The 288,358-nt window shown below is 46.1% G+C and overlaps 3 protein-coding genes across 3 annotated transcripts; all 3 read left to right on the plus strand.

Moving 5' to 3' along the window:
* The first annotated feature begins 13,094 nt into the window (after positions 1-13,094).
* On the plus strand, positions 13,095-151,653 carry LOC141051133 (uncharacterized). The gene is made up of 8 exons (XM_073548017.1): positions 13,095-13,617; positions 13,747-13,926; positions 14,009-14,132; positions 14,212-14,309; positions 14,508-14,598; positions 80,702-81,924; positions 93,069-93,073; positions 151,159-151,653. Exons 1-8 carry the CDS (start codon positions 13,540-13,542, stop codon positions 151,577-151,579), a joined length of 2,220 nt encoding a protein of 739 aa, XP_073404118.1. The 5' UTR covers positions 13,095-13,539; the 3' UTR covers positions 151,580-151,653.
* Positions 151,654-206,462: 54,809 nt separating this feature from the next.
* Positions 206,463-261,471, plus strand: LOC141051102 (oocyte zinc finger protein XlCOF8.4-like). Its single transcript, XM_073547980.1, has 7 exons — positions 206,463-206,520; positions 221,580-221,729; positions 221,859-222,038; positions 222,113-222,236; positions 222,320-222,414; positions 223,425-223,515; positions 260,909-261,471. The coding sequence occupies exons 1-7, from the start codon at positions 206,494-206,496 to the stop codon at positions 261,454-261,456; spliced, it is 1,215 nt and encodes a 404-aa protein (XP_073404081.1). The 5' UTR covers positions 206,463-206,493; the 3' UTR covers positions 261,457-261,471.
* A 4,065-nt stretch (positions 261,472-265,536) lies between these two features.
* Positions 265,537-268,906, plus strand: LOC141051186 (uncharacterized). Its single transcript, XM_073548050.1, has 2 exons — positions 265,537-265,548; positions 265,596-268,906. Exons 1-2 carry the CDS (start codon positions 265,537-265,539, stop codon positions 266,295-266,297), a joined length of 714 nt encoding a protein of 237 aa, XP_073404151.1. The 3' UTR covers positions 266,298-268,906.
* The last annotated feature ends 19,452 nt before the right edge of the window (positions 268,907-288,358 follow it).

Here is a 288,358-nt window from a genome sequence, read left to right on the forward strand (position 1 = left end):
ATAATGTTTGCAGGCATTTCCCGTAGAAAGGTCCGAGCATTCCCAGTGGTCCCAGCTATAAAAGAGCTAGTAAAAAGGGAGTGGGAGAAACGGGCAGAGAACCTTCCTCCCCTTAACGTCAAAGCGTAAATACCCTTTTCACGACGAGGAATTGACGGCTTGGTCGAGAGCCCCCAAGGTGGATGCGGCAGTGGCCTCTACCTCTCATAGATCCTCCCTGCCGGTAGAGGATTCAGGAACTTTGGCTGACTCATTGGATCATAAGACCCATACACTCCTTAAACGATCCTGGGAAGCATGTACGGCAGCTTTTAAGCCCGCAATAGCAGCCACGTGTACGGCAAGGTCAATGTTGGTGTGGCTGAATGACCTAGAGGACAATATTAAAAATGGAGTGGCCAGGAATAAACTCCTGTCCTCTATGCCCCTCATTAAAGGAGCAGCTGCCTTCCTCTCCGATTCCTCAGTGGACTCTCTCCGTTTATCCGCTAGAGCAGCAGGACTAACCAATGCAGGCCGGGGGGCCTTATGGTTGAAGGGGTGGAAAGGAGACACGCAAACAAAAACTAAACTGTGTGCTATACCCTGCCAGGGTAAGTACCTATTTGGCACGGAACTGGACGAGATCTTAACAAAAGCAGGGGAGAGAAAGAAAGGTTTTCCTAACCCGTATATTCCCTTTAATAGGAGGGCCTACAGAAAACCGCCGTTTGGCAAAAAGAAAGACTTTAAACCCCAGGATCGCTGGGGAAATAAGGACCCCAAACAAAGGGGCAATCTATTCGGGAAACGTCCCTTCAGAGGAGACAGGTTCCGCTAATACCAGTACACCGGTAGGTGGCCTACTACTGAAATTCGGCCACCAATGGGGGAAGGTAACATCCAACCCATGGGCCATTGATATCGTCTCATCGGGCCTAAAACTAGAATTCGTTCGGCATCCACCGAACCTCTTCCTATTGACTTCCATGAAATCCCAGATACAGCAGGAAGCACTAGAGATGGAGATTGCAGTACTACTAACTAAACAGGTCCTGATAGAGGTCCCAAGGGACGAAAGAGGAATGGGCTTTTATTCTCCTCTATTTTTAATCCCAAAACCAGATGGCTCTTTCAGGACTATAATAAATTTAAAGAAGCTTAATACCTTCTTGAGGCTGAGGCCATTTAAGATGGAGTCAATAAATTCTGCAATAAAACTTTTGTTTCCCAGGTGTTATATGGCAGTCTTGGACCTAAAGGATGCCTATTACCATCTCCCCATATTCCGAGAGCACCAGAAGTTCCTGCGGGTAGCGGTCTGGTTCAAGGGTCGGATTCAGCATTTCCAGTTTGCGGCAATGCCATTCGGGCTATCCATGGCTCCTCGGGCATTTACCAAATTGATGCTGGAGGTGATGTCGTATGTAAGACTGAATGACACCCTAGTGATCCCTTACTTGGACGACCTGCTCGTAGTGGGGAATTCTGTTTCTCAGTGCGAAACAAGAATGGCTAAGATTATCTCATCCTTACAAACACTAGGCTGGCTAATCAACTGGGAGAAGTCCAGGCTAGAACCAGTGACCTGTCAGAGGTTTCTAGGCCTGCAAGTAGATTCCGTAAGTCAGAAATGCTTTCTACCAGACGCTAAAGCGGTGGCCATAATCAATAAGATACAAAATACTATAGGAAGACCCGTAATATCATTGAGACAGGGTATGTCCTTGCTGGGGTCCCTGATATCGTGCATCCCAGCGGTGCAATGGGCTCAATTCCACTCCAGAAAGCTACAGTGGGCTATTCTGCAGGAAACAGACTGCAGGGACGGTTGGAAGGGAGGATGTCCCTATCGCCGGAAGTGGTTAATTCCCTAAAGTGGTGGTTGAATCCTACCAATTTGTCAAAGGGAGTGCAATGGTGGGTAACTCCCTCCAAGGTGCTCACCACGGATGCTAGCCCCTTAGGTTGGGGGACCCACCTGGAGGAGCACATGATGCAAGGCCGGTGGCGTAAACATGAAATAGAAACCTCCTCTAATGTAAAGGAGCTAAAAGCAATTTACTATGCAATGTCTCAATTTCTCCCGCAGTTAAGAGGAACCCACGTGAGGGTCCAGACAGACAATACCACCGCAGTGGCCTATATAAACCGACAAGGAGGTACGCGATCGGGACCGTTGATGTCTATCGCGGAAAAGATCCTAGAAGTAGCCGAGGTACATCTTCACTCCTTGTCGGCGCTCCACATAAGAGGAGTGGACAACTCTCAAGCAGACTATCTCAGTCGCCAGGTCCTATATCAGGGCGAGTGGGTCCTCAGCAGGCACGTCTTCGAGACGATAGCGACAGAATGGGGCAGACCAGAGATAGACCTGTTCGCGACCAGAGCCAACAGACGCGTAAGAAGGTTTGCTTCGCTCTACAGGTCAGACAACCCAGACATTCTAGATGCCCTCCAAGCACCCTGGACATTCCAGATAGCCTATGCCTTCCCTCCAATGGTTCTGCTACCAACAGTAGTCAGGAAAATAAGACAAGAGAGGGTGAGGGTCATTTTGATAGCCCCGTTTTGGCCCAAAAGGCCGTGGTTTTCATGGCTGAGAGCCATGTCAATAACCGACCCGTAGATCCTGCCGCTGCACCAGGATCTTCTCTCGCAAGGACCCTGCTACCATCCACAGGTCAAAGCCCTACACCTAGCGGCCTGGAATTTGAAAGGGAACTATTAAAGCAGAAAGGCTTTTCGAAAAACCTGATTAATACCCTGCTACAAAGTAGAAAAGAATCTACAACAAGAATATACGCTAAGGTGTGGAGGAAATTCCTGACCTTTCACCCAGCAGAGCTAGCCGGTGACCCACCCATTACGGCCATCTTAGAGTTTCTTCAAAGAGGCCGAGAATTGGGCCTCTCAGTAAATACTCTTAAAGTCCATATATCGGCCTTAGGAGCCCTATTTAACTATAACGTGGCAGCAAATAGATGGGTGACCCGTTTTGTTTCAGCCTGTCAACGATCAGAACCGGTGCATATTCCTCGGCTTCCTGCATGGGACCTTACTCTGGTCTTGGATGCCTTTACTCAGGCCCCATTTGAACCCATAGATTCAGCATCAGTGAAGTGCCTTTCATTGAAAACTGCTACGCTAGTGGCTTTAGTATCAGCTAGAAGAGTAGGTGATCTTCATGCTCTATCAATAGACCCTCCGTTCTTGTCAATAACACGAGACAGACTGATTTTGAAGACAGATCCGTCCTACCTTCCCAAACGGGTAACTAAATTTCATAGGTCTCAGGAGATATGCCTACCTTCCTTCTACGAAAACCTGTCAAACCAGGACGAGGTGAAATATCACACCTTAGATGTGAGAAGAGCTGTGCTAGCCTACCTTGATAGGACCAGTCCCTGGAGGCAGAGTAGGTCTCTTTTTGTCTCCTTCCAGGGCAACAGAAAGGGGTCTGGAGTTACAACAGGCACACTATCCAGGTGGATTAGAGATGCGATCACAATGGCATATTTGGCTAAAGGAGAAGAACCTCCGCTGGGGATTAAGGCGCACTCTACCAGAGCCATATCATCCTCCTGGGCCGAGAGGGCAAACATCCCAATTGAACAAATATGTAAGGCTGCAACCTGGTCTTCTCCATCTACCTTTTATAGTCACTATAGACTAGATTTATCCTCTACCGAGGATTTGTCTTTCGGTAGATCAGTCCTTAACACGGTGTGCCCTCCCAGGTGATTATCTCTGGAAATCTCTCAGTGGGTGCTGTCGTGGCGAAGAGGAAAAACCGGATTACTTACCGGTAATACTCTTTTGTAGAGTCCACGACAGCACCCGCTCACTTCCCTCCCGTAAAATTTTTGTTTCACATGGGTCTCCTTGGTGGCGGAGATTGTAATTAGAATTTAATACGTGGTTAAGCTTAGCAAACAAAAACGATGTAGGGGTAAGATAGATGATTCGCCCAAACAAATTGACTAAAACATGTATGGCGGTTCCTCCGTTGTTCTCGGTAACACAAACTGAGGGAGCGAGGGGGACCGCCCCATTTATCTCTCTGTAGGTTTCCTGTTCCGGGGCGGATCCCCTCTCTCAGTGGGTGCTGTCGTGGACTCTACAAAAGAGTATTACCGGTAAGTAATCCAGTTTTTGCCATTCATAAATACAACGTTTCGACCGTAACATGGTCTTTTTCAGGTATACTTGAAAAAGTATACTTGAAAAAGACCATGTTATGGTCGAAACGTTGTATTTATTAATGGCAGAGTAAAGCTTTTGGACACTTTTTCTCCTGGACTGGATGCTGTTCTCTTCTATTTTTCTGTATACTCACCCGGGGGTCCAGTCTGGCGCCTCCCATCTTCTAGAGATGACATCCTCCTTCTTACTTCTGCTGCGGCTCCTGTGGAGGCATACTATATCTGCCCTATTGAGGGCAGAGCAGAGTACTGCAGTGTGCAGGCATCAGGAAAGGTCAGAGAGGTCCGGCGTCTGCACACTGCAGTACTTTACTCTGCCCTCAATAGGGCAGATATAGTACGCCTGTGCAGGAGCCACAGCAGAAGTAAGGAGGAGGACGTCATCGCTAGAAAATGGGAGGCGCCAGACTGGACTGCGACACCCATCGGACCGTACCGGATGATTATAATCTAACTCGCTTTTCTTATCTTTCAAGTTACATCGGGGGCTTATCTACAGCATTACAGAATGCTGTAGATAAGCACCTGAGGCTATGTGCCCACGTTACAGAAATGCTGCGGAAATGTCCGCAGCATTTCCGCACCCCCCTGCCGCGGGTAAAACGCATTCGGAATATGCATGCGTTTTCCCGCGAAACACAAGCATTTTGCAAGCGTTTTTAGCTTGCAGAATGCTTGCGCTTTTCCAAGTGATTTGAAACATCGCTTGGAAAAGTGATTGCCAGGTTGGTCACACTTGTCAAGCATAGTGGTTAACAAGTGTGACCAACTTTTTACTATAGATTTATTGTTTTAGGACCCCTACTCTTCTCAATCTATACACTTGGTCTGGGGCAACTCATAAAGTCCCACGGATTCCAGTACCATCTTTATGCTGATGACACTCGGATCTACCTCTCTGGCCCAGACGTCACCTCTCACCAGAATCCCGGAGTGTCTACCAGCCATATCCTCCTTCTTCTCCTCTCGCTTCCTCAAGCTCAATGTGGACAAATCTGAACTCATCATCTTTCCTCCATCTCACAGATCTTCCTTATTTGACCTATCTATCACAATTAATGACATCCAAGCTCTTTCTACCTCCTGTCGCCTCCAGCTCAAAAATATTTCCAGAATCCATCCTTTCCTTAACCCTCAATCTACTAAAGTGCTTGTGCATTCCCTCATCATCTCCCGCCTCGACTACTGCAACATCCTTTTCTGTGGGCTCCCTGCTAACACCCTCGCACCTCTCCAGTCCATCCTTAACTCTGCTGCCCGACTAATTCATCTCTCTCCTCGCTACTCCTCCGCTTCTCCCCTCTGCAAATCTCTTCACTGGCTCCCATTCCCTCAGCGTATCCAGTTCAAATTACTAATACTGACCTACAAGGCCATCTATAACCTGTCTCCCCCATATGTCTCTGAACTAATCTCCTGATACCTTCCCTCACGTAATCTCTGGTCCTCCCAAGACCTCCTTCTCTCCTCCACACTTATTCGCTCCTCATCCAACCGCCTCCAAGACTTCTCCCGAATTGCCCCTATACTCTGGAATTCTTTGCCCTAACAAGTCCGACATTCAACCACGTTTGGATCCTTCAGACGGACCCTGAAAACCCACCTCTTCTAGAAAGCCTACAGCCTGCAATGACCCCGCTACCTCCTTGTCTCTCACCATTACCGGTGATATCACCTCAAGCAACACCGGAACTGCTGCAACCCACCAACCTACTGTCTCCTTCCCCACCATCCTGTAGCATGTAAGCCCGAAAGGGCAGGGTCCTCTCTCCCCTCTATATCAGTCTGTCAATGTTAGTTTGTTTACTGTAAGGCCTCTTTCACACATCTGTCTGTCACCATCAGTCAAAATCCGCGGTTTTGAAAAAAAAAACGGATCCACCATTTTTCTTGGTGGATCCGTTTTTCTTCCCATTGACTTGCATTATCGGCGGATCTTGACGGATGGTTTTCTACGGATCCGCCAAAGTTTTGGCGTCCGCTGACATGACTGGACGGACACTGAAACATTTTTTTGCTGGCCGGATCCGCATTTGCCCGGAAGAATTGCCTTTGCCGGAAATTTAACCCTAAATCCCGTTCTGGCGGCTGAGAAATTCTCTCTCTCTCTCCGTTTCTTTCAATCCATCTACGGATCCGTTTTCTGCCATTTTAGCGGATTTCGACTGAGCTGAAAAATGGATGTGGGAAACAGGTCTAAGTGATGTCTGTAATTTGTATGTAACCCCTTCTCATGTACAGCACCATGGAATCAATGGTGCTATATAAATAAATAATAATAATATTGATGCAGCATCAATAGTAAAAGATAGGAAGTTAAAAATAATTAAAAAAAATTAAAAATAGGGATATACTCACCTTCTGGCAGACCTCGGAGCCCTCACGGTCGTCATTGTCGCTGGCGGCAAGTTCCGCTCCCAGGGATGCCTTGCGACAATGACCTCTGGTGACTTACAGTCTAGCGAGACCGCTACGTCATCATAGGTCATTCGTGCAAAGCATCCCTGGGAACGGAACTTGCCGAAAGAAGGTGAGTATATCCCTATTTTTAATTTTAATTCTATTTTTCACAGGGATATGGTATCCAGGGCATGGAGGACAGTCTCCTCTCCTCCGGACCCTGGGTACCATCCGCATATGAAGTGCTCACTTTACACATGGTGGGCATAGCCACATGCGTAAAGTGAGCTGGTGGCGGAATCGCCACGATTCCGCAGAAATAGTGGACATGCTGTAGATTTTACAGCTATGCGATTCCGCAGAGGTAAAATCCGCAGCATTGACACAGCAACTGCGGAATTCCATAGGATTGCATTTTTTTTAGCGTTTTTTTTAAGCGTGGCGGAAATGCTAAAAAAACGCACCGTGGGCAGACAGCCTGATGGCGGTGTCTGCATCTCATAGGGCAAAAAGGAGGTGACAGATTCCCTTTAAGGCGAACATAGTCAATGCCAACACTGATCGTGGCTGATGCAGCAAGTTGTCAGCTATAGTGTACAGGCGGCAGCTCCTGTATTGTCACCTGTGTGTGTGGATGCTATTCTCTTATATTTCACGTCAGTAAAAAGATGTATTGGCGGTCATTAAGAGGTTTTGCATAGAAAAATGCTATTTTCTTTTTTCACCCCTTCACTCCCGTTTTCACTTTCCTGACCAGGACAAATGTTACAGTTCTGACCAGTGTCACGGTATATGGTAATAACTGGAACGCCTCAATGTATTCCAACTATGCTGAGTGTTTCTGTGACACATTGTACTTTATGTTAGGGGTCAATATTTTGGAGAAAAATTTGAAAATGTAGCTGTTTTTAAACTTTTTTAATTTTTAAGCCCTTAAACCAGAAAGTTATACCACACAACATAGTTAATAAATAACATTTCCCACACGTCTACTTTACATCAGCACAATTTTTTTGAAATTTTTTTTTTTTTTTCTTGTCAATCAACAATTTCTCATTTTTCCAACAAAATTTACCAACCCATTTTTTTAGGGACCACATTACATTTGAAGTGACTTTGAGGGGCCTATATGACAAAAAATACCCCAAAATGACACCATTCTAAAAACTACACCCCTTAAAGTGCCCAAAACTACATCCAATGAGTTTATTAGCCCTTCAGGTGCTTCACATGGATTAAACAATTGAGAATGAAAAAAGGAAAAAATTAGTTTTACTTATTCCCACAGAAATGTTGATTCAGCCCTAAAGTTTTCATTTTCACAAGGGTAACAGGAGAAAATACATTTTTCCTTCAAAAATGTTGGTTTTGTCCTAAATTTTTAAAGAGAAAATGGACCATACACTTTTTGGTGCATTTTCTCTTGAGTACACCGATACCCCATATGTGGTGTAAATGTACTTTTGAGGCACAGTGCAAAGCTTGAAAGGGAAGGCGCGCCATATTGGGGTTCAGATTTTGCTGGATTTGTTTGAGGGTGCAATGTCACATTGGGAGAGCCCCGGAGGTGCCAGAACAGCAGAAACCCCTCACAAGTGACCCCATTTTCCCAACTATACCCCCCATTGAATTCATCTAGAGGTGCAGGGAGTATGTTGACACCACATTTGCCTCACAGGACTTTATACCATTGGGCGATGAAGAAAGAACATTTTTTAACTATAAAATGTTTTCGCCCAAGTTTTTAATTTTTATAAGGTCTTATAGGGAAAAAATAGACCTCATAGACTGTTGTGTAATTTCTCCTGAGTGCGCCAATACCCTACGTGGAAATCGGAAAATACTTTTCAGGCACAGGGGAAAGCTCAGAAGCGAAGGCACATCATATTATACTGCAGATTTTACTACAATGGTTTGCCAGTGCCATGACTAAAATTGTGAGACAGTTTTATAAATCAGGTCTTTACGGATGTGACGAAACCATGTTTCTTTTTTTTAATCTTTTTAATAAATTTACCTATTTATTAGATTCATTTTTTCTATGTCACTTTAACTATTATTATTCTGATCCTAGGTATAATGCATTGCAATGCTGAAGCGCTGCAATGTATTATACCTGTCAGTGTGACACTGACATAAGCTTCTTAGACCATGCTCCTGGTATGGTCTAAACAGGCCACCGTAACTGACAGATGAAATCGCGGAGGTACTTCTCCCAGCCTTCTAAATGCTGCGATCGATATTGATCACGTCACATGGGGGTAAATGACCCTGGGCAGTGTGGGTACCGCTCTAGGCTGTGATGGCTGGGGCTTGGTTATCATGTAATCTGATCGTGTAAGAACTGCTCTTGTGCCCACATGATCGCCATGACGTAAATTTACATAATTTTGCTGGAAGGAGCTGAATCATGAAGACTTCCATTACGCACGTCGGCCTTAATGAAAGGATTCACTGAAGTACAGTGCAACTAATTCATAAAGTGGTGCACATCGCCACCAGAAATGTACTTCAGTCGGGGACCAGAGTACATTTCTGAAGCAAATTGAACCACTAAAGTGACATAATATTATAAACTTGATGAATGGGCGTAGTAATGGGCATTATGACAACACCCATGCTTCACCCACATTGGCGTAGCTAGTCAGGGCTGGCCTATAAATGCCAAATGTCAAAATATTCTTCCCAGTTTCGCAAAAATATTGTGGATTATTAAAGTTCTGCGACAACTGCGTTCAGTTCCAGTACTGATCATCGCAGTTTAATCTCTTAAATGCCGCTGTCAGTATTGACAGCAGTCCCTAGAGCAGTGATGGCGAACCTTTTAGAGACCGAGTGCCCAAACTGCAATGTAAAACCCACTTATTTATTGCAAAGTGCCAACACGGCAATTTAACCGGAATATTGAGGATTTAGATTAAAAAAACAACTCCTACATTAGCGCCCTATAGTGTCTCTATGCTATAGAATAACAAAGAATGATGACCCCATCACAGTATGATTCTCCAAAGGTAATCCCCACACAGCTCTCCATACAGTATAATGGCCCCACATAGTGACTGATACAGTATTATGGCCCCACATGATGCTCCATTCTGGATAATGGCCCAACATAGCGCTTCATACAGTATAATGGCCCCATGTGATGCTGCATACAGTATAATGGCCCCACGTGATGCTGCATACAGTATAATGGCCCCACGTGATGCTGCATACAGTATAATGGCCCCACGTGATGCTGCATACAGTATAATGGCCCCACGTGATGCTGCATACAGTGTAATGGCCCCACGTGATGCTGCATACAGTGTAATGGCCCCACGTGATGCTGCAGACAGTGTAATGGCCCCACGTGATGCTGCATACAGTGCAATGGCCCCACGTGATGCTGCATACAGTGCAATGGCCCCACGTGATGCTGCATACAGTGCAATGGCCCCACGTGATGCTGCATACAGTGTAATGGCCCCACGTGATGCTGCATACAGTGTAATGGCCCCACGTGATGCTGCATACAGTGCACTGGCCCCACGTGATGCTGCATACAGTGTAATGGCCCCACGTGATGCTGCATACAGTGTAATGGCCCCACGTGATGCTGCATACAGTGTAATGGCCCCACGTGATGCTGCATACAGTGTAATGGCCCCACGTGATGCTGCATACAGTGTAATGGCCCCACGTGATGCTGCATACAGTGTAATTGCCCCACGTGATGCTGCATACAGTATAATGGCCCCACGTGATGCTGCATACAGTGCAATGGCCCCACGTGATGCTGCATACAGTGCAATGGCCCCACGTGATGCTGCATACAGTGCAATGGCCCCACGTGATGCTGCATACAGTATAATGGCCCCACGTGATGCTGCATACAGTGTAATGGCCCCACGTGATGCTGCATACAGTGTAATGGCCCCACGTGATGCTGCATACAGTGTAATGGCCCCACGTGATGCTGCATACAGTGTAATGGCCCCACGTGATGCTGCATACAGTGTAATGGCCCCACGTGATGCTGCATACAGTGTAATGGCCCCACGTGATGCTGCATACAGTGTAATGGCCCCACGTGATGCTGCATACAGTGTAATGGCCCCACGTGATGCTGCATACAGTATAATGGCCCCACGTGATGCTGCATACAGTGCAATGGCCCCACGTGATGCTGCATACAGTGTAATGGCCCCACGTGATGCTGCATACAGTGTAATGGCCCCACGTGATGCTGCATACAGTGCAATGGCCCCATGTGATGCTGCATACAGTATAATGGCCCCACGTGATGCTGCATACAGTGCAATGGCCCCACGTGATGCTGCATACAGTGCACTGGCCCCACGTGATGCTGCATACAGTGTAATGGCCCCACGTGATGCTGCATACAGTGTAATGGCCCCACGTGATGCTGCATACAGTGCAATGGCCCCACGTGATGCTGCATACAGTGTAATGGCCCCACGTGATGCTGCATACAGTGTAATGGCCCCACGTGATGCTGCATACAGTGTAATGGCCCCACGTGATGCTGCATACAGTGTAATGGCCCCACGTGATGCTGCATACAGTGTAATGGCCCCACGTGATGCTGCATACAGTATAATGGCCCCATGTGATGCTGCATAAAGTGCAATGGCCCCACGTGATGCTGCATACAGCATAATGGCCCCACGTGATGCTGCATAAAGTGCAATGGCCCCACGTGATGCTGCATACAGTGTAATGGCCCCACCTGATGCTGCATACAGTGTAATGTCTCATTGACAGTTGCAGGAATCGTTTGATTGCAGTGATTGCCTCAAAAGGTTGTGCAACAAAATATTAAGTTGAGGGTACCATCATTTCTGTCCAGGCCTATTTCATGAGTTTTACTTTTTTAAAATTCTGTGGAAGCATAGTTGAAAAGCAATGTCTGACTTTGATTTGTCACTTTCATAGATCTGTTTTTATTACTTTTGTTAGATTCAAGTTATTTCTGTGACCATTGTGGGGTTTTTCTGTGATTAAATGAGAGGTACCAACAATTTTGACCACGTGTGAGTTTCACTTTTTATATTGAAGAGCTGAAATAAATTAACTTTTTGATAATCTAATTTATTGAGAACCATTTGTAATTTATTGGGTTTAACTTTTTTTTTGTAGTATTATACTGCTCTTCCAATTGTTGCCTTCACTGGCAAGATATATTGAGCAGCAGTGATATATTTCTTCCCTTCTGCTCCTGCGCTGGTCCTCTGCTCATAGTAGGCGGCGCACGCTCAAATTAAGAAAACAGATCAATAAATTGGAGATGCAGGCGACGCCATTATGTTGGTAAAATACTATTTTTTATGGAGACCACAGCAATTACTACGCTGGCGCAATATTTAAGATAGGGAACCCGTCACTGATGAAAAATAGAATGACTCAGGGGCCGGAGCACCACGAAAAGACCCGGCCCACAGGGCCACCCAGGTGCATGAAGATATGATTACAGGATAACTTCAAACACTGATTGAACAAAAACCCCAAAACAGATTTCTTCTCCACTGCAAAACCTGATGACAGGTTCTCTTTCCGATGTAACTTTTTGGACGCTAATTTTTTTTCCCCAACAAATACCGTATATGCTCGAGTATAAGCAGGGGGGGTATGCATACAGCAGGGGAGGATGGGGGGGAGCCGTGCATACAGCAGGGGGAGGATGAGGGGGGAGCCATGCATACAGCAGGGGGAGGACGGGGGGGGGCCATGCATACAGCAGGGGGAGGATGAGGGGGGAGCCATGCATACAACAGGGGGAGGACAGGGGGGAGCCGTGCGTGCATACTGCGGGGGGAGGAATGGGGGGGACCGTGCAAACAGCAGGGGAGGACAGGCAGGAGCTGTGCATACAGGGGGGAGCCGTGCATACAGCAGGGTGAGGATGGGGGGGCCATGCATACAGCAAGGGGAGGACGGGGGGAGCCGTGCATACAGCAGGGGGAGGACAGGGGGAGACATGCATACAGCAGGGGGAGGATGAGGGGGGAGCCATGCATACAGCAGGGGGAGGATGGGGGGAGCTGTGCATACAGCAGGGGGAGGACGGGGGGGAGCCGTGCATACTGCGGGGGCAGGACGGGGGGACCATGCAAACAGCAGGGGGAGGATGAGAGGGGGAGCCATGCATACAGCAGGGGGAGGACAGGGGGAGCCGTGCATACAGCAGGGGGAGGACGGGGGGGGAGCCGTGCATACTGCGGGGGGAGGACGGGGGGGACCGTGCAAACAGCAGGGGAGGACGGGCAGGAGCTGTGCATACAGGGGGGAGCTGTACATACAGCAGGGGGAGGATGGGGGGAGCCATGCATACAGCAAGGGGAGGACGGGGGGGAGCCGTGCATACAGCAGGGGGAGGATGAGGGGGAGCTGTGCATACAGCAGGGGGAGGACGTGGGGGAGTACCAGGACAGGGATGAGGGGACAATGCATACTCGGCTTATACTCGAGTCAATAAGCTTACCCACTTTTCCGTGGCAAAATTGGGTGCCTCGGCTTATACTCGGGTTGGCTTATCCTGAAGTATATACGGCATTTAACATTTGTTAAAAATTAACACCATTGGCGCGATTCATCAAAGCCATTATGTCAGAATAATAGCATAAATCTCTTTGAAAAGCCGCAAAATTTTTACACATCGTGGAGTTTTGGTGGGTTTCTAAAAGACCAAAATGTGCAGAGCTGGAGTTGAATAGGGGCTCACTGGCAGGATTCTAATGCAACTTATGTTTCAGTCCATACAAGAAGAGTAAATACAACATCTACTCATTATATCTCCTTATATGTTTCCCCTTATTATCTTGAGTATTTTTTTATTATTACACTAGAATCTTTATAATATTTGGCTCATCTTCTAATTCAGATTCCTACAATATCGGATCCTCTCAGTGGAAATCTTCTATATTACAGAATTTTCCTGATTGACCTCACAAGGATGAACACTGACAAAAACAAGATGGTGGAGAGGATATTGCACCTCACCCTAGAGATCCTCTTCCGGCTTACTGGAGAGGTGAGAGATTCTGATGACGTCACATTACATCATTCTTATCTATGGGAATAACAGATGGACAGAACTGGAGAGGTGAGGACTCTGGAAATGTCTGTAGTGAGATTTATTAATGTATCTCTTCATAACCAGGATTACACAGTAGTGAAGAAGACCTCTAGTGAACGCTGTCAGGCCCCTGTGTCTGAGGGATGGGGAAAACTCCTGATCCCAATCACGGGGTCTCCATCCCACCCCCTGATATATGAGGACATCAATGACCAGAAGATCCTAGAACTCACCTACAAGATGATTGAGCTGCTGACTGGAGAGGTGACACTGCTGGGAATGCTGGGACATTATACAGTAATGCTATGAAGGGATCGGGGGATGACAGTATCATTGTATGTGTCAGGTTCCTATAAGGTGTCAGAACGTCGCCGTCTATTTGTCCATGGAGGAGTGGGAGTATTTAGAAAGACACAAAGATCTGTACACGGATGTCATGATGGAGGTTCCCCAGCCCCTCACATCACCAGGTAATAGGACTAAATGCACACGGCCTATAATTATCTGTATGTAAAGAATGAATTCAGTCCCAGTATATGTTTCCTCCAGATCTATCCAGTACGTTAACAACACCAGAGAGATGTCCCCGTCCTCTTCTTCCACAGGACTATAAACAAGAAAATCCCAATGTTCCTCAGGATCATCAGGTAGATGGAGAGAAGGTGTCATGAGATCTCCCCTATGATGTGTAGACGGCTGTGAAGGTCTTGTGCTCAGTTTTGTTTTAACCACCAGTATTATATGTTTTATACTTGTGTAATGAGAATGGTGGAGATGGCAGGATTAGAGCTGATCATAGATGTGACTTCTCCATCTGTCTGTGACTTTTACAATATTTGTTTCAGGGTGAAGATCTGACCCATAATAATACTACAGAGACATATGTGAGGGGTGATGAGTGGTGTAAAGAGGAGATTCCTACAGATGACTACCCAGGTGAGTAGTAACCACTAACTATAGAGATATAGAGAAATTGCAGATTATTCTCAGTCACTGTATGTGGCTGCTTTATCGTAAGTGTAGCTTAGCCATATCACAATCGAGCAGTTACCATTCTCCTGCTATACCAAAACAACTTTGGGTATTGGAATTCCTTCTGTTGGAGTAAGTCGGCCAGAGCTAACAGCCCGGAGAATGCACCCTACTACCTGGAATTAGAAGATGCTGACCCTTACCTTCCCAGATATCTAAACTGCAAAACCAAATGACAGTGTAGGTAGAATGTGCTGACAACAAGCAAAAAGGCAGCAACACTTACCTGCCCAGGTCTAGAACAAATGCACTGCAGGGTGCAGCCAGCCCATAAAGCAAGATGTTAGCAACACAGGTGCAAAATACCAGATTAACAGCCACTCTCCACATACCCATTCCTGGAGGGGGTGACTGCCCAGTATACAATTGCACAATGAGGGTCCGCATAGGGTACCGTTCACACAAGGGAACTGCATGGTGTCTGGTTCACAGCCTATTAGTAACGCCCCTACTATTCGATTAGGCGGGCTGGCCAGCACCCTCTCAATGCATCCCAGTGTGAACACCCCTCATACGAGACCAAACGTGTCTGGGCTCGGCTGCACCCCGAAAAATGTAGTGCAAAAAGTTTACCAATTAGTGAGGTATTAGCTGATATTTTGGCCAAAATACTTGAGCCCGTAAACTGCGCCAAAGTTCCCCACGCTTACGGGTCCCTACACTAAACTGAATAGCAAAGCCACTGAAGAAGACTCAGGTCTTCAAAAATTCATTTATAACAACAAGCAAAAAGGCAGCAACACTTACCTGCCCAGGTCTAGAACAAATGCACTGCAGGGTGCAGCCAGCCCATAAAGCAAGATGTTAGCAACACAGGTGCAAAATACCAGATTAACAGCCGAGCCCAGACACGTTTGGTCTCGTATGAGGGGTGTTCACACTGGGATGCATTGAGAGGGTGCTGGCCAGCCCGCCTAATCGAATAGTAGGGGCGTTACTAATAGGCTGTGAACCAGACACCATGCAGTTCCCTTGTGTGAACGGTACCCTATGCGGACCCTCATTGTGCAATTGTATACTGGGCAGTCACCCCCTCCAGGAATGGGTATGTGGAGAGTGGCTGTTAATCTGGTATTTTGCACCTGTGTTGCTAACATCTTGCTTTATGGGCTGGCTGCACCCTGTAGTGCATTTGTTCTAGACCTGGGCAGGTAAGTGTTGCTGCCTTTTTGCTTGTTGTTATAAATGAATTTTTGAAGACCTGAGTCTTCTTCAGTGGCTTTGCTATTCAGTAGAATGTGCTGACAACATAGAAAATTATGTGAAGGAAAATATAATCCGTATGGTGGGCCTTGCTTTTATGACGAGACACCAGACCAAGTCCTTTTTATTTATATGCGCAAATATAAACAGTAGAAACAAACACAAGAAATATAATACAATTTCCATGTGTTTCTCCTTTCTTTTTCTATTAAAATGCTTCCCCCTCACCCCCCTCCACCATTCAGAATAGAGAAAAGAAGAGAAAATCCCTCAATCATTAATTCTTGCCCATATTTCCAAAACTCTTAGCATCTACAGGGTGGGCCATTTATATGGAAACACCTAAAAATGGGAATGGTTGGTAATATCAGCTTCCTGTTTATGGCACATTAGTATATGGGAGGGGGGAAACTTTTCAAGATGGGTGGTGACTGGCGGCCATTTTAAAGTCGGCCATTTTGGATCCAACTTTATTTTTTCCAATGGAAAGAGGGTCACGTGACACATCAAACTCATTGAGAATTTCACAAGAAAAACAATGGTCTCCATTGTAACAGATGCTGCACATCTCGTATCTTCACAGCATAGACAATCGCCTTCAGATGACCCCAAAGATAAGTCTAAGGGGGTCAGATTGGGAGTCCTTGGTGGCCATTCAACTGGCCTAAGAATCGTTGATGCTGCAGCAGCTGGATTTTGTAAGGGTGCCATTTGTGAGTAGCTAATATCCGCCAAAGGGATTTTCGACTGATGCCAATCTCCAGTGACATGCGGCGAGTGCTACGCTGTGGGTTCAATATGAATGAAGCTAGGACAGCCACTGATGTTTCTTCATTAGTGACAGTTTTCTTGCGTCCACATTTTGGCAAATCCAACATTGAACCTGTTTCACGAAATTTGGCAAGCAGTTTGCTAACTGTGGCATGGGAGATGGGTGGTCTCATAGGGTGTCTTGCATTGAAATCTGCTGCAATGATCAGGGAACTGCGTTCACCAGACATCAACACAATTTCTATCCGCTCCTCACGTGTTAACCTCTGCGACATGTCAATGGCTGTAAACAAAGAGAAACTTGTAAATAACTCATGATAGAATAAAGGTACCCTAAAATCAAGCACACCATTGTTTTTCTTGTGAAATTCTCAATAAGTTTGATGAGTCACATGACCCTCTTCCCTTTGGGAAAAAATAAAGTTGGATCCAAAATGGCCGACTTGGCTGCCATGGTCACCACCCATCTTGAAAAGATTTCCCCCTTCCATATACTATTCCCCATTCCATATACTAATGTGTCACAAACAGGAAGTTGATATCACCAACCAATCCCATTTTAGTTAGGTGTATCCATATAAATGGCCCACCCTGTACTTATCGCGGCAATTAATTTTATTGTGACGTGTAACTTGACCCAAGTTGTCATTAAAATATAGTATTTTTAAGCGTTATCCAGTCCTAAAAAATAATTCCCCTTGCAGATAACAACCGTGATGTAATTAGATGCTTAGTAGGACAATCCATCTTGACTCCTGTAAAAAAAAAAAATAAATGAAATGGCAAAACAGTATTCAGCAACAAATGTGATAACTGGTTCCCAAAATTCCCTAATTTCCCGGCAGCCCCAATACATATGAGATAGATCTGCCGCCTCTGAGTTACACTTGGGACATTTAGAATATTTAATATATCCGATCTTCTACATTAAAGTCGGGGACGGTGCAACCTGTGAATAACCATAAATTGGAACATTCTCTCATGTGACGTAGAGAAGAACATTAGCAGAAATTACAATTATTTCTCATTGTGTAAGAGAAATCCAAGATCTGATTTCCAGAATTTATTCTCTTCTGACAGTGAATAAATTTAAAGGGAACCTGTCAGCAGTTTTGGCCGATATAAGATGCGGCCACCGCCTTTCAGGGCTTATCTACTGCATTCAGTCAGAACTGAAAGATAAGAAAAGTAAGTTTTATTATACTCACCTGGGGGTGGCTTTCTGGTCTGATGGGTGTTGCAGGTCCGGGTCCGGCACCTCTTATTTGCTTGCGATGCCGCCCTCCTGTTGCTTCATGGCTCCTCGGCATCGCGCTCCTGTGCAGGCGTACTTAAGTACTGCAGTGTGCAGGAGCTGGGAAAGGTTAGAGAGGCCCAGACCCTGCCCACTGCAGTACTTTAATCTGCCCTCAACATGGCAGATAAGTACACCTGCGCAGGAGCGCGATGCCAGGAAGCGAAGAAGCAACAGGAGGGCGGCATCGCAAGAAGATGGGAGGCATCGGACCTGCGACACCCATCGGATCGGACCGGACAGCACCGGACTGCCACCCCGGGTGAGTATAATAAAACTTATTTTTCTTATCTTTCGGGTCGGACAGTGGGCTTATCTACAGCATTATAGAATGCTATGTAATAAGCCCTGAATGGCGGTGGCCGCATCTTATAGCGGCCAAAACTGCTGACAGGTTCGCTTTAATGTTTTTGTAGGGAACTAATTCTGCCTTTAACAATTTCACTTGACAAAAAATAATCCATGAAAGGATATGTTCCCCCAACACGAAAAGTCGGGGTGAAGACTGAATAGAACGTCTTATCTGCAAATAAGGAGAGAAATCTGAATCCTCTAATCCTACTTTGATAAAAAATCCTTCTGTTAATATCTGTGTCAATAAATTATTCCCTTTTTTTATTCAAACTTTGGCAGTGTAAGAAATGAGGGAGATTAGTAGTATCCCACAGGGGCATATGGAGGCCGGGCAGCCTACATTTTTAAATCCTCAAGAAATTTAGTTAGCAAAGTACGGCCACCACAATTAGGGCCTCTTACAGCATACTAAAATGATGTAGAAAAAAAGTCCCAAATCCACTCTGCAGATCCCAAGAAAAGACCTTTAACTATATTCACATTCGGCTTGGTCGCGTCCAATAGGTGTCTCTGGTCTTGATCCAGCGCCTCCTCTCTTGATTTGGCACCGCCTCTCTTCTTATGAACACTCTCCTTTTTCCCCGCTTCATGTGGGTCACACATCCTTTGTCTCCCACAAAATGTCCCCACCTGCGCAGTCTCGCTCCTCTCTCTCCTGCCGAGGGCAGAGCAAATTACTGTAATGCGCAGGGAAAGGCCAAAGAGTGCCGATAATCCGGCAGTAAAGCTGAGGCATGCACCTTCCAGTACTTTACTCTGCCCACAACTGGGCCTCAGAGGAGTGAGCGCGCACAGGAGCAACATGGGGACACTGTGGATAACATAGGACATGTCATCCACAAGAAGCAGGGGAGGGAGATAAGGCATCGGATCAAGACCAGAAACGCCACAGAGAAGTTTAAAGGCCTCACCCTCTAGTGTTGCTCTCTGCCTTGCTTTTCCCCTGTCAAATGGTCCGAGGCGACACCTCTGTGCAGAGGTCCGCCAGCCTGTGCTCCATCTGCAGTAATGCAGCATTCGTGGTTGTGACACTGCTTCCCTTCAAGGTGGGCTCGCATTACCAGCTGGGAGACGGGCGTACTGTCAATAGTAGCAGACCACCAGCTGCTATGGGAAGAGGTGTGGGGGCCCTGGGTGAGGGGGCCCGCGACGGCCGCTGCGGTTTGGCAGATGTGCTGTGCTGACACAGTACTATCTCCTTTAATTAAATGTAAGCGACGGCTGCTGTATACCCCCCTGGTTGGGCCCCTTGAAGCTCCCCTTTCCTTGTTTCCTGGTCAGCAGTTGGCTGAAGTCTCTGGCTGGATTTGCATAAGAATGCCACGCCTGCCTGCATTGCAGGAAGCAGAAATCATTCATCATGAGCCTCTCTCACTCAGGGACAGGGACACAAACAACACGGTGACTCAGTGAGCCCGGCTGGGGGTGGATTTTTTTTTTTTGTTAAATGTGTCTCCTCACTGTGCTGTGTGCGATATACAGCGTCCTGTGTGCGATATACAGCGTCCTGTGTGCGATATACAGCGTCCTGTGTGCGATATACAGCGTCCTGTGTGCGATATACAGCGTCCTGTGTGCGATATACAGCGTCCTGTGTGCGATATACCGCGTCCTGTGTGCGATATACAGCGTCCTGTGTGCGATATACAGCGTCTGCTGGCAGCCTGGCACTTTACATTTACAATGGCTCTGGCTGCACTTTGCACCTTAGGGAGGGGGGCCCGGCTGCACACACTGTGGGGGATCCTGGACAGTATTTGGGCCCTTATGCAGTATATATGAGTTCCTGGATAGTATTTGGGCCCCTGTGCAGTATATATGAGTTCCTGGACAGTATTTGGGCCCCTGTGAAGTATATATGGGCTCCTGGACAGTATTTGGGCCCCTGTGCAGTATATATGAGTTCCTGGACAGTATTTGGGCCCCTGTGCAGTATATATGGCCTCTTGGACAGTATTTGGGCCCCTGTGCAGTATATATGAGTTCCTGTACAGTACTTGGGCCCCTGTGCAGTATATATGAGTTCCTGTACAGTACTTGGGCCCCTGTGCAGTATATATGAGCTCCTGGACAGTGTTTGGGCCCCTGTGAAGTATATATGGTCTCCTGGACAGTATTTGGGCCTCTGTGCAGTATATATGGCTCCTGGACAGTATTTGGGCCCCTGTGCAGTATAGGCTCCTGTACAGTATTTGGGCCCCTGTGCAGTATATGAGTTCCTCAACAGTATTTGGGCCCCTGTGCAGTATATATGAGTTCCTGGACAGTATTTGGGCCCCTTTGCAGTATATATGAGTTCCTGGACAGTATTTGGGCCCCTGTGCAGTATATATGAGTTCCTGGACAGTATTTGGGCCCCTGTGAAGTATATATGAGCTCCTGGACAGTATTTGGGCCCCTGTGAAGTATATATGGGCTCCTGGACAGTACTTGGGCCCCTGTGCAGTATATATGAGTTCCTGGACAGTATTTGGGCTCCTGTGAAGTATATATGAGCTCCAAGACAGTATTTGGGCCCCTGTGCAGTATATATGGGATCCTGGACAGTATTTGGGCCCCTGTGCAGTATATATGGGATCCTGGACAGTATTTGGGCCCCTGTGCAGTATATATGGGATCCTGGACAGTATTTGGGCCCCTGTGCAGTATATATGGGATCCTGGACAGTATTTGGGCCCCTGTGCAGTATATATGGGATCCTGGACAGTATTTGGGCCCCTGTGCAGTATATATGGGATCCTGGACAGTATTAGGGCCCCTGTGCAGTATATATGAGTTCCTGGACAGTATTTGGGCCCCTGTGCAGTATATATGGGATCCTGGACAGTATTTGGGCCCCTGTGCAGTATATATGGGATCCTGGACAGTATTTTGGACCCTTTGCAGTATATATGAGTTCCTGGACAGTATTTGGGCCCCTGTGCAGTATATATGGGATCCTGGACAGTACTTGGGCCCCTGTGCAGTATATATGGGATCCTGTACAGTATTTGGTCCCCTGTGCATTATATGAGTTCCTCAACAGTATTTGGGCCCCTATGCAGTATATATGGGATCCTGGACAGTACTTGGGCCCCTGTGCAGTATATATGAGTTCCTGGACAGTATTTGGGCCCCTGTGCAGTATATATGAGTTCCTGGACAGTATGTGGGCCCCTGTGAAGTATATATGAGCTCCTGGACAGTATTTGGGCCCCTGTGCAGTATATATGAGCTCCAAGACAGTATTTGGGCCCCTGTGCAGTATATATGGGATCCTGGACAGTATTTGGGCCCCTGTGCAGTATATATGGGATCCTGGACAGTATTTGGGCCCCTGTGCAGTATATATGGGATCCTGGACAGTATTTGGGACCCTTTGCAGTATATATAAGTTCCTGGACAGTATTTGGGCCCCTGTGCAGTATATATGACTTCCTGGACAGTATTTGGGCCCCTGTGCAGTATATATGAGCTCCTGGACAGTATTTGGGCCCTTGTGAAGTATATATGGGCTCCTGGACAGTATTTGGGCCTCTGTGCAGTATATATGGGCTCCTGGACAGTATTTGGGACCCTGTGCAGTATATATGGGCTCCTGGACAGTATTTGGGCCCCTGTGCAGTATATATGGGATCCTGGACAGTATTTGGGCCCCTGTGCAGTATATTAGTTCATCGACCGTACTTGGGCCCCTGTGCAGTATATATGAGCTCTTGGGCCCCTGTGCAGTATATATGAGCTCCTGGACAGTATTTGGGCCCATGTGCAGTATATATGGGCTCCTGTACAGTATTTGGGCCCCTGTGCAGTATATATGAGTTCCTGGACAGTACTTAGGCCCCTGTGCAGTATATATGAGCTCCTGGACAGTATTTGGGCCCCTGTGCAGTATATATGGGCTCCTGTACAGTATTTGGGCCCCTGTGCAGTATATATGAGTTCCTGGACAGTACTTAGGCCCCTGTGCAGTATATATGAGCTCCTGGACAGTATTTGGGCCCCTGTGCAGTATTTGGGCCCCTGTGCAGTTTATATGAGTTCCTGGACAGTATTTGGGCCCCTGTGAAGTATATATGAGCTCCTGGACAGTATTTGGGCCCCTGTGAAGTATATATGAGCTCCTGGACAGTATTTGGGCCCCTGTGAAGTATATATGGGCTCCTGGACAGTATTTGGGACCCTGTGCAGTATATATGGGCTCCTGGACAGTATTTGGGACCCTTTGCAGTATATATGAGTTCCTGGACAGTATTTGGGCCCCTGTGCAGTATATATGAGCTCCAAAACAGTATGTGGGCCCCTGTGCTGTATATATGGGATCCTGGACAGTATTTGGGCCCCTGTGCAGTATATATGGGATCCTGGACAGTATTTGGGACCCTTTGCAGTATATATGAGTTCCTGGACAGTATTTGGGCCCCTGTGAAGTATATATGGGCTCCTGGACAGTATTTGGGCCTCTGTGCAGTATATATGGGCTCCTGGACAGTGTTTGGGCCCCTGTGCATTATATATGGGCTCCTGGACAGTATTTGGGCCCCTGTGCAGTATATATGGGCTCCTGGACAGTATTTGGGCCCCTGTGCAGTATATGAGTTTCTCGACAGTACTTGGGCCCATGTGCAGTATATATGAGCTCCTGGACTGTACTTGGGCCCCTGTGCAGTATATTTGTGCTCCTGGACAGTATTTGGGCCCTTGTGCAGTATATACGAGTTCCTGGACAGTACTTAGGCCCCTGTGCAGTATATATGAGCTTCTGGACAGTATTTGGGCCCCTGTGCAGTTTATATGAGTTCCTTGACAGTATTTGGGCCCCTGTGCAGTATATATGTGCTCCTGGACAGTATTTGTCCCCTGTGCAGTATATATGGGATCCTGGACAGTATTTGGGCCCCTGTGCAGTATATATGAGTTCCTGGACAGTATTTGGGCCCCTGTGCAGTATATATGGCCTCTTGGACAGTATTTGGGCCCCTTTGCAGCATATATGGGCTCCTGGACAGTATTTGGGCCCCTGTGCAGTATATATGAGTTCCTGGACAGTACTTGGGCCCCTGTGCAGTATATATGAGCTCCTGGACAGTATTTGGGCCCTTGTGCAGTATATATGGGCTCCTGGACAGTATTTGGGCCCCTGTGCAGTATATATGGGCTCCTGGACAGTATTTGGGCCCCTGTGCAGTATATATGGGATCCTGTATAGTATTTGGGCCCCTGTGCAGTATATATGAGCTCCTGGACTGTACTTGGGCTCCTGTGCAGTATATATGAGTTCCTGGACAGTATTTGGGCCCCTGTGCAGTATATATGAGTTCCTGGACAGTATTTGGGCCCCTGTGAAGTATATATGAGCTCCTGGACAGTATTTGGGCCCCTGTGCAGTATATATGAGCTCCAAGACAGTATTTGGGCCCCTGTGCAGTATATATGAGATCCTGGACAGTATTTGGGCCCCTGTGCAGTATATATGGGATCCTGTACAGTATTTGGGCCCATGTGCAGTATATATGAGTTCCTGGACAGTACTTAGGCCCCTGTGCAGTATATATGAGCTCCTGGACAGTATTTGGGCCCCTGTGCAGTATTTGGGCCCCTATGCAGTTTATATGAGTTCCTGGACAGTATTTGGGCCCCTGTGAAGTATATATGAGCTCCTGGACAGTATTTGGGCCCCTGTGAAGTATATATGAGCTCCTGGACAGTATTTGGGCCCCTGTGAAGTATATATGGGCTCCTGGACAGTATTTGGGCCTCTGTGCAGTATATATGGGCTCCTGGACAGTATTTGGGCCCCTGTGCAGTATATATGGGCTCCTGGACAGTATTTGGGACCCTTTGCAGTATATATGAGTTCCTGGACAGTATTCGGGCCCCTGTGAAGTATATATGAGCTCCTGGACAGTATTTGGGCCCCTGTGAAGTATATATGGGCTCCTGGACAGTATTTGGGCCTCTGTGCAGTATATATGGGCTCCTGGACAGTATTTGGGCCCCTGTGCAGTATATATGGGCTCCGGGACAGTATTTGGGCCCCTGTGCAGTATATATGAGTTCCTGGACAGTATTTGGGCCCCTGTGAAGTATATATGAGCTCCTGGACAGTATTTGGGCCCCTGTGCAGTATATATGAGCTCCAAAACAGTATGTGGGCCCCTGTGCTGTATATATGGGATCCTGGACAGTATTTGGGCCCCTGTGCAGTATATATGGGATCCTGGACAGTATTTGGGACCCTTTGCAGTATATATGAGTTCCTGGACAGTATTTGGGCCCCTGTGAAGTATATATGGGCTCCTGGACAGTATTTGGGCCTCTGTGCAGTATATATGGGCTCCTGGACAGTGTTTGGGCCCCTGTGCATTATATATGGGCTCCTGGACAGTATTTGGGCCCCTGTGCAGTATATATGGGCTCCTGGACAGTATTTGGGCCCCTGTGCAGTATATGAATTTCTCGACAGTACTTGGGCCCATGTGCAGTATATATGAGCTCCTGGACTGTACTTGGGCCCCTGTGCAGTATATTTGAGCTCCTGGACAGTATTTGGGCCCCTGTGCAGTATATATGGGCTCCTGTACAGTATTTGGGCCCCTGTGCAGTATATATGAGTTCCTGGACAGTACTTAGGCCCCTGTGCAGTATATATGAGCTTCTGGACAGTATTTGGGCCTCTGTGCAGTTTATATGAGTTCCTTGACAGTATTTGGGCCCCTGTGCAGTATATATGTGCTCCTGGACAGTATTTGTCCCCTGTGCAGTATATATGGGATCCTGGACAGTATTTGGGCCCCTGTGCAGTATATATGAGTTCCTGGACAGTATTTGGGCCCCTGTGCAGTATATATGGCCTCTTGGACAGTATTTGGGCCCCTTTGCAGCATATATGGGCTCCTGGACAGTATTTGGGCCCCTGTGCAGTATATATGAGTTCCTGGACAGTACTTGGGCCCCTGTGCAGTATATATGAGCTCCTGGACAGTATTTGGGCCCTTGTGCAGTATATATGGGCTCCTGGACAGTATTTGGGCCCCTGTGCAGTATATATGGGCTCCTGGACAGTATTTGGGCCCCTGTGCAGTATATATGGGATCCTGTATAGTATTTGGGCCCCTGTGCAGTATATATGAGCTCCTGGACTGTACTTGGGCTCCTGTGCAGTGTATATGAGCTCCTGGACTGTACTTGGGCTCCTGTGCAGTATATATGAGTTCCTGGACAGTATTTGGCCCCCTGTGCAGTATATATGAGCTCCTGGACAGTATTTGGGCCCCTGTGCAGTATATATGAGCTCCAAGACAGTATTTGGGCCCCTGTGCAGTATATATGAGATCCTGGACAGTATTTGGGCCCCTGTGCAGTATATATGGGATCCTGGACAGTATTTGGGACCCTTTGCAGTATATATGAGTTCCTGGACAGTATTTGGGCCCCTGTGCAGTATATATGAGTTCCTGGACAGTATTTGGGCCCCTGTGCAGTATATATGAGTTCCTGGACAGTATTTGGGCCCCTGTGCAGTATATATGAGCTCCTGGACAGTATTTGGGCCCCTGTGAAGTATATATGGGCTCCTGGACAGTATTTGGGCCTCTGTGCAGTATATATGGGCTCCTGGACAGTATTTGGGCCCCTGTGCAGTATATATGGGCTCCTGGACAGTATTTGGGCCCCTATGCAGTATATATAGGATCCTGGACAGTATTTGGGCCCCTGTGCAGTATATGAGTTCAGCGACAGTACTTGGGCCCCTGTGCAGTATATATATGAGCTCCTGGACTGTACTTGGGCCCCTGTGCAGTATATATGAGCTCCTGGACAGTATTTGGGCCCCTGTGCAGTATATATGGGCAACTGTACAGTATTTGGGCCCCTGTGCAGTATATATGAGTTCCTGGACAGTACTTAGGCCCCTGTGCAGTATATAAGCTCCTGGACAGTATTTGGGCCCCTGTGCAGTATATATGGGCTCCTGTACAGTATTTGGGCCCCTGTGCAGTATATATGAGTTCCTGGACAGTATTTGGGCCCCTGTGAAATATATATGAGCTCCTGGACAGTATTTGGGCCCCTGTGAAGTATATATGGGCTCCTGGACAGTATTTGGGCCTCTGTGCAGTATATATGGGCTCCTGGACAGTATTTGGGCCCCTGTGCAGTATATATGGGCTCCTGGACAGTATTTGGGCCCCTGTGCAGTATATGAGTTTCTCAACAGTACTTGGGCCCCTGTGCAGTATATATGAGCTCCTGGACTGTACTTGGCCCCCTGTGCAGTATATATGAGCTCCTGGACAGTATTTGGGCCCCTGTGCAGTATATATGGGCTCCTGTACAGTATTTGGGCCTCTGTGCAGTATATATGAGTTCCTGGACAGTACTTAGGCCCCTGTGCAGTATATATGAGCTCCTGGACAGTATTTGGGCCCCTGTGCAGTATATTTGAGTTCCTGGACAGTATTTGGGCCCCTGTGCAGTATATATGGCCTCTTGGACAGTATTTGGGCCCCTTTGCAGTATATATGGTCTCCTGGACAGTACTTGGGCCCCTGTGCAGTATATATGAGCTCCTGGACAGTATTTGGGCCCCTGTGCAGTATATAGGAGCTCCAGGACAGTATTTGGTCCCCTGTGCAGTATATATGGGCTCCTGGACAGTATTTGGGCCCCTGTGCAGTATATATGAGCTCCAGGACAGTATTTGGGCCCCTGTGCAGTATATATGGGATCCTGGACAGTATTTGGGCCCCTGTGCAGTATATATGAGTTCCTGGACAGTATTTGGGCCCCTGTGCAGTATATATGGGATCCTGGACAGTATTTGGGCCCCTGTGCAGTATATATGAGTTCCTGGACAGTATTTGGGCCCCTGTGCAGTATATATGGGCTCCTGGACAGTATTTGGGCCCCTGTGCAGTATATATGGGCTCCTGGACAGTATTTGGGCCCCTGTGCAGTATATATGGGATCCTGGACAGTATTTGGGCCCCTGTGCAGTATATATGAGTATTTGGACCCCTGTGCAGTATATATGGCCTCTTGGACAGTATTTGGGCCCCTTTGCAGCATATATGGGCTCCTGGACAGTATTTGGGCCCCTGTGCAGTATATGAGTTCCTCAACAGTATTTGGGCCCCTGTGCAGTATATATGAGTTCCTGGACAGTATTTGGGCCCCTTTGCAGTATATATGAGTTCCTGGACAGTATTTGTGCCCCTGTGCAGTATATATGAGTTCCTGGACAGTATTTGGGCCCCTGTGAAGTATATATGAGCTCCTGGACAGTATTTGGGCCCCTGTGAAGTATATATGGGCTCCTGGACAGTACTTGGGCCCCTGTGCAGTATATATGAGTTCCTGGACAGTATTTGGGCTCCTGTGAAGTATATATGAGCTCCTGGACAGTATTTGGGCCCCTGTGCAGTATATATGAGCTCCAAGACAGTATTTGGGCCCCTGTGCAGTATATATGGGATCCTGGACAGTATTTGGGCCCCTGTGCAGTATATATGGGATCCTGGACAGTATTTGGGCCCCTGTGCAGTTTATATGGGATCCTGGACAGTATTTGGGCCCCTGTGAAGGATATATGAGTTCCTGGACAGTATTTGGGCCCCTGTGCAGTATATATGGGATCCTGGACAGTATTTGGGCCCCTGTGCAGTATATATGGGATCCTGGACAGTATTTTGGACCCTTTGCAGTATATATGAGTTCCTGGACAGTATTTGGGCCCCTGTGCAGTATATATGGGATCCTGGACAGTACTTGGGCCCCTGTGCAGTATATATGGGATCCTGTACAGTATTTGGTCCCCTGTGCATTATATGAGTTCCTCAACAGTATTTGGGCCCCTATGCAGTATATATGGGATCCTGGACAGTACTTGGGCCCCTGTGCAGTATATATGAGTTCCTGGACAGTATTTGGGCCCCTGTGCAGTATATATGAGTTCCTGGACAGTATTTGGGCCCCTGTGAAGTATATATGAGCTCCTGGACAGTATTTGGGCCCCTGTGCAGTATATATGAGCTCCAAGACAGTATTTGGGCCCCTGTGCAGTATATATGGGATCCTGGACAGTATTTGGGCCCCTGTGCAGTATATATGGGATCCTGGACAGTATTTGGGCCCCTGTGCAGTATATATGGGATCCTGGACAGTATTTGGGACCCTTTGCAGTATATATAAGTTCCTGGACAGTATTTGGGCCCCTGTGCAGTATATATGACTTCCTGGACAGTATTTGGGCCCCTGTGCAGTATATATGAGCTCCTGGACAGTATTTGGGCCCTTGTGAAGTATATATGGGCTCCTGGACAGTATTTGGGCCTCTGTGCAGTATATATGGGCTCCTGGACAGTATTTGGGACCCTGTGCAGTATATATGGGCTCCTGGACAGTATTTGGGCCCCTGTGCAGTATATATGGGATCCTGGACAGTATTTGGGCCCCTGTGCAGTATATTAGTTCATCGACAGTACTTGGGCCCCTGTGCAGTATATATGAGCTCTTGGGCCCCTGTGCAGTATATATGAGCTCCTGGACAGTATTTGGGCCCATGTGCAGTATATATGGGCAACTGTAAAGTATTTGGGCCCCTGTGCAGTATATATGAGTTCCTGGACAGTACTTAGGCCCCTGTGCAGTATATATGAGCTCCTGGACAGTATTTGGGCCCCTGTGCAGTATATATGGGCTCCTGTACAGTATTTGGGCCCCTGTGCAGTATATATGAGTTCCTGGACAGTACTTAGGCCCCTGTGCAGTATATATGAGCTCCTGGACAGTATTTGGGCCCCTGTGCAGTATTTGGGCCCCTGTGCAGTTTTTATGAGTTCCTGGACAGTATTTGGGCCCCTGTGAAGTATATATGAGCTCCTGGACAGTATTTGGGCCCCTGTGAAGTATATATGAGCTCCTGGACAGTATTTGGGCCCCTGTGAAGTATATATGGGCTCCTGGACAGTATTTGGGACCCTGTGCAGTATATATGGGCTCCTGGACAGTATTTGGGACCCTTTGCAGTATATATGAGTTCCTGGACAGTATTTGGGCCCCTGTGCAGTATATATGAGCTCCAAAACAGTATGTGGGCCCCTGTGCTGTATATATGGGATCCTGGACAGTATTTGGGCCCCTGTGCAGTATATATGGGATCCTGGACAGTATTTGGGACCCTTTGCAGTATATATGAGTTCCTGGACAGTATTTGGGCCCCTGTGAAGTATATATGGGCTCCTGGACAGTATTTGGGCCTCTGTGCAGTATATATGGGCTCCTGGACAGTGTTTGGGCCCCTGTGCATTATATATGGGCTCCTGGACAGTATTTGGGCCCCTGTGCAGTATATATGGGCTCCTGGACAGTATTTGGGCCCCTGTGCAGTATATGAGTTTCTCGACAGTACTTGGGCCCATGTGCAGTATATATGAGCTCCTGGACTGTACTTGGGCCCCTGTGCAGTATATTTGTGCTCCTGGACAGTATTTGGGCCCTTGTGCAGTATATACGAGTTCCTGGACAGTACTTAGGCCCCTGTGCAGTATATATGAGCTTCTGGACAGTATTTGGGCCCCTGTGCAGTTTATATGAGTTCCTTGACAGTATTTGTCCCCTGTGCAGTATATATGGGATCCTGGACAGTATTTGGGCCCCTGTGCAGTATATATGGCCTCTTGGACAGTATTTGGGCCCCTTTGCAGCATATATGGGCTCCTGGACAGTATTTGGGCCCCTGTGCAGTATATATGTGCTCCTGGACAGTATTTGTCCCCTGTGCAGTATATATGGGATCCTGGACAGTATTTGGGCCCCTGTGCAGTATATATGGCCTCTTGGACAGTATTTGGGCCCCTTTGCAGCATATATGGGCTCCTGGACAGTATTTGGGCCCCTGTGCAGTATATATGAGTTCCTGGACAGTACTTGGGCCCCTGTGCAGTATATATGAGCTCCTGGACAGTATTTGGGCCCTTGTGCAGTATATATGGGCTCCTGGACAGTATTTGGGCCCCTGTGCAGTATATATGGGCTCCTGGACAGTATTTGGGCCCCTGTGCAGTATATATGGGATCCTGTATAGTATTTGGGCCCCTGTGCAGTATATATGAGCTCCTGGACTGTACTTGGGCTCCTGTGCAGTATATATGAGCTCCTGGACTGTACTTGGGCTCCTGTGCAGTATATATGAGTTCCTGGACAGTATTTGGGCCCCTGTGCAGTATATATGAGTTCCTGGACAGTATTTGGGCCCCTGTGAAGTATATATGAGCTCCTGGACAGTATTTGGGCCCCTGTGCAGTATATATGAGCTCCAAGACAGTATTTGGGCCCCTGTGCAGTATATATGAGATCCTGGACAGTATTTGGGCCCCTGTGCAGTATATATGGGATCCTGTACAGTATTTGGGCCCCTGTGCAGTATATATGAGTTCCTGGACAGTACTTAGGCCCCTGTGCAGTATATATGAGCTCCTGGACAGTATTTGGGCCCCTGTGCAGTATTTGGGCCCCTGTGCAGTTTATATGAGTTCCTGGACAGTATTTGGGCCCCTGTGAAGTATATATGAGCTCCTGGACAGTATTTGGGCCCCTGTGAAGTATATATGAGCTCCTGGACAGTATTTGGGCCCCTGTGAAGTATATATGGGCTCCTGGACAGTATTTGGGCCTCTGTGCAGTATATATGGGCTCCTGGACAGTATTTGGGCCCCTGTGCAGTATATATGGGCTCCTGGACAGTATTTGGGACCCTTTGCAGTATATATGAGTTCCTGGACAGTATTCGGGCCCCTGTGAAGTATATATGAGCTCCTGGACAGTATTTGGGCCCCTGTGAAGTATATATGGGCTCCTGGACAGTATTTGGGCCTCTGTGCAGTATATATGGGCTCCTGGACAGTATTTGGGCCCCTGTGCAGTATATATGGGCTCCGGGACAGTATTTGGGCCCCTGTGCAGTATATATGAGTTCCTGGACAGTATTTGGGCCCCTGTGAAGTATATATGAGCTCCTGGACAGTATTTGGGCCCCTGTGCAGTATATATGAGCTCCAAAACAGTATGTGGGCCCCTGTGCTGTATATATGGGATCCTGGACAGTATTTGGGCCCCTGTGCAGTATATATGGGATCCTGGACAGTATTTGGGACCCTTTGCAGTATATATGAGTTCCTGGACAGTATTTGGGCCCCTGTGAAGTATATATGGGCTCCTGGACAGTATTTGGGCCTCTGTGCAGTATATATGGGCTCCTGGACAGTGTTTGGGCCCCTGTGCATTATATATGGGCTCCTGGACAGTATTTGGGCCCCTGTGCAGTATATATGGGCTCCTGGACAGTATTTGGGCCCCTGTGCAGTATATGAATTTCTCTACAGTACTTGGGCCCATGTGCAGTATATATGAGCTCCTGGACTGTACTTGGGCCCCTGTGCAGTATATTTGAGCTCCTGGACAGTATTTGGGCCCCTGTGCAGTATATATGGGCTCCTGTACAGTATTTGGGCCCCTGTGCAGTATATATGAGTTCCTGGACAGTACTTAGGCCCCTGTGCAGTATATATGAGCTTCTGGACAGTATTTGGGCCCCTGTGCAGTTTATATGAGTTCCTTGACAGTATTTGGGCCCCTGTGCAGTATATATGTGCTCCTGGACAGTATTTGTCCCCTGTGCAGTATATATGGGATCCTGGACAGTATTTGGGCCCCTGTGCAGTATATATGAGTTCCTGGACAGTACTTGGGCCCCTGTGCAGTATATATGAGCTCCTGGACAGTATTTGGGCCCTTGTGCAGTATATATGGGCTCCTGGACAGTATTTGGGCCCCTGTGCAGTATATATGGGCTCCTGGACAGTATTTGGGCCCCTGTGCAGTATATATGGGATCCTGTATAGTATTTGGGCCCCTGTGCAGTATATATGAGCTCCTGGACTGTACTTGGGCTCCTGTGCAGTGTATATGAGCTCCTGGACTGTACTTGGGCTCCTGTGCAGTATATATGAGTTCCTGGACAGTATTTGGGCCCCTGTGCAGTATATATGAGTTCCTGGACAGTATTTGGGCCCCTGTGAAGTATATATGAGCTCCTGGACAGTATTTGGGCCCCTGTGCAGTATATATGAGCTCCAAGACAGTATTTGGGCCCCTGTGCAGTATATATGAGATCCTGGACAGTATTTGGGCCCCTGTGCAGTATATATGGGATCCTGGACAGTATTTGGGACCCTTTGCAGTATATATGAGTTCCTGGACAGTATTTGGGCCCCTGTGCAGTATATATGAGTTCCTGGACAGTATTTGGGCCCCTGTGCAGTATATATGAGTTCCTGGACAGTATTTGGGCCCCTGTGCAGTATATATGAGCTCCTGGACAGTATTTGGGCCCCTGTGAAGTATATATGGGCTCCTGGACAGTATTTGGGCCTCTGTGCAGTATATATGGGCTCCTGGACAGTATTTGGGCCCCTGTGCAGTATATATGGGCTCCTGGACAGTATTTGGGCCCCTATGCAGTATATATAGGATCCTGGACAGTATTTGGGCCCCTGTGCAGTATATGAGTTCAGCGACAGTACTTGGGCCCCTGTGCAGTATATATGAGCTCCTGGACTGTACTTGGGCCCCTGTGCAGTATATATGAGCTCCTGGACAGTATTTGGGCCCCTGTGCAGTATATATGGGCAACTGTACAGTATTTGGGCCCCTGTGCAGTATATATGAGTTCCTGGACAGTACTTAGGCCCCTGTGCAGTATATATGAGCTCCTGGACAGTATTTGGGCCCCTGTGCAGTATATATGGGCTCCTGTACAGTATTTGGGCCCCTGTGCAGTATATATGAGTTCCTGGACAGTATTTGGGCCCCTGTGAAGTATATATGAGCTCCTGGACAGTATTTGGGCCCCTGTGAAGTATATATGGGCTCCTGGACAGTATTTGGGCCTCTGTGCAGTATATATGGGCTCCTGGACAGTATTTGGGCCCCTGTGCAGTATATATGGGCTCCTGGACAGTATTTGGGCCCCTGTGCAGTATATGAGTTTCTCGACAGTACTTGGGCCCCTGTGCAGTATATATGAGCTCCTGGACTGTACTTGGCCCCCTGTGCAGTATATATGAGCTCCTGGACAGTATTTGGGCCCCTGTGCAGTATATATGGGCTCCTGTACAGTATTTGGGCCCCTGTGCAGTATATATGAGTTCCTGGACAGTACTTAGGCCCCTGTGCAGTATATATGAGCTCCTGGACAGTATTTGGGCCCCTGTGCAGTATATTTGAGTTCCTGGACAGTATTTGGGCCCCTGTGCAGTATATATGGCCTCTTGGACAGTATTTGGGCCCCTTTGCAGTATATATGGTCTCCTGGACAGTACTTGGGCCCCTGTGCAGTATATATGAGCTCCTGGACAGTATTTGGGCCCCTGTGCAGTATATAGGAGCTCCAGGACAGTATTTGGTCCCCTGTGCAGTATATATGGGCTCCTGGACAGTATTTGGGCCCCTGTGCAGTATATATGAGCTCCAGTACAGTATTTGGGCCCCTGTGCAGTATATATGGGATCCTGGACAGTATTTGGGCCCCTGTGCAGTATATATGAGTTCCTGGACAGTATTTGGGCCCCTGTGCAGTATATATGGGCTCCTGGACAGTATTTGGGCCCCTGTGCAGTATATATGAGTTCCTGGACAGTATTTGGGCCCCTGTGCAGTATATATGGGCTCCTGGATAGTATTTGGGCCCCTGTGCAGTATATATGGGCTCCTGGACAGTATTTGGGCCCCTGTGCAGTATATATGGGATCCTGGACAGTATTTGGGCCCCTGTGCAGTATATATGAGTATTTGGACCCCTGTGCAGTATATATGGCCTCTTGGACAGTATTTGGGCCCCTTTGCAGCATATATGGGCTCCTGGACAGTATTTGGGCCCCTGTGCAGTATATATGAGTTCCTGGACAGTACTTGGGCCCCTGTGCAGTATATATGAGCTCCTGGACAGTATTTGGGCCCCTTTGCAGTATATATGGTCTCCTGGACAGTACTTGGGCCCCTGTGCAGTATATATGAGCTCCTGGACAGTATTTGGGCCCTTGTGCAGTATATATGGGCTCCTGGACAGTATTTGGGCCCCTGTGCAGTATATATGGGCTCCTGGACAGTATTTGGGCCGCTGTGCAGTATATATGGGATCCTGTATAGTATTTGGGCCCCTGTGCAGTATATGAGTTCCTCAACAGTATTTGGGCCCCTGTGCAGTATATATGAGTTCCTGGACAGTACTTGGGCCCCTGTGCAGTATATATGAGCTCCAGGACTGTACTTGGGCCTTTGTGCAGTATATATGAGTTCCTGGACAGTATTTGGGCCCCTGTGCAGTATATATGAGTTCCTGGACAGTATTTGGGCCCCTGTGCAGTATATATGAGTTCCTGGACAGTATATGGGCCCCTGTGAAGTATATATGAGCTTCTGGACAGTATTTGGGCCCCTGTGCAGTATATATGAGTTCCTGGACAGTACTTGGGCCCCTGTGCAGTATATATGAGCTTCTGGACTGTACTTGGGCCCCTGTGCAGTATATATGAGTTCCTGGACAGTATTTGGGCCCCTGTGCAGTATATATGAGTTCCTGGACAGTATTTGGGCCCCTGTGAAGTATATATGAGCTCCTGGACAGTATTTGGTCCCCTTTGAAGTATATATGGGCTCCTGGACAGTATTTGGGCCCCTGTGCAGTATATATGAGTTCCTGGACAGTATTTGGGCCCCTGTGCAGTATATATGAGTTCCTGGACAGTATTTGGGCCCCTGTGAAGTATATATGGGCTCCTGGACAGTATTTGGGCCCCTGTGCAGTATATATGAGCTCCAAGACAGTATTTGGGCCCCTGTGCAGTATATATGAGATCCTGGACAGTATTTGGGCCCCTGTGCAGTATATATGGGCTCCTGGACAGTATTTGGGCCCCTATGCAGTATATATGGGATCCTGGACAGTATTTGGGCCCCTGTGCAGTATATGAGTTCATCGACAGTACTTGGGCCCCTGTGCAGTATATATGAGCTCCTGGACTGTACTTGGGCCCCTGTGCAGTATATATGAGCTCCTGGACAGTATTTGGGCCCCTGTGCAGTATATATGGGCAACTGTACAGTATTTGGGCCCCTGTGCAGTATATATGAGTTCCTGGACAGTACTTAGGCCCCTGTGCAGTATATATGAGCTCCTGGACAGTATTTGATTCCCTGTGCAGTATTTGGGCCCCTGTGAAGTATATATGAGCTCCTGGACAGTATTTGGGCCCCTGTGCAGTATATATGAGTTCCTGGACAGTATTTGGGCCCCTGTGAAGTATATATGGGCTCCTGGACAGTATTTGGGCCCCTGTGCAGTATATATGAGCTCCAAGACAGTATTTGGGCCCCTGTGCAGTATATATGAGATCTGGACAGTATTTGGGCCCCTGTGCAGTATATTTGGGACCCTTTGCAGTATATATGGGCTCCTGGACAGTATTTGGGCCTCTGTGCAGTATATATGGGCTCCTGGACAGTATTTGGGCCCCTGTGCAGTATATATGGGCTCCTGGACAGTATTTGGGACCCTTTGCAGTATATATGAGTTCCTGGACAGTATTTGGGCCCCCTGTGCAGTATATTTGAGTTCCTGGACAGTATTTGGGCCCCTGTGAAGTATATATGAGCTCCTGGACAGTATTTGGGCCCCTGTGCAGTATATATGAGCTCCAAGACAGTATGTGGGCCCCTGTGCAGTATATATGGGATCCTGGACAGTATTTGGGCCCCTGTGCAGTATATATAGGATCCTGGACAGTATTTGGGACCCTTTGCAGTATATATGAGTTCCTGGACAGTATTTGGCCCCTGTGCAGTATATATGAGTCCCTGGATAGTATTTGGGCCTCTGTGCAGTATATATGAGCTCCTGGACAGTATTTGGGCCCCTGTGCAGTATATATGGGATCCTGGACAGTATTTGTGCCCCTGTGCAGTATATATGAGCTCCTGGACAGTATTTGGGCCTCTGTGCAGTATATATGGGCTCCTGGACAGTATTTGGACCCATGTGCAGTATATATGGGCTCCTGGACAGTATTTGGGCCCCTGTGCAGTATATATGGGATCCTGGACAGTATTTGGACCCCTGTGCAGTATATATGAGTTCCTGGACAGTATTTGGGCCCCTGTGCAGTATATATGGGATCCTGGACAGTATGTGGGCCCCTGTGCTGTATATATGGGATCCTGGACAGTATTTGGGCCCCTGTGCAGTATATATGGGATCCTGGACAGTATTTGGGACCCTTTGCAGTATATATGAGTTCCTGGACAGTATTTGGGCCCCTGTGAAGTATATATGGGCTCCTGGACAGTATTTGGGCCTCTGTGCAGTATATATGGGCTCCTGGACAGTGTTTGGGCCCCTGTGCATTATATATGGGCTCCTGGACAGTATTTGGGCCCCTGTGCAGTATATATGGGCTCCTGGACAGTATTTGGGCCCCTGTGCAGTATATGAGTTTCTCGACAGTACTTGGGCCCATGTGCAGTATATATGAGCTCCTGGACTGTACTTGGGCCCCTGTGCAGTATATTTGTGCTCCTGGACAGTATTTGGGCCCTTGTGCAGTATATACGAGTTCCTGGACAGTACTTAGGCCCCTGTGCAGTATATATGAGCTTCTGGACAGTATTTGGGCCCCTGTGCAGTTTATATGAGTTCCTTGACAGTATTTGGGCCCCTGTGCAGTATATATGTGCTCCTGGACAGTATTTGTCCCCTGTGCAGTATATATGGGATCCTGGACAGTATTTGGGCCCCTGTGCAGTATATATGAGTTCCTGGACAGTATTTGGGCCCCTGTGCAGTATATATGGCCTCTTGGACAGTATTTGGGCCCCTTTGCAGCATATATGGGCTCCTGGACAGTATTTGGGCCCCTGTGCAGTATATATGAGTTCCTGGACAGTACTTGGGCCCCTGTGCAGTATATATGAGCTCCTGGACAGTATTTGGGCCCTTGTGCAGTATATATGGGCTCCTGGACAGTATTTGGGCCCCTGTGCAGTATATATGGGCTCCTGGACAGTATTTGGGCCCCTGTGCAGTATATATGGGATCCTGTATAGTATTTGGGCCCCTGTGCAGTATATATGAGCTCCTGGACTGTACTTGGGCTCCTGTGCAGTATATATGAGTTCCTGGACAGTATTTGGGCCCCTGTGCAGTATATATGAGTTCCTGGACAGTATTTGGGCCCCTGTGAAGTATATATGAGCTCCTGGACAGTATTTGGGCCCCTGTGCAGTATATATGAGCTCCAAGACAGTATTTGGGCCCCTGTGCAGTATATATGAGATCCTGGACAGTATTTGGGCCCCTGTGCAGTATATATGGGATCCTGTACAGTATTTGGGCCCATGTGCAGTATATATGAGTTCCTGGACAGTACTTAGGCCCCTGTGCAGTATATATGAGCTCCTGGACAGTATTTGGGCCCCTGTGCAGTATTTGGGCCCCTATGCAGTTTATATGAGTTCCTGGACAGTATTTGGGCCCCTGTGAAGTATATATGAGCTCCTGGACAGTATTTGGGCCCCTGTGAAGTATATATGAGCTCCTGGACAGTATTTGGGCCCCTGTGAAGTATATATGGGCTCCTGGACAGTATTTGGGCCTCTGTGCAGTATATATGGGCTCCTGGACAGTATTTGGGCCCCTGTGCAGTATATATGGGCTCCTGGACAGTATTTGGGACCCTTTGCAGTATATATGAGTTCCTGGACAGTATTCGGGCCCCTGTGAAGTATATATGAGCTCCTGGACAGTATTTGGGCCCCTGTGAAGTATATATGGGCTCCTGGACAGTATTTGGGCCTCTGTGCAGTATATATGGGCTCCTGGACAGTATTTGGGCCCCTGTGCAGTATATATGGGCTCCGGGACAGTATTTGGGCCCCTGTGCAGTATATATGAGTTCCTGGACAGTATTTGGGCCCCTGTGAAGTATATATGAGCTCCTGGACAGTATTTGGGCCCCTGTGCAGTATATATGAGCTCCAAAACAGTATGTGGGCCCCTGTGCTGTATATATGGGATCCTGGACAGTATTTGGGCCCCTGTGCAGTATATATGGGATCCTGGACAGTATTTGGGACCCTTTGCAGTATATATGAGTTCCTGGACAGTATTTGGGCCCCTGTGAAGTATATATGGGCTCCTGGACAGTATTTGGGCCTCTGTGCAGTATATATGGGCTCCTGGACAGTGTTTGGGCCCCTGTGCATTATATATGGGCTCCTGGACAGTATTTGGGCCCCTGTGCAGTATATATGGGCTCCTGGACAGTATTTGGGCCCCTGTGCAGTATATGAATTTCTCGACAGTACTTGGGCCCATGTGCAGTATATATGAGCTCCTGGACTGTACTTGGGCCCCTGTGCAGTATATTTGAGCTCCTGGACAGTATTTGGGCCCCTGTGCAGTATATATGGGCTCCTGTACAGTATTTGGGCCCCTGTGCAGTATATATGAGTTCCTGGACAGTACTTAGGCCCCTGTGCAGTATATATGAGCTTCTGGACAGTATTTGGGCCTCTGTGCAGTTTATATGAGTTCCTTGACAGTATTTGGGCCCCTGTGCAGTATATATGTGCTCCTGGACAGTATTTGTCCCCTGTGCAGTATATATGGGATCCTGGACAGTATTTGGGCCCCTGTGCAGTATATATGAGTTCCTGGACAGTATTTGGGCCCCTGTGCAGTATATATGGCCTCTTGGACAGTATTTGGGCCCCTTTGCAGCATATATGGGCTCCTGGACAGTATTTGGGCCCCTGTGCAGTATATATGAGTTCCTGGACAGTACTTGGGCCCCTGTGCAGTATATATGAGCTCCTGGACAGTATTTGGGCCCTTGTGCAGTATATATGGGCTCCTGGACAGTATTTGGGCCCCTGTGCAGTATATATGGGCTCCTGGACAGTATTTGGGCCCCTGTGCAGTATATATGGGATCCTGTATAGTATTTGGGCCCCTGTGCAGTATATATGAGCTCCTGGACTGTACTTGGGCTCCTGTGCAGTGTATATGAGCTCCTGGACTGTACTTGGGCTCCTGTGCAGTATATATGAGTTCCTGGACAGTATTTGGCCCCCTGTGCAGTATATATGAGTTCCTGGACAGTATTTGGGCCCCTGTGAAGTATATATGAGCTCCTGGACAGTATTTGGGCCCCTGTGCAGTATATATGAGCTCCAAGACAGTATTTGGGCCCCTGTGCAGTATATATGAGATCCTGGACAGTATTTGGGCCCCTGTGCAGTATATATGGGATCCTGGACAGTATTTGGGACCCTTTGCAGTATATATGAGTTCCTGGACAGTATTTGGGCCCCTGTGCAGTATATATGAGTTCCTGGACAGTATTTGGGCCCCTGTGCAGTATATATGAGTTCCTGGACAGTATTTGGGCCCCTGTGCAGTATATATGAGCTCCTGGACAGTATTTGGGCCCCTGTGAAGTATATATGGGCTCCTGGACAGTATTTGGGCCCCTGTGAAGTATATATGGGCTCCTGGACAGTATTTGGGCCTCTGTGCAGTATATATGGGCTCCTGGACAGTATTTGGGCCCCTGTGCAGTATATATGGGCTCCTGGACAGTATTTGGGCCCCTGTGCAGTATATGAGTTTCTCAACAGTACTTGGGCCCCTGTGCAGTATATATGAGCTCCTGGACTGTACTTGGCCCCCTGTGCAGTATATATGAGCTCCTGGACAGTATTTGGGCCCCTGTGCAGTATATATGGGCTCCTGTACAGTATTTGGGCCTCTGTGCAGTATATATGAGTTCCTGGACAGTACTTAGGCCCCTGTGCAGTATATATGAGCTCCTGGACAGTATTTGGGCCCCTGTGCAGTATATTTGAGTTCCTGGACAGTATTTGGGCCCCTGTGCAGTATATATGGCCTCTTGGACAGTATTTGGGCCCCTTTGCAGTATATATGGTCTCCTGGACAGTACTTGGGCCCCTGTGCAGTATATATGAGCTCCTGGACAGTATTTGGGCCCCTGTGCAGTATATAGGAGCTCCAGGACAGTATTTGGTCCCCTGTGCAGTATATATGGGCTCCTGGACAGTATTTGGGCCCCTGTGCAGTATATATGAGCTCCAGGACAGTATTTGGGCCCCTGTGCAGTATATATGGGATCCTGGACAGTATTTGGGCCCCTGTGCAGTATATATGAGTTCCTGGACAGTATTTGGGCCCCTGTGCAGTATATATGGGCTCCTGGACAGTATTTGGGCCCCTGTGCAGTATATATGAGTTCCTGGACAGTATTTGGGCCCCTGTGCAGTATATATGGGCTCCTGGACAGTATTTGGGCCCCTGTGCAGTATATATGGGCTCCTGGACAGTATTTGGGCCCCTGTGCAGTATATATGGGATCCTGGACAGTATTTGGGCCCCTGTGCAGTATATATGAGTATTTGGACCCCTGTGCAGTATATATGGCCTCTTGGACAGTATTTGGGCCCCTTTGCAGCATATATGGGCTCCTGGACAGTATTTGGGCCCCTGTGCAGTATATGAGTTCCTCAACAGTATTTGGGCCCCTGTGCAGTATATATGAGTTCCTGGACAGTATTTGGGCCCCTTTGCAGTATATATGAGTTCCTGGACAGTATTTGTGCCCCTGTGCAGTATATATGAGTTCCTGGACAGTATTTGGGCCCCTGTGAAGTATATATGAGCTCCTGGACAGTATTTGGGCCCCTGTGAAGTATATATGGGCTCCTGGACAGTACTTGGGCCCCTGTGCAGTATATATGAGTTCCTGGACAGTATTTGGGCTCCTGTGAAGTATATATGAGCTCCTGGACAGTATTTGGGCCCCTGTGCAGTATATATGAGCTCCAAGACAGTATTTGGGCCCCTGTGCAGTATATATGGGATCCTGGACAGTATTTGGGCCCCTGTGCAGTATATATGGGATCCTGGACAGTATTTGGGCCCCTGTGCAGTTTATATGGGATCCTGGACAGTATTTGGGCCCCTGTGAAGGATATATGAGTTCCTGGACAGTATTTGGGCCCCTGTGCAGTATATATGGGATCCTGGACAGTATTTGGGCCCCTGTGCAGTATATATGGGATCCTGGACAGTATTTTGGACCCTTTGCAGTATATATGAGTTCCTGGACAGTATTTGGGCCCCTGTGCAGTATATATGGGATCCTGGACAGTACTTGGGCCCCTGTGCAGTATATATGGGATCCTGTACAGTATTTGGTCCCCTGTGCATTATATGAGTTCCTCAACAGTATTTGGGCCCCTATGCAGTATATATGGGATCCTGGACAGTACTTGGGCCCCTGTGCAGTATATATGAGTTCCTGGACAGTATTTGGGCCCCTGTGCAGTATATATGAGCTCCTGGACAGTATTTGGGCCCCTGTGAAGTATATATGAGCTCCTGGACAGTATTTGGGCCCCTGTGCAGTATATATGAGCTCCAAGACAGTATTTGGGCCCCTGTGCAGTATATATGGGATCCTGGACAGTATTTGGGCCCCTGTGCAGTATATATGGGATCCTGGACAGTATTTGGGCCCCTGTGCAGTATATATGGGATCCTGGACAGTATTTGGGACCCTTTGCAGTATATATAAGTTCCTGGACAGTATTTGGGCCCCTGTGCAGTATATATGACTTCCTGGACAGTATTTGGGCCCCTGTGCAGTATATATGAGCTCCTGGACAGTATTTGGGCCCTTGTGAAGTATATATGGGCTCCTGGACAGTATTTGGGCCTCTGTGCAGTATATATGGGCTCCTGGACAGTATTTGGGACCCTGTGCAGTATATATGGGCTCCTGGACAGTATTTGGGCCCCTGTGCAGTATATATGGGATCCTGGACAGTATTTGGGCCCCTGTGCAGTATATTAGTTCATCGACAGTACTTGGGCCCCTGTGCAGTATATATGAGCTCTTGGGCCCCTGTGCAGTATATATGAGCTCCTGGACAGTATTTGGGCCCATGTGCAGTATATATGGGCAACTGTAAAGTATTTGGGCCCCTGTGCAGTATATATGAGTTCCTGGACAGTACTTAGGCCCCTGTGCAGTATATATGAGCTCCTGGACAGTATTTGGGCCCCTGTGCAGTATATATGGGCTCCTGTACAGTATTTGGGCCCCTGTGCAGTATATATGAGTTCCTGGACAGTACTTAGGCCCCTGTGCAGTATATATGAGCTCCTGGACAGTATTTGGGCCCCTGTGCAGTATTTGGGCCCCTGTGCAGTTTTTATGAGTTCCTGGACAGTATTTGGGCCCCTGTGAAGTATATATGAGCTCCTGGACAGTATTTGGGCCCCTGTGAAGTATATATGAGCTCCTGGACAGTATTTGGGCCCCTGTGAAGTATATATGGGCTCCTGGACAGTATTTGGGACCCTGTGCAGTATATATGGGCTCCTGGACAGTATTTGGGACCCTTTGCAGTATATATGAGTTCCTGGACAGTATTTGGGCCCCTGTGCAGTATATATGAGCTCCAAAACAGTATGTGGGCCCCTGTGCTGTATATATGGGATCCTGGACAGTATTTGGGCCCCTGTGCAGTATATATGGGATCCTGGACAGTATTTGGGACCCTTTGCAGTATATATGAGTTCCTGGACAGTATTTGGGCCCCTGTGAAGTATATATGGGCTCCTGGACAGTATTTGGGCCTCTGTGCAGTATATATGGGCTCCTGGACAGTGTTTGGGCCCCTGTGCATTATATATGGGCTCCTGGACAGTATTTGGGCCCCTGTGCAGTATATATGGGCTCCTGGACAGTATTTGGGCCCCTGTGCAGTATATGAGTTTCTCGACAGTACTTGGGCCCATGTGCAGTATATATGAGCTCCTGGACTGTACTTGGGCCCCTGTGCAGTATATTTGTGCTCCTGGACAGTATTTGGGCCCTTGTGCAGTATATACGAGTTCCTGGACAGTACTTAGGCCCCTGTGCAGTATATATGAGCTTCTGGACAGTATTTGGGCCCCTGTGCAGTTTATATGAGTTCCTTGACAGTATTTGTCCCCTGTGCAGTATATATGGGATCCTGGACAGTATTTGGGCCCCTGTGCAGTATATATGGCCTCTTGGACAGTATTTGGGCCCCTTTGCAGCATATATGCGCTCCTGGACAGTATTTGGGCCCCTGTGCAGTATATATGTGCTCCTGGACAGTATTTGTCCCCTGTGCAGTATATATGGGATCCTGGACAGTATTTGGGCCCCTGTGCAGTATATATGGCCTCTTGGACAGTATTTGGGCCCCTTTGCAGCATATATGGGCTCCTGGACAGTATTTGGGCCCCTGTGCAGTATATATGAGTTCCTGGACAGTACTTGGGCCCCTGTGCAGTATATATGAGCTCCTGGACAGTATTTGGGCCCTTGTGCAGTATATATGGGCTCCTGGAAAGTATTTGGGCCCCTGTGCAGTATATATGGGCTCCTGGACAGTATTTGGGCCCCTGTGCAGTATATATGGGATCCTGTATAGTATTTGGGCCCCTGTGCAGTATATATGAGCTCCTGGACTGTACTTGGGCTCCTGTGCAGTATATATGAGCTCCTGGACTTTACTTGGGCTCCTGTGCAGTATATATGAGTTCCTGGACAGTATTTGGGCCCCTGTGCAGTATATATGAGTTCCTGGACAGTATTTGGGCCCCTGTGAAGTATATATGAGCTCCTGGACAGTATTTGGGCCCCTGTGCAGTATATATGAGCTCCAAGACAGTATTTGGGCCCCTGTGCAGTATATATGAGATCCTGGACAGTATTTGGGCCCCTGTGCAGTATATATGGGATCCTGTACAGTATTTGGGCCCCTGTGCAGTATATATGAGTTCCTGGACAGTACTTAGGCCCCTGTGCAGTATATATGAGCTCCTGGACAGTATTTGGGCCCCTGTGCAGTATTTGGGCCCCTGTGCAGTTTATATGAGTTCCTGGACAGTATTTGGGCCCCTGTGAAGTATATATGAGCTCCTGGACAGTATTTGGGCCCCTGTGAAGTATATATGAGCTCCTGGACAGTATTTGGGCCCCTGTGAAGTATATATGGGCTCCTGGACAGTATTTGGGCCTCTGTGCAGTATATATGGGCTCCTGGACAGTATTTGGGCCCCTGTGCAGTATATATGGGCTCCTGGACAGTATTTGGGACCCTTTGCAGTATATATGAGTTCCTGGACAGTATTCGGGCCCCTGTGAAGTATATATGAGCTCCTGGACAGTATTTGGGCCCCTGTGAAGTATATATGGGCTCCTGGACAGTATTTGGGCCTCTGTGCAGTATATATGGGCTCCTGGACAGTATTTGGGCCCCTGTGCAGTATATATGGGCTCCGGGACAGTATTTGGGCCCCTGTGCAGTATATATGAGTTCCTGGACAGTATTTGGGCCCCTGTGAAGTATATATGAGCTCCTGGACAGTATTTGGGCCCCTGTGCAGTATATATGAGCTCCAAAACAGTATGTGGGCCCCTGTGCTGTATATATGGGATCCTGGACAGTATTTGGGCCCCTGTGCAGTATATATGGGATCCTGGACAGTATTTGGGACCCTTTGCAGTATATATGAGTTCCTGGACAGTATTTGGGCCCCTGTGAAGTATATATGGGCTCCTGGACAGTATTTGGGCCTCTGTGCAGTATATATGGGCTCCTGGACAGTGTTTGGGCCCCTGTGCATTATATATGGGCTCCTGGACAGTATTTGGGCCCCTGTGCAGTATATATGGGCTCCTGGACAGTATTTGGGCCCCTGTGCAGTATATGAATTTCTCTACAGTACTTGGGCCCATGTGCAGTATATATGAGCTCCTGGACTGTACTTGGGCCCCTGTGCAGTATATTTGAGCTCCTGGACAGTATTTGGGCCCCTGTGCAGTATATATGGGCTCCTGTACAGTATTTGGGCCCCTGTGCAGTATATATGAGTTCCTGGACAGTACTTAGGCCCCTGTGCAGTATATATGAGCTTCTGGACAGTATTTGGGCCCCTGTGCAGTTTATATGAGTTCCTTGACAGTATTTGGGCCCCTGTGCAGTATATATGTGCTCCTGGACAGTATTTGTCCCCTGTGCAGTATATATGGGATCCTGGACAGTATTTGGGCCCCTGTGCAGTATATATGAGTTCCTGGACAGTATTTGGGCCCCTGTGCAGTATATATGGCCTCTTGGACAGTATTTGGGCCCCTTTGCAGCATATATGGGCTCCTGGACAGTATTTGGGCCCCTGTGCAGTATATATGAGTTCCTGGACAGTACTTGGGCCCCTGTGCAGTATATATGAGCTCCTGGACAGTATTTGGGCCCTTGTGCAGTATATATGGGCTCCTGGACAGTATTTGGGCCCCTGTGCAGTATATATGGGCTCCTGGACAGTATTTGGGCCCCTGTGCAGTATATATGGGATCCTGTATAGTATTTGGGCCCCTGTGCAGTATATATGAGCTCCTGGACTGTACTTGGGCTCCTGTGCAGTGTATATGAGCTCCTGGACTGTACTTGGGCTCCTGTGCAGTATATATGAGTTCCTGGACAGTATTTGGGCCCCTGTGCAGTATATATGAGTTCCTGGACAGTATTTGGGCCCCTGTGAAGTATATATGAGCTCCTGGACAGTATTTGGGCCCCTGTGCAGTATATATGAGCTCCAAGACAGTATTTGGGCCCCTGTGCAGTATATATGAGATCCTGGACAGTATTTGGGCCCCTGTGCAGTATATATGGGATCCTGGACAGTATTTGGGACCCTTTGCAGTATATATGAGTTCCTGGACAGTATTTGGGCCCCTGTGCAGTATATATGAGTTCCTGGACAGTATTTGGGCCCCTGTGCAGTATATATGAGTTCCTGGACAGTATTTGGGCCCCTGTGCAGTATATATGAGCTCCTGGACAGTATTTGGGCCCCTGTGAAGTATATATGGGCTCCTGGACAGTATTTGGGCCTCTGTGCAGTATATATGGGCTCCTGGACAGTATTTGGGCCCCTGTGCAGTATATATGGGCTCCTGGACAGTATTTGGGCCCCTATGCAGTATATATAGGATCCTGGACAGTATTTGGGCCCCTGTGCAGTATATGAGTTCAGCGACAGTACTTGGGCCCCTGTGCAGTATATATGAGCTCCTGGACTGTACTTGGGCCCCTGTGCAGTATATATGAGCTCCTGGACAGTATTTGGGCCCCTGTGCAGTATATATGGGCAACTGTACAGTATTTGGGCCCCTGTGCAGTATATATGAGTTCCTGGACAGTACTTAGGCCCCTGTGCAGTATATATGAGCTCCTGGACAGTATTTGGGCCCCTGTGCAGTATATATGGGCTCCTGTACAGTATTTGGGCCCCTGTGCAGTATATATGAGTTCCTGGACAGTATTTGGGCCCCTGTGAAGTATATATGAGCTCCTGGACAGTATTTGGGCCCCTGTGAAGTATATATGGGCTCCTGGACAGTATTTGGGCCTCTGTGCAGTATATATGGGCTCCTGGACAGTATTTGGGCCCCTGTGCAGTATATATGGGCTCCTGGACAGTATTTGGGCCCCTGTGCAGTATATGAGTTTCTCGACAGTACTTGGGCCCCTGTGCAGTATATATGAGCTCCTGGACTGTACTTGGCCCCCTGTGCAGTATATATGAGCTCCTGGACAGTATTTGGGCCCCTGTGCAGTATATATGGGCTCCTGTACAGTATTTGGGCCCCTGTGCAGTATATATGAGTTCCTGGACAGTACTTAGGCCCCTGTGCAGTATATATGAGCTCCTGGACAGTATTTGGGCCCCTGTGCAGTATATTTGAGTTCCTGGACAGTATTTGGGCCCCTGTGCAGTATATATGGTCTCCTGGACAGTACTTGGGCCCCTGTGCAGTATATATGAGCTCCTGGACAGTATTTGGGCCCCTGTGCAGTATATAGGAGCTCCAGGACAGTATTTGGTCCCCTGTGCAGTATATATGGGCTCCTGGACAGTATTTGGGCCCCTGTGCAGTATATATGAGCTCCAGGACAGTATTTGGGCCCCTGTGCAGTATATATGGGATCCTGGACAGTATTTGGGCCCCTGTGCAGTATATATGAGTTCCTGGACAGTATTTGGGCCCCTGTGCAGTATATATGGGCTCCTGGACAGTATTTGGGCCCCTGTGCAGTATATATGAGTTCCTGGACAGTATTTGGGCCCCTGTGCAGTATATATGGGCTCCTGGATAGTATTTGGGCCCCTGTGCAGTATATATGGGCTCCTGGACAGTATTTGGGCCCCTGTGCAGTATATATGGGATCCTGGACAGTATTTGGGCCCCTGTGCAGTATATATGAGTATTTGGACCCCTGTGCAGTATATATGGCCTCTTGGACAGTATTTGGGCCCCTTTGCAGCATATATGGGCTCCTGGACAGTATTTGGGCCCCTGTGCAGTATATATGAGTTCCTGGACAGTACTTGGGCCCCTGTGCAGTATATATGAGCTCCTGGACAGTATTTGGGCCCCTTTGCAGTATATATGGTCTCCTGGACAGTACTTGGGCCCCTGTGCAGTATATATGAGCTCCTGGACAGTATTTGGGCCCTTGTGCAGTATATATGGGCTCCTGGACAGTATTTGGGCCCCTGTGCAGTATATATGGGCTCCTGGACAGTATTTGGGCCGCTGTGCAGTATATATGGGATCCTGTATAGTATTTGGGCCCCTGTGCAGTATATGAGTTCCTCAACAGTATTTGGGCCCCTGTGCAGTATATATGAGTTCCTGGACAGTACTTGGGCCCCTGTGCAGTATATATGAGCTCCAGGACTGTACTTGGGCCTTTGTGCAGTATATATGAGTTCCTGGACAGTATTTGGGCCCCTGTGCAGTATATATGAGTTCCTGGACAGTATTTGGGCCCCTGTGCAGTATATATGAGTTCCTGGACAGTATTTGGGCCCCTGTGAAGTATATATGAGCTTCTGGACAGTATTTGGGCCCCTGTGCAGTATATATGAGTTCCTGGACAGTACTTGGGCCCCTGTGCAGTATATATGAGCTTCTGGACTGTACTTGGGCCCCTGTGCAGTATATATGAGTTCCTGGACAGTATTTGGGCCCCTGTGCAGTATATATGAGTTCCTGGACAGTATTTGGGCCCCTGTGAAGTATATATGAGCTCCTGGACAGTATTTGGTCCCCTTTGAAGTATATATGGGCTCCTGGACAGTATTTGGGCCCCTGTGCAGTATATATGAGTTCCTGGACAGTATTTGGGCCCCTGTGCAGTATATATGAGTTCCTGGACAGTATTTGGGCCCCTGTGAAGTATATATGGGCTCCTGGACAGTATTTGGGCCCCTGTGCAGTATATATGAGCTCCAAGACAGTATTTGGGCCCCTGTGCAGTATATATGAGATCCTGGACAGTATTTGGGCCCCTGTGCAGTATATATGGGCTCCTGGACAGTATTTGGGCCCCTATGCAGTATATATGGGATCCTGGACAGTATTTGGGCCCCTGTGCAGTATATGAGTTCATCGACAGTACTTGGGCCCCTGTGCAGTATATATGAGCTCCTGGACTGTACTTGGGCCCCTGTGCAGTATATATGAGCTCCTGGACAGTATTTGGGCCCCTGTGCAGTATATATGGGCAACTGTACAGTATTTGGGCCCCTGTGCAGTATATATGAGTTCCTGGACAGTACTTAGGCCCCTGTGCAGTATATATGAGCTCCTGGACAGTATTTGATTCCCTGTGCAGTATTTGGGCCCCTGTGAAGTATATATGAGCTCCTGGACAGTATTTGGGCCCCTGTGCAGTATATATGAGTTCCTGGACAGTATTTGGGCCCCTGTGAAGTATATATGGGCTCCTGGACAGTATTTGGGCCCCTGTGCAGTATATATGAGCTCCAAGACAGTATTTGGGCCCCTGTGCAGTATATATGAGATCTGGACAGTATTTGGGCCCCTGTGCAGTATATTTGGGACCCTTTGCAGTATATATGGGCTCCTGGACAGTATTTGGGCCTCTGTGCAGTATATATGGGCTCCTGGACAGTATTTGGGCCCCTGTGCAGTATATATGGGCTCCTGGACAGTATTTGGGACCCTTTGCAGTATATATGAGTTCCTGGACAGTATTTGGGCCCCCTGTGCAGTATATTTGAGTTCCTGGACAGTATTTGGGCCCCTGTGAAGTATATATGAGCTCCTGGACAGTATTTGGGCCCCTGTGCAGTATATATGAGCTCCAAGACAGTATGTGGGCCCCTGTGCAGTATATATGGGATCCTGGACAGTATTTGGGCCCCTGTGCAGTATATATAGGATCCTGGACAGTATTTGGGACCCTTTGCAGTATATATGAGTTCCTGGACAGTATTTGGCCCCTGTGCAGTATATATGAGTCCCTGGATAGTATTTGGGCCTCTGTGCAGTATATATGAGCTCCTGGACAGTATTTGGGCCCCTGTGCAGTATATATGGGATCCTGGACAGTATTTGTGCCCCTGTGCAGTATATATGAGCTCCTGGACAGTATTTGGGCCTCTGTGCAGTATATATGGGCTCCTGGACAGTATTTGGACCCATGTGCAGTATATATGGGCTCCTGGACAGTATTTGGGCCCCTGTGCAGTATATATGGGATCCTGGACAGTATTTGGACCCCTGTGCAGTATATATGAGTTCCTGGACAGTATTTGGGCCCCTGTGCAGTATATATGGGATCCTGGACAGTATGTGGGCCCCTGTGCTGTATATATGGGATCCTGGACAGTATTTGGGCCCCTGTGCAGTATATATGGGATCCTGGACAGTATTTGGGACCCTTTGCAGTATATATGAGTTCCTGGACAGTATTTGGGCCCCTGTGAAGTATATATGGGCTCCTGGACAGTATTTGGGCCTCTGTGCAGTATATATGGGCTCCTGGACAGTGTTTGGGCCCCTGTGCATTATATATGGGCTCCTGGACAGTATTTGGGCCCCTGTGCAGTATATATGGGCTCCTGGACAGTATTTGGGCCCCTGTGCAGTATATGAGTTTCTCGACAGTACTTGGGCCCATGTGCAGTATATATGAGCTCCTGGACTGTACTTGGGCCCCTGTGCAGTATATTTGTGCTCCTGGACAGTATTTGGGCCCTTGTGCAGTATATACGAGTTCCTGGACAGTACTTAGGCCCCTGTGCAGTATATATGAGCTTCTGGACAGTATTTGGGCCCCTGTGCAGTTTATATGAGTTCCTTGACAGTATTTGGGCCCCTGTGCAGTATATATGTGCTCCTGGACAGTATTTGTCCCCTGTGCAGTATATATGGGATCCTGGACAGTATTTGGGCCCCTGTGCAGTATATATGAGTTCCTGGACAGTATTTGGGCCCCTGTGCAGTATATATGGCCTCTTGGACAGTATTTGGGCCCCTTTGCAGCATATATGGGCTCCTGGACAGTATTTGGGCCCCTGTGCAGTATATATGAGTTCCTGGACAGTACTTGGGCCCCTGTGCAGTATATATGAGCTCCTGGACAGTATTTGGGCCCTTGTGCAGTATATATGGGCTCCTGGACAGTATTTGGGCCCCTGTGCAGTATATATGGGCTCCTGGACAGTATTTGGGCCCCTGTGCAGTATATATGGGATCCTGTATAGTATTTGGGCCCCTGTGCAGTATATATGAGCTCCTGGACTGTACTTGGGCTCCTGTGCAGTATATATGAGTTCCTGGACAGTATTTGGGCCCCTGTGCAGTATATATGAGTTCCTGGACAGTATTTGGGCCCCTGTGAAGTATATATGAGCTCCTGGACAGTATTTGGGCCCCTGTGCAGTATATATGAGCTCCAAGACAGTATTTGGGCCCCTGTGCAGTATATATGAGATCCTGGACAGTATTTGGGCCCCTGTGCAGTATATATGGGATCCTGTACAGTATTTGGGCCCATGTGCAGTATATATGAGTTCCTGGACAGTACTTAGGCCCCTGTGCAGTATATATGAGCTCCTGGACAGTATTTGGGCCCCTGTGCAGTATTTGGGCCCCTATGCAGTTTATATGAGTTCCTGGACAGTATTTGGGCCCCTGTGAAGTATATATGAGCTCCTGGACAGTATTTGGGCCCCTGTGAAGTATATATGAGCTCCTGGACAGTATTTGGGCCCCTGTGAAGTATATATGGGCTCCTGGACAGTATTTGGGCCTCTGTGCAGTATATATGGGCTCCTGGACAGTATTTGGGCCCCTGTGCAGTATATATGGGCTCCTGGACAGTATTTGGGACCCTTTGCAGTATATATGAGTTCCTGGACAGTATTCGGGCCCCTGTGAAGTATATATGAGCTCCTGGACAGTATTTGGGCCCCTGTGAAGTATATATGGGCTCCTGGACAGTATTTGGGCCTCTGTGCAGTATATATGGGCTCCTGGACAGTATTTGGGCCCCTGTGCAGTATATATGGGCTCCGGGACAGTATTTGGGCCCCTGTGCAGTATATATGAGTTCCTGGACAGTATTTGGGCCCCTGTGAAGTATATATGAGCTCCTGGACAGTATTTGGGCCCCTGTGCAGTATATATGAGCTCCAAAACAGTATGTGGGCCCCTGTGCTGTATATATGGGATCCTGGACAGTATTTGGGCCCCTGTGCAGTATATATGGGATCCTGGACAGTATTTGGGACCCTTTGCAGTATATATGAGTTCCTGGACAGTATTTGGGCCCCTGTGAAGTATATATGGGCTCCTGGACAGTATTTGGGCCTCTGTGCAGTATATATGGGCTCCTGGACAGTGTTTGGGCCCCTGTGCATTATATATGGGCTCCTGGACAGTATTTGGGCCCCTGTGCAGTATATATGGGCTCCTGGACAGTATTTGGGCCCCTGTGCAGTATATGAATTTCTCGACAGTACTTGGGCCCATGTGCAGTATATATGAGCTCCTGGACTGTACTTGGGCCCCTGTGCAGTATATTTGAGCTCCTGGACAGTATTTGGGCCCCTGTGCAGTATATATGGGCTCCTGTACAGTATTTGGGCCCCTGTGCAGTATATATGAGTTCCTGGACAGTACTTAGGCCCCTGTGCAGTATATATGAGCTTCTGGACAGTATTTGGGCCTCTGTGCAGTTTATATGAGTTCCTTGACAGTATTTGGGCCCCAGTGCAGTATATATGTGCTCCTGGACAGTATTTGTCCCCTGTGCAGTATATATGGGATCCTGGACAGTATTTGGGCCCCTGTGCAGTATATATGAGTTCCTGGACAGTATTTGGGCCCCTGTGCAGTATATATGGCCTCTTGGACAGTATTTGGGCCCCTTTGCAGCATATATGGGCTCCTGGACAGTATTTGGGCCCCTGTGCAGTATATATGAGTTCCTGGACAGTACTTGGGCCCCTGTGCAGTATATATGAGCTCCTGGACAGTATTTGGGCCCTTGTGCAGTATATATGGGCTCCTGGACAGTATTTGGGCCCCTGTGCAGTATATATGGGCTCCTGGACAGTATTTGGGCCCCTGTGCAGTATATATGGGATCCTGTATAGTATTTGGGCCCCTGTGCAGTATATATGAGCTCCTGGACTGTACTTGGGCTCCTGTGCAGTGTATATGAGCTCCTGGACTGTACTTGGGCTCCTGTGCAGTATATATGAGTTCCTGGACAGTATTTGGCCCCCTGTGCAGTATATATGAGTTCCTGGACAGTATTTGGGCCCCTGTGAAGTATATATGAGCTCCTGGACAGTATTTGGGCCCCTGTGCAGTATATATGAGCTCCAAGACAGTATTTGGGCCCCTGTGCAGTATATATGAGATCCTGGACAGTATTTGGGCCCCTGTGCAGTATATATGGGATCCTGGACAGTATTTGGGACCCTTTGCAGTATATATGAGTTCCTGGACAGTATTTGGGCCCCTGTGCAGTATATATGAGTTCCTGGACAGTATTTGGGCCCCTGTGCAGTATATATGAGTTCCTGGACAGTATTTGGGCCCCTGTGCAGTATATATGAGCTCCTGGACAGTATTTGGGCCCCTGTGAAGTATATATGGGCTCCTGGACAGTATTTGGGCCTCTGTGCAGTATATATGGGCTCCTGGACAGTATTTGGGCCCCTGTGCAGTATATATGGGCTCCTGGACAGTATTTGGGCCCCTATGCAGTATATATAGGATCCTGGACAGTATTTGGGCCCCTGTGCAGTATATGAGTTCAGCGACAGTACTTGGGCCCCTGTGCAGTATATATATGAGCTCCTGGACTGTACTTGGGCCCCTGTGCAGTATATATGAGCTCCTGGACAGTATTTGGGCCCCTGTGCAGTATATATGGGCAACTGTACAGTATTTGGGCCCCTGTGCAGTATATATGAGTTCCTGGACAGTACTTAGGCCCCTGTGCAGTATATAAGCTCCTGGACAGTATTTGGGCCCCTGTGCAGTATATATGGGCTCCTGTACAGTATTTGGGCCCCTGTGCAGTATATATGAGTTCCTGGACAGTATTTGGGCCCCTGTGAAATATATATGAGCTCCTGGACAGTATTTGGGCCCCTGTGAAGTATATATGGGCTCCTGGACAGTATTTGGGCCTCTGTGCAGTATATATGGGCTCCTGGACAGTATTTGGGCCCCTGTGCAGTATATATGGGCTCCTGGACAGTATTTGGGCCCCTGTGCAGTATATGAGTTTCTCAACAGTACTTGGGCCCCTGTGCAGTATATATGAGCTCCTGGACTGTACTTGGCCCCCTGTGCAGTATATATGAGCTCCTGGACAGTATTTGGGCCCCTGTGCAGTATATATGGGCTCCTGTACAGTATTTGGGCCTCTGTGCAGTATATATGAGTTCCTGGACAGTACTTAGGCCCCTGTGCAGTATATATGAGCTCCTGGACAGTATTTGGGCCCCTGTGCAGTATATTTGAGTTCCTGGACAGTATTTGGGCCCCTGTGCAGTATATATGGCCTCTTGGACAGTATTTGGGCCCCTTTGCAGTATATATGGTCTCCTGGACAGTACTTGGGCCCCTGTGCAGTATATATGAGCTCCTGGACAGTATTTGGGCCCCTGTGCAGTATATAGGAGCTCCAGGACAGTATTTGGTCCCCTGTGCAGTATATATGGGCTCCTGGACAGTATTTGGGCCCCTGTGCAGTATATATGAGCTCCAGGACAGTATTTGGGCCCCTGTGCAGTATATATGGGATCCTGGACAGTATTTGGGCCCCTGTGCAGTATATATGAGTTCCTGGACAGTATTTGGGCCCCTGTGCAGTATATATGGGCTCCTGGACAGTATTTGGGCCCCTGTGCAGTATATATGAGTTCCTGGACAGTATTTGGGCCCCTGTGCAGTATATATGGGCTCCTGGACAGTATTTGGGCCCCTGTGCAGTATATATGGGCTCCTGGACAGTATTTGGGCCCCTGTGCAGTATATATGGGATCCTGGACAGTATTTGGGCCCCTGTGCAGTATATATGAGTATTTGGACCCCTGTGCAGTATATATGGCCTCTTGGACAGTATTTGGGCCCCTTTGCAGCATATATGGGCTCCTGGACAGTATTTGGGCCCCTGTGCAGTATATGAGTTCCTCAACAGTATTTGGGCCCCTGTGCAGTATATATGAGTTCCTGGACAGTATTTGGGCCCCTTTGCAGTATATATGAGTTCCTGGACAGTATTTGTGCCCCTGTGCAGTATATATGAGTTCCTGGACAGTATTTGGGCCCCTGTGAAGTATATATGAGCTCCTGGACAGTATTTGGGCCCCTGTGAAGTATATATGGGCTCCTGGACAGTACTTGGGCCCCTGTGCAGTATATATGAGTTCCTGGACAGTATTTGGGCTCCTGTGAAGTATATATGAGCTCCTGGACAGTATTTGGGCCCCTGTGCAGTATATATGAGCTCCAAGACAGTATTTGGGCCCCTGTGCAGTATATATGGGATCCTGGACAGTATTTGGGCCCCTGTGCAGTATATATGGGATCCTGGACAGTATTTGGGCCCCTGTGCAGTTTATATGGGATCCTGGACAGTATTTGGGCCCCTGTGAAGGATATATGAGTTCCTGGACAGTATTTGGGCCCCTGTGCAGTATATATGGGATCCTGGACAGTATTTGGGCCCCTGTGCAGTATATATGGGATCCTGGACAGTATTTTGGACCCTTTGCAGTATATATGAGTTCCTGGACAGTATTTGGGCCCCTGTGCAGTATATATGGGATCCTGGACAGTACTTGGGCCCCTGTGCAGTATATATGGGATCCTGTACAGTATTTGGTCCCCTGTGCATTATATGAGTTCCTCAACAGTATTTGGGCCCCTATGCAGTATATATGGGATCCTGGACAGTACTTGGGCCCCTGTGCAGTATATATGAGTTCCTGGACAGTATTTGGGCCCCTGTGCAGTATATATGAGTTCCTGGACAGTATTTGGGCCCCTGTGAAGTATATATGAGCTCCTGGACAGTATTTGGGCCCCTGTGCAGTATATATGAGCTCCAAGACAGTATTTGGGCCCCTGTGCAGTATATATGGGATCCTGGACAGTATTTGGGCCCCTGTGCAGTATATATGGGATCCTGGACAGTATTTGGGCCCCTGTGCAGTATATATGGGATCCTGGACAGTATTTGGGACCCTTTGCAGTATATATAAGTTCCTGGACAGTATTTGGGCCCCTGTGCAGTATATATGACTTCCTGGACAGTATTTGGGCCCCTGTGCAGTATATATGAGCTCCTGGACAGTATTTGGGCCCTTGTGAAGTATATATGGGCTCCTGGACAGTATTTGGGCCTCTGTGCAGTATATATGGGCTCCTGGACAGTATTTGGGACCCTGTGCAGTATATATGGGCTCCTGGACAGTATTTGGGCCCCTGTGCAGTATATATGGGATCCTGGACAGTATTTGGGCCCCTGTGCAGTATATTAGTTCATCGACAGTACTTGGGCCCCTGTGCAGTATATATGAGCTCTTGGGCCCCTGTGCAGTATATATGAGCTCCTGGACAGTATTTGGGCCCATGTGCAGTATATATGGGCAACTGTAAAGTATTTGGGCCCCTGTGCAGTATATATGAGTTCCTGGACAGTACTTAGGCCCCTGTGCAGTATATATGAGCTCCTGGACAGTATTTGGGCCCCTGTGCAGTATATATGGGCTCCTGTACAGTATTTGGGCCCCTGTGCAGTATATATGAGTTCCTGGACAGTACTTAGGCCCCTGTGCAGTATATATGAGCTCCTGGACAGTATTTGGGCCCCTGTGCAGTATTTGGGCCCCTGTGCAGTTTTTATGAGTTCCTGGACAGTATTTGGGCCCCTGTGAAGTATATATGAGCTCCTGGACAGTATTTGGGCCCCTGTGAAGTATATATGAGCTCCTGGACAGTATTTGGGCCCCTGTGAAGTATATATGGGCTCCTGGACAGTATTTGGGACCCTGTGCAGTATATATGGGCTCCTGGACAGTATTTGGGACCCTTTGCAGTATATATGAGTTCCTGGACAGTATTTGGGCCCCTGTGCAGTATATATGAGCTCCAAAACAGTATGTGGGCCCCTGTGCTGTATATATGGGATCCTGGACAGTATTTGGGCCCCTGTGCAGTATATACGGGATCCTGGACAGTATTTGGGACCCTTTGCAGTATATATGAGTTCCTGGACAGTATTTGGGCCCCTGTGAAGTATATATGGGCTCCTGGACAGTATTTGGGCCTCTGTGCAGTATATATGGGCTCCTGGACAGTGTTTGGGCCCCTGTGCATTATATATGGGCTCCTGGACAGTATTTGGGCCCCTGTGCAGTATATATGGGCTCCTGGACAGTATTTGGGCCCCTGTGCAGTATATGAGTTTCTCGACAGTACTTGGGCCCATGTGCAGTATATATGAGCTCCTGGACTGTACTTGGGCCCCTGTGCAGTATATTTGTGCTCCTGGACAGTATTTGGGCCCTTGTGCAGTATATACGAGTTCCTGGACAGTACTTAGGCCCCTGTGCAGTATATATGAGCTTCTGGACAGTATTTGGGCCCCTGTGCAGTTTATATGAGTTCCTTGACAGTATTTGTCCCCTGTGCAGTATATATGGGATCCTGGACAGTATTTGGGCCCCTGTGCAGTATATATGGCCTCTTGGACAGTATTTGGGCCCCTTTGCAGCATATATGGGCTCCTGGACAGTATTTGGGCCCCTGTGCAGTATATATGTGCTCCTGGACAGTATTTGTCCCCTGTGCAGTATATATGGGATCCTGGACAGTATTTGGGCCCCTGTGCAGTATATATGGCCTCTTGGACAGTATTTGGGCCCCTTTGCAGCATATATGGGCTCCTGGACAGTATTTGGGCCCCTGTGCAGTATATATGAGTTCCTGGACAGTACTTGGGCCCCTGTGCAGTATATATGAGCTCCTGGACAGTATTTGGGCCCTTGTGCAGTATATATGGGCTCCTGGACAGTATTTGGGCCCCTGTGCAGTATATATGGGCTCCTGGACAGTATTTGGGCCCCTGTGCAGTATATATGGGATCCTGTATAGTATTTGGGCCCCTGTGCAGTATATATGAGCTCCTGGACTGTACTTGGGCTCCTGTGCAGTATATATGAGCTCCTGGACTGTACTTGGGCTCCTGTGCAGTATATATGAGTTCCTGGACAGTATTTGGGCCCCTGTGCAGTATATATGAGTTCCTGGACAGTATTTGGGCCCCTGTGAAGTATATATGAGCTCCTGGACAGTATTTGGGCCCCTGTGCAGTATATATGAGCTCCAAGACAGTATTTGGGCCCCTGTGCAGTATATATGAGATCCTGGACAGTATTTGGGCCCCTGTGCAGTATATATGGGATCCTGTACAGTATTTGGGCCCCTGTGCAGTATATATGAGTTCCTGGACAGTACTTAGGCCCCTGTGCAGTATATATGAGCTCCTGGACAGTATTTGGGCCCCTGTGCAGTATTTGGGCCCCTGTGCAGTTTATATGAGTTCCTGGACAGTATTTGGGCCCCTGTGAAGTATATATGAGCTCCTGGACAGTATTTGGGCCCCTGTGAAGTATATATGAGCTCCTGGACAGTATTTGGGCCCCTGTGAAGTATATATGGGCTCCTGGACAGTATTTGGGCCTCTGTGCAGTATATATGGGCTCCTGGACAGTATTTGGGCCCCTGTGCAGTATATATGGGCTCCTGGACAGTATTTGGGACCCTTTGCAGTATATATGAGTTCCTGGACAGTATTCGGGCCCCTGTGAAGTATATATGAGCTCCTGGACAGTATTTGGGCCCCTGTGAAGTATATATGGGCTCCTGGACAGTATTTGGGCCTCTGTGCAGTATATATGGGCTCCTGGACAGTATTTGGGCCCCTGTGCAGTATATATGGGCTCCGGGACAGTATTTGGGCCCCTGTGCAGTATATATGAGTTCCTGGACAGTATTTGGGCCCCTGTGAAGTATATATGAGCTCCTGGACAGTATTTGGGCCCCTGTGCAGTATATATGAGCTCCAAAACAGTATGTGGGCCCCTGTGCTGTATATATGGGATCCTGGACAGTATTTGGGCCCCTGTGCAGTATATATGGGATCCTGGACAGTATTTGGGACCCTTTGCAGTATATATGAGTTCCTGGACAGTATTTGGGCCCCTGTGAAGTATATATGGGCTCCTGGACAGTATTTGGGCCTCTGTGCAGTATATATGGGCTCCTGGACAGTGTTTGGGCCCCTGTGCATTATATATGGGCTCCTGGACAGTATTTGGGCCCCTGTGCAGTATATATGGGCTCCTGGACAGTATTTGGGCCCCTGTGCAGTATATGAATTTCTCTACAGTACTTGGGCCCATGTGCAGTATATATGAGCTCCTGGACTGTACTTGGGCCCCTGTGCAGTATATTTGAGCTCCTGGACAGTATTTGGGCCCCTGTGCAGTATATATGGGCTCCTGTACAGTATTTGGGCCCCTGTGCAGTATATATGAGTTCCTGGACAGTACTTAGGCCCCTGTGCAGTATATATGAGCTTCTGGACAGTATTTGGGCCCCTGTGCAGTTTATATGAGTTCCTTGACAGTATTTGGGCCCCTGTGCAGTATATATGTGCTCCTGGACAGTATTTGTCCCCTGTGCAGTATATATGGGATCCTGGACAGTATTTGGGCCCCTGTGCAGTATATATGAGTTCCTGGACAGTATTTGGGCCCCTGTGCAGTATATATGGCCTCCTGGACAGTATTTGGGCCCCTGTGCAGTATATATGAGTTCCTGGACAGTACTTGGGCCCCTGTGCAGTATATATGAGCTCCTGGACAGTATTTGGGCCCTTGTGCAGTATATATGGGCTCCTGGACAGTATTTGGGCCCCTGTGCAGTATATATGGGCTCCTGGACAGTATTTGGGCCCCTGTGCAGTATATATGGGATCCTGTATAGTATTTGGGCCCCTGTGCAGTATATATGAGCTCCTGGACTGTACTTGGGCTCCTGTGCAGTGTATATGAGCTCCTGGACTGTACTTGGGCTCCTGTGCAGTATATATGAGTTCCTGGACAGTATTTGGGCCCCTGTGCAGTATATATGAGTTCCTGGACAGTATTTGGGCCCCTGTGAAGTATATATGAGCTCCTGGACAGTATTTGGGCCCCTGTGCAGTATATATGAGCTCCAAGACAGTATTTGGGCCCCTGTGCAGTATATATGAGATCCTGGACAGTATTTGGGCCCCTGTGCAGTATATATGGGATCCTGGACAGTATTTGGGACCCTTTGCAGTATATATGAGTTCCTGGACAGTATTTGGGCCCCTGTGCAGTATATATGAGTTCCTGGACAGTATTTGGGCCCCTGTGCAGTATATATGAGTTCCTGGACAGTATTTGGGCCCCTGTGCAGTATATATGAGCTCCTGGACAGTATTTGGGCCCCTGTGCAGTATATATGGGCTCCTGGACAGTATTTGGGCCTCTGTGCAGTATATATGGGCTCCTGGACAGTATTTGGGCCCCTGTGCAGTATATATGGGCTCCTGGACAGTATTTGGGCCCCTATGCAGTATATATAGGATCCTGGACAGTATTTGGGCCCCTGTGCAGTATATGAGTTCAGCGACAGTACTTGGGCCCCTGTGCAGTATATATGAGCTCCTGGACTGTACTTGGGCCCCTGTGCAGTATATATGAGCTCCTGGACAGTATTTGGGCCCCTGTGCAGTATATATGGGCAACTGTACAGTATTTGGGCCCCTGTGCAGTATATATGAGTTCCTGGACAGTACTTAGGCCCCTGTGCAGTATATATGAGCTCCTGGACAGTATTTGGGCCCCTGTGCAGTATATATGGGCTCCTGTACAGTATTTGGGCCCCTGTGCAGTATATATGAGTTCCTGGACAGTATTTGGGCCCCTGTGAAGTATATATGAGCTCCTGGACAGTATTTGGGCCCCTGTGAAGTATATATGGGCTCCTGGACAGTATTTGGGCCTCTGTGCAGTATATATGGGCTCCTGGACAGTATTTGGGCCCCTGTGCAGTATATATGGGCTCCTGGACAGTATTTGGGCCCCTGTGCAGTATATGAGTTTCTCGACAGTACTTGGGCCCCTGTGCAGTATATATGAGCTCCTGGACTGTACTTGGCCCCCTGTGCAGTATATATGAGCTCCTGGACAGTATTTGGGCCCCTGTGCAGTATATATGGGCTCCTGTACAGTATTTGGGCCCCTGTGCAGTATATATGAGTTCCTGGACAGTACTTAGGCCCCTGTGCAGTATATATGAGCTCCTGGACAGTATTTGGGCCCCTGTGCAGTATATTTGAGTTCCTGGACAGTATTTGGGCCCCTGTGCAGTATATATGGCCTCTTGGACAGTATTTGGGCCCCTTTGCAGTATATATGGTCTCCTGGACAGTACTTGGGCCCCTGTGCAGTATATATGAGCTCCTGGACAGTATTTGGGCCCCTGTGCAGTATATAGGAGCTCCAGGACAGTATTTGGTCCCCTGTGCAGTATATATGGGCTCCTGGACAGTATTTGGGCCCCTGTGCAGTATATATGAGCTCCAGGACAGTATTTGGGCCCCTGTGCAGTATATATGGGATCCTGGACAGTATTTGGGCCCCTGTGCAGTATATATGAGTTCCTGGACAGTATTTGGGCCCCTGTGCAGTATATATGGGCTCCTGGACAGTATTTGGGCCCCTGTGCAGTATATATGAGTTCCTGGACAGTATTTGGGCCCCTGTGCAGTATATATGGGCTCCTGGATAGTATTTGGGCCCCTGTGCAGTATATATGGGCTCCTGGACAGTATTTGGGCCCCTGTGCAGTATATATGAGTTCCTGGACAGTACTTGGGCCCCTGTGCAGTATATATGAGCTCCTGGACAGTATTTGGGCCCCTTTGCAGTATATATGGGCTCCTGGACAGTATTTGGGCCCCTGTGCAGTATATATGAGTTCCTGGACAGTACTTGGGCCCCTGTGCAGTATATATGAGCTCCTGGACAGTATTTGGGCCCCTTTGCAGTATATATGGTCTCCTGGACAGTACTTGGGCCCCTGTGCAGTATATATGAGCTCCTGGACAGTATTTGGGCCCTTGTGCAGTATATATGGGCTCCTGGACAGTATTTGGGCCCCTGTGCAGTATATATGGGCTCCTGGACAGTATTTGGGCCGCTGTGCAGTATATATGGGATCCTGTATAGTATTTGGGCCCCTGTGCAGTATATGAGTTCCTCAACAGTATTTGGGCCCCTGTGCAGTATATATGAGTTCCTGGACAGTACTTGGGCCCCTGTGCAGTATATATGAGCTCCAGGACTGTACTTGGGCCTTTGTGCAGTATATATGAGTTCCTGGACAGTATTTGGGCCCCTGTGCAGTATATATGAGTTCCTGGACAGTATTTGGGCCCCTGTGCAGTATATATGAGTTCCTGGACAGTATTTGGGCCCCTGTGAAGTATATATGAGCTTCTGGACAGTATTTGGGCCCCTGTGCAGTATATATGAGTTCCTGGACAGTACTTGGGCCCCTGTGCAGTATATATGAGCTTCTGGACTGTACTTGGGCCCCTGTGCAGTATATATGAGTTCCTGGACAGTATTTGGGCCCCTGTGCAGTATATATGAGTTCCTGGACAGTATTTGGGCCCCTGTGAAGTATATATGAGCTCCTGGACAGTATTTGGTCCCCTTTGAAGTATATATGGGCTCCTGGACAGTATTTGGGCCCCTGTGCAGTATATATGAGTTCCTGGACAGTATTTGGGCCCCTGTGCAGTATATATGAGTTCCTGGACAGTATTTGGGCCCCTGTGAAGTATATATGGGCTCCTGGACAGTATTTGGGCCCCTGTGCAGTATATATGAGCTCCAAGACAGTATTTGGGCCCCTGTGCAGTATATATGAGATCCTGGACAGTATTTGGGCCCCTGTGCAGTATATATGGGCTCCTGGACAGTATTTGGGCCCCTATGCAGTATATATGGGATCCTGGACAGTATTTGGGCCCCTGTGCAGTATATGAGTTCATCGACAGTACTTGGGCCCCTGTGCAGTATATATGAGCTCCTGGACTGTACTTGGGCCCCTGTGCAGTATATATGAGCTCCTGGACAGTATTTGGGCCCCTGTGCAGTATATATGGGCAACTGTACAGTATTTGGGCCCCTGTGCAGTATATATGAGTTCCTGGACAGTACTTAGGCCCCTGTGCAGTATATATGAGCTCCTGGACAGTATTTGATTCCCTGTGCAGTATTTGGGCCCCTGTGAAGTATATATGAGCTCCTGGACAGTATTTGGGCCCCTGTGCAGTATATATGAGTTCCTGGACAGTATTTGGGCCCCTGTGAAGTATATATGGGCTCCTGGACAGTATTTGGGCCCCTGTGCAGTATATATGAGCTCCAAGACAGTATTTGGGCCCCTGTGCAGTATATATGAGATCTGGACAGTATTTGGGCCCCTGTGCAGTATATTTGGGACCCTTTGCAGTATATATGGGCTCCTGGACAGTATTTGGGCCTCTGTGCAGTATATATGGGCTCCTGGACAGTATTTGGGCCCCTGTGCAGTATATATGGGCTCCTGGACAGTATTTGGGACCCTTTGCAGTATATATGAGTTCCTGGACAGTATTTGGGCCCCCTGTGCAGTATATTTGAGTTCCTGGACAGTATTTGGGCCCCTGTGAAGTATATATGAGCTCCTGGACAGTATTTGGGCCCCTGTGCAGTATATATGAGCTCCAAGACAGTATGTGGGCCCCTGTGCAGTATATATGGGATCCTGGACAGTATTTGGGCCCCTGTGCAGTATATATAGGATCCTGGACAGTATTTGGGACCCTTTGCAGTATATATGAGTTCCTGGACAGTATTTGGCCCCTGTGCAGTATATATGAGTCCCTGGATAGTATTTGGGCCTCTGTGCAGTATATATGAGCTCCTGGACAGTATTTGGGCCCCTGTGCAGTATATATGGGATCCTGGACAGTATTTGTGCCCCTGTGCAGTATATATGAGCTCCTGGACAGTATTTGGGCCTCTGTGCAGTATATATGGGCTCCTGGACAGTATTTGGACCCATGTGCAGTATATATGGGCTCCTGGACAGTATTTGGGCCCCTGTGCAGTATATATGGGATCCTGGACAGTATTTGGACCCCTGTGCAGTATATATGAGTTCCTGGACAGTATTTGGGCCCCTGTGCAGTATATATGGGATCCTGGACAGTATGTGGGCCCCTGTGCTGTATATATGGGATCCTGGACAGTATTTGGGCCCCTGTGCAGTATATATGGGATCCTGGACAGTATTTGGGACCCTTTGCAGTATATATGAGTTCCTGGACAGTATTTGGGCCCCTGTGAAGTATATATGGGCTCCTGGACAGTATTTGGGCCTCTGTGCAGTATATATGGGCTCCTGGACAGTGTTTGGGCCCCTGTGCATTATATATGGGCTCCTGGACAGTATTTGGGCCCCTGTGCAGTATATATGGGCTCCTGGACAGTATTTGGGCCCCTGTGCAGTATATGAGTTTCTCGACAGTACTTGGGCCCATGTGCAGTATATATGAGCTCCTGGACTGTACTTGGGCCCCTGTGCAGTATATTTGTGCTCCTGGACAGTATTTGGGCCCTTGTGCAGTATATACGAGTTCCTGGACAGTACTTAGGCCCCTGTGCAGTATATATGAGCTTCTGGACAGTATTTGGGCCCCTGTGCAGTTTATATGAGTTCCTTGACAGTATTTGGGCCCCTGTGCAGTATATATGTGCTCCTGGACAGTATTTGTCCCCTGTGCAGTATATATGGGATCCTGGACAGTATTTGGGCCCCTGTGCAGTATATATGAGTTCCTGGACAGTATTTGGGCCCCTGTGCAGTATATATGGCCTCTTGGACAGTATTTGGGCCCCTTTGCAGCATATATGGGCTCCTGGACAGTATTTGGGCCCCTGTGCAGTATATATGAGTTCCTGGACAGTACTTGGGCCCCTGTGCAGTATATATGAGCTCCTGGACAGTATTTGGGCCCTTGTGCAGTATATATGGGCTCCTGGACAGTATTTGGGCCCCTGTGCAGTATATATGGGCTCCTGGACAGTATTTGGGCCCCTGTGCAGTATATATGGGATCCTGTATAGTATTTGGGCCCCTGTGCAGTATATATGAGCTCCTGGACTGTACTTGGGCTCCTGTGCAGTATATATGAGTTCCTGGACAGTATTTGGGCCCCTGTGCAGTATATATGAGTTCCTGGACAGTATTTGGGCCCCTGTGAAGTATATATGAGCTCCTGGACAGTATTTGGGCCCCTGTGCAGTATATATGAGCTCCAAGACAGTATTTGGGCCCCTGTGCAGTATATATGAGATCCTGGACAGTATTTGGGCCCCTGTGCAGTATATATGGGATCCTGTACAGTATTTGGGCCCATGTGCAGTATATATGAGTTCCTGGACAGTACTTAGGCCCCTGTGCAGTATATATGAGCTCCTGGACAGTATTTGGGCCCCTGTGCAGTATTTGGGCCCCTATGCAGTTTATATGAGTTCCTGGACAGTATTTGGGCCCCTGTGAAGTATATATGAGCTCCTGGACAGTATTTGGGCCCCTGTGAAGTATATATGAGCTCCTGGACAGTATTTGGGCCCCTGTGAAGTATATATGGGCTCCTGGACAGTATTTGGGCCTCTGTGCAGTATATATGGGCTCCTGGACAGTATTTGGGCCCCTGTGCAGTATATATGGGCTCCTGGACAGTATTTGGGACCCTTTGCAGTATATATGAGTTCCTGGACAGTATTCGGGCCCCTGTGAAGTATATATGAGCTCCTGGACAGTATTTGGGCCCCTGTGAAGTATATATGGGCTCCTGGACAGTATTTGGGCCTCTGTGCAGTATATTTGGGCTCCTGGACAGTATTTGGGCCCCTGTGCAGTATATATGGGCTCCGGGACAGTATTTGGGCCCCTGTGCAGTATATATGAGTTCCTGGACAGTATTTGGGCCCCTGTGAAGTATATATGAGCTCCTGGACAGTATTTGGGCCCCTGTGCAGTATATATGAGCTCCAAAACAGTATGTGGGCCCCTGTGCTGTATATATGGGATCCTGGACAGTATTTGGGCCCCTGTGCAGTATATATGGGATCCTGGACAGTATTTGGGACCCTTTGCAGTATATATGAGTTCCTGGACAGTATTTGGGCCCCTGTGAAGTATATATGGGCTCCTGGACAGTATTTGGGCCTCTGTGCAGTATATATGGGCTCCTGGACAGTGTTTGGGCCCCTGTGCATTATATATGGGCTCCTGGACAGTATTTGGGCCCCTGTGCAGTATATATGGGCTCCTGGACAGTATTTGGGCCCCTGTGCAGTATATGAATTTCTCGACAGTACTTGGGCCCATGTGCAGTATATATGAGCTCCTGGACTGTACTTGGGCCCCTGTGCAGTATATTTGAGCTCCTGGACAGTATTTGGGCCCCTGTGCAGTATATATGGGCTCCTGTACAGTATTTGGGCCCCTGTGCAGTATATATGAGTTCCTGGACAGTACTTAGGCCCCTGTGCAGTATATATGAGCTTCTGGACAGTATTTGGGCCTCTGTGCAGTTTATATGAGTTCCTTGACAGTATTTGGGCCCCTGTGCAGTATATATGTGCTCCTGGACAGTATTTGTCCCCTGTGCAGTATATATGGGATCCTGGACAGTATTTGGGCCCCTGTGCAGTATATATGAGTTCCTGGACAGTATTTGGGCCCCTGTGCAGTATATATGGCCTCTTGGACAGTATTTGGGCCCCTTTGCAGCATATATGGGCTCCTGGACAGTATTTGGGCCCCTGTGCAGTATATATGAGTTCCTGGACAGTACTTGGGCCCCTGTGCAGTATATATGAGCTCCTGGACAGTATTTGGGCCCTTGTGCAGTATATATGGGCTCCTGGACAGTATTTGGGCCCCTGTGCAGTATATATGGGCTCCTGGACAGTATTTGGGCCCCTGTGCAGTATATATGGGATCCTGTATAGTATTTGGGCCCCTGTGCAGTATATATGAGCTCCTGGACTGTACTTGGGCTCCTGTGCAGTGTATATGAGCTCCTGGACTGTACTTGGGCTCCTGTGCAGTATATATGAGTTCCTGGACAGTATTTGGCCCCCTGTGCAGTATATATGAGTTCCTGGACAGTATTTGGGCCCCTGTGAAGTATATATGAGCTCCTGGACAGTATTTGGGCCCCTGTGCAGTATATATGAGCTCCAAGACAGTATTTGGGCCCCTGTGCAGTATATATGAGATCCTGGACAGTATTTGGGCCCCTGTGCAGTATATATGGGATCCTGGACAGTATTTGGGACCCTTTGCAGTATATATGAGTTCCTGGACAGTATTTGGGCCCCTGTGCAGTATATATGAGTTCCTGGACAGTATTTGGGCCCCTGTGCAGTATATATGAGTTCCTGGACAGTATTTGGGCCCCTGTGCAGTATATATGAGCTCCTGGACAGTATTTGGGCCCCTGTGAAGTATATATGGGCTCCTGGACAGTATTTGGGCCTCTGTGCAGTATATATGGGCTCCTGGACAGTATTTGGGCCCCTGTGCAGTATATATGGGCTCCTGGACAGTATTTGGGCCCCTATGCAGTATATATAGGATCCTGGACAGTATTTGGGCCCCTGTGCAGTATATGAGTTCAGCGACAGTACTTGGGCCCCTGTGCAGTATATATATGAGCTCCTGGACTGTACTTGGGCCCCTGTGCAGTATATATGAGCTCCTGGACAGTATTTGGGCCCCTGTGCAGTATATATGGGCAACTGTACAGTATTTGGGCCCCTGTGCAGTATATATGAGTTCCTGGACAGTACTTAGGCCCCTGTGCAGTATATAAGCTCCTGGACAGTATTTGGGCCCCTGTGCAGTATATATGGGCTCCTGTACAGTATTTGGGCCCCTGTGCAGTATATATGAGTTCCTGGACAGTATTTGGGCCCCTGTGAAATATATATGAGCTCCTGGACAGTATTTGGGCCCCTGTGAAGTATATATGGGCTCCTGGACAGTATTTGGGCCTCTGTGCAGTATATATGGGCTCCTGGACAGTATTTGGGCCCCTGTGCAGTATATATGGGCTCCTGGACAGTATTTGGGCCCCTGTGCAGTATATGAGTTTCTCAACAGTACTTGGGCCCCTGTGCAGTATATATGAGCTCCTGGACTGTACTTGGCCCCCTGTGCAGTATATATGAGCTCCTGGACAGTATTTGGGCCCCTGTGCAGTATATATGGGCTCCTGTACAGTATTTGGGCCTCTGTGCAGTATATATGAGTTCCTGGACAGTACTTAGGCCCCTGTGCAGTATATATGAGCTCCTGGACAGTATTTGGGCCCCTGTGCAGTATATTTGAGTTCCTGGACAGTATTTGGGCCCCTGTGCAGTATATATGGCCTCTTGGACAGTATTTGGGCCCCTTTGCAGTATATATGGTCTCCTGGACAGTACTTGGGCCCCTGTGCAGTATATATGAGCTCCTGGACAGTATTTGGGCCCCTGTGCAGTATATAGGAGCTCCAGGACAGTATTTGGTCCCCTGTGCAGTATATATGGGCTCCTGGACAGTATTTGGGCCCCTGTGCAGTATATATGAGCTCCAGGACAGTATTTGGGCCCCTGTGCAGTATATATGGGATCCTGGACAGTATTTGGGCCCCTGTGCAGTATATATGAGTTCCTGGACAGTATTTGGGCCCCTGTGCAGTATATATGGGCTCCTGGACAGTATTTGGGCCCCTGTGCAGTATATATGAGTTCCTGGACAGTATTTGGGCCCCTGTGCAGTATATATGGGCTCCTGGACAGTATTTGGGCCCCTGTGCAGTATATATGGGATCCTGGACAGTATTTGGGCCCCTGTGCAGTATATATGAGTATTTGGACCCCTGTGCAGTATATATGGCCTCTTGGACAGTATTTGGGCCCCTTTGCAGCATATATGGGCTCCTGGACAGTATTTGGGCCCCTGTGCAGTATATGAGTTCCTCAACAGTATTTGGGCCCCTGTGCAGTATATATGAGTTCCTGGACAGTATTTGGGCCCCTTTGCAGTATATATGAGTTCCTGGACAGTATTTGTGCCCCTGTGCAGTATATATGAGTTCCTGGACAGTATTTGGGCCCCTGTGAAGTATATATGAGCTCCTGGACAGTATTTGGGCCCCTGTGAAGTATATATGGGCTCCTGGACAGTACTTGGGCCCCTGTGCAGTATATATGAGTTCCTGGACAGTATTTGGGCTCCTGTGAAGTATATATGAGCTCCTGGACAGTATTTGGGCCCCTGTGCAGTATATATGAGCTCCAAGACAGTATTTGGGCCCCTGTGCAGTATATATGGGATCCTGGACAGTATTTGGGCCCCTGTGCAGTATATATGGGATTCTGGACAGTATTTGGGCCCCTGTGCAGTTTATATGGGATCCTGGACAGTATTTGGGCCCCTGTGAAGGATATATGAGTTCCTGGACAGTATTTGGGCCCCTGTGCAGTATATATGGGATCCTGGACAGTATTTGGGCCCCTGTGCAGTATATATGGGATCCTGGACAGTATTTTGGACCCTTTGCAGTATATATGAGTTCCTGGACAGTATTTGGGCCCCTGTGCAGTATATATGGGATCCTGGACAGTACTTGGGCCCCTGTGCAGTATATATGGGATCCTGTACAGTATTTGGTCCCCTGTGCATTATATGAGTTCCTCAACAGTATTTGGGCCCCTATGCAGTATATATGGGATCCTGGACAGTACTTGGGCCCCTGTGCAGTATATATGAGTTCCTGGACAGTATTTGGGCCCCTGTGCAGTATATATGAGTTCCTGGACAGTATTTGGGCCCCTGTGAAGTATATATGAGCTCCTGGACAGTATTTGGGCCCCTGTGCAGTATATATGAGCTCCAAGACAGTATTTGGGCCCCTGTGCAGTATATATGGGATCCTGGACAGTATTTGGGCCCCTGTGCAGTATATATGGGATCCTGGACAGTATTTGGGCCCCTGTGCAGTATATATGGGATCCTGGACAGTATTTGGGACCCTTTGCAGTATATATAAGTTCCTGGACAGTATTTGGGCCCCTGTGCAGTATATATGACTTCCTGGACAGTATTTGGGCCCCTGTGCAGTATATATGAGCTCCTGGACAGTATTTGGGCCCTTGTGAAGTATATATGGGCTCCTGGACAGTATTTGGGCCTCTGTGCAGTATATATGGGCTCCTGGACAGTATTTGGGACCCTGTGCAGTATATATGGGCTCCTGGACAGTATTTGGGCCCCTGTGCAGTATATATGGGATCCTGGACAGTATTTGGGCCCCTGTGCAGTATATTAGTTCATCGACAGTACTTGGGCCCCTGTGCAGTATATATGAGCTCTTGGGCCCCTGTGCAGTATATATGAGCTCCTGGACAGTATTTGGGCCCATGTGCAGTATATATGGGCAACTGTAAAGTATTTGGGCCCCTGTGCAGTATATATGAGTTCCTGGACAGTACTTAGGCCCCTGTGCAGTATATATGAGCTCCTGGACAGTATTTGGGCCCCTGTGCAGTATATATGGGCTCCTGTACAGTATTTGGGCCCCTGTGCAGTATATATGAGTTCCTGGACAGTACTTAGGCCCCTGTGCAGTATATATGAGCTCCTGGACAGTATTTGGGCCCCTGTGCAGTATTTGGGCCCCTGTGCAGTTTTTATGAGTTCCTGGACAGTATTTGGGCCCCTGTGAAGTATATATGAGCTCCTGGACAGTATTTGGGCCCCTGTGAAGTATATATGAGCTCCTGGACAGTATTTGGGCCCCTGTGAAGTATATATGGGCTCCTGGACAGTATTTGGGACCCTGTGCAGTATATATGGGCTCCTGGACAGTATTTGGGACCCTTTGCAGTATATATGAGTTCCTGGACAGTATTTGGGCCCCTGTGCAGTATATATGAGCTCCAAAACAGTATGTGGGCCCCTGTGCTGTATATATGGGATCCTGGACAGTATTTGGGCCCCTGTGCAGTATATATGGGATCCTGGACAGTATTTATGACCCTTTGCAGTATATATGAGTTCCTGGACAGTATTTGGGCCCCTGTGAAGTATATATGGGCTCCTGGACAGTATTTGGGCCTCTGTGCAGTATATATGGGCTCCTGGACAGTGTTTGGGCCCCTGTGCATTATATATGGGCTCCTGGACAGTATTTGGGCCCCTGTGCAGTATATATGGGCTCCTGGACAGTATTTGGGCCCCTGTGCAGTATATGAGTTTCTCGACAGTACTTGGGCCCATGTGCAGTATATATGAGCTCCTGGACTGTACTTGGGCCCCTGTGCAGTATATTTGTGCTCCTGGACAGTATTTGGGCCCTTGTGCAGTATATACGAGTTCCTGGACAGTACTTAGGCCCCTGTGCAGTATATATGAGCTTCTGGACAGTATTTGGGCCCCTGTGCAGCTTATATGAGTTCCTTGACAGTATTTGTCCCCTGTGCAGTATATATGGGATCCTGGACAGTATTTGGGCCCCTGTGCAGTATATATGGCCTCTTGGACAGTATTTGGGCCCCTTTGCAGCATATATGGGCTCCTGGACAGTATTTGGGCCCCTGTGCAGTATATATGTGCTCCTGGACAGTATTTGTCCCCTGTGCAGTATATATGGGATCCTGGACAGTATTTGGGCCCCTGTGCAGTATATATGGCCTCTTGGACAGTATTTGGGCCCCTTTGCAGCATATATGGGCTCCTGGACAGTATTTGGGCCCCTGTGCAGTATATATGAGTTCCTGGACAGTACTTGGGCCCCTGTGCAGTATATATGAGCTCCTGGACAGTATTTGGGCCCTTGTGCAGTATATATGGGCTCCTGGACAGTATTTGGGCCCCTGTGCAGTATATATGGGCTCCTGGACAGTATTTGGGCCCCTGTGCAGTATATATGGGATCCTGTATAGTATTTGGGCCCCTGTGCAGTATATATGAGCTCCTGGACTGTACTTGGGCTCCTGTGCAGTATATATGAGCTCCTGGACTGTACTTGGGCTCCTGTGCAGTATATATGAGTTCCTGGACAGTATTTGGGCCCCTGTGCAGTATATATGAGTTCCTGGACAGTATTTGGGCCCCTGTGAAGTATATATGAGCTCCTGGACAGTATTTGGGCCCCTGTGCAGTATATATGAGCTCCAAGACAGTATTTGGGCCCCTGTGCAGTATATATGAGATCCTGGACAGTATTTGGGCCCCTGTGCAGTATATATGGGATCCTGTACAGTATTTGGGCCCCTGTGCAGTATATATGAGTTCCTGGACAGTACTTAGGCCCCTGTGCAGTATATATGAGCTCCTGGACAGTATTTGGGCCCCTGTGCAGTATTTGGGCCCCTGTGCAGTTTATATGAGTTCCTGGACAGTATTTGGGCCCCTGTGAAGTATATATGAGCTCCTGGACAGTATTTGGGCCCCTGTGAAGTATATATGAGCTCCTGGACAGTATTTGGGCCCCTGTGAAGTATATATGGGCTCCTGGACAGTATTTGGGCCTCTGTGCAGTATATATGGGCTCCTGGACAGTATTTGGGCCCCTGTGCAGTATATATGGGCTCCTGGACAGTATTTGGGACCCTTTGCAGTATATATGAGTTCCTGGACAGTATTCGGGCCCCTGTGAAGTATATATGAGCTCCTGGACAGTATTTGGGCCCCTGTGAAGTATATATGGGCTCCTGGACAGTATTTGGGCCTCTGTGCAGTATATATGGGCTCCTGGACAGTATTTGGGCCCCTGTGCAGTATATATGGGCTCCGGGATAGTATTTGGGCCCCTGTGCAGTATATATGAGTTCCTGGACAGTATTTGGGCCCCTGTGAAGTATATATGAGCTCCTGGACAGTATTTGGGCCCCTGTGCAGTATATATGAGCTCCAAAACAGTATGTGGGCCCCTGTGCTGTATATATGGGATCCTGGACAGTATTTGGGCCCCTGTGCAGTATATATGGGATCCTGGACAGTATTTGGGACCCTTTGCAGTATATATGAGTTCCTGGACAGTATTTGGGCCCCTGTGAAGTATATATGGGCTCCTGGACAGTATTTGGGCCTCTGTGCAGTATATATGGGCTCCTGGACAGTGTTTGGGCCCCTGTGCATTATATATGGGCTCCTGGACAGTATTTGGGCCCCTGTGCAGTATATATGGGCTCCTGGACAGTATTTGGGCCCCTGTGCAGTATATGAATTTCTCTACAGTACTTGGGCCCATGTGCAGTATATATGAGCTCCTGGACTGTACTTGGGCCCCTGTGCAGTATATTTGAGCTCCTGGACAGTATTTGGGCCCCTGTGCAGTATATATGGGCTCCTGTACAGTATTTGGGCCCCTGTGCAGTATATATGAGTTCCTGGACAGTACTTAGGCCCCTGTGCAGTATATATGAGCTTCTGGACAGTATTTGGGCCCCTGTGCAGTTTATATGAGTTCCTTGACAGTATTTGGGCCCCTGTGCAGTATATATGTGCTCCTGGACAGTATTTGTCCCCTGTGCAGTATATATGGGATCCTGGACAGTATTTGGGCCCCTGTGCAGTATATATGAGTTCCTGGACAGTATTTGGGCCCCTGTGCAGTATATATGGCCTCTTGGACAGTATTTGGGCCCCTTTGCAGCATATATGGGCTCCTGGACAGTATTTGGGCCCCTGTGCAGTATATATGAGTTCCTGGACAGTACTTGGGCCCCTGTGCAGTATATATGAGCTCCTGGACAGTATTTGGGCCCTTGTGCAGTATATATGGGCTCCTGGACAGTATTTGGGCCCCTGTGCAGTATATATGGGCTCCTGGACAGTATTTGGGCCCCTGTGCAGTATATATGGGATCCTGTATAGTATTTGGGCCCCTGTGCAGTATATATGAGCTCCTGGACTGTACTTGGGCTCCTGTGCAGTGTATATGAGCTCCTGGACTGTACTTGGGCTCCTGTGCAGTATATATGAGTTCCTGGACAGTATTTGGGCCCCTGTGCAGTATATATGAGTTCCTGGACAGTATTTGGGCCCCTGTGAAGTATATATGAGCTCCTGGACAGTATTTGGGCCCCTGTGCAGTATATATGAGCTCCAAGACAGTATTTGGGCCCCTGTGCAGTATATATGAGATCCTGGACAGTATTTGGGCCCCTGTGCAGTATATATGGGATCCTGGACAGTATTTGGGACCCTTTGCAGTATATATGAGTTCCTGGACAGTATTTGGGCCCCTGTGCAGTATATATGAGTTCCTGGACAGTATTTGGGCCCCTGTGCAGTATATATGAGTTCCTGGACAGTATTTGGGCCCCTGTGCAGTATATATGAGCTCCTGGACAGTATTTGGGCCCCTGTGAAGTATATATGGGCTCCTGGACAGTATTTGGGCCTCTGTGCAGTATATATGGGCTCCTGGACAGTATTTGGGCCCCTGTGCAGTATATATGGGCTCCTGGACAGTATTTGGGCCCCTATGCAGTATATATAGGATCCTGGACAGTATTTGGGCCCCTGTGCAGTATATGAGTTCAGCGACAGTACTTGGGCCCCTGTGCAGTATATATGAGCTCCTGGACTGTACTTGGGCCCCTGTGCAGTATATATGAGCTCCTGGACAGTATTTGGGCCCCTGTGCAGTATATATGGGCAACTGTACAGTATTTGGGCCCCTGTGCAGTATATATGAGTTCCTGGACAGTACTTAGGCCCCTGTGCAGTATATATGAGCTCCTGGACAGTATTTGGGCCCCTGTGCAGTATATATGGGCTCCTGTACAGTATTTGGGCCCCTGTGCAGTATATATGAGTTCCTGGACAGTATTTGGGCCCCTGTGAAGTATATATGAGCTCCTGGACAGTATTTGGGCCCCTGTGAAGTATATATGGGCTCCTGGACAGTATTTGGGCCTCTGTGCAGTATATATGGGCTCCTGGACAGTATTTGGGCCCCTGTGCAGTATATATGGGCTCCTGGACAGTATTTGGGCCCCTGTGCAGTATATGAGTTTCTCGACAGTACTTGGGCCCCTGTGCAGTATATATGAGCTCCTGGACTGTACTTGGCCCCCTGTGCAGTATATATGAGCTCCTGGACAGTATTTGGGCCCCTGTGCAGTATATATGGGCTCCTGTACAGTATTTGGGCCCCTGTGCAGTATATATGAGTTCCTGGACAGTACTTAGGCCCCTGTGCAGTATATATGAGCTCCTGGACAGTATTTGGGCCCCTGTGCAGTATATTTGAGTTCCTGGACAGTATTTGGGCCCCTGTGCAGTATATATGGCCTCTTGGACAGTATTTGGGCCCCTTTGCAGTATATATGGTCTCCTGGACAGTACTTGGGCCCCTGTGCAGTATATATGAGCTCCTGGACAGTATTTGGGCCCCTGTGCAGTATATAGGAGCTCCAGGACAGTATTTGGTCCCCTGTGCAGTATATATGGGCTCCTGGACAGTATTTGGGCCCCTGTGCAGTATATATGAGCTCCAGGACAGTATTTGGGCCCCTGTGCAGTATATATGGGATCCTGGACAGTATTTGGGCCCCTGTGCAGTATATATGAGTTCCTGGACAGTATTTGGGCCCCTGTGCAGTATATATGGGCTCCTGGACAGTATTTGGGCCCCTGTGCAGTATATATGAGTTCCTGGACAGTATTTGGGCCCCTGTGCAGTATATATGGGCTCCTGGATAGTATTTGGGCCCCTGTGCAGTATATATGGGCTCCTGGACAGTATTTGGGCCCCTGTGCAGTATATATGGGATCCTGGACAGTATTTGGGCCCCTGTGCAGTATATATGAGTATTTGGACCCCTGTGCAGTATATATGGCCTCTTGGACAGTATTTGGGCCCCTTTGCAGCATATATGGGTTCCTGGACAGTATTTGGGCCCCTGTGCAGTATATATGAGTTCCTGGACAGTACTTGGGCCCCTGTGCAGTATATATGAGCTCCTGGACAGTATTTGGGCCCCTTTGCAGTATATATGGTCTCCTGGACAGTACTTGGGCCCCTGTGCAGTATATATGAGCTCCTGGACAGTATTTGGGCCCTTGTGCAGTATATATGGGCTCCTGGACAGTATTTGGGCCCCTGTGCAGTATATATGGGCTCCTGGACAGTATTTGGGCCGCTGTGCAGTATATATGGGATCCTGTATAGTATTTGGGCCCCTGTGCAGTATATGAGTTCCTCAACAGTATTTGGGCCCCTGTGCAGTATATATGAGTTCCTGGACAGTACTTGGGCCCCTGTGCAGTATATATGAGCTCCAGGACTGTACTTGGGCCTTTGTGCAGTATATATGAGTTCCTGGACAGTATTTGGGCCCCTGTGCAGTATATATGAGTTCCTGGACAGTATTTGGGCCCCTGTGCAGTATATATGAGTTCCTGGACAGTATTTGGGCCCCTGTGAAGTATATATGATCTTCTGGACAGTATTTGGGCCCCTGTGCAGTATATATGAGTTCCTGGACAGTACTTGGGCCCCTGTGCAGTATATATGAGCTTCTGGACTGTACTTGGGCCCCTGTGCAGTATATATGAGTTCCTGGACAGTATTTGGGCCCCTGTGCAGTATATATGAGTTCCTGGACAGTATTTGGGCCCCTGTGAAGTATATATGAGCTCCTGGACAGTATTTGGTCCCCTTTGAAGTATATATGGGCTCCTGGACAGTATTTGGGCCCCTGTGCAGTATATATGAGTTCCTGGACAGTATTTGGGCCCCTGTGCAGTATATATGAGTTCCTGGACAGTATTTGGGCCCCTGTGAAGTATATATGGGCTCCTGGACAGTATTTGGGCCCCTGTGCAGTATATATGAGCTCCAAGACAGTATTTGGGCCCCTGTGCAGTATATATGAGATCCTGGACAGTATTTGGGCCCCTGTGCAGTATATATGGGCTCCTGGACAGTATTTGGGCCCCTATGCAGTATATATGGGATCCTGGACAGTATTTGGGCCCCTGTGCAGTATATGAGTTCATCGACAGTACTTGGGCCCCTGTGCAGTATATATGAGCTCCTGGACTGTACTTGGGCCCCTGTGCAGTATATATGAGCTCCTGGACAGTATTTGGGCCCCTGTGCAGTATATATGGGCAACTGTACAGTATTTGGGCCCCTGTGCAGTATATATGAGTTCCTGGACAGTACTTAGGCCCCTGTGCAGTATATATGAGCTCCTGGACAGTATTTGATTCCCTGTGCAGTATTTGGGCCCCTGTGAAGTATATATGAGCTCCTGGACAGTATTTGGGCCCCTGTGCAGTATATATGAGTTCCTGGACAGTATTTGGGCCCCTGTGAAGTATATATGGGCTCCTGGACAGTATTTGGGCCCCTGTGCAGTATATATGAGCTCCAAGACAGTATTTGGGCCCCTGTGCAGTATATATGAGATCTGGACAGTATTTGGGCCCCTGTGCAGTATATTTGGGACCCTTTGCAGTATATATGGGCTCCTGGACAGTATTTGGGCCTCTGTGCAGTATATATGGGCTCCTGGACAGTATTTGGGCCCCTGTGCAGTATATATGGGCTCCTGGACAGTATTTGGGACCCTTTGCAGTATATATGAGTTCCTGGACAGTATTTGGGCCCCCTGTGCAGTATATTTGAGTTCCTGGACAGTATTTGGGCCCCTGTGAAGTATATATGAGCTCCTGGACAGTATTTGGGCCCCTGTGCAGTATATATGAGCTCCAAGACAGTATGTGGGCCCCTGTGCAGTATATATGGGATCCTGGACAGTATTTGGGCCCCTGTGCAGTATATATAGGATCCTGGACAGTATTTGGGACCCTTTGCAGTATATATGAGTTCCTGGACAGTATTTGGCCCCTGTGCAGTATATATGAGTCCCTGGATAGTATTTGGGCCTCTGTGCAGTATATATGAGCTCCTGGACAGTATTTGGGCCCCTGTGCAGTATATATGGGATCCTGGACAGTATTTGTGCCCCTGTGCAGTATATATGAGCTCCTGGACAGTATTTGGGCCTCTGTGCAGTATATATGGGCTCCTGGACAGTATTTGGACCCATGTGCAGTATATATGGGCTCCTGGACAGTATTTGGGCCCCTGTGCAGTATATATGGGATCCTGGACAGTATTTGGACCCCTGTGCAGTATATATGAGTTCCTGGACAGTATTTGGGCCCCTGTGCAGTATATATGGGCTCCTGGACAGTATTTGGGCCCCTGTGCAGTATATATGAGTTCCTGGACAGTATTTGGGCCCCTGTGCAGTATATATGGGATCCTGGACAGTATTTGGGCCCCTGTGCAGTATATATGGGATCCTGGACAGTATTTGTGCCCCTGTGCAGTATATATGAGTTCCTGGACAGTATTTGGGCCCCTGTGCTGTATATATGGCCTCTTGGACAGTATTTGGGCCCCTTTGCAGCATATATGGGCTCCTGGACAGTATTTGGGCCCCTGTGCAGTATATATGAGTTCCTTGACAGTACTTGGGCCCCTGTGCAGTATATATGAGCTCATGGACAGTATTTGGGCCCCTGTGCAGTATATATGGCTCCTGGACAGTATTTGGACACCTGTGCAGTATATATGGGCTCCTGGACAGTATTTGGGCCCCTGTGCAGTATATATGGGATCCTGTACAGTATTTGGGCCCCTGTGCAGTATATGAGTTCCTCAACAGTATTTGGGCCCCTGTGCAGTATATATGAGTTCCTGGACAGTACTTGGGCCCCTGTGCAGTATATATGAGCTCCTGGACTGTACTTGGGCCCCTGTGCAGTATATATGGCTCCTGGACAGTATTTGGGCCCCTGTGTAGTATATATGAATTCCTGGACAGTATTTGCGCCCCTGTGCAGTATATATGGCTCCTGGACAGTATTTGGGCCCCTGTGTAGTATATATGAATTCCTGGACAGTATTTGCGCCCTTGTGCAGTATATATGGGCTCCTGGACAGTATTTGGGCCCCTGTGCAGTATATATGAGTTCCTGGACAGTATTTGGGCCCTTGTGCAGTATATATGGGCTCCTGGACAGTATTTGGGCCCCTGTGCAGTATATATGAGCTCCTTCCATTTTGACTTTTACATGGAATATAAATTGGATGTAAGTGTTTTACTTATTCTTTTACTCAAATGAGAAAAAAATGAAAGACTAGCTATAAAATTAATTGATTGACCTATAACATGCATGCCTGGAGTTCAGAGCACCTGTTGATTTTTTTTTTTTTTTTTTTTTTTTTTTTTTTTTCGGGGGGGTGGGCTTCCGACTTTTGCTATGGGGCCCCATGGTTTCTATGTACGCCTCTGCTGGGACACCTGAGACGTGCCTGGGTTATGTTTCATGGTTTTCTGCCTCTTCTAATAACCTCTGATCTTCAGCTGTTTTCTTTGTTTTGCTGCTCAGGGCTTCATGATTAATGTCAAAAACAAGTTCACGGTGTCCTACTTTTAGAATCTATTAGTGTCCTCAAAAAAAACCCTAACTGATTAATATCAGGAGGTAGGTGGATAGACTTACAAAAGCTGCATGTGGATAGCTTATATATTATTAATTATCATTAAATGTTGTTTTATTAGTTTTCCACTACAGTCACTGATTTTGTTCAATTTGGTGGGATATTAAATTTGGCCCCCTAGGGTGCTTTATCAGCGATACGTTCGTGCCTCTGTCCTCATGCCTCACACCTTGTGTCTCTATCCTTGACTTCGTTTAGGGGGGCTTTGTTAATTTGGACATCGAGTCAGCTTCATTTTCCTCATTCTGTCGGATTCTGCCCTTAATTTCTAAACTCTGGATCTATTTTATAGTTTATGGTTGAAGGGAAACGTGTGTATCAAGTTCATCTTAGAACATATCATACTATTGATCCAGGGAGAGGAGTTAAAACCCCATGAAGCAGATGCTAATTTCCTCATGTTAGGGGAAAAGATCCTTCCTGACACCACATATGGCAATCAGACTAATTCCGGGATCAACGTCCCATCAAAGAATCTAGCGCCCATAACCTGTAATATATTTGGCCATCCTTGTACTTTGTTGGGAATCAAACTTAACAGCCTAATGTTACAGTAGAGGATCCATTGTCTCACTGCTCTGACAGTAGAGTGGTCCTCTGTGATTTGGAAGAGACCTTTTTTCCTCTGGACGTATAGTTTGGCCCCTTGTTACTGTTGTAGACATGGCGTAAAAGATCATTGAGAAGATGTCTTGCTATTCCCCCATATATTTGCTCGTTGTAAAGGACTTTTTTTAGGCCTTTGTTTTTTCCAACTGAGTGAGCCCACGTTTGAAAACCTGTCCTGTTTACCTAGAAAACAAATTGCCACATTTTTTGCTTCAATTTTTTTCTATTTTCCTCCTCTAAAACCTAAGGAGTGTCATGTAAAAAAAAATGTTTTCCTTTTGTGTTGGCATTTTCCGAGTCCTATTTATCTGGTAAGTTTATTGGTATAATTTTGGCCTACATAATATTTTTCCTGGTGCATTTTTCCAGTATTTCGGAGGCAGAACCAACAATTAGGGTCGAACATCATGCTCTCCTCACTCGTGCTCTGAGATCTAACTTGTAATTTCTATTTAGATTTTAGAAATGTTATAAAAATATATTTTTAAGGTTATTTTATTAAAAAATAATAAACTTTATTCTTGGCAGATGACTGTACCAGGAGATCACAGGGACAAGTGACATCTGCAATTTTTAAATCAGATGACTTTGAGATCACACAAGATATACGTGAAGTGAATGCCATTACTCCAGATATTCCATCATCCCTTCACTGCAAAGATCTATCATCTGATTCTTTTAAACAGATCCTGTCTTCTGATTCATCACAGACTACTAAGAAAAACAAAAGACACAAAGGAGGCAATAAAAGTCAAACTGCTTTTACAGCAAATAAGACATTATCAAATGCAGAAAATAGAAATAATTTTTACCTTAAAATGTCTTTTGTTCATCATGAAAAAATTCACAGAAAGGAGAAAGGATTTTCTTGTTCACAATGTGGGAAATATTTAAACCGGAAATCAGAGCTTGTTAGACATGAGAGAGTTCACAAAGAGGAGAAATCATATTTAAGTTCAGAATGTGGGAAACATTATACAGCTAACTCAAGTCTTGTTACACAACATAAAACTCACACAGAAAAGAAGCTCTTTTTATGTTCAGAATGCGGGAAATGTTTTAATCAGAAATCAGATTTAGTTGTCCATCAGAGAAGTCACACAGGGGAGAAACCTTTTTCATGTTCAGAATGCGGGAAATGTTTTGCAGATAAATCAAATTTAGTTAGACATCAGAAACTTCACATCGGGGAGAAGCCCTTTTCATGTTCAGAATGTGGGAAATGTTTTGCAGAAAAATCAAATTTAGTTAGGCATCAGAAACTTCACACCAGGGAAAAGCCCTTTTCATGTTCAGAATGTGGGAAAAGTTTTAAGCACAAAACAATTTTAGTTGTTCATCAGAGAATTCACGCAGGAGAGAAACCTTTTTTATGTTCAGAATGTGGGAAATGTTTTAATCAGAAATCATATTTAGTTATCCATCAGAGAACTCACACAGGGGAGAAGCTTTTTTCTTGTTCAGAATGTGGAAAGTATTTTTCAGGGAAATCATATCTTGCTATTCATCAGAAAATTCACACAGGGGAGAAACCTTTTTCATGTTCAGAATGCGGGAAATGTTTTGCAGATAAATCAAATTTAGTTAGACATCAGAGAACTCACACAGGGGAGAAGCCCTTTTCATGTTCAGAATGTGGGAAATGTTTTAATCAGAAATCACATTTAGTTGTCCATCTGAGAACTCACACAGGGCAGACACCTTTTTCGTGTTCAGAATGTGGGAAATGTTTTGCAGAGAAATCGAGTCTTGTTAAACATCAGAAACTTCACACAGGGGAGTGTTAGGCATCAGATTCCTGTAGCTACACAGCAGGAGTCCAGAGCCTCACATACTGCTTTGCAGCAAGTCATTCCTGAGGCTAAGTCCCACTGCCGCTTCACTGAGCAGGCTCATGAGACGATCTCCCATTGGAGCTCGGGAGTCACGTGCTCAGGTCCTTCCCCTGATCTGATTGGTCCATCTCAGAGATCTGGAAGTTCCCGGCAGTGCACAGCTATAAAAGGACCGCATGGCCGTTCGGCCATGCGCTAGTATAGACATTACTTGCTAGATGTGTGAATGGTGACGGATGTATGATTCTGGTGACTGACTCATTTGAAACCCCTTCCCTCTGATATTACGCATGTGGATAGGGAATTAGTTCAGCAGTCAGCGCCAGTCAGTGGCAAGCCTTAGGCCACTGTTCACACCGCGCCTCTACACTAGCGTCTGTGCTACTCCACACAGCACTATCGTCTCACGGCAGTGTCCTATTCCGCGCTGCAGTTGCAGCTCTCTTTGGCGCCCGCAGTAGCGACGCCGCACACACGGTAGGTCTAGACGGACGCAGTTCCTTCTGCCTTTGGTCCTGCACCTGTGACCTGATACCGTGTGTGCATATATCTGAGACCTGTGCCGCTAACAGGCTCAGCCTTTTTGTGTTTACCCCTACTGGCAGCTCTGTGATTAAACAGTGATTGCTCTGCGATCTTGGGTGACGTTTAACCCCGTGCGCATTATACCGCCATATAGCACGTCTGCCATTACTCAGCAGCAGCTATAACACCTTCTGCACGGTGGACCCCGAGCGGCGAATGCACTTTATTATTTATTTTATTTAGTGCGTTCCGCCGTTCCTAACATTATACTAGCGCCAGGGTCTGGCTGCTAATGGCAGAACAGCAGCAATTACTACAGTACATTTGGCAGCTGGAGGGCCGGTTGGCTACTCTTGAGAGTGCTATCTCTGCTGCGAAGTCCACTGAGGTTGCTGTTCAGGCGATCGCAGAGGCGGTTTCTCGTGGGTCCACGTCCTCCCCTGCGCCGACAGTTTCCCGCCTCCCGTTGCCCGATAAATTTTCTGGCGATAGCGCCTCCTGTATGGGTTTAGTGAGCCAGTGATCTATCCAGCTGGAATTACTGGCTGCGCGATTCCCTACGGAACGGGCTAAGGTGGGGTTTATTGTTTCCCTTCTGTCGGCCAGGGCGTTGGAGTGGACCACACCACTTTGGGAGCGTGGCGACCCAGAGGTTCGGACCGCTGCTCAGTTCTTAACATCTATCGAGCAGGTCTTCCTAGGACCACGAGTCACGCATGACACCTCTCTTCAGCTATTGGCATTAACTCAGGGGTCGTTCTCAGTCAGTATGCCGTACGTTTTCGGACTCTGGCTTCCGAGCTGGAGTGGTCTGATAGAGCTCTCATCCCTGTGTTTTGGAGAGGTTTAGCAGAGCATGTTAAGGATGCTCTATCTACCAGAGAGGTTCCTGCAAGTCTGGAGGAGCTGATTGCCATCTCCACCCGCATTGATCTCCATTTTTCGGAGCGCGGGCTGGAGCGTGCTCAATCCAGACGGAAGGTTACTCCGGCTCCAAACCTCTTTGAACCTCTGGAGTCACCCGAGCCAGAGTGTTCATTCCCAGAGCCAATGGAGGTGTCTTGCGCCAGTCTCGAGGCGCATCCGGCACTAAGCTCCATTTGCGGTTGCCACTGTCAACACCCTGTTCCCCACGATAACAGGGCCCCGCAGTTGCCAACCTCTGTGCCGCCGGGCAAGACCTTTGTTCCCCCTCGCCTTCAGCCGAAAGTTCTCGCGTGGGCACATTCGTCCAGGGTGGGTGGCCACTGTGGCTACATGCAGACCACAAAACTCCTGGCAAGGTCTTATTGGTGGCCGCACAGGGCTCGGGACACTAAAAATATATTCGGGCATGCGCCTCTTGTGCTCGGAATGCCTCCCCTACACAGACAGTGAAGATGCCTGCCGATACTCTGCGGCGTTCTACTCCAGCTTCGGTTTCTGGCCTTTGTGCGGCTCCCGTTGTCTCTCGTGTCCCTTCTCAAACCTGGAGATTTTGCCGCCTTTCCTGCCCTCCACGTGTCTCGGTTTTCTGTGTCACCTGCCAGGACATCAGACTTGCCTTCGGATGAGTCTGAGGCCTATGCCTTTGATGGGCATAAGGTGGTGGTTTGGAGGGCTCAGGAGGGAGGGGGCCCTGGGGGGGTAGTGTTAGGCGTCAGATTCCTGTAGATACACAGCAGGCGTCATTCCTGAGGCTAAGTCCCGCTGCCACTCCACTGAGCATGCTCATGAGACGATCTCCCATTGGAGCTCGGGAGTCACGTGCTCAGGTCCTTCCCTTGATCTGATTGGTCCATCTCAGAGATCTGGAAGGTCCCCCCGGCAGCGCACAGCTATAAAAGGATCGCATGGCCGTTCGGCCATGCGCTAGTATAGACATTACTTGCTAGATGTGTGAATGGTGACGGATGTATGATTCTGGTGACTGACTCATTGGAAACCCCTTCCCTCTGATATTACGCATGTGGATAGGGAATTAGTTCAGCAGTCAGCACCAGTCAGTGGCAAGCCTTAGGCCACTGTGCACACCGCGCCTCTACACTAGCGTCCGATTGGCTACTCCTCACGGCACTATCGTCTCGCGGCAGTGTCCTACGCTGCGCTGCAGTTGCAGCTCTCTTTGGCGCCCGCAGTAGCGACGCCGCACACACGGTAGGTCTAGACGGACGCAGTTTCTTCTGCCTTTGGTCCTGCACCTGTGACCTGATACCGTGTGTGCATATATCTGAGACCTGTGCCGCTAACAGGCTCAGCCTTTTTGTGTTTAGCCCTACTGGCAGCTCTGTGATTAAATAGTGATTGCCCTGCGCATCTGGGCGACGTTTAACCCCGTGTGCATTATACCGCCATATAGCATGTCTGCCATTACTCAGCAGCAGTTATAACACCTGCACGGTGGACCCCGAGCGGCGAACGCACTTTATTATTTATTTTATTTAGTGCGTTCCGCCGTTCCTAACTGGGGAGAAGCCATACTCATGATTCTAATGTGTGAAATATTTTAAACAAAAATCATTGTCACTTGTCTACCAAAAAATTTACACAGGGGGAAAACATATATTTTGACAAACTGTACAAGAAAACGCATAACAGAGACAATCAAAGTAACGACAAGTAAATGAGAAAGAAAAGCAAGTTAGAACTTATATTAGAATTAAAATATAGGTTTTATTTTAATAATGTTTCTGTATCTTAATACAACTCTAGTAAGAATGTTTTATGAGCTGTAGCGATTTGAAGTCTTTTATCCTTCACGAAATTGGCAAGCTGTGACGCTGTTGACATATGAGGTTCTTTGAACCACTACATATTATTTCACATCACAGAGTTCTCATGGTTAGTATTATTTAGTAGAAGGATTCTGCTTTATTCTGACCTTATAATATTTTGTTCTCTACATTTTGTCTGATTTCATGTTTATTCATGTATTATTTTCAATAAAAAGACCATTGAAAAGAAAATAATTAAAATATATGTAGTTCCTAATAGACATCTCGAAAAAACAAATATAACATTAAATTTTTCATATTGTTTCATATATATATAACCTATATGGTCAAGAGAATTGCAACCTCCTCCACTGCTCCACCAAAAAAAACAAAAAATGTCCTCTTTTTTTCCTAATCTTAGTGATTTGCCATTTGTCACAATTTCCTTAAATCCACAATCTGTGTGATGAAAATTCAAGTTATTCTTTACATCTACAATCCATTCCTTTTTTGCAGGATCATTTGATGTGATCCATTTTTTTAAAAGCACTTTTTTTGCCAAGTATAGTCATTTTTTCACCATCATTGGTAACGGATTCCTTTTTCTAGTCCCCATTATATTGGGTTAAGAGGATTTGTTTTTAACCCCTTTACCCCCGAGGGTGGTTTGCAGGTTAATGACCAGGCCAATTTTTACAATTCTGACCACTGTCCCTTTATGAGGTAATAACACTAGAATGCTTCCATGGATCCCAGTGATTCTGACATTTTCTCGTGACACATTTTACTTCATGATAGTCGTAAAATTTATTTCCTATGACTTGCGTTTATTTGTGGAAAAAAAACCCAGGAATTTGGCAAAAATTTTGAAAATTTCGCAATTTTCCAACTTTGAATTTTCATGCCTTTAAATCACAGAGATATGGCACACAAAAAACTTAAGTAACATTTCCCACATGTCTACTTTACATCAGCACAATTTTGGAACCAAATTTTCTTTTGTTAGGAAGTTGTAAGGGTTAAAAGTTCACCAGCGTGGTTTTTTTTTTTTTTTTTTTTTTTTTAGGACCCCAAAACGTTTCAAGTCACTTTGAGGGGTCTACAGTCATGGCCAAAAGTTTTGAGAATGACACAAATATAAATTTTTACAAAGTCTACTGCTTCATTTTTTTTAATGGCAATTTGCATATACTCCAGAGTGTTATAAAGAGTGATCAGCTTAACAGCAATTACTTGCAAAGTCAATATTTGCCTAGAAAATTAACTTTATCCCCAAAAACACATTTCAACATCATTGCAGCCCTGCCTTAAAAGGACCAGCTAACATCATTTCAGTGATTGCTCCATTAACACAGGTGTGGGTGTTGATGAGGACAGGGCTGGAGATCAATCTGTCATGATTAAGTAAGAATGACACCACTGGACACTTTAAAAGGAGGCTGGTGCTTGGCATCATTGTTTCTCTTCTGTTATCCATGGTTATCGCTAAAGAAACACGTGCAGTCATTATTGCACTGCACAAAAATGGCCTAACAGGGAAGAGTATCGCAGCTAGAAAGATTGCACCTCAGTCAACAATCTATCGTATCATCAAGAACTTCAAGGAGAGAGGTTCCCTTGTTGCCAAGAAGGCTCCAGGGCACCCAAGAAAGACCAGCAAGCGCCAGGACCGTCTCTTAAAAGTGTTTCAGCTGTGGGATCGGGCTACCAGCAGTGCAGAGCTTGCTCAGGAATGGCAGCAGGCAGGTGTGAATGCATCTGCACGCACTGGGAGGCGGAGACTCTTGGAGCAAGGCCTGGTCTCAAGGAGGGCAGCAAAGAAGCCACTTCTCTCCAAGAAAAACATCATGGACAGACTGATATTCTGCAAGAGGTACAGGGAGTGGACTGCTGAGGACTGGGGTAAAGTCATTTTCTCTGATGAATCCCCTTTTCGATTGTTTGGGACATCTGGAAAAAGGCTTATTCGGAGAAGACCAGGTGAGCGCTACCACCAGTCTTGTCTCATGCCAACTGTCAAGCATCCTGAAACCATATGTGGGGTTGCTTCTCAGCCAAGGGAATGGGCTCTCTCTCAGTCTTGCCTAAAAACACAGCCATGAATAAAGAATGGTACCAGAATGTCCTCCAAGAGCAACTTCTCCCAACCGTCCAAGAGCAGTTTGGCGATCAACAATGCCTTTTTCAACATGATGGAGCACCTTGCCATAAAGCAAAGGTGATAACTAAATGGCTCAGGGAACAAAACATAGAGATTTATTCGGACTCCCATGACAGCACCACGAGAGAGGGGATCCGCCCTTAGGAACAGGAAACCTACAGATACAAAAGGGCGGCACCTCTCCCACGCATCAGTTGGTTTCCTGTTCCTGAGGGGACGGGATCCTACAGAAGACCGGATCCCAGGCCGGCCGGCCGATACAGGTAGCGAGGGGGTCTCCTACCTCGGCCTGGTGCGGAACTCCTGGAAGACGCCACGGTGGCCCAGGATGGGTGGCACAGCGGTGGCGTATGCAGCAGGGAGCGGCGTCTGGAGGAGGTCCGTCTCCAGGGTAAGGCCGCCGGTGAGTATACCCCCCCGGGGGCTCCCGGCTCCGGCGGCACAAGTGCGGTGGTAACGGAGGCCGGCGCGGCTGCGGGGTGCTGAGACCGGGGAGTGCTGCATTCTGGAGCGCCCGGGCGTCCCGCGTGACTTCCGGTCACGTCGGGGTCGCAGTGACATCAGGGGGCGGGCGGAGGATGCGCTTCCGGGTCGGCGGCGCCACTGCGCAGGCGCGAGAAACCAAGATGGCGGCGCCCATCGTAAACGCCGATAAGCGTCGGCTCTCCGGCCAGGTGCCGCGCCAGCTGGGGAAGGGAGCCCTATTAAGGGGGGAGGGGCGCGGCAGGAATACTGCTGTCCGGAGGAGGGGTATATAGGCAGGACCCTGGCAGGGTGCCTTGCCTTGGCCACATTATTGCGAGCAGTAATGGAGAGCGATCAGCAGCGGCAGCAGCAACGGCGGCAGCAGCGACAAGCATCACTACCGCCCCTGGATGACCTTCGGCAGGTCAAGCAGAAAAAGAAGGAACGTGCGGGACGAAGTGACCAATCCATTCATAAAAGCTCCTCTAGGCAGACAGGAGCATCGACTGAGAAGAATCCCCCTCATTCTCCGGTACTTGATTGTGGCACTGGTAAGTGATCTTCGTGAAAGTTCACTCAGTGACGGGACCCCCCTTCTGTGTTTTATTCTAGGAGAAGAAGGCTACAAGTAAAACTAAACACAGGGAATGCGCACTCTGTGCATGCCCATTACCAGACTCATGCCCCAAAAAATTGTGCCCCCCTGTATTCAGCAGACAGTGGCGGAAGAGTCACCTGCAGTAGCGGCGAGTTTAAGGGACATAGTCAGGGCAGAGATGAAGGAAACCCTAAAGTCTTTGTCCCAGCCGGAAAGTCTAAGGGGTGGGGTCCCGGTGGAGTCCGATTCCTCGGCAGAATGGAGGAGAAGTAGAGACTCCCAGGCTTCATCTCCCTCGTCCTCCTCAGGAGAAGAGGACTCTGGGTGGTTTTGTTTGCCACTTGACCAAGTAGACAAGCTGGTCAAAGCAGTCAGAGGGACAATGGAAGTAGAGGAGCCTAAGCCCCAGTTATCCATTAAGGATGTCATGTTCGGGGGGGCTGGAGCAGAGGAAGCGTAGAGTCTTCCCATTAAATCAGAAAATCCAGGATCTGATCCACAGAGAGTGGAAAAAAACGGATAAAAGAGGGTCGCTACCACCAGCCCTCAAACGCAGATATCCCTTCGATCCGGCAGTGAATACTTGGGACAAGGCCCCCAAATTAGATGCAGCCATTGCAAAGGCATCGAAAAGATCCTCGCTACCCTTTGAGGACATGGGATCCCTTAAAGATCCCCTAGACAGGAAGGCAGATACCTTCCTTAAGAATACCTGGGAAATGGCTGCCGGGTCCTTAAGACCAGCAGTGGCATCAACATGCACGGCCAGGTCCATGATGGTCTGGTTGGACCAGTTGGAGTCGCAATTAAAACAGGGTACGTCGAGGCAAACAATTCTTGGGGTCCTACCAACAATCCAAGAGGGAGCAGCCTTCCTAGCAGATGCCTCGGCGGATGCAGTAAGAATGGCCGCCAGGGCAGCAGGTCTCTCTAAAGCTGCTCGTAGAGCCCTGTGGCTAAAGTGCTGGCAGGGAGACATTCAGTCCAGGGCGAAGCTCTGTACTATTCCGTGTGAGGGTGAATATTTGTTCGGCGCAGTCCTGGACGAACTGCTTGAGAAGGCTGGGGACGACAAGAAAAAATTCCCAAATCTCTGGTCTGCGTCCTACCGACGTCCATTTGGTAGAAGGAGATTCGGTCAGGGGAGAAGGCGCAATTCTTCGCCTATTAGAGACCGTCCCAGATGGGAAGATAGAAGGAGAAGAGGTACGGGCTACATGTTCAGACGCTCGTCGAGAGATCGAAAGAGACAGAATCAATGACTAGTAATTCCCGTGGGGGGTAGACTGTCATCCTTCCTCCCGGCATGGTTACAAATTACAAATAGTGACTGGGTGCGCAAGGTAATATCCACCGGGCTTAGATTGGAGTTTACCCAGGTCCCGCGGGATACCTTTAAACCAACTCCTTTAAGATCTTCACCCCTCGAACAAGCAGCTTTAGAAGCGGAGGTCTTGAGCCTATGCCAGAAAAACGTCCTGATAGAGGTTCCAGAATCTGAGAGAGGAAGAGGGTTCTACTCTCCCTTATTCCTAATCCAAAAACCTGATAAAACATTTAGAACGATTATTAATTTACGTTTCCTTAATGAATTTTTGGTTAATCGTACTTTTAAGATGGAGTCCATCAATACAACAATAAAAATATTGTTTAAAGGGTGTTTTATGGCAGTCATAGATTTGAAAGATGCATACTATCATGTACCTATCCATGCAGATTTCCAGCAGTACCTGAGAGTGGCGGTTTCAGTAGACGGCACAGTCCGTCATTATCAGTATAGAGCCCTTCCCTTTGGTCTCTCAGCAGCGCCCCGGGTATTTACAAAAATAGTGGCCGAGGTTATGGCTCATTTACGGGAAGTTGACATCTTAATTGTTCCATATTTAGATGATTTTTTGATTGTGGGAAAATCGGTGGGCCATTGTATATCCCAGATAGAAAGAGCTAAGTCCAGGTTAGAAAACCTCGGATGGATATTAAACTACGAGAAATCCCGACACCTGCCCTTAAAGATACAGAAGTTTCTAGGCTTACTATTAAATTCAGAAACTCAGCAGTGTCTGTTGCCATTGGATAAATTGCAAAAGATACAGCAGCAGGTTCTTCGGGCGATTGATAGTCCTTCTCTGACCCTCAGACAGGCCATGTCCCTGTTAGGCTCTCTAACCTCATGCATCCCAGCAGTCAGGTGGGCACAATTCCATACTAGAGCCCTTCAGAAGGACGTCCTGGTTAATAGCAGGGCCTTGGAAGGCTCCTTACAGGGTCGAGTGTTGCTAAGCCCCTCAGCTGTTACATCGCTTAGATGGTGGCTCGATGACGAGAACCTAGCCTCAGGGGTGCCCTGGATAATGCAGATAACCAGTATTATAACCACAGATGCTAGTCCCTTCGGTTGGGGGGCCCATATGGGGGACATAGTGGTACAGGGACATTGGGATTCTGATGCTGAGATCTCATCCAACCAGAGAGAGCTATTGGCGATAGAGCGGGCAGTCAAAAAACTCATTATGTACCTACAGGGCCATCACGTGAGGATACTCTCGGACAACCAGGTAGCGGTAGCATATGTCAACCACCAAGGTGGAACCCGCTCCGACGCCCTGATGCGGATAACAGAACGTCTCCTTCAGATAGCAGAGGAAAGTTTTCTATCTTTAACGGCCCTCCACATCAGAGGAAAGGACAACGTGAAGGCAGACTTTCTAAGCCGCAAGGCTCTAAAGCAAGGAGAATGGGCTTTGAACAGGGATATTTACCACCAGATTGTCCGCAGATGGGGTCAGCCAGAGGTAGACCTCTTTGCCACCAGAGAAAACAGGAAAGAAAAATCGTTCTGCTCTCTGAATCCCAGGGAAAATCCACTGGCAGTGGATGCCCTCCTGATAAGATGGAACTTTTCTCTGGCATACGCCTTCCCGCCATTAAATCTTCTACCTCTGGTAGTAAGGAAGATCAGGGAAGATCGGGCAAGAGTCATATTAATTGCCCCCTTTTGGCCCAGGAGGACCTGGTTCGCATGGTTAAGGACCATGTCGGTATGCGATCCCTGGGTACTGCCGAACCTTCCGAATCTCCTCTACCAGGGGCCAGTCAGCCACCCACAACTAGCGGGACTCCATTTGATGGCGTGGTGTTTGAGAGGACACTATTAAAGGATAGAGGGTTCTCCAAGAATTTAATTGATACCCTCCTAAAAAGCAGGAAACTAACTACCACTAACATCTATGCTAGGACCTGGAAGCGATTCCTGTCCACCTTTCAGTTTGATGTCAGAGACGGAATTCCCACGAAACATATTCTGGAATTTCTCCAGAAGGGTCTCCAATTGGGTCTCTCCACAAGTACATTAAAAGTACAGGTTTCAGCCTTAGGAGCCTTGTTTGCATGTGATATTGCCAATAACTATTGGGTAGCAAGGTTCATCAAAGCGGCGGCTAGATCGAGACCCATACACAAGGACAGATGTGTGCCTTGGGACTTAAACTTAGTCCTTACAGCCATGACAGAAAGTCCGTTTGAACCTTTGGATTCTGCCTCATTAAAGATTATATCTCTTAAGGCAGCATTTCTGGTAGCGATAACATCCGCACGTAGAGTGAGCGACATACAGGCACTTTCCAGATTGCCCCCTTACACAGAGTTCTTACAGGATAGAGTAATCCTAAGGCCAGATCCAGCATACCTTCCCAAGGTAGCATCACAATTTCACAGGACACAAGAGATAGTTCTGCCTTCCTTCCTCCCTAATCCGACCAACCCTAAGGAGCAAAAACTTCAGGCATTAGATATTAGGAGATGCTTACTTAAATATTTAGCAGCCACGGATCCTTGGAAGAAGGAGAATGCATTATTCCTATCCTTCCATGGTCCCAGGAAAGGTTGTAGGGTATCGAAACGCACATTAGCAAGGTGGATTAGGGAGGCTATCTCTCTTGCCTACACAGCAGGTGGAGGTCTGGCTCCGCAGAACCTGAGGGCGCATTCCACTCGTGCCATGGCATCATCTTGGGCAGAAAGATCTGGAGTGTCAATTGATCAGATATGTAAGGCGGCCACCTGGTCATCTCCTTCCACCTTTTTTAACCACTATCGGTTAGACATGGGTGCCTCCTCAGATCTCACCTTTGGGCTAAGGGTGCTGCAGGCTGTAGCCCCTCCCTAAATTAGTTTTACATCTCTGTAATTCTCTTGTGATGCTGTCATGGGAGTCCGAATAAAGTATTAAGTTACGTACCGGTAACAGTATTTTTCGGAAGCCCATGACAGCACCCTTAGTTCCCTCCCTTGTTCACATATAGAGGTGCACTCCTTTAGAAGATTGTCCACAATTTACTGTATGAGGGAGATGGTATAAAAATATTTCTGGTAAATAGGGTAGATAGGTTGTATATATTATATGTTGTGTACTAACCATGGTAGCCTCTCAAGCTCTGTAATCCAACTGATGCGTGGGAGAGGTGCCGCCCTTTTGTATCTGTAGGTTTCCTGTTCCTAAAGGGCGGATCCCCTCTCTCGTGGTGCTGTCATGGGCTTCCGAAAAATACCGTTACCGGTACGTAACTTAATACTTTTGGGACCATGGCCTGGAAACTCCCCAGATCTTAATCCCATTGAGAACTTGTGGTCAATCATCAAGAGACGGGTGGACAAACAAAAACCTTCAAATTCAGACAAAATAAAAGCATTGATTTTGCAAGAATGGACTGCTATCAGTCAGGATTTGATCCAGAAGTTGATTGAGAGCATGCCAGGGAGAATTGCTGAGGTCCTGAAGAAGAAGGGTCAACACTGCAAATATTGACTTGCTGCATTAACTCATTCTAACTGTCAATATAACCTTTTGCTACTCATAATATGATTGCAATTATATTTCTGTATGTGATAAAAACATCTGACAAACACACATAAAAACCAGAGGCCAGCAGATCATGTGAAAATATAATATTTGTGTCATTCTCAAAACTTTTGGCCATGACTGTATATGATAGAAAATACCCAAAAGTGACACCATTCTGAAAACTGCACCCCTCAAGGTACTCAAAACCACATTCAAGACGTTTATTAACCCTTTTGATGTTTAAAAAAAATTAAGATTTAACTTTTTCACAAAAAAATTACTTCAGATGCAATTTTTTTTTTATTTTACCAAGGGTAACAGAAGAAACTGGCCCACAAAAGGTATTGTGCAATTTGTCCTGAGGACGCTGATACCCCATATGTGGGGGTAAACTACTGTTTGGGCGCATGGCAGAGCTAGGAAGGGAAGGAGTGCCGTTTGACTTTTACAAAGCAAAATTGGCTGGAATTGAGATTGGACGCCATGTCACGTTTGGAGAGCCCCTGATGTGCCTAAACAGTGGAAACCCCCCCCACAAGTGATCCCATTTTGGAAACTAGACCCCCCAAGGAACTTATCTAGATGTGTGGTGAGAACTTTGAACTCCCAGGTGTTCCACTAAAGTTTATAACGCCCAGGCATGAAAATAAAAAAAATCATATTTTTTCCACAAACATGATATTTTAGCCCCCAATTTGTATTTTTCCAAGGGTAACAGGAGAAATTGGACCCCAAAAATTATTGTCCAATTTGTCCTGAGTACACTGATACCCCGTATGTGGGAGAAATCTACTGTATGGGCACACTTCGGGGCTCGGAAGGGAAGTAGTGACGTTTTGTAATACAGACTTTGATAGAATGGTCTGTGGGCGTCACGTTGGGAGAGCCCCTGATGTGCCTAAACTGTAGAAACCCCCCACAAGTGACCCCATTTTTCAAACTAGGAAACTAGACACCTCAATGAACTTATCTAGATGTGTGGTGAGCACTTTGAACCCCCAAGTGTTTCACAGAATTTTATAACGTAGAGCTGTAAAAATAAAAAAAATTATATTTTTTCCACAAAAAAGATCTTTTCGCCCCCAATTTTTTATTTTCCCAATGGTAACAGAAGAAAATGGACCCCAAAAGTTATTGTGCCATTTGTCCTGAGTAGGCTGATACCCCATATGTGGGAGTAAACCACTGCTTGGGCAAATGGCTTTGTTCAGAAGGGAAGGAGCGCCAGATTTTACTGTTATGGTTTACAGTTGTCATGACCCACTGGGAGAGTGCATGAGGTGCCAACAGCAAAACCCCCAATACGTGACCCCATTTTATGAACTACACCTCTCAATGAATTCATCTAGGGGTGCAGTGATCATATTGACACCATGGGTGTGTCACAGAATTTCATACCATTGCGCAATGGGGTCAAAATAGCTATATTTTTACCTGCAAAATTTTGTTTTAGTCAAAGATTTTACATTTTCACCAAGAAGTGGGTAAAAATGGCAACAAAATTTGTCCCTCAATTTCTACTGAACGTGGCAATACCCCATATGAGGCTGTACAGTGCTAATTAGCCATGTGGAGAGACTCGGGAGGAACCAAGCGCTATTTGCCTATTCAAGTGAATGGGTCTGTGCACGTCAGTGTGTTTCCAAGGACCGTGTGTCAGTGGGCAAAACACGCTGACATGTCCGTTTTTTAATGTCAGCACGGGCCACAAAACATCCCGCACACGTGCATATGCATAACACACATTGATGTCATTCATGTGACTCGCATTAGCGCCGGGGAAGAAGCGTTAGAGTAAGCGATGTTCCCCAGTGCCGGGTGCTGAACACGGCTCTCATAATTCTCCCCTGCTCTGCCGACGATTGGCACAAGCAGGGGACAATGATTCTCCCCTGCTTGTGCCGATCACCGACAGAGCAGAGGAGAATGGTGGGTGCCATGTTCAGCACCCGACGCCGGTTACCAGCACTTACTGTAACGCTTCTTCCCTGGCACCTGTCCTTGTGGTACTGATGCAGCACACACAAGCCACACGTGTGCCGCAAGTATTACACACACGGACACTGACCTCTCCGGTACCAGAAATATCAGGACGTGTGAAAGAGGGGTTATAGCAGTTTTTTATGTTTCGCAGCTGTCACACACTAAGGCTGTGTGCCCACGATGCGTTTTGTTAAGCGTTTCCGCAGCGTTTGAGCCGGCTCAGATGCTGCAGAAATGCTTAAAAGATGCATCAAATTAATTAGCATGCGTTTTTGGCTTCTTGTGCCAATGCATGCGTTTTCAACCGCTCAGGAATCGCTTAGCAGCTAAAAACGCAGCATGCTCATTAATTCCCGCATTGCTGAGCGTTTTTAGCCATCCCCAATGATCCCAGAAATCACGTGTCAAAAAACGCGTCAAAAACGCGTCATAAATCGCGCAAAAAACGCACGAAAAAGACGCGCGATTTCTGGGAAGGGGATCCTTTTCCTGAGCGTTTAAAAACACTAGCGTGGGCACATAGTCTAAAAGACGCTTTTTATTGCAAAAAATAGTTATTGCATCACCATATTTTGAGAGCTATAATTTTTCCATATTTTGGCCCACAGAGTCATGTGAGGTCTTGTTTTTTGCAGGACGAGTTGACGTTTTAAATGGTACCATTTTCAGGCACATGACATTTTTTGATCGCTTTTATTCCGATTTTTGGGAGGCAGAATGAACAAAAACCAGTAATTCATGAATTTCTTTTGGTGGGACGTTTATACCGCTCCGCTTGTAACATAGTAACATAGTTATCAAGGTTGAAGGAAGACTTTAAGTCCATCTAGTTCAACCCATATCCTCAGAGGCGTATCTAGGCTTTCTGGCACCTGGGGCAAGAATTTGGTTCGGCGCCCCCCCAAGTACATATGCGACTTGCACGTTAGTCATGTACCCACGAGCTGCTCTCCCTAATCCTCTCAATGTTCAGTAAAAAACTGAAAGCAGGAAGAGAAGCTCGTTGTCACAGGACCATAACTATGAAAATCGCATGAGTGAAGTGTCTATGTGATAGCGCTGGAACCTGCAGAGCTGAATCCTGACATTGCAGGCTTCTGAATTCTCACAACTAATGCACTGCACACTTTTAGGATTCTCCCTTGCCGATATACAGTCATGTCAGCACAAGTATGTGATTTGTATACTTCTGGCCACATTCCAACTAGACGTGCCCGGCCTCGCTCTGTTCATTTTCATTGAGTGAGGCCACACACGTCTAGTCAGCATGTGACCGCATGTATGTAAATTACCGGCATGAGAGAATCCTGACAGCATTCAGTGAGCACTGTGAGAATTCAGAAGTCTGCAGTCACATAGAATGACTGCAGACTCAGCACAAACCTGGACAACCCCTGTAATGTTCCTAACAAAAATAAAAACATGAGAATTAGTATCACAAATAATATTTACATCCAGGTACCTTATAGATGACGTCGTCTCTGGAGGTCGGTCTCCTTTTCTTCTTCTTGTCCAGACCCCATGATGAGTTTTCTCATCCACAGCTGTCTCTGTAGACATCCATCTTCTCCGGTCTTCTGCAGCAAATCTCCACACGATCCCCTTAAAGATAGAGGTGTCATTATAATGCTCCTAAATAAAAATGTCTGCAATATACTGTCGCCTCACACTATTCCCCTCCCTCCTCATACTGTCTCCTCTAACATCCCACCTGTTCACCATACTGTCTCCTCAAATATTTACCCCCTCACTCTCTATACTGTCTGCTCACACATACCCCTGACTCCACATACTGTGTCTGCACACATCCCATCACCCTCACTTCCCAAACTGTGTCCACATACATTAACCCGTTCGCTCCCCATACTGTCTGCATCCATCCCACATACAGTTTCCTCATATATACTCATCATTTTGTGTCATCAAATCTCCCCACACACATTAAATCCCCCTTCCCTCACACACATTAAATAATTCCCCATCCCCACTCCAAATCCCTCACACACATAAATAACCCCCATCCCCACTCCAAATCCCCCCACACATTAAATAACCCCCATCCCCACTCCAAATCTCCCCACACATTAAATAACCCCCCATCCCCACTCCAAATCCCCCCACACATTAAATAACCCCCCATCCCCACTCCAAATCCCTCACACACATTAAATAACCCCCCATCCCCACTCCAAATCCCCCACACATTAAATAACCCCCCATCCCTACTCCCAAATCCCCCCACACACAAAATAACCCCCCATCCCCACTCCAAATCCCCCCACACATTAAATAACCCCCCATCCCTACTCCCAAATCCCCCCACACATTAAGTACCCCCACTCCAAATCCCCCCACACATTACTGCGCCCCCTGCCGGCTGCGCCCGGGGCAAGTGCCCCAGCTGCCCCCCCAAGATACGCCCCTGCATATCCTATCCTAACATGTTGATCCAGAGGAAGGCAAAAAAAACCCATAAGAAGGGTCTGTGGCAAACAGCTTCACATTGAGGAAAAAAATTCCTTCCTGACTCCACATACGGCAATCAGACTAGCTCCCTGGATCAACACAATATCAAGGAAACTAGTGTATATACCCTGTAATATTATACTTTTTAAGAAAGGCATCCAGACCCTTCTTAAATTTTAGTAGGGAATCACTCATTACAACATCATATGGCAGAGAGTTCCATAGTCTCACTGCTCTTACAGTAAAGAATCTGCATCTGTGAGTATGCTTAAACCTTTCCTCCAGACATAGAGGATGCCCCCTTGTCCCCGTCACAGGTCTAAGAGTAAAAAGATCATTAGAAAGATCTTTGTACTGTCCCCGCATGTACACAGTATTCTAAGTGTGAGAGCGCACTAGTGACTTATATAGAGGTAAAATTATGTTCTCATGCATCCCATTATTTTATTTGCCTTTGCAGCAGCTGCCTGACACTGGCCACTAAATGTGAGTTTGTCGTCCAAACATACACCCAGGTCTTTTTCATGTACACCACGTCCACTGCATTTCCTTGGTCCAGTCCGGAACTTACCTCTTCATAAAAGCTTATCAGATTAGTCTGACAGGAACGGTCCCTCGTAAACCCATGTTGATATTGGGTCATGAGGTTATTCTTCTTCAGATACTCCAATATAGTATCTCTTAGAAAACCCTCCAGGATTTTACCCACAGTTGAGGTTAAGCTTACTGGCTTATAATTTCCAAGTTCAGTTTTTGTCCCCTTTTTGAATATTAAATTAGTCTAATTCACCGCACACTCAAACAGATTTCATGCAAATGGGTGTTCATTTTATTACATGTGGGAGCCAAACAAGAATATATAGCACACAGTAGAAGCGAAATAAACAAGACGTTTCAGCTCAGCCCGAGCCTTTATCACTTTATCGCTGAAATACAAAAAACATATATCAGATATACGAACGAAATACAGAGAAACAATAACAAAAAATCATTAAAACACAAAGATCATCCCAGTGGATCAAAGTGGTGGAGATAAATACATATACACATATATGCAATATATAATATGATAATCCATAGTTAAACAAGGATATGTCAATCAAATAGCCTAGTCGACTAGCACCAAATAGAGCTGTAATATGAAGGTATTACCTTAGTCCAGTGTTAGAAATTTGCAGAAGGTGCAGAAGGAGAAGAAAATCTCTCAAGAAGACAGCCCAAGATAAGTGGCTGAAAGGAATTATCAAAATCAAGGTTAGTCACTTTAAATATGTAATGGCCACACACTATGTCAATGTTGTGTTGTTTATTTAGTGGGAAAGGATGATATACATATATATATTTATAGCTATTCTTGTAGCGGGCAATAAAATGTAGGATGACAGAATTGTATATATTGTATATATGTGTATATGTATTTATCTCCACCACTTTGATCCACTGGAATGATCTTTGTGTTTTAATGATTTTTTGTTATTGTTTCTCTGTATTTCGTTCGTATATCTGATATATGTTTTTTGTATTTCAGCGATAAAGTTATAAAGGCTCGGGCTGAGCTGAAACGTCTTGTTTATATCGCTTCTACTGTGTGCTATATATTCTTGCTTGGCTCCCACATGTAATAAAATGAACACCCATTTGCATGAAATCTGTTTGAGTGTGCGGTGAATTAGACTAATTTGAGATTGGGACCTACTGGTCCGTTGCACCTGCACCTCGTTAAATTTGACTAGAGTGCACGCTAACTCCCCAGTTTCCCTTTTTGAATATAGGCACTACATTTGCCATACGCGAGTCCTGTGGTACAGACCCTGTTATTATGGAATCTTTAAAGATTAAAATTAATGGTCTATCTATGACTGTGCTTAATTTCTGCAGTACTCGGGGGTGTATCCCATCCGGGCCCGGGGATTTGTCAATTTTAGTGATTTTTAGACGCCACCGTACTTCCTGCTGGGTTAAGCAGGTGATATTTAATGGAGAATTTTTTATCCCTGATCATGTTATCCGTCATGGGATTTTCTTGTGTAAATACTGTTGAAAAAAAGTCATTTAGCATATTGGCTTTTTCCTCATCCTCATCCACCATTTCACCCAGACAATTTTTAAGCAGGCCAATACTATCATTTTTTAGTTTCTTACTATTTATGTAGTTAAAGAATATTTTGGGATTATTTTTACTTTCTCTGGCAATGAGTCTCTCTGTCTCACTCTTATCTGTCACTTATTGCGCCCCGTAAAGCTCTATTTAACCATAGTGGTTTCCTCCTATTTCTAGCATGTTTATTCCCATACGGTATATATTGCTAATAAACGTCTCCCGTTTTCTTTGTGTATTTTTATGTCTCAGGATATCGTCCCAGTTAATTGCACCAAGATCATCTCTCATCCGTTGGAAATTTGCCTTCCTGAAGTTTAGTGTCCTTGTAGCCCCTCTACTACGCATCTTATTAAAGGATACATGAAAACTTATTACTTTGTGATCACTATTACCCAAGTGACCCCCAACTCTTATTTTTGATATGCGGTCTGGCCTGTTGGTTAATATTAAGTCTTGCAGTGCCCCCCTCTTGTTGGATCCTGAACCAGTTGTGAAAGGTAATTGTCTCTCATAGTTGTCAAAAACCTATTACCTTTGCTGGAACTGCAGGTTTCGGTTCCCCAATGTATTTCAGGGTAGTTGAAGTCCCCCATAATAATGACTTCTCCTTGAGTCGCTACTTCATCTATTTGCTTTAAAACGATATTCTTCGTTGCTTCCATTATTTTTGGAGACTTATAACAAACCCCTATCAGTAATTTATGATTTTTTCCCCTCCCCTTATCTCCACCCACAGGGACTCAACATTTTCATTAGATTCACATATATTATGTTCTAACCCCACCCCCAATTTCATTGTTTATGCCCAGGTCTGCACGGTCTTCCCCTCCTATAAAATGAATACCCTCCCCCCAGTCCCTAGTTTAAACACTCCTTCAACCTTCTAGCCATTTTCTCCCCCAGCACAGCTGCACCCTCCCCATTGAGGTGCAGCCCGTCACTAGAGTAGAACCTGTAGCCAATTGAGAAGTTGGCCCAGTTCTCCAGGAACCCAAACCCCTCCTTCCTACACCAATTCCTGAGCCACTTATTAACCTCCCTAATCTCCCCTTGCCTCTCTGGCGTGGCACGTTGTACCAAAAGTATTTCCAAAAATAACACCTTGGAGGTCCTTGCTTTAATCTTGCAGCCTAATTCCCTGAAATCATTTTTAAGGACCTTCCACCTACCTCTAACTTTGTCATTTGTGCCAATGTGCACCATGACCACTGGGTCCTCACTAGCCCCTCCCAATAATCTGTCAACCCGATCAGCGATGTGTCGGACTCGAGCGCCAGGTAGGCAGCAAACCGTTCGACGATCCTTGTCTTTGTGACAGATTGCCCTATCTGTTCCCCTAATAATTGACTCCCCCCACTACCAGCACCTGTCTGGCCTGCCCTGCTCTCCTATTTTCCCCCTTACTGGAGCAGACACTCCTCCGGCTTTCAAAGGACATGCCTTGCTGCAGCAGTGCTAACCCTGCACTGACACTCCCCTCATCTGCCAACTTATCAAACTTATTGGGTTGTGCCAGATCAGGACTAGCCTCCCTGGCTCTCTTCCCTCTACCCCACCTTCTAACTGTCACCCAGCTAGTTGCTTCACTGTCCTGCTGCTCCAACCTAGCATCCCCCCCTCATGTTGTAAAATTGATAAGGCAATTTTATTTGTCGGGTCAGTACGATTACAGCAATACCTCATTTACCATATATACTCGAGTATAAGCTGACCTGAATATAAGCCGAGGCACCTAATTTTGCCACGCAAAACTGGGCAAGCTTATTGACTTGAGTATAAGCCAGGTATGCATTGTCCCCTCATCCCTGTCCTGCTATGTGTGGCTCCCCTTGTTGTATGCATGGCTCGGCGTCCTTCCCCTGTTGTATGCATGACTTGGCGTCTTCCCCCTTGTATGCATGGCTCGCGTCCTCCCCATCCTCCCCCTGTATGCATGGCTCCACATCCTCCCCATGTATGCATGGCTCGGATCCTCCCCGTCCTCCCCCGTGTATGCATGGTTCGGCTCCCCAGTCATACTCACCCCCTCCTGGCGCATTCTCTGGTCCCTGCATCTCCGATGATAGCGGCCATCTTCTTCCTGAGCAGAGCAGTCACGTGGTACCGCTCATTAAGGTAATGAATATGCGCTTCACGCCTATGGGCGTGGAGACGCGTGAGTATTCATTACAGTAATGAGCGGTACCACGTGGCTGCTCTGCACAGGAAGAAGCTGCGGCGCCCGAACAAAGGAGATGCTGCGATGGAGATCCAGCAATGGAGGGTGAGTATTGATGTCTGACTCGTGTATAAGCTGAGGGGGGCGTTTTCAGCACAAAAAAATGTGCTGAAAATCTTGGCTTATACACGAGTATATACGGTATATCTTTTTTTTTTTTTTTTTGTTTTGGCGCTTTTGTACAATGAAAACTATTTTATATAAAAAATAATTATTTTTGCATCTCTTTATTGTGACAGCTATAACTAAGTTATTTTTCTGGTGATGGAGCTGTATGGTGGCATGTTTTTTGTGGGACAAGATGTCGTTTTCAGCGGTACCATGTTTATATATTGGAGGCACAGGGCAGATTGGAGACGGGCATGATTGGAGGCACAGGGGGCAGGATTGGAGGCACAGGGGGCAGAATGGAGATACGGGGCATGATTGGAGACATGGGGCAGAATGGAGATGCGGGGCATGATTTGAGTCACGGGACAGAACGGAGATATGGGGCATGATTGGAGACACAGGGGGGAAGAATGGAGATAAGAGGCAGGATTGGAGACACTGGGGGGCAGGATTGGAGACAGATGGGGCAGGATTGGAGAAATATTGTGGGGGATCATGGGGTAGGATGGATACGAAGGAGACAGATGGGGCAGGATGGGGAGATCATATGGGACAGAATGGATACTCATGAGGGCAGGATAAGAGAACATATGGCTGAAGCCAGGAATGAGGCACACGGGGTTCAGGATGGGGGATATTATTACCATAGGGGCTAATTAAGGGATATTATTACTGCAGTGATGTACTTATTTAATTTTTGGGGTATGCGGTTTTAAATGGGGGGGTGGTCCTGTTACTGTGTAGAGTGATATTATATACAAAATGATTTCCAAAACTTTAAACATCCCAAGGAGCACTGTGCAAGCGATCATATTGAAATGGAAGGCGTATCATACCACGGCAAATCTGCCAAGACCCGGCCGTCCCTCTAAACTTTCATCTCAAACAAGGAGAAGACTGATCAGAGATGCAGCCAAGAGGCCCATTATCACTCTGGATGAACTGCAGAGATCTACAGCTGAGGTGGGACAGTCTGTCCATACGACAACAATCAGTTGTACACTGCACAAATCTTGCCTTTATGAAAGAGTGGCAAGAAGAAAGCCATTTCTCAAAGATATCCATAAAAAGTGTTGTTTAAAGTATGCAACAAGCCACCTGGGGGACACACCAAACATGTGGAAAAAGGTTCCCTTCTCAGATGAAACCAAAATTGAACTTTTTGGCAACAATGCCAAATGATATGTTTGGCGTAAAGGCAACACAGCTCATCACCCTGAACACACCATCCCCGCTGTCAAAAGTGGTGGCAGCATCATGGTTTGGGCCTGCTTTTCTTCAGCAAGGACAGGGAAGATGGTTAGAATTGATGGAAATATGGCTGGAGACAAATACAGGACCATTTTTGAAGAAAATCTGTTGGAGTCTGCAAAAGACCTGAGACTGGGATGGAGTTTTGTCTTCCAACAAGACAATGATCCCTGTTATGAACGGGTAGCCGAGGAGTAAATAAAAAACAACAAAAGCTAAGTCTCAGAAAACCAAAGAGGTTGGCAACTATGCAGACTGCAGACCCCTGATCCTAACACGCAACTAGCAGCAGTCGTGGAGCGTTCCTACTGTGGTCCTAGACGCCTCGTCACAACCGGAGAAACTAAATAAGCCTAAAGCAGGAAAAGGGGAAAACTAACTGCCCCAGAGCAGACCCCAAAGGAGAGACAGCCCCCCACATGTATTGACGGTGAAAAAAGATGAAAACACAAACAGGCAGGAAAATAGGCTGAGCAAACGATGGGGCCAGACTAACTAGAAAGGACAGGAAAGGAAAGACGCTGTCTGCAGTCTGCCAAAAAACCCTACAAAATGTCCAACACAACTGATAGCAAAATTAACCCTGAAGTCACTAGACTTCTCCCACTATATCAGCACTCTGAAATATTCTGAGACAGAGCAAAAAGAGGCCAATCTAATAAGGGACAAAAAAAGGCAATTTGGCAAATAAGAGTGGAAATTCAGCACAGCCCAGCCGGGCTGGCTGACCACACAAAAAAATGAAAAGACCAACAAGAGCAAGTGTGAACATTAGCAAAAAAAACAAACATCTTTAGAAGACTGGAACAGAGCGGAGTCCTAGACCTGAGAAACAGACTGAATCACCAGCAACAGGATAGGGCGTCGGCTGTCTTATATCCAGTCTGATACTCCAGAGATCCAATCACTATCTTCCTCACCAGGTGGCAGATCACTACCACTCAAACCAACCTCACCACCTCCCGTCACCACCAGAGGGAGAACGGAAGGGGAATTCTCAACTGGTGGAGCAGAAAATGAGCTCATAACAGATCCCAAACATAAAGCAAAATCTACAATGGAATAATTCACAAATAAACGTATCCAGGTGTTAGAATTGCCAAGTCAAAGTCCAGACCTGAAGCCAATCGAGAATCTGTGGAAAGAGCTGAAAACTGCTGTTCACAAACGATCTCCATACAACCTCACTGAGCTCGAGCTGTTTGCCAAGGAAGAATGGGCAAGAATTTCAGTCTCTCGATGTACAAAACTGATAGAGACATACCCCAAGCGACTTGCAGCTGTAATCGCAGAAAAAGGAGGCGCAACAAAGTATTAAGTTAAAGGGGCCGAATAATATTGCACACTCCACTTTTCAGTTTTTGAATTTCCACAAAAATTTAAAATAACCAATAAATTTCGTTCAACTTCACAATTGTGTCCCACTTGTTGATTCTTCACAAAAATTTATATTGGGTATCTTTATGTTTGAAGCATGATATGTGGGAAAAGGTTGAATAGTTCCAGGGAGCCGAATACCTTCTGTTAGGAGTCAGGTTCCTGCGTCTGCTCTGCAGGAATCCAGACCCTCACATTCTGCAGTCTCTTGCTCTTCATCTACCGCAGAGGAGATTGCCTTGCAGCAAATCTCTCCAGGGGCTAAGTCCTTCTGTCCTCCTACTGAGCATGCTCATAAGACGGTTTCCCATTGGAGATCGGGAGTCATGTGCTCAAGTCCTGCTCCAGATCTCATTGGTCCATCTCGGAGATCTGGAAGCTTCCGGAAGGTCCCGGCTGCTATAAAAAGCGCGCATGGCCGTTCCACCATGCGCTAGTATAGACTATACTGCTATGTGTGAATGGTGACGGATGTATTATTATTATTTTATTATTATTTATTGTTATAGCGCCATTTATTCCATGGCGCTTTACATGTAAGGAGGGGTATACATAATAAAAACAAGTACAATAATGTTAAACAATACAAGTCATAACTGGTACAGGAGGAGAGAGGACCCTGCCTGCGAAGGCTCACAATCTACAAGGGATGGGTGAGAATACAGTAGGCGAGGGTAGAGCTGGTCATGCAGCAGTTTGGTCGATCGGTGGTTACTGCAGGTTATAGGCTTGTCGGAAGAGGTGGGTCTTCAGGCTCTTTTTGAAGGTTTCGATGGTAGGTGAGAGTCTGATATGTTGTGGTAGAGAGTTCCAGAGTAGGGGTGATGCGCGAGAGAAATCTTGTATGCGATTGTGGGAAGAGGAGATAAGAGGGGAGTAGAGGAGATCTTGTGAGGATCGGTGGTTGCGTGCAGGAAAGTACCGGGAGACGAGGTCACAGATGTATGGAGGAGACAGGTTGTGGATGGTTTTGTATGTCATGGTTAGGGTTTTGTACTGGAGTCTCTGGGCAATGTGGAGCCAGTGAAGGGATTGACAGAGGGGAGAAGCTGGGGAATAGCGGGGGGACAGGTGGATTAGTCGGGCAGCAGAGTTTAGAATAGATTGGAGGGGTGCGAGAGTGTTCGAGGGGAGGCCACAGAGCAGGAGGTTGCAGTAGTCAAGGCGAGAGATGATGAGGGCATGGACTAGGGTTTTTGCAGATTTTTGGTTGAGGAATGAACGGATTCGTGAAATATTTTTGAGTTGAAGTCGGCAGGAAGTGGAAAGGGCATGGATATGTGGTTTGAAGGAGAGATCAGCGTCAAGGATTACCCAAAGGCAGCGAGCTTGTGGGACTGGGGAGAGTGGGCAGCCATTTACTGTAATGGATAGGTTCGTTGGGGGGGTCACGTGAGATGGGGGAAAGATGATGAATTCTGTTTTGTCCATGTTAAGTTTCAGAAATCTAGCGGAGAAGAAGGATGAAATAGTGGACAGACATTGAGGGATTCTGGTTAGTAGGGAAGTGATATCTGGTCCAGAGATGTAGATCTGTGTGTCATCAGCATAGAGATGATAATGAAAGCCATGAGATTCTATGAGCTGTCCCAGGCCAAAGGTGTAAATGGAGAAGAGCAGGGGTCCTAGGACTGAACATTGTGGGACTCCGACAGATAGGGGGCGAGGTGAGGAGGTGGTGTGTGAGTGGGAGACGCTGAATGTCCGGTCTGTTAGGTATGATGAGATCCAGGATAGGGCCAAGTCTGTGATGCCAAGGGATGAGAGGGTCTGTAATAATAGGGAATGGTCCACTGTGTCAAAGGCAGCCGACAGGTCCAGGAGGAGGAGGACAGAGTAGTGTTATGATTGAGTCACCGTAGGAGGCAAAAACAGAAATGCTAGCTAAGTCCAGAAAACCAGAGAAGTTGGCAACTATCAGATTGCAGACCCCTGAACCTATCAACACAACTAGCAGTAGCCGTGGGGGGTTCCTACGATGACCTAGACCCCTCGATCACAGCCGGAGAGATACATAGGCCTAAAGAAGGAAAGGGGAAATCTAACTGCCCCAGAGCAGACCCCAAAGCAATAGGCAGCCCCCCACATATAATGACGGTGAAGCAAGATGAAAACACTTACACAGACAGAAAGACAGACTGAGCAAAGACGGGGCCCAAAAACTACCTAGATAGGAACGGATAGGAAGGCTGCTGTCTGCAATCTGCCAAAACCCTATCAGAGACAAAAGCCAACAAGCTGATATAAAAATGGCCCTGAAGCAACTAAGCTTCAAAAACTAAATCAGCACTCAGGTACTTTCTGAAGACAGAGCTAACGGAACACTGCACACTCCAGCAGGGAGTGGCAGAATCCAAAAAGCAAGAAAAACAAAAAACAAATCTTAAATGCAAAAAGGCAAAACAGAAAACTTAGCTTTAGGAGAGCAGGAATCAGACTGGTGTCCAAGAGTCCACAGAGAAATCACCCGCAGGGCAGAAAGGGCGTAGGCTGCCTTAAATCCAGTCAGTGACTCCACTCAGCCAATCGTCTTCATTAGTCCCAGGTGCCTGATAATCAGGCTCACTACCTTCCTTCACTAGAATAGGGAGTTCACCAGGCCTCAGTGACGGAGGGGAAAATGAACTCACAACAGAGTAGTGTCGCTTGCTCTTGGCGGTTAAGAGGTCATTGGTGACTTTAGTAAGGGCAGTTTCAGTGGAGTGGTGTGACCGGAAGCCAGATTGTAAGCGGTCGAAGAGGGAGCAAGAAGAGAGATGGGAGGACAGTTCAAAGTAGACGTGTTGTTCCAGTAGCTTGGAGGCATAGGGGAGAACTGATATAGGGCGATAGCTAAATACAGAGGATAGGTCAAGAGAGGGCTTTTTGAGGATAGGTGTGATGGAGGCATGTTTAAAGCTTGAGGGGAAAACACCAGTTGTTAGTGATAGGTTGATGAGATGGGTTAGGGTTGGGATGAAGACTGTGGTGATGTTTGGGATGAAGTGGGAAGGGATCGGGACAAGTGCACAGGTGGTGAGATGTGATTTTGAGAGTAGAGTGGAGAGTCGATCTTCTGTAATGGTGGAGAAGTTGGTTTTGGAGGTGGAGGGCTGGGAAGTCGGGAGGAGGGGCTCTGTCTTTGATGTTATCAATCTTCTGTTTGAAAAATGAGGCAAAGTCTTCAGCTGAGATGAGTTGGGAGGGAGGAGGTGCTGGGGGACGGAGGAGAGAATTGAAGGTGTTGAATAACTGTTTAGGGTTGTGAGACAGGGAGGATATGAGAGATGAGAAGTAGGTTTGTTTAGCTGTGGAGAGTGTGGTCTTGAAATTAGTGAGGGACTGTTTGAATGTGATGAAGTGCTCATTGGAGTGGGATCTTTTCCATCTGCGCTCAGCAGCCCTGGAAGCTCACCTCAGTTCTTTGGTCAGGCTGGTGTGCCAGGGCTGTCTGTTGATTTTGCAAGCTTTGGTATGTGTAAGTGGGGCAGCAGATTCCAAAGCTGCAGCTATTGTGGTGTTATATAGAGCAGCAGCGTCATCCGCATTGTGTAAGGAACTTATATCTGTGAGAGGGAGGAGGGATTCAGAGAATGAGTGTAGGTCAAGGTGTTTAAGATTTCTGCGAGGGTGTGAAAGTTTGTGGGATGGGGATTGTAGACATGGAGTGGAGAGGGAAGAGAATGTGAGAAGGTTGTGGTCAGAGAGAGGAAGAGGTGAGTTAGAGAGGTTAGATAGGGAGCAGAGGCGGGTGAAGATGAGGTCCAGTGTGTGGCCATCTTTGTGGGTGGCTGTAGAAGACCATTGAGTGAGGCCGAAGGAGGAAGTGAGAGATAGAAGTTTAGTGGAAGCTGAGAGGGAAGTGTCAATGGGGATGTTGAAGTTGCCCATGATGATAGTAGGGATGTCCGCGGAAAGGAAATGAAGTAGCCAGGTGGTGAAGTGGTCAAAGATGGTGGTGGCTGGCCCTGGGGGGCGGTAGATGACAGCCAGTTGGAGGTTGGAGGGGGAGTAGATGCGCACAGAGTGCACCTCAAAGGAAGGTAGGGTAACAGAGGGTGACAGTGGGATTGGGGTGAAGGAGCAGGTATCTGACAGGAGAAAACCAACTCCTCCGCCATGTTTGCTGCTGGGGCGGGGGGTGTGAGAAAGGTGGAAGCCACCATATGAAAGTGCAGCAGGAGAGGCTGTGTCAGAAGGGGTGAGCCAGGTTTCGGTGATGGCGAGGAAGGAAAGTTTGGTAGTAACAAAAAGATCATGGAAGTGGGAAAGCTTGTTGCAGACAGAGCGAGCGTTCCACAGAGCTCCTGTTAGTGGGACTGGGGAAGCGGGGGCTGGGTGAATGGGTATAAGGTTGGAGCGGTTACGGAAGGTTGTGATAGAGTGTGGATGGGAGGTAGAAATGACTGTGGGAATGTGGTGAGGAGGACCAGGATTTGGAGAGATATCACCAGCAGTGAGAAGGAGCAGAGAAAGTGTTAACAGTTCCTTACTAGGAGTAGGGATTAGGGGGAATTAGCAGAAAGTGAAGAATTATAGGGGTGAAAGTGAAAACAAACAGAAACATTGTATGTATGATTCTGGTGACTGACTTATTATGAAACCCCTTCCCTCTGATATTACGCATGTGGTTAGGGAATTAGTTCAGTAGTTTGCGCCAGTCTGTGGCAAGCCTTAGGCCACTGTGCACACCGCACCTCTGTGCTAGCGTCCGACATAGCGCCTGCTTTGTAGCTGTGTCGTCCAGCGGCAGTGTCCTGCGCCACGCTGCAGCCGTTCTTGGCATTCGCAGTAGTGACACCGCACACACGTTAGGTTAGGTCTAGACGGACGCAGCCCCTCTGTCTTTAGTTCCTGCTCCTGTGACCAGATACCGTGTGTGCATTTACCTGAGGCCTGTGACTCTAACAAGCTCAGCCTTTTTGTATGTTTTTGTTGCGGCGCCTCTGTGTGTGAACAGAGCCCGCTTTGCGCACTTCGGGTGAAGTTGAACCCGTGCGCATTATATCGCCATATTGCTCGTCTGCCATTACTCAGCAGCGGTAACACCTACTGCACGGTGGACCCCGAGCGGCGAACACACTTTATTATTATTTTTATTTAGTGCGTTCCGCCGTTCCTAACACTTTCACAAGGTCACAAGGCACTGTTTGTCAGTGAGACACAAAATATATATACAGTATATATATATACAGTATATATATATATATATATATATACACATATATATAATCTGAAATCCCACTTATTAAGCCTGACAGGGCACATCTGTGAAGTGAAATCCATTTCCGGTTACTACCTCTTGAAGCTCATCAAGAGAATGCCAAGAGTGTGCAAAGCAGTAATCAAAGCAAAAGGTGGCTACTTTGAAGAACCTAGAATATAAGACATATTTTCAGTTGTTTCTCACTTTTTTGTTAATTATATAATTCCACATGTGTTAATTCATAGTTTTGATGCCTTCAGAGTGAATCTACAATTTTCATAGTCATGAAAATAAAGAAAACGCTTTTTATGAGAAGGTGTGTCCAAACATTTGGTCTGTACTGTAATATCTAATATATAAAGGTCAAGTGTGTGTATGTATGTATGTATGTGTGTATGTTGGCATCCGCACCGTCGCAGCTACAGCCACAAAATTTGGCACAGTCACACGTCTGGACCCCGAGAGTGTCCTAGGCTATGTTGTGAGGCGAAATTTTAACCCCGCGCGTTCCAATTCACCAAACAATTTTGCCCCTATCTACATAATGGGGTAAAAGTGTGTCTATCAAGCCACGCCCCTCATTATGATGTCATAATGGTTGCCATGGTGACGCTGATGTCATCATAGGTTGCAAGCCCTGCTGCTCATTATGATGTCATAATGGTTGACTATGGGATGGAGAATGTGTGATGGGTGTATGGGCACTGGACTATGGGATGGAGAATATGTATGATGGGTATATGGGCACGGGACTATGGGATGGAGGATGTGTGAGGGGTATATGGGCACTGGACTATGGGATGGAGGATGTGTGAGGGGTATATGGGCACTGGACTATGGGATGGAGGATATGTATGACGGGTATATGGGCACGGGACTATGGGATGGCGGATATGTATGATGGGTATATGGGCACGGGACTATGGGATGGAGGATATGTATGATGGGTATATGGGCATGGGACTATGAGATGAAGGATGTGTGATGGGTATATGGGCACTCGACTATGGGATGGCGAATATGTATGATGGGTATATTGGCATGGGACTATGGGATGGAGGATGTGTGATGGGTATATGGGCATGGGACTATGGGATGGAGGATGTGTGATGGGTATATGGGCACTCGACTATGGGATGGAGGATATGTGTGATGGGTATATGGGCACGGGCCTATGGGATCGTGGATATGTATGATGGGTATATGGGCACGGGACTATGGGATGGAGGACAATTATAATTTGCTATAACTAACCACAGTTAGTTACTATGCCCGGGCAGCGCCGGGCTCTTCAGCTAGTATTTATATATATATATTGTCGGTATTTGTAAAATCATTACAGAACCCGACAGGATATGAGACATGGTTTACATAGAGTAAACCATTGCATATCCATTAGATTTATATATGCCCCTCACTAATAATGTTTGTAGTGTGTATGTAAAATTTTGGAGCTGTAGGTGTTAAATTACAGGATTGGTTCACGGAAAAAACTGGCTTGGGCTCCCGCCCAATTTTCTCCGCCAGAGAGGGCAAGCTAGTGACTGAGGGCAGAAATTAATAGCCTAGAGAGGGACCATTGTTTTTGGCCCACCTGGCTAAAAAAATCTGCCCCCAGCCACCCCAGAAAAGATGCATCTGTAAGATGAGCTAATTCCGGCACTTACCTGCTCTCTTCCCATTGCCGTGTAGCGGTGGCATATGGGGTAATAAGGAGTTAATGTCACCTTGCTATTGTAAGGTGACATTAAACCTGGTTAATAATGGAGATGTGTCAATAAGACACCTATCCATTATTAATCCACTAGTCAGAAAGGGGTTAAAAAACACACATTAATTAAAAAGACTTTTAATGAAATAAATAAACACATTTTTTTCCATCTTTATTGCACAGCTAATCCAATGTCAAAGCCATCGTTCTCCTGTAAAAAATCCAAAATAAAAAAGAAACAATATCCCATACCTGTCCGCCGTACAGTCAAGTCCCACTCCGCAATCCATTGGAAGGGGTTAAACAGTTTACAACTGGGAGCGGTTGCTAATGCGACCGGTCCGGCTGTAAACCACGGAGGAATGACAGAGAAGCTGCCTGCGCAGCCTCCCCGCCTGACCGGAGATGAACTGATTAGCGTGGGAAAGTTTCTGAACATTTTTCCACACTGTCAGTTCACCGCGAGTCAGGCGGGGAGTCAGTGCAGCCTAAGTGACGTCAGCGGTAGTCACTGAGGCTGCGCAGACTCCCCGCCTTACCTGAGGTAAACTGACAGCGTGAGAAAGTATTGACACCTCCATTATTAACCAGGCTTAATGTCACCTTACAATAGCAAGGTGACATTAACCCCTTATTACCCCATATGCCACCGCTACACAGCAATGGGAAGAGATGCGCCTTTTATGGGGTGGCTGGGGGCATATTTTTTCAGCCAGGGGGTGGCCAAAAACAATGGTCCCTCTTTAGGCTATTAATATCTGCCCTCAGTGACTGGCTTGCCCTCTCTGGCGGAGAAAATTGGGCGGGAGCTCACGCCAGTTTTTTCCTTGAATTAATCCTTTAATTTAACACCTACAGCTCCAAAATTTTACACGTACCCTACTAACATTATTAGTGAGGGACATATATAAATCTAACGGATATGCAATTGTTTACTGTATGTAAACCATGTCTCATATCCTGTCAGGTTCTGTAATGATTTTACAGATGCCAACAATTGAATTTTCACCTATCCTGCTATCTAGATCTCTATGAAATATAAATATTTATATATGTGTGTGTCAATGACATAGTGTGTGTGTGTTTTGTATGTATATACATACATGTATTCTATCTATTCTATTTTAACCTGTCAGAGTGATTTTACACTGAATTGCTTGGTTTTCTAAAGGACACCGGTGCGTATTTCTCGCAAGCCACATGCATGGTCCGTGTGTAATCCGTTTTTTCTCGCACCTATAGACTTGCATTGGTGAGTCTCGGGCATAATACGGTTCAAAATGCAGCATGCTGCGATTTCACCCACACGTATAAAATAACGGATGATGGGAGCTGCCCCATAGATTAACATTGATCCGAGTGCTATGTGATTTTTTTCTCGCATAGAACTCGTCCGTATTTCTCTCTAGTGTGACTCCGGCCTAAGTAAGAGATCGTTAGAGATTTCTACCAAGATGCCCCAAATCTGTAAGAGAGAGTGACAGACCCCCAGGACTAGCCTCAGGGCAGAGAAATGGGGATGTAAGAGGGATACTGGGTGTGCCAAGGTGGGACACAATAATATACACCTCATACACACGCTACTCAGTACACACACGGCTCTGCTCCGTACACCTCGTACACACGCGGCTCCGCTCAGTACACCTCGTACACACACGACACCGCTCAGTACACCTCGTACACACGCGGCACCGCTCCGTACACCTCGTACACACACGGCTCCGCTCCGTACACCTCGTACACACGCGGCTCCGCTCAGTACACCTCGTACACACGCGACACCGCTCAGTACACCTCGTACACACGCGGCACCGCTCCGTACACCTCGTACACACACGGCTCCGCTCCGTACACCTTGCAGCTCTGCTCCGTACACCTAGTACACACGCGGCTCTGCTCCGTACACCTAGTACACACGCGGCTCTGCTCCGTACACCTCGTACACGCGGCTCCGCTCAGTGCACCTCGTACACACGCTGCTCCGCTCAGTGCACCTCGTACACACACGGCACCGCTCAGTACACCTCGTACACACGCGGCACCGCTCCGTACACCTCGTACACACACGGCTCCGCTACGTACACCTGCAGCTCTGCTCCGTACACCTCGTACACACGCGACTCCGCTCTGTACACCTCGTACACACGCGACTCCGCTCCGTACACCTCGTACACACGCGACTCCGCTCCGTACACCTCGTACACACGCGACTCCGCTCCGTACACCTCGTACACACGCGACTCCGCTCCGTACACCTCGTACACACGCGGCTCCGCTCCGTACACCTCGCACACACGCGGCTCTGCTCCGTACACCTCGCACACACGCGGCTCCACTCCGTACACCTCGTACACACACGGCTCCGCTCCGTACACCTCGTACACACGGCTCCGCTCCGTACACCTCGTACACACACGGCTCCGCTCCGTACACCTCGTACACACACGGCTCCGCTCCGTACACCTCGTACACACACGGCTCTGCTCCGTACACCTCGTACACACATGGCTCCGCTCTGTACACCTCGTACACACACGGCTCCGCTCCGTACACCTCGTACACACTCGGCACTGCTACATCCACCCTGTAAACCCCTCTTGACCCCACACAGAAACTTCCCCTCATCCAGCACCATGACAACCAGCAGAGTCCTGCATACAGTCATGGCCAAAAGTTTTGAGAATGACACAAATATTCATTTTTAAAAAGTCTACTGCTTCATTTTTTCTAATGGCAATTTGCATATACTCCAGAATGTTATAAAGAGTGATCAGCTTAACAGCAATTACTTGCAAAGTCAATATTTGCCTAGAAAATTAACTTTATCCCCCAAAACACATTTCAACATCATTGCAGCCCTGCTTTAAAAGGACCAGCTAACATCGTTTCAGTGATTGCTCCATTAACACAGGTGTGGGTGTTGATGAGGACAGGGCTGGAGATCAATCTGTCATGATTAAGTAAGCATGACACCACTGGACACTTTAAAAGGAGGCTGGTGCTTGGCATCATTGTTTCTCTTCTGTTAACCATGGTTATCTCTAAAGAAACACGTGCAGTCATCATTGCACTGCACAAAAATGGCCTAACAGGGAAGAGTATCGCAGCTAGAAAGATTGCACCTCAGTCAACAATCTATCGCATCATCAAGAACTTCAAGGAGAGAGGTTCCCTTGTTGCCAAAAAGGCTCCAGGGCGTCCAAGAAAGACCAGCAAGCGCCAGGACCGTCTCTTAAAAGTGTTTCAGCTGCGGGATCGGGCTACCAGCAGTGCAGAGCTTGCTCAGGAATGGCAGCAGGCAGGTGTGAGTGCATCTGCACGTACTGTGAGGCGGAGACTCTTGGAGCAAGGCCTGGTCTCAAGGAGGGCAGCAAAGAAGCCACTTCTCTCCAGAAAAAACATCATGGACAGACTGATATTCTGCAAGAGGTACAGGGAGTGGACTGCTGAGGACTGGGGTAAAGTCATTTTCTCTGATGAATCCCCTTTTCGATTGTTTGGGACATCTGGAAAACGGCTTATTCGGAGAAGACCAGGTGAGCGCTACCACCAGTCTTGTCTCATGCCAACTGTCAAGCATCCTGAAACCATTCATGTGTGGGGTGGCTTCTCGGCCAAGGGAATGGGCTCTCTCTCAGTCTTGCCTAAAAACACAGCCATGAATAAAGAATGGTACCAGAATGTCCTCCAAGAGCAACTTCTCCCAACCGTCCAAGAGCAGTTTGGCGATCAACAATGCCTTTTTCAACATGATGGAGCACCTTGCCATAAAGCAAAGGTGATAACTAAATGGCTCAGGGAACAAAACATAGAGATTTTGGGACCATGGCCTGGAAACTCCCCAGATCTTAATCCCATTGAGAACTTGTGGTCAATCATCAAGAGACGGGTGGACAAACAAAAACCTTCAAATTCAGACAAAATAAAAGCATTGATTTTGCAAGAATGGACTGCTATCAGTCAGGATTTGATCCAGATGTTGATTGAGAGCATGCCAGGGAGAATTGCTGAGGTCCTGAAGAAGGGTCAACACAGCAAATATTGACTTGCTGCATTAACTCATTCTGTCAATATAATCTTTTGTTACTCATAATATGATTGCAATTATATTTCTGTATGTGATAAAAACATCTGACAAACACACATAAAAACCAGAGGCCAGCAGATCATGTGAAAATATAATATTTGTGTCATTCTCAAAACTTTTGGCCATGACTGTACACTGAGGCCCCTGATCATGTGACCCCTGACTCCTCCCCTCCTGTGACCTCATCCCAGGTCCTGTGCGCACAGAGCAGCCATATATGTGGAGTGCGGCTCTGCAGATGGAGGTAGGTGCTGGAGATTCCCCATTACTGGGCTGCACAGGGCGCAGTAACCCCTCCATTCCCGGAGATAGCGCCCCCTGCAGGTGGAGGTAGGTGCTGGAGATTCCCCATTACTGGGAAGAGCAGGGGGCAGTAACCCCTTCAGAACTGAGACTAATTTGGTGCTTTTCTGTTGCCACCTTTTAAGAATTACAGAATTCTTTTCTTATAGATACATATGACCTAACCGGTAAAGACAGGAAACACCTTTTCCTCATAAAGTGGCCTTTTTTGGACCCTACATAGTATATTGTCCCCACAGTACTGCCATCCCTCCACGCACAGCATAATAAATAAGCTCTCTTATTCTGCAGCGCTTTCCACACATTGTCATCACTGTCCTTGTTGAGGCTCACAATCTAAATTCCCTATCAGTATGTCTTTGGAATGTGGGAGTATACTGTCCTCATACACGTTAGCAGGGTGTGTAATGAGACATGTAGCTAAACCCCCTGTCTTCTTTAAGAAAAGAGGCTGTAAAATTGTAACCTTCTTTTATTGATTGCAGATGTGACAGGAAAGGGTGAAACTATAGGGTGCAATAACAGGAGCATTTCAGAATATAGAACTGCAGAGAGCATGAAACACAAATAGTCTGCAATACACAGGTAACATGAGGTAATATACAAATTGATGATTACCTACTTAGTACAACAAACGTATTGCTAAACACAGGATTAGAACACCTAGATAGCGCTTACCAACTATGCTGAGAGCAGGCTGTTTAAGGAACATGAAGAACACGAATGGTGTAGTTTCTCCTAAGACACATGGAGGAATAATGGCTGCTGTTCCCTTCACAGTATCATAAATAAGACCATGATGCAACAGGAACAATCCCACAATGCCCTAGGAACTTCCCACAAGACATTGCAAATTAAACTAGAATCTATGCATTAAACGGCCAGCAGGTGGTGCTGTTACCTTACAATATGAAATATATGAAGGATTAATACACACAAAAATGACTTTCTAGACAGCAATTATATGGCTGGACAGAACACTCCCCGCTTGACGTCAGCCGACGTCACTATTGTGTTTATTGGACGAGAATAGCAGAACGAGTTCCCCTACTGGCCTGAGGAATAATTTGGTCTCGCCTTTTTTTCCTATTTTTACTTCCACCTTACGTACGATTCCATCCTTACTTGGGAATGTCTGGGTAATGAGACCTAATGGCCATTCATTTCTCAGAGACTGACAGTCTTTCATTAGTACTATATCGCCAGGCTGGAGGTTAGGCTTGCTGGTTTGCCACTTTCTCCTCTGTTGCAGAGTAGGCAGGTACTGTTTTTTCCACTTGTCCCAAAAGGCATTGGAGAGACTCTGTACTTGTCTCCATCGACTCCTGTAACAGTCTTTAACATTAAATTCTCCAGGTGGAGAGCAATTAGGGTTGGTCTTCTGCGTAAGCAGTAGGGCTGGGGTGAGAATAGTTGAGTCATCAGGATCGCTGGAAATTGGAGTCAACGGTCTGGCGTTTATGATGGCTGACACTTCGGCCATGAATGTTGTCACGCTTTCATGTGTCAGTCTTGCAGATCCTTCCTGTAAGAAGATTAAATCGAGGATTCTCCTTGCGACACCTATCATTCTCTCCCATACACCTCCCATATGTGAAGAATGTGGTGGGTTGAATGTCCGAGTACACTTAGGTATTTTTCTACATCCTTCATATCCAAGTTGGAAGAGAGTTGCAGTTCTCTTGCTGCTCTGAGTTTCCTCAGAACACTATCTTTTGGTATTGGTCTTTGGATACACAGTCGATTTCTTTGGCATAGTTTTCCCGTTGTACAGCTCGGATAATTATATTCTTCGACTGCTCTAGCTGTAGAGCTGTGTGGACGTGTTTACCATGGTGCCAGTGGTCCTCAAAGTCTTGAAGTGTAGGTGCTAACTCTGCATGACCGTTCTTACGTATCTTCTCCATGAAGGTTAAGAAAAGGTCTTTCATCTTTGGTCCACTACAGAAGCTGTGCATGAGGGAGACAAAGCGTTGTCTTTGAGGCTTGAAGGGTAGAGATGCAATCCAGCTCTTCGTTTTGTCCTGCACCATTCCTTGCTCTATCATCTCTAGGAACAGTCTATCTTCAAATGACATTGCTATACGATTATCTTCTTTGGTCTTGTGGAAGACCATACACCCAAGGTGATCTTGGTCGCAATTCTGAATGCAATCATCATTGGCACAACTCGCTAAGATACTTGGTGCTGAAGTGCTGTGTAGCAACTCCTTTATGAAGTAGCGATTTTCACATGGTTGAAGGAGAGATGGATGTCCTTCTCGAGAGTACTGGTAAACATGTTGTTAACCACTGTCGGTTTGTGTGCACCTCCTAAATAGACCTCTCCTACAATGACCCACCCAAGGTCGAGTCTCTGAGGATATGGAGCATTGTGAGAGCCATTGATCTGTTGTCTAACCTTGTGAACTTGTAGAATATCTCTCCCTAGGAGCAAGATTATTTGAGCCTTTGGGTCGAGGTTGGGAATCAGGCGTTCTATACGCTTCAGATGAGGAGGATACGATGCCACTTCAGGCGTAGGTATCTCTGATATGTTGTCAGGAATCTGGTTACATTCCAATATGGTTGGTAAGGGCAGACACATTTGGCCATCTATAGACTCGACTACGTAGCCTGTTGCTCTTCTACCAGCTGTCTCTACTATACCGGCACAAGTTTTCAAAGAGTAAGGGGCACTGGGTCCTCTGACGTTAAAGCTATCAAAGAAGGCAGACTTGGCTAATGACCTGTTACTCTGATCATCTAAAATCGCGTATACTTTGATGGCCTTGTCCTTTTCGTCTGCTGGGTAAACTCTCACTAGGGAAATTTTAGAGCAGGACTTGCCTCCTATGAGATTTCCACAAACTTCTGCACACTTAGAAGTAATGGCTGGAGTGTCAGTATTTGAGTCATTCAGCTCCCCGCTATGCTCTTGGGGCAAAGCAGCCGATGGTGGTCCAGGGTGTAGAACTGAGTTATGTTCGGTGCTGTCACATTCGGTACACCTTGCACTAACTTCACAGTCCCTGGCGAAGTGGGATGTTGAAGAGCAGCATTTGTAGCAGATGCGGTTCTCCTTAAGGAAGGCCTTCCTTTCTTCCAATGACTTTTCTCTGAAAGCTCTGCACTTAAGGAATGTGGCTTCTTGTGTAAGGGACACTGCCTGCTTGGGTCCTTGGATTTGTCTTCTCCTTGACCGGAGCTGAACTCTTTGTGAACTGAACCTGTGGAAGAAATGTTAGTTTTGTCGACCTCTACAGTTGTTCTATGAGGTTTTCTAACAGAGTTATTGGCACATGACAGCATGAAATCAAAGCTAGGATCATTTCTAATTTTTGCTTGTTCTGAGACAAAATCTACAAACACATTGAATGGAGGAAATGGTACATTGTAAGTCTGTTTATACCTAGAACCATATGTAACCCATTTGTCTTGGAGGTTATATGGGAGTTTTTGAACTATGGGGTTCACACCTCTAGCAGTGTCGAGATATGTCAACCCCACAAGATCTTCTTCTGCTTTTGCTACACACAACTCCATTAACAAGTCAGTTAATTCTCTGAGCTTTGAATAATCCTTGTTCGCTATTCTAGGAAAGTCCTCTTTTAAACATGGCACTTTCTATAACCTCTACTGAGCCTTAGCATTCATCAAGTCTATTCCAAATTCTTTTGAGGCCGACATCTGGATAATTTACATTAATGTCTCTGATTCTCTTTGCGTGTTCGGCAGACTCACTTCCTAGCCATTTTACCAAGAGATCCACTTCTTCACTACTTGATAGACCTATGTCTCTTATGGTATTTTTGAAGGAGGCTCGCCAAGCCCTGTAGTTTTCAGCGCAATCACTTAACTTTACAAGGCTCTTAGTGACCAACTCACGTCGAGCAAGGAACTTGGCAAATTCCATCGTGGCTTGATTGGCACTGATGCCAGTTGATGGAGTGTTGTCAGAGTACATGTGTGCTGTGCGATCATACCTATTAGATGTCTCTGGTTTGTTCCAACTGCTGTAGTACCTTTCTGAAGCGAAGGGATTCTCTTTAAGCCGGTACAGATTCCGGATCTTCTGTTCTGGAGAAAGATTATTGTAGTCAGTATCATCCCAATGTGTATTTCCTTGCTTTTGGTAGGGAGACTGATAGTTGGCTTTCTGGGGGTCCGAATTATCTGGTTGGCTTGAATTGTTGACAAAATGCTCTGTCTTCGCCTGTGGGTCTGGATCGTCATTTGATTTGGAATGCTGATGGACGTACTCTGCAGTACGCTGCAATGGACCATGAGTAACTTGCTGTAGGCCTAGCACACTGCTGCGTCTGCTGTGTTCGTCGTCAGAATATACGGCAGCTTCTAAGGCTTCTGCTATGGCAGCTGCTGTTTCTTTTTCAATAGCAAGTTTCTGTAATGTTGCTTCAAGGCGCGCTTTCTCTTCATCCAGGCATGCTTGTTGGCGTGCTTTTTCTGCATCCAGTGACGCTTTTTCCGCATCCAGGGATGCTTGTTGTAGTTTCAATTCTATCTCTTGCTCAGCAAAGGTACTTCTTGCTTTTTGCCGCTTCAGCTTTTGCACGGGCAATAGCGGCAGCATTGCTGACGGATGATGTCTTGGAGGAACCAACTCGTGATCTCATCTTGAAAGAGGATGCTCGTCCTTGAGACATGATTCAACAGTTTGGCGACCGCTGTGATATCCCTTTGTCGGCTCTGCGTGGATAATGGCGGGCTCCGTATGGTCCGATTATTCGGTCCGACCGTTAGGAGGTTGCTGCAATATCCGTATGCAATAACCGTATGCTTGGATAATTGCGGGCTCTGTAACGTCAGATCTTCTGAGCTTGTTCTCAGCAGTTGTTTCACTATACTGTCCTCATTCACGTTAGCAGGGTGTGTAATGAGACATGTAGCTAAACCCCCTGTCTTCTTTAAGAAAAGAGGCTGTAAAATTGTAACCTTCTTTTATTGATTGCAGATGTGACAGGAAAGGGTGAAACTATAGAATGCAATAACAGGAGCATTTCAGAATATAGAACTGCACAGAGCATGAAACACAAATAGTCTGCAATACACAGGTAACATGAGGTAATATACAAACTGGTTATTACCTACTTAGTACAACAAACGTATTGATAAACACAGGATTATAACACCTAGATAGCGCTTACCAACTATGCTGAGAGCAGGCTGTTTAAGGAACATGAAGAACACGAATGGTGTAGTTTCTCCTAAGACACATGGAGGAATAATGGCTGCTGTTCCCTTCAGGCTACGTGCACACGCTGCGGAATGGGGTGCAAATCCGCATGTAAATCTGCAGGTCAAAAGTCCTGTGGGTTTACCTGCGGATTGCTCTGTGGTTTTGCCCTGCGGTTTTTCATCTCCACAATGGAGGAGATGGCAAACCGCAGCGGAATCCGCAGAAAGAATTGACATGTCAATTCTTTCTGTGGTTTCAAAACCTCAGTAAAACCGCGCGGAAAAATCTGCACCGTCTGCACTGCGTTTTTTTATTCCCATAGGGAATAATGGTACTATACACCGCAGCAAAAACTGCTGCGGACCCGCAGCGGCCAAATCCGCTGCGGATCCGCAGCAGAATCCGCAGCATGTGCACGCACCCTTACAGTATCATAAATAAGACCATGATGCAACAGGAACAATCCCACAATGCCCTAGGAACTTCCCACAAGACATTGCAAATTAAACTAGAATCTATGCATTAAACGGCCAGCAGGTGGTGCTGTTACCTTACAATATGAAATATATGAAGGATTAATACACACAAAAATGACTTTCTAGACAGCAATTATATGGCTGGACAGAACAGGGAGGAAACTGAAGTACCTAGAGGAAACCCAGGCAAACACGGGGAGAACATATAAACTCCTTGCAGATGTTGTTTTTGGTGAGATTTGAACCCAGGACCCCAGCGGTACAACCCTGCAGTGCTAATCACTGAGCCACCATGCTGTTCCCACAGTACCGCCATCACCCCACACACAGTATAATGTTCCCCCAGTACCGCCATCCCCCACACATAGTATAATGTTCCCACAGTACCGCTATCCCCCACACACAGTATAATGTTCCCACAGTACCATCATCCCTACACACACAGTATAATGTTCCCACAGTACCGCCATCCCCCCACACACAGTATAATGTTCCCACAGTACCGCCATCCCCCCACACACAGTATAATGTTCTCACAGTACCGCCATCCCCCCACACACAGTATAATGTTCTCACAGTACCGCCATCCCCCCACACACAGTATAATGTTCCCACAGTACCGCCATCCCCCCACACACAGTATAATGTTCCCACAGTACCGCCATCCCCCCACACACAGTATAATGTTCTCACAGTACCGCCCTCCTCCCACACACAGTATAATGTTCTCACAGTACCGCCATCCCCCACACACAGTATAATGTTCCCACAGTACCACCATCCCGCCACACACAGTATAATGTTCTCAGAGTACGACCATCCCCCCACACACAGTATAATGTTCCCACAGTACCGCCATCCCCCACACACAGTACAATGTTCCCCCCCAGTACCGCCATCCCCCACACACAGTATAATTCTCCCACAGTTCCGCCATCCCCCCCACACACAGTATCAAGTTCCCACAGTGGCAGATCGGTCGGTTCTTACCTTCCCTCTTCGGATGCTGTTCCTGTCTGCTATGGACTCAGGACCTTTGTTTTCCCTTAGTCTGCACCTTCTGGTAAAGTCTGGGGGGGGGGGGGGGGGTGTGATCCTGCCAGATCAAAGAAACCAAGACACGGCGAGGGATGCATACTACTAAACTCACGTGATGCGATCTCGGTGGCCAGAGTTGATGTCAAATGCCTGGCGTCCTTTGATTGCATCACTTCCAATTTTGCATTCCATAGCATCGGAGAAAAGAGTACAGGAGGCAGACAGACACCTCCTGATGATCCCTCGGCTCCAGAAATGGTGGGGGAGGAGTCCCTCTGATTCGGAGGAGGTGCTGGTCTGGTCACCTAGATAAAAGATCCCCAGACGGAGGATCAAGTAAGGTAGGTCAAAATCTGTGTGGTAGCATGGAGAGTTCCGGTCCTTCCTGCTCTGCATCTGTGGAGCCCAGCACTGTTCTAGTCTCTGTAAGTATACAGGCATTGGATCCCCTCTGTGGTGAAGGTGCAGATCATAAGGGACTTATTGCCTTCTACCCTCTTTTTCAGGGGGACAAGGATCCTGCACCAAGGAGTAAATCCAAGGCCACTGGCCGCAAGGGCACAATTTTTGCAAAAAGCATATATCTTCACAAGGAGAGCCCCTATGTCAGGACTGTATAGAAAAGATACTTAAAGAGGAACAGCCCTCCTTAAGGGATGAAATTAAAGGGATAGTCCACCAAGAAATACAGTCCTCCCTGGCTTCCTTCTCCGAATCAGTACCTGCTCCCATCTCCCAGCAGCCAAGAAAAGGAAGATCTATCAGGAAGATTCAGATTCCCAGGAGTCCATGCCAGAAGAACTTCTGGAGGAGAGTGAGCTGAGCACCAGTCCTGATATACAGGATAGGAAGTACTATTTTTTCTCATGGCTGTAAGGAGGACCATGCAAGTGGAAGAGGAAAGAACTACACATACAGTGCAGGAGGAGATGTTCGGTCGTCTCCGGTCAAGGAGAAAAATGGTATTCCCGATACATAAAAACATCTGTGAGTTCGTTCTGGAAGAATGGGATTCTCCAGAAAAGAGGCTAAGCATCCCTTCAGTGTTGAAGGACAGATTTCCAGTAAATGAGGAGACTGCGGAATGCTTGTCCAAGGTGGCTAAGGTAAACATTCAAGTTGCACGCGTGGCCAAGAAGACATCCTTACCATATGAGGATCCTCCCATTTAAAGGAACCTCTAGAGTGTAAGATGGAGAGCCTCCGGAGAAAATCCTGGGAAACCTCAGCAGCACTACTAAATACAAATGCAGTTTCTACATCCGTAGCCAGATCTATGTCTCGCTGACTAGTGCAGCTATAGGAACACCTCTCAGCAGGTACTGCTAGAGAAGAAATCCTCACATCACTACCCCTTCTCCAGAATGCTACAGCATTCTTAGAAGATGCCTCAGCAGAGTCACTCAGAGTAGCAGCAAGGTCATCAGCCCTATCCAACAGGGTGAGAATGGCTCTTTGGCTGAAGTCATCAGGTGGTGATGTAGCATTAAAAATTAAGCATGGTTTTATTCCCTTCATGGGAAAATATGTGTTCGGACCAGCCGTAGATGACTTGTTGGAGAAGGCTTTGGACAAGAAAAAATCCCTGCCCGAACCAAAAAGTTCCAGGAAGAGGTCCTTTCGACCCCCTCAGGAGCAATCTTTCCAGCACAGGGGTAAAGGGAAAACGGAGGTGGTGCTGCCTCGAAGGTGGCTGGAGCAGAAATTTATTTCTCTCCCAGGGTCAGAGTCAGAATAAACCATGACACCCAAAGGAGAGTATCTCACATTACCTTCCACAATGGCAGGAGGTGTGCACCAACCCATGGGTCCTAAGATCCATGCAGGAAGGAGTGGAGATAGTTTATCTCCTATCCTCCACAGTGAGTGAGAATAACACAACTCTCTTCACAGACACTCCAAAATACCCTGAATTCCGACCTAAAGACCCTTCTTTCTTCAGGAGCGGTTTCACTAGTTCCGGAGATGGAGAAGAACAAGGGTGACTACTCCTGTTTGTTCTTAGTAAAACAAAAATCAAGCGAATCCTACAGTATTATAATAAATTTGAAACCACTGAACCAATACATCAGGTACAGGAGGTTCAAAATGGAATCCATCAAATCAACAGTTCCCTTAATTTCCCTTAATAGGGAAGACTTTGCCATGGCTACAATCAACCTGCAGGACATCTACTATCATGTCCCGATTCATCCCAACTACCAGAAATTTCTAAGATTTGCGGTTGCTCAGGGGACACAAGTAATGCATTATCAATTAAATGTGCTCCTATTTGGAATATCTTCAGCACCCCGATTATTCACAAAAATTATGGCGGAGGTCAAGGCTTACATCAGAAGTTGACAGATCTGCATTATTCCATATCTTGACTACTTCCTGCTAATAGCTCCCTCAGTGCTATCACTTCAGGAGCAGATACAGACAACTACCCATATTATGACGTCTCTGGGGTGGCTAGTAAAATAATAGTAGTCGGATATGGTCATTTCCACAAAGAAGGCATTCTTAGGAGTTCTCGATTCTCAAAATCAAATATATTTTTTGCACAAACAAAAGCAGATCCAACTGAGGTCAAAGGTAAACGTCTGGCTGAGTAGAAGGTCCATATCTATGAGATTTGCCTCAGATCCAGCACCTTCAAAGTTCAGGTGGCGACGTTTAGTTCATACTTCAACCTGACCCTGACCGAACATCGCTGGGTGAAACGGTTCTTGACAGCAGCCACCCGCCTTCGTCCCAGACCAGTCAGTCTGGTCCCTGCCCGGGACCTTACTATCGTCTTTAAAGGATTGATGCTTCTGCCATTTCAACCTCTACCATCAATAATGCTGGACAAACTGTCCTGGAAAACGGCATTCCTGGTGGCAATCTTGACTGCCAGATGGATGGGGGAGTTACAAGCTCCTTCAATAAATGAACCCTACCTGAGAATACTTTATTCTTCTGAGGGTACTAGAATAACAGCTGGTACTCCGCCTTGACCCTTTATTTCCACCTAAGGTAGTTTCATACTTTCATAGAAATCAAGACATAATACTACCTTCCTTCTTTTGGAAGTGCATTGAGCAGCAGGGTGGTTTGCTGGTGAAGGGGAAAAAAAATCTCTTTAAATCTTCTGCTTCAGCGAGTGTGAGTGAGCTGAGTGTAACCGGAGCGTAAGTGCAAATGGTGGTAAGTGTGTGACTTGTGATTCAGTGACTTTGGATTCAGGGAGTTTCCAAGGGAGGAATTACTGAATTGCTGTTATATTTTATTAATACTTTTTATTTATTTTTACTTATCTTTTATGTCTGGTGCAGTCCCCATTAGGCTGTGCTCCACTAATGCCAATGCCATCCAGTGTACATCTTGCCACATGTATGGAATCCTTGAACAGCCGGTCGAGGGTGCATGCTGCTTTGCAAGATGTGAGCACATTGTGCATTTGGAAGCCCAGATACTTGATCTAAATGTGCAGCTGGCAACACTGAGATCCATAGACAATATGGAAAGGAGTCTTCTGCTCACTGAGCAGATGCTCAATGGGATAGATGAGGGGGGGATGCTAGGTTGGAGCTGCATCTCAGTGAATCAGCTAGCTGGGTGACAGTTAGAAGGCGGGGTAGAGGGAAGAGTGCCAGGGAGGCTAGTCCTGATCTGGCACACCCCAATAAGTTTGCTAAGTTGGCAGATGCCGGGAGTGTCAGTACAGGGGTAGCACTGCTGCAGCAAAGCATGTCCTCTGAAAGCCGGAGGAGTGTCTACTCCAGTAAGGGAGGACATATGAGAGCAGGGCAGGCCAGACAGGTTCTGGTAGTGGGGGACTCAATTATTAGGGGATCAGATAGGACAACCTGTCACAAAGACAGGGATCGTCGAACGGTGTGCTGCCTACCTGGCGCTCGAGTCCGACACATCGCTGATCGGCTTGACAGATTACTGGGAGCGGTCATGGTGCACATTGATACAAATGACAAAGTTAGAGGTAGGTGGAAGGTCCTTAAAGATGATTTCAGGGAATTAGGATGCAAGAATAAAGCAAGGACCTTCAAGGTGGTATTTTCTGAAATACTGCCTGTACCACATGCCATGCCAGAGAGGCAACGGGAGATTAGGGAGGTTAATAAGTGGCTCAAGAATTGGTGTAGGAAGGAGGGGTTTGGGTTCCTGGAGAACTGGGCCGACTTCTCAGTTGGCTACAGGTTCTACGCTAGGGACGGACTGCACCTCAATGGGGAGGGTGCAGCTGTGCTGGGGGAGAAAATGGCTAGAAGGTTAGAGGAGTGTTTAAACTAGGGACTGGGGGGAGGGTATTCATTTTATAGGAGGTGAAGACAGTGCAGATAGAGACCTGGGCACAAATAATGAAATTGGGGTGGCATGGTTGGTGGGGTTAGAACAGTTAATAATTTAAGAAAGAATAGAGGTACAGAGAGATACATAAAGTGCAAGTATACTAATGCCAGAAGCCTCACCAACAAAATGGAGGAATTGGAGTTAATGTTGTTGGAACATAATTATGACATGGTGGGGATATCTGAGACATGGCTGGATGAGAGCCATGACTGGGCGGTTAATTTAAAGGGCTATAGTCTGTTCAGAAATGAGCGTACAAATAAGCGAGGGGGAGGTGTGTGTTTATATGTAAAATCATCCTTAAAACCCATCCTGCGTGATAATATATTTGAATCTAATGAAAATGTAGAGTCCCTGTGGGTGGAGATAAGGGTAGGGGAAAAAATAGTAAATTACTGATAGGGGTTTGTTATAAGTCTCCAAAAATAATGGAAGCAGCGGAGAATATCCTCGTAAAGCAAATAGATGAAGCAGCGACTCAAGGAGAAGTCATTATTATGGGGGACTTCAACTACCCTGAAATACATTGGGGAACCGAAACCTGCAGTTCCAGCAAAGGTAATAGGTTTTTGACAACTATGAGAGACAATTACCTTTCACAACTGGTTCAGGACCCAACAAGAGGGGGGGGGGGGGCACTGCTAGACCTAATATTAACCAACAGGCCAGACCGCATATCAAATATAAGGGTTGGGGGTCACTTGGGTAATAGTGATCATAAAATAATAAGTTTTCATGTATCCTTTAATAAGATGAGTAGTAGAGGGGTTACAAGGACACTAAACTTCAGGAAAACAAATTTCCAACGGATGAGAGATGATCTTGGTGCAATTAACTGGGACGATATCCTGAGACATAAAAATACACAAAGAAAATGGGAGACGCTTATTAGCATCCTGAATAGGACCTGTGCACAATATATACCGTATGGGAATAAACATGCTAGAAATAGGAGGAAACCAATATGGCTAAATAGAGCTATAAGGAGCACAATAAGTGATAAAAATAAAGCATTTTGAGAATTAAAGCAGGTAGGTAGTGATGAGGCATTAAATAAATACAGAAGACTAAATTCTGTAAAAAGCAAATCAAGACAGCAAAGATTGAGACAGAGAGACTCATTGCCAGAGAAAGTAAAAATAACCCCAAAATATTTAACTACATAAATAGTAAGAAATTAAAAATTGATAGTGTTGGCCCCCTTAAAAATAGTCTGGGTGAAATGGTGGATGAGGATGAGAAAAAAGCCAATATGCTAAATGAATTTTTTTCAGCAGTATTTACACAAGAAAATTCCATGACTGATAACAAGATCAGTGATAACAAAAAATTCTCCAGTAAGTGTCACCTGCTTAACCCAGCAGGAAGTACGGCGGCGTCTAAAAATCACTAAAATTGACAAATCCCCGGGCCCGGATGAGATACACCCCCGAGTACTGCAGAAATTAAGTACAGTTATAGATAGACCATTAATATTAATCATGAAAGATTCAATAATAACAGGGTCTGTACCACAGGACTGGTGTATAGCAAATATTATGCCAATATTCAAAAAGGGGACAAAAACTGAACTTGGAACTTATAGGCCAGTAAGCTTAACCTCAACTGTGGGTAAAATCCTGGAGGGTTTTCTAAGAGATACTATACTGGAGTATCTGAAGAAGAATAACCTCATGAACCAATATCAATATGGGTTTACGAGGGACCGTTCCTGTCAGACTAATCTGATAAGATTTTCTGAAGAGGTAAGTTCCGGACTGGACCAAGGAAATGCAGTGAACGTGGTGTACATGGGACTTTTCAAAAGTTTTTGATACGGTGCCACACAAAAGGTTGATACATAAAATGAGAACAATGGGGATAGGAGAAAATATGTGTAAGTGGGTTAAGAGCTGGCTCAGGGATAGGAAACAAAGGGTGGTTATTAATAGAGCACACTCGGACTGGGTCACGGTTAGCAGTGGGGTACCATAGGGGTCAGTATTGGGACCGCTTCATTTTAACTTATTTATTAATGACCTTGTAGGGGGCATAGAGAGTAGAATTTCTATATTTGCAGATGACACTAAACTCTGCAGGGCAATCAATACAGAGGAGGACAATTTTGTATTACAGGAGGATTTATGTAAGCTAGAAGGTTGGGCTGATAAATGGCAAATGAGCTTTAATGGGGATAAATGTAAGTTCATGCCCTTGAGTAGAACAAACAAGGTGTATAATTATGTGCTTAATTGTAAAACACTGGGCAAAACTGTCAATGAAAAAGACTTGGGTGTATGGGTGGACGACAAACTCACATTTAGTAGCCAGTGTCAGGCAGCTGCTGCAAAGGCAAATAAAATAATGGGATGCATTAAAAAAGGCATAGATGCTCATGAGGAGAACATAATTTTACCTCTATATAAGTCACTAGTGCGACCACACTTAGAATACTGTGTACAGTTCTGGTCTCCGGTGTATAAGAAAGACATAGCTAAATTGGAGCGGGTGCAGAGAAGAGCGAATAAGGTTATTAGGGAACTAGGGGGTCTGCAATACCAAGACAGGTTATTACACTTGGGGTTATTTAGTTTGGAGAATTGAAGGCTTAGGGGTGATCTTATTACAATGTATAAATATATGCGGGGACAATACAAAGACCTTTCTAATGATCTTTTTACTCTTAGACCTTTGACGGGGACAAGGGGGCATCCTCTACGTCTGGAGGAAAGAAGGTTTAAGCATACTCAGACGCGGATTTTTTACTGTAAGAGCAGTGAGACTATGGAACTCTCTGCCATATGATGTTGTAATGAGTGATTCCCTACTAAAATTTAAGAAGGGTCTGGATGCCTTTCTTGAAAAGTATAATATTACAGGGTATATACACTAGTTTCCTTAATATTGCATTGATCCAGGGAGCTAGTCTGATTGCCGTATGTGGACTCGGGAAGGAATTTTTTTTCCCCAATGTGAAGCTTACTGTTTGCCACATGGGGTTTTTTTTGCCTTCCCCTGGATGAACATGTTAGGGCAGGTTAGGATAGGGTATGGGTTGAACTAGATGGACGTAAAGTCTTCCTTCAACCTTAATAACTACCGTATATACTCGAATCTAAGCCGAGATTTTCAGCCCATTTTTTTTGGATGAAAGTCCCCCTCTCGGCTTATATTCGAGTCATATACACCGGGGGTCGGAAGGGGAGGGGGGGCGGGGGTGTCAGGTCATACTTACCCGTCCTGATGCTGTCTCTTGAGCCCCCAGCTACTCCGCGCTCTCTCTTCCTGCCTTCAGTGGTCTCGTGGTACCGCTCATTAAAACTCATGAATATGCGCATATTCATGTTTTAATGAGCGGTATCACATGACCGCTGAACACAGGAAGAGAGAGCGTGGAGAAGCTGGGGGCTCAAGAGACAGCGTCAGGACGGGTAAGTATAGCGATACTCACCTGTCCTGAGTCCATGGCTGCTTGCTGCTGTCTGTCATCGGTCAGTGACTTCAGACAGCAGAGGGCGCGGTGATGTGATTAGTGCGCACCGCGCCCCCTGCAGTCTGAACGTCACTGACCGATGACGTGGAAGATAGCGGTGAGCAGCCATGGACGCAGGACAGGTGAGTATCTGACACCCAGCGACGGAGAGGTGAGTATGTCATTTTTTTTATTTTTACATGCAGCACATGGGGGAATAATCTAAGGAGCTTCTTATGGGGTCAGCATATGGGGGAATAATCTAAGGAGCTTCTTATGGGGTCAGCATATGGGGGAATAATCTAAGGAGCTTCTTATGGGGTCAGCATATGGGGGAATAATCTATGGAGCTTCTTATGGGGGCAGCATATGGGGGAACAATGTATGGAGCTTTTTATGGGGGCAGCATATGGGGGAACAATGTATGGAGCTTTTTATGGGGGCAGCATATGGGGGAACAATCTATGGAGCTTTTTATGGGGGCAGCATATGGGGGAATAATCTATGGAGCTTCTTCTGGGGACACCATATGGGGGAATAATCTATAAAGCATTTCCCACCCTAGGCTTATACTCGAGTCAATAAGTTTTCCCAGTTTTTTGTGGCAAAATTAGGGGGTCGGCTTATACTCGGGTCGGCTTATACTTGAGTATATTACTTTATGTTACTATGTTCTGCCAAAACCTAAAGAACAGAAAGGAAGAAGAGTTCCATTCTCTTGATGTAAGGAGAGTGGTCCTGTATTATCTCCACGTGCCAAAAGAGTGTAGGAAGGATAAAAACATGTTTATATGGTCAGAATAAGGGAAAGAAAGCATCCAAAACTACGGTGGCCAATTGTATAAAAAGAGCAATTGCTGAAGCTTACCGGGTTCAGAATTTCACACCTACACAGACGTTCACGGCTCATTCCTCTAGAGCAGTAGCAGTCTCAAGGCGTAAAAAAGCCAACGCCTCCATTAAACAGATATGCAGAGCCGCTACCTGGTTGTCAGTCCACACATTTGTCAAACATTATAGGCTTGACTTGACATCCGTTAAGGATTTATCATTCGGGAGAAAAATTCTCCAGGTTGTTGTCCCTACCTAGACATTAGTCTTTGGTTCTCCTCCTGTGTGCTGTCATGGGGGGTTATTAGAGAATATAGAATTAGACTTGACGGTAATTCGGTTTCTAATAACCCACTATGAGGCTAAGTTCTCACGTAGCTGAATTCCCGCGGAAGTTACCGCGAGAATTCCGGAATTCCATTCCGTGGGAAAATCGCATTTTAAATTCCCGCGATTTTCCTGCGGAAAAACTAGCGATTTGCAAGTGTAATTAGCTTGCCGAATGCTAGCGTTTTCCAAGCGATCTGGAGCATCGCTTGGAGAACTGATTGACAGGTTGGTCACACTCGTCAAACACAGTGTTTGACAAGTGTGACCAACTTTTTACTACTGAAGCTGCCTATGCAGTATCAGTAGTAAAAGATAGGATGTAAAAAAAAATAAAAAATATTGTTGCTCTCATCTTCCGGCATCCCGCACAGCCTTCCCGCCTCTCTCCACGCTCCCGGCATCTTCCGGTCCCAGTAATTCTTTGCGCGAATGACCTCGAGACGTCGACGTCATCGAGGTCATTCTCGCAAAGGATTACTGGGACCGAAAGATGCCGGGAGCGTGGAGAGAGGCGGGAAGGCTGCGCGGAACGTCGGAAGGTGAATATAACCTGATTTTTTTATTTTAATTCTATTTTTTACAGGGATATGGTACCCAGAACCCGGAGGACAGTCTCCTCTCCTCCGGACCGTGGGTACCATCCGCAAATGGTCTGCTTACTTTACGCATGGTGGGCACAGCCACATGCGGAAAGTAAGCAGAACAATGCATTCCTACGTGGGAGGAATCGCCGCGATTCCGCTAAATTAATGAGCATGCTGCGTTTTTTACCGCGAAGCGATTCCGCCGCGGAAAAAAACACAGCATTAGCACAGCATTGTGGAATCCCATAGGATTGCATGGGATGCTTATTTTTCGCTGCAAAATCGCGCGTTTAAAACCAACGCGAAAAAAACGCGACGTGTGAACGCAGCCTGACAGCATTGGTAATTCCCTCCCCTTGCTCAATTATTTATTTGTATCCTGTAATAATAAATATAATTTGAAGCATTCATATTATTGTGGTCCTTTATGATAACACAGTGGAAAGGAGGTGGGGGGGCTATTTGACCTCTTTCGTGTTTCTTGTCTCTATTAAGATGAGATGACATCCACCTGTGCGCTGTCATGGTGGGCTATTACCGGTAAGCCTAATTCTGTTTTTCTGCAGGTCTGACCCAAACTACACACTAACAATCTTCTCTGGTCATTCCGTTTCTGCTGCATTTTTTATGCGTTGCCCGCTTATTTGATGCATTTTTGGAGCAGGTCTGAAGCGGGGTTTTCAATGTGGATTTTATAGTACAGAAAAGCTTACATTCTGCACATAAAAAAGTAACTGCAATTTTTTACATGCATTTTTTTCAGGTCCCGTAGTCTCTAGAGGAAAAAAAGCACCAAAGCCACATAATACAACAGCATCTTTATTGAATTTTTCTGACTACAAATATTAACTCAAATTCCCATCCAACCCCACCCATCCTCCCACCCTTTGTTCGTTCTAGAACCTGGTGATACAGTTTATATAATTATTGCTATAAAAATTACACAGGTTGCAATATTTTCCAAAGTTAATTACACAAATACACATATATTAGTTATCACATTATCAATACAATGAACATGTACATAGAAACGTGGGAGCAGAATGTTGTACTCTATCATTTCGTGATGTGCTCACATCTATTTCCCATAGACGCATATTACTCTTGTAACTAAGGTTGTTATATATTTAATGTAATATTCCAAAGTATTGCCTTTTTAATAGTGAGAAATGTACCCAGATATAGAACCTAGCAATGACAAAATTGACGCACCATGATAGGCTTTCCATCCTCTCCATATCTTATAATATTTATGCAAAGCTTTCCATTTTTTCTATACCCCTTCCTGTAACCAAATATATAAATATATCATCTCACTAAATTTTGGAGGAGAATCACTTAAGTAGTGTGCTGCTATAATTTTTCTTATTTGGTAAAGTGCCCTTTTAATAGCCATTCTTTCATTTTCGTCTTCAATCACTTCATCTACATACCCCAGGACACAAACTACGGTTTGCATCGGGATATTTACACCAAAGACACCACTGAAGTAACCAAGAGTGCGTTTCCAAAAATTTTCAAGAGCTCTAAACACGCAGAAAACGTGTAAAATATCAGCGGGAACCATCCCACATGTTGGGCAAACATCATCTGCTCTCGCTCCTATTTTATGGAGAAATTTAGGAGTGCTATACACCCAGTGTAATGGGTATAACTGACAATCTCTGGGCTTCACTAGTGGACAGCTGTGCGACTGAGGACATTATTGTGTCCCAATTATCGGGATCAATTATACCAATATCTTTCTCCCATTTTTATTTAAGGCTTAAAGGATGTTTTGAAATAAATTGTTCTAGAAGTATTCTGTAGAATCAAGAGATGGCTCCTTTGGTATGGCACTGGTTTGTAACCATAGAGAATAATAAATGATTATTTTAAACTTTTTTATTTTGTCTTGTTTAAGCCAAGCATGCTGTGTTTGGAGATATAGGAGGTAATACTTATTTGGGAGAAGAAATTCCTCTTTTAAAGTACCGCTACACTTAGCGATGCACCAGCGATTCCGACAACGATATGGATCGCTGGTGCATCGCTAAGTGGTCGCTAGATCTCACCAGCGACATCGCAGGGGTCGGGGGTCGCTACTTACCTGTCAGACGCGGCGATCCTGACGCCCTCCCGCCTGCGTCCACGCGTCGCTCGTCGGTGCCACAGGAAGCCAAGCTGGAAGCGCCTTACGAGAAATGGTCCAGGACGTTCTCGTGCAACCTGCGATGAGCAGCGGGGGGGAGCCGGTCGGAGGTAAGTATCAGACATAGCGATATCGCTAGCAATATCGCTAGCAATTTCGCTGCTACGTCACAAAATCGGTGACGTTACAGCAATATTGCTAGTGATATCGCTATGTGTAACGGGGCTTTAGATATTGAAAACTTTTAAACATCCCAGTTATCTGGAGTTGGGTCATAGTAGCCAGACCAGATTTTATCCAGGGGCTAAAGCGCTCTAATCTAAATATCTCTGAAAGTCTAGGGTTTTGCCATATTGGGGTATGTCTAACAACTGCTTAGCTTTTTCCCATGCTTTTATTATAAGGAGCACCATTGGAAGCTTCTTTCGCTGCTTACCCTGGTAGCTCACCTGCACAAAGGTGATAATCGGGATATCTTCTGTGTGGTCCTGCAGCTCAGTCACAATATTACCCTGCAGTAGTTTGAGCTGTTGAAGCTGCGTTTCTAAGAAATACAGCCATGGATTTGGTGCAAAAAGACCCCCCTCCTCTTTATCCCTTTGTAAACTATCATATTTAATCCGAGCATTCCTCTTTTTCCAAATCAGTTCCCTAAACTTAGCCTGAAATTTGTAAAAGTGTTTCAGGGGAAGCCATACAGGGGTGTGGTGGATAATATAAAAAGTACAATATTAACAGATATATTGATTCCTAAATATTTAAATTACCATCCCACTGTCAAGCGTGTTTGGAGTACTTTAAAGTTTTGAGATAATTCATCTACCTGCAGTAATATGGACTTATGAATGAATAAGATCCAGGCACCAATTATTAAAGCGATGCAGTGTCTTTTGAGACCGACTGTCACGGGGTACTTTTCCGATACCGTCAACAGAGCGAAGGAAGTGTGAACAACCCCAAGACCTTTATTATAGGCAAAACTAAAAGGTCCATAAACAATCCACCACACTGAGGATACAATAGTCCAGAACACGAATGCAGTTCAGTAACAGGATGAATGTCCAAGGAGATGAGAGTCCAATAATCCAGCAGACAGAGGATAAAATGGGTCCATATGCTTCCCCTTCTCTCTGACGTGCTGTTGATCATCACCACACAGGGTCTCACTTGAACAGCTCCTGTCCTCCTTAGCCCCCTCCTTTTGTCCAGGGGTAGTCAGACAGGTTGGGGCGGTTTTCAGGCCTCCCAGACCTGACAAAGGTGCCTTAGGGATTAAGGCACTACAGGGGGTTCATCAAGAGGCATAGATACAGTCAGGCTGCAGACAGTAAGTGAGCTAATTCAATTATCAGACTTTTGGGAGGTAATTGAGACTCTAGACAATATGGGAATACACGGAATGAAACAGGGCAACAAGAGAACACTAGGGAAATCCATAAAATATAAATATACACAAAATGATACCCACATAACATATCACACCATCACAGCGACGCCTCTTAAACCTCCTTTATGGATCTCTTCTTGGTGGTGCCTGACAGACCGTGACCGTTTTGCACCTTCTTTGTGCTTCTACGTGTCCCATGCTGGTCAGGGGTGTTATAAAACTTAGGGAGTGGCTCTACCTTAGAAGTGAAATAACATGCAATATACAATAAAAAGTGAAAGGGTAAAACAAAGATCATAACCATACAGACATGTCTAATTTATCATTTAGACCAAGAGGACCTTGAGCATCCATATCCAAAATCCATTTAGCTAAAATCCTATGTTGATTCGTACCGTGTTGCTAGAGGTCTGAGAGGCTATAAAGAGATCTCCCAATTTAAAGACGATTTGACATTTCAGATGGAATGGGAAAAAGTGCAACTGGAGTACTCGCAAAAGTTACTTCAATTAGTACTGGCAAGAAACGAAAAAGAACTGCATATTCAATCAAGGTCTGAACTGTTACAAAGACTAACTGACAATCAAAAGAATGTTTTCCTGAACAAATTGGATAAGAAATAATTACCTTTGCAAGCGGAGATTAAGCAAATAAAAAAAGATAAATTTGCCAGGGATAAAAAAAGATTTTGAAACAAACAGTGTTTAAAAAAGAAGCGGTTCAATAACAACATGGGGAAAAAAAAACGCATGAACCAGGACGGATGGACTGCTGACTCCGACTCTAGGGGCTATGAGGATAAAGATCAACCCACGCATGGGCATAAAACAGAGCAGAAAACTTCCCGGACAAGACGCGGGGGTAAACGATGGCAGCGGTACTGGAAGTATAAAAAGGAAACAAGTAACACGGAGGAAATAAATATCGATGAAGCCAAGAAGGAAATAATTTGACCCACCACCATTTGAATCAAGACCATCTATCTAAGTTTACTGAGTAAGGCTGTGTGCCCACGTAGCGATTTTTAAGCGTTTTTGCCTCGATTTTCGGCCCGAAAACACTGCGAAAACGTTTAATAATCGTGTACAGAACGCCCCCCATGCATTCCTATGGCATTCCGCACATGCTGTGCTAATGCTGCGCTTTTTTCCGCGGCGGAAAAATATTCAGAATTGAGAGTCCTCAGTGGTTGATACCTTTTAGTGGCTAACTGAAAAGATGGTAACACATTGCAAACTTTCAAGACTACTCAGGTCTCTTCATCAGGCTAGACTAATACAAAATCTGAAGAGTCACATATTTATGCACAATATAACACAGAAAAAATGCAATAGATGAGACAAGTGATGTGAAGCAGAACTATCAATATGGGAGAGGAAGAAACATAAATATTGGACCAGTACATAGATATGGAGTCCGGATGTTTTATAGTCCTCTGATTGGGGTCTCCTAATGTGTTGTGATGCCCCCACAAGGTCTTGGAAGCAAATTCCTTAATTGATGTAAAAAGCACCAAAGCAACCCCAGACCATCACATTACCTCCACCATGCTTGACATGGTGTCAGGCACTCTTCCAGAATCTTTTCAGTTGTTCTGCGTCTCACAAATATTCTTCTGTGTGTTCCAAACACCTCAAACTTGGATTCGTCTGTCCATAACACTTTTTTTCAATCTTCCTCTGTCGAATGTCTGTGTTCTTTTGCCCATATTCTTTTCCTTTTATTAGCCAGTCTCAGATATGGCTTTTTCTTTGTCACTCTGCCCTGAAGGCCAGCATCCCGGAGTCGCCTCTTGACTGTAGACGTTGACACTGGCGTTTTGCGTGTACAATTTAATGAAGCTACCAGTTAAGGACCTGTGAAGCGTTAATTTTCTCAAACTACAGACTCTAATGTACTTGTCTTGTTGCTCAGTTGTGCAGCGGGGCCTCCCACTTCTCTTTCTACTCTGGTTAGAGCCTGTTTGTGCTCTCCTCTGAAGGGAGTAGTTCTTAGAATCTACTGCACCAACTGGTAAATTGTTTGACATGTGGTAATATCATTTATACAAAAAACTATGATTAATATGGCTAGTCATATTGGACTGCTATTATTTTGAACACTACAGTATATCTTTAATTATTGGTTCTGCTTCCTCACTTTCATTGTTATCAGGCACTGCATTCTTACTAGTGAGTGAATGATAGGGGCGGTGGTCATTAGATGAGCGTTTATTGCTGGCCGATCTCCCTGCTCCATATCAACATCACTCCCCCTCTGTGAGATTCAGAGTTGGCTCATGGGGCTTGTTTGCCTTATGGGCACCAGCATATTGTTCCAGGCCAGCAGCAATGTCCACACACTTCCCCTGCTCCTTATCAGTTGTTGTTTTAGCAGGGGGCCAGCTTGATTAATGCTATCTGCCTGGGCAGCAGTTGAAAGACCCCGTCACACATAAAGATGCACCAGCGATCCCGACAACGATACGAGCTTGTCAGGATCGCTGGTGCATCTCTACATAATCGCTGGTGAGCTGCCAAACAGGCAGCTTCACCAGTGATCAGCACAAGCAAGGACGCTGGTCTCTAAGGGTACCGTTACACTTAGCGATGCACCAGCGATCCCGACAACGATATGGATCGCTGGTGCATCGCTAAGTGGTCGCTAGTGAGCTGCCACACAGGCAGATCTCACCAGCGACATAACAGGGGTCGGGGGTCGCTACTTACCTGTCAGACGAGGCGATCCTGATGTCCTCCCGCCCGGCTCCACGCGTCGCTTGTCGACGCCACAGGAAGCCCAGCAGGAAGCGCCCGACGAGAAACAGCCCAGGACCTTCTCGCGCGATCAGCGATAACCAGCGGGGGAGCCGGTCGGAGGTAAGTATCACATGTAGCGATATCGCTAGCAATATCGCTGCTACGTCACAAAATCGGTGACGTTACAGCGATATTGCTAGCGATATCGCTATGTGTAACGGGCGCTTTAGGTACTAAGGTAAATATCGGGTTACTAAGCGTCGCGCCGGGAGCTGCCAGCTCGCAGGTTTCTAAGGTACACCTCGGGTAACTAAGTGACACGCGCCGCTTAGTAACCCAATATTTACCTTAGAGACCAGCACCTGCAGAGCGCTGGGAGCTTCGCTGATCGTTGGCTCCCGCTGCCACACGCAGCGATGCGCGCTGACCAGCAGGAGAGCAACGATGCAAATATGGCCCAGGGCGATGCTTCACGATCAGCGATACCCGGTGGGGGGCTGGTCACTGATCCCCGCTGGCGAGATCGCTGTGGCGTCACAAAATCAGCGATCTCGCTGTGTGTGATGGGGCCTTAAGAGTCAGTGATAAGCGGTCATGAAGGAGCGCTTAGGAAGCAACCCAGGGGCAGACAGGATGTCGGGTCTCCATCGCAGCTCCAGCCGAGACCCTCCAATGGAGGATGGGAGCAATGAGAAAATGGAAAATGGTCTTAAGGCCCCGTGACACAAAGCGAGATCGCCAGCGAGATCGCTGATTTTGTGACGCCACAGCGATTTCGCCAGCGACATCGCTGTGTGTGACACGCATCAGCGACCGGCCCCCCCGCCAGTTATCACTGATCGTGCAGGAGTGTCCTGGGCCATTTTTTGATTGTCGGAGATCATACTCACCTCTCCTGTCATGTCTCTGCAGCCCCCCGTGCTTATTCCATCTTCTCGGCACTGTTCTTCCTGCTTTCAGCGGTCACGTGGTGCCACTCATTACATAATAATAATAAATTTTATTTCTATAGCGCCGACATATTCCGCAGCACTTTACATTTCAGAGGGGATTTGAACAGACAATAGACATTACAGCATAAAAATAATCACATAGATTATAACAAATACCAAGAGGAAAGAGGGCCAAGAGGGCCCTGCTCGCAAGCTTACAGTCTATGAGGAAAGAGGTAGACACGAAAGGTGGGTGGTAACAGTTGCCCTGATTGTATGGACCAGCCATAATGTTAAGTGTGTAACAGTACAGACACAGAGGGCTAAAGGATGCATAAAGCATGTGGGAACATGATGCGGGGAATCTGGTTATGGTAAAACTTTTGGCTGTGCCACACAGGGATAGATTAGGTTAATGTGTTGAGGCGATAGGCCAGTCTGAATAAATGCGTTTTCAGGGCACGCTTAGAATTGTGGGGATTGGGGACTAATCGTATTGACCTGGGAAGTGCATTCCAAAGAATTGGCACAGCACATGTAAAGTCTTGGAGACGGGAGTGGGAGATTCTGACGATTGAGGATGCTAACCTCAGGTCATCAGCAGAACGGAGGGCGCGGGTAGGGTGGTATACTGAAACAAGGGAGGAGATGTAGGGTAGTGCTGAGCCATGGAGGGCTTTGTGGGTGAGGGTAATAAGTTTATACTGAATTCTGGAGTGGATGGGTAGCCAGTGTAATGACTGGCACAAGGTAGAGGCATCGGTGTAAAAATTGGTGAGGAATATGATCCTGGCTGCAGCATTCAAGATTGGAGAGGGGAGAGTTTGGTAAGAGGGAGACCGATTAGAAGAGAGTTACAATAGTCGAGACGAGAATGAATAAGAGAAACAGTAAGAGTTTTTGCAGAGTCAAAAGTAAGAAAAGGTCGAATTCTAGAAATGTTTTTGAGGTGCAGATGACAAGAGCGAGCCAGTGATCGAATGTGGGGGGGCAAAGGACAGCTCGGAATCAAGTATGACCCCAAGACAGCGGGCCTGTTGCTGGGGAGTAATAGTGGAACCACACACAGAAATGGCAATGTCGGGTATAGGTACATTAGTAGAGGGAGGAAACACCAGGAGTTCAGTCTTTGACAGGTTCAGTTTCAGATATAGTGAGGACATGATGTTACACACAGCGTTTAGACAATCGGAAAAAATGCTTGTTGTGTATGGCCTAAAGAATATATCATTTATTAGTAGTGTGAGGGGTCGACTCACTCCACCGCTTTCAGAGGTAGACACAGGCTTCTTAGGTAAATCACCTGCTGGACACAATAAACTGTGGCAGGGTTTAATGAAAAAAAACAAACATGGTCTTTCTGGCATATCAGCAAAACAAAAGGATAAAATATAATAAAGTTCTTATGTTTGTGGGATTCGTCCGCAGGGAACACAAGTCTTCAGCTTCACCTGGAGCTACTGTCTGGAGACATTCATCTCCAAGCACACAACACAGATGAAAAAGCAGTGGCTGCACATTTAACTTCCACAGCAACACCCTTGAGGTGGAGAGATGGTCCCACTCATCTCTCACCTACTCACCAAAAACCCAAACCCTTTTATTGGCTAGTTAATCCCTTCAGCACATAGCATGCTTGAGAGAAAAGTATGGGTTTCACATCACGGAAGAAAGCAATCTACGTGACACATCTCCCCTCACATACAGCGCCAGTGACCCTGTCACAGTAGATATAAAGAAACAATACTCTAATACTGGAAAATAGTAAAAATATTAATAAATATTAATACTCACATACAGCCAATCAGATGCTAAATTAGGGACAAAAATAGCCAGTGACTGTCACCAATTCAGCGATTGTTACAGTTTATACTAACTAGCATAACAACATCTACACGTTCTATCTCTTTATTTGTTTCCCCTTATTATCTTCACTAATTGTATTATTATACCGGATTCTTTATGACGTTACATCGGCTTATGTTGTTCCCATTCAGATCTGTACAATATTGGATCGTCTAAGTGAAGATCTTCCATAACAAAGAATTTTCCAGATTTACCTGTCAAGGATGAATAGGGAGAGGAACAAGATGGAAGAGAGGATATTACACCTCACACTAGAGATCCTCTTCTGGATTACTGGAGAGGTAAGAGGTTCTGATGACGTCACATTACATCATTCTTACCTATGGGAATAACAGATGGACAGAACTGGAGAGGTGAGGACTCTGGAAATGTCTGTAGTGAGATTTATTAATGTGTCTCTCCATAACCAGGATTACACAGTAGTGAAGAAGACCTCTAGTGAGCGCTGTCAGGACCCGGTGTCTGAGGGATGGGGAAGACCCCTGAGCCCAATGACGGGTCCTCCACCCCACCCACAGATACATGAAGACATCAATGACCAGAAGATCCTAGAAATCACCTACAAGATGATTGAGCTTCTGACTGGAGAGGTGACATTACTGGAAGATTATACAGTGACCCTATGAAGAGATCAGGGGATGATGATATCATTGCATGTTTCAGGTTCCTATAAGGTGTCAGGATGTCACCGTCTATTTCTCCATGGAGGAGTGGGAGTATTTAGAAGGACACAAAGATCTATACAAGGACGTCCTGATGGAGGTTCCCCAGCCCCTCACATCACCAGGTAATAGACAGGACTATATATGCACGTTTTATAATTATCTGCATGAAAATAATTCAGTCCCTGTATGTGTTTCCTCCAGTTCAATCCAATAAGAAGACAACACCAGAGAGATGTCCCCGTCCTCTTCTTTCACATGACTATACTGAAGAAAATCCCAATGTTCCTCAGGATCATGAGGTAGATGGAGTAATGGTGTCACGAGATCTCACCTATGGTGTGAAGTCAGCTGTGAAGGTCTTGTGTTTGGTCTTGTTTTATACTTGTGTAATGAGAACGGTGGAGATGGCAGGATTAGAGCTGATCATGGATGAAACTTCTCCATCTGTCTGTGACTTTAACAATATTTGTTTCAGGATGAAGATCTGACCCATAGTAATACTGCAGAGACATATGTGAGGGAAAATGATCGGTGTAAAGAAGAGATTTTTACAGATAACCTCCCAGGTGAGTAGTAACCACTAAATGCAGAGAAGTCATAGATTCTTCTCAGTCACTGGCTGTGGCTGCTTTATCTGCAGTGTAATCTGGCCTTATAACAATAAAGCAGTCACCATTCTCCTGCTAAACGAAAACTGTCTCGATTAATTTGGGCATCGGAAGTCTTTCTGCCCTGCCAAGGACAGAGAAAATTACTGTAGTGGGAAAGGCCAAACAGTGCTGATGACCCAGAAGTAAAGCCGATCTGTGTGCACTACAGTACTTGCTCTGCCCTCAACAGGGCAGAGAGGAGTGCAACTGAGCAGGAGCAAGAAAGGGACACTGTGGATAATGTGGGGCGTGTCATCCACGCAAAGCAGGGAAGGCGAACGGCAGTCTTAAGAAGGAAAGAGGCGCCAGATCAAAACCAGAGACACTACAAAGAGATTAAAGGGCCCCTCCCACTTTCACCCTCCAGTGTATTTCCTGTTTTTATAGGAGAAAGTCCCATGAGAGTTGATCCTAGTGTGACAATGACTTGTGGAATTTCATTGTAAGGATTCAGGTGGGATAAAGGGGTCATAACCTTCCTTTCCCCCAGTGAAGCGGTCCAGGACATACAACGCTGTATTAGTATGCAGACTTAGGTGGGGTTCAGGGGTTCTCAGCCGATCACCCTCTGGGCAAAGGTTCCTCAGCCATCAGCCAGTCTGTATTTAATGTGCAATAATGCTGCTTGCCTGGTTGTGACGCTGCTTCCCTTCATGGTGGGCTCTCGGCATTACTAGCTTCCCCTGTCTAATCTGGAGGTGAAATTAATGAAGTTGTAGAAAGGTGTTAAGCTATAGGATGGTGAGGAGACAGCACAGGTAAGTTCACTGTGTAAATGTTGTCTACATGTGTTAGGTCTCCAGGCTGATACTAGCCACATGCCTTTATGCTGAAACTGGGACTTGGGCCTGAGGTGCTGACGTATTGTTTCAGCAACCAAGCTAATGTTAGGCCACATGCCTGGGCTATGTCTGATCATTTGTCTTCAGTTTGCTGCCGTATGTCATGAGCGCTTCTCTTCGGTTGTTTTCATGATTTTGCTACTTTGGCCTCATGATTGGGCTTCAGAGTTTTAACTTAAGCCAGGACCTACTGTTTGTCCGCATTTTGTGGTTGAGTAACACTCAAATGTTTCGATTACTTTTTTGCCAGACAAGATTTAGTCTGACTACTTCATGTATAGGAGGGCATATGATGCAGTACATTATCTCGTATTTGGAGACTGCTCTCCAGCTGCACCTCATAATGAATTAATTGGCTCCTTCAGGAAGGGCAATCCTGATAATTGAGATGTACCACTGAAAGAGAAAATTTATCCAGAATTCACAAGTTTACTCTCATACAGTTGTGGCCAAAAGTATTGACACCCCTGCAATTCTGTCAGATAATACTCAGTTTCTTCCTGAAAATGATTGCAAACACAAATTCTTTGGTATTATTATCTTCATTTAATTTGTCTTAAATGAAAAAACACAAAAGAGAATGAAGCAAAACATTGATCATTTCACACAAAACTCCAAAAATGGGCCAGACAAAAGTATTGACACCCTCAGCCTAATACTTGGTTGCACAACCTTTAGCCAAAATAACTGCGATCAACCGCTTCCGGTAACCATCAATGAGTTTCTTACAATGCTCTGCTGGAATTTTAGACCATTCTTCTTTGGCAAACTGCTCCAGGTCCCTGATATTTGAAGGGTGCCTTCTCCAAGCTGCCATTTTTAGATCTCTCCACAGGTATTCTATGGGATTCAGGTCTGGACTCATTGCTGGCCACCTTAGAAGTCTCCAGTGCTTTCTCTCAAACCATTTTCTAGTGCTTTTTGAAGTGTGTTTTGGGTCATTGTCCTGCTGGAAGACCCATGACTTCTGAGGGAGACCCAGCTTTCTCACACTGGGCCCTACATTATGCTGCAATATTTGTTGGTAGTCGTCAGACTTCATAATCCCATGCACACGGTCAAGCAGTCCAGTGCCAGAGGCAGCAAAGCAACCCCAAAACATCAGGGAACCTCCGCCATGTTTGACTGTAGGGACCGTGTTCTTTTCTTTGAATGCCTCTTTTTTTCTCCTGTAAACTCTATGTTGATGCCTTTGCCAAAAAAGCTCTACTTTTGTCTCATCTGACTAGAGAACATTCTTCCAAAACGTTTTAGGCTTTTTCAGGTAAGTTTTGGCAAACTCCAGCCTGGCTTTTTTATGTCTCGGGGTAAGAAGTGGGGTCTTCCTGGGTCTCCTATTATACAGTCCCTTTTCATTTAGACGCCAACGGATAGTACGGGTTGACACTGTTGTACCCTCGGACTGCAGGGCAGCTTGAACTTGTCTGGATGTTAGTCGAGGTTCTTTATCCAACATCCGCACAATCTTGCGTTGAAATCTCTTGTCAATTTTTCTTTTCCGTCCACATCTAGGGAGGTTAGCCACAGTGCCATGGGCTTTAAACTTCTTGATGACACTGCGCACGGTAGACACAGGAACATTCAGGTCTTTGGAGATGGACTTGTAGCTTTGAGATTGCTCATGCTTCCTCACAATTTGGTTTCTCAAGTCCTCAGACAGTTCTTTGGTCTTCTTTCTTTTCTCCATGCTCAATGTGGTACACACAAGGACACAGGACAGAGGTTGAGTTAACTTTAATCCATGTCAACTGGCTGCAAGTGTGATTTAGTTATTGCCAACACCTGTTAGGTGCCACAGGTAAGTTACAGGTGCTGTTAATTACACAAATTAGAGAAGCATCACATGATTTTTCAAACAGTGCCAATACTTTTGTCCACCCTCTTTTTTATGTTTGGTGTGGAAATATATCCAATTTGGCTTTAGGACAATTCTTTTTGTGTTTTTTCATTTAAGACAAATTAAATGAAGATAATAATACCAAAGAATTTGTGTTTGCAATCATTTTCAGGAAGAAATTGAGTATTATCTGACAGAATTGCAGGGGTGTCAATACTTTTGGCCACAACTGTAAATATGAGTCAGAGCACAACTCTGGCCTCATGCCTCACTTCCTCTCAGCAAGTACGCCTTGTGACTCGTGACTCAGGGCCTCATACACCTCTTGGCTCCAGACCTCTGGTCTTTAGCTTTGAGCTTCTGACCTCTGGGCTTGGGCCTTATCCCTCCGGGATTGGGCCTCGTGTCTTTGTGCTTGGGTCTCGTATTCTTCAGGACTCATAAACCTTGGGCCTCCGAGCCTCTAGCCTTATAAATTTCTTCCTCGTAAATCTTTTGTCTGAGCCTTAGGGTTCTGGCTATGTTCCTCTAGCCTCACTTCTTGGGGCACACCATGCGTCTCTATCCTCACCTCCGGTAGGTGGGTGCCTTGTTCCTCTGGACCTGGATCCAGCTTCATTTGCCTCATTCTGACGGAGTCATCCCTTAATTGCTAAACTTTGTATTCTATTTTATCATTTATGGTTGAAGGGAAAAATAGTTCTGTCAAGTTCATCTTAGAATATGACATACTATGGATTCCCGTTTGCTTCCAAACTCCTTGAGCAGCATGTCCATGCTCAACTTTCCTCCCACCTCTCATCTAACTTCCTACTTGACATCCTCCAATCTGGCTTCCGCTCCCACCACTCTACTGAAACTGCCCAGACCAAAATTACTAATGACTTACTCACAGCCAAAGCTAACAGACAGTTCTCCATCCTCCTCCTTCTCGACCTGTCCTCTGCCTTCGACACAGTGGACCACTGCCTACTGCTACAGATTCTTTCTTCCCTTGGCATCAAAGACCTTGCCCAGTCCTGGATCCCTCATATCTATCTGACCGCACATTCAGCGTTTCCCACTCCCACACTACCTCCTCATCCCGCCCTCTCTCTGTTGGAGTCCCCCAAGGCTCTGTCCTGGGGCCCCTACTTTTTTCCATCTATACTCTTGGCCTAGGACAACTCAAAGTCCCATGGCTTCCAGTACCACCTGTATGCGGACGACACTCAGATCTACCTCTCTAGCCCAGATGTCACCTCTCTGCTGTCCAGAATCTTGGAGATCTATTAGCCATATCCTCCTTTTTCACCTCTCGCTTCCTAAAACTCAATGTAGACAAAACTGAACTCATTGTCTTTCCTCCATCTCACGTATCTTCCCTACCCGAACTATCTGTTATGGTAAACGGCATCACACTCTCTCCCGCACCTGAAATCCGCTGCCTCGGAGTATCTCTCGACTCTGCCCTGTCCTTCAAACCACATGTCCAAACTCTTGCCACTTCCTGTCTCCTCCAACTCAAAAATATTTCCAGAATCTGTCCCTTCCTCAGCTCTCAATCTACTAAAACTCTTGTACATGCCCTCATCATCTCCTGCCTTGACTACTGCAACACTCTCCTCTGTTGCCTCCCTGCTAACTCTCTTGCATCACTCCAGTCTGTCCTCAACTCTGCTGCCTGACTAATCCACCTCTCTCCTCACTACTCCCCTGTCTCTCTCCTCTGCAAATCCCTCCACTGGCTCCCAATTCAGCAACGAATCCAGTCCAAACTACTAACACTGACCTACAAAGCCATCCATAACCTATCCCCTCCCTATATCTCTGAACTAATCTCCCAATATCTTCCCTCACATAATCTTCGATCCTCCCAAGACCTCCTACTCTCCTCCACACTTATTCATTCCTCACACAACCGCCTCCAAGATTTCTCCCGAATATCCCCTATCCTCTGGAATTCCATGCCTCAACTCGTCCGATTATCCACCACCCTCGGATACTTCAAACGGAACCTGAAAACCCATCTTTTCAGGAAAGCTTACAGCCTGCAATAACCATTCTGCCGCCTCACCACCACCAGAGCTGCTGCACCCCCGACCTTCTGTCTCTTCCCCACTATGCCATAGAATGTAAGTCCGCAAGGACAGGGTCCTCTCCACTCTGTACCAGTCTGTCATTGTACATTTGTTTACTGTTAACGATATCTATAACTTTGTATGTAACCCCCCTTCTCATGTACAGCACCATGGAATTGATGGCGCTATATAAATAAATAATAATTCAGGGAGAGGAGTTAAAGCCCCATGAGGCAGATGCTAATTTCCCCATGTGAGGGGAAGAGATCCTTCCTGAATCCACATACAGTGGTGTAAAAAGTATTTAGTCAGCCACCAGCCTGGTTCAAGGCTACGATTTTGTTTCTGGTGTGCCTTGACAGCTCTTTGGTCTTCACCATCATGGAGTTTGGAGTGTGACTTTTTGAGGTTATGGACTGGTGTCTTTTATACTGATAAGTTGAAACAGGTGCCATTACTGCAGGTAATGAGTGGAGGACAGAAGAGCCTCTTAAAGAAGTTACAGGTCTGTGAGAGCCAGAAATCTTGCATGTTTTTAGGTGACCAAATACTTATTTTCCACCATAATTTGTAAAATAAATCTTGCCAAATCAGACAAGGTGATTTTCTGGATTTGTTTTCTCATTTTGACTCTCATAGTTGTGGTCTACCTATGATGTCAATTACAGGCCTCTCTCATCTTTTTAAGTGGGAGAACTTGCACAATTGGTGGCTGACTAAATACTTTTTTCCCCACTGTACATCAATCATACTAGTTTTGGGATCAATGTCACTTCACAGAATCTAGTACCCATAACCTGTAATATTATATTGTACTTTGTTGGGAATCAAACATTACCGCATCATGTTATAGTAGAGAATCCATAGTCTCATTGCTCTGGCAGTATGCACTCCATTCTCTGAGTGGAATGATATCTTCTTTCCTCTACATAGAGTATGGCTCCCTTGTCACTGTTGTATACTAGGTGTAAAAGATCATTGGGAATAATTCTTGCTGTTCATTCATATATTTTCACATTTGTAGTGGAAATGTCTTTAGACAATTGTTTTTCCAAGCTAAGTGAGCCCAAATTTGATAACCCATCCCATTTACCAAGAAAAAAAATTGATGCATGTATATAACCACATAAGTCTACATGTACTGTATAGGTGCAAATTCAAACCCATTGTCTTGGGGATACAGTCCAGCCCCAATTATGCAGTCTGTCTTTTGTGGGAAAGGTTTGTTCTAAGAGCTCTCTGAGTTGGACAAAGGTCCTGTATTAGGAGCTATGGCTATAACAAATCAGTTCATGATTTTTCTTACCTTATGGCAGGAGTGATGGTAAGTGCATTTACTGTGGCTGCTTTCATCAATACCAGAGTCCAAGCTCCCTTTGTAATTAACATCAGCATTAGCGGAGTGATGAACCACGTTTCTCTACCAGATGGTGTAATGATTAACCTAACGCGTTGGTAATGGTAGGGGAGGTTGCCTGCCGGACTGCGGTTGTATAGTTCTTTAGATTCAATGGTGGTCCAACTCCTGACTTGAGATCTAGGGATTTAATGATTTAGAATAAACGTCAGTGGGCTTCGGGGCGTGTAATGTATAAATATCCCAATGCTGTGCCCATTTTTCCGTACTCTAAAAATGATTGTATTAGTCTTTCAGCAAACTAGAGCCTCTGTCATACAGGACTCCTTGTGGTATGGTAAGCACGGCTGTACTCAGGGATTAGTTCACCATCTGTAACGTGCTGCTGCAGTGCAGTACAGAGCAACCTCCACCAGGGGGTGATGGTGAGGGAAGAGAGGTTGCACACACACTCACAGCATAGTAACACAGAGCAACAGCACAGGTGTCACGGGTAATGAAAGAGTGGTCAGACTAGCCGAAGTCAGCAACTGTCAGGGACGAGCGAGAAGTCAGGACCTACTAGGAACGTGGTATCAGAAACGTAAGATGTAAGCCATTGTCAGGGTACAGTCAAGAGGGTCAAAAGCCAGTCGGAAAGTGTGGTATCAGAAACGGAAAAAACGGAAGCACAGTCCAGAGATCAAGCCGAGTCATACACAAGTCTAGGTAATCAGGGGCAGAAAGAACACTAAAGGAATATAGGTCAGAGGCACTAGCTTGGAAGCTTGCGGTATAGCTGACGCTGGCCCGCAGGCTGCAGAGGACTGAAACAGCCCAGCCAGCTCCAGAACGAGGCAGAGGGGATTAACCCCTGCATGACCAGTCCAAAGAGAAGTCAGCAGAAAACAAACTCAGGACTGAATCACGACACCATCGTTTTCTCTGCAATAAGAGGTGTTCAAAGTCTATTCTGTGACTGCAGTGTTTATAAGTATAATTCATCTAACACAGTTATTGCAGCTTATTTTTGGGGTTGTGGTCCAACAGTGGGTTGTCACTCTCTATCCTGATTCTGCCGTAGAATTTAGCCACCTCATTTGTGCTTAATATTTGGCATTATACATATATCAGACACTCACTACAGTAATGTAGCTTTATAAAGATTTGATCCTAATCTAATCTGTTTCACAGGGCTTTGGTGTTTTGGGGTATTATGGATTTAAAACTGGGCATATTGTTCCCATTTAGGTTATTGGATTAGGCTTTTGGCCCTGTGCTACAAAACTCCTTGTGCCATGGTGGTGGTGGGGGGGCGTCTGTATGCAGGGTTTAGTTACGGATTTAAAGCCAGGACCAGGCATATTGTTTTTAGTTAGGGTTATGGAGATGCACTTCATAGGTTTTCAAGTGCTTAGTAAATTCTATTGTATATGTTTTTTTTTCAAATCATACAATAGCTAGCCTAGTTCTTATCCAGGACTGTGGTCCTTTAGGGCTTCTCTATCCCATCCCCCCCCAACCCCGCACCTCTCCAGTGCTATGTCTTCGGTATTGCTTCTTTTGTGTTGTCCAGAGGAACGGACTGGAAAAGGGGAATTAGACCCACAAGAAATTCTGTTTCCAGGTAGTCCCTCAGGACAGCACCATTATTTCCACTCTCTTATATTTTATCTTGCAGATGAGTATCCATTAGTTCATATAGACCATTTGTATCCATCCTTCTGTGGTAATTTTGAAAAACAATGGAGGGTCGAGGTGGGAGCAACCTTATAAGTTCTTTGTGATCCTGTTCCTGTAAACGTCAAGGAAGGACTATACCCTGGTTTCCTGTCCTTGGGAACTACCTGGAAATCAGATTACTATTAGGTCAAATTCCCTTTTTTGGGATCTGAGTGGATTTGGGACTTTTTTCCAGCATTCTGGGAGGCAGAATGAACAAACTTGCAATTTCTATGTATATTTTAGAAATGTTATAGAAATGTATTTTTTAAGGATATTTTATTCAAAAATAATCTTTATTCTTTGCAGATAACTGTACCAGGAGATCACAGGAACAAGTGACATCTGCAATTTTTGAATTAGATGACCCTGAGATCACACAAGATATATGTGAAGTGAATGCCATTACTCGAGATATAGCATCATCCCTTCACAGCAAAGATCTGTCATCTGATCCTTTTAAACAGGTCCTATCTTCTGATTCATCACAGACCACCACAAAAAATAAAAGTAAAAAAAGACTCATTAAAAATCAAACTGCTCTTACAGCAAAGAAGCCATTATTAAGTGCAGAAAATCGAAATAATTTTCCCCCTAAAATGTCTTCTAAAAAATATCACACAAAGGAGAGACTTTCTTGCTTACAGTGTGGGAAATATTTTAACCAGAAATCAAAGCTTGTTAGACATGAGAGAGTTCACACAGGGGAGAAGCCATATTCATGTTCAGAATGTGGGAAATGTTTTAATCAAAAATCAATTTTGGTTACCCATCAGAGAACTCACACAGGGGAAAAACCTTTTTCATGTTCAGAATGTGGAAAATGTTTTAATCAAAAATCAGTTTTAGTTACCCATCAGAGAACTCACACAGGGGAGAAACCTTTTTCATGTTCAGAATGTGGGAAATGTTTTACAGTTAAATCACATCTTGTTAGACACCAGAGAACTCACACAGGGGAGAAACTTTTTTCATGTTCAGAATGTGGGAAATGTTTTAAGCAGAAATCATATTTAATTGGCCATCAGAGGACTCACACAGGGGAAAAACGATATGTGTTTTCTTGTACAGTTTGTAAAAATATAACACAAAGTAACAACATATAAGTAAATGAGAATGCAAGTTAGAACTTACCGTATTTTTCTGATTATAAGACGCACTTTTGTTCCCCCAAATTTTGGGGGAAAGTGGGGGGGTGTCTTTTAATCCGCGTGGGTGCTGTAGAGGAGGGGGGTGGCTCAGGAGTGGTGTCAGGGGGCTGGGGTGGGCTGGCTGTGGGCTGCAGACACAGTGGGAGGTCACGTGTTCCCGCTCATTATGTAATATTCACCGCGCCGAGTTGGTGGACAGGGGAGCAGCGCATATTGCATGTGCCTGCACTCTCCCCCCCACTGCCCCGTCACTATAGTCACCTTCTGATGATGGCTCCGTGCTCCCAGCTCCCCCACGGCTCTTCCTGTGTCTGTGCCAATAGGACCTGCAGTCACGTGACTCCCAGTGTGCAGCACTGCGGTCATGTGATGGAAGGTCCTGAATCTACAATTAAATGCCTGTATGAGCAGCTCCTGGATGTCAGCACAGACACAGGAAGAGCCGTGGGGGAGCTGGGAGCACGGAGCCATCATCGGAAGGTGAGTTAACTGTTTGTTATTTTATCATGTGCTTGCCAGCAGGGGGGAATGTAGGGACGGGGGGCCGTGTCAATGCCAGCAGGGGGGAATATAGGGACGGGGGGTCATGTCCTTGCAAGCAGGGGGGAATATAGGGACGGGGGGCCGTGTGCATGCCAGCAGGGAGGAATATAGGGACGGGGGGGTCGTGTCCATGCCAGCAGGGGGGATTATAAGGACGGGGGGCCGTGTGCATGCCAGCAGGGGGCAATATAGGGACGGGGGGGCGTGTGCATGCCAGCAGGGGGGAATATAGGGACGGGGGGCCATGTGCATGCCAGCAGGGGAAAATATAGGGACGGGGGGGCTGTGTGCATGCCAGCAGGGGGGAATATAGGGACGGGGGGGCTGTGTGCATGCCAGCAGGGGGGGAATATAGGGATGAGGGGGCCATATACCAGGATGGGGGTTATATAGATACCAGGAAGATGGACATATATATGATTTGAAAGACGGACACTGGCATTATAAGACACACCTACATTTAACCTAAAAAAAAATTTTTTCTCTTTTTCTTCACCAAATTTGGATGTGCGTATTGTACAGCGAAAAATACGGTACATTACAATTAAAATATATGTAGTTCTCAATAGACATCTCTTAGCTAACAAGCAATATAACATTAGCATTAAATATTTCATATTATTATATATTTATGTATTTATTTTAAAGACAAGAGCATTGAGATTCTCTTCACCCGCGCCCCCCCAAAAAGTCTAAAATTTGCTCGCCTAAAGTTTTTGTTTCCTGGTGTCTGTGGGCATCACATTATGGTTTAATACTTTTTACAAAAGAAAATATTTGGGGGCGCTACTGTTCCTGTATGGATACCCGCCGCACGACAGGGCAACACACCACACTGTTGTAAATTATAATCGAAAATTGTTAAGATGTGTCTGCGCTGAAATATCCACACTCCCCTAGAATCGGACCAATTGGACCGTAGTATTCATTGGATCCCACCACGTGACTGCTCACGTCACGAAGGTCCTGCAGCTATCCAGCAGCCGACGGCACCACGCTGTGTATTGTGCTGCGAAGAACGCTGGCGCTCCATGGGAACAGTGAGTAATGTAAGAGACTGCCACCGGCCGGGACAGTTCTCCATTAAACTATTTTTGGAAGTGACTTACTCCACTCTACCCTTCAGCGACTTTATTGTGCATGCTGCAAGGACAGTTCTATATTAATCTTCCTAGCAATGGAACTCTGATTCGGTTGAGCTTGGAGGAAATGGTTGCAGTCTGCTCCTTGTCCTGTGAATAAAGCTCCGTGATAGACACAATTAAGGTAGAGTGAAAAGGGGTGATTTTTTGAAGTTTTTTCTATGGGACCTATTTATATTACAGAATTATAGGTTGTGTTTTGTTTTCTATTTTTATATTTTACATATTTGTTCATCCTCTTTGTTTTAATTCCCTGCAATCAATCTAATTAGGATTGGGGTGATTTATTGCTCTATTAATAAGTCCGATTCTAGGGGAGTGTGGATATTTCAGCGCAGACACATCTTAACAAGTTTAATACTTTTTACCCTTACCAGAACAGAAAATAGGTTAATAAGCAAGAAAATAATCACGTCAAACTGACAGCTCCCCAACTCCATCCCAAAGAGGAATGTATATGTTTGCATTGTATGTACCATGTACAGTATATACACTGGGTTCCAAATTATTATGCAAAAAATATTTCCTAATATTTTCTCTAAATTACCTATATGAATTGCAGTCATTGTTATTTTCCAGTCATCTAATAATTCTAGTATAATTGCAATGTTTTTGAACAAACTGCCTATGAAAACAGTATATTTTTAAAAATAAGAAACACTCAAAATGCATGTTCCAAATTATTATACACAGCAGAGTTTTCAACCTTTTTATTTTTATTTTGAGCAAAAAAATGGTCAATTGTGAAATTATAAGCATTATCAGCTTATTACAAAATGAAATCAAACAGTTTTCAAGTCAAAACTTTATTCTAGGTGATGTTACATTTGCACATAGGACCCCTTGTTCGAAAGAAGCTTCTGTACTCTCTCGTCCATTGAATTTGTCAGTTTTTGGATGGTTTGTGCTTCAATTGTTTTGCATGTGGACAGAATACCCTCCCAGAGCTGTTGCTTAGGTGTGAACTGCCTCCCGCCATCATAGACACTCCTTTTGATGATGCTCCAGAGGTTCTCAATGGGGTTGAGGTCAGGGGAAGATGGTGGCCACACCATAAGTTTGTCCTCTTTTATGCCCATAGCAGCCAGAGATGCAGATGTGTTATTTGCAGTATGAGATGGTGCATTATCATGCATGAAAATGATCTTGCTGCGGAAAGCACGGTTCTTCCTCTTGAACCATGGCAGGAAGTGCTGTTTTAGAAACTCCACAAAGATTATGGAGTTCATCTTTACCCCTTCAGGGATCCTAAAGGGGCCAACAATCTCTCTCCCCATGATTCCAGCTCAAAACATTAATCCACCTCCTCCTTGTTGGCGCCTTAGCCGTGTTTTCATGGGGTGTCCATCAACCAGCCATCCTCCACTCCATCCATCTGGACCATCGAGCGTTGCACGGCACTCATCGGTGAACAAAACAGTTTGGAAGTCAGTCTTCATGTATCGTTTGGCCCACTGGAGCCGATTCTGCTTGTGTGCAGTGGATAGAGATGGTCGACAGGATGGCTTGCGCACAGCTGCAAACCTCTTAAGGACCCTGCATCTTGTTGTTCGGGGGACGTTGGAGGTACCAGCAGCTTCAAAAACTTGTCTGCTGCTATGACAAGGCATTTTTGCAGCTGCTCTTTTAACCTGACGCAATTGCCTGTTGGAAAGAGTCCTCAATTTTTCCTTATCAGCACGCACACGTGTGTGCTGGGAATCGTTACATACTTCTTGATTGTGCGATGATCACGATGAAGTGTCTTGGCAATGTTGATTGTAGTCATGCCCTGACCTAAATACTCCACAATTTGTTGCTTCTCAGCAGCCGACACATCCTTTTTCTTTCCCATTTTGGCAAAAAATGTAGGCTGCTTAATAATGTGGAACAGCCTTCTTAAGTAGTCTTGCCTTTATTTGGACACACCTGCCAAACTAATTTGCACAGGTATCTGCAATTGCTTTCAGTGATATAAAGAGCCCTGACACACATCACCATCAATGAATTTAAATGACAAACAAAAAAATTCTAACCTTATCACTCCTAAACTCTTTTTGCATAATAATTTGGAACACAGTTTATTTGCAGCAATAAAACAAAATATTTAATAAAGGGTAGGGAAGTCTGTGCTACCTATGGACGCCAGGAAACGAAAATTTCAGGTGAGCAAATTTTATACTTTCCTGGTCGTTCTATGGCAGCACATGTGATTTGAAAAGCAGTTAAAAAAAACTTTAGGGCGGGGAACAGAAAACAACTGCTTACTGCAGCACTCTTTTTCCAAAGGCTGAATCCTCTGCAGCAGAGATATCTAATCTGTAATGCTTCACAAAGGTAGATGACCAGGTGGCTGCTCTACAGATATTTTCCGGTGGAACATGCTCCAATTCAGCCCAAGAAGCGGAGATAGCTCTATTGCAGTGGTTTTGACCTCCGAACTGCACAAATAAGTTTTCATCCTTTCTGAAAACTTGGGACATCTGAAGGTCAAAGAAGGAGTATTCTCCATACCTCTAACAAATGTAAACGCTGTTGCTCATCCCCATTGAATTAGGGAAAATGATTGGCAGAATCACCTCTTGATTGATGTTTTAGGCTTTATTGATCTTGGGAATAAAACCTGGTATTGCTTGAGGGCAATATATGATTTGAGAAGATGTGCAAGTAAGGCTCCCTTGACAATAAAGTTTGTATCTCCCCCAGATGCTTAGTGGTTGTAACAGCTACCTGAAACAGTGTCTTCAATGAGAAATGTTTCATGGATTTCAGATCTTCTGGCTCAAAAGGATATTCATGCAATACTGTCAGCACCAAGGCTAGATCCCATGAGAGCACCAGAGCTAGAAATTGAGGTCTGAAGTTTTTGACCCCTCTGAAGAATGTGCGTACGAGGTGGTGACCTGAAAATGTACAATTCAGACAGGCGTTGACTGACAAGAATTAAGATTTAGTTCTGTTTGGAGAAACTGCAGAATGGAAGCTAGCATTTTTTGTCTAGCTGCTTTGAAGAACACTAGGTAGAGTAGGTTTTCAATCTTCTGGAATAGACCTTACTTGTAGTTGGTCTTCTGGTGGCAGAAAAGGTTTTCAATAACTTGAATCAAGAGGCCCTGAGCCACTAGATCTTCTCGGACAACCTCCATGCCATCAGATTTAATCTGGCAGGATCTGAATAATAGTTGTTCTGTTGTATCAATAGGTCTCGTGTGAGCGGTGAAAGAGACTTTTCATCTTCCTCGGATTATGGAGAGGACAGAGAGATGGTAAATTTAAAGAGTTTTCGCATTCTGGCTTGCAGACATGACATCCAGATCTGGAAGCACCATCTTTCAAGTGATCTGAAGAAAAATGTTATGGTTCAGACTCCACTCTCCCTATGAATGTTGTTGTGATTCAGCCAATCTGCTCTGACATTGGACATTCCTTGATTATGAATGGCTAAAATACTTAGAAGATTTCTTTCTGCCCAGTTGAAGAGTTGCTGACATTCCATCATTAAGGACAGACTTTTGGTTCCCCCTTGCTTGTGGCTGTAATAAACATAGGCCAAGTTGTCGGACCGAACTAACACCACGTGCTAGAATAGGATGGACTGAAAATGGCCCACTCTATTGCTCTTAGCTTTTCAGGTTGGATAATAAATGGGACTCCTTGCTTGACCAGAATCCCTGGACCCAACTGTTGCTGAAATGAGTACTCCAATTTCAGCTTGATGCATCCGATGTGAGAGTCACAGCTTGATGAAGCATCAAAGAATTGCCCTCCACAAGCTGCTTGGAGGTAACCACCAATGAAGATTCTGTTTGGTGGCCATCGGAATTTAGTGAAGTGTTCCAGTTGCTCAAAATCTCTCTCTAGAGAAGACAGTAATGCACCCGAGCCCAAGGCACTGCCTTTTTTGTGGAAGTTGGGGTTCCTAGATCACTCATTGCCGATCGAATGGTGATGTTAGAGCTGTGGATAAGATGCCTCACACTGGACTGCCGCTTGCGGATTCTCTCGTCACATAACCTGATTGAAGGAAGGAGTGAATTGATGATAAACTCCAGGAATTTTTCTACTTTGAAGGGCAAGAGATGGAACTTGGTGTGATTGGTTAGAAACCCATGGGATCTGAGTAACTGTAGGTTACCTGAAGGTGACCCAATACCACCTCCTTGGATGACTAGCCAGTCATCTAGATATGGAACTACATATATTCCCTAAATCACAGTGCTGCTGCAAGAACTACTGAGACCTTGGTGAAAACTCTTGGAGTTGCTGCAAGACGGAATGGAAGACAGGTAAACTGGAAATAGATTATTTTGGACCTCACTTGAACAGCCAATCTAAGAAATTTGTGATAGACTGGTAAAATTGGAATGTACAGATATGCATTCTGAAGATCTATGGTTGACAGGAAGTCTTCTTTCTAAAGAATTGTTACAGAATGAATGGTCTCCATCTTGAATTTTTTCTTTTCCAGAAAACCATTCAGAAAGGTAAGATCTATAAGCCAGGTGCCATTTTTCCTCTGGTTTGAGGACTGGAAAAACCGGAGAGTAAATCTATGACCCTTCTTTGTTGACTTGGACTTGTTTCAGGACCCCGTTTTGAGGGAAGTCTTGTATCAAGTGCCAGACAATCAGTTCTTTGCTCTGATTCCACAGAAAACTATTGGGTGGAAATTCTTTTGTGTCCAGAGAATATACTCTTTAAGGCCATGTTCACACGTTCAGTATTTGGTCAGTATTTTACATCAGTATTTGTAAACAAAAATCAGGAGTGGAATAATCAGAGGGAAAATATAACAGAAACACATGCAACACTTTTGTACTTTTCACCCACTCCTGATTTTGGCTCACAAATATTGATGTAAAATACTGACCAAATACCTAACGTGGCCTATAACTAATAAGACCCAGCGATACTAGGAATTAGGTCCCTATGCTGGAAAAAAACATGGATAATCTTCCTCCTACCGGTAGCTGATTCCCAGCATCAAAACTGTGAAGATTTATGAAAAGATGTCTTGTTTCTTGTAGAAATCACTTCAGGTTTGCTCTATATTGCTTTTTCCCTGAATACCTATTTTGAAATCTGGGGTAGTTTCTCCTTTGAGACCAAATAACTTGAATGTTATGGAAAAAGGAACCCTTATTTTCACCTAAAGATTTAAGTATTTCCTCCAGCTGTGGACCAAAGAGACCTGAGGGCTGAAATGCTTATTCCATCCACAATGCCCTTGTTGCAGAGTTGGCCGTAACTTGAGCATTTTCGCACATCCAGTCGTCACATAGAAAATATGCAGCTTACTTCATAACTAGTAAGTTTTCCAGAATTTCTTCCCTAGAAACCCCTTGCTCTAAGTAATTTGGAAGCTGATTAAGCCATATTCTCATGGCACTGGCGACTGAAACAGAATCCAAAGCCATCTTAGAAGTAGAGGCTTATGCTAAGTAACTCTTTTTTTTTAAAAACAAATCCACCTTTCTGTCCATTTGGTCCTTCGAAGGGAAAAACGATTTCTTTGACAACCTTGCCACTGTGACCTTAAGCGGAGTCGTATGATTATGGTTTACCTTATAGACGTCTTTAAATCTGATTTAAATCTGTTTTTAAACCAGCTGAGAACAATGGATGCTTCTGATTGAACGGAGGTTGCCAGCTCCGGGAAAAATAAGCAGCGCACATGTCTTTATCGCAGTCCCCGGCTAATGCCTGATCACAGCAGGAGCAAAGTCTTTGTCTAGACTTTCTTTTCCTTTTCTGGCAGCAAACCATTAGCAAGGCTCCTTGAGCATAGTCCAGTCCTCCTCTGAGCACCATAATACCTTCAGAAACAGAGTGAAGAGCACACTGCTTAAGCAGTCTGAGGCTGTATACGCTGTAGTCTCTGTTTTATGGTAACCGGGATCTCCAGGGTTAAGGTGGAAGGCAGGGGGACACTGGGACTGACTGGGTCTCCCCTGCTCTGAGTCTCTGCTTTCAAACTAACAGTCTCTTGTTAAGCCTCTCTGCTGAAATCAGGGGCTTTGACCTGTCACCGCGGGCACCAGGGTTGTGTGCATGGGTCTCCGTCTCTGCACTGGATGTCTTCCCCTAACCAGTGGGGGCTTCGCTTCACCATACTTACAGGCAGCAGTTTGTATGTCACGTCCTCCTGTCTTATCTTTCTGGCTGGGAGATCTCTCTCCTCCTCTGCGTGCAGCTGCGTCCTGTCTCCTGCACAAGCTGCTCTACCCTGACTGCGCTTTGTCTTCGCACCCTCTGCCTGCACCCCTTCCTGTCCAGCACAACTTCCTCTTCCCCACTGTTACTCACAGGCCCATGATGCAGTTGTCCAGGTCCAAAAGTCTTCCCCTTGGCAACCCTACTGCACAGCTATATGATTCCGGACACGGAGCAGAGGAGGTACACCCTTTCTTGTTCAGCTTATGCTTCACCCCCTTACAGGAGGACACAGTATCTTGCACCAATACCATAAGCCACTATAATCTGGGCACCATAAACAAACTTTGACTGAGGGGCAAATTCCTTTTATACAGTCAGCTCAATCTTTTACCCTGAGGGACAAGAGAACCCCTCTTGAATACAGGGAGGAATATACTCTGCAGGAGCCGAGGGACTTCAGTAAACGAATACAAAACCTACTACAACACAAATAAATCTTCTGTACCAACAAGACGAAAAAATACATGGTGTGGTGTTTCCTTACTCCCTTTATGGGATGGAGTGGTCAGTTTGATGTGGTTAATTATTTAGTTGCTTCTTAAACTCTCTTCTGTTCCAGCCAGGGGTAAAGTGTAAACCCATTATGTGCTGCTGTAGAATGACAAGGAAACCCAACATTTTTTCCTAACTCCCAATCTTAGTGATCTGCCATTCATTACAGGTTCTTTAAATCCACAATCTCCATGTCTGAACAAATGTCTTTAGTTTAAGTATATTACAATAATAAACATCTTCATGTTGCAAATTTATTATTTACATCTATGATCCATTCCTTCACTGTAGGACCATCTGATGGGATCCATTTTTGTAGAGCACTTTCTGTGCTAAGTATAGCAGTTTTTCACCATCATTAGGAACTGATTCCCTTTTCTATCCACCACTACACATATTATTGGTTTTAAGAGGATTTGATTTTAAAGTCTTCCTCAATTGTCTTAATAACCTGACTCCTCAAAATTTGCACTTCATAGGATAACAATAATATACAATGGGTTAATCTGACACTTGGGACAATCGGGGTCCCTTTTCTTTTTCATTTTTGACAAAACCTCTGGTGTTAAATCTCATGTACAATGAAAAATTACAAAATTCTAGCCTTTAGGATTTTTGTAAAACAAAGTATTTGACCCCGATTCATTAAGACTAGTGGATCATGCACCATCGTTAATGAAGAAGGTGCAGCAATAAGATGTGCCAAATTCATTAAGAGACACCACTTAATGAATTTGGATCATCTTATTAGTGTCATGTGCCTTACGAGAAAATAGTTTTGCAGATACGGAACAGAGTAACATTCCTGGTGCAAGATACAAAAAGCAATCAAATCTATTTTATTACAGTTTTTAATTTTATAAAAGAAACTAGATGTTGGCCCAATTCTAAAGCATCGGGTACTCTAGAATATGGCCAGCGGGAGATTAAAATAAAAAAAAAGTGATATACTCACCTTCCGACGGCCCCCCGGACTCTTTCCCTCCTCTCGTCACGCTCCCGGCATCTTCCGGTCCCAGTAATGCTTAGCGCGAAGGACCGGAGATGACGTCACTCTCGCGAGAGCGTGACGTCATCAGCGGTGTTTCGCGCCAAACATTACTGGGACCGGAAGGTGTGGGGCACGTGGTGAGAGGAGGGAAAGAGTCCGGGGGCCGTCGGATGGTGAGTACTGTATATCACTATTTTTTATTTTAATTCTATTTTTTACATATGCTCACCTTCCGACGGCCCCCGGACTCTGTGCCTTCTCTCCACGCTCCCGGCATCTTCCGTTCCCAGTAATGCTTTGCGCCAAAGACCGCTGCGGATGTCATTCTCGCGAGAGTGCGACGTCATCAGCAGTCTTTAGCGCAAAGCATTACTGGGAACGGAAGATGCCGGGAGCGTGGAGAGGAGAGAAAGAGTCCGGAGGCCGTCGGAAGGTGAGTATATCACTCTTTTTTAGTTTAATTCTATTTTTTTATAGGTTGATGGTACCCAGGGTCCGGAGGAGTCTCCTCTCCTCCGGAACCTGGGTACCGGCTAGCGCCGGTCATCTCCCGGCTGCGTCGCCGCTGACGTGCGTGTGGCCGGAGATGACCCGCGGCAAGCGCCGCTGATCTCCCGACGGTAGTGGTGGCGTGCGTCCATCGAATTCCGGACTGTGCCTGCGCACTGCGCCTGTCGCTGATTGGTCGAGGCCTGGCGGCTGTGACCAATCAGCGACGCTGGATTTCGGTTACAGATAGACAGAATAAGACAATTATATATATAGATAAGAAAATGTCTGCCTCTCTCCAATTTCGCAATCGAAAATGCTTGGATAAGATTATCTGTACAGAGTGTAAGGGCCCCGTCACAAATAGCGATCTCGCTAGCGAGATCGCTGATGAGTCACAAGTTTTGTGACGTAACAGCGATCTCACCAGCGAGATCGCTATGTGTGACAGCGATCAGCGACCGGCCCCCCTGCCGGTATCGTTGATTGCTGTAAGAAAGCCCTGGACATTTTTTTGGTCGCTGGTCTCCCGCTGGCCAGCACGCATCGCTGCGTGTGACAGGTGGGAGACCAGCGATCAGCTGGTAACTAAGGTAAACTCAGGGTTTCTAAGCACGGCGCTGTGCTTAGAAACCCTCTGTGTACCTTAGTTACCAGCGCGCTGATGCAGGGAGCTGGTAATTAAGGTACACATTGGGTTTCTAAGAGACGCACGTCCCTTAGAAACCCGATGTGTACCTTAGTTACCAGCTCTCTGCATCAGCGCGCTGGTAACTAAAGTACACAGCGACGCCGCGCGCTCGGCATCGCTGGTTCTGATCGCTTGTGAACCTTTCTGTTTGACAGCTCACCAGCGATCATGTAGCGACTCACCAGCGATCCTGACACGTTGATATCGTTGTCGGGATCGCTGGTGAGTCGCTATGTGTGACGGGAACCTAAGGGATTGGCTCTGTGGTAAGCGCTGGTTAAAAAAAGTTCATAAACTGTCAGGTTAACAACATAAGCAGCTTATTCCAGGTACAAAAAAGGTATAACCGTACAAAATTAGAAAATAACCAGTCCTTCGAACACACGGGCTCACCCATTTAAATATCAGTATTTTCCTCTTAGACTCCAGCAGGGTCTGAGCAGCACTTGCAGCGACCAAGTGAGAGACCACCATTACATGTTGTACACACTCTTACAACCCTAGTATCCTATCTCTGACAAGATCTACAGAGGCCAGCCCAGGGAAGTCCATCCAGCCCCCCCAGATGTCCTCCTAGTGGTTCATTGTACCTCTCTTTATGTAAACACTCCGCTCCATAAGAATTACAAAGTTAACTCTATTCACAAATTCCTTTCTAGTAGGAGGATTTTCATCTAGCCAGTGCAATGTAATAGTCTTCCTTGCAACATAAAGCATTCTAGCTATTCCAAGTCTGCCCCGTCAATGGATCTCGAGAAATATTTGTGTCCGTCACTTTCTCTATCAAATTTAGGACCACTATACAATATGCCTGCAATCTGGGACAAGACCATAGCATGTGAAGACCATCAACTTCTTCCATCGTACACCTCGGACAATTAGAGTCAGCCCGTAGTCCGGCCTCTCTCAGCCAGACAGGGGTCCTGTATACCCTATGTATGCTGAATAACTGCGATATCCTCCCAGATTCGCTTATAGATATTTTAGGTACATATTGTAGAATTGGCTCCCATTGGTCATCAGTCCTTCGTCCATTTACCTCTAGCCATCATCGGGTATCTATTCAGAAACATTCAATAATCCCCTGTAAATTAGAGATATATTATGCGTTTAGTGTTCCTCTGTGAACCAATTATATTCAGCATACTGTCACTCTGTATCACAATCGGTGACCTCCACTGTCTAGAGAATGCATGCCGCAACTGCAGATGCTGATAGAACATAGTATGCTCCAAAGGGAACTTTCCCAAGTGCTTCAAATGTTTTAAATGTCCTACCGTCTAGCAGCTGTGACACATACCATATACCTACTCTCCTCCACTGTCCAAAATTCCGTAAGTTAAGCAATTCGGTCAACCGGGGATCATGCCAAATGGATGTGTATATCGTGTATTCCCCTCTACTGCTTATTTTTTTTCCACAGTTTCTCAAGCAACGCCAATGTTGGAAACCTCCTAGGACTCAACCGAAATCTACCTTGGAGGCGGGCCCCTCCCCACCACATGAGAAATATTCTTCCCCACTGAACTAGTGAAATTGTGATCCCCCATCCCACCAAGTGCTGTCATTTTTTTGATCCAATCTTATTTATTGGTGTCTAACATGACAAACAAAAACTGACATAAAAAACATCAGTGCTACAACATTAGCACATAACATGACAGAAGAAGACATAAGCATTAACTTACAGTAAATGTCTTGCATTAAAATTAAAACAGGGAAAAAAAAACAACTCAGGCTTATCTCCCGGAATGATAGTGTAATAAGTCTCTTGCCATCGGATGTATTTCAAAGGTAGGATACAAACCCCACACACCAAAACAGTAGAACCAGTTTTCAAATGTATGTTATACATCACATGACCTCGACACATTTGAATACCGGCTTTGCAGCCAGGGATCCCATATACGCTGAGTCTTCTTTTTTGCAGAGGCGGTTTGTGTAAGGGCTAATTCATGCTCACAGTGAAAGTTAATTTTTTCAACTACTTCTGTAATGGTCGGAACTGTAGCACATTTCCATTTAGCCACCACTAGCAATCTAACTGCTATCAGTATGTGAGATAAGGCCCCCCTAATCATATGCAGAAACTCCTCTGTTCCAATATGTAAGACTACCAGGCTAGGAGACAGCTTCAGGCCTACCCCAAGGACTTCTAGTATTAATCTGGCAATGTCCTTCCATAGATTATTCAGAGCTGGACAGTCCCACCACATGTGTTCTAGTGTCCCCCGAAGCCCACATCTCCTTCAACATAATGGTGATTGGTCCGGGCCAAAGTGAGCCACTTGTACCGGAAACCTATACCAACGAAGGTGAATTTTTTTCAATTGTTCAAGATGGTTAAGACATGATGAGACCCGTAACACCTCTCCCAGAGCATCTCTCCAAGCCCCCGGCTCTAGGGATATACCCAGTGAATGATCCCAGAGAGACATATAAGGAAGTTTTATATCCACATCAGGATCATTCAGAGCCTTGTATAGGATGGACACTCCTTTGGGGCCGGATTCTGGTATTAAGAAATATCCATTAGCTCTGCGATCTATTTTGGAGTTAAAAAAGGGTGATTCCGGTGAAGTTGACAAAAGATGGCGCATCTGTAAGTATTGGTAGAAATATCTGTATACCTGGGTGTTTGGATGCTAAGTGATCAAAGGGCAGAATCCCCGAGCTCCTCATCAAGTCCTGAAGGTTCCTAATCCCCGCCGTTATCCAGACTTGTAAGTCTATATATGGAATATGTGCCTCAAGAGCTCTCAGTCACAATACTTAGGGGGATTTTAATTAGGGACGGGGCTAATTTCCTCCAAATACTGTAATGCGGCTACCATTGTTGGCAAACCTGGTGTATAAGGGCTAATCTTAATAGCTTCAGCTTCCAAAACTAGACGAGGAGAGTTCCTTTTAGCATAGAATATTTCAATTTGAAGCCGTCTGTGGTCCCTGTCCATATGCCACCAGTCCCTGAGTCCAGTTAGAACAGATGCTCTGTGATATGCCAAGAGGTTCGGCATGCCCATCCCTCCAAGATCATATGGATAATTTAATAGGTTACTCGCTATCCTTGGCTGTTTATGTGCCCAGATATAATGATTGGCCATTCGTTGAAGTAACAGGATATTCCTATTAGGGATTTTAAAAGGGATGCACCTAAAGAAATAGATAATTTTGGGAAGTATTATCATTTTAAAAATATTGATTCTCGCTATCCATGAGGTTATAATATTATGAAGTTTATCTAACTCTGATTTAATAGTTTTAGCTAGATTAGAGAAGTTATTATCCACTACATTTTGGGAGCTTGTTAGTGTAATTCCTAAGTATGGGATACCGTCTGACATCCACTTAAAGGGGAATGAATCTATTCTCAAAAGATCTGCGCAGTGCATCTGGGACTGCAACTGGATATATCAAGGATTTCGTAGGGTTTAGTTTGTAATATGATATTTTACCAAGTTCCTCCAGCACGGACATGACAGCTGAGAATGATGGCCCAATATTCACACACGAGATTATGACATTGTCTGCATAAAGTCCCATTTTATGTGTTACCTGGCCCACTTTGATCCCCGAGATATTGGAATCTAATCTTATGCACCCAGCCAACAGTTCCATACATAGTGCAAATATAATGGGGGATAGGGGGCAGCCTTGTCGTGTTCCGTTTGTTATTTGGAAAATTCCAGACAAGAAACCCGACGACAGTACCCTAGCACAGGGAGTCGAATACATTGAACTAATTGCTGAGAAAATGGGACCCACAAAGCCAAATTTAGTCAACACAGCCCATAAATATCCCCAGTGCACCCTGTCAAACGCTTTTTCAGCATCCAGTGACAGGAATGCACTGGGGATACCAGAAAGCTCCGCTACCCCTATCAAATCCAACACTCTCCTTCTACCATCTTTTGCTTCGCGTCCAGCCACGAACCCTACCTGGTCCGGAGAGATCAGTGATGGAATAATCAATTTCAAACGTGACGCCAGAATCTTTGTGAATAGCTTGACATCACAGTTCAAAAGTGCTATAGGTCTAAAATTGCCTGGGACTGTGGGGGACTTCCCCGGTTTAGGGAGGGTAGTCATCATATCCTCCAACCCACGCGTTGACACTTTGCCCGTTTCTCTCCACGCTGTAAATAGACGTAATAGAAAGGGAATCAAATCTTGTTGAAAACATCGGTAATAGACATTTGAGAATCCATCCAGACCAGGGGCCCCATATCGTTTAGTATGGTTTATAGCGAACTGGACTTCTTCCTCAGTGAATGGGGCATTCAAAAGCATTAATTGATCCGGGGAAATATGGGGCAGATTGATTGATTGAAGATATTTGTGTATTTCTTGTTGATCAGGTTGCGGAGTAGATGTATCGTCTTTTAAATTATAAAGATGGGTATAGTATTTGGAAAATACTTCTACAATTTCAATCGGATTTCTAACAAGCCGTCCCTCAGAATCCACTAAATATTCCACTCTAGATTTCACTTCCCTATGACGAACTCTACGAGCTAGCAGGGCACCCGCCCTATCACCTGTGGCATATAATTTGGTTCTAAATTTCTTTAGATTATGGGCTTATATAGACAGGAAAGTTTCACGTAGTTTAAATCTAATCTGGAAAAATTTTTTTGAAACAGCAAGAGAAGGATTAGACTTATTTGTGGACTCTAAATAGTGTAAGCGGGATATAAGGTCATTTCTGCTTTTTTTCCTCTTTTACATTTTAAAAAGGACGCCTGTTGTAGTCAAATTCCCCTAATCACCACTTTATGAGTGGCCCATAGAGTCTCATCAGTGATCTCTTTGGAGTTATTTGTCTGGAAATAGTGCTTCAGTTCAAATTTAACCTTTGCAACTACCCCATCATTCAGTAATAACGACTCATTCAATCGTGACCTGAAGGCAGAGCTAACCTGATGAGAGAGTGCTAGTTGTAGAGAAATAGGCGCGTGGTCAGACCATGTGATTAGGCCTATGTCCGCAGATATACACTTCCGGAGGACAGCACTGTCTATCAATAAATGATCTATCCTGCTGTATGTACGATGTCGGAAGGAATAGAATGTATAGTCCCTTTCACTCGCATGGGAGTATCTCCAGAAATCGTGATAGTGATATTCATGTGCTAGCAATCTTAGCTCCCTCCGACTTCGCCTTTTTCCTTGTGAACAATCCAAATTTCTATCAATAGGGAGATTAAAATCCCCATATACTATTTTCCCCCCTTGTTCCAATTCAGAAATTTTTTTTAAAACTTTCCTCAGAAAAGAATGTTGTCCCTCATTAGGAGCATAAACAGCCGTTATAGTGTGAGGTTCACTATTAAGGGTGCATACAAGAATCAGAAATCGACCCGCCAGGTCTGCATATCTCTGCATGCATTTAAAGGCCACTGTATGCTTCACCATAATACACCCCCCTACCTTCTTATTAGGTTATTGGCAAAAAATATATGTGGGAAATGAGGATGGTGATCCCTACAACTATCCTTCTCTAGCAAATGTGTCTCCTGCAGACAAACGATGTCAGCCCGAGATTTCCTTACTTTCCTCCACAACATGGACCGTTTACCAGGGGCGTTTAGCCCTTTAGCATTTAACGATAAGAGCTGCACACTCATGATTGTAAACGTGGGTGAAATACTTTTGCATAAATGTATATATTAATTTTGCCTCAGAGGGGTATATACTGGCTGTCACATAATTATATCCTATAAGAATATATTCCATCACACTTAAGCTACCAAAGTAGGCGCGCCTGAAAAAACAAAAAAAACAAAGACAAATAAAAAGGAAAAAAATGTAACACATAACCATGAACCGGGATCCTGGCGGACACCGGGTAATGACTGACATAGGTCGGATGTGGCGCAGAATCAAAATCTGCAAAGGGCAAGGTGAAACAGTCCAGGAGTCCAAACAGAGAAAGGACCCGTCAGTGTGCTCCGGTCATCCCGACCACGACCCTTCCCTCATTTCAAGCTGGAGTCCAGTTTGGAACAATTCTTTTCTCCCCTGCAGACGGCTGTCTAGGTGGCAGCGGAATCTTCCAACTTGTCAGTTTATCTTCTGCTTGTTTAGGAGATGAACATGTCACTGTGTGATCTCCATACATGATGATCAATTTTACAGGATTAAATCCCCATTTATACTTAATGTTGCCATCTCTGAGGGTCTTGCCTATATGAGCGTATTCCCCTCTTTTAGCCAAGGTTGCTGCTGATAGATCTGGGAATACCTGCAGATTGTTTAGTTCAGTAGGTAATTCAGGAGGTTTCCTCATCTGCTGTATAAATGCATCCTTAGTAGAGAAGAAATGGACATGGGCTAAGGTGTCTCTAGGCAGAGCATGATCTATGTGCCTGGGTATTGAAATTCTATGAATCTTGTCAATCAGGAGATCCCTTGGAGACAGTGTGGGAAGTACAGCTTGTAAAAACTTATGCATGAAGTGAGCTGTGACGAGGTCAGCTTACGCTGAGTCGATTTCTTTAGAGTGGACCCTCTGGGTCATGGCACCCACCCACCTAGGGCGAGCTGACCTTGTGAGGAACCACCCCCTATACAGGGAGTGTCAAGGGCAAGACCAAGGGGGTGAGCCACCACGACTGCTGGAACCAGACGGCCGGCTCAAGTAGACACTAGGTACGAGTGTCTGACGACAAAGGACGTGCAGGAAACAAGACAAGACAATACGTGATTTCAAGGTATCTTCATTAAGGCAAATTCAGGATAACATTAAGTTCAAAATGTGATAACAAGCAAACACAGCAAGGTGCGTGCGTGGCACGCCAAGGTTCATGGCATGGTACATGCCAGAAGGTAAGCCCGGTTACCGGCAAGGACACGATAGCATCGGACTCCGGACAGCTGGCAAGAATCAGGGCATCAGGCTGTGGACACCAGCTCCGGACATCAGGCCGCAGTCTTCATGCTTACGATCTCTGGCAGTGATGGCAGGTTCCGGGAATCCAGCAGGCAAACCAGGGTACAGGCAAGGAGGCACGACAGATCTCCAGACATGGTGCATGTTAGGGAACACGCCAAGGTCCAAGGCAAGATTCCAGGCAGGGTGCGTGCTAGGGGCACACCAGGGTCCAGGGCAAGGTGCGTGTGTAGGGGACACGCCAGGTTCAACGTGCAAAGTACGGTGCGTGTGTAGGGGACACGCCAGGGTTCAAAGTTCAACATACGAGACGGTGCGTGTGTAGAGACACGCCAGGGTTCAAAGTCCAAAGCAAGGTCCTGCGCGTGCCGAGGGACACGCCAGGGTCAGGGTGCACGGCAAGGTCCTGCGAGTGCCGAGGGACACGCCAGGGTCAAGGTTCAAGGCAGAGTCCTGCGCGTGCAGAGGGGCACGCCAGGGTATAGGCTAGGAACTGTGCATGCTAGAGGGCACGACAGGGTACATGGCAAGACCTGTGCGTACTTTTACAGAAGCACAGGGAGGTATGCCACTGGGCAGGCGAGGGCCTGCGCGTGCTAATAGAGGAGCACGCAAACACAGTGCAGAGACAGCATGGGTGCAAGGAAGCACAGAGAGCACGGCTGGGGCACTGGCTAGCTGGTCGGGCTGCAGCACAGACAGGCGGGCAAGACTCCAGCGAACCCGGCTGGGGCATAACAGGCGACACAGCTGTCACTGGCCAACGAGCATGGCTGAGGCACAAGCAGGCAGGCACGGCTAGGGTGGACACGGCTGAGGCACAAGCAGGAGGCTAGGAAGGCCAGGCGCATGCAAAGAGCACACAAAGAAACAAGGCAAGGCAAGAAACAAGGTAAAACAAGGTACAGGGCAAGGAGCAGAACGTAGGCAGAAACACAGAGTCAGGTCAGAGCGAGAACAGAGCTAGCAGCGGAGCGTAGGCCGAAGCCCAGAGCTGGGTCAAGGGGGAGACCTTGAGACTAGCCCCGGAATGTGCCAGAGAGCACAAAAGGTAAGAGAGGAGGAATGGTGCGTGTGCCAGGAGGCACAACAGAGCACCATAAGTAAAAGGAGAGGAATGATACGTGTGCCAGGAGGCACTACAGAGCACCATAGGTAAGAGAGGAGGAATGGTGTGTGCCAGGAGGCACAACAGAGCACCATAGGTAAGAGCAAGGAAGAACAAGCAAAGACAGAGAACATAGGGAGGACCACAAGGCAAAGCACAACAAGGACAAAACATGGCACAAAGGACAACACATGACATGGCACAGGACAAGAGGCAGAGTACAAGCACAGAGCATGTGCAGAGACGCACTACAGGGCAGAGTGCAGGGGCACAGAATACAGAGAGCGACCGAGCAGACCAAGCAGCCATGCAAGGAAGCAACACGATACTCTGGCCCCGACCATAGGAAGGGGCGGTCTGATATAGGGCGATAGCACCTGCACTTCCGGGTCAGGACCAGGGGAGAACGTCCGGTTCAGACCCTCCAGGATCATAGAGAGCGTTGCTAGATCAGACTGGGCTGGACCATAGAGAAGGTCACATGATCAGGGGCTCCACAAACAGTGAGGGGTTAGCTGGGTCAGGCAGTGCTGGAACATAGGAAAGGTCACATGATCAGGGGCTCCAGGAATACAGAGAGGATTGCAGAATCAGAGCAGAGACGGATGGTTATCTAGCAACGGCGTGCAGCCATGAGGTAAGGCGCATGTGCACACTGCTCCAGGCATCTTGCAGCACAACAGTCATGAGGTGCGTGTGCACACTGCTTCCAGGGATCTTGCAGCATGAGACATAATGGGCATGAGAATTCAGTGCACGTGCACACTGCTACAGGGGTCATGCGGCACAACAGACATGGCGGGCATGACAGGAGCTAGGTCTTTATCAGCTACCTCTTCTGGTATACCCCATATACGAACGTTATTTCTCCTGGATCTGTCTTCCAGGTCATGCAATTTGTCAACCACATGAACTAGTTCCCCCTTAAGTGTCTCATTTTCATCCACCAGGGCATTAATGGAAGTAGCATATTCCACCATTTTGTTTTCAACATGTGAAGTACATTCTCCCAGGGAGCGTATGTCCCCTCTTATTTCTTTTAACATGCAGTGCATGTCCTCTTTTAGGGAGGAACGGATGGAGGCTAAGAATTCCCTCATATCCCCTTTAACTAACAGACCGAACAATTAGTGTCTCCCTCTCACACACCACCTCCTCACCTCGCCCCCTGTCTGTTGGTGTTCCTCAAGGCTCTGTCCTAGGACCCCTACTATTCTCCATCTACACCTTTGGCTTAGGACAGCTCATAGAATCCTACGGTTTGCAGTATCACCTCTATGCCGATGACACGCAGATCTACCAATCTGGACCCAACCTCGCCTCCTTACTGACTGAAATCCCACAATGTCTGTCTGCTATCTCTGCCTTCTTCTCTGCTCGCTTTCTCAAACTGAACACGGACAAAACAGAATTCATCATCTCTCCCCCATCTCACTCTACCCCTCCACCAGACCTATCCATCAATGTCAATGGCTGCTTTCTTTCCCCAGTCCCGCACGCTCGGTGCCTTGGGGTGATCCTCGACTCTGCACTCTCTTTCAAACCACATATCCAAGCCCTTGACTCCTCCTGCCGCCTCAAACGCAAAGATATTTCCCGGATCCGCTCATTCCTCAACCACGAAACCACAAAAACACTAGTGCATGCTCTTATCATCTCCCGCCTTGACTACTGCAACCTCCTACTCTCTGGCCTCCCCTCTAGCACTCTGGCTCCACTCCAGTCCATCCTACACTCTGCTGCCCGACTAATCCACCTGTCTCTGTCTTCCTGCTATTCTCCAGCCTCCCCCCTATGCCAGGCCCTTCACTGGCTTCCTATTGCCCAGAGGCTCCAATTCAAAACCCTAACCATGACATACAAAGCCATCCACAACCTGTCCCCTCCATACATCTGTGACATGGTCTCTAGGTACCTACCAGCTCGCAACCTTCGAATATTTCTCAAGATCTCCTCTACTCTCCCCTTATCTCTTCCCACAACCGCATACAAGACTTCTCCCGTGCTTCCCCCATACTCTGGAACTCTCTGCCGCAACCCATCAGACTCTCACCATCAACGGAAACCTTCAAGAAGAACCTGAAGACCCACCTGTTCCGACAAGCCTACAGCCTGCAAAGATCCTCAGTCTACTGAACCACCGCACGACCTGCTCTACCCTCTCCTACTGTATCCTCACCCATCCCTGTAGACTGTGAGCCCTCGCGGGCAGTGTCCCCTCTCCTTATGTACTTGTGTGTCCCTTGTCTTACACATGTTTATTATACTTGTCTATATTTCCCCTTTTCACATGTAAAGCGCCATGGAATAAATGGCGCTATATACATGCATAATAATAGTAATAATAATAATAATAGTCATTGGGGTAGAGCTGCTATGTCTGTCCCCCTCTGCGTTCTTACCTCTTCCAGAGCCTTGTGAGGACATGGAGGACCTGGAGGTGGATGAGCTCTGGCTCTAAGCAGCCATCACAGTCTGCATGCAGGCCACATCCCCTCCAAGTGCTGGCATTGAGACCCAATGTAGTACAGCCATGGTTTAGGAACAGCCAGGCCCCCTCCATCCTTAGGCCGCTGCAACAGTTCTAGCTTAATTTGCGCTCGGTCCCCTTTTCATATCAAGTCACGAAAGATGGCATTAATCCTGGAAAATCTATTCTGAGGAAGCCAAACTTGTGCATTGTGCAACACATACAGGAGCTGAGACATAAGTATCATCTTTATTAAGTTAGCACGCCCAGCCATTGTTAAGTTTAGCTTCCTCAGTGATCTTTTGTTTAAATTTGCCCAACAATGGTTCAAATTAAGCCTTTCATAGTCTTCAATATTATTTGACACCCTAATGCTCAAGTAGGTGATCTCCACACCTGAGCCTGAATTGGTTTGTCCCCCACAACAAGAGTCCCATAATCCAATGGCAACAGTACAGATTTGTCCCAATTAATGCAAATCCGAGATATACCAGCGTACTCGTCAAGGACCGCCATTGCTGCCCTCAAGGATTACCCTGCATCCCCCAAAAACAACAACATGGTACAAAGTGCTACCTTTTCCTCATGTGTTCCATATTTAAATCCTACAATAGTTTGTTCCTGCTGTGTCATCGCCGCCAGTGGCTAAACTGCTATAGCAAACAGCAAAGGGAACAGGGGACACCCCTGTCGCGTGCCCCTAAACAAGAACTCACACAGCTGCCCATTGACACGTATTTTAGCCCTAGGAGCATTGTACAACAACTGAACCCATCTGATGGACACTTCCCCAAAGCCCATATGACGCAGTGTAGCCCACAAGTATCTCCAGTCTACATTATCGAATGTTTTGGTGGCGTCCAATGACAGGATCGCTCTATGCCCTACATTGTCTGCCTTCACTTGCATGTTAATGAAGAGTCTCCTCAATTTCGTTGCTGTGGATTTGATAGGCATGAAACCCACCTGGTCAAGATGTATTATAGATGTTATGACTTTGTTGAGACAGTTAGCCATCATTTTGGCCAAGAGTTTTACATCTGTCGTTAGCAATGAGATTGGGCGGTACGATGTCGGTGCGGTGGGAACTTTGCCTTTTTTAGGAAGCACAACAATAATTGCTTTCCACATGAACTCCGAAAGTTCACCTCTGTCTGCCCCCGCCCTATACACTTCCAGCAAAACAGGCAGTAAAATTTTCCCAAATCTTTTATATACTTCCCCGGGCAAGCCATCCACTCCTGGAGCTCTATCATTAGCCATAGAGGCTAATGCCATCTTCAACTCCTCTAAGTCAAACGGTTCATCTAGAAAATGTTGGGACTCCGCAGACAGTTTGGAAGCTCAGCACTGACCAAGAAATCATCAATCTCCGCATCTGTCAGCTGCATCTGTGACCTATATAGATTAGTATAAAAGCCTGCCATCACCTCCAATATAACCAGGGTATCTCTGACTTTCCGCCCATCCTCCCCCTTCAAGGCAAGTATGTAGGCATTATCTCTTTGTGCAGCAGCCACCAGGGCCAGAAGATGACCGTCTCTCTCTCCTTCCTCAAAATATTGCATAGTTCGGAACATCTTTTTTCATTCTGCCTTCCGCAGAGACAGTGCACTAACTCAGGCCTGAGCCGTTTTAAGTCTCTCCTCCATCCTGGTGGACAGGTTCAGGGTCAATACCTCCTCCACCTCCCTCAGCTCCCTAAATACCAACTGGTCTTTCTGTTTAGTGCTCATCTGAACCTTATATCCCTTTAATACAGAGCCCCATAAAAAAGGCCTTCATGGCCTCTCAAACAATCCCTTCATGCGCCGTACCACTATTAATCCCAATGAGCTACTTCTCTAAATCAATTCCCTTGTCAATTAGCTGCAACCAGAAGGGGTTTAATCACCAAAGAGATTTACTAATCGTTAGCCGACTCTGTTTGCCAAGCAGTACTTACATTGGGGAATGATCAGACACCGTTTTGGTCAAATATCCCACATCTGTCACAAGATTTAACATTTGGCCATTCCCCAACACTAGATCAATCCTTGACAATGAAGAGAAAGTCATTGAGAAACACAAGAATTCACGCACACCCGGGTTACGAACCCTCTAGAGATCAATCATGGATGTTTCTCTTAAGAAAGCACCAAATGGAGTACAATTCCCCCCCCGCTTTATAGCCTCCCCCTGCCTCTGTGACAATGGGAGTCAGGTACATTATTGAAGTCACCCATCACCAAGTACGGGATCCCTGGGAAGCCTCCAATAATTTCCAATATCCTCTGGAGCAACTGACTTTTATATGGTGGCGGAACATACACAGACATGAGTAGTATAGGCCTATTAAGTTTACACAGTATACACACATATCGCCCCTCTGAGTCAATGATTGAGGTGAGCTTTTCAAACTGTGTTCTCCTACATATCAAAATACTAACTCCCCTCGAATACGCAGAGTACATGGCATGATAACTATCCTGTATCCAATGCCTATTTAGAGTGTGAGTCCTTCTTGGGACCATATAGGTCTTCTGCAGGCAGACTGTAGCTGGCTTTGCTTCGTGTAGAAACTGAATAACTGCTTGTTTTTTAATATCAGCAGCCAGGCCTCTAACATTCCAACTTAAGCCTTTCAGATCACTCATCATTGCAGCTCAGACTTATATATAATACAACATGTATTGACTGGGATGATTTAGCGAATCCTGCTTTGAGCAGGGGGTTGGACCAGATGGCCCAGGAGGTCCCTTCCAACTCTACGATTCTATGATTCTATGATTCTATGTGAACGTGTGTACCAATATGTATATATCCTGAATAGAAAGCATGACAAAAACATTCCCCAGTGCCCACCTTCCCCCTTCCCCTAAAAACTAACCCCTGAACAAAAAAAAATTTTGCAGAAAAATCTAAATATCTTTTTCTGTACTGGAAAAACAGGCGTATAGTATACTTATCCGTCCTTTAACTCTATATATCCAGTCCTGCATTAGATCCCTTAATGCAAGGATCTGTTATGTCTTAACCTTGTGAACAAATATTAACATACTAGATGGAGGCTCGATGCTATTGCATCGGGAGGGTGGTAATGTTATGATGGGGGCAGGCTTTGCAGTGTTGAGAATCTCTCCCTCCTATGTGCTCACCACCTATCCACTCTCTCTTTCCCCATGTGCTGACTTCTCCCAAATGTGCTCTCTTCTTTGACGTGACTACCCCATGTGCTACCCCTAATGTCTGCTGTCTCTCTCCTTCCTGTGCTGTGTTCTCCCCTCATGTGCTTTTCCTTTTGAGCTGTCTCCCCCCTGTGCTCTGTCTCTTTCACCCCTGCGTGCCTTCTCTCATCCCCATCTGCTGTCTTCTCCTCTCATGTCCTAAAGCTTTTTTTAAAAATTTTCTGTTTCTGACTGTGTACAGAACATACCACAGCTCCTGGACAGGGGAGGAAGCAAAAGACAATACTGATATTACAGCAGGAGATTGCAGAGGATACATTTTGTGAGGTAAAATATTGTTTAAAAACAGTCAGTGAAATATTTTACCTCAAAAAATGAATCCTCTGTGATCTCCTGTGGTAATGTCAGTATTGTCTTTTGCTTCCTCCCCTGCCCAGGAGATGTGGTATGCTCCGTACATTGTCAGACAGACAATTTTTAAAATGAACTTTCATTCGTGGGAAAACCCCCTTAATGTGACCGGCTTCCTCTGCCTGTAGACACGTCGCACATCTGCCGCCGGGATCAGCCGAATGATTCACTGCATCTGCGTGGAATTCACGCAGGCGCAGTAAATCAGACCACCGCCATCATTGTGCAGACAGATAGCGGCGGTCACATTAAAACTGTGCATGCGCTCCTCCTGTACAAAGATGGCAGCGGTCAGTGAATCATTCGGCTGATCCCGGCGACGGCGTGTTCGCGACGGTGTTCCGCTGGTGGTACCGTGCAAAAGGCTGCATATGGCGTATACAGTGTGTGTGTTGTGTACAGAATATACACAGTGTGTGTGTGTGTGGTGCGTACGGCATATACAGTGTGTGATTGTGTGTGTGTGGTACGTACGGCATATACAGTGTGTGTGTGTGTGTGGTGCGAAGGTATTCCGCTGGTGGTACTGCGCAAGGGGCTGGTACCACCAGCAGTTTCCATATTGAGACACCCATCAGTTGGGTGTCCCAATATGCCAGTCGGCAAACTTCAACCACTTGGAATTCTGGGATCTGGATACATCTGGACGGTACAGGATGTGAAGACATTACAAGGTAAGTATATATTAGATCAGTTCATCACAAAAATCCCCAGGAGGCCACCAGAAGCGCCAAGTAAACAGACGCTCAATTCATGAGACCCTCAATCTGCAGAGTCTCTCGCCTTCTCCAGCCGCAGTTATTTCTTGTTACAGTCCAACTAAGTGCATCTTTGGCTTCAATGAAAAAGTGAACTTTGTTTGCAGCTACGATCTGCAACTTGGCAGGGTATAGCATGGAATATGTCACACCAATCTCCTGTAGCCTTTTCTTGATGTCAACAAACCTAGCTCTTCTGCTAATCCGGAAAGATGGAAATTGAGGAGCCTTTAATCAAGAGATCAGGGTGGTCCCTAGCTAGCGGCCCTACATTCCTTCTTCACTATGGAGTAATTCTTCCTGCAGGATGACAGATTCCGACCGGCGTCACACTAAATGTATGGAAAAATCAGTCTGAGTCTCCCTGCTGAGAGTTGCACAAGAGTTCGTCGTATGGTAATCCGTGTGTAATGCGTTTGCAATGTGTTGATGCAATTTTCTCCCACCCATGTATCCGTATGACATCTGTATGGCTTTACATTTCTCACTGACTTTCTCCATTGAATTAATTTGTTCAATGGGCTGAAATGAGGAAAATGTGTGCATATTTGTCGCAAGCTAGACGGGTAGTCTGTGTGGTGTCCGAGATTTTCTCGCACCCATAGGCTTGCATTGGCGAGTCTCGGACAATATACGCAATATACATGCATGTCGAATACACCTGAGAAAAAATACGATGATGTGAGCTGCCTCATAGATTGACACTGGTCCGAGTGCTATGCAATGTTTTCTTGCATAGCACTTGCCCGTATTCTACGGTAGTGTGACTCTGGCCTTTAGCTTCGTCTATGCTCATGTCACATTTCTTTGGGTTTATGGAACATGCCGCCTTCTGTAGAGCATCAAGTATCACCTGAACTTTGCTCAGATGACTTCCCCAATCCTGGTTGTAGATCATGAAGTAATCCAGGTAGGCCACTGCATATGGGTCACCCTCCCAGGGCTGTGGGGTACTCGGTACCGGGCCGGTGTCAGGGGGATGTGTCACAGCAGCGGTGACCCGGTCCGTGACCCTGGGCGCCCAAGCAATGGGAAGATGTCGTTAATGGTAGAATAGTTCGTGACACCACCCGTGGTGTTTGGCAAGTATGGTGTTAGGCCAACGCTGCATACAGATCCGCTGGGACTGATGGTATGTGCAGCTTAGATGGTAAAGCTCCCCACAGGTGGAGCTGTAGTCCCAGGGCAGTGTGGATGTAGCAGTGCCGGAAGCGTAGGGAACAGACCAGACACAGCGGTTGTAGTTTCTGTACCTTTACTGAGTATATGCAGTCCAGGGTCCTGATTACAGATGGTATGGAGCAGGTTAGCCTGGAAGCAATTCAGGGTTCTCTCTCACAGATGGGCTGTGCAGTCTCCTTTCCTAGCACTTTATAGTGTGAAGCACCCCAGTCCTTAGTTACTCTGAAATGCCTCCCCTCAGATGTTCCTAGAACGTTACTTGTATGACAGACAGCTGTAGCCTCTATCGGGGACTTCTCTCAGAGTCCTGGCTCGCAAATCGGTTGCTGTTGTGTCCCAAGTCTATGATGGGAGCAAGGCGTTAGTGGCTCACTACTCCTCCGGTGTCTGTTGCCGGACATAAAGATCCAATCAACCTTGGGGACCGGGCCCCGGCCTTTGCGCTCTGGACTGGAAGGGTTCTCTCTCTTTCTCAAGCTGCTTCCCACCATCCTTCTATTCTCCTTCGTTCCGATCTGTTCTATCTCTCTTGTGGAATCTGTAGTCTTCAGTCTACGTCTCTTTCTCTTCCCTGAGGAGCTCGTTCCACTAAGACCAGTCCTCAGCCTCTCCTGACTGTCTTCCTCCGCCTTGAGCCCCTCTCAGGCTGACCTGCTGTCAGCCTGCTCTCTCTCTCTCAGACCCTCGTCTGACCGACCTTCTCTGGGACTCACCCCAGACTGACTGACCTGAAATCCTACACTTTCCCTCTCTTTTGTATCAGCTCTCTCCACCCGCCTCCCAGCACATCTCGTGTTACGAAGCAGGGTTCCATGAGGGGTGCTCTGCTAACCCCCAGCCTGAAGCTGCTAGGTGGCCCCACTGAACTATCCTGTGTGTGGAATGTAGGTGTGTAGCGTGGTCAGGAGTTCCCACCTTACCTGGATGGTGGGGCACTACACCTTAGGAGAAGGTGCAGTACCTCTGTGGCGACTGAAGCCTCAGGGGCGCCACACATACTTCTTGTGGGGAGCTAGGATCTGGTCCATGGCTCTCTGGAAGGTAGGCGGAGCTGCTTGCAACCCAAACAGCATCCTTGTGTACTGGACACAACAGTATGGCGTTGAAAACATTTGGCGATTCCCCACTTTCTTGGCGACAGATGAAAACTTTCTCAGGATATTGAGAGAGTGGTGGGTGGAGTACACACTGACGTATCAGGAACATAGAGGAGAGATAGGGTTGCTTTGGGAGACGGCCAAGGCAGTACTTAGGGGGAAAGTGATGGGATACACGACGAAGGCAAAACGACAGGCGCAAGTAAAATTTAAAGAAGCCAGTCGGTTAGTTAGGGAAGCATATACGGTCTTTCTGGAAAAACCATCAAGGGTGACAAAAGCAAAGTGGATGGAGGCGAAGGGAGACTTTGAAAACTGGGCGGAAAGGAAAGAAAATATGTACAGAACGCAACAGGAGGCTGAGTTGATGCGCTATGGGAATAAGGCAGGGAAATTAATGGCAAACTTGGCAAGGGGAAGGCGACCAATGACTCATATAACGACACTGAGGAATGCTTTGGGAAACAAAACAACAGATCCGAAGGAAATATATAATATCCTGGGAGACTTCTATGCAGATCTGTACAAAGAGGAGGGGTTAGTGAGGAGGGGGGAAGGAGAGGAATGGTAAAGGGGAACGCAAATAACTAGGTTTACGGAGGAACATCTACAGATATTGAATAGGGAGGTGACAGAGGAAGAAATAGGGGAAGTCATAGGAAAGATGAGTTCAATGAAAGCCCCGGGACCAGACGGGTTCAATGGCAGTTTCTTCAAGATTTTAAAGGAACAAATTTCACCTGCATTGAAGGAGTTATTTAATAAGATATTAGGGGGAGAGCGAGTAATATCTTATTACTACTTATTACTACTTATTACTTATTATAATAATAAGATATTAGGGGGAGAGCGAGTATTGGCTACCCTTAACACAGCATACATAAAGCTCATCCCTAAAGCAGGAAAGGATCTAGAGGACCCAACTAGTTATAGGCCTATCTCGTTAATCAACCAGGATCTGAAAGTTTTGGCAAAGCTGATGGCTAATAGATTGGTATCGATATTCCCAGAGATTATAGATCTCCCCAAGGCGGGATTTGTCAAGGGGCGCTCAGCAGTGACGAACATCAGGAAAGTAATGTTGGCAGTTGACATAGCTAAGCCGAGAGGGGGAGAAACTCCAGCCTTGATCACCTTGGAAGCGTAAAAAGAATTTGAGAATGTGAGGTGGTCATGGCTGGAACAGGTGTTAAATCATCTGGGTTTGCATGGCGCCTTTAGAAATTTTGTGCAGGTGATGTACGCGAATCCTCAAGCTAGGGTGAATACCCCGGGATTCTTATCAAGAACGTTTCCTTTGTTAAAGGGAACCAGGCAGGGATGCCCGATGTCACCTTTGTATTCAATTTAGCTATCGAACCATTGGCTAGATGTTTGAATGGTGGACGATGGTTTGAAGGGATCAAGGTGGGGGGCAGAGCATTGTGCTCAGCATTGTTTGCTGATGATATTGTCCTGTTTATGAGTAGGCCCAAAACACAACTGAGTGAAGTCATAGCACAAATTGAGGGGTTCGGGAAACTGGCAGTATTCAGACTTAACAAAAATAAATGTGAAATACTCTTTTTGGGAGAAAAAAGAGCGGAGAGAGAGAGAGCCTAAATATGTGACATTCCTATTGCCAGAAACACAATGAAGTACTTGGGAGTGCTGGTGGGGAGGGATCCAAAAGCTTTATATTTCTTAAATTATTCCCCACTAATCAAACGTATAGAGAAAGAACTGCAGGGATGGGCTAATCTTCCGCTGACCCTTTTGGGAAGAAATCATCTGATAAAAATGATGAGCTTCTCTAGGCTCCTTTACCCCATGCAGACAATCCCATTACTTCTCAAACATACAGACGTAAAAAGATTGACAAAGGCATTCTCTCACTTTTTGTGGAAGGGGAAGAGACCGAGGATTAGCGCTAATAAGCTAATGCTACCAACGGAGAGGAGGGATCAAACTACCAAATATTAGAGGCTATAACCTGGCTTGCATTTTGAGACATGCAGTTGACTGGATTAGACAAACAAGTAGACACTCTGACTGGACTTTAGAAGCCGAATTTTGTAGGCCATGGGACCTGAGATCAATATTACATACATCCATACCAAATTTACCACCCAATATTAAACACTCATTGATATGTAGGGACACAGTAATGACCTGGAAGGCGGTTAGAAAAAAGTTTGGGCTAGCATGGAATATTTCAAAATTCATTAACATCTGGGCAAGCCCAGATTTCCCACAGGGGAGGGAAAATGACCTGTTTAGAGAGTGGAGGGAGAAGGGGATAAGGACTTTAAGGGACTTGATGCATGATACAGAGCGGAGATGGATATCGTGTGGGGAAATAAGAGAGAAATATGACTTGCGCCCATTCCAGACTCTCCCGTATGAACAGATAAAGCAAGGGATAATGAGGAAATTATTCAACGTAAACAATGAATATCATAGAATCATAGAATCGTAGAGTTGGAAGGGACCTCCTGGGCCATCTGGTCCAACCCCCTGCTCAAAGCAGGATTCGCTAAATCATCCCAGTTAGATGTCTGTCCAGCCTCTGTTTGAAGACTTCCATTGAAGGAGAACTCACCACTTCTCGTGGCAGCCTGTTCCACTCATTGATCACTCTAACTGTCAAAAAGTTTTTTCTAATATCTAATCTGTGTCTCCTCCCATTCAGCTTCATCCCATTGCTTCTAGTCTTTCCTTGTGCAAATGAGAATAAAGTTGATCCTTCTACAATGTGACAGCCCTTTAGATATTTGTAGACAGCTATTAAGTCTCCTCTCAGTCTTCTCTTTTGCAAACTAAACATTCCCAAATCCTGCAACCTTTCCTCATAAGACAGGGTTTGCAGACCGGTCACCATTCTGGTCGCTCTTTTCTGAACTTGCACCAGTTTGTTGATGTCTTTTTTAAAATGTGGTGCCCAAAACTGGACACAATATTCCAGATGAGGTCTGACCAAAGAGGAGTAGAGGGAAATAATTACTTCACGTGATCTAGACTGTATGCTTCTGTTAATACATCCTAGAATTGCATTTGCCTTTTTTGCTGCTGCATCACACTGTTGACTCATATTCAGTCTGTGATCTATTAGTATACCCAAGTCTTTTTCACATGTGCTGTCACTTAGCCCTATTCCTCCCATTCTATATATGCTTTTTTCATTTTTATTGCCCAGATGTAGTACTTTGCATTTCTCCCTGTTAAAAACCATTCTGTTAGTTGCTGCCCACTTCTCCAGTTTATTTAAATCTTTTTGAATCCTCTCTCTCTCTTCTCTAGTATTAGCTATCCCTCCTAGCTTTGTGTCATCAGCAAATTTAATCAGTTTACCCTCAATTCCTTCATCTAAATCGTTGATAAAGATGTTGAACAATACAGGGCCCAGGACAGAGCCCTGTGGTACCCCACTTGAGACATTCTTCCAACTGGATGTGCAGCCATTTACGACCACTCTTTGGGTCCGATCACTAAGCCAGTTATGAATCCACCTAACAGTTGCCTTGTCCATTCCATACTTAGTCATTTTTTCAATAAGGATTGTATGAGAGACTTTGTCAAATGCTTTGCTGAAGTCAAGATATACTATATCTACAGCATTTCCTTGATCCACCCAATCAGTAATACCATCATAGAAGGAAATTAAATTAGTCTGACATGACTTATTAGTTACAAACCCATGCTGACTCTGTTTAATCACTTCATTCTTATCCAGGTATTGACATACATGTTGTTTAATAATTTGTTCAAAGATCTTTCCTGGTATAGAAGTCAGACTCACCGGCCTATAGTTGCCTGGGTCCACCTTCTTCCCCTTTTTGAAGATAGGAACAACATTTGCTCTTCTCCAGTCTTCTGGCACTTCTCCTGTTCCCCAAGAATTTTCAAAGATTATGGAGAGGGGTTCAGAATATGAGGTAAACCACTTGGACACGATTTTATTAAAGGACATTCATGAGATTACCATTTCGGGTCTCTATAGGGACTTGCGAGAAGCATTAGTTCCCATCATACCAGGGAAAATTTTAGAGGGATAGGCAAAGCAGTTGGGAGACCAAGAAGGGGAAGAAAAAATCTTGAAAGGGTGGATGGAGATGAGGAAGAAGATAATAAACGAAATCTGGAGAGACACCCAATACAGACTTATACATAGGGCCATATACTGTATGGTTTCAATTTTTTGAATATTAGACAAGACAAACTGGTGAAATGTCCGAAATGTGATACGGAAAGAACGGACTTATACCATGGGATTTGGCAGTGCGGAAAAATTGAGGGATTTTGGAAGCAAGTTCAGTGATTGGTTCGAACAATCTGGAATAGAAACTTGGAGCTGGAACCAATGGCTTGGCTATTCCATTATCATCATCAGGAGGGAGGGGATAAAGGAGGGGGTACAATACCATCTCTCTTCCACGATATAGTCATGATAAGTAAAAGGGCAATTCTCCAGAAATGTTTGGTGAGAGAAATTACCTCGAGAGAAGAGGTGATAAGCCAGCTGAAAAAAACGCTGATGCTGGAGAAAGTGGTGGTGGAGAGAAGCAAGGAAAGATCAACAGCAATTTTTTTCAGTAAATGGAGAAAGTTCATAAGTGGTATATGCTCAGGAGAAGAAATAAGGCAAATAATGTTAACATTTGTATCTACTGAATGGTATATGAAGGAAGATCTGTTAGGATCACTAGGTAAGCTGAAATTATAGGGGGAGGTTCCGAGGCCGAATCGCATGGGGAGTGGGAGGGAAGGTGGGAGGGGGGAAGGGATAGGGTTGTTAAGTAAGTTTGGATTTAAGACATAAGAAACTGTTGAAGTATGGGAGAAGGAAAACAGGAAGGAAGAATATATAAGGAGGAGGAGATGAAAAAGGCAAATTGGAAAGATTATGTGAATGCATTGAGATTCCTTGATAACTATTATGACGTTTGATATATTTTTGTATGCTAATACTTATCCTTTTTATTCTATAATTTGTATATTTTATGTAAGAAAATCAATAAAAAGCTGGTTTAAAAAAAAAAGCAGTCTTCTCCTTTTCATCTTGTGACATGGATTTGCTAATACCCTTTCATGAAGTCAAGGGTGGTAATGTACCTGGCCGGTCCAAGATTTTCAATCAGTGCCCACTTAATTTTTAATAATGTCCCGAGTCTCCCGTCTGTACAGCTCCCCTATACACAGTATGATGCTCTCTTATACACAGTATAACGCCCCCTAGCTGTATATATACTGACCCCTAAATATCCCCCAAACTGTTTAATGGCTCTAATGGCCCCCTATATAGCCTCCATATAGCATAATACACCAGATAGTCCTCAATATAGTATAATGCACTCCCCTTAGGTCTCCATACAGTATAATGCACTCCCCATAGGCAGACTCTATATTGTATTATGCTTTCCCCATAGGCAGACTCTAAAGTATATAGTATAATGCACTCCCCATAGTCCTCATTATAATATAATGCACTCCCCATAGGCCTCCATATAGTATAATGCACTCGCCATAGGTCTCCACATAGTATAATGCACTCCCCATAGGCAGACTCTATAGTATAATGTACCCCCATAGGCAGAATCCGTAGTATAATGCACTTCCCATAGGCAGACTTAATAGTGTAACAAAGCCCCTAATATAATGCACCCCCATAAGCAGACTCTATAGTATAAGCAGACCCTAATAGAATGCACCCCCATAGGCAGACTTTATAGTGTAATGCAGCCCCTTAGGCAGCCTCTATAGCATAATGCACCCCCTTAGGCAGCCTCTATAGTGTAATGTAGCCCCTAATATAATGCACCCCCATAGGCAACCTCTATAGCATAATGCACCCCCATAGGCAGCCCCTATCTATAGCATAATGCAGCCCCATAGGCAGCCTCTATAGTGTAATGCAGCCCCTAATATAATGCACCCCCATAGGCAACCTCTATAGCATAATGCACCCCCATAGGCAGCCTCTATCTATAGCATAATGCAGCCCCATAGGCAGGCTCTATAGCATAATGCAGCCCCATGGGCAGCCTCTATAGCATAATCCACCCCCACAGGCGGCCTCCATAGTGTAATGCAGCCCCATAGGCAGCAATTATAGGATAATGCACCCCCATAGGCAGCCTCTATAGTGTAATGCAGCCCCTTAGCCAGCATCTATACCATAATGCACCCCCATAGGCAGCCTCTATAGTATAATGTATCCCCATAGGCAGAATCCGTAGTATAATGCACTTCCCATAGGCAGACTTAATAGTGTAACAAAGCCCATAATATAATGAGAAACTGGGTCTGAGCAGAAAAAGTAAATTAATGTGCATGCAAAATGTAATTGCATATGAACACATGACCTTTGCACAGAGAAAACCAAAAGCAAAACACAAAACAAATATCCTGGAATAAAAAAAAAAAAAAAATATATATATATTGCAAAAATTGCATGAAGGTAGTAATAATAGTAATAATAAGGGTATTTAGTTAACATAATTTTGATCAAAATAATGTAGAAGCCGTCCCGCCACGTCACGGCAACCCTTGTGGGACAGTCCTAACTCTTGTATTTAAAACCTTTCCACTTGTCAAGTGACGTAAATGTGAACAAGGACAGAGGGACTGAACCACCAGTAATAGTATAGGCCAGACAGGATGGATTTTCCAACTCAGAAACAGGGCGGTCACACCCTTATATGCACAGAATGCACAATGAAACAAATGAGAAACTGGGTCTGAGCAGAAAAAGTAAATTAATGTGCATGCAAAATGTAATTGCATATGAACACATGACCTTTACACAGAGAAAACCAAAAGCAAAACACAAAACAAATATCCTGGAATAAAAAAGTAAAAAAAAAAAAAAAAAATATATTGCAAAAATTGCATGAGGGTAGTAATAATAGTAATAATAAGGGTATTTAGTTAACATAATTTTGATCAAAATAATGTAGAAGCCATCCCGCCACATCACGGCAACCCTTGTGGGACAGTCCTAACTCTTGTATTTAAAACCTTTCCACTTGTCAAGTGACATAAATGTGAACAAGGACAGAGGGTCTGAACCACCAGTAATAGTATAGGCCAGACAGGATGGATTTTCCAACTCAGAAACAGGGCGGTCACACCCTTATATGCCCAGAATGCACAATGAAACAAATGAGAAACTGGGTCTGAGCAGAAAAAGTAAATTAATGTGCATGCAAAATGTAATTGCATATGAACACATGACCTTTACACAGAGAAAACCAAAAGCAAAACACAAAACAAATATCCTGGAATAAAAAAGTAAAAAAAAAAAATGCACCCCCCATAGGCAACCTCTATAGCATAATGCACCCCCATAGGCAGCCCCTATCTATAGCATAATGCAGCCCCATAGGCAGCCTCTATAGTGTAATGCAGCCCCTAATATAATGCACCCCCATAGGCAACCTCTATAGCATAATGCACCCCCATAGGCAGCTTCTATCTATAGCATAATGCAGCCCCATAGGCAGGCTCTATAGCATAATGCAGCCCCATGGGCAGCCTCTATAGCATAATCCACCCCCACAGGCGGCCTCCATAGTGTAATGCAGCCCCATAGGCAGCAATTATAGGATAATGCACCCCCATAGGCAGCCTCTATAGTGTAATGCAGCCCCTTAGCCAGCATCTATACCATAATGCACCCCCATAGGCAGCCTCTATAGTATAATGTATCCCCATAGGCAGAATCCGTAGTATAATGCACTTCCCATAGGCAGACTTAATAGTGTAACAAAGCCCATAATATAATGCACCCCCATAAGCAGACTCTATAGTATAAGCAGACCCTAATAGAATGCACCCCCATAGGCAGACTTTATAGTGTAATGCAGCCCCTTAGGCAGCCTCTATAGCATAATGCACCCCCTTAGGCAGCCTCTATAGTGTAATGCAGCCCCTAATATAATGCACCCCCTTAGGCAACCTCTATAGCATAATGCACCCCCATAGGCAGCCTCTATCTATAGCATAATGCAGCCCCATAGGCAGCCTCTATAGTGTAATGCAGCCCCTAATATAATGCACCCCCATAGGCAACCTCTATAGCATAATGCACCCCCCATAGGCAGTCTATCTAAGGCATAATGCAGCCCCATAGGCAGGCTCTATAGCATAATGCAGCCCCATGGGCAGCCTCTATAGCATAATGCACCCCCACAGGCGGCCTCTATAGTGTAATGCAGCCCCATAGGCAGCAATTATAGGATAATGCACCCCCATAGGCAGCCTCTATAGTGTAATGCAGCTCCTTAGCCAGCATCTATACCATAATGCACCCCCATAGGCAGCCTCTATAGCATAATGCATCCCCATAGGCAGACTATAGTATAATGCAGACCCATAGGCAGCCTCTATAGCATAATGCAGCCCAATAGACAGCCACTCTCTGTTTTTAGCCTGAGTTAGTGCCAATATCTATGACCACTTCCCAGGCTATTAATATCAGCCTGCAGCTGTCTACCTAGCCTTTGCTGGTTTGATTTTATAGGGGTACCCCTGTAAACTAGCCAGTAAAGGCTAAGAAAACAGCTGTCAGCTGAAATTAATAGCTTGGGACCCTTTATGGCTATAGGCTCCTTCCTAGAATATTAATATCAGCCCTTAGTCGTCTGCTTTCCCTCTGCTGGTTATGAAAATTACGCGGAAGCCCACCAAATTTTTTTTTGGAAAATAAGCATACTGCGTTTCATGCAGATTTCTGACAGTTGCTGTTTTGTTACAGCATATGTAGGTTAATTATGTTAATGCTCCTACATAGGCTGGTGACTGTGTGTGTGCGCGTGCATGTGTCTTTAACTCTTTATGAACCATTTTATTAATGAATCTCCGCTGTTACCAATTTAACAAAAAGCTCAACATTGGGGTATAAATTAAGTGGGGGAAATCTCTTAGGAACAGGAGGCATAAACTTACCCCTACTCGTCGGTACTTCACCTTCTTCTCTCAGTCCCTCTAAAGTGGAAATAGCTTCATGTTCCTTAGTGCTCCATTCACCCTCATTCTTATTAGCGTCGTGTAATTTTTTAAGTACCAGTTTGCGAGCAAACAGGTGTAAATCTTTTACCGCTGAAAAAAGAGTTGAATGGAGCAGTAGGTGAAAATGAGAGTCCTAAGCTAAGCACCTCCATCTGCGGTTGGGTAAGTATAGCATCAGAGAGATTTATTACCTGTAATCTAGTAGGTGCAGGTGTATCAGTTCTATCCTTTTTTTATAATAATTGCTCCTCCTTTTATTTATGTTTTTTCTAAGATTGTACATCCTAGTCCCAATCTTATTATCATCCTCTCTGGAAGACATAGACAAGATTGACGAGGATCTGACAGTATCATGACGTTCCCTCTTGTCTGATTGCCATCTGTATACCGTCCCATTTTTAAACTCGTTGAGGTCTCTTTGGAACTTTTTGGCCTTAGTCTCCTTTACCTCTTTCTCCCATACATTCAATTGGGTATCCATCTCTTTGTTAAATGCTTCAGCCTCTGATCCTGACATTTATTAATTAATGAGGGTATCTGGCTGACACTTGTTCATTACTAAACCTCGGGCTTGGTATTACATACAGTATATATATTATATTCACTTATATTTGTTTTGTGAGTGTAAACATTATATTTGAACATGGTATGTAAAGACATTATGGTTTTCAATAGAGAATGAAAAAGACGAGGTTGAACAAGGAAATGACATCACAATTCTTTTTTTTAAATATATCTTTATTTAGCTTACAAAAACACATGAAAAAAAGCATCAAAAACGCATAAAAAACTGCGTTTTTCTGCCAAGAGATGCTGAAACCTAGCAGAAATTTCGGCAAGCAAATACGCAATGTGCGCACATAGCCTAACATCTTCCATGCTGACTTCAGACTTGGCAGCCAGACAATGAGCTTCCAGTGGTCATTCTAATTAGTGCATAGACTAAATAAATGCATACCAAGAGGCCACATTGCTTGTAGAAAAAATCATGCAACCATATAAAGGACTGTCAGTTGGTTGCTGTGCCATTAGCCTGATATGAGGCATCTTTTTATTCTTTTGCTTTATTGATGTTAAATAAATAAAAAAAATTCAGTATTGTTACATATAACCCATGTTCCCTTGTTTCTTTTGGGTTCTGGTAAAAACATTGTGATACGGAGAATGACCTTTCAGCATAGGTTATTTGTGCAATACTATGTATACATAAGTGCATGATCCAGGTCAGATCTGACAGATTAAGTGCACAAAGTAACCTTTTTTCCCTTTGGCTGTGTGCCAAAGGTGGTTTTGCCCCCAGTGGCCATTAGGGTCATTGCACTTTGGTTACCTTAGTTTGTGCACGTAATTATGTAACAGGTGTGATAGCTCTATAAGAGAGTATCAGGTGTGTTAATCACTGTTGGTGATAAGTTTCTCATTTGCAAGCAAGCCTGGGTGAAGACTGGAGCTGAAGGAGAGTCACGGGCAGCCCAGTCATAGTGCTGGAGTAGCAGCTATGGTGTCTGCAAGGAGGGCTGGCATGGATTGGTGGAGTGTCAGCTATGGTGCCTGCAAGCAGGGCTGGCATTGCTTGGTGGAGTGGCAGCTATGGTGCAGAGCTGCACTCAGAATACTGGACTCGGTTGCGGAAAGCTGGACTCAAAATGTTGGACTCTTTGGCAGAAAAGCTGGACTCATTTGCTGGACTCTGTTTCGGGACAGCTGCACGCAGGTGTGGACTCTGTTTGCTCCAAGGCAGCACTATGGTGCTGAGAAGATCCGTTGCTGGACAGTGCACCCAGATGTTGGACTCGGTGGAGGAAAAGATGCATGCAGATGGTGGGCTCTGTTGCTGGGAGCATAAGCAACTGAGCAAAGCTAAGTGGTGTTCCCCTGTTTTGTCTCTTTTCCTTATGTGTGTTTAATGCAGTGGTGGGATTAGTTTCCGCACCGACCAATTCCCTAGTGAGGGTTTAGGGGCAGGGCGAGTCAGGGTTTTGAGGTTCCTGATTGGCGCCCAGTACAGAGCCGGTCTAGGGAACGTTAGGAGTGTAGAGACACTGACTCAGGGGAGTGCAGGAGGTCTCCATGTCCCCCGTTCTCTATCGCAGGGCCACCATTGTTATTGTTACCCAGGTTTTCACTATTCCCTTTGTCTTATTGTATTAGTTACCGGCCTGCGGGCTGCATTACATAGGACAATTACACGTGCCGCGTCCTTGTGTATCAGTTACTGACCTGCTGGCCGTGTCACTCAGGATGGGGCACGTGACAATAAGTAGCTTACTCATCTCGTGTTGTGCCAGCTCTTGCTGCTGTTGCTGGTGCTGCTGTGCTTGCACCAGATGTTTCAGCAGGTCCTCCATATTGTCTGATGTCACTTGCTGGCTCATGGCTGCCTTCACCCAGGACATGAAATGCCTCTGTAGCAGTCACACGTGTTTGCAGGGAATACTGCCCGCACTCTCAACCATGATACAAAAACAGGAGGTCAGTCTATTAAAAGTCATAAAGTTAGGTTAATAACATAAAAACAAAGCTGCACTATGATTTGTTAAGAATAGTAATTCCAGAAAATTGGAACTGCATTACTGTCATAGAAAATAGGTAAGTGCTACATTATGTGGATATGGAATTTCGGAAAATTGGAACGGCAATATTGCTATAGAAAAATTTACAGTAAAAAGAAGGTACTTTGGCCAATTTATGTGCTATGTATTTGAGCCCAACAGCCACCACCAAGGCATACCTTAATGTTGGGTCTGTGTCCTGATAAGACACCTCTCTTGGACTAAAAAACCTACAACCACATCCAAACTGTAGGCTTTTTAGTCCAAGGTTTACTATTCTTAACATTCCAGAGTGATGCTTTGTTGTTTATTAGAATTGTTGTATAAGCTAGCACCTGCTCACATCAGTTTGGATGTGCTGGTCAGTTTTTCTGCTTGTAACAACATAAAGCAGCCTCTTCCAGGTACAAAAACAGTATAACAGAAAAATAGAAAATAACCAGTCCATATAACATATCGGATCACCCGTTTAAATATCAGTCTTTTCCTCACAGGCTCAAGCCGGGTCTGAGCAGCACATACAAGGCCGCCTTGCATACACACAGACCAAGTGAGACAGCCCCAGCTGCCTTAAATCAGACAATCCAAGACCCGGACTGGAGGTAAGTGAGCAGCTGATCCCACCCAGCTCTTTCAGCTGCTTGTAAAGCCCGGACCCATAATCGGGCCCATTAAAACACCTCTCAGCACTATGTGTGCTGAAGCCTGCCTCTCTGGGTCCTACATCACCGAGGCTTGGGACCTCGGAAACACTACCTCCTATCCACAACCTGTCTAGCTGCAACCTTAGTACAAGAGTGAAAAAGAGAATAATGCTCACCGGTACTTCAAGCTCCAGATAACACATACTTGGTAGGACCGAGAGGTAAACATAAACGCCCTTCCACGGATTTTATAACACTCCCCAAGGCAGGTAGAAAAGGAAACACAGGTAGTGGTGCTCAGGTCATAGAACAATGTTGTAATCCTGGTAAGAAAAAATAGCGTCACCCAATACCAAATAAAGTGCTGACCTTTTATTGAAGCATGAAATTACTAAAGCGGAAGAACAAAAACCTAGATTGCCAACGCCGTTTTGCGTGAGCACTCGCTTTCTCCGACCAAACCTGCTGATTATGATAATACATACAAATCTATATATATATAATTGCCTTAAATTGTCCGTCATCCATTTCCGTCTGGATATCCCCGAATCCCACAATCCACCGCGCCGCACTGGAAGTAGGCCGACCACCAAATTGAAATACCCAAGTGATGAGTATTTCAATATGGCATTCGCTGGTGGTACCAGGCCCTTCCACAGTACCACCAGCGGGACACCGCTGGGACCCCCCGGCCGCTGCTGCTGGACCCCCCCCGCCGCCGGACCCGCCACTGCCTGCCCACCCACCTCCGTCACAGCCGGCAGGAAAGACCGACTGGCCGCCGCCAAGACCCCCCCACACCGCCGCTGCTGGACCTGCCGCTGCTGGCCACGCTGCCAGACCCCTCGCCGGACCCGCCGCTGCCTGCCCACCATGTACATACACACACACACACACACACATGTACGTACACACACACATGTACATACACACACATGTACATACACACATGTACGTACACACACACTCACAGACACACACATACTCACACACACGTACTCACACACATACACACTCACATACACACACACGTACGTACACACATACTCACATACACGTACTCACACACACACACGTACTCACACATACACACGTACTCATATACACACACACACATGTACTCACATCTCCAGCACAGGCTGCAAACCACCCTCTTTCCTGCTGGCTGTGACTGCACGGAGGTGGGTGGGCAAGCAGCTGCGGGACACACAGACACGTGTACACACACATACAGTATGTACTCACACACACATGTACTCACACACACATGTACTCACACACACACGTACTCACACACACCCCACACACACACACTTCCCTCCTGATGTGATAACATCGGGCACACCTCTAGTAATTTATAATTCTGCAGCACATGTATAAGATCAACAGATTCCGCTGAGAATGACAGACCTTTGGCCTCTGGACGTATACCGAACTTGTGGAGAAACAGATATGTCATAGTCAGGGTCAGCATTATGGGAAGGAGGGAAAAAGGGAAAAACTGAGCAATTGCGCAGGGTCCCCATTCCCTAAGGGGCCCTTGTTTCCTAGCAATAATCCGAGTTCTTCAAACAATCCTTCAGTTTTAAAAAGGCCATGCAAAATTGAGCTTTTCGGACTTTTTGACAGAGAAATATGAATTGGGTTAAGAATTGGTTAAAAAGTTTATTAAATGTTGTATAGTTTCATAGTAGTTAAATATAGCAATAATAATATCTATAGGTTTTTGTATATATATAAATATATTGTGGTAAATCTGCTCACTCGGCTGCTTAACGAAGCAGTCAAAGGAATGCTTTTCGAGCAAAGAAAATACCCTTGAAATACATAGTAGTTGATTCATGCTGTGCCAGTGCACATTAGACCCCAGAGTTGTAAACAGTAGGACGACTCAAAAAACTGAGAGAAAAAAAAAAAAAGGAATGCTTTTCATTTAAATCTTCAGCTGGTTTATAGAAACATGACTCGTAAACCAGTCCAAAATAAAATAGACCTATTCGGTTTTGCTGGCATAAACAAGTGGGCAGCAACTAACAGAATGGTTTTTAACAGGGAAAAATGCAAAGTACTACATCTGGGCAATAAAAATGAAAAAAGCATATATAGAATGGGAGGAATAGGGCTAAGTGACAGCACATGTGAAAAAGACTTGGGTATACTAATAGATCACAGACTGAATATGAGTCAACAGTGTGATGCAGCAGCAAAAAAGGCAAATGCAATTCTAGGATGTATTAACAAAAGCATACAGTCTAGATCACGTGAAGTCATTATTTCCCTCTACTCCTCTTTGGTCAGACCTCATCTGGAATATTGTGTCCAGTTTTGGGCACCACATTTTAAAAAAGACATCAACAAACTGGAGCAAGTTCAGAAAAGAGCGACCAGAATGGTGACCAGTCTGCAAACCCTGTCTTATGAGGAAAGGTTGCAGGATTTGGGAATGTTTAGTTTGCAAAAGAGAAGACTGAGAGGAGACTTAATACCTGTCTACAAATATCTAAAGGGCTGTCACATTGTAGAAGGATCAACTTTATTCTCATTTGCACAAGGAAAGACTAGAAGCAATGGGATGAAACTGAATGGGAGGAGACACAGATTAGATATTAGAAAAAACTTTTTGACAGTTAGAGTGATCAATGAGTGGAACAGGCTGCCACGAGAAGTGGTGAGTTCTCCTTCAATGGAAGTCTTCAAACAGAGGCTGGACAGACATCTGACTGGGATAATTTAGCGAATCCTGCTTTGAGCAGGGGGTTGGACCAGATGGCCCAGGAGGTCCCTTCCAACTCTACAATTCTATGATTCTATGATTCTAAACAGTTGAAAGTGCGATGCTGGCTGGGGTACCCGGGCGGGAGATCTGCCCGGCGTCGTTGGCCAAATATAATCGGGGTACCCACCCAGCATTGCAGGCCAAATATACTCACCCTGTGAACCAGATTTAGCCCGAGGGCCAGAGTTTGACATATGTGCTCTAGTGGGACTCACTTGGTTCCACATAATGAATTCATGTTGGAATTACTTGCATTTGATTTAATTTTTTCCCTATTTAATGTAAAGTACTACCACCAGCTCAGAGGCACAGCAGTGGGAAGCCCTTGTACCTCCAATTATACTAATCTGCTTCTGAGTTGGTGGGAAGATGCTAATGGCTTTAGGGACGGAGATGTCACATGGTGCCCCCACATATCCTTCTGGGGGCGTTACAGTAATCATATCCTCATCCTTCGGTCATGGGATCGAACTTTTCAATTCTTCATTCGGCACCTGAACAAAAACGAACTAGGTCTTGCGTTTCTTGATGTATCTGTTGTGGGGAATAGATAGCTCAGCTGGGATCTTTGCTTTGGCACAAGCGTGTGGCTATGAAGTCACTTCAGCAGGCTAGCAAGTTCCACATGAATATGGACACGGCATATTTATTGTGCACACTTGTTACTCAATGTTACACATGCCAAACATGAAATAAAACATCTAAGGCCGTCTGGCCACTAACTAACAATAGCAGGCTAACTACAAAATAAACCTATATAACAGCAAACAAGTCCATGTAATCTTACTGTGTCAGCTCCCAGCTCAGCAGACGAGATAGACTGAGAGATCCCAGCTCCTCCAGCTGATTATATCAGCTGGACCAGTCAGGAAACCAAAACCTGGATTGAATAAGTGGAGGGGAACTACCAGTCCTTTCCATGATGATCACTAAGGAAACCAGGACTGGATTACAGTGAAATAAACTGGCTTCATCATCAGTACAGGGAGACATATGAAATGAAACGGGGAGAAACATACCTGTTTTCTAGTACCTCTCCCCTTGGCACCTCACACTGTATTGAAGTGAAAGGTGCTCTGGGGAAATCAATTTTTCGAAAGCCCACAGCAACAAATAGTCTGTTAAGGTGGGAGAGTTATCACCCTATGCCCCTAAAGGGAAAGATCCTAAAGGACAATTCTTAAGACTAAGAAGGAATTGTTCCTCCCTGATGGACTTTTGCACAAAAGCTGCGTACCTAACAAAAAAGATTAATGAGGGGATACCCGGGGGAGATTGTGAATTTGGCCTATAGCAATGCCCTGGGTATTAATAGATCTTCATCACTGACGTCAAGAAAAAAAATCTGAATCTGATTCAGTCACAAGACTGATAAAGACATATGACACACAAACTATCAGAGTAATGGATATCCTCAGGAAGAATTGGGAAATCCTAAGGGTTGATCCAGATATCTGTGATTGGATCTCCCCCACTCCCTCTGTAACATTTAGAAGATGCAGGTCCGTTAAGGATCATGTCATGCATAGCCACTTTACTCCACCTAAAAAAGAAGGAACATGGGTGGACAACAGATGATTGGTTACCTTTAAATGTGTGCACTACAATTTATGTCGATTCCAGTCCCTTTAGATTTTCAAAAGTACTGCAACAAATAGGACATATAGGAACAAACATTTTGCAAACTGCATACCCATAGGCGTTGTTTACATCTCCACCTGCCCATGCCCTAAAGACTATGTAGGCAATGCAAAAATACAATTACGTGTCAGAATTGGGGAACATCTAGGGGACACACTGTTGGCACGCCATGTGTATTCAAATCTTGGAGGTGTTCTTGAGTCAATAATATTTTGTGTTATCGATGTGATGACACTGTCCATTCGACAGGGAGATTGGCATAGGAGAATAATCCATCGTGAAACAAGATGGATATTTTGACTGGAGTCCATGAGCCATGGTGGGCTCAATGAACAGCTCTGCTTCTCTAGCTTTGTTTGACCACTTTTTATTAACTTTATTGATCTTAGGATAAGATGTATTCCGGCTCTATATATAGATTCGTGGGACCACTTTTTGGTATATAAGACCACCTATAGGCGTATCCATGGTATATAGGTGTAAAATCAAGCTCTTCATCTCGCTTAACACACATGGAACTAAGCTGCTGACAGAAAAGAAACAAATTCTGGAACGGTGGGCTGAGCACTTTAATAATATTCTCAATCGCCCTGCCAATATCAATGACGAGGCTATTGCTTTCCTGCCCCAGGTAGAAATCAACAAGGACCTTGATGTTCTTCCAAGAGGAGATGAAGTCAGGAAAGTAGTAAAACAACTTTCTTGTGGAAAAGCACCCGAAAATGATGCTATACCTGCTGAGGTATATAAAGCTGGCGGCCCTGCTCTGATGCAAACGGTGACCAAACTCTTCCAGTATATGTGGAAAAAGGAACAGGTTCTGCAACAGCTGAAAGATGCCAGCATAATTCACATAATATACAAGAGAAAAGGTAATCGCCAATCTTGTGACAACCATCGAGGCATCTCCCTTCTGTCCACTGCAGGAAAGATATTGGCTCGTCTGTTATGAATGGGTCACCGAGGAGGAAAAAACCTAAACATGCTAAGCCCAGAAAAACCAGAGAGGTTGGTAACTATGCAGATTGCAGATCCCTGATCCTACCACACAACTAGCAGCAGCCGTGGAGCGTGCCTACGATGAACCTAGACGCCTCGTCACGGCCGGAGGACTAAATAAGCCTAAAGCAAGAAAAGGGAAAACTAACTGCCCCAGAGCAGACCCCAAAGGAATAGACAGCCCCCACACATGTATTGACGGTGAAACAAGATGAAAACACAAACACAGGTAGGAAAATAGTCTGAGCAAACGATGGGGCCCAAACTAACTAGATAGGAGAGGAAAGGAAAGACACTGTCTGCAATCTGCCCAAAACCCTACAAAAGAAAGTCCAACACTTCTGATGACAAAATTAACCCTGAAGTCACTAGAACAAACGAACCAATCTATTGGCATGAATATCAGAGGCAGAGACCCAAGAATTATCCTCCTGGCCATAACCCTTCCATTTGACCAAATACTGGAGTCTCGGTCTAACCAAACGAGAATCCAATATTTTCTCTACCTCATATTCCACATTGCCTTCAACCAACACAGGGTCAGGAGGTGCTGCCATAGGAACCACTGGCTCAACAAACCTCTTCAACAGAGATTTGTGAAATACGTTATGGATCTTGAACGTAACTGGAAGAGCCAATCGAAAAGAAACAAGATTTAGAATCTCCAAAATCTTATAAGGTCCAATAAATCGGCTTAAATTTTGGAGATGCAACCTTCATAGGAATATTCCTAGACGACAACCAAACCATATCACCCACTCTAAACCGGGGACCAATGGTCCTATGCCAGTTGGAAAATCGCTGGGCCTTTTCCTGAGAGAGTGACAACTTATCCACCACTTGGTCCCATATCTGCTGCATTCTCTCAACCACAGTATCCACACCTGGGCAGGACGAAGATTTCACTTGCCCTGAAGAGAATCGAGGATGAAACCCAAAATGACAGAAAAAGGGTGACATCAAAGTGGCAGAACTAGCTCTATTGTTCAGCGCAGATTCGGCCAAGTGCAAAAATGAGACCCAATCATCCTGATCAGCAGTTATAAAACATCTTAATTAAGACTCCAAGGTCTCTCAGTCTGTCCATTGGTCTGGGGATGAAACGCGGAGGAGAAGGATAACTGAATTCCCAGACCGGAACAAAAGGCTTTCCAGAATCTGGAAACAAACTGAACTCCTCTGTCAGACACAATGTTCTCAGGAATCCCATGTAACCGAACCACCTGTTGTAAAAACAAGGGCACCAATTCAGCAGAAGATGGCAACTTTGGAAGTGGTACAAGATGGACCATCTTAAAAAATCTATCACAAATCACCCAGATAACAGTCATCCTCTGAGAGACAGGAAGATCAGAAATAAAATCCATTGAGATATGGGTCCATGGCCTCTTGGGCACTGACAGGGGCATCAGCAACCCACTAGAACGAGAACAGGGTTTAGACCGAGAACAAGTCCCACAGGACTGTACAAAATTCCTGACATCACGAGATAAGGCAGGCCACCAAAAGGACCGACTCACCAAATCTCTGATACCAAAAATATCTGGATGACCAGCCAATGCGGAGCAATGAATTTCAGACATCACTCTCTTTCTCCACTGGTCAGGAACATACAATTTTCCCATAGGGCAACGCTCAGGTTTATCCTCCTGAAATTCCTCGAGGGCGCGTCTCAAATCGGGCGAAATGGCAGAAAGAACTACGCCCTCACCTAGGATGGTAGTAGGCTCGGTCACAATAAGAGAATCGGCAAAGAAACTCCTAGAAAGGGCGTCTGCCTTAACATTCTTAGTGCCCAGAAGAAAAGAGACCAAAAAATTAAAATGCGTGAAAAACAAGGCCCATCTAGCCTGTCTAGGATTCAAGCGTTTGGCCGACTCCAGATAAGTCAAATTCTTGTGATTGATGAGGACCAAACTTGATGTCTAGCTCCCTCCAACCAATGTCTCCACTCCTCAAATGCCCATTTCATGGCCAACAATTCCCGATTCCCAACGTCGCCTACTTAGTCAGCACACTTTCCCGTGAAATACCCATAGATGCTGAGGTTAATAACAGAATTGCCAAAGCCAGTGCCGACTGCATAAAAACGTCTGGAAAGGAAGGGGACTGGGGACTCAGCCTTGCCACCAAGCTGAAGGTCTACTGCGCGGTGGTCCTCACCACACTTCTCTATGCTAGCGAGACCTGGACAGTCTACATCCAGCATGCTAAACAGCTTAATCATTTTCACATGAGTTGCCTCCACAGACTTCTCCACATCAGGTGGCAAGACAATGTCTCGGACACGGCAATTCTGGAGCAAACCGGGCTCTGCAGCATTTACACTCTCCTCCTGAAAGTCCAAGCCAGGTGGGCTGGACATGTGGTCAGAATGTCTGACAGCCGACTACCAAAACAACTGCTGTACGGAGAGCTGTGCCAAGGAAAGCGAGCAGTTGGGGGTAGAAGAAGCGCTATAAAGACTGCATTAAAGCGTCTCTTAAAAATCTGGAAGTCAACATCAATGAATGGGAAGAGCTTGCCCTGGATCGCCAGTTGGCGGTGCAGGATCACCTCAGGAGCACGTGCAGCTGAAGATAGGAAAATCTTGGACGCAAAAAGAAAGCGTGCTGTCCGCAAGGCACAAGCAGAATCTGGTGTACTGACCACATCTACTTCCTTATGTTCAGTATGTGGGCGAACCTTCAGGGCCCGGATTGGCCTCATCAGCCAGTTTGACCCATACTGTATGCGGTTTGACCACCACCTTTCAGCTTTCATATATAGCATTCTAATATGCTGTATATATGCTCCCAATCTGACCTGCAACAAAAGAAAAAACACCTTTTATTATACTCAACTGCGCGGCAGTCGAGACCGATGGAGGTCGCTGGTTTTGGTTAGATGCTTCCCTTCTTTCGATGCCGTCCTCCTTCTTGCTTCATGTGGATGACATGTACGTACGTCATCCACACAGTCTCCCCGGCATCGCTCTCCTGTGCAGGCATACTTATCTGCCCTGACTAGGACAGAGTAGTGTACTGAAGTGCGCAGGCGCCAGAGCTCTTTTAACTTTCCCAGCGCATGTGCACTGCAAAGGCCTTGGGAATTAAGATAGACTTTTTCCTGAGGATAAGTACTATTGTCTGGGGTTTTTCAGTTATGGTGGGCAAGTTCATTATATGGTTTGTTTAGAGCATGCTTAGGCTAGTTTCACATTTGCGTCTTTGTGCGCAGCGCATCGTGTGCAAGTAGAAACGCATGCGAACGCATCATTTTTATACGCATCAGCGTACGCATGATGACAAAAAAGCGCAGCGTTTGCGTTTTTTATGCGCATGCGTTCTGTAGGTGTCACATTTCACAAGAGGAAAATCCTTGAAAGAGACTCCACCAATGGGACAGCAGTGGGCGTGTGTCATGGGGATTCTTTATATAGACCCTGTAAGTACAGTCAGACATTAGGTTTTTATACTCACATTTCAAAGATTCTTGTTTTTCTCCTTGCAGTTTTGTGGCTTGATCCTGGGATGTAGAGTAGTGTACTGACTGCCAGTTCCAACACCTTCTTTTATATACACTACCTACACTACCCCCCAATGTTTCTTTGTGTAGGGGGTGGTTTAAACCAGTATCTAGACATGTTTACTTTTAACCTCTTCCCGACCGCCCACAGTAGATAAACGTTGGCGCTTGCTGGGCTTTGTGCAGCGCCGACGTTTATCTAGTCGGCGGTTTTGTGCCCCCCGGGACCCCCTCATACCTTATAACGCGGGGATCCCGGTGCACAATGCATGCTGGGACCCCCGACGTCATCGAGACCTGATTGGTTCAGGTCCTGATGACGTCGCGTCACAGCAGCCAATGAGAGAACTCGCTGGGAAAGCTGCTTGTTTCCCGGCGATCTCCCTCATTATAACGCGACTTCTCCTCTGAGCTCATGCTGACAGATGAGCAGAGGTGAAGCAGCGTTACTGTGTGACTAGATCGCTGCCTGGCACAGCTGATCGCTGCCTGGCACAGCTGTGTCAGGCAGCGATCTTGTCACACAGTAACGCTGCTTCACCTCTGCTCATCTGTCAGTGTGAGATCAGAGGAGAAGTGGCGTTACTATGTGCCGGGCAGCGATCTTGTCACTTAGTAATGCTGCTTCTCCTCTGATCATCTGCCAGTGTGAGATCAGAGGAGAAGTGGCGTTACTATGAGTCAAAAATACAAAAAATAAAAAACACAAAAATAAAAAAAAAAGTAAAGAAAAAAAAAGCAGGTAGGCAGGCTAGGGCTAGGTCTAGGGTTAGGGCTAGGGCTAGGGTTAGGGCTAGGGTTAGGGCTAGAGTTAGGGGTGTGTTGGGGTTAGGATTGGAATTCGAATTGGGGGTTTCCACTGTTTAGGCATATCAGGGGCTCTGTAAATGCAATATGATGCCCGCAGACCATTCCATCAAAGTCTGCATTCCAGAACGTCACTACTTCCCTTCCGAGCCCCACCGTGTGCCCAAACAGTGGTCCCCCCCCACATGTGGGGTACCAGCGTACTCAGGACAAATTGGACAACAACTCTTAGGGTCCAATTTCTCCTGTTACCCTTGTGAAAATAAAAATTGGGAGCTAAAAGATCATTTTTGTGGAAAAAAAATGATTTTTTTATTTTCACGGCGCTACATTATAAACTTTAGTGAAACACTTGGGGGTTCAAAGTGCTCACCACACATCTAGATAAGTTCCTTGGGGGGGTCTAGTTTCCAAAAAGGGGTCACTTGTGGAGGATTTCCACTGTTTAGGCACATCAGGGGCTCTGTAAATGCAATATGACGCCCGCAGACCATTCCATCAAAGTCTGCATTCCAGAACGTCACTACTTCCCTTCCGAACCCCACCGTGTGCCCAAACAGTGGTCCCCCCCCACATGTGGGGTACCAGCGTACTCAGGACAAATTGTACAACAACTCTTAGGGTCCAATTTCTCCTGTTACCCTTGTGAAAATAAAAATTGGGAGCTAAAAGATCAATTTTGTGGAAAAAAAATGATTTTTTTATTTTCACGGCTCTACATTATAAACTTTAGTGAAACACTTGGGGGTTCAAAGTGCTCACCACACATATAGATAAGTTCCTTGGGGGGGTCTAGTTTCCAAAAAGGGGTCACTTGTGGAGGATTTCCACTGTTTAGGTACATCAGGGGCTCTGTAAATGCAATATGACGCCCGCAGACCATTCCATCAAAGTCTGCATTCCAGAACGTCACTACTTCCCTTCCGAGCCCCACCGTGTGCCCAAACAGTGGTCCCCCCCACATGTGGGGTACCAGCGTACTCAGGACAAATTGGACAACAACTCTTAGGGTCCAATTTCTCCTGTTACCCTTGTGAAAATAAAAATTGGGAGCTCAAAGATCATTTTTGTGGAAAAAAAATGATTTTTTTATTTTCACGGCTCTACATTATAAACTTTAGTGAAACACTTGGGGGTTCAAAGTGCTCACCACACATCTAGATAAGTTCCTTGGGGGGGGTCTAGTTTCCAAAAAGGGGTCACTTGTGGAGGATTTCCACTGTTTAGGCACATCAGGGGCTCTGCAAACGCGACATGACACCCGCAGACCATTCCATCAGTCTGCATTCCAAAACGTCACTACTTCCCTTCCGAGCCCCCCCCGTGTGCCCAAACAGTAGTTTTCTTCCACATATGGGGTACCAGTGTACTGAGGACAAATTGGACAACAACTTTTGGGGTCCAATTTCTCCTGTTACCCTTGTGAAAATAAAAAATTGGGGGCTAAAAGATCATGTTTGTGGAACAAAAATAATTTTTTATTTTCATGGCTCTACGTTATAAACTTCTGTGAAGCACTTGGGGGTTCAAAGTGCTCACGACACATCTAGATAAGTTCTTTAAGGGGTCTAGTTTCCAAAATGGGGTCACTTGTGGGGGTTTCCACTGTTTAGGCACATTAGGGGCTCTCCAAATGTGACATGGCGTCCTATCTCAATTCCAGCCAATTCTGCATTGAAAAAGTCAAACGGCACTCCTTCCTTTCTGAGCTCTGCCGTGTGCTCAAACAGTGGTTTAGCCCCACATACGGGGTATCGGCGTATTTGGGAGAAATTGCCAAAAAAATTTTGTGGTTCATTTTCTGTTTTTACACTTGTGAAAATAAAAAAAATGGTTCTGAAGTAAAATGTTTGTGAAAAAAAGTTAAATGTTTATTTTTTCCTTCCACATTCCATTCATTCATGTGAAGCACCTGAAGGGTTAATAAACTTCTTGAATGTGGTTTTGAGTACATTGAGAGGTGCAGTTTTTAGAATGGTGTCACTTTTGGGTATTTTCTGTCATATTGACCCCCCAAACTCACTTCAAATGTGAGGTGGTCCCTAAAAAAAATGGTGTTGTAAATTTTGTTGTAAAAATGAGAAATCGCTGGTCAACTTTTAACCCTTATAACTTCCTAAAAAAAAAAAATTATGTTTCCAAAATTGTGCAGATGTAAAGTAGACATGTGGGAAATGTTATTTATTAACTATTTTGTGCGATATCACTCTCTGATTTAAGGGCATAAAAATTAAAAGTTTGAAAATTGCAAAATTTTCAAAATTTTTGCCAAATTTCGATTTTTTTAACATATAAGCGCAGTTCATATCTAAGAAATTTTACCACTATCCTGAAGTACAATATGTCATGAGAAAACAATGTCAGAATCAGCAGGATCCGTTGAAGCGTTCTAGAGTTATGGCCTCATAAAGTGACACTGGTCAGAATTGAAAAAATTGGCCTTGTCACGAAGGCAAAAACAGGCTCAGGCGCGAAAGGGTTAAACACATGCGTACGCAAACGCAGGCGTACGTATGTCCATGCGCACACCTGCGTTCCCATAGACTGTAATGCATTGTTTTGACGCATTCCGTGCGTAAGCATACACATGCTTTTTTGATGCCTTTGGGCGGACCCAAAAATGCAAAATGTTGCGTCCGGCATGTCTAGACGTACACCTGGAAAAAATGTACGCGTCCGAAAACGCAGATGAACGCATGCAAACGCAAGACCATGCGTACGCCATGTTAAACATAGGTACGCATGATGCACGTGGACGATTGCGCACGATGCGCTGCGCACAAAAACGCTAATGTGAAACCAGCCTTATGTGCACCTTTTGTACAATATGTCATGTGCTTTCTGGGGGATTTATGTGACTTTTGACATCACCCATTGGGAATCTTCTCATATAGTCACCAGTTTGTTACCTGAGCTCCCCAGTAGAGTGGTGTATACCTTGTATGTATTACCTGTTAGTACAGGTGGTGCTAGGGTTCCCAGGGACCGCCGACGTGGAGCGGAGGCGCCATGTAGACTATCAGGGTGCCAACCTCCGTGATCAGGTAGGCGAACAGTTACCAGGGTCTATTCCTCTCCACAGTGCTCGTCCCTGTGTGCACCGTCAATTGTGTAGTATCTGCTGGTAATTATTGTAGTGTTATACGTAAGAAAATGATTGTTACATATTAATTAATCAAGGGTTTATGTATATGGTAATTAAGAAAACTGGATGTGCCGAGAGGGGAAACACAATAATGTACACACAGGTCCGCATATGACGTACACACACGGCTCCGCTCCATACACCTCGTATACACAACGGCTCTGCTCCATACACCTTGTACACACACAGCTCCGCTCCGTACACCTTGTACACACACGGCTCTGCTCCATACACCTCGTACACACACAGCTCCGCCTATGACGTACACACATGGCTCCGCTCTGTACACCTCGTACACACACGGCTCCGCTCCGTACACCTCGTACACACACGGCTCCGCTCCGTACACCTCGTACACACACGGCTCTGCTCCGTACACCTCGTACACACACGGCTCTGCTCCGTACACCTCGTACACACACGGCTCCGCTCCGTACACCTCGTACACACGGCTCCGCTCCGTACACCTCGTACACACACGGCTCCGCTCCGTACACCTCGTCCACACACGGCTCCGCTCCGTACACCTCGTACACACACGGCTCTGCTCTCTACACCTCGTACACACACGGCTCTGCTCTCTACACCTCGTACACACACGGCTCTGCTCTCTACACCTCGTACACACATGGCTCCGCTCCGTACACCTCGTACACACGGCTCCGCTCCGTACACCTCGTACACACACGGCTCCGCTCCGTACACCTCGTCCACACACGGCTCCGCTCCGTACACCTCGTACACACACGGCTCCGCTCCGTACACCTCGTACACACGCGGCTCCGCTCCGTACACCTCGTACACACGCGGCTCCGCTCCGTACACCTCGTACACACGCGGCTCCGCTCCGTACACCTCGTCTACACACGGCTCCGCTCCGTACACCTCGTACACACACGGCTCCGCTCCGTACACCTCGTACACACACGGCTCCGCTACGTACACCTCGTACACACACGGCTCCGCTCCGTACACCTCGTACACACACGGCTCCGCTACGTACACCTCGTACACACGCGGCTCCGCTCCGTACACCTCGTACACACGCGGCTCCGCTCCGTACACCTCGTCCACACACGGCTCCGCTCCGTACACCTCGTACACACACGGCTCCGCTACATACACCTCGTACACACACGGCTCCGCTCCGTACACCTCGTACACACACGGCTCCGCTACATACACCTCGTACACACACGGCTCCGCTCCGTACACCTCGTACACACGCGGCTCTGCTCCGTACACCTCGCACACACACAGCTCCGCTCCGTACACCTCGTACACACACGGCTCCGCTCCGTACACGTCGTACACACACGGCTCCGCTACATACACCTCGTACAGACGCGCCTCCGCTCCGTACACCTCGTACAGACGCGCCTCCGCTCCGTACACCTCGTACACACACGGCTCCGCTCCTTACACCTCGTACACACACGGCTCCGCTCCTTACACCTCGTACACACGCTCTGCTCCGTACACCTCGTACACACACGGCTCCGCTCCATACACCTCGTACACACACGGCTCCGCTCCGTACACCTCGTACACACACGGCTCCGCTACATACACCTCGTACACACACGGCTCCGCTCCGTACACCTCGTACACACACGGCTCCGCTACGTACACCTCGTACACACACGGCTCCGCTCCGTACACCTCGTACACACGCGGCTCTGCTCCGTACACCTCGCACACACACAGCTCCGCTCCGTACACCTCATACACACACGGCTCCGCTCCGTACACGTCGTACACACACGGCTCCGCTACATACACCTCGTACAGACGCGCCTCCGCTCCGTACACCTCGTACAGACGCGCCTCCGCTCCGTACACCTCGTACACACACGGCTCCGCTCCTTACACCTCGTACACACACGGCTCCGCTCCTTACACCTCGTACACACGCTCTGCTCCGTACACCTCGTACACACACGGCTCCGCTCCATACACCTCGTACACACACGGCTCCGCTCCGTACGCCTTGTACACACACGGCTCTGCTACATCCACCCTGTAACTCCCTCTTGACTCCACACAGAAACTTCCCCTCATCCAGCACCATGACAACCAGCACAGCAGAGTCCTGCACACACTGAGGACCCTGATCATGTGACCCCTGACTCCTCCCCTCCTGTGACCTCATCCCAGGTCCTGTGCGCACAGAGCAGCCATATATGTGGAGTGCGGCTCTGCAGGTGGAGGTAGGTGCTGGAGATTCCCCATTACTGGGCTGCACAGGGGGCAGTAATCCCTCCATTCCCGGAGATAGCGCCCCCTGCAGGTGGAGGTAGGTGCTGGAGATTCCCCATTACTGGGCTGCACAGGGGGCAGTAACCCCTCCATTCCCGGAGATAGCGCCCCCTGCAGGTGGAGGTAGGTGCTGGAGATTCCCCATTACTGGGCTGCACAGGGGGCAGTAACCCCTCCATTCCCGGAGATAGCGCCCCCTGCAGGTGGAGGTAGGTGCTGGAGATTCCCCATTACTGGGCTGCACAGGGGGCAGTAACCCCTTCAGTACTAATACTGGGTGGTCCGGCTCTGCTGGACCCCTATGTAATGTGTGTTCTCCCTCAGGTAATCACGTGGTAAAATCCCCATATTCTGATGCAGTCGGCCTCCCGTCCCCCTCAGGCAGCCATTGCTGAGCATTCTCCTTAGGGTGGGCTTTCAGCTCCATGTGAATATGGCCATGTCATCCCCAGTGAGAGGCCAGGGTTACATCGGCTGATAACAGACATAGCTCCATCGGGTTTCTGCCGTTTTCCTTCTGGTTACATCAGAGTCATTTTTTAAACATATTTTTTTTTTTAGTTGACCAGCGATTTCTTATTTTTCCAACAGAATTTATTTTGAGGGGTCTATATGACAGAAAATACCCAAAAGTGACACAAAGCTAAAAGCTGCACCCCTTAGGCTGTGTGCCCACGTGTCATTTTTTAAGCGTTTTTCCCGCAGCGGAAACGCTTAAAAAATGCTACCAAAACGCATCCCCATGCAATCCTATGGGATTCCGCAATTGCTGTGCTCATGCTACGGATTTTTCTGCTGCAGAATCGCACAGCGGTAAAATCCGCAGCATGTCCATTATTTCTGCGGAATCGCAGCGATTCCACCACCATAGGATTGCATTGAAATGCTCAGTTTACCAGTTGCCCACCATGCGTGAAGTGAGCACTTCATGTGAGGATGGTACCCAGGGTCTGGAGGAGAGGAGACTGTCTATGCCCTGGGTACCATATTCCTGTAAAAAATAGAATTAAAATTAAAAATCGGGATATACTTACCCTCTGACGGCCCCCGGAGTCTTCCTGCCTCTCAGCCACGCTGCCAGCATCTTCCCTTCCCAGGGATGCATTGCGCGAATCACCTGAGATGACGTCACGGTCGCGTGATTGCTACGTCATCTGAGGTGAATCTCGCTATGCATCCCTGGGAACAGAGCTTGCCGGCAGCGCCAATGAGGATTCCGGGGGCCGACAGAGGGTAAGTATATCTCTATTTTTTATTTTTTTTTCTTATTTTTAACATTCTATCTTTTACTATTGAAGCTGCATAGGCCGCATCAATAGTAAAAAGTTGGTCACACTTGTCAAGCGCTATGTTTGTGTGTGACCAGCCTGTCAATCACTTTTCCAAGCGATGCTTCAAATCGCTTAGAAAGCGCTAGCATTCTGCAAGCTAAAAATGCTTGCAAAACACTTGTGTTTTGCGGGAAAACACATGTGAATTCCGCATGCATTTTACCCGCAGCAGGGACTTGCGGAAATGCCGCTGCAGAGACACAAACTAAATCTCCAAGCACGCCAAAATACTCCGAGACCGCCCGAGCATGCTCAGGAAAACCCGAGTAATAAGTATACTCGCTCATCACTAATCTCCACCTGTTGTTGTGCAATTTCTCCTAAGTGTGCCCATACCCTACATGTAATCAGGAAATACTTTTCAGTCACAGTGCAAGGCTGAGAAGGCGAGTGTCACAGTTCTACCCCTCTGGGTGTCTGGGATGCAGTTACTGATAGCTTGGCCATCCAATCCGGTATAGGGGTGTGCTGAAGCTGTCAGTACTGTGATTGACATCATGACCATCCCATCTGGTACAGGGGCATGCTGAGCTGACAGTGTGTTTATTGACAGCTCGACTAGCCAATTTGTGACTGGGAGGCGTCGGCTGTCTCAGGTGTTCACTTTCCCGGGTAATGGTCATGCCTACTTAACTTGGCAGCTTCTCCCAGACCACTGCCAGGCGTACATTCATCTTGAGAGGTTTGTGCTTTGTGGGCCTTGTGCCTTGAGTTCTATATGCTTGATCTGTTGCCTGACCTTGGAATTCGTTCTGACTATCCACCTGTTTAACCCCTTCAGCTCTGATCCATTATCCTCCCAGTACTCTGACCTTGGAACATTACCTGACTACGCTTTTGTTTCTTCCTTGTTTATGACGTACCCTCCTGGCTTCTGACCTTGAACTCCCTGACCACTCTGACTCGCGGCTTAGCCGTGAGAAGTGACTATGTCTGGCCGCTATATTTTTCTTTTTTGTCAGTATGTATCCTCTTCATACGCTTTGTAACCAGGTGGCGAATTTGATGCAGATGATTCAGGATCTGGCGAAGGATTCCCAGAGTCTGGAGTCATCGCAGTATCAGTTGCAGGGTCAGATAATTTGATGAAGACCTCCCATAACCCCCCACTGCTGGAAGTGGCTGTGAGGTCAGTATCCTCTGATGTACAGTTAGGCTGTGTTCACACACAGCGTTTTTTCAGCGGTTTTTACCACTGTTTTCACTATAAAACCGCTAAAAAATAAGCTTCCCAGTCATTTCTATGCATTTTGCACTTTTTGTGCACATTGATGCGTTTTTTTTTTACCGCGAAAAAACCGCATCGCGGTAAAAAACGCAGCATGCTCATTAATTCTGCGGATTTTTCCACGGTTTTGGCTTCTTCCATGCGGTTTGAAACCGCTGCAGAAAAAAACTGCATCAAAACCGCGCAAAAAAACGCGCAAAAACCGCCACGTAAAAATAGGTCCGGTTTCTGGGAAGGGATTCAGGTTTTTGAGCAGAAATTTTCTGCAACGTGTGCACTTAGCCTTAGTCTCTCCCGAAACTGTCATATCCCTCCCTGATAAATTTTTAGGAGAGAAAGATCAGTTTAGGGTATTCAAGGAGAGCTGTAAGTTATTTTTTTAACCTGTGCCCCCGGTCGTCAGGGGAGGAGTTCCAGTGGGTGGGAATAATCATGTCCCTACTTCGAGGGGGTCCTCAGACCTGGGCATTTTCTTTTTACATCTCCTTTATTCTGCCTTCTGTGTCAGAAGACAGAATAAAGATGATGTAAAATCCACCAACCTGTGAAGCGCTGTCTCTACTCTGTGATGTTTCAACGTATTCCAAGAGGGACTTCTTGGATCTGACGTGCGTTCTTATTGTGGGTAAAGTTAACCCTGTGATGCTATGAGGTGCTGTGGACCTATTTTTCTTTTTGCTGGGCATTTTCTTTGTCCCCACAAGCCCCAGAACAGTTTTCCATTGATGCCTTTTTTTACAGTTTAGGACTGATCTTTGACGAACCCGACAGAATACAGGTCGCTAAGGCTAAGATCATGAACCTGGCACAGGGGGGGTCGCACAGCTGAGGACTACTGTACTGAGTTCCGGCAGTGGTCCACAGAACTTCTATGGAATTATGCTGCTCTCAGGTGCCAGTTCCAAAGAAGCCTTTCCGAGACACTCAAGGATCCTCTGGTCCTCCATGACACCCCTTGTTTTCTGATGGAGGCCATGACTCCGGTCATACAAATGGACCACAGAATCCGTGAGAGACATGGTGAACAGCAGTCCACTTGTTATACTTCCCCCCAGAGCAGGTCTGTTTACCCTAGGTTAGAGTTGCCAGTCTTCGTGTTGCGGAGAGAAGACAGAGACAAGAGCTTGAAGTATGTTTATACTGTGAGCTCTCTGGACATTTTCTTAAAACTTGCCCAACTCACTCATCCTCATGCCATCAAACCATCGGGAGAACATCTGAGTCTGGTTGACGACTAAGGAGGTCACCCAGACTCCTAGGTACCTTTTTTCTTCCTCTGATAAAGTACTGAAAAATACCATGATTTCCTTTTGAGAACCAGGTGTTATCAACATTGGTGTTCATTGACTGTGGGTCGGGTCTGCTGCCAACTTTGATTCGGGACTGGTTTTGAAGTTAGGGACAGTTGGTTTAGAAAGACCCATTTAAATCATCGCCCTTGACAAGACACCGTAGCTCACAATTTGGTCAATAGAGCAATGGTGGATTTCACTCTCCAAATTGGGGCACTACACTCTGAATCCTTCTCCTGTTTTGTGTTAATTTACCTGCTGGATTGGTACTGGGGTTTCCATGGTTGCAGAATCACTAACCAGTTATTGATTGGTGTCTGAGGGAGATTGTGAAATGGCACCCCAACTGTTCTAAGAAATGTCTAAAAAAAATGTACAAATATGCTCCGCTAGTCTTGAGGTTCTTCCGGGGTACCTGAAGGACTTTGGAGATGTGTTCTTTGAAAAAGAGGTGGAGATACTACCTCCCCATTGTCCCTTTGATTGTGCTATAGATGCTTATTCCTAGTGCCAAATTGCCAAAAACTCACCTTTACAATTTGTCGGGGCCTGAACGGACCACCATGAAAGAATATGTTAACGAAAGTTTACAGAAGGGTCATATCCATCCTTCCTCCTCCCCTGTAGCTGCTGGATTTTTCTTTGTTAAACAGAAAGATGGCGGTCTCCGTCCTTGCCTTAAAAAAGATCACAATTAAAAGCACCTACCCACTTCCACTCAGCTTCTGGGGGCTGGGCAAGGGGTGTTTTCTAAACTTGCTCTTAGAGGTGTTTACAAGTTGATAAGCATCCGGAAGGGTGATGAATGGAAAACGGCATTTTTAACGTCTGAGGGTCTGTTTGAAAGCCTTGTCATGCCTTTCGGATTATCTAATGCACCTGCTGTGTTTCAGAATTTTATGAATAATATTTTCTCTGATTGCATTGGAAGATTTGTTGTAATATACCTTGATGACATTCTAATTTGCTCACCAGACTTTGACATTCGCCATGAACATGTCCGTGTGGTGATACAGAGACTGAGGGAGAACTCTGTTTGCTTAATTAGAGAAATGTGTTTTTTTTTCTGTTCAGGAAATCTCTTTTTTGGGGTATATCTTGTCAGCAGAAGTGTTTAAGATGGACCCTGGAAAGGTGCAGGCCATAATTGATTGGGTTCAACCTCGTGATCTTATGGCTTTGCAGCATTTTCTGGGATTCGCCAACTACTATAGAAAATTTATCAAGGGGTTTTCACAAATTGCTAAACCACTTAATGACCTTACACGTAAGGGGGCGAATCTCAAGGTTTGATCGCCGGGTGCTATCAGGGCTTTTGAAAGATTGTTTTATGTTCACACCCATTCATTTCCAACCTGATCTCCAAGAACCATTCATTGCGTATGTGAATGTTTCGTAGATCGGAGTAGGGGCAGTCTTATTGCAGGGGCCTAAATCTCTGACAAACCTGTGTCCATGTGCTTTTCTTTCTAAAAAATTTTCATCGGCGGAGAGAAATTATGCTGTTGGGAATCGGAAGTTACTTGCTATCATATTGGCCTTTGAGGAATGGAGACATTTTTTTGGAGGGGACAGTTCATCCAGTTACGATGATCACGGTTCACAAGAATTTAGCTTACATTGAATCGGCTAAAAGGTTAACTCCTAGATAGGCCAGATGGTCCTTGTTTTTCTCTCAATGTAATTTTTCTATTACATTCAGGCCAGGGTCTAAGAATGTGAAAGCTGATGCTTTATCTCGTAGTCTAGATTCCATTTCTCCTCCAGTACCTCCATTCTCCATTATTCCTCAGGGTATTGTGGTGTCTATGGTAACCTCGGAGCTGGAAAAGGAGATTCGTAAAGCCCAGTCTTTCGCTCCTTCTACTTCCCCAGAGTCCAAATTATTTGTGCCTGTGTACCTAAGGTTGCGAGTGTTACAGGAGTATCATGATTTCGCTTTTAAGTTGCCATCCTGGGGTTACTGCCATACTGTCACAAGGAAAGCCATTGCTAGACTTTTTTGGTGGCCATCCATGCATAAGGACATTAAAGATTATCTGCTTGTGAAGTCTGCGCACGCACCAAAGTCAGTCATAGCTGGCCAGCTGGGGAATTGTCTCCATTGCCTATTCCAGAAAGACCATGGACTCATTTGTCCATGGATTTCATTACAGATTTGCCTCTGTCTGATGGGAAGACTGCTATCTGGGTGGTAGTTGATCGATTCAGCAAACAAGCTCATTTTGTTCCTTTGTCAGGATTACTTAATGCAGAAAAACTCTCCAGGTTGTTTATCTCGCATCTTATAAGGTTACATGTGATCCTTCTGAACATTTGTGTCTGATAGGGGAGTACAATTTGTCTCAAATTTTTGGAGCGCTTTTTGCTATAAACTAGGGATTGACTTGTCAGTTTCATCTGCTTACCACCCTGAAAGGGATGGTCAGACTGAGAGGACAATTCAATCTTTGGAACAAATTTTAAGGTGCTTTGTTGGACCTCTCACTGAGTTTGCTTTCAACAGTCGAGTAAATCCTTCTATTGAAACCTCCCCATTCTTCTGTTTTTTTCCTTTCACCTATGACAGCACACATGAGAGAGGGATCCGCCTAGCCAGTACAGGAACCTACTGAAATATGAGGGCCGTACCTCTCCCCGCTTCAGATGGATTCCTGTCCTTGATGGGATTCCCATACTGAAACCGGATGGTAACCTGTAATGGGTGAAAGGAAAGTCCCAAGCCCGTCCTAACAATGGAAGTGTAGGTCTCGTACCTGTGGCGTCGGCCTTCGGGTGCTGGAAGCGCCGTTCATGGGTCCCCCGGGGCTCTGTGTACGAGCAGGTGGCACAGTCGGCCGTGCCACCCTCCCCCTGCTGTGCTCCCAGCTGGTCTCAGTGTGGTGGAGCGGCCAGGGTGTATTCCGGGTGCCGTTGACGTCACATAAAAGATGGCGGCGCCGCTAGGCATGCTGGCAGGCATGCCCGTGTTGCTTCAAGAGGGTTCACAGGAGGCAAGATGACGGCGCCCTGTGCAACGCCGGCCGGTATTTGGATAGTGGAGAAGAATGTCCAGCCGGCCTTCGCAAGAGAGGAGGAGGGCAACCATCGGAACAAGAAGGGAGGCTCCACAAAATGGTGCTGGCTGCAACTTCTTAAAAATGCAAGCAGCGGAGCAGGTCGCTGCTGAGGCCAGATAATCACATCAGATAGAAATGGACCAAAGCAATTTGCAGCAGGAGGAGCAGCCAGTGCAGCTTACCGCCCACCATCAGCGTGGTCACAAGGAAGGCAGCCGTTCAAGTGACAGGAGCAGCAGCCGTCCCAGCCAGAGGAGGGCGGCATCTCAGGACTCCTGTGTGTTCAGAGAGGATATGTTATGTGTCCCGCCGCAGCCTCCGAATCCGGTACCCTTGATTGACAACAGGTGGTGAGGGATCTCTGTGAATGTCAGTCATTGTTAATGGGCCCTATTGTGTGTTTCAATCATTAAGAGAAGCCTAGGAAAGCTTTTGGAAAGAAGAGAATCAGGGAGTGTGCTCTGTGACATAGCCCCCTAGCAGTGGATTGGCAGAAGGACCTCTGCTCCAGCTGCATCCACAAGACCATTAGTGAGGAGACACCTGATTTTGCAGCAAGCCTTCGATATGTTATTAGGTCCGAAATGGAGGGCTCCCTTAAAGTCTTGTTGAAAAAAGGAAAGAAAAAGGGTTTACTCTAACTCCTCTTCAGAGTCATTTCAGGGCCAGGACTCTGTTGCATCCTCAACCTCCTCCTCCTCAGATAGCGACACGGGAGGTAGACCGTGTTTTCCCATAGAGGACACGGATAAACTTCTTAAGGCCATTAGGACAACTATGGGCCTGAAGGAAGGAAAAGCGGCCAAACGTCATGTTTGGGGGATTAGAGGAGAGGAACAAATGGACCTTTCCAGTAAACGCAAAGGTCCAGGCCCTCATTAATAGGGAGTGGAGGAGGCTAGAGAAGTCTGGTGCCTTATCCTCATCCTCTAAAAGGTGGTACCCCTTTGAAGAGAAGGATGCAGAAATGTGGGACAAGGTCCCCAGAATTGATGGGGCTGTGTCCAGGTCATCTTAGAAGACTCAGGGGTACTCAAAGACACTTTCGATAAGAAGGCAGATACTTATCTGAGCCACACAGTTGAAAGAGCAGCAGGAGGACTGAAACCAGCAACTTGTGCCCGCACGTTCCCTAATGGTTTGGCTACAGCAGCATTCCTGGCAGATACATCTGCCAAAACTGAGACTGGCGGCCAGGTCTGCTGGTCTATCTAATGTGTCAAGGTAGACCTTTTGACTCAAAGGCTGTTCAGGGGATCTGCAGTCAAAGAACAAGATATGTTCCTTACCGTGTGATTGGCCAGTTTTTGTTCAGCACATCTTAGAGAAAGCAGGTGACAGGAAAAAAGGCTTCCCCAGGATCTCAGGGGAACAAAGAAGGTCTTCTTTTCGGAGGAGAAAATTCAATAGAGGACGTCCTCTGGGAGAAAGAAGGAAATGAGAGGACAGAGGAAGAAGGGAGTCTGGATTCATGTTCGGCGGTCCCTCCTTCACCTCCATGAAGTTCTCACAATGATGCCAGAGCGGCAGTAGGGGGGAGGCTTTCCATTCTTTGTTTGGAACTGGGAGAACATCTCCTCCAACACCTGGGTCCTGAATATAGTGAGGGAAGGCCTGAGGATAGAGTTCTACCATCTGCCGCTTCATACATTTGTAATAGCCCCCCCCCTCAGAAAATCGATAGGAGAACAGCTTGCCCTAGAGACAGAGATTCTGGGCCTGGTGGACAAACAAGTCTTGCATGAGATTCCAGGCAAAGAGAAAGGCGGGGGATTTTATTCCCCCCCCCTATTTTTGATAAAGAAGTTGGATGGCTCATTCAGGATCATTATTAAATATCAGGGGTCTCAATCGCTGGGTGAAAAATCATACCTTCAAAATGGAGTCAGTAGGTACAGCCATAAAACTGGTGGTAGTCGACTTAAAAGATGCATACTATCACATTCCAATTCCTCCGGACTATCAAAAATACCTAAGGGTAGCCCTATACATCCGAGGCAAAGTCAAACATTTTCAGTTTCGAGCTCTTCCTTTTGGGCTGTTAGTAGTCCCGAGGGTGTTCACCAAAGTGATAGAGATGTCAGCCTTCTTCCTTATCCAGAACACGGTTATCATCTCTTATCTGGATGACTTTTTGATAGTAGGAAGATCACGGGAGCACCCTGCTACACAGTTGAAAGAGGTTTGTTAGTGACCCTACAAGAACTGGACTGTGTGGTGAATACACAGAAATCAAGGCTACAACCCTTAAGGGTTCAGAACTTCTTGGGCCTTGTGCTGAACTCCGAACTTCAGGCTTGTTTTCTACCCAAAAACAAGGTAGAGAAAGTGGTAAGCCTAACTTCGGCAGCCATAGAGCTCTCCCAAATGACCCTTAGGAAAGCAATATGTCTCCCTGTTCCCTGTTGGGAACCTTAAAGTTCTGTATCCCAGCAGTCAAATGGGCCCAATTCCATGCCAGGCAGCTGCAATGGGAGATTCTGTCCGCACAAAGATTGCTAAAAGGGCGTTTAGAAGGGAGGGTAGATCTTCCTTCAGAGGTCAGAGACTCCCTCAGATGGTGGACAGACAGGAGTTCCATGGGAAATGCCGGTGAACGAAGTAGTCATTATTGACACAAGCATCTCATGATGGGGAGCACACCTGAGAGGTCAGGCAATTCAGGGGTCTTGGTTGCCTCAGGAACTGAAGTCTTCTTCAAATCTAAAAGAACTGTGGGCAGTAGAAAGGGCTCTAAGAAACTTTCTCCCTCTCCTCCTGGGTCACGAAGTCCACATCATGTCAGACAACTGGGCTACGGTGGCATACATCAATCACCAGGGGGGAACAAGGTCCCACTCAGGAGCGTACATAGAAATCATGGGGCCCCATAGCAAAAGTCTGAATGGGCCCCCCCCCAGAAAAAAAAATATAAAATAAAAAATCAACAGGTGCTCTTAACTCCAGGCATGCATGTTATAGGTCAAACAATTAATTTTATAGCTAGTCTTTGAGAAAAAAAAAAAAAAAAAATATATATATACACACACACACACACACACACACACACACACACACACACACACACACACACCCCCCTCCACAGTGCGTGCAGCCGGGCCCCCCTCCCTAAGGTGCAAAGTGCAGCCAGAGCCATTGTAAATGTAAAGTACCAGGCTGCCAGCACAGTGAGGGGACACATTTAACAAAAAAAATCCTCCCCCAGCCGGGCTCACCGTCGTGTGTGTGTGTGTGTGTGTGTGTGTGTGTGTGTCCCTCTCCTTGAGTGAGAGAGGCTCATGAATGTTTTCTGCTTCCTGCAATGCAGGTGTGCTGCTCTCTGGCTGCCAGGAGGCGTGGCATTCTTATGCAAATCCAGCTAGAGACTTCAGCCAACTGCTGACCAGGAAACAAGGAAAGGGGAGCTTCAAGGGGCCAGGGGGTATACAACGGCCGGCACTTACATTTAATTAAAGGAGATAGTACTGTGTCAGCACAGCTGCCAAACCGCAGCGGCCGTCGCGGTTCCCCTCACCCATCCGGGCCCCATAGCAGCTGCGTGGTCTGCTACTATTGATGGTACGCCGCTGATCCCACTCCCTAATGATGGCAACCAACATTTTTTTTTTTTTTCAGGTAGCAGAACAACATCTCTTCTTCCTTATGGCACTACACATAAGGGGGGCAGAGAATATCAAGGCAGACTTCCTAAGTCGCAACAGACTAAAGCAGAGAGAATGGGCCTTAAACTCCAGAGTGTTCCAGAAGATAGTCCAACTATGTGGGTTGCCGGAAATAGACGTTTGCCAACAAAGACAACAGGAAGGTAAAAACTTTCTGCTCTCTAAACCCAAGGGAAAACCCGTTTTCAGTAGACTCCCTACAGATTCCCTGGAACTTCGAGATTGCCTACGCGTTTCCTCCAGTAGTTCTGAAATAGCTTACCCTTAAAACAATCATATTGGTAGCATCAAAGTTTGAACGAAGTCAAGAGATTGTTCTACCCTCCTTCTGTGATAACCCCAGAATCACTGGGGAAAGGACGTTTCATAACCTGGATGTTAGAAGGGTGCTGTTAGAATATATGTCATTGAATAACCAGTGGAGGAAGTCCCAGTCCTTATTCATAGCCTTCCAGGGTAGTAGGAAGGGTTATGGGGTGTCAAAGGGTACTATTGCCAGGTGGATTAGGGAGGCCATTAGTTTAGCTTACTCAGCTAGTGGTGCTTCAATCCCTGATGGCATCAAGGTTCACCCCACCAGAGCCGTGGCGACCTTCTGGGCAGAAAAAGCTGAGGTATCGATTGACCAAATCTGTTAGGCCGCTACTTGGTACTCACCATCCACCTTCTTTAGGCACCATAGATTAGCTCTGTCCTCCTCTGCTGACTTGACCTTTGGTAGAAGGGTGCTGCAAGTGGTGGTCCCTCCCTAAGGTGTTTCAGATTCTCCAAAAGTCTCTCGGGTGTGTCGTCATGGGTGAAGGGAAAACACACCAAGGTTACTTACTCGTAGCCATTTTTTCCAGAACCCATGACAGCACTCGTATGTTTCCCCCCCCCCATTTTCAGCTAATGGGTGTGCACTATAGTTGGGTGTATTTATAATGTGGTGTTGGTTATATATGTAATTAACTGGGAGGTCCTCTCATGCTCTGTAACCAACTGAAGCAGGGGAGAGGTACCGCCCCTATATTTCAGTAGGGTCCTGGCTGGGAGGATCCCTCTCTCAGGTGTGCTGTCATGGGCTCTGGAAAAACCTGCTACCGGTAAGTAACCTTGGTGTTTCATCCCCGTTTTGGCGCATTTTCTAGGGTTAGTTCTGAATTCCCTGTTTTGGAGGTCGCCGTGCAGAGACTTGGTGATATCTGGAGGGAGGTTCAAAAGAATATTGGGACTGCCCAATTTCATCATAAACCAAAGGCTGATAGAAGACGGTCGGTGGGTCCTGCTTTTAAGATTGGTGACAAGGTTTGGTTGTCTTCTAGTGATATTAAACTTAAAGTGCCGTCGGCGAAGTTGGTTCCAAAGTTTATTGATCCATATGAAATCCTAGAGGTGGTCAATCCTGTGGCATTAAGGTTAAAGCTTCCTGCATCCCTAATGTATTCTACAAATACCTATTAAAGGAGTATGTCCCTTCTGCATTGCCTCCCTCATCCCCGCCTCCTCCGATTTCAGTTGACGGTGGCCTGGAATATGAGGTTCAGAGGGTTGCGGACTCTTGGAGATGGACTGGCGTGTTTAGTGACTTTAAACAGGAGGATATGGTTCCCGGCTGCGATCCGGAGGATATCGTGTTCTGTTTTTTTTTTTTTTTTGTTTGTTTTTTTTTTTTGTTTTTTTTTTTTTTAAGTTGAACATTAGGAGACGTTCTGCTTTGAACTTTGCTGGGCCACTGCCTCATCACTGCACAGGGTGCTACCTCTGCATCACATATGGTGGAAAGAATGCAGGCAGTGTGAATTGAGGCATACCCTAAAGCATGCTGACTGTCAATGAGAAACCCTGCTGGGAAAATGGAGGAGCTTTTGCAAGAGGCGCTGCAGTTCCAGCAGCAGCAAGAGGCGCTGCAGTTCCAGCAGTAGCAGCAAGAGGCGCTGCAGTAGCAGCAGCAGGAGCTACTGTTCCAGGAGCAAGAGGTGCTGCAGCAGCAGAAAGAGGAGACCCCTAAGGAGAGGGGCGATCAGCGGTGTAAAGAAGAGACCCCTTAGATAAGGGGCGATCAGAGGGTGTACCAGTGGTCCTTTACAGAGACTAGTAAGATCTCAGGCATATGACTTATTACAGTTGGTGGAGGAATGGTTCCAGCCTGAGACTTTGACCCCGACCTAGATGGTAGAGAGGGTGGTCGTCAACCGACTGGTGAGGGCTCTGCCAGCCGCCCTGCAGCATTGGGTGGGGCAAGGGATACATGCCATAATGGTCGCCAACCTAGGGACAGAGTGTAACCCCGATAGGTTCCCCCTAGAGGTATTAGCAGGAGAGGTTGAGGATGTTGTTCCGGGTGCAGAACCCGAAGATCCTGAGTCAGGGATACCTGCCATAGGGGTCGCCAAATTAGGGACAAAGTGTATACCGACTCCACGACTCCGACTACGACTCCACGACTCCGACTCCGACTCCACAGCCCTGCTCAGTACAGTGTCAGACTGGTGTGGCACAGGGTCATGCGGATGCACTGTCATGTGCCCATATGGGGTGACAGATGTTCAGCCTCAGAGATGGAAGTGATGCAGTCTGTTTGCTTCCCGACCAAGGTTTTCTGAATGCCACAAGTTGCTAGTTAAAAACCCTGCAGTATAGGGATTTGGTGTGTCAGGTTCAGGGTCAGTCTGGTGTTTGCTAGAGTTCAGAGCAGTTGTCTCTGCATAACTCCACCTGTGTCAGGCAACACAGGGCAGTGGAGCCAAACAGCCAAGGCAGCTGGAAGGCCTGGCACCCACAGCGTATACAGCGGTGCAGTCGCCCACGGCAACGGGTCCCAGGAGGTGGACTGGCATGTTTTGTGACTTTAAAATGGAGGATATGGATCCCGACTGTGATCCGGAGGATATTGTGTGCTGTGTTTTTTTTGAGTTGAACATTAATAAGACGTTTTCCTAAAGAACTTTGCTGGGTCACTGCCTCATCACTGCACAGGGTGCTACCGCTGCATGACAGCACGCTTAAAAAGGCAAATACAGCGTCTCCAATTGCCTCATTATAGGGAATTTTCCACCGGAGGTTCTGTCTGAATGCGCGTATTTCAAAGATTTACTCAGAAACCCTGGTGTAAGCGCTCAGCATAGAGCGTATGATAAATATGAGGCAAGCCTTACTGCGATCTTTGGGAAGCAGAAAGAACAAATCAACTGCAGGTGAAGAATTGGTTTTATTTTTTACGCCATTCCTCATGAGGCATAAGAGATTAGACGACTTTATTCTTCGAGTAGGTGCCCTTACAGCGATGCCATATTTATGTCGGGTTTTTATGTTTGGCAACTGTCACACCCTAAAAGACGCTTTTTTGCAAAAACAAGTTTTTTTCATCGCCATATTTTGAGAGCTATAATTTTTCAAGATTTCTCCTGAGAGTCATGTGATGGCTTATTTTTTGTGGGATGAGTGGACAATATTATTGGTACCATTTTCGGGCACATATATTTTTTTTTTTTATCGCTGTCTATTCTGATTTTTGGGAGGCAGAATGAACAAAAACCCGCAATTCAGGAATGTGTGGGGTTTTTTTTTTTTTTTTCATTTTTTTTAAACTTTTTTTTAAATAGTCCCTCTTTGGGACTTTAACTTGTATTACTCTGATCACTATTATAATGCATTGCAATGCAAAAGCGCTGCAATGCATTATACCCATCATACTCCTGGTGTGGCTTAAACAGGCCACCGTAGCTGGCAGACCTGGAGGTCATTATGACGACCCCAGGTTGCCGTGGAAACGATTGAGCCCTTGTGATGATGTAAAGTTGCATAAAATGTCAGAGGGTTAAAACATTAATTACTGTGCCGGTGCCATATTTAAAATAGGAGACAGGTCACTGATGGAAAATAGGAGGATGACTAAGGGGCCGGAGCACCAAGAAAAGGCCCGGCCCACATGCCGCCCCAGTGCACGAAGATATGATTACAGGAGAACTTCAAACACTGATTAAACAAAAACACTAAAAGTATTTCTTTACCACAGTTATCAGTTTATTATACCACCAATATGACCATGTCTGTGCTTTACTTTCCAAAATCCGTATGACAGGTTCTCTTTCAGATGTGACATATTGGACGCTGACTTATTTGTTGAAAAAAAAAAAAAAAAAAAAGTAACATTTTAAAAATCAACACCATTGGAGCGATTCATCAAAGCCATTATGCCAGAATTTTGACATAAATTGCTTTGAAAAGTCGCAAAATATTTGCACAGCGTGGAGTTTTGGCGGTTTCACACCAGTTTCACCAAGTCCAAAATGGGCAGAGCTGTGGTTGAACAGGGGATTGCTGGCGGGGCTACTTCTATTTCAGTCCATGCACGATATCTCCTCATACTGTATGTTTCCCCTTATTATCTTGAGTATTTTTTATTATTATATGGGATCTTTATGATGTTACATTACATCGTCCTCTTCTAATTCAGGTCCCTACAATATCGTATCTTCCCAGTGGAGATCTTCTATATGAGAGAATTTTCCTGATTTACCCATCAAGGATGGATATGGATAGGGAGACGATGGTGGAGAGGATGTTACACCTCACCCTAGAGATCCTCTTCTGGCTTACTGGAGAGGTGAGAGATTCTGGTGTCGTCACATTACATCATTCTTATCTATGGGAATAACAGATGGACAGAACTGGAGAGGTGAGGACTCTGGAAATGTCTGTAGTGAGATTTATTAATGTCTCTCTCCATAACCAGGATTACACTGTAGTGAAGAAGACCTCTAGGGAGCGCTGCCAGGCCCCGGTGTCTGAGGGATGGGGAAGACCCCAGAGCCCAAAAACGGGGCCTCCACCTCACCCCCTGATACATGAGGACATCAAGGACCAAAAGATCCTAGAACTCACCTACAAGATGATTGAGCTGCTGACTGGAGAGGTGACACTGCTGGGACATTATACTTCAATGCTATGAAGGGATCAGGGTTATGACGGTATCATTGTATGTGTCAGGTTCTTATAAGGTGTCAGGACGTTGCCATCTATTTCTCAATGGAGGAGTGGGAGTATTTACAAGGACCCAAAGATCTGTACAAGGACATCATGATGGAGGTTCCCCAGCCCCTCACATCACCAGGTAATAGACAGGACTAAATACACATGGCCTATAATTATCTGTATATAAAGAATGAATTCAGTCCCTGTATGTGTTTCCTCCAGTTCTATCCGGTAAGAGGACAACACCAGAGAGATGTCCCCGTCCTCTTCTTCAGGACTGTGAACAAGAAAATCCTTCTGTTCATCAGGATCATCAGGTAGATGAAGAGAAAATGTCATGAGATCTCCCCTATGATGTGTAGATGGCTGTGAAGGTCTTGTACTCAGTCTTGTTTTCTCCACCAGTATTATATCTATAATAATAAATGCCCTAAGCAGCTTCCGGTTGTAACAACTTCCGTCCAGTTGTAACCGGTGATGTCACCGCACACCTCTTTCCATGTTAACCCTCAACACACCACTCCTCCTCAACACACTCCTCCTCAAAACACACACTCCTCTCACCTTTCACCATCTCCACTCATATCCACTCACTCTTTCACTCCACATACGACCCTTTCTCTCACTCCGTCTCTCATACTCACGCCGTCATCGCCGCTGATCCACGATCCCCCGACATCTTCTTTCGCCGGCGCCATCCTGGATCCAGACGTCCTCCACGCCGGCAACATGTTCTTGCGGCGACGCCATTTTGAATCGGCGAAATCCTGCGATAGTCAAGATGGCGTCGCCGCAAGAACATGTCGCCGGCGAGGACGACGTCGGGATCCAAAATGGCGTTGGCAAAAACGCGCGAGATTTCGCCGACGCCATCTTGGATCCCGACGTCGTCCATGCCGGCGACATGTTCTTCCGGCGACGCCATCTTGAGTATCGCGGGATTTCACGATACTCAAGATGGCGTCACCGCAAGAGCATGTCGCCGGCGTGGACAACGTTGGATCCAGGATGGCGCCGGTGGAAGAAGATGTCGGGGATCGTGGAGCAGCGGCGATGACGGCATGAGTATGAGAGACGGAGTGAGAGAAAGGGTTTTATGTGGAGTGAAAGAGTGAGTGGAGATGGAGAAAGGTGAGAGGAGTGTGTGTGTGTTGAGGGTTAACATGGCAAGGGGTGTGATGCTATCGCATCCTCCCGATGCGATAGCATCGGGCCATAATCTAGTGTTTTATACTTGTGTAATGAGAACGGTGGAGATGGCAGGATTAGAGCTGATCATAGATGTGACTTCTCCATCTGTCTGTGACTTTTACAATATTTGTTTCAGGGTGAAGATCTGACCCATATTAATACTACAGAGACATATGTGAGGGGTGATGAGTGGTGTAAAGTGGAGATTCCTACATATGACTACCCAGGTGAGTAGTAACCTCTAAATGCAGAGAAGTCACAGATTCTTTTTCTCACTCACTGGATGTGACTACTTTACTTTTGATGTAGTCCGGCCATATCATAATCAAGCAGTCACCATTCACCTCCTAAACAAAAACTGTGCCCATTACTTTAGACTTTGGAAGTCCTTCTGTTGGAGTGAAACCTGTTTCGGTCAGAGCTTACAGTCCAGAAGATCCACCCTCCCCTCTGGAATTAGAAGATGCTGACCCTTATCTTCCCAGATCTCTAAACTGCAAAGCCAAATGACAGCGTATTTTTCACTTTGTAAGACGCACTTTTTTCCTCCCCATATTTGGGGGGAAAATGGGGGTGCGTCTTACAATGCGTACATGCCTTACCGATACCGTTGGTGTACTCCGCAGGCTGGGATGAGGGGGTGTCTCCGGGTACCCGGCGGTTGCTGGCCGGCGCTGCGGGTGTCTCCGGTGCCCAGCGGTGCTACGTGGTTGCCCGACGCTGCCTGGGGCTCTGAGAACAATTTGTGACAGGCCAGAGCACCGGCACTTCCACGGTTCCCTGTGCGGTGGATTGGACTCCGACTCCGCAGCAGCACAAGACACCCGCATCGGCACACCGCACATCGGAGCCCCCCTCATCCATGCCTGCAGCATCACCCCATTCCTGCCTCCTCCAGCAGCGACCCTGGGACCCCGCTTCACCGCAGCCACCACCCCGGGTAAGCAATAAGATGCATGGATTATAAGAAGCACCACCATTTTATTGAAAAATATTTTTTTTTCTTATTTTTCTCCTCAAAATTTGGGGTGCGTCTTATAATCCGGAGCGTCTTATAAAGCGAAAAATACGGTAGAATGTGCTAACATAGAAAATCATGTGAAGAAAAATATAATCCGTAAGGTGGGTCTTGCTTTTATGACGAGACACCAGTTATTTATATCTTCAATCAATAATTCATGCCTGTGTTTCCTAAACTTTTTGCTTCTACTTATTTCAGGAATTAATTTATTGTGATTTGTAACTCAGCCCAAGCTGTTAGAAAAATGTATTTTTAGAAGTTATCCAGTCCTTAAAAATAGTTCCTTTTGCAGATAATATTCATGAAGTAATTAGATCCTTAGTGTGACGACCGTCTGCGAATCTGGGCTGCAGTAGGAACAGCGCCCCGAGTAACCCCGAGACCCTTAACCCCTATACAGGGATCTGGAATTGTAGCAAGGCCCAGGGGGTAGCTGTCTAGGAGAGCAGTGGACCAGAGCAGAACGGTCGTCAAGGGGTTAAAACTAAAACCCGTAATCGTGGTCCGGAGGCAAGAGTCGGAGGCCGGCGGGCACCAGAGGTACAAAATCAGCAGGCAGAAGAGGGGTCTAAAGTCCAGGCCAAGCTCAGTAAAAAACCAGGAGGGCAGCAAAGGTACAAAATCAGCAGGCAGTAGAAGGGCCAGGAATCCAAGCTAAGGTCAGCGTCAAAAATCGGGAGAGAGGCAGAGGTACAAAAACGGCAGGCAATAGAATGGTCAGAAATCCAGGCTGAGGTCAGAGTTAACTATAGCAAAGCACACAGTAGCACGCAGGGGAACCAAGAATATATCCGGCGGCTTGCAATACCAGTCCCAAGGTATTTGAGGGATCAGGTCATCCCTCACAGGTTCCCGGACTGATTATGTCATTAGGACCACCCCCAGGACTAGGCCAGATGGTGATGCAGTAACCCCCTGATGACTGACAGAGGGGCGGAGCCTGCGCCCACCAGATGCCTGCGCAGGAGCCCCTTCTCTGCCACCACCATCACCCACGGGCGAACCACGGCGCCTCCCAGTGGCCGAGGCAGGAACAGCCGTCCCCGAGTCTGACGGCGAAGTAACGGTCCGGTGCCTCCTAGTGGCCGAGACCGGAACAGCAGGCCCCGAGTCTGACGGCGACGTGACAGACCGGCGCCTCCTAGTGGCCGAGGCCGGAACAGCAGGCCCAGAGTCTGGCGGCGACGTGCCAGTCCGGCGCCTCCTAGTGGCTGAAGCCGGAACAGCAGGCCCTGAGTCTGACAGCGACGTGACACTTAGTAGGACATTCCGTTTTGACAATTAAAAAATAAAATGACAAAACAATATTCAGCCTCTCAGCAACAAATTTGATAACTGGTTTCCAAAATTCCCTTATTTCCCTGCAGTCCCAATACATATGAGATAGATCTGCTGCCTCTGAGTTACACTTGGGGCATTTAGTACATTCAATATATCCGATATTCTGCATAAAAGCCGGGGACGGTTCATCCTGCGAATAACCATAAATTGGAACATTCTCATGTGACGTAGAGGAGAACATTAGCAGAATTTACAATTATTTCCATTGTTTAAGGTCAATCCAGAATTTATTCTTTTCTGAAAGTCGATTAATCAAATGTTTTATAGGGAACTAATTCTGCCTTCACAGATTTCACTTGACAATTAATAATCCTTGAAAGGATATGTTCCCCCAAATTAAAAGCTGGATTTAAGACTGAATAGAACGTCCTATCTGTAAATAAGGAAAGAAATCTGAATCCTCTCCTCCTACTTGTATAACATGTTCTTTTTTCTTTTTTTTTTTTTTTTTTTTTTTTTTTTTTTTTTTTTTTAACTGTAACCGTAATTATTTCATTTTTTAGTACGGCACTGTAAGAAATTTTTTAAATGTCTTTCAAAATTTAGTCAGCAAAACAAAAAAAGGGATATAATTAAAGGGAATCTGTCACCAGGTTTTGGCCATGTAAACTACGGCCACCACCATTAGGGCCTCTTACAGTATACTAGAATGCTGTAAAAATCCACTCTGCAGATCACAAAAAAGGCCTTTTATTATACTCAGTCGACGTGGTCCGGTTCCATCAGCGTCTCTGGTCTTGATCTGTTCCTTCCTCTCTTGAGCCGATTAGAAAGAGAAAGACTGGAACACTGTCCTTTTGAAAGAATTGTGTGCTTGAGGAAGGGACGCATGGTCCAGACTAATTGGGGTTGGAACCTCAGCACCAGAATATGAATTGAAATTAGACTGTGGGTCTTGCTGCAGTGTAAATTTATTTTGATACTGCAAGGAGTCAAAAACAGATCTCATCCAACATTTCGACCATGGACGTCTTTGCCAAGGACATCTGTTGCAGTAACAGTACAGTACAGTAATAACGTAAATTGTAACTTCTCTTTATTCGGACTCCCATGACAGCACCACGAGAGAGGGAATCCGCCCTATAGGAACAGGAAACCTACAGATACAAAAGGGCGGCACCTCTCCCACGCATCAGTTGGTTTCCTGTTCCTGAGGGGACGGGATCCTACAGAAGATTTGGATCCCAGGCCGGCCAGCCGACACCGGTAGCGAGGGGGTCTCCTACCTCGGCCTGGTTCGGATTTCCTGGAAGACGCCACGGTGGCCCAGGATGGGTGTCACGGCGGTGGCGTGGACAGCAGGGAGCGGCGTCCGGAGGATGGCCGTCTCCAGGAATTTAGCCGCCGCCGGTAAGTATACCCCCCCCGGGGATTTCTGGCTCCGGCGGCGCACATGGGTGGCAGCGCTGTGCAGGGGGCTGCGACCGGCGCTGCTCCGAAGCTCCCGGGCGTCCCGCGGGGCTTCCGGCGTTTCCGGGGTAGCGGTGATGTCAGGGGGCGGGCGGAGGAGGCGCTTCCGGGTCAGCGCGCCACTGCGCATGCGCGGCAATTCCAAGATGGCGGCGCCCATCGGAAACACCAATGGCGCGAGTTCGGGCGCCAGCTGGGGTAGGGAGCTCCATTAAGGGGGGGGGCGCGGCATGGATACTGCTGACCGGAGGAGGGGGTATTTAGGCGGGACCCGGGCAGGGTTCCTTGCCTTGGCCACATTACTACATGCAGCAGTGTGCAGCAGCAGCAGTGGTAATGGAAAGCGATCGAGAGCAGCAGCAGCAGCGGCAGAAGCAAGGGCAGCAGCGGCAAACATCACTGCCGCCCCTGGATGACCTTCGGCAGGTCAAACAGAAAAAGAAAGGGTCCCGTGACAGTAATGCGGGACGAAGTGACCAGTCCACTCGTAAGAGCTCCTCCAGGCAGACAGGAGCATCGACCGAAAGAAATCCCCCTCGTTCTCCGGTACTTGATTGTGGCACTGGTAAGTGATCTTCGTGAAAGTTCACTCAGTGACGGGACCCCCCTTCTGTGTTTTTTCTTTTCTAGGGAAAGAAAGCTACAACTAAAAATAAGCATAGGGAATGCGCACTCTGTGCATGCCCATTACCGGATGCGTGCCTCAAAAGATTGTGCCCCCCTTGTATTCAGCAGACGGTGGCAGATGAGTCGCCTGCAGTAGCGGCGAGTTTGAGAGACATTGTCAGGGTAGAAATGAGGGAAACCCTAAAGTCCTTGTCTCAGCCGCAAAGTCTAAGGGGCGAGGTCCCGGCGGAATCTGATTCCTCGATAGAGTGGAGAAAAAGCAGAGACTCCCAGGCTTCATCTCCCTCGTCCTCCTCAGGAGAAGAGGACTCGGGGCGATTTTGTCTGCCTCTTGACCGGGTAGATAAGCTGGTCAAAGCAGTCAGAGGGACAATGGAGGTAGAGGAGCCTAAGCCCCATTTATCCATGCAGGATGTCATGTTCGGTGGGCTGGAACAGAGGAAGCGGAGAGTCTTTCCGTTGAATCAAAAAATACAGGATCTGATCCACAGAGAGTGGAAAAAACCAGACAAAAGAGGGTCGCTACCACCAGCCCTCAAAAGGAGATACCCCTTCGACGATCCGGCAGTAAGTTCTTGGGACAGAGCCCCCAAATTAGACGCTGCCATTGCGAAGGCATCAAAAAAATCCTCGCTCCCATTTGAGGACATGGGAGCCCTTAAAGATCCCTTAGATAGGAAAGCTGATACTTTCCTAAAAAACACCTGGGAGATGGCGGCCGGGTCCTTAAGACCAGCAGTGGCTTCAACGTGCACGGCCAGGTCCATGATGGTCTGGTTGGACCAGTTGGAGTCACAACTAAAGCAGGGTACATCAAGACAGACAATTCTTGGGGCCCTACCGACCATCCAAGAGGGAGCAGCCTTCCTGGCAGACGCCTCAGCGGATGCAGTGAAAATGGCCGCCAGAGCAGCAGGTCTTTCTAACGCAGCTCGCAGAGCCCTGTGGCTAAAGTGCTGGCAGGGAGACATCCAGTCCAGAGCAAAGCTCTGTGCGATTCCATGTGAGGGCGAATATTTGTTTGGGACTGTCCTAGACGAGCTGCTTGAAAAGGCGGGGGACGACAAGAAAAAGTTTCCAAACCTTTCATCAGCGTCCTACCGTCGCCCATTTGGTAGAAGGAGATTTGGCCAGGGGAGAAGGCGCAACTCTTCGCCTGTTAGAGATCGACCCAGATGGGAAGACAGAAGGAGACGAGGTACGGGCTATATGTTTACACGCTCGTCGAGAGATCAAAAGAAACCAAACCAATGACTAGCGGTTCCCGTAGGGGGTAGACTGTCATCCTTCTTCCCGGCATGGTCACAGATTACGAATAGTGACTGGGCGCGTAAGGTAATATCCACCGGGCTTAGGTTGGAGTTTACCCAGATCCCGCGGAACACCTTTAAACTGACCCCCTTAAGATCTTCTCATCTCGAACAAGCGGCTTTAGAAGCGGAAGTCTTGAGCCTATGTCAGAAAAATGTTCTGGTAGAGGTTCCAGAGGCTGAAAGAGGAAGAGGGTTTTACTCTCCCCTGTTTCTAATCCAGAAGCCTGATAACACATTCAGAACGATTATAAACCTTCGTTCCCTTAACGAGTTTTTGATTAATCATAAATTCAAAATGGAGTCCATTAATACAACAATAAAAATATTGTTTAAAGGTTGTTTTATGGCAGTCATAGTACGCGTCTTTCAAATCTATCATGTACCTATCCATACAGACTTCCAGCAGTTCCTGAGGGTGGCAGTTTCAGTAGAGGGCACAGTACGTCATTTTCAGTATAGAGCCCTTCCCTTTGGTCTCTCAGCAGCACCCAGGGTTTTTACAAAGTTAGTGGCCGAAGTTATGGCTCACTTACGGGAGGTGGACGTCTTAATCATTCCATATTTAGACGATTTCTTGATTGTAGGAAAATCGGTGGGTCATTGTAAATCCCAGATAGAAAAAGCTAAATCCAGGTTAGAAAACCTGGGATGGATTTTAAACTACGAAAAATCCCGACTCCAACCCTTAAAGATACAGAAATTTTTAGGGTTGATACTAAATTCAGACACTCAGCGGTGCCTGCTACCACTAGATAAAATACAAAAGATACAGGAGCAGGTCCTTCGGGCAATGGATAATCCATCTATGACCCTCAGACAGGCCATGTCCCTGTTAGGTTCTCTAACTTCATGCATCCCAGCAGTAAGGTGGGCACAGTTCCATACCAGAACCCTTCAAAACGACGTCTTGTTTAATAGCAGGGCCCTTGGAGGCTCCTTACAAGGTCGGATGTGTCTAAGCCCCTCAACTGTTACATCACTGAGATGGTGGCTTGAGAGCGAGAACCTAGTGTCAGGGGTGCCCTGGATAACACAGATAACCCGTATTATAACCACAGACGCAAGTTCCTTCGGTTGGGGAGCCCATATGGGGGACATAGTGGTACAGGGCCAGTGGGATTCTAATTCTGAAATCTCATCCAACCAGAGAGAACTATTGGCGATAGAGCGGGCAGTCAAGAAACTCATTATCTACCTGCAGGGCCATCATGTGAGGATACACTCGGACAACCAGGTAGCGGTAGCATATGTCAACCACCAAGGTGGAACCCGCTCCAGCGCTCTGATGCAGATAACAGAACGGCTCCTCCAGATAGCAGAGGAAAATTGTCTATCTTTGACCGCGCTCCACATCAGCGGAAAAGACAATGTAAGAGCAGACTTTTTAAGCCGCAAGGCTCTAAGACAAGGAGAATGGGCCTTGAACAAAAATATTTACCGCCAGATTGTCCGCAGATGGGGCCAGCCAGAGGTAGACCTCTTTGCCACCAGGAAAAACAGAAAAGAAAGATTGTTCTGCTCTCTGAACCCCAGGGAAAATCCCCTGGCGGTGGATGCCCTACTGATAAGATGGGATTTTTCTCTGGCATACGCCTTCCCACCATTGAATCTTCTTCCTCTGGTAGTCAGGAAGATCAGAGAGGATCAGGCAAGAGTCATACTGATTGCCCCCTTTTGGCCCAGGAGGACCTGGTTCGCATGGTTGAGGACCATGTCGATAGGCGATCCCTGGGTATTGCCGAACCTTCCGGATCTCCTCTACCAGGGGCCAGTCAGCCACCCACAAGTAGCGGGACTTCATTTGACGGCGTGGTATTTGAAAGGTCACTGTTAAAAAATAGAGGGTTCTCCAAGAACTTAATTGACACCCTCCTAAGAAGCAGAAAATTAACCACCACTAATATCTATGCTAGGACCTGGAAACGCTTCCTGTCCACCTTTCACTTTGACATCAGAGATGGAATTCCCACGAAACAGATTCTGGAATTTCTCCAGAAAGGTTTCGAATTGGGTCTCTCCACAAGCACGCTAAAAGTACAAGTTTCAGCCTTAGGGGCCCTGTTTGCAGCTGATATTGCAAAAGATTATTGGGTAGCAAGGTTCATCAGAGCAGCGGCCAGATCGAGACCTATACACAAAGACAGATGCGTACCGTGGGACTTAAACTTAGTCCTTACAGCCATGACAAAGTCCGTTTGAACCTTTAGATTCCGCCTCACTAAAGATTATATCCCTTAAAACAGCATTTCTGGTAGCAATAACATCCGCACGTAGGGTGAGCGACATACAGGCACTCTCCAGATTGCCTCCTTACACAGAGTTCTTACAGGATAGAGTGATCCTAAGGCCAGATCCAGCATACCTTCCCAAGGTAGCAACACAATTCCACAGGACACAGGAGATAGTTCTGCCTTCCTTCCTCCCTAACCCAACCAACCCTAAAGAGCAGAAACTCCAGACGTTAGATATTAGAAGATGCTTACTGACATATTTAGCAGCCACGGATCCTTGGAAGAAGGAGAACGCATTATTCCTATCCTTCCAAGGTTCCAGGAAAGGATACAGAGTATCAAAACGCACATTAGCAAGGTGGATTAGGGAGGCTATCTCTCTTGCCTACACAGCAGGTGGCGGTCCGGCTCCACAGAACCTGAGGGCACATTCCACTCGGGCCATGGCATCATCCTGGGCGGAGAGATCTGGAGTATCAATTGATCAAATATGTAAGGCGGCCACCTGGTCATCTCCTTCCACCTTTTTTAACCACTATCGGTTAGACATGGGTGCCTCCTCAGACCTCACCTTCGGGCTAAGGGTGCTGCAGGCTGTAGTCCCTCCCTAAGTTAGTTTACATCTCTGTAATTCTCTCGTGGTGCTGTCATGGGAGTCCGAATAAAGTATTAAGTTACGTACCGGTAACGGTATTTTTCGGAAGCCCATGACAGCACCCTTAGTTCCCTCCCTTGTTCACGTATAGAGGTGCACTCCTTTAGAAGATTGTTTATAGAATCACCATAGGTGGGAGATGGTATGAAATAATTCGGTTAAATAGGGTAGATAGGTTGTATATATCATATGTTGTGTACTAACCATGGTAGCCTCTCAAGCTCTGTAATCCAACTGATGCGTGGGAGAGGTGCCGCCCTTTTGTATCTGTAGGTTTCCTGTTCCTATAGGGCGGATCCCCTCTCTCGTGGTGCTGTCATGGGCTTCCGAAAAATACCGTTACCGGTACGTAACTTAATACTTTCTTGTCAAAGAGGACTTGTGTGGAGCAGGAGCCGGGAATCAGGAAATGCTGCAAGCAGGGTGTAAGCCAGAGGTCTCAAACTGCATTCCTCAAGGGCCACAAACAGGTCATGTTTTCAGGATTTCCTTGTATTGCACAGGTGATAATTTAATCACCTGCACAGATGACGATTCCAGCACCTTGTGCAATGCTAAGGTAATCTTGAAAACACGCATTGTTTGCAGCCCTTGAGGAGTGCAGTTTGAAACCCATGGTGTAAGCTATGGAACTCCTTCTTGACATGAAAGAGATCTTTGCCGGATCAAAATAAACCCTGCAGCAAGACCCACAATCTCATTTCATTTTCTTTTTGTGGTGCTGAGGTTTCAACCCCAGTTCCTCTCTTGAGCCAGTGCCTCCTCTCTCCTTACGATAGCTGTCCTCCTTCCCTACTTTGTCATCGACACAATGTCCCCATCTTGCTCCTGAGAAGGGCAGAGCAAATTATTGCGAAAAAAGCTAAAGAGTGCCAGTGACTCGGAAGCAAAGTTGACACATGTTCAAAACAGTACTTTGATCTGCCTTCGGTAGGGCAGAAAGGAGTGGGACTATGCAGGAGCAAGACTGAGACACTGTAGATTTTGTAGGATGCGTTATTCACATGAAGCAGGGAAGGAGAACGGCGATCGCAAGAAGAGAAGAGACGCCGAATCAAGACCAGAGACGCCCATTGGACCAGACCACACTGTCAGTGAGTATAATAAAAGGTCCTTTTCCAATATGTTCCTCTGGACCTATATAGGGACAGGAACACAGATGGGTCTAGAGCCGCTTCCATCTGTGTTGGGCTCTCGACTTTACCAACTTCCCCTGTCTCTAATCTGGAGGCGAAAGTTATGAGATTGAACGAAGGGGTAAAATTACAGGATCGTGTGGAGACAGCACAGATAAGTGCACTGTGTAAATGTCGTCTAGATGGGCTAGGCCTCTGCCATGATACTAGTCGCATGCCTTTGTGTTGAAGCTGGGCCTTGGGCCTCAGGTGCTGACATTTTTCTTCAGGTACGTAAGCTAGGCCTCGGGCCCCCCAAGCTAACGTTAGGCCACATACCTGGGCTATGTGTCATGGTTTGACTTTAATTTGCTGCCTCATGTCATGGCCGCTGCTCTTCGGTTGTATTCAGTGTATGGCTGCTCAGAGCCTCATTATTGAACTTCAGAGTTTTAACTTATTCTGGGACCTCATGATTGTCCTCGTTTGGGGTTGAATAACACTCAAATGTTTACATTTTGTTTTGAAGATGAGTGAAGCAAAAATTGGGCTTGTAGGATCGCAGCCAACAATGGTGTTACATCAACTCCACCGAAAAAGGTGGCCGCAAATGAGGAAGGTGTTGAAACCATTAAGAAAGCTAATTCCCCAGATATATCAGATACGGAATTGGATCTATCATTCCTCACGGTACATGAATTCAGCCCTCGATCATACTATTCTATCTGAAGTTTCTGAATAATCAGGGACCTCAGAATGTCCTGGTCAGGGAACTAAATTATTGCTTCTGCCATTGAGCCCAAGTCCTGCCCCCCGCGCAAGTTTCTACAAAAATCAAAAGATTAACAAAGAATCTGCCAACAAACAGTTGAGTAATTTGGAGGATGTCACCCCACATGTCAAACAAAATACAGTAATTTTAGAGGGAAAAGGACATCTTTTACCACAGTGTAGGTTGGTAACATCTGGGTTGTCCCTTTGTAAGATTAGTGAAGCTCCAATCGTTGTTGTGAAGCAAGAAATGGCAATAACCCCCACCCATCAGTATTCCTTAACACTAAATCTTATGGGGACCTAAGAGGAAATATACCTCCATTCAGACACAACATCTTCTATGGAGCAGGTGACAAACCACAGCGGAATCCGCACAAAGAATTGACATGCTGCGGTTTTGGAACCGCAGCAAATCCGTGCAGAAAAATCTGCACCGTCTGCACTGCGGTTTTTAATTTCCATTGATTTTTATCGTACTGTACACTGCAGCAGAAACTGCTGCGGACCCACAGGACCAAATCCGCTGCAGATCGGCAGCAGAATCCGCAGCGTGTGCACACACCCTTAAAGGGAATCTGTCACCCCATTTTTCGACTGAGCTGCCGGCATCGACACCAGGGGCTTATCTGCAGCATTCTGTAATGCTGTAGATAAGCCCCCTATGTAACCTGAAAGAGAAGAAAAAGGAGTTATATTATACCTCACCCAGGGGCCGTCCGGGTCCGGTTTTGGTCCAATGGGTGTCGTGGTCCGGCGCCTCCCATCTTCTAACAGTGACTTTGCTGCCTGTCGCGGCTCTGGCACAAGCGCACTGCTCTGCCCTGTTGAGGGCAGAGCAGAGTCCTGCAGTGCGAAGGACCGGGAGAGGTCCGGCGCCTGCGCACTGCAGTATTCTGCATGGCCACATGCACATGCCTTATACCTCTGATCACGACTCTGGACATGTGCCTCAAGCCTCCGAGCGTTGCTTTGGCCTCGACTCCGAAGGCGCGGCAATGGACTCGAGTCTCACAACTCAGAGCGCCGCACTCATGCCTCAGGGTGAGGCTCCAGCCTCAACTTTCTCGCCACCTCAGCGTGCACCTCTGGCCAAGGGCCTCAGAGCGAAGCTCGAGCCTCACGCCTAAGAGCACGGCTTTGCCCTTGGGCATCATGCCTCAGGATGCAGCTTTGGCCTCGCCTCAGAACACAGCTCTCGACTCAAACCTCAAGTCTCAGGGAGGGAATCTGACCACATACATCAGAGTATGGCTCTGGTCTTAGGCCTCACGCCTTGGCGCGGCTCTGGCCATGTGTTAGAGCGGAGCATGGGCATTATGCCTTAGAGCGTGGCTTTGACCTCACACCTCAGAGTGTGGCTTGGTTCAGGTCTCGGGGTGTGGCTCGAGCCTGCTGCCTCCAAGCGCGTCTCGGGCCAGTAGGCCTCTTACCTCTGAGTTTTGCAGCCTTGTGCCTCATGGCCTCATACAACTTGTGCCCCCAGGCCTCGTACACCTTATTTCTCCATACTTTGTGCACCTCGTGTCTCTTGCCTCTGCCTTTGAGGCTCTGACCTCCGGGCTTGGGTGTCGTATAGCTCAGGACTCCTACACCTCTGGCCTCCGAGTCTCTAGCCTTGGGCCTCTCTGCCTTGTACGCCTCGGGCCTCTCTACCTTATGTCTCAAGCCTCTCTGTATCATACTCCTCGAGCCTCTCTGCCTCATATGCCTTGGGCCTCCCTGCCTCATACACTTCATGGGTCCAGGCTTCATGCCTCGTGGCTTGTGCTTCTAACCTTGACCCAGGTTAGAGGTGCCTTTTTCCTCTGGATCCTTCTTCATTTGTCTCATTCTGTCAGACTCTGGCCTTAATTGCTAAACTATGGATTCTATTTTATAGTTTAGAACATGACATACTATAGATCCATAGAGTGGAATTAAAACCCCATGAGGCAGATGCTAATTTCCCCATGTTAGGGGAAAAGCTCCTGCCCAACTGCACATATCGCAGTCAGACTAGATCCAGGATCAACGTCCCATCACAGAATCTAGTGGCCATAACCTGTAATATATTTGTCAAGAAAGGCACCCAGGCCCTCCTTGTTCTTTGTTGGGAATCAAACATTACAGTACCATGTTACACTAGAGAATCTATAGTCTCACAGCTCTTACTGTAAAGAGTCACCCTTTCTATTTAGAAAGAAACCTTCTTGGCTTCTTATCACTGTTGAATACTATGGGTAAAAGATCATTGGGAAGATTTCTTGCTGTGCCCTCATAAATTGGCACATTGCAGTGGACTAATCTTTAGGCCTTTGTTTTTCCAAGCTGTAACTTGTTTGTTACCAAGAAAAAAAAATTATAAAAAAATATTCATATGTCTACACAATTCTTTTGTATAGGTACAAATTGAAACCCATTGTCTTGGGGATATAGTCAGCACTGGTTATGCAGCCTGTCTCTTGTGTGAAGTTTTCTTTCACCACCTTTCTGACTTGGACTGAGGTTCTATATTAGTTGCTGTGGATAAAACAAATCACTTCATGATTTTTCTTCCCTTATATACACATATATATATATATATATATATATATATATATATATATATATATATATATATATACATACACTCACTGGCCACTTTATTAGGTACACCATGCTAGTAACGGGTTGGACCCCCTTTTGCCTTCAGAACTGCCTCAATTCTTCGTGGCAGAGATTCAACAAGGTGCTGGAAGCATTCCTCAGAGATTTTGGACCATATTGACATGATGGCATCACACAGTTGGCGCAGATTTGTCGGCTGCACATCCCTGATGCGAATCTCCCGTTCCACCACATCCCAAAGATGCTCTATTGGATTGAGATCTGGTGACTGAGGAGGCCATTTGAGTACAGTGAACTCATTGTCATGTTCAAGAAACCAATCTGAGATGATTCGAGCTTTATGACATGGCGCATTATCCTGCTGAAAGTAGCCATCAGATGTTGGGTACATTGTGGTCATAAAGGGATGGACATGGTCAGCAACAATACTCAGGTAGGCTGTGGCGTTGCAACGATGCTCAATTGGTACCAAGGGGCCCAAAGAGTGCCAAGAAAAAATTCCCCACACCATGACACCACCACCACCAGCCTGAACCGTTGATACAAGGCTGGATGGATCCATGCTTTCATGTTGTTTACGCCAAATTCTGACCCTACCATCCGAATGTCGCAGCAGAAATCGAGACTCATCAGACCAGGCAACGTTTTTCCAATCTTCTACTGTCCAATTTCGATGAGCTTGTGCAAATTGTAGCCTCAGTTTCCTGTTCTTAGCTGAGAGGAGTGGTATCCAGTGTGGTCTTCTGCTGCTGTAGCCCATCTGCCTCAAAGTTCGACGCACTGTGCGTTCAGAGATGCTCTTCTGCCTACCTTGGTTGTAACGGGTGGCAATTTGAGTCACTGTTGCCTTTCTATCAGCTCGAGCCAGTATGCCCATTCTCCTCTGACCTCTGGCATCAACTAGGCATTTCCGCCCACAGAACTGCCGCTCACTGGATTTTTTTTCTTTTTCGGACCATTCTCTGTAAACCCTAGAGATGGTTGTGCGTGAAAATCCCAGTAGATCAGCAGTTTCTGAAATACTCAGACCAGCCCTTCTGGCACCAACAATCATGCCACGTTCAAAGGCACTCAAATCACCTTTCTTCCCCATACTGATGCTCGGTTTGAACTGCAGGAGATTGTCTTGACCATGTCTACATGCCTAAATGCACTGAGTTGCCGCCATGTGATTGGCTGATTAGAAATTAAGTCTTAACACACAGTTGGACAGGTGTACCTAATAAAGTGGCCAGTGAGTGTGTGTATATGTATATATATATATATATATATATATATATATATATATATATATATATATATATATATATATATATATATGGCACGACCGATGGTATGTGCATTTATTGAGGCCATTTTCATCAATAGGGGGGTAAAAACTTCCTCTCGTATTAGGAGTGATGTGCAAAGATGATGGACACTGACTGTCGTGTTCCTACCTCTGAAGACGCCAATCACGTTGTGTGTATTATGTCTTGTGTCTTTGTATGTATATTGTGTCATGTGAAGTATGTTGTACTGTAATATGGTTCTGCGTTGTGTATAGTATTCGATAAGCATAGGGCAAGACATAGTTTAGGGCTTAGGACATTGAATAGGTAGTATAAGATAGGTGAGACTAATTCGTGATGTTAGGCCTCACACCTATAAGATGGTTGTTTGGGTCGGGTCTAGCCAATAGTGTTAGGGCAAGTGACTGCTTCCTGTAAATAGTTAGTTGGGTGTTTACAGTGTAAAGCAAGCAGTGCTGCCAATGTTAGACTGAGTTGAGGGCTAGTGAGGACTTGAGTTACTGACAAGGCACAGTGGCCTTCCGAAACGGTGTGCTTTGATAGGACGACGCGTCACGAGAAACCCTGAGCTTCAAAAACGCCGAAGGTAACAGACCTAAGCATGACTGATATTGTGGAACAAGTAGGGGTCCCAAGTGGTAGATCCAGGGTGCCAATAGTAAAAGAAATAGGATGCGGAGCCACTGAGCAAGTAGAGAATCTTGCTGATCAGGACTGTGGCGACAAGCTAGGTTGTGACAAAGTAGTGCAAAATATTATGCTTCAACGGACCTGGCGTAGAATACAGAGGAATGATACTGTGTGAATGAAAATGCTTCTTACTGTAAAACAAACGCCCATAAAACTCTGTGCCCACTATTCCTTGTACATTCCCGTTCAGTAAAGACTGTGTTTTGGAATGAGAGTTTCCTTTACTGAACTGTGGAACCTATGGTCTTGACCAGCCAGCACCACCGGCTACAATCGGGCTGCACAAGCGCGAGGCCCTCGGAGCACCAATTCACACACCCAGTCAGGACCCACTCTTTCATATAGCGTACCAGGGCGTGAAAGGAAGAGATAAGTGCCTTGCCCACGGCTACTGCCCCGCGCCCGTTACACTTGCCGTAGACGGCAGGATTGAATCTTGCATGTGCGAGGACCATGCAATGTGAGATGGACTTGTCCATCGTGGGTGTGACAAAAACAAAATGGCTTGCCCATTTAAGAGACTGGGAGCACAGCCAGAAGACCCAGCGCAGTGCACAGGATATTGGGGACGGGGACCATGGAAGGACAGGGAGGCGCTGCCAAGTAGCTGCAGCGATGAGCTTATCGGTATCCCTGTCGGGAGGAGGAAGGGCTAACTCACAGGTATGCCGGAATTAGTGTTACAATGGCCTTTCCCAGCCAGCACCACCATCGCTAGACACTCACAGCATCAACTCACACACCCAGGTAGGACCCACTCTTTCATGTTGCACGCTGGGGCATGAAAAGTGGAGACAAATGCCTCACTGGCAGCTACCGCCCTAGGCCATGCTACAGATGATTTATGCTTTTCTACCAGATGGTGTGATGATGAACCCAGCATTATTAATGGCAGGAGAGATTACCTGCCAGACAGTAGTTGTATTTTTCTTTAGTTTCAATAGTGGTTCAACTCCTGAATTGAGGCCTAGGGATTTATTGATTTAGAATAGACGTCAGTGGGCTTTGGGGCGTGTAATGTATAAACATCCCAATGCTGTGCCCATTTATCCATATCCTAAAGGTTATTTTCTATTAGTTTTTCAGCAATCCAGGGCTTCTGTCCTACAGGGCTCCTTGTGGTATTGTAACCTAGTCTATGCCAGGGTTTAGTTCACCATCCTTTTATTTGGACTCCCATGACAGCACCACGAGAGAAGGGATCTGCCCTTCGGGAACAGGAAACCTACAGATACAAAAAGGGTGGCACCTCTCCCACGCATCAGTTGGTTTCCTGTTCCTGAGGGGACGGGATCCTGCAGATGACCGGATCCCAGGCCGGCCGGCCGGTGCAGGTAGCGAGGGGGTCTCCTACCTCGGCCTGGTGCGGAGCTCCTGGAAGACGCCACGGTGGCCCAGGATGGGTGGCACGGCGGTGGCGTAGACAACAGGGAGCGGCGTCCGGAGGAGGTCCGTCTCCATAAGCAGACCGCGCCGGTGAGTATACCCCCTGGGACTCCCAACTCCAGCGGCGCGATCGCGGTGGTCGGGGGGGGGGGGGGGCGCCGGCGCGGCTGCAGAGCGTTGGGGCCGGGGAGCGCTCCATAGTGCAGTGCCCGGGCGTCCCGCGTGACTTCCGGTCACATCGGAGTCGCGGTGACGTCAGGGGGCGGAGCCTCGGGGCGCTTCCGGGTCGGCGGTGCCACTGCGCAGGCGTGGAGACCCGAGATGGCGGCGCCCATTGGGAGGACGCCGGTAAGCGCCGGTTCCCCTGCCGAAAGCGGCGCCAGCTGGGGAGGGGGGCCCTATTGGGGGGGGGCGTGGCAGGAGGATATCTGCTGTCCGGAGGAGGGGTATATAGGCAGGACCCTAGATGGGTGCCTTGCCTTGGCCACATTATTGCAAGCCAGTAATGGAGAGCGAGCAGCAGCAATAGCGGCAACAGCGACAATCTTCACTGCCGCCCCTGGATGACCTTAGACAGGTCAAGCAGAAGAAGAAAGAGGCCCGTGACAGTAAGGAGCTTCCGGGACGAAGTGACCAGTCATAAGAGCTCCGCTAGGCGGACAGGAGCATCGACTGAGAAAAATTCCCCTCATTCTCCGGTACTTGATTGTGGCACTGGTAAGTGATCTTCGTGAATGTTCACTCAGTGACGGGGCCTCCTTCTGTGTTTTATTCTAGGGGAAGAAAGCTACGAGTAAAACCAGACACAGGGAATGTGCACTCTGTGCATGCCCGTTACCAGATTCATGCCCCAAAAAGTTATGTCCCCCCTGTATCCAGCAGACAGTGGCGGAGGAATCGCCCGCAGTAGAGGCGTGTTTAAGGGATATAGTAAGGGCAGAGATGAAGGAAACCCTAAGATCCCTGTCCCAACCAGAGAGTGTAAGGGGTGAGGACCCGGTGGAGTCGGATTCCTCGACAGAGTGGAGGAGAAGTAAAGGCTCCCATATTTCATCTCCCTCGTCCTCCTCCAGAAGAAGAGGACTCTGGTCGGTTTTGCCTGCCGCTCGACCGAGTAGACAAACTGGTAAAAGCGGTCAGAGGAACAATGGAGGTGGAGGAGCCGAAGCCTCAATTATCCATGCAGGATGTGATGTTCGGGGGGCTGGAGCAGAGGAAGCGTAGGGTCTTCCCACTAAACGAAAAGATCCAGGATCTCATCCGCAGAAAGTGGAAAAAGCCAGATAAAAGAGGGTCGCTACCACCAGCCCTCAAGCGGAGATATCCCTTTGACGACACAGCAATGAATACTTGGGACAAGGCCCCCAAATTAGATGCAGCTATTGCGAAAGCACCGAAAAAATCCTCGCTACCCTTTGAGGAAATGGGGTCCCTTAAAGATCCTCTAGACAGGAAGGCAGATACCTTCCTTAAAAATACCTGGGAGATGGCAGCCGGTTCCTTAAGACCAGCAGTAGCATCGACTTGCACGACCAGGTCCATGATGGTCTGGTTGGACCAGTTAGAGTCGCAGTTAAAACAGGGAACATCTAGACAGGCAATCCTGGGGGCCCTTACAATAAACTAGGATGGCGTAGCCTTCCTAGTGGATGCCTCGGCTGATGCAGTCAGAATGGCCGCCAGGGCAGCAGGACTCTCTCTAATGCGGCTCGGAGAGCCCTGTGGCTGAAGTGCTGGCCGGGAGATATTCAGTCCAGGGCGAAACTCTGTACTATCCCGTGTGAGGGGGAATATTTATTCGGAGCAGTCCTGGACGAATTACTGGAGAAGGCTGGGGATGATAAAAAGAAATTCCCAAACCTTTGGTCCGCATCTTACCGTCGTCCGTTTAATAGGAGGAGATTCGGTCAAGGGAGAAGACGTAACCCTTCACCTAATAGAGACCGTCCCAGATGAGAGGATAGAAGGAGAAGAGGTACGGGCTTCATGTTCAGACGCTCGTCGAGAGAGCGTAAAAGACAAAACCAATGACTAGCAATTCCCGTGGGGGGTAGACTGTCATCCTTCCTCCCAGCATGGCTACAGGTCACCAATAGTGACTGGGTGCGGAATGTGATATCCACCGGACTCAGGTTGGAGTTCACTCAAGTCCCACGGGATACCTTTAAACCAACACCCTTAAGGTCTTCACCCTTCGAGCAAGCGGCTTTAGAAGCAGAGGTCTTGAACCTGTGTCTGAAAAACGTTCTGATAGAGGTTCCAGAGTCTGAGAGAGGAAGAGGATTCTACTCTCCCTTATTCCTAATCCAAAAGCCGGATAAAACATTCAGAACGATTATTAATTTACATTTCCTTAATGAATTTTTGGTTAAACGCACCTTTAAAATGGAATCCATTAGTTCTACTATAAAGATGCTGTTTGAAGGGTGTTTTATGGCGGTAGTGGACTTAAAAGACGCATACTATCATGTGCCCATCCACGCAGACTTCCAGCAGTTCCTGAGAGTGGCGGTATCAATAGACGGTATAATCCGTCATTATCAATATAGAGCCCTTCCCTTTGGTCTCTCAGCAGCGCCCGGTTATTTACAAAAATAGTGGCCGAGGTTATGGCTCATTTACGGGAAGTTGACATCTTAGTTATCCCATACTTGGATGATTTTTTGATTGTGGGAAATTCAGTGGACCATTGTCTATCTCAGATTAAAAAAGCTAAGTCCAGATTAGAGAACCTCGGATGGATTATAAATTACGAAAAGTCCCGATTTCAGCCCTTAACGGTCCAGAAGTTTCTAGGCTTGCTGTTAAATTCAGAAACCCAGCAGTGTCTGTTACCCGTATATAAATTACAGCAGATAGAGCACCAGGTTCTTCGGGCAATCGATAGACCCTCCATGACCCTCAGGCAGGCCATGTCCCTGTTAGGCTCCCTAACCTCATGTATCCCAGCGGTCAAGTGGGCACAATTCCACACTAGGGCCCTTCAGAATTACGTCCTGGTTAATAGCAGAACCTTAGAAGGCTTCTTGCAGGGTCAGGTATTGCTAAGCCCCTCAACTATTACATCTCTTAGGTGTGGCTCGATGTCGGAAATTTAGCCTCGAGGGTGCCCTGGGTGGTACAGATAACCCGCGTAATAACCACAGACGCTAGTCCTTGGGGTTTGGGGGCCCATATGGGGGACATAGTGGTACAGGGACAGTGGAACTCCGATGCTGAGATCTCATCTAACCAGAGGGAGCTGCTGGCGATTGAATTGGCCATTAAAAAACTCATTATGTATCCTACAGGGCCATCATGTGAGGATACTTTCGGACAACCAGGTAGCGGTAGCCTATGTCAACCACCAAGGTGGAACCCGCTCCAACGCCCTGATGCGGATAACGGAACGTCTCCTTCAGATAGCAGAGAAAAATTTTCTATCTTTAACCGCGCTCCACATCAGCGGAAAAGACAACGTGAAGGCAGACTTTCTAAGCCGCAGGGCCCTAAGGCAGGGAGAATGTAGATGTCTGAGTTTAAGGCCCAATCAGATTGTCCGCAAATGGGGTCGACCGGAGGTGGACCTCTTTGCCACCAAGGAAAACAGAAAGGAAAAAACTTTCTGTTCCCTAAATCCCAGGGAAAATCCACTGGCAGTGGACGCCCTCCTAATAAAATGGGACTTTTCGCTGGCTTACGCCTTTCCGCCTTTGAACCTTCTACCTCTGGTAGTGAGGAAGATCAGGGAAGACGGGGCAAGAGTCATATTGATTTCCCCCTTCTGGCCCAGAAGGACCTGGTTTGCATGGTTGAGGACCATGTCAGTAGGCGATCCTTGGGTACTGCCGAACCTTCCAGATCTCCTCTACCAAGGGCCAGTCAACCATCCACAAGTAGTGGGACTCCGTTTGACGGCATGGTGTTTGAGAGGACACTATTGAGGGATAGAGGGTTCTCAGAAAATGTAATCAATACACTCCTAAAAAGTAGGAAACAAACCACCACAGGTATATATGCTAGAACCTGGAAGCGATTCCAGTCCACCTGTGAGTTTAATATCAGGGATGGAATACTTGTAAAACAGATCCTAGAATTCCTCCAGAGGGGTCTCGAGTTGGGCCTTTCCACTAGCACATTGAAAGTGCAAGTTTCAGCTTTAGGGGCCCTATTTGCATGCGACATTGCCAGTAACCATTGGGTAGCGAGATTCATTAAGGCAGTTACCAGATCAAGACCCATACTCAAAGATAGGTGTATGCCTTGGGACTTAAATTTAGTCCTGACAGCCATGACAGAGAAACCGTTTGAACCTCTGGATTCTGCTTCACTAAAGATGATATCACTTAAGACAGCCTTTTTGGTAGCAATAACATCTGCACGTAGAATAGGCGACATACAGACACTTTCCAGATTACATCCATACACAGAATTCTTACAGGATAGAGTAATCCTAAGGCCAGACCCGGCATACCTTCCCAAGGTAGCATCTCATTTTCATAGGACACAAGAGATAGTTCTGCCTTCCTTCCTCCCTAATCCAACCAATCCTAAAGAACAAAGACTTCAGACTCTAGATGTTAAGAGATGCCTACTTAAATATTTAGCAGCCACAGATCCTTGGAGGAAGGAGAACGCATTATTTTTATCCTTCCAAGGTCCCAGGAAAGGGTATAGAGTGTCAAAGCGCACGTTAGCAAGGTGGATTAGGGAGGCTATCTCTCTTGCCTACACAGCAGGTGGCGGTCCGGCTCCACAGAACCTGAGGGCGCATTCTACTCGTGCCATGGCATCATCCTGGGCAGAGAGATCGGGAGTATCAATTGACCAGATATGTCATCTCCTTCTACCTTTTTTAACCACTATCGGTTAGACATGGGTGCCTCCTCAGATCTCACCTTCAGGCTAAGGGTGCTGCAGGCTGTAGTCCCTCCCTAATTTAGTTTACATCTCTGTAATTCTCTCGTGGTGCTGTCATGGGAGTCCGAATAAAGTATTAAGTTACGTAACGGTATTTTTCGGAAGCCCATGACAGCACCCTTAGTTCCCTCCCTTGTTCACGTAGAAGGGTGCACCCCTTTAGAGGATTGTTTTTGCAAGTTCACCTTATGTGGGAGATGGTTTAAAGAATTGTAAATGGGAATGTGGACAGAGCAGGCGACATTGCCGGACACACATCAGGGGATTAACTGACCGGACTGAACACCTGTAACACAGTAATAAGTGTGGATTGTGCAGACGCCACTTCGGAGCTGTAACTGGCAGGGTTGGAGGACAGGGGAAATACGAGAGACAGTGGAGCCACAGGCCTAATTGGAGCACGGTTAAAAATCAGTAGTGGTACGACTGTGTAGGCAGCAGGAGACTTTGCCATCCACACAGCAGGGGATCAGCTGACATTACTGAACCCCACTGAGACACGGGAGCAAGTATCTCTTTCCGTGTGGACGGCACTTCCGAACTACAACTGGCTGTGTTGAAGCCCAGGAAATAGGAGGGTGTAGGCAGAGGCCTACTGTATTTTGAATGAGGTGACAGCAGGAGAGACTGCCATCCACACAGCAGGGGATCAGCTGACGTTACTGAACCCCACTGAGACACGGGAGCAAGTATCTCTTTCCGTGTGGACGGCACTTCCGAACTACAACTGGCTGTGTTGAAGCCCAGGAAATAGGAGGGTGTAGGCAGAGGCCTACTGTCTTTGTAATGCGGAGACAGCAGGAGAGACTGCCATCTCCACAGCAGGGGATCAGCTGGCAATGATGAACCCCACTAACACTTGAACGAATGTGTTTGGCTCTGTGGAGACGACACTTCTGAACACCAACTGACGCTGTTGGAGCCCAGGATTAGGCGAGGAGCAGGCTGTGGCCTACTGGATTTTGGCACGTGAAGGCAGCAGGAGACTTGCCATCTCCACAGCAGGGGAACAGCTGGCAATGCTGAACCCCACTAACACTCTAACGAAGGTGTTTGGCTCTGTGGAGACGACACTTCTGAACACCAACTGACGCTGTTGGAGCCCAGGATTAGGCGAGGAGCAGGCTGTGGCCTACTGGATTTTGGCAGGTGAAGGCAGCAGGAGACTTGCCATCTCCACAGCAGGGGAACAGCTGGCAGTGCTGAACCCCACTAACACTCTAACGAATGTGTTTGGCTCTGTGGAGACGACACTTCTGAACACCAACTGACGCTGTTGGAGCCCAGGATTAGGCGAGGAGCAGGCTGGGGCCTACTGGATTTTGGCACGTGAAGGCAGCAGGAGACTTGCCATCTCCACAGCAGGGGAACAGCTGGCAGTGCTGAACCCCACTAACACTCTAACGAATGTGTTTGGCTCTGTGGAGACGACACTTCTGAACACCAACTGACGCTGTTGGAGCCCAGGATTAGGCGAGGAGCAGGCTGGGGCCTACTGGATTTTGGCAGGTGAAGGCAGCAGGAGACTTGCCATCTCCACAGCAGGGGAACAGCTGGCAGTGCTGAACCCCACTAACACTCTAACGAAGGTGTTTGGCTCTGTGGAGACGACACTTCTGAACACCAACTGACGCTGTTGGAGCCCAGGATTAGGCGAGGAGCAGGCTGGGGCCTACTGGATTTTGGCAGGTGAAGGCAGCAGGAGACTTGCCATCTCCACAGCAGGGGAACAGCTGGCAGTGCTGAACCCCACTAACACTCTAACGAAGGTGTTTGGCTCTGTGGAGACGACACTTCTGAACACCAACTGACGCTGTTGGAGCCCAGGATTAGGCGAGGAGCAGGCTGGGGCCTACTGGATTTTGGCAGGTGAAGGCAGCAGGAGACTTGCCATCTCCACAGCAGGGGAACAGCTGGCAGTGCTGAACCCCACTAACACTCTAACGAATGTGTTTGGCTCTGTGGAGACGACACTTCTGAACACCAACTGAAGCTGTTGGAGCCCAGGATTACGCATGCCGCATGCAGAGGCCAATGGGCAGCGGTTTTTATGGAGGTTGTGGACTACTACTGATTCTAACCATGCTCCACTTAGGCCTCTGGCTCCACTGTCTCTACTATTTACCCTGGCCTCCAACCCCGCCAGCTACATCTCTGAAGTGGCGTCAGCACAATCTACACTTGTTCCTGCGTTACTGGTGCTCAGTCCCGTCAGTTGATCCCCTGATGTTTGTCCGGCAAGTTCGCCAGCTCTGTCCTCATTCCCACTACTGGTTATGGGAATGTGGACAGAGCAGGAGACCTTGCCGGACACACATCAGGGGATAAACTGATGGGACTGAGCCACAGGAACAAGTGTAGATTGTGCTGACGCCACTTCAGAGATGTAGATGGCGGGGTTGGAGGTCAGGGGAAATAGTAGAGACAGTGGAGCCAGAGACCTAAGTTGGGCACGGTTAAAAATCAGTAGTGGTTTGAATGTTGATGGAGCTGGTGACTTTGCCGTCCACACAGCAGGGGATCAGCTGGCATTACTGAACCCCACTAACACAGGAGCTAGTGTGTTTCTCTGTGCAGACGACACATCTGAGCGACAACTGGCTGTGTTGAAGCAAAGGGATTATAGTTCAGGTGGTAGAAAAATGAACACACCAGCAGACCTGGATACAGTTGCCAACCACTAATTTAGTCTGTAAGAGGAATGGCAAAGTCTTTGGAGATCCAGGCCTTGTTCATTTTCAGAAAAGTCAGCCGGTCAACATTATCGGAAGATAGTCGCGTGCGACGGTCTGTTAGTACACCACCTGCGGCACTAAAGACACGTTCCGATAATACACTGGCAGCAGGGCAAGCCAGCACCTCCAATGCATATTGGCTAAGCTCTGGCCATGTATCCAGCTTAGAGACCCAAAACTTGAAGGGGGAAGAGCCATCTGGGAGTACAGCGACAGGGCAAGACATGTAGTCTGACACCATCTGACGGAAGCGTTGCCTCCTGCTGACTCGAGGCGTCGCTGATGGTGTAGACAATTGTGGTGGACACACAAAACTTTGCCACATTTGGGCCATAGTGGTCTTGCCTTGTGCTGCGGCGCTGCCTCTGCTCCCTCTTTGTGCAGAGTTTCCTCCACTGCCTCGACGCACAGAGCTGCTTTGTAAAGCACTAGCAACAATGCTGTCGGGTGGAATGGAAAACATTATGGACTGCACCAGTGACTCTTCATACTCCCGCATTTTACGCTCCCGGTTCAACGTTGGTATGAGCCTTTGTACGCTGTCCCGGTAGCGAGGATCTAGGAGGGTGTACACCCAATAATCAGCCGAGACGAGAATGTGGGCGATGCGGCGGTCGTTTCTCAGGCACTGCAGCATGAAATCAACCATGTGCTGCAGACTCCCAACTGCCAAAGAACCGCTGTCCCCTGTTTGAGGCGTGACCTCGGCCTGCTCTGCATCACCCCACCCTCGCTGTACATACTGAGTAGAGGTTTGTGTACCTCCCTCCTCTGGAGAGATGTCTTCCTCCTCCATCGACTCCTCCTCATCCTCCTCACAAAGTGTCCCCTGCCTAGGCCTTTGTGAGGAAACACGTAGCGCAGACTGTCCAGAAGCAGATGGCATTTGGGACTCCTCATCCTCCACCTCTTCTGAAACCTCATCCCTTAGTGCTTGCAGTGTTTGTTGAAGCAGGCAGATAAGGGGGACAGTCATGCTGACTAGTGCATCATCTGCACTCGCCATCCGCGTGGATTCATCGAAGGCACGCAAAACGAGGCAGATGTCCTTCATAGAGGCCCACTCAATGGTGCTGAAGTGTGAACGGCGCACAGTGCGACTTGTTTGCGCCTGATGCAGCTGGTACTCCATGACTGCTGCCTGCTGCTCACACAACCGCTCCAACATATGTAACGTTGAATTCCACCGGGTGGGTAGGTCACATATGATGCGATGTTCCGGAAGGCCAAATCGTCGCTGCAGAGCAGCGAGGCGCGATCTTGCCGTGCTGGAACGTCGCAAGTGAGCGCACTCTATGCGGACCTTGTGCAACAGTGCAGCAAGATCCGGATAGTCCCTCAGAAAGCTCTGCACGACCAAGTTAAGAACATGTGCCAGACATGGGATGTGTGTGAGGTTGCCTAGGCCAAGAGCTGCCACCAGATTTCGGCCATTGTCACACACTACCAAGCCCGGCTGGAGATTCGCTGGCCCAAACCACACATCGCTCTCCAGCTTGATAGCATTCCAGAGCTCCTGCGCTGTGTGGCTTCGATTCCCCAAAGAAATTAATTTAAGTAAAGCCTGTTGACGTTTGGCCACGGCTGTGCTCATATCGGTCGTAACAGGCTCCTGCTCTGCTGTTTCTGAGGAACTTGAGTAGGAGGAGGAGTCTATGTGTACAGACTGGAGTCCTGCAATCCGTGGCGTTGGAAGAACACGTACAGCTCCACTCTCCAGATCCGTACCCGGCTCCACAACATTGACCCAGTGGGCAGTGAGGGAAAGGTATCGTCCCTGTCCATGGTTACTGGTCCACGCATCGGTGGTCAGGTGGACCTTGCTACTAACGGCGTTTAGTAGCGCATGTTTTATTTTGCCCTCAACATGTTTCTGCAGGGCAGGGACGGCTCGCCTGCTGAAATAAAAGCGGCTGGGCACGTTGTATTGGGGGACTGCCAATGCCATTAAGTCCCGGAAGGTGTCAGTGTCCACCAGCCTGAATGACAGCATTTCAACTGCCAGAAGTTTGGCAATGCCAGCATTCAGAGACTGTGCTCGGGGATGGTTTGCCGAGTAAGGGCGCCTTTTATCCCATGCCTGTGCTACCGATGGCTGTGATGGATGGGAACGTGCTGCTATGGGTGTAATCTGACAGGGTCTCCGGACAACAGTGGCAGAGGTTCTTCCTTGGCGATCCTGTGAGGAAGCCGAACCAGCAGTGTGTGAGCTGGAGGAAGAGGGCCCAACACGAACTGAAGAGGTGGTAGGTGGTGCTGTACGTTGGCCTACGTCTTCAGGGTGTCTCTGCAACTCCAACTCGTGCTTGGTGCGCACATGTTTCCACATATTTGTGGTATTGAGGTTGCTGACATTTCTCCCTCTTTTGACTCTCTGATGACACAGCTTGCATTTGACAAAGCAAATGTCATCTGCAACTGTGTCAAAAAAGGACCACGCACTGCAACTCTTGTGAGCGCCCGGTTTGCCTTTGGAAGGAGGAATGCTCCTAACGGGTGCCGAAGTGGAGGGTACAGGCAACCAAGTCTTCCCCCTCCCTCTGCCTCCTGTTTTGGCCGGTAGGGGAATCTCTTCCTCCGAGCTGCTCCCACCACCTTCCTGTTGCTTACGCCATGATGGGTCAAGGACCTCATCATCTTCCCTCCCCTCTTCAAACAGCTGCTTCTCCGGGGTTGTCTCGCCAGCACCGTACGCACCAGAAAGTGGCAACTGAGTCTCGTCATCATCTGATGCGTACTGAGGTGTGCTGACCATAGGCACTGGCCCACTCGCCTCTTCAGATTCAGAGGGACAAAGAAGTTGCGCATCACTGCATACTCCCTCTTCTTCACATTCAGGAATGCTGCTTGGCTGGCCCCCTCTTTCCAAGCCAACAGATTCCGAGAACAGAAGTAGAGACTGTGATGGCTCCTGTCCATGTCTCTCTGACTGCCTGGGCACTTTGGCAGGTGGTGAAGAGACAGATGGTTGCTCTTCGGTGCTCTGACCCTGAGAGGATGCGGAAGTAATTGAAGTCGATGCGTTAGCTGCCATTCATCCGACAACGGCTTCAATTTGTTCCTCCCGCAGCAGTGGGGTACGTTGAGGTCCTACAAAGCTGCGCATAAAGGACTGTTGCCTGCTAAAACTGGGGGATGCTGATCCACTGGTGCCCGCAGCAGGCCCAGAATCCCCACGTCCTCTACCTGTAGAATCCCCACGTCCTCTCCCTGCAGAATCCCCACGTCCTCTCCCTGCTGAAACTCCACGCCCACGCGCCTTACTCCCTGCCTTCTTCATCTTGCAAGACTGCTTAAGATAGGCAAAAAAGTACAAAGGGGGGCCTTAGTGTGCTTATTCCTGAACAGCTGGTTACAGGTACAAGAAACACTAATTTTATGAAGTGTGTGTGTGTGTGGACTAGACTTTAATAGGAGCTGATGTGGCCTACACAAGTTCCAAATGTAGTGTTTGGTGAACTTTTTTTGTGGTTTCTTTGTTGGAAACAAACTCAAAGTATGTGAACAAAGAATTGAAACTGATAGTATCACCAACGTTTTGGAGCTATTACAATGCAGGCAGGTAACCTACAATGCAAAAGATGAGGCTCCAAAAAAATTGGGTAATACTAATCTGGCTGCGCCGGCAGGGCACAAGCCAGAAAAAAAGGCTCCTCTATCTACTCCTATATAGTGTTTGCAACCAACCAATGTTGATGGATACGGATGGATGCACACTAATAGGAGAAGAAAAAATGAGCTGCACTCAAAGACAAATATGTGTGAGGCAGTGACGCACGTTGAGCGTCCTACAACCAGACGTAGCTGCAGGACACTCTACTCAGCGTGAGCTGCACTCACACACAGTCAGAGACCTCTCAGACAGCCGTCAACAGTGCAGCTAAGTGGGCACTGGCACTGACAGGCTGCAGAAAGGCTCCGCTGTGTACTCCTTTATAGTGTTTGCAACCACCGTAGATGGAGACGGATGGATGCACACTAATAGAAGAAAAAATGAGCTGCACTCAAATAAAAATGTGTGAGGCACTGACGCACGCTGAGCGTCCTACAGCCAGACGTAGCTGCAGGACACACTACTCAGCGTGAGCTGCACTCACACACAGTCAGAGACCTCTCAGACAGCCGTGAACAGTGCAGCAAAGTGGACACTAGCACTGAAAGGCTGCAGAAAGGCTCCGCTGTCTACTACTAGTGTTTGCAACCAACGTATATGGATACGGATGGAAGCACACTAGATTGAAATTATGTAAAAAATGCAGCTCAAAAAATAAAAGATGTATGAGGCAGCAGTGATCACACTGGGTGGCCTACAGCCTGACGTGGCTGCAGGACCCACTCCACAGCGTGAGCTGCACTCACACAGCCCTTGCAGACAGCTGTGAACACTGCTGCTAGGGCAAAGAAGGCTACAGTGGTGGTTTATGTAGCCTGGGTAAAGCACTAGATGTTTGGTGGAATCGCTATTTCTAACTGTCCCTCACAGTCTTCTACAGCAGCCTGTCCCTAACTGAATTCACAGCAGAGTGACCAGAAATGGCGGCTGCGGTGGCTTTTATAGTGCATCATGACATCATTTCGGCAGCCAATCACAGCCATGCCAATAGTTAACATGCCTACATGCCTAACAGGATGTGCCCACACTTCGGAGGATTCCCATTGGCTTAATCAAAGCAAGCAGGCTCATAGCATGATGGGAACTTCCTATTCCGATTCCGGAATCCGATATGACAAAAGTATCGGAATTAAGTATCGGAATTCCGATACCGCTAATATCGGCCGATACCCGATACTTGCGGTATCGGAATGCTCAACACTAGTCGGCACTATTCGGCCCCTGTCCTTAAGACTGTCTTCCTCCACAGCCCCACTCTCCATGCACTTTCCTGCTGTATCCATCCTCAGCCCCGCTCTGCTGCTTCGTGATTGGTTGGAGATACACACACATTCAGATTTATATAGAGAGATTTACATTTATCCTTCGGTGGTAATTTGAAGGGTGTAGTTGAGTGGCCTTTTAACCTCTTAGTGATACTGTCCCCGTATAGGTCAAGAAAGGACTACCTATTGATTTTCGGTCCTGAGGGACTACCTAAAAATCAAATTACTGGTAGGTCTAATTCTCATTTTTGGGATCTACTGAGTGGATTTGGGACTTTGTTTTCTGCATTCTAACATGCTGTAAAAGAGGTGCTAATGGTGGTGGCTGTACTTTATATGGGGAAAACTTGGTGACAGATTCCGTTAAATACATAGAGGTCTAATATTTTTATAAGAACCCCAGAGTATTTCTCTTTTTTGCACTTTTGTTTTTTGCTTGTCTCCTTACCAGACCCAAAACTTTTTTTCTTACTGGACAAGTTGTAGTTTTTGTTTTTTTTATAACATCATTTTTATTGATTTTTTTGAACATAGCATCGGTAGGATAACGTAGCATAGGATAGGATATAGCATCAGCAATGACACTGTACATTACCAAAAGTACATACCGTATATACTTGAGTATAAGTCGATCCGAGTATAAGTCGACCCCCCCTAAATTTGCCTCAAAAACCTGGGAAAACTTATTGACTCGAGTATAAGTCTAGGGTGGGAATTGCCGAAGATACTGGTAAATTTAATGCTGCACAACATACAGTATGCCCCCAAAATGCTGCACAGTGAATGCTGGCCCAAATAATGCTGCACAACATACAGTATGCCCCCAAAATGCTGCACAGTGAATGATGGCCCAAATAATGCTGCACAACATACAGTATGCCCCGAAAATGCTGCACAGTGATTGGTGGCCCAAATAACGCGGCACAACATATGCCCCCATAAATGCTGCACAGAGAATGGTGGCCCAAATAACGTAATGCTGCCCCCAAAGTGATAGGATTACCAGTAATCCTATCATGTTGTTGCTGCCGCTGCCCCTGCTGGAATTTAAAAAAAAAAAAAAAAACACTATATCCTCACCTACGTTGATGACAGCTGCTCCTGAGCGTCGCCGGCTCTTCAGTGACTCAGACAGAGGCCGCGTGCTTTCCACGTCATCGCGCCCCCTGCACGTCACTGCCGGAGGACGAGAGAGAGCGGCGCGCAGAGATCATCGCCCGCCGCCAGGACGCTGCAGGGGACCGCAGACGAACATCGGGGACCGCGGAGATGACGGGGACCAGGTAAGTTGGCTCCGTGACCCGAATATAAGTCGAGGGGGGTCTTTTTCAGCCCCAAAAGGGGGCTGAAAAACTCGACTTATACTCGAGTATATACGGTATACAAATCTTACTTGTCAGACTACAGGTCTGCATAACTTTTTAAAATAGTATATAGATACATAGATAGATCTCCGTCAATGCCTTGTATCTCAAATTTTGGGGAAACGGTAAGAGAAAGAAAAGACAGACTACATAGAAGGGTAATAGGGCAAGGAAGAGAATCTCTTTTACTGTATTTTGCATTGTCAAGAGTGTCGTTCTACGGTAATACAACATACTGTATATCTTTAATAGACATTATACATCTGGAATAGTTCTCAAGACCCTTAACGTCTCGCTCAGATCCTCCAGACAGTACCATTCCGTGTGGTGGAAGGGACTAATCATTCTCGATATTTCGTGAGGGCTATAGTGGAAACCAATGACCATTTTCCACAGCGGAAATACTTTCCCTGCAGATTTTTCTTTACTCCTTTCCGTCTCTATTAATTCAATTCCCAGTAAGTGTTTCATCTGGGCTATTATCACCATCGATGGGGTGCTTGGTTTAAGCCATTTGCCAAATAAACCATGTAAGGCTACAACTAAGAATGTGTGGATGTTTTTAGGGATCTTTCCTTTAACTCCTGTGGGTTGTGTCTCCAGGGGTCTTAACTGGTGAAATAACAGTTTGTGGTGTTTGTGGGAGATGGATTCCCCAGCACAATCAAACCTGCTCCCCTACCTTTTTCTAGTACTCTTTAGCTGCCCTGCATTCCCACACCCCGTGTCAGAGATTTGTTGAAGGCGTTCCGCACTTAGGGCATGCTGTAAATCTCGTCAGGGAATCTAGGAGAGGATGTGATATTGAAACCATATAATGCTGTATGCATGAGCTTAAAATAAGTTTCCCTCCATCTTTCACATAAAATGGATTTTTTACCCTGATCTCACCCCTGTTGAATTGCCTCTGCGATATCCTTATCCCTGGTCCATTTCTCTCAAGTCTTAAACAGCTTGTTCTGCTTTAGCTGCAGGAATTTATGTCTTACAGTGTTGTATATTGAGGATATGCTAGCATTCTGAGTGCTCATACCCACTCTGTTATCTAGAATATGTAGTTCCACTTCATTAACCAGCCTACGAAGTCTAGATAAGCAGAAAGAATGGACCTGCATGACCTGTAGGAAGTGTCTGCTTTCTATATGGAATTTGTCCATGATTTCTTGTGGGCTCAGCCATCGTTTAACCTCTGTATGCATAATATCCTCTGCTTTCTTCATGTTATCGCCTGCTTGTCCTATCGCTCTTTTGATTTCTGTTCCCTGGGGAAATTCCTGGTGACCAAATAGTGGCATATGTTTAGAGATCTGGAAGGAAATCTTCTCTAATCTTCCCTTCATCTCTAAACTCCTGGAACGCTGGTCCACTCCCGTCTTATCCGCTATCTCTTTGACAACTCTCTTCTCGACCCTCTCCAATCCGGTTTCCGCTCTTTACACTCTACTGAAACTGCCCTCACTAAAGTCTCTAATGATCTACTGACAGCTAAATCAAATGGTCACTACTCCATGCTAATTCTCTTGGATCTCTCTGCAGCTTTCGACACTGTGGATCATCAGCTCCTCCTCACTATGCTCCGTTCCATTGGCCTCAAGGACACCATTCTCTCCTGGTTCTCCTATCTCTCTGACCGCTCCTTTACTGTATCTTTTGCTGGCTCCTCCTCCTCTCATCTTCCCCTTACTGTTGGGGTTCCTCAAGGATCAGTCCTAGGCCCCCTCCTCTTCTCTTTGTACACTGCCCCTATTGGTAAAACAATCAGTAGATTTGGTTTCCAATACCATCTCTATGCTGATGACACCCAAATATATGCTTCTTCTCTTGACATCATGCCTGCCTTTCTAGAAAACACCAGCAATTGTCTAAACGCTGTGTCTAACATCATGTCCTCACTATATCTGAAACTGAACCTGTCAAAGACTGAACTCCTTGTGTTTCCTCCCGCTACTAATGTACCTATACCCGACATTGCCATTTCCGTGTGTGGCTCCACTATTACTCCCCAGAAACATGCCCGCTGCCTTGGGGTCATACTTGACTCCGAGCTTTCCTTTGTCCCCCACATACGATCACTGGCTCGCTCTTGTTATCTGCACCTCAAAAAAATTTCTAGAATTCGACCTTTTCTTACTTTTGACTCCGCAAAAACTCTTACTGTTTCTCTTATTCATTCTCGGCTCGACTATTGTAACTCTCTTCTAATCGGTCTCCCCCCTCCAATCTGTCTTGAATGCTGCTGCCAGGATCATATTCCTCGCCAGTCGTTACACCGATGCCTCTACCTTGTGCCAGTCATTACACTGGCTACCCGTCCACTCCAGAATCCAGTACAAACTTATTACCCTCACCCACAAAGCACTCCATGGCTCAGCACCACCCTACATCTCCTCCCTTGTTTCAGTATACCATCCTACCCGCGCCCTCCATTCTGCTGATGACCTGAGGTTAGCATCTACAATAATCAGAACCTCCCACTCCCGTCTCCAAGACCATACACTTGCTGCGCCAATTCTTTGGAATGCACTTTCCAGGTCAATACGATTAGTCCCCAATCCCCACAATTTTAAGCGTGCCCTGAAAACTCATTTATTCAGACTGGCCTACCGCCTCAACACATTAACCTAATCTATCCCTGTGTGGCACAGCCAAAAGTTTTTACCATAACCAGGTTCCCCGCATCGTGTTCCCACATGCTTTATGCATCCATTAGCCCTCTGTGTCTGTACTGTTAAGCACTTAACATTATGGCTGGTCCATACAATCGGGGCAACTGGTACCACCCACCTTTCGTGTCTCCCTTTTTTTTTTCCTCACAGATTGTAAGCTTGCGAGCAGGGCCATCATTCCTCTTGGTATTTGTTATGATCTATGTGATTATTGTTATGCTGTAATGTCTATTGTCTGTACAAGTCCCCTCTGAAATGTAAAGTGCTGCGGAATATGTCGGCGCTATAGAAATAAAATGTATTATTATTATTTATTATTATTATAAGGGAAGGCCGAATGCCTTCCTTACTATCTTCTAGCATACAATAGTATCCTGAAGCAATAGGGAGGATTTTACATTTTGCGGGAGTTTGTCCTGTTTTGTATGTAACAGGGCATTTAATTCCCACGGCGCCGCCAGCTGTCTTTCCAATTGGGTATTAGAGTAGCAGTTAGTCTCCTGTAGCCAATCTATCACATGTCTAAAAAGACTTGCTATGTTGTAGGCTCTCACATTCGGAAAATTGATCCCACCTTCACTCTTAGTTAGCATCAGTTTTCCCAATGCGATTCTGGGCCTTTTACCCGCCCATATAAAATGGGTTAAAGCTCTATTTATTTTGTTTATATCTAGATGTTTGAGTATCAGGGGTAATGTCTGTAATGGGTATAGTAGACTGGCAAAGCTGATCATTTTAATTAAATGGCATCTTCCCAGAAGAGATAGCGGTAGATTCTGCCATCTCCGAAGTTTTCCTAGCATTTTTTCGATGAGAGGTGTATAATTTAGTGAATATAGGTGTGCCGGGAGCCTGCCTATCTTAATTCCCAGGTAGGTGATATGTGTCTTTGCAATATGTAGTTCTAAACCTAGTTTCTTCCATTGTTCTGCAGGCGTTTTGTTCCCCAATTCCAAGAGGTCGCTCTTGGCGATATTGACCTTATAGCCCGAGTACTCACTGAATTTCTGGATAAACTGAAAGATATTTCCTAATTAATTGTTCTAGTGGCCGGGACATAAACAAGATGACATCATCTGCAAATAATGCTATTTTAGTGCTGTCAGCACCCACCCTGATTCCCTCAAATAAGTCTGACTATTCCATATACCGAGCAAAGGGTTCTAGTGCCAAGTTGAACAGTAGTGGTGACATCGGGCACCCCTGTCTGGTCCTTTTATATAAATGAAATGGCTCAGAAAGGAAGCCTGGTGTGTATTCTAGCTGTCGGGTACCTATACACCCCCTCCAGGTATAGTCTAAAATTGCCCTTTATGTTGAACGAGTCCAGAATTGCTCCCAGCCAGTCCCAGCTAACATTATCAAAAGCTTTTTCTGCATCCACAGCCAGCAAGGCCAGTTTCTCTCCCGACTGGCTGTGGCAACCCACTCCGTCCAACACAGTTAGTATCTTTCGTATGTTTTTCACCGCCACCCTACCCTTAACGAATCCCCCTTGTGCATGTTTCACCAGTTGGGATAATACTGCTGCCAGTCTGTCCACCATTATTATTGACATAATCTTCTGGTCTACATCAATAAGGGAAATGGGTCTACAAGAGCTGGCCTCCAGGGGATCCTTGCCTGGTTTGGGTATGACTTTAATATGTGTTTCTTTAGATCTTTCTGGTATGACCCCTGTTAAGAGAATGGTGTTGTAATAGTTTGTTAGCAGTGGAGAGATATGTTCCCTGAGGACCCTATAAAACTCCCCGCCAAATCCATCTGGGCCTGGTGCTTTCCCATTTTGAAGATGACTTATGGCTTGTCTCACTTCTCCTTCTGTTATTTCTGCATTAATTGCATCTTGTTGTTCTTGTGTTAGTTTTGGAAGAGTGACTTGTTGGAGGAATTTTTTACCTTCTGCCAAATTAGTATGTGAGCGTTTATAACATTCTTTGTAAAAGTTTTGTAGTGTTTCATTGATTTTCCTGGGGTCGGAGGTTATATTTCCCTGGCCATATCGTAATCTACCTATTGGATTCGCCTGCAGTCTCCCTTTTGCCAGTCTTGCCAGCAATTTCCCCATTCTGTTTCCATATCTCAGCAATTAAGTCTCCTGCCTAGAGCGGAACATCTGCCCCTTCCTATCAATCCAGGTTTCAAACTCTTGTTTGGCCAGCTTCCATTGTTCCCTGTTTTGAGTTGTGGGACTCTGCAAGAACTCTGTATATAGATTTCTAAGCTTCGCACTAGAATCTGAGTATTTTTCCGCTACTCTTTTCTTGAGTGAGGCCACAAACATCATAATTTTGCTTCTTAGTACCGCTTTTGCCGTATTCCAATACAAAGCGTGTTGGTTTGCATGTTCCTTGTTGTCCCATTCAAATTTCTCCCACCAGCCCCGTAGTTTGTCATTAAATCCCTCATCTTTTGTAAGATAAGCTGGAAATTTCCATATCACGTATTCAGGGGAATTTGTAGTTATATTCCGCGCTGCTGCAAGAAAGTATTCCAGGAGATCAATGTCAAAGATTCACAGTGGTTTATTCTACGCGTTTTGGGGGTCTCATGCCCCCTTCATCAGGAAATACCACATAGTAAGTACAGGCATCACATGTGTATATATAGTTGAGACAAGACGCTGAGGTTCAAAAAAACGAGCGCCAACAGATCAGATGACACAGTGTCAAAGTTCATAGTCGCTACAGGGTTAACAGTTCACATGTCTTGTACCACATAAAAATGTACAATAAAACAATTAATAACTGAGGACATAAATGGTGTATTCATTTATAGGAGACAAATTCAATTAACAGCAAAAGAAAAAGAGAAAAAAAAAAAAGAGAGAAAGTGAAAAAATGCCGACTTTCACTGAGTGGATTAGAACTCATACTAAACTGAACCTTCAAGCGTGGAAGCAGATGCCTTACACCTGGACTAACCGATGGAACAGGGAAAGCTTCCTTATTTATGGAAAGTCCAATGAAATCTTTATATTAGATGTGAAAAATAAATAAAATTATATTTTATTAGTTTCTATTAAAATAAAATAAAAAATATATTTCCCAAAAGAGATATATGCCATAAGAATTGTCTGAGAAAAATTATACGGAAACATGTAAAAATAATCTATATAAAACTACAGCCAACACACAGTGTTACTGCTATGTAGCAGAGTCAAGGACAATTAACCATTTCAATTGTCCTAAAGTTAAAACAGGTCTGGTGGGTAGAAAGAAAGAAAGAAGAAGTTGAGTTCTTGTCCACTCAGTGAAAGTCGGCATTTTTTTACTTTCTTTTTTTTTTTCACTTTTTCTTTTGCTGTTAATTGAATTTGTCTCCTATAAATGAATACACCATTTATGTCCTCAGTTATTAATTGTTTTATTGTACATTTTTATGTGGTACAAGCCATGTGATCTGTTAACCCTGTAGCGACTATGAACTTTGACACTGTGTCATCTGATCTGTTGGCGCTCGTTTTTTTGAACCTCAGCGTCTTGTCTCAACTATATATACATGTGATGCCTGTACTTACTATGTGGTATTTCCTGATGAAGGGGGCATGAGACCCCCGAAACGCGTAGAATAAACCACTGTGAATCTTTGACATTGATCTCCTGGAATACTTTCTTGCAGCAGCGCGGAATATAACTACAAATTCCCCTGAATACGTGATTTCTTCTGGTCGTTGAGGACCTGTGGATCTGCAGCAGCCGCCAGACTATATGCTTTCTCTTACCCTAATCAGGTGAGCAAATTTCTTAGTGTAATCTCTCTCTGTAACACAGATAAGACCCTATTGCGCTTTTGTGTCTCCTTTTCTCTGCAATGGAAATTTCCATATGTAATGTGCTCCTTTTATCTGGTTATCCACCAATTCCATACCTACCGGAGCATAGTCAGATATGACCAGGTCGACAAGTTGTTGTTTTGAATGACATCATTCCTTTTACCTCATAACAGTGTTCCCCCAACTCCAGTCCTCAAGAACCACCAACAGGTCATGTTTTCAGGATTTCCTTAATATTGCCCAGGTGACAATTGCATCACCTGGTCAGGCAAGAATTCCACCACCTGAGCTATACTAAGGAAATCCTGAAGATATGACCTGTTGGTGGCTCTTGAGGACTGGAGTTGGATCACTGCCATATAATGTGCTTAAAAGCAGGGAAAAAGTTCTAGGTGAACGAAATGTTGAAAAAATACAATGCTGCCATTGTCTTTTGGGTTTTGCTTTTATGGAGTTAATTTTGTGGTGAAAATGGACGGAGACATAATTGTACATATCAGTCTCATTACAGCAATATTAGACATTTATATATATATATATATATATATATATATATATATATATATATATATATATATATATATATATTTTTTTTTTTTTCTGTTAAGTGATGAAAATGAATTTGGAATATTATTCCAGACCCATTTACCTATCAAGTAAGTTTTCATTAGTATCATTTTGGCCCACAAAACATTTTTTTTGCTGGTGTATTATTCCAGTATAATCTAATTAGATCTAATGTTTGATTTGTCAATTCGTTTTGTGTTCATAATGTGCAATTTCTATCTATATTTTAAAAATGGTATACAAATATATTTTTAAGGATATTTTATTCAAAAATAATACTCTTTGTTCTTGGCAGATGACTGTACCAGGAGTGAGGGACAAGTGACATCTGCAATTTTTAAATCAGATCTAACTGAAGTGACAGCCATTACTCCAGATATATCATCATCCCTTCACATTCACAGCAAAGATCTATCATCTGATTCTTTTAAACCGGTCCAAACGTCTGATTCACAGACTATTATGGAAAATAAAAGACACATTCAAAATCAAACTGCTCTTAAAGCACAGATGTCATTATCAAGTGCAGAAATTAGAAATGATTTTTCCCTCAAAATGTCTTTAGTTACCCATAAACAAATTCACACAGAGAGATTTTCTTGTTCACAGTGTGGAAAATATTTTAACCAGAAATCTGAGTTTGTTAGACATGAGAGGGTTCACACAGGGAAGAAGCCATATTCATGTTCAGACTGTGGCAAATGTTTTAATCAGAAATCGCATTTAGTTGGCCATCAGGGGAAGAGTCTTGAGGAGATCATTTGCATATTCCCATTGCCTTCTGGGATAAGTGAAGAGTCTCCGCGAGCTCAACGATCACTGGGTTTTGGCCGTTGCAGCTGAAAAGAGGAAATCGGAAAACCAGGGGAAGAGTCTTGAGGAGATCATTTGCATATTCCCAGTGCCTTCTGGGATAAGTGAAGAGTCTCTGCGAGCTCAACGATCACTGGGTTTTGGCCGTTGCAGCTGAAAAGAGGAAATTGGCTCATCTTTCATCGTTTTTAAGAAATCTCAAGATGGAAGAGGCCAGGAGCCATTTGGTGAGCTGCATTTCTTGCTACATGTTCACAGATTTACCAGTGGAAAAGCCAAACTTCACATGCCACAAATGCAAGCTTGTGTCCCTGTTGGAGGAAAAGTTGCAAAATCTCGAAGAGAGGTTAGCTACGTTGAAGATCATTAAGGAAGGTGAAGAGTTCTTGGACAGAGCACAATTATCTCTTCATGTTACAGAAAGAGAAGAAATTCGAAGTGCACCTGAAGAAACAGAGGAATGGAGACATGTGACCCAGAGAAGCAGGAGGATCAGGAGGCAGTCAGCACCCATACTGCTCAGGAACCAGTACCAGGCTCTCACGCAGGAAAACGATGAAGAAATACATCAGGATAAGACTTTGCCAACAAACAGCAACCTTGTACGCCCTCAGAGTCCTCCTGGATGGAGAAAGAAAAATGTTGTGAAGAAGAAACGGAGAGTGGTGGTCATGGGGGATTCCCTGCTGAGAGGAACAGAGGCCGCTATCTGCAGACCGGATATAACTACAAGAGAAATGTGCTGTCTTCCAGGTGCAAAAATTAAAGATGTGTCTGACAGGATATCAGGACTCTTCAGACCTACAGATGACTACCCATTCCTGCTACTACATGTGGGGACAAATGACACCGCAAGAAACGACCTGGAAACCATCTGCAGAGACTTTGAAGACTTAGGCAAGAAAGTGAAAGAACTGGGAGCGCAGGTGGTCTTCTCTTCCATCCTCCCAGTGGATGGCCATGGAACAAGGAGGTGGAATAAGATTCTGCAGGTGAACAACTGGCTACGTCGATGGTGCCGTCAGCAACGATTTGGATTTCTGGATCACGGAGTGAACTACTTATACGATGGACTACTTGCTAGAGATGGGGTGCACCTTACGAAGACTGGAAAGCATGTATTTGGAAGTCGCCTTGCTACACTTGTAAGGAGAGCTTTAAACTAGAACAACATGGGAAGGGAAGCAAAAGACCAGAAAAAGCCATACACCTGACAAATGCTATTGAGAACTCTGCTATTAGAAGTGGAAAGGAAGAACAAAGACGAAAGAATCTAATTAATAAAAATATTGGAGAAAGAGAAACCAATCACAAACTAAAATGTTTCTATACTAATGCACAAAGCATGGGCAACAAACAAGGAGAATTGGAACTACTAACACAGGAACAGAAATATGATGTAATTGGAATCACTGAAACTTGGTGGGACAATACACATGATTGGAATACAAGACTAGAAGGATACAACTTATTTGCAAGAAACAGACTTGATAAACGAGGAGGGGGTGTCGCATTGTATGTTCGAAACGCGTATATCTGCACAGAGATTGAAGCTTCAGAGACTGGGAGTTCTGTGGAAACTGTTTGGGTAAGAATACAAGGACAGAACAATGGAAAGGACACCATTGTAGGCATTTACTACAGGCCGCCTGAGCAAGCCGAAGATATAGATGAACTCTTTATGCATCAGATGGCCAAGTTCTCCAAAAAATATGACATAGTTGTCATGGGAGATTTCAACTATCCAGACATTTGTTGGGAATCTCTCTCAGGCAAAACTAACAGGTCAAGGAAATTCTTATCCTCTCTTGCTGACAACTTTATCTTCCAAAAGGTAAGGGAGAAAACAAGGGGAACTGCTACCTTGGATCTAATCCTTATAAACAGGGAGGAAATGGTTGAGGAGGTAAAAGTGGCTGGGACCCTAGGAGGTAGCGACCATGCTATTTTAGAATTTTGGATTACTAGAGGTGGAAGACCTGTGAAGACTCAGACGTCAAGGTTAGATTTCAGAAAGGCAGATTTTAAGGGATTCAGAAAGAGAATTGGAGGGATCCAATGGCTGGATATCCTTAAAGACAAAAATGTCCAGGAAGGATGGGAAATCTTGAAAAATGAAATTCTCAAAGCACAGTTGTTAACAATTCCGAAAAGAGGGAAGAATAGGAAGCATTTAAGGAAACCAGGATGGATGAACACAGAACTTAAGCACATGCTAAAAAGGAAGAAAAAAATGTTTATAAAATGGAAAGAGGGAGGCATATCTAAAGAAGAATATAATGCTGTCTGCAGAACCTGCAGGGCACAAATCAGATTAGCTAAAGCTGAAAATGAACTGAGGCTTGCAAGAGATGTCAAAAGCAATAATAAAGGATTTTGGGGATATGTCAAAAGTAAAAGAAAAGTCAAAGATGCTATAGGATTTTTACAGGATGAAAATGATGAAATGGTAAGACAGGATGTTGAGAAGGCTGAACTTTTAAATTCCTATTTTGCATCTGTTTTCTCTCAGAAAGGAAATGCAACATCAACTGTTATTCACTGTCCTATTAAGGGAATAGAAGAATCCAGGATATCTATAAACAGAAAGATAGTGAGGAAACACTTAGCTAACCTAAATGAATTCAAGTCTCCAGGTCCAGATGAATTACACCCCAGAGTACTGAAGGAGATAGCAGAAGAAATTTTTGAACCCCTCTCCATAATCTTTGAAAATTCTTGGAGAACAGGAGAAGTGCCAGAAGACTGGAGAAGAGCAAATGTTGTTCCTATCTACAAAAAGGGGAAGAAGGTGGACCCAGGCAACTATAGGCCGGTGAGTCTGACTTCTATACCAGGAAAGATCTTTGAACAAATTATTAAACAACATGTATGTCAATACCTGGATAAGAATGAAGTGATTAAACAGAGTCAGCATGGGTTTCTAACTAATAAGTCATGTCAGACTAACTTAATTTCCTTCTATGACGGTATCACTGATTGGGTGGATCAAGGAAATGCTGTAGATATAGTATATCTTGACTTCAGCAAAGCATTTGACAAAGTCTCTCATACAATCCTTATTGAAAAAATGACTAAGTATGGAATGGACAAGGCAACTGTTAGGTGGATTCATAACTGGCTTAGTGATCGGACCCAAAGAGTGGTCGTAAATGGCTGCACATCCAGTTGGAAGAATGTCTCAAGTGGGGTACCACAGGGCTCTGTCCTGGGCCCTGTATTGTTCAACATCTTTATCAACGATTTAGATGAAGGAATTGAGGGTAAACTGATTAAATTTGCTGATGACACAAAGCTAGGAGGGATAGCTAATACTAGAGAAGAGAGAGAGAGGATTCAAAAAGATTTAAATAAACTGGAGAAGTGGGCAGCAACTAACAGAATGGTTTTTAACAGGGAGAAATGCAAAGTACTACATCTGGGCAATAAAAATGAAAAAAGCATATATAGAATGGGAGGAATAGGGCTAAGTGACAGCACATGTGAAAAAGACTTGGGTATACTAATAGATCACAGACTGAATATGAGTCAACAGTGTGATGCAGCAGCAAAAAAGGCAAATGCAATTCTAGGATGTATTAACAGAAGCATACAGTCTAGATCACGTGAAGTCATTATTTCCCTCTACTCCTCTTTGGTCAGACCTCATCTGGAATATTGTGTCCAGTTTTGGGCACCACATTTTAAAAAAGACATCAACAAACTGGAGCAAGTTCAGAAAAGAGCGACCAGAATGGTGACCGGTCTGCAAACCCTGTCTTATGAGGAAAGGTTGCAGGATTTGGGAATGTTTAGTTTGCAAAAGAGAAGACTGAGAGGAGACTTAATAGCTGTCTACAAATATCTAAAGGGCTGTCACATTGTAGAAGGATCAACTTTATTCTCATTTGCACAAGGAAAGACTAGAAGCAATGGGATGAAACTGAATGGGAAGAGACACAGATTAGATATTAGAAAAAACTTTTTGACAGTTAGAGTGATCAATGAGTGGAACAGGCTGCCACGAGAAGTGGTGAGTTCTCCTTCAATGGAAGTCTTCAAACAGAGGCTGGACAGACATCTGACTGGGATGATTTAGCGAATCCTGCTTTGAGCAGGGGGTTGGACCAGATGGCCCAGGAGGTCCCTTCCAACTCTACGATTCTATGATTCTATGATTCTATGATCAGAGAACTCACACAGGGGAGAAGCCTTTTTCATGTTCAGATTGTGGGAAGTGTTTTGCAGAGAAATCGAGTGTTGTTACACACCTGAGAACTCACACAGGGGAGAAGCCATATTCATGTTCAGAATGTGGGAAATGTTTTAGTCAGAATTCAATTTTAGTTGTACATCAGAGAACTCACACAGGGGAGAAACCTTTTTCATGTTCAGACTGTGGGAAATGTTTTAATCAGAAATCATATTTACCTATCCATCAGAGAATTCACACAGTGGAGAAACCTTTTTCATGTTCAGAATGTGGTAAGTGTTATGCAAACGAATCAAGGCTTGTTACTCATCAGAAAATTCACACAGGGGAGAATCCCCTTTCATGTTCAGAATGTGGGAAATGTTATGCAAAGAAGTCAAGGCTTGTTAGTCATCAGAAAATTCACACGGGGGAAAAACCTTTTTCATGTTCAGAATGCGAGAAATCTTTTGCAGATAAATCAAATTTTGTTAGACATCAGAAACTTCACACCGGGGAGAAGCCATTTTCATGTTCAGAATGTGGGAAGTGTTTTAGTCAGAAATCAATTTTAGTTATCCATCAGAGAACTCACACAGGGGAGAAACCTTTTTCATGTTCAGAATGTGGGAAATGTTTTGCAGTGAAATCACGTCTTGTTAAACATCAGAAACTTCACACAAGGGAGAAGCCATATTGATGTTTAGAATGTAGGAAATGTTTTAAACATAAATCACATTTAGTTGTCCATCAAAAACAGATATAGTCAAAGTAACGACAAATAAGTAAATCAGAAAGAAAAGCAACTTAGAACTTATATAAAATTAAAATTTATGCAGTTACTAATAGACAACTCGTATCTAAAAAGCAATATAACATTAGCTTTGAATATTTCACATTGTTAAATATTTATATATTCACTCTGTGGTCAAGTGTATTGCAAACCCTCCACTGTACGCCACCACAAAAATAAATACTCAATATTTCCACCTCCTTTTTTCCTAGCGCCCAATTTTAGTAATCTGCCATTCATTACAACTTCTTTAACCCCTTCCTTACAGTGGACGTACTAATCCGTCCATGTGACCTAGGACTTAAGTCCCATGGACGGAATAGTACGTCTAACGCGATCATCAGTGCTCACGGGGTGAGCGCCGCTGATCGCGGCTGGGTGTCAGCTGATTATCACAGCTGACACCCGGCACTATGTGCCAGGAGCGGTCACGGACCACTCCCGACACATTACCCCCTGGCGGCACACTGCGATCAAACATGTGCCAAAGACGTATATAAATAAACATGTTACCGCTGAAAACGCCATCTTGTCCTGCAAGAAACGAGCCGCCATACAGCATCGTCAACAAAAAAAATAAAAATGTTATAGCTCGCAGAATAAAGCGATGCAAAAATAATTATTTTTATATAAAATTGTTTTTATTGTATAAAAGCGCCAAAACATAAAACATTATATGAATGAGGTTTCGCTGTAATCTTACTGACCCGAAGACTAAAACCGTTATTTCAATTTTACCACACACGGAACGGTGTAAACGCCCCCACCCCTAAAGAAATTCATGAAATGCTGGTTTTTGTTCATTCTGCGTCCCAAAAATTGGAATGGAAGGCGATCAAAAAAATGTCACATGCCCGAAAATGGTACCAATAAAATGTCAACTCGTCCCGCAAAAAATAAGACCTCACATGACTCTGTGGGTCAAAATATGTAAAAATTATAGCTCTGAAAATGTGGTGATGCAAAAACTATTTTTACAATAAAAAGCGTCTTTTAGCGTGTGACAGCCGCCAAACATAAAAACCCGCCATAAATAGTAAATCAAATCCCCCTTTATCACCCCCTTAGTTGGGGAAAAATAATAAAATTAAAAAAAGTATTTCCATTTTCCTATTAGGGTTAGGGCTAGGGTTAGGGCTGAGGTTAGGGTTAAGGGTATGTTGGGGTTAGGGTTGGAGTTAGAATTGGGGGATATCCACTGTTTAGGCACATCAGGGAGTCTCCAAATGCAACATGGCATCTGATCTCAATTCTAGCAAATTCTGCGTTGAAAAAGTCAAGCGATGCTCCTTCCCTTCCAAGCTCTGCCATGCGCCCAAACAGTGGTTTACGCCCACATATGGGGTATCAGCGTACTCTGGAGAAATTGGACCCAAAAAGTTGTTGTGCAATTTGTCCTGTTACCCTTGGGAAAATAAAAAAATTGGGGACTAAAAGATCATGTTTGTGGAAAAAATGATTTTCTTATTTTCACGCCCGGGCGTTATAAACTTCTGTGAAGCACTTGGGCGTTCAAAGTGCTCACCACACATCAAGATAAGTTCCATGGGGGTCTAGTTTCCAAAATGGGGTCACTTGTGGGGGGTTTCCACTGTTTAGGCACATCAGCGGCTCTCCAAACGTGACATGGCGTCTAATCTCAATTCCAGCCAATTTTGTGTTGGAAAAAGTCGCCTCTGAGCTCTGCCATGCACCTAAACAGTGGTCCCCCTCACATATGGGGTATCGGCGTACTCAGGAAAAATTTCACAATAACGTTTGCAGTCCAATTTCTCCTGTTACCCTTGGTAAAATAAAAAAATTGGACCTGAAGTTATTTTTTTATGACAAAAAATTAAATATTCTTTTTTTTTTTTAAACATTCAAAAAATTCCTGTGAAGCACCTGAAGGGTTAATAAACTTCTTGAATGTGGTTTTGAGTACCGTCAGGGGTGCAGTTTTTAGAATTGTGTCACTTTTGGGTATTTTCTGGGTATTTTCTATCATATAGACCCCTCAAAGTGACTTCAAATGTGATGTGGTCCCTAAAGAAAAAATGGTGTTGTAAAAATGAGAAATCACTGGTCAACTTTTAACCCTTATAACTTCCTAACCAAAAAAATTGGTTCAAAAATTGTGCTGATGTAAATTAGACTTGTGGGAAATGTTATTTATTAAGTACTTTGTGTGCCATATCTGTGATTTAAGGGCATAAAAATTCAAAGTTGGAAAATTGTGAAATTTTCGCCAAATTTCCATTTTTTTTCACAAACGCAAGTTATATGAAAGAAACTGTACCACTAACATGAAGTACAACGTCACGAGAAAAACAATGTCAGAATCACTAGGATCCATGGAAGCGTTCCAGAGTTATTACCTCATAAAGGGGACAGTGGTCAGGATTGTAAAAATTTCCCGGTCATTAACGTGCAATCCACCCTTGGAGTAAAGGGGTTAAATCCATAATCTCCATGTCTGAAGAAATGTCCTTAGTTTATGTATATTACAGTAATAAACAGGTTCATGTTGCAAGTTACCATTTACACCTATGATTCATTCCTTCTTGGTGGGACCATCTGAAGGGATCCATTTTATTAAAAGCACTTTCCGTTTATGTATAGTAGATTTTCACCATTAGTGGTAACTGATTCCCTTTTCTAGACCCAAATACATATATTATTGGGTTTAAGATGATTTTATTTTAAAGGTTTCCTCAATTGTCTCTGTCAAGTTGTCCTTCTCCGATACCACACAGTCTACAGAGCAAGGGAATTTTGAACAGTCCCAAGACCTTTATTATAGGCAAAACTAAATGATCCATAAACAATCCACCACACTGAGGATACAATAGTCCAGAACACGAATGCAGTGCAGTAGCAGGAAGAATGTCCAAGGAGATTAGAGTCCAATAATCTAGCAGACAGAGGATAAAATGGGTCCATATGCTTCCCCTTCTCTCTGACGTGCTGTCATCACATGATCATCACCACACAGGGTCTGACTTGAACAACTCCTTTCCTCCCCAGCCCCCTCCTTATGTCCAGGGGTAGTCAGACAGGTTGGGGCGGTTTTCATGCCTCCCAGACCTGACAAAGGTGCCTTGGGGATTAAGGCACAACAGGGGGTTCATCAAGAGGCATAGATACAGTCAGGCTGCAGACAGTAAGTGAGCTAAGTCAATTATCAGACTTTTGGAAGGTAAGTGAGACTCTAGACAATATGGGAATACACGGAATGATACAGGGCAACAAGAGAACTCTATGGAAATCCGTAAAATATAAATATGCACAAAATGATACCCACATAACATTTCACACAATCACAACCTCAGTAACCTGTTCTCCCAAAATGTAAACTTTATAACTTAAAGGAAAGGTGCCATCCCAAAAAAATTTTTTCAGCAATTGAAAAAATGTAAAGAATTAATGTTTACGTTTTCTTAAAAAATATTATCATTTGTTTTTATTTTGTAAAATATGAAAAATAATTTTAAAAAGTTTGGCATTTCCACTTGTTAACACTAGGGGGAGCAGATACTGAAATTTGGCACAAAAACCTAGTGTACAACTAGCTCACATTACTGTCCTGCAGTAATTATTGGTGTACAGTGTCCATGATGTTTGATTTTGATATATGATCATGCCCTAAAATGGACACTGTATGGGCGGAATCTGCTGACATGGGTGTGGTGTCACTCCTCTTCTCCCCTACTGGGTGCTTGCTAAGGGAAAAGAGGATGACATTTAGGAACACAGTGAGCAGCCATTTTGATGGGGCCTGCAAAGTTACTGACTGTCTTTGCATGTAAAGTCTGGATCAGAACAGGCCATCAATCAGCAGAAATGTTTCCTGGATTTCTGTGGAGCAGACAAGAAGACGGTCCATCCATATGTATAAAACACAGCGCTCTACGTACAATCCCTGGCACCGAACAGGGTGTCCCCCACAGACCAGCACACTGCTCTCCTGAAATACTCTGTGCTGCTGTCGCCCTGCTCCTTCCACCATACATCAGGCCCCTGTCACCTCGCTTTCACACATCGCCAGGACGGGATCTGAGGAGAGGAATGGGGTCTTCGGTCACCGAGGATGGCAGGCAGCAAGGATTCTGGGAGCAGGGTGACAGCAGCACAGAGTATTTCAGGAGAGCAGTGTGCTGGTCTATGGGGGGCACACAGAGAGATATATGGTGGAGGGAGCAGAGTGACAGCAGCATAGAGTATTTCAGGAGAGCAGTGCGCTGGTCTATGGGGGGTCACAGAGGGAGATATATGGGGGAGGAGCAGGGAGACAGCAGCACAGAAATCCAGGAAACATTTCTGCTGATTGATGGCCTGTTCTCATCCAGACTTTGCATGCAAAGACCCCATTCCCCTCCTCAGATTCTGTCCTGGCGATGTGTGAAAGCGAGGTGACAGGCGCAGTCCGGGGTGACGCTGGGAAGCAGGCTGGGGGGGAATGGAGCCATACAGTAACGATAAAAATGAGACCCCTCTCTTCAGCTGCTTCACCAGCCCTCCCCTGACTGCACCTGACTATTACCCCCCTGACCCGTGTGCAGGTGCTCAGCCAGAACCACCCTAGAATGGGTCCCCTTTTAGCAGATCACAAATAATACCGCCATATACTTCACACACAATACCACCATGTAGATCACACATAAAACCAGCAGGGTGACAGCAGCATAGAGTATTTCAGGAGAGCAGTATCACACGGCAGAGAATTAGATACACGGCTCAGCAGACAGTATCACACAGGAGAGGATGAGATACACAGTTCAGCAGTCAGTATCACACAGGAGAAGATTAGATACACGGTTCAGCAGTCAGTATCACACAGGAGAAGATTAGATACACGGTTCAGCAGTCAGTATCACACAGGAGAGGATTAGATACACGGCTCAGCAGTCAGTATCACACAGGAGAGGATTAGATACACGGCTCAGCAGACAGTATCACACAGGAGAGGATGAGATACACGGCTCAGCAGACAGTATCACACAGGAGAGGATGAGATACACGGCTCAGCAGACAGTATCACACAGGAGAGGATTAGATACACGGCTCAGCAGACAGTATCACACAGGAGAGGATGAGATACACGGTTCAGCAGTCAGTATCACACAGGAGAGGATGAGATACACGGTTCAGCAGACAGTATCACACAGGAGAGGATGAGATACACGGCTCAGCAGACAGTATCACACAGGAGAGGATGAGATACACGGCTCAGCAGTCAGTATCACACAGGAGAGGATTAGATACACGGCTCAGCAGTCAGTATCACACAGGAGAGGATTAGATACACGGCTCAGCAGTCAGTATCACACAGGAGAGGATTAGATACACGGTTCAGCAGTCAGTATCACACAGGAGAGGATTAGATACACGGCTCAGCAGTCAGTATCACACAGGAGAGGATTAGATACACGGCTCAGCAGACAGTATCACACAGGAGAGGATTAGATACACGGTTCAGCAGACAGTATCACACAGGAGAGGATTAGATACACGGTTCAGCAGACAGTATCACACAGGAGAGGATTAGATACACGGCTCAGCAGTCAGTATCACACAGGAGAGGATTAGATACACGGTTCAGCAGACAGTATCACACAGGAGAGGATTAGATACACGGTTCAGCAGACAGTATCACACAGGAGAGGATTAGATACACGGCTCAGCAGTCAGTATCACACAGGAGAGGATTAGATACACGGTTCAGCAGACAGTATCACACAAGAGAGTATTAGATACACGGTTCAGCAGACAGTATCACACAGGATAGGATTAGATACAGTGTGGTGGCCGCAGACAATGCGTGCATATGTTCCCCGTAACACCAACAGGAACGAAGTTGCCATTCCTACTGTTAAATCTTCCCGAGTCTGGTTATTTTTTAAAGACTGCTGATAACCCCAAACAGGTCATTTGCAGCACTTGCCATGCCCACATCAGCAGGGGTAGCAAAGCTACCAGCCTGACCACCATCAGCATGATTAGGCACATGGCAAAGCACCTGATTTTGTGGGCCGAACTCCAGGAACACTGCCCGCAGGTGACAACACTACTTCTTCCACTGGTTTGCGTACAAGCCAATCCCCAGTTCACCGTTCCTGTGAAGTTGCCTCGGGCCCTGAACCTGTTGTTGCCTACAGTCAACCAGTACCATCATCAAGCCCATCCACGTCCTTGTCCCAGCCCAGCCTTCACATGTCTTTATGCCAGTCATTGGAATGCAAGCGGAAATACGTAGCCAATGCCACACAGGCCACAGTACTTAATTTGCACATTTCTCGTCTGCTTGTGTGCAAAATTTTGTCTTTTAGGCTCACTGAGACAGAAGCTTTCTGCAACCTGATGACGGCCATCCCAAGGTACTCGGTCCCCAGTCGCCACTATTTCTCCCGTTGTGCCGTATCGGCATTACACCAGCATGTGTCCCACAACATTACCCGTGCCTTCAACAATGCTGTTACTGGGAAAGTCCACCTAACCACGGACATGTGGACAAGTGCTTGTGGGCAGGGACGGTACATCTCACTGACGGCACACTGGGTTAACATAATGGAAGCCGGGACCCAATCCAGTTGCACCTTGGGATGGAACACATCCTCCCCACGCCGAGGATTGTGGGCCCTACATCAATCAGGGTTGCCCCCACAGTCAACAACTCCTGCACCTCCTCTTCAGCCTCCTCTGAAATCAACACATCAGTCAGAAGCTGGAAGCAATGCAGCACTTCCTCAGCCAAGCGTCAACAGGCTGTGCTGAAGGTAATTGCATAGGTGACAAACCGCACAATGCAGAACAGTTGTGGACAGCCCCGCAGTCAGATATTTGGATGATACCGCTGAACCTACAGCCAGGCATAGTCGTGTGTGACAATGGCCAGAACCTGGTGGCGGCTCTGAGGCAAGGTGAGCTCACACATGTACCTTTACTTGGCCCATGTGCTTAACCTCTTGGTTCAACATTTTCTCAAAAGCTACCCGGAGCTGCCAGATCTGGTAGTGAAAGTACACCGTCTGTCTGCCCAATTTAGAAAGTCAGCTACCGCTTCAGCTGCCCTTGCCATGCTTCAGGAGCATTTGCAGCTTCCAGCTCACGGACTGTTGTGTGATGTCCCCACGTGTTGGAACTCTACACTGCATATGTTGGAAAGGATTTGTGAGCAGAAGAGGGCAGTTGTTGGCTAGCAGCGTCAACAAGGCTGTCGATGTTCAGTTCAGACTCCATACATAAAACCTCAGGATTGGACATGGATGTCAGACGTGTACCATCCTCCAGAACTTTCAGGACTGCACCAAGATGGTGAGCGGCGATGACGCTATAATTGGCACCACCATCCTGCTTCTCAGCATTCTGAAAACCTCTGTTCGCAATTAAAGAGGATGCATTGCAGGAAGAGCACAAGAACATGGAGCAAGGAACCATACAGGTTGATTACACTCATCCCAGGCTCATGTCATTGCAACGTGGATTGGTAGAGGAGGAGGAGGAAGAACAGGAGCTACTTTCATGCGCTATAGACGGTACTAGAAGTACAGCTGTCATACAGTCTGTTCAGCGAGGATGGCCTGAGTCCAGGGAGGAGGACAGCATGGTCATTCATTCTGTTGGTGAGGACACGGAAGTCTTGCCTGTTAGCAGTCTTGCACGCATGGCTAACTATGTTGCGCTGCTTTTCCTGTGACCCTCGCATTATAAAAATTTTCGGTGACACTCATTACTGGTTGGTGACACTTCTAGACCCATGCTACAAGGAGTACTTTCAATTTCTTTTTCCAGAGGCAGAGAGGTGTACAAAAATGTTGCTGTACCAGAGGGCCCTTGTAGCGGAATTACTGCAAAAAATTCCCATGTGAGAACAAGGGCTGGATTGGGTAAGACTTCTGTACACTACCGAATGAAAACAGCAAAACATAACCTCAAATGCATTGTCCTTTTTTTGTGGAGGTGTATTCTCATGCACCTCTTCACAACCACACATATCCGCTTCCTGATTTGGTTTGTTTGGTGTTATCCTCCTCCTTATCCTCATCCTCATCATCCACAACCTGTAGAGCACCAGGGTGAACGAATTCCGTGATGCAAAAGTCACTCAATTTTTGGCAAGGCTGTTTTTATGATGCCCTTTACTAATTTGAAACCAAAACAAATGTTACTCCCTCAGGGGCAACTGTCATAAAACTGAGATGTACGTATATTCTTCCCATTTATTCTTATGTTTACCATTTTTCCTATCTGTGGAACATTCTCTTATTACCTAGTGTATGCCTCTCCAATATAAAAATAATGAAATCCTATTATATTATATTTTTATTTATATCCCTGTCTCTGAGCTGTTGCTAGGGACAAACATCTCGTTGAACATATTCTGGCTTCATATCTATGAACCTGTGTTCACCCCTCCCTTTTATTATTTTCTTTCAAAGGTGGATTCACATTTTTTATTTTTTCTTGATTTCAGTATGATTTATCATTGTCTCCTCATTCTCTGCCACTAGATGACCAGGGTTAACGTGTTCTGTACTGCTACAGGCAGTCCAATTTTTGGCAAAGGTGTCTATGATGCCCATAGTATATTTTAAAAAAATGTAGCCCCCATGGGGAAATATTTGTCAGCCCATGCACTGCGTGTATAGGCATTACAAGTCCAGGAGATCCGCACCTTTACATTGGGCCTAGTTTTTACTGAGGCCTTCATCAATGTCTCCTCATTCTCTGCCACTAGATGACCAGTGTTAACGTGTTCTGTGCTGCTACAGGCAGTCCAATTTTTGGCAAGGGTGTCTATGATGCCCATAGTATATTTTTAGAAAATGTACACCCCCATGGGGAAATGTTTGTGTCATGCGATTATTACAATGTTTTATGGAGATCGGTGACGTGGGTCAGAGTGAAGGCAAGGACACGATATTTCAGAATTCAATGTAATATATACAGTGGGGAAAAAAAGTATTTAGTCAGTCAGCAATAGTGCAAGTTCCACCACTTAAAAAGATGAGAGGCGTCTGTAATTTACATCATAGGTAGACCTCAACTATGGGAGACAAACTGAGAAAAAAAAATCCAGAAAATCACATTGTCTGGTTTTTTTTCATTTTATTTGCATATTATGGTGGAAAATAAGTATTTGGTCAGAAACAAGCAATCAAGATTTCTGGCTCTCACAGACCTGTAACTTCTTCTTTAAGAGTCTCCTCTTTCCTCCACTCATTATCTGTAGTAATGGCACCTGTTTAAACTTGTTATCAGTATAAAAAGACACCTGTGCACACCCTCAAACAGTCTGACTCCAAACTCCACTATGGTGAAGACCAAAGAGCTGTCAAAGGACACTAGAAACAAAATTGTAGCCCTGCACCAGGCTGGGAAGACTGAATCTGCAATAGCCAACCAGCTTGGAGTGAAGAAATCAACTGTGGGAGCAATAATTAGAAAATGGAAGACATACAAGACCACTGATAATCTCCCTCGATCTGGTGCTCCATGCAAAATCCCACCCCGTGGGGTCAGAATGATCACAAGAACGGTGAGCAAAAATCTCAGAACCACGCGGGGGGACCTAGTGAATGAACTGCAGAGAGCTGGGACCAATGTAACAAGGCCTACCATAAGTAACACACTACGCCACCATGGACTCAGATCCTGCAGTGCCAGACGTGTCCCACTGCTTAAGCCTGTACATGTCCGGGCCCGTCTGAAGTTTGCTAGAGAGCATTTGGATGATCCAGAGGAGTTTTGGGAGAATGTCCTATGGTCTGATGAAACCAAACTGGAACTGTTTGGTAGAAACACAACTTGTCGTGTTTGGAGGAAAAAGAATACTGAGTTGCATCCATCAAACACCATACCTACTGTAAAGCATGGTGGTGGAAATATCATGCTTTGGGGCTGTTTCTCTGCAAAGGGGCCAGGACGACTGATCCGGGTACATGAAAGAATGAATGGGGCCATGTATCGTGAGATTTTGAGTGCAAACCTCCTTCCATCAGCAAGGGCATAGAAGATGAAACGTGGCTGGGTCTTTCAACATGACAATGATCCAAAGCACACTGCCAGGGCAACGAAGGAGTGGCTTCGTAAGAAGCATTTCAAGGTCCTGGAGTGGCCTAGCCAGTCTCCAGATCTCAACCCTATAGAAAACCTTTGGAGGGAGTTGAAAGTCTGTGTTGCCAAGCGAAAAGCCAAAAACATCACTGCTCTAGAGGAGATCTGCATGGAGGAATGGGCCAACATACCAACAACAGTGTGTGGCAACCTTGTGAAGACTTACAGAAAACGTTTGACCTCTGTCATTGCCAACAAAGGATATATCACAAAGTATTGAGATGAAATTTTGTTTCTGACCAAATACTTATTTTCCACCATAATATGCAAATAAAATGAAAAAAAAACAGACAATGTGATTTTCTGGATTTTTTATTCTCAGTTTGTCTCCCATAGTTGAGGTCTACCTATGATGTAAATTACAGACGCCTCTCATCTTTTTAAGTGGTGGAACTTGCACTATTGCTGACTGACTAAATACTTTTTTTCCCCACTGTATATTGTAGAGAAACAAGCTTCAGGTAACCGATGGAAACAACAGTGGTTAAAGCATCAGGCAAAGTCAGGAATATGAGGGGTTATCAGTACAGACCAATGATGCGAGTTCAAGTCCGGGAATGCAGGATCCAGAGGTCCGGAGCCTGGACCGGGCTCCAAGTGGAGAGCCGATCGCAGCGGAGGTGGGTGCAGAGCAGGTTTGAAGCAACAGAGTCAGGTTAAGCGTAAATCTGGAAGCAAGCGGGGTATCCCAAGGAACCGAAGAGACAAGCAAGATACTAGTCCTTCTAGCTTGGTAGCAGGTGAGGTATAAGATACTCAAGCACTGTATAGTGTGCAGAGTCCCTTTATATATGCAGCACAGGAAACAAGGCATCTCAAACAGGAAACAAGATGGCCCCCATGAAGCCATTAACTCCATCTTAGGCAAGGGCAAAGTCCAGCAGAACTAAGGGCAAAACAGGTACACAGTTCAGATCCATACAGTTTGTCAGCCCATGCAATGCATGTATGGGCATTACAAGTCTAGGAGACCCGCTCCTTTACATTGGACCTAGTTTTTAATGAGGTCTTCATCAATGCCTCCTACTTCTCTGCCGCTAGATGACCAGGGTTAACGTGTTCTGTGCTGCTACAGGCAGTCCAATTTTTAGTTTCAACGTTTTTATTGAAAAGAAAACAATTTAACATGAAATACATTCACATTAGAGTACAAGGATCCCCTCGCAGGGGGAAATATTAAAGAAAAAGCATGGGAAACCTATATAGTGTCCTTGACTTCATCGTCTTAGTTTGAAAGAATTGCTAAACAACAGTTTTAACATAACCAATTTAGGTTAAAAGGGGGGGAGGGGGTATACATTGAGTGTCAATAATATAAAATGAGTCGATGTGAAATACTAGCATAAGCGGTTCAGAGTATATAAATATAGACAGTAACTCCCTTGTCGAACTATATAGATAAAGATATCATCCTAGAGAGGTTCTCACGATTGAATGCCTGGATCCAAGGTTCCCATACACCTTGGAAAGCATCGAAAGTATTGGATCTAATGGCTTCTATTTTGTCATAAAGCATTATCAACCTTTCTTTTCACCTGCGTTATTGAAAGCGTCTTAGTTTTCCAACTGCTAGCTATGTGGTTCCTGGTTGCCATAGTAATAAAATCAATAAGATGACAAGTCTTATTATTGGCATTGACTGGTCTGTCCCCCAGCAGTAATACCGACGGAGATAAAAATAATTTCCTATTTGGGGCTGTATTAATTAATTTGACCACATCCTTCCAGAGAGATTTCACTATCGGACAAGTCCACCATGTGTGGAACATGTCCCCACTATCATTACACCCCCTAAAACAGTTGCCTGGGATTTTGTGGTAGATGTTGTGTAGGAAGCTAGGTACATAGTGAATTTTATGGAGCAATTTAAGGGATGTCTCAGTAAGCGAAATTTGCTACCCTTCACAATGTTTTCGTAGCACCTGTACCACCTTTGTGGTGTGAGGGAGATTTGTAAATCTGCTTCCCATTGCTCCATAGACTTCAGTTTCAAGCATTCTCTAGGTTGGTTAAATGTGGAATAAAGATGAGATATAAGGCTGTTACCCAATGGGTCGTATAGAGACATTTTAATTCGTAAGTTGTGGGCTTTGTATTTGTAGAGTTTACGGTTAGATTTTGTAAAAAATGAAAAATTTGCTCCAGTCTGAAAGCTTCCGATCTTGGTACTTGATATTTTGTGATGAACTCTTGTTTTGACATTAAAGTAAGTAGATAGACTTTGCAGTCTGGTTAATTTATTCTGTTGCCACCATGCGTGATTCCTGGAGGTAACTCCTGGTGGGAACATGGGATTGTTAAACAGGTTTAGAAGTGGAGAGGGGTGGGATTGTAATGCAAATTGAAATCTATTTGCTCTCCAGTGTATGGCAAATGCAGAGCTAGATCTTTCGGCAAAGGTCCTTTAGCCCAAATTAAGCTTTCCAAGGAGTATGGTGCTATATGGGAGTTTTCTATTTGTGGCCAGATGGGCGCGTGTTGTTCTACGTTTACCCCTGCCAGCTGGGCAATCTGGGCCGCCTTATAGTAAAGATTGAAGTTCGGCAGCGAAACTCCTCCCTGTCTTTTGTGTCGAACAGTATTTGCTGGGAGATAAGAGGTTTTTTATTGTTCCAGATGAAACATGTTATGTGTGAGTTTATCGTTTTGAAGGTCACTAGAGATATTGGGATGGGTACAGATCGGAATAAATATAGAAATTGAGGCAATGAGACCATTTTTATCGAGTGCACTCTTCCCAGGAACGAGAGAGACGGAGAGGACCATTTTGATAGGGATTGTGTTAGTTTTTTAAGTAGGGGGGGTATAGTTATGCTTAAATAGAGTGGATTTGGATGGCGTAAGATTTATTCCTAGGTAGATGATATATCGCTTCGCGTGTCGGAAACGGAAGTTCTCTATTATTGAGGCTTGTTCATCCGAAGGGGTGTTCAGGAACATAATTTCTGATTTATCAACATTGACCTTTAAACCTGAAATTTCCTCAAAATGTTTAAGTGTGCTTATAAGATTAGGCAGAGATACATGGGGGTTTGTCAGAGTTAAAAGGAGGTTGTCGGCAAACAGACTGACCTTGTATTCCTGTTTACCAATAGTTTGACCTGAGATATCAGGGTGTAAACGTATCTTTTGCGCCAAAGGTTCCATTACCATAGCGAATAGGGCTGGGGATCGGGGGCAACCTTGCCTAGTTCCCCTATTAATGATTATTGGTTTAGGAACGGTTGAAGGCAGTTTTAAATATGCTACCGGGTTATTGTAGAGAAGTTTAAGCGAATCAGTCAGTTGTTGTGATATCCCCATTCTATGCAATATATTAAACATGTATGGCCATATAACGGTGTCAAAAGCTTTTTCTATATCTAAAGCCAGTACTGTCATGGGGGTTTTACGTTTATTGGCGGTATGAATAAGATTTAGATTCTTGCGGATATTGTCCGGGGCTTGTCTTGTTGGAATGAATCCGACATGATCTTTGTGAATGAGGTTAGGCAAACATTTATTAATCCTATTGGCAATTATAGAGGAGATCTTGAGATCCAAATTCAATAAGGAAATGGGCCTTTAGTTTTTTGTAAGTAATGGGTCCCTCCCTTGTTTTGGAATAACTGTGATATGTGCTGTGTAGTATTCTGGTGGCATGGCTTTACCTGTTAGCATGCTATTACAGTATGTTTGTATATGCTTGAGCAGGATGTTTGAGAATTTTTTATAATATAGTGCAGTCAGCCCGTCGGGGCCTAGAGCTTTCCCAGTTTTTAGACGATTTATGGTGGAATTTATTTCCTCTTCGGAAATAGGAGAAGGTAGTGTAGCGGCGAAAGTCGGGGTTAGGGACGGTATTGGTACATTAGTTAGGAAATCATCCAATTTGGGTAAAGAGAAATTTGTACTATCTGTATACAGTTTTTGATAATATTTTTGAAATGTTTCATAAATTGTGTTCAGGTTGAAAGTAATTTGAGACTGCTTATCTTTTATGGAGAATATGGAATTTAATCTCTTTTTGTCTTAATTTTCGTGCAAGCATTCGGTCCATTTTGTTAGAAAATCGATAAAATGTTGCTTGTGTCCACCTGATTGCTTTTTCAGTACGAGTCCTTAGTAAAGTTTTTAATTGTAGTTTTAAATCGTAAATACGTTTAGTGAGATATAGTGAAGGATTTGATTGATTGGCGATTTCTAATTTACAAAGTTCATTTTCGAGGGTGAGTTGCTCTTGGAGGCGGTTTCTTTTCTTTTGAGAAGCTATCCTAATGAGTACCCCAGTGATATATTTTTTATGGGCCATCCATGTATTGCCTATAGAGGTATCGGGGGTGGTGTTTGAAAGAAAAAAAGCTATGAGCTCTTACTCAATCGTTATTCTTCTATGGCGGTCGGATAACAAAGATTCATTTAACCTCCATGTATATACAGCTGTGGCCAAAAGTATTGACACCCCTGCAATTCTGTCAGATAATACTCAGTTTCTTCCTGAATATGATTGCAAACACAAATTCTTTGCTATTATTATCTTCATTTAATTTGTCTTAAATGAAAAAACACAAAAAGAATTGTCCTAAAGCCAAATTGGATATAATTCCACACAAAAAATAAAAGAGGGTGGACAAAAGTATTGGCACTGTTCAAAAAATCATGTGATGCTTCTCTAATTTGTGTAGTTAACAGCACCTGTAACTTACCTGTGGCACCTAGCAACAGGTGTTGGCAATAACTAAATCACACTTGCAGCCAGTTAACATGGATTAAAGTTGACTCAACCTCTGTCCTGTGTCCTTGTGTGTACCACATTGAGCATGGAGAAAAGAAAGAAGACCAAATAACTGTCTGAGGACTTGAGAAACCAAATTGTGAGAAAGCATGAGCAATCTCAAGGCTACAAGTCCATCTCCAAAGACCAGAATGTTCCTGTGTCTACCGTGCACAGTGTCATCAAGAAGTTTAAAGCCCATGGCACTGTGGCTAACCTCCCTAGATGTGGACGGAAAAGAAAAATTAACAAGAGATTTCCACGCAAGATTGTGCGGATGTTGGAAAAAGAACCTTGACTAACATCTAAACAAGTTCAAGCTGCCCTGCAGTCCGAGGGTACAACAGTGTCAACCCATACTATCTGTCGGCGTCTGAATGAAAAGGGACTGTATGGTAGGAGACCCAGGAAGACCCCACTTCTTACCCCGAGACATAAAAAAGCCACGCTGGAGTTTGCCAAAACTTACCTGAAAAAGCCTAAAATGTTTTGGAAGAATGTTCTCTGGTCAGATGAGACAAAAGTAGATCTTTTTGGGCAAAGGCATCAACATAGAGTTTACAGGAGAAAAAAAGAGGCATTCAAAGAAAAGAACACGGTCCCTACAGTCATTCATGGCGGAGAATCCCTGATGTTTTGTGGTTGCTTTGCTGCCTCTGGCACTGGACTGCTTGACCGTGTGCATGGCATTATGAAGTCTGAAGACTACCAACAAATTTTGCAGCATAACGTAGGGCCCAATGTGAGAAAGCTGGGTCTCCCTCAGAGTTCATGGGTCTTCCAGCAGGACAATGACCCAAAACACACTTCAAAAAGCACTAGAAAATGGTTTGAGAGAAAGCACTGGAGACTTCTAAGGTGGCCAGCAATGAGTCCAGACCTGAATCCCATAGAACACCTGTGGAGAGATCTATAAATGGCAGTTTGGAGAAGGCACCCTTCAAATATCAGGGACCTGGAGCAGTTTGCCAAAGAAGAATGGTCTAAAATTCCAGCAAAGCATTGTAAGAAACTCATGGATGGTTACCGGAAGCAGTTGGTCGCAGTTATTTTGGTTAAAGGTTGTGCAACCAAGTATTTGGCTGAGGGTGCCAATACTTTTGTCTGGCCCATTTTTGGAGTTTTGTGTAAAATGATCAATGTTTTGCTTTTTGCTTCATTCTCTTTTGTGGTTTTCTATTTAAGACAAATTAAATGAAGATAATAATACCAAAGAATTTGTGTTTGCAATCATTTTCAGGAAGAAACTGAGTATTATCTGACAGAATTGCAGGGGTGTCAATACTTTTGGCCACAACTGTAACCTAGTATTTGCTACTTCTAATTTGAACACAGAAAGTACACTGTCATAATCAGACCATGAAGAGGGGACATGTCTAGAATACATCAGTGAAGGTATGTTTTCTGAGTTAGGCTACTTTCACACTTGTGGTTTTTTGCTGCGCTTTTTTTGCGCATACAAACGCATGAAAAAACGCATGATGCGTTTGTGTGCGTTTTTTTGCGGGTTTTGGTGCGTTTTTTTGTGCATACGTGCGCATTACAATGCGCACGTATGCGCATCCATAGACTTTAATGGGTGTTTTGCTGTAAAAAAAAAAACGCATTGCGGGTGCATGCGTTTTTTTGGGGCAAGTCGGACGCACAAAAAATGCAACAGGATGCATTTTGTGCGCCCGAGCACACACTGCAAAAAACGCATGCGCATACAAACGCGTACGTGCGCATATGTATGCGCACATTTGCGCACCCATGTTAAAGCATAGGGGGAAAAATGCATGCTTTTTTTGCGCTAAAAAACAGCGCAAAAAACCGCAAGTGTGAAACCAGCCTTAGTAAGAATCCAATCTATCCTGGAATATGAGTGGTAAACATTAGAGAAATAGGTATAACCTCTTGTTTGTCTATGAGATTCTCTCCATGTATCAACTAAATGTTGGGCTTGGAGGATATTCTCAAGTATAGATTTTTCCTTCTTTGACATGTCAGGCCTTTTATTATTGGAGCTATCAAGGGTTGGGTTTACAGTTAAATTAAAATCGCCACCCCATATGATAGTGTCGTAGGAAATGGAATTTAAGGATCTAGCAGTAGATTTGATTGTTTTAATTTGTAACGTTGGAGGGGCATAGCAGTTGACAAGACATTCTTTTTTCTTGTACCGTTCCCCAAAGAATTATATATCTACCCGCTGTGTCTGCAACCATACCCTCTTGTATAAATGGAAAAGAGTTATGAAGTAATATGGCGACTCCTCTCGTTTTTTTATCATGAGAAGCCAGGAAAAATCTTGTGTAAAGCTTATGAAAATATTTGAGAGATGAGTTATTGGAAAAATGAGTTTCCTGTAGAAATAACACATCAGGGGAATGCTTCAGGTAGTCAATAAATGCGCGTTTTCTTTTTATCGGGGAATTGAACCCCCTTACATTGTGTGACAGCGTCCTATACATTTAGTTTGTTTAAGGGGTTTCTAATTAAATCGACTAATGAGGTAACACTTGGAATAGGTTGTTTCACGTCGACTAACAATCTGGTTACATGCTTAAATCTCATCAACACTCTGGTAGGGAAAAGTGGGGTGGTAAGGTGAACAGAAATAAGGTAACAGGAGAAACGGTCACAACCATTGACCATTATGTGGGCTAAGGTGTGCCGACCCATTATTAGTAGGGCCAGAAACAACAGCAGCCCAAAGTGGAGTGGCATACTTACTCCAGGGGCACAGCACTCCAGAATTAGAGAGAAAAAAGTAATATCATTTGTAACACGTCATGAAAGACATCAAGTAATAATACTATCATAACAATGTCTCAGTATTTTGATTGCTCAGTTTAGGTCCGTTCCAGGACTTACGTCGACAGGAGTCTCAGGAAGCAGACTGCCTATTGTGTGGTAAATTGTTGGGCCTGGTATGGCGAGCTTTTATCCATTCTCTGCGAGGCCTCTGTCTCTGCGGTAATGTTCCCAACTCTATGATCGTGATGGGCGCTTTTTCCAGCGCCCTTCTACCTTCCTCTTGATTTTTTGGGGAGTAGGTGGAGTTGCCATGTGAAAAGATTAGAGCTTGCGGAAATCCCCATCTGTATTTGATGTCTGCTTTGATTAAGGCCATCGTTGTGTCTTTCATGGCTTTTCTCCTCAGTAGAGTCACCGGGCAGATGTTAGGGAACAACGAGACCGTATCCGGAACATCTGGTAAATTATTCATTTTACGAGCTGCTGATAAGATCAAGTCTCTGGCCTCTTCATGGTGCATTTTAAGTACAACATCCCTTGGCGAGGTGTCTGGTTTGGGACCTCCCAGAGCTCTGTGGTTTCTGGTTATTTTTAAAGAGTTAGAGTCTGCTTGAGGCAAGAGAGTGCAAAAGAGGTTCAAGGCAACCTCCATTAAATTGGGGCAACTTTCTGGTAGTGCTTTGATTCTGATGTTACCTCGACGTGAATGATTCTCCAAGTCCTCACACTTAAGCTCCAGAGACTCGATTATAGCATCTTGCTCCTGCAGTTGTTCTCTATCATATTCAAGGGCATCAGCAGTATCATCCATTCTTTTCTCCAGGTCATTGGTTCTTTGGGCAATATCTTGAATTTGTTGTGTGAAATTGTCCACAGCTGATGACAATTCAGCCCTGAACGTTTTCTGAATGGTAGCTAGGAGATCTTCCATCGTCATAGGAATCATGTTAGTTGAAATAGCTGAGTCGGTCTGCTGTGACCTCTGAGGTGGGCTCCTGGAGCTCAATGTGGAAGATTGTGATGCCGACATAGTGCGGCTTGTCGATTTTGGACGTTGAGACCAGGGCTGTGGAGTCGGTAAGCCACAGTTGCGACTCCGACTCCTGGATTTTATCCGGCTCCGACTCCGACTCCTTCATAAATGGCCAATTCATAACAACAAATTTACTGTTGTAAAATATTAAACATCGTGCTTATTCAGTTTCTCACCATCATTTAAGTAATCAGACCACTTAGAGCAAAAACTACATTTATTAGAATACAATTAGAATATAGCAAATAACTTTTATAAACTTTTCTAAACTGTAAGTAAATATGCAATAAACACTTTTATGCAGTTAATAAGAAGAAATCTATAAATTTGTCCTCAGAAAAAGTATTGCCTCTGTCAGATCCTCCTTCATGGATGCCCTCAAATCTGATCTAATTATTTTGAGAGCAGAGAACAACCTCTCTACACTAACTTGTGTTGGTGGCAAAGCAGTAACCACTCAGGCAACATCTCTGACAATGTCAGGATACAGAGGAATCGCTTGTTGCACTGTTATTTTTGATGAACGGTCAAATTTCTCAATTTCTTTTAGTGCACATGAAAAATTCTGCTGAAATGTACTGGCTGTGTTCCTTGATGGGGATGACTCTTCTTCTATGCGGGAACGCTTTGCACGGTCCTTGTGATCCAAATATTTTTCGAAATTAAATTCTTCATCAGTTGATGATGAGGGTGAAGATGTGGCAGGACGACCAAATTCTTCTTGTTCCTCCTGACTGTTCTGCAACCCTTTCATCCTTACTGCTATTTCAAACAGATCATCTTTTCCTTTACTTAGCTGTTGATCATCTAAAAGAATCCGATGCATTGGGTCTACATAAACAGCTGCCAAAAGAATGTTATTTTGTAATAGTAGCTCCTCTCTCCGTTTCATTGATGTAGCAATGCCACTTGCAATTAACCCTCCTCTTTGGGACAGGCGAAACATCAGGTTCTTCCACTCCTTTAAGAAAATACCTGGAGTTAAGTCCTCTGCTTGTAATTTTTTAGTCACTGTAAATGGGTGCTCTAGCAATTTTTCCAGCTCAGTCACCTGATTCCACTGACTTTCATTTAGCGTCAGTTGAGGGTTAGCCATGTCTACAAGAAAGGTTTTCAGTTCAACCAAGCGCTGAATCATTAAGTAAGTACTGCCCCATCGTGTGGCTTGATCAATAATTGCCCCTTTTCCAGCACCTCTCTTCAAAATTGAGTCAACTTTAGGGGTTCTGGCAACAGTAGCCAATTTTCTCACCTTGCCAATCAGTGCAGCAGCATGTTCTTCTTGCAGACTGTCTCTTATAGCCAGCTGTAGCGTATGCACAACACAGCGCATGTGATGAATCAAAGAACATATTGACACAGTTTCAACAAGATCATCTAAACTATCATGTTGCTGTTCATCTGAAGCAACTTCAGTTTGCTCCTCAGTTACAATACTGTGTTCCTCTATTTCAAACATTTCTGTGTCTGTGGACCCAGAATGTTCTTCTAGCTGCTGGTCACCATCATTACTCTCATTCAATAGCTTAATAGTACTTATCATATTTGAAGCATTGTCAGTTACGACAGAAAGAACTTGCTCTTTTTTAAGTTCATAGTCTTGCAGAACCTTTTCCACCAAGACCTGGAGAAACTCATTGGTGTGATGAGCTTTGGTGTATTTTACTGCCAATGTCTTGGTAACTATTTCATTTTTGTCACAAACAAATCGGACATTGATGGCAAAATGGTTCACTCTGTGACGTGTGCAGGCATCCATTTTAAGAAACAGAAAGCGTCCCTTGAGAGTTTTTTTTAAGTTCTTCCTTTTGTTTAAAAGCTTCTTCGATTACTAAATTTCTAATACTCTCTCTCTCCAGAGAAACACCAAGCTTGCGGGCCATTTCCCCATTCAGACACATAAAAGCTGGTCGTGAAAATAATGAAATAGGCACACTATCCTTTACAACAAGCTCTATGATCTGTTTTTTAAATGTATCTACTGTCATTGTCACAGTAACTTTGTCACTGACAAAATATCTTGCAACTGATGGCTGCAAAGTTCTCTGCTCCTTTGTTTGGCTGGAAGAGCTGGGCACTGGTTCATTGGTTTGGATGCAGTCTTTCTCATCCACTGCTTTCAGTACTTCAGGATGAAAGCACTGTAAATGTCTCTTTAGATTAGAAGCTCTGGTAGGAGCATTTTTATCTTTGCCTGAATATGCACTCATCTTGGCTTCACAGCATTTGTTTTCGTCTGGATCATTTGTCATACACTGACAGACAGAATGTTTTCTATCTTGAGTGATGGTGAAATGTTCAAATACAGCTGATTTAATGTGATGCTTCTTTGACATTCTCAGATTTTTAATTCTGCATTCACAATCCAAATGACAATTGTTTTTCCTAAAAACAATTGTACAAAATTATTGCCAGGTCGTACAACTGATATAGTGGTCAGTAATACTGTTATTATTCCTCATGTACTCACAGTTAACTGATGCAAAGTTTGTTGAAAGGATAATACTTCTTACAGTCTTCCTCTTCTGAGTAGCAGGCAGCTGTGAGATGCTTGGAAGACGCACACCTAGTATGATCTAGTCTAGAGGAGGAGCTTTACTACTAAGAATTTGCAACACATTTTCACTTTCAGTTTCATACATTGTAAGTAGGGGGTTGGGGCAGCATGAGGTTAACCAAGTATAAGATTAGATAAGGGCAGTGGAGAACAGTGACACACAAGAAGTAAGAAATGTCTCTATCTCCAGCAGAACTGCTTATCACTGTTGTTCATAGTTTGATAGAACATATATATTTGAGTAACATTTATAAAATTCATATGAAAGTTCAATTATGAAATATTAATACATTTTTTTTTAAAGTCGGAGTCGGTACATTTCTACCGACTCCGACTCCAACCAAAACTAACTCCGACTCCGACTCCACAGCCCTGGTTGAGACAACAATTGTGTAATCAATCGAGTATTAATTTCTGAAGAATTGGATTTTTTGGGACGCATTGCTCTGAGACCTCCTGCGTTCTGTAAGTTAGCTCATGACGGTTACTTAAATAATCTAGCGCATATTAGTGCCCTTAGTGACAGACCTAAGGCACCATGGTTATAGTCCACCAGGGCTGTCCATGCCCTCCGTGTTGGATTTTAGCAGGATATGGGGTAGATCTTGTAAGATGCAATATGTCTCTAGTGTGGCTCTGTTGCAGACTCTATGAACTGTGTATCCCTTTAATATTTTAGGAGTGAGGGGGTGGGAGGCCCAGCATATCAAGCCAGCTGAAGATATTGTGGTACAAAAAAGGAAAAAGAGTTAATAAGGGTAATAGTGCCAGTTGGCCAGTAGGTGGAGCCC

Source organism: Dendrobates tinctorius, unplaced genomic scaffold, assembly GCF_039654945.1.
Source record: "Dendrobates tinctorius isolate UK_male_01 unplaced genomic scaffold, ASM3965494v1 ptg000155l, whole genome shotgun sequence".
NCBI lineage: Eukaryota > Metazoa > Chordata > Amphibia > Anura > Dendrobatidae > Dendrobates > Dendrobates tinctorius.

What these genes read in the sequence shown, in the direction of transcription:
- LOC141051133 (XM_073548017.1), top strand. Translation starts at nt 13,540, where the DNA reads ATGAACACTGACAAAAACAAGATGGTGGAGAGGATATTGCACCTCACC. An exon ending in ATGTTCCTCAGGATCATCAG is followed by an intron (nt 14,310 to 14,507) that starts GTAGATGGAGAG and finishes TATTTGTTTCAG; the next exon opens with GGTGAAGATCTGACCCATAA. An exon ending in TCCTACAGATGACTACCCAG is followed by an intron (nt 14,599 to 80,701) that starts GTGAGTAGTAAC and finishes TATTCTTGGCAG; the next exon opens with ATGACTGTACCAGGAGATCA.
- LOC141051102 (XM_073547980.1), top strand. Translation starts at nt 206,494, where the DNA reads ATGTGGAGTGCGGCTCTGCAGGTGGAG. An exon ending in GTGCGGCTCTGCAGGTGGAG is followed by an intron (nt 206,521 to 221,579) that starts GTAGGTGCTGGA and finishes CTTCTAATTCAG; the next exon opens with GTCCCTACAATATCGTATCT. An exon ending in TTGAGCTGCTGACTGGAGAG is followed by an intron (nt 222,039 to 222,112) that starts GTGACACTGCTG and finishes TGTATGTGTCAG; the next exon opens with GTTCTTATAAGGTGTCAGGA.